General features: G+C 46.4%; 1 protein-coding gene, 4 long non-coding RNA genes, 51 other non-coding genes and 11 pseudogenes across 101 annotated transcripts; 66 read left to right on the top strand and 1 right to left on the bottom strand.

The window, feature by feature from the left end:
• The first annotated feature begins 1425 nt into the window (after positions 1–1425).
• Positions 1426–36088, top strand: LOC105080015 (uncharacterized). 9 transcript variants are annotated; one of them, XR_012507384.1, is made up of 9 exons: positions 1426–1574; positions 4023–4101; positions 4346–5072; positions 6701–6814; positions 6983–7087; positions 10967–11162; positions 11254–11394; positions 20379–20454; positions 35714–36088. It is a non-coding gene; the product is annotated as an uncharacterized LOC105080015 (long non-coding RNA). The 9 variants fall into 9 exon arrangements; XR_012507382.1 differs by lacking the exon at positions 6983–7087; XR_012507387.1 differs by lacking the exon at positions 10967–11162.
• Positions 36089–48388: 12300 nt separating this feature from the next.
• On the bottom strand, positions 48389–60216 carry RTL1 (retrotransposon Gag like 1). 2 transcript variants are annotated; one of them, XM_074365025.1, is made up of 3 exons: positions 60158–60216; positions 55297–55886; positions 48389–54624 (listed from the first exon to the last, which is right to left on the bottom strand). In XM_074365025.1, exon 3 carries the CDS (start codon positions 54537–54539, stop codon positions 50352–50354), a length of 4188 nt encoding a protein of 1395 aa, XP_074221126.1. In that variant the 5' UTR covers positions 54540–54624; positions 55297–55886; positions 60158–60216; the 3' UTR covers positions 48389–50351. The 2 variants fall into 2 exon arrangements, with proteins under 2 accessions (XP_074221126.1, XP_010967182.2); XM_010968880.2 differs by lacking the exon at positions 60158–60216 and having other exon boundaries at positions 55297–57515.
• Positions 60217–62204: 1988 nt separating this feature from the next.
• LOC105079931 (uncharacterized) lies at positions 62205–237647 on the top strand. Of its 37 annotated transcripts, none has more exons than XR_012507365.1 (90): positions 62205–64083; positions 64185–64372; positions 64950–65016; positions 67916–68028; positions 74960–75025; positions 75790–75861; positions 78747–78818; positions 80349–80456; positions 81727–81815; positions 89620–89708; positions 93399–93447; positions 104746–104834; positions 106740–106831; positions 108558–108634; positions 110563–110649; positions 112976–113028; positions 117888–117972; positions 118760–118844; positions 119745–119820; positions 122397–122470; positions 122985–123055; positions 123704–123758; positions 124480–124544; positions 125464–125542; positions 127409–127494; positions 130792–130866; positions 132651–132721; positions 135925–136017; positions 136581–136658; positions 137627–138643; positions 139494–139579; positions 142579–142664; positions 143474–143560; positions 144104–145136; positions 147689–147771; positions 148637–148722; positions 149267–149344; positions 150298–150369; positions 150904–150996; positions 151559–151630; positions 152476–153508; positions 154065–154142; positions 156030–156115; positions 156971–157044; positions 158867–158952; positions 159765–159851; positions 160407–160481; positions 161405–161452; positions 162297–162353; positions 162903–162979; positions 163843–163936; positions 164877–164936; positions 165801–165898; positions 166742–166827; positions 167648–167734; positions 168591–168668; positions 169593–169678; positions 170659–170752; positions 171333–172459; positions 173739–173823; positions 174564–174657; positions 175185–176306; positions 176854–176943; positions 177440–177521; positions 178365–178455; positions 179292–179360; positions 180087–180310; positions 181175–181255; positions 182004–182090; positions 183925–184009; positions 186200–186293; positions 186825–186876; positions 187510–187613; positions 188560–188602; positions 189425–191736; positions 193369–193509; positions 195246–195306; positions 195804–196000; positions 197536–197625; positions 214084–214157; positions 214586–214757; positions 214832–214906; positions 215749–220781; positions 220890–220955; positions 221038–221750; positions 221841–227911; positions 228088–228508; positions 228601–232654; positions 232918–233635; positions 233720–237647. It is a non-coding gene; the product is annotated as an uncharacterized LOC105079931 (long non-coding RNA). The 37 variants fall into 37 exon arrangements; XR_012507349.1 differs by having other exon boundaries at positions 78747–81815; positions 215749–217255; positions 217638–217753; positions 219155–220781; XR_012507362.1 differs by having other exon boundaries at positions 80349–81815.
• LOC123612474 (small nucleolar RNA SNORD112) lies at positions 66862–66938 on the top strand. The gene has a single exon (XR_006719743.1). It is a non-coding gene; the product is annotated as a small nucleolar RNA SNORD112 (small nucleolar RNA).
• LOC123612466 (small nucleolar RNA SNORD113/SNORD114 family) lies at positions 88292–88363 on the top strand. Its single transcript, XR_006719735.1, has one exon. It is a non-coding gene; the product is annotated as a small nucleolar RNA SNORD113/SNORD114 family (small nucleolar RNA).
• Positions 91930–92001, top strand: LOC123612467 (small nucleolar RNA SNORD113/SNORD114 family). Its single transcript, XR_006719736.1, has one exon. It is a non-coding gene; the product is annotated as a small nucleolar RNA SNORD113/SNORD114 family (small nucleolar RNA).
• Positions 100960–101031, top strand: LOC123612462 (small nucleolar RNA SNORD113/SNORD114 family). Its single transcript, XR_006719731.1, has one exon. It is a non-coding gene; the product is annotated as a small nucleolar RNA SNORD113/SNORD114 family (small nucleolar RNA).
• Positions 105428–105499, top strand: LOC123612520 (small nucleolar RNA SNORD113/SNORD114 family). Its single transcript, XR_006719779.1, has one exon. It is a non-coding gene; the product is annotated as a small nucleolar RNA SNORD113/SNORD114 family (small nucleolar RNA).
• LOC123612521 (small nucleolar RNA SNORD113/SNORD114 family) lies at positions 109248–109322 on the top strand. Its single transcript, XR_006719780.1, has one exon. It is a non-coding gene; the product is annotated as a small nucleolar RNA SNORD113/SNORD114 family (small nucleolar RNA).
• LOC123612511 (small nucleolar RNA SNORD113/SNORD114 family) lies at positions 111323–111397 on the top strand. The gene has a single exon (XR_006719773.1). It is a non-coding gene; the product is annotated as a small nucleolar RNA SNORD113/SNORD114 family (small nucleolar RNA).
• LOC123612514 (small nucleolar RNA SNORD113/SNORD114 family) lies at positions 116168–116240 on the top strand. The gene has a single exon (XR_006719775.1). It is a non-coding gene; the product is annotated as a small nucleolar RNA SNORD113/SNORD114 family (small nucleolar RNA).
• On the top strand, positions 117897–117968 carry LOC123612476 (small nucleolar RNA SNORD113/SNORD114 family). The gene has a single exon (XR_006719745.1). It is a non-coding gene; the product is annotated as a small nucleolar RNA SNORD113/SNORD114 family (small nucleolar RNA).
• LOC123612490 (small nucleolar RNA SNORD113/SNORD114 family) lies at positions 119176–119250 on the top strand. Its single transcript, XR_006719759.1, has one exon. It is a non-coding gene; the product is annotated as a small nucleolar RNA SNORD113/SNORD114 family (small nucleolar RNA).
• Positions 120167–120232, top strand: LOC123612510 (small nucleolar RNA SNORD113/SNORD114 family; annotated as a pseudogene).
• Positions 120885–120959, top strand: LOC123612479 (small nucleolar RNA SNORD113/SNORD114 family). Its single transcript, XR_006719748.1, has one exon. It is a non-coding gene; the product is annotated as a small nucleolar RNA SNORD113/SNORD114 family (small nucleolar RNA).
• Positions 121855–121929, top strand: LOC123612477 (small nucleolar RNA SNORD113/SNORD114 family). Its single transcript, XR_006719746.1, has one exon. It is a non-coding gene; the product is annotated as a small nucleolar RNA SNORD113/SNORD114 family (small nucleolar RNA).
• On the top strand, positions 123389–123463 carry LOC123612478 (small nucleolar RNA SNORD113/SNORD114 family). Its single transcript, XR_006719747.1, has one exon. It is a non-coding gene; the product is annotated as a small nucleolar RNA SNORD113/SNORD114 family (small nucleolar RNA).
• Positions 123916–123990, top strand: LOC123612506 (small nucleolar RNA SNORD113/SNORD114 family). The gene has a single exon (XR_006719769.1). It is a non-coding gene; the product is annotated as a small nucleolar RNA SNORD113/SNORD114 family (small nucleolar RNA).
• On the top strand, positions 124915–124990 carry LOC123612515 (small nucleolar RNA SNORD113/SNORD114 family; annotated as a pseudogene).
• LOC123612500 (small nucleolar RNA SNORD113/SNORD114 family) lies at positions 125869–125942 on the top strand. Its single transcript, XR_006719767.1, has one exon. It is a non-coding gene; the product is annotated as a small nucleolar RNA SNORD113/SNORD114 family (small nucleolar RNA).
• LOC123612458 (small nucleolar RNA SNORD113/SNORD114 family) lies at positions 126841–126911 on the top strand. The gene has a single exon (XR_006719727.1). It is a non-coding gene; the product is annotated as a small nucleolar RNA SNORD113/SNORD114 family (small nucleolar RNA).
• Positions 132285–132358, top strand: LOC123612455 (small nucleolar RNA SNORD113/SNORD114 family). The gene has a single exon (XR_006719725.1). It is a non-coding gene; the product is annotated as a small nucleolar RNA SNORD113/SNORD114 family (small nucleolar RNA).
• On the top strand, positions 133221–133292 carry LOC123612508 (small nucleolar RNA SNORD113/SNORD114 family). The gene has a single exon (XR_006719771.1). It is a non-coding gene; the product is annotated as a small nucleolar RNA SNORD113/SNORD114 family (small nucleolar RNA).
• LOC123612499 (small nucleolar RNA SNORD113/SNORD114 family) lies at positions 134195–134265 on the top strand. Its single transcript, XR_006719766.1, has one exon. It is a non-coding gene; the product is annotated as a small nucleolar RNA SNORD113/SNORD114 family (small nucleolar RNA).
• LOC123612456 (small nucleolar RNA SNORD113/SNORD114 family) lies at positions 135736–135802 on the top strand (annotated as a pseudogene).
• On the top strand, positions 136353–136433 carry LOC123612501 (small nucleolar RNA SNORD113/SNORD114 family; annotated as a pseudogene).
• Positions 138955–139026, top strand: LOC123612486 (small nucleolar RNA SNORD113/SNORD114 family). Its single transcript, XR_006719755.1, has one exon. It is a non-coding gene; the product is annotated as a small nucleolar RNA SNORD113/SNORD114 family (small nucleolar RNA).
• On the top strand, positions 142014–142086 carry LOC123612452 (small nucleolar RNA SNORD113/SNORD114 family). Its single transcript, XR_006719722.1, has one exon. It is a non-coding gene; the product is annotated as a small nucleolar RNA SNORD113/SNORD114 family (small nucleolar RNA).
• On the top strand, positions 142992–143063 carry LOC123612485 (small nucleolar RNA SNORD113/SNORD114 family). Its single transcript, XR_006719754.1, has one exon. It is a non-coding gene; the product is annotated as a small nucleolar RNA SNORD113/SNORD114 family (small nucleolar RNA).
• Positions 143885–143959, top strand: LOC123612489 (small nucleolar RNA SNORD113/SNORD114 family). The gene has a single exon (XR_006719758.1). It is a non-coding gene; the product is annotated as a small nucleolar RNA SNORD113/SNORD114 family (small nucleolar RNA).
• On the top strand, positions 144500–144574 carry LOC123612509 (small nucleolar RNA SNORD113/SNORD114 family). The gene has a single exon (XR_006719772.1). It is a non-coding gene; the product is annotated as a small nucleolar RNA SNORD113/SNORD114 family (small nucleolar RNA).
• On the top strand, positions 145481–145551 carry LOC123612454 (small nucleolar RNA SNORD113/SNORD114 family). The gene has a single exon (XR_006719724.1). It is a non-coding gene; the product is annotated as a small nucleolar RNA SNORD113/SNORD114 family (small nucleolar RNA).
• Positions 148089–148159, top strand: LOC123612461 (small nucleolar RNA SNORD113/SNORD114 family). Its single transcript, XR_006719730.1, has one exon. It is a non-coding gene; the product is annotated as a small nucleolar RNA SNORD113/SNORD114 family (small nucleolar RNA).
• Positions 149039–149119, top strand: LOC123612502 (small nucleolar RNA SNORD113/SNORD114 family; annotated as a pseudogene).
• On the top strand, positions 150712–150783 carry LOC123612468 (small nucleolar RNA SNORD113/SNORD114 family). The gene has a single exon (XR_006719737.1). It is a non-coding gene; the product is annotated as a small nucleolar RNA SNORD113/SNORD114 family (small nucleolar RNA).
• On the top strand, positions 151331–151411 carry LOC123612498 (small nucleolar RNA SNORD113/SNORD114 family; annotated as a pseudogene).
• Positions 152924–152995, top strand: LOC123612518 (small nucleolar RNA SNORD113/SNORD114 family). The gene has a single exon (XR_006719777.1). It is a non-coding gene; the product is annotated as a small nucleolar RNA SNORD113/SNORD114 family (small nucleolar RNA).
• Positions 153846–153920, top strand: LOC123612491 (small nucleolar RNA SNORD113/SNORD114 family). Its single transcript, XR_006719760.1, has one exon. It is a non-coding gene; the product is annotated as a small nucleolar RNA SNORD113/SNORD114 family (small nucleolar RNA).
• LOC123612453 (small nucleolar RNA SNORD113/SNORD114 family) lies at positions 155446–155516 on the top strand. The gene has a single exon (XR_006719723.1). It is a non-coding gene; the product is annotated as a small nucleolar RNA SNORD113/SNORD114 family (small nucleolar RNA).
• Positions 159282–159353, top strand: LOC123612495 (small nucleolar RNA SNORD113/SNORD114 family). Its single transcript, XR_006719764.1, has one exon. It is a non-coding gene; the product is annotated as a small nucleolar RNA SNORD113/SNORD114 family (small nucleolar RNA).
• On the top strand, positions 160179–160259 carry LOC123612497 (small nucleolar RNA SNORD113/SNORD114 family; annotated as a pseudogene).
• On the top strand, positions 161799–161870 carry LOC123612481 (small nucleolar RNA SNORD113/SNORD114 family). The gene has a single exon (XR_006719750.1). It is a non-coding gene; the product is annotated as a small nucleolar RNA SNORD113/SNORD114 family (small nucleolar RNA).
• Positions 162683–162757, top strand: LOC123612482 (small nucleolar RNA SNORD113/SNORD114 family). Its single transcript, XR_006719751.1, has one exon. It is a non-coding gene; the product is annotated as a small nucleolar RNA SNORD113/SNORD114 family (small nucleolar RNA).
• Positions 164285–164356, top strand: LOC123612457 (small nucleolar RNA SNORD113/SNORD114 family). Its single transcript, XR_006719726.1, has one exon. It is a non-coding gene; the product is annotated as a small nucleolar RNA SNORD113/SNORD114 family (small nucleolar RNA).
• LOC123612492 (small nucleolar RNA SNORD113/SNORD114 family) lies at positions 166242–166311 on the top strand. Its single transcript, XR_006719761.1, has one exon. It is a non-coding gene; the product is annotated as a small nucleolar RNA SNORD113/SNORD114 family (small nucleolar RNA).
• On the top strand, positions 167164–167238 carry LOC123612487 (small nucleolar RNA SNORD113/SNORD114 family). The gene has a single exon (XR_006719756.1). It is a non-coding gene; the product is annotated as a small nucleolar RNA SNORD113/SNORD114 family (small nucleolar RNA).
• On the top strand, positions 168052–168125 carry LOC123612460 (small nucleolar RNA SNORD113/SNORD114 family). The gene has a single exon (XR_006719729.1). It is a non-coding gene; the product is annotated as a small nucleolar RNA SNORD113/SNORD114 family (small nucleolar RNA).
• Positions 169028–169102, top strand: LOC123612484 (small nucleolar RNA SNORD113/SNORD114 family). The gene has a single exon (XR_006719753.1). It is a non-coding gene; the product is annotated as a small nucleolar RNA SNORD113/SNORD114 family (small nucleolar RNA).
• Positions 170025–170096, top strand: LOC123612488 (small nucleolar RNA SNORD113/SNORD114 family). The gene has a single exon (XR_006719757.1). It is a non-coding gene; the product is annotated as a small nucleolar RNA SNORD113/SNORD114 family (small nucleolar RNA).
• Positions 171105–171185, top strand: LOC123612503 (small nucleolar RNA SNORD113/SNORD114 family; annotated as a pseudogene).
• LOC123612480 (small nucleolar RNA SNORD113/SNORD114 family) lies at positions 172803–172874 on the top strand. The gene has a single exon (XR_006719749.1). It is a non-coding gene; the product is annotated as a small nucleolar RNA SNORD113/SNORD114 family (small nucleolar RNA).
• Positions 174042–174113, top strand: LOC123612513 (small nucleolar RNA SNORD113/SNORD114 family). The gene has a single exon (XR_006719774.1). It is a non-coding gene; the product is annotated as a small nucleolar RNA SNORD113/SNORD114 family (small nucleolar RNA).
• Positions 174957–175037, top strand: LOC123612504 (small nucleolar RNA SNORD113/SNORD114 family; annotated as a pseudogene).
• Positions 176660–176731, top strand: LOC123612475 (small nucleolar RNA SNORD113/SNORD114 family). The gene has a single exon (XR_006719744.1). It is a non-coding gene; the product is annotated as a small nucleolar RNA SNORD113/SNORD114 family (small nucleolar RNA).
• Positions 177281–177361, top strand: LOC123612517 (small nucleolar RNA SNORD113/SNORD114 family; annotated as a pseudogene).
• Positions 177825–177897, top strand: LOC123612463 (small nucleolar RNA SNORD113/SNORD114 family). The gene has a single exon (XR_006719732.1). It is a non-coding gene; the product is annotated as a small nucleolar RNA SNORD113/SNORD114 family (small nucleolar RNA).
• LOC123612493 (small nucleolar RNA SNORD113/SNORD114 family) lies at positions 178768–178840 on the top strand. Its single transcript, XR_006719762.1, has one exon. It is a non-coding gene; the product is annotated as a small nucleolar RNA SNORD113/SNORD114 family (small nucleolar RNA).
• LOC123612459 (small nucleolar RNA SNORD113/SNORD114 family) lies at positions 179708–179780 on the top strand. Its single transcript, XR_006719728.1, has one exon. It is a non-coding gene; the product is annotated as a small nucleolar RNA SNORD113/SNORD114 family (small nucleolar RNA).
• Positions 180628–180703, top strand: LOC123612512 (small nucleolar RNA SNORD113/SNORD114 family; annotated as a pseudogene).
• LOC123612496 (small nucleolar RNA SNORD113/SNORD114 family) lies at positions 181579–181650 on the top strand. The gene has a single exon (XR_006719765.1). It is a non-coding gene; the product is annotated as a small nucleolar RNA SNORD113/SNORD114 family (small nucleolar RNA).
• LOC123612465 (small nucleolar RNA SNORD113/SNORD114 family) lies at positions 182422–182492 on the top strand. Its single transcript, XR_006719734.1, has one exon. It is a non-coding gene; the product is annotated as a small nucleolar RNA SNORD113/SNORD114 family (small nucleolar RNA).
• Positions 183370–183444, top strand: LOC123612519 (small nucleolar RNA SNORD113/SNORD114 family). The gene has a single exon (XR_006719778.1). It is a non-coding gene; the product is annotated as a small nucleolar RNA SNORD113/SNORD114 family (small nucleolar RNA).
• Positions 184337–184408, top strand: LOC123612507 (small nucleolar RNA SNORD113/SNORD114 family). Its single transcript, XR_006719770.1, has one exon. It is a non-coding gene; the product is annotated as a small nucleolar RNA SNORD113/SNORD114 family (small nucleolar RNA).
• LOC123612473 (small nucleolar RNA SNORA79) lies at positions 186957–187102 on the top strand. Its single transcript, XR_006719742.1, has one exon. It is a non-coding gene; the product is annotated as a small nucleolar RNA SNORA79 (small nucleolar RNA).
• LOC123612464 (small nucleolar RNA SNORD113/SNORD114 family) lies at positions 188001–188074 on the top strand. The gene has a single exon (XR_006719733.1). It is a non-coding gene; the product is annotated as a small nucleolar RNA SNORD113/SNORD114 family (small nucleolar RNA).
• Positions 237648–237771: 124 nt separating the features above from the next.
• Positions 237772–249054, top strand: LOC141577871 (uncharacterized). The gene is made up of 3 exons (XR_012507342.1): positions 237772–239233; positions 239446–245470; positions 247376–249054. It is a non-coding gene; the product is annotated as an uncharacterized LOC141577871 (long non-coding RNA).
• Positions 249055–250143: 1089 nt separating this feature from the next.
• Positions 250144–256340, top strand: LOC123612442 (uncharacterized). The gene is made up of 3 exons (XR_006719691.2): positions 250144–254234; positions 254621–254805; positions 255874–256340. It is a non-coding gene; the product is annotated as an uncharacterized LOC123612442 (long non-coding RNA).
• Positions 256341–280242: the final 23902 nt, after the last annotated feature.

Here is a 280242-nt window from a genome sequence, read left to right as displayed (position 1 = left end):
ACACTTTAAGGTAGACCCCCCCCCCCATGGCCCCCAAAGCCCACTTTATCTTCATCTCTCCAGTTGCGCGCCTGCTCATCTATAAACGAGCTCCTCCGCCCAACGCTTAGTGTCTGGTGCGACCTAATGTTCCATTTTCACCTCCCTGTCGCTACCATAGGCTTACAAATAGCCCTGTCCCTTCTTACCAGCCCCGGAATCTCACGACTGTCTTATAGCCACCTACAGGATCGCTGGGCACGGGGGACTCACTCTGAAGCCACTTTGAAGTCCCCCAAGAAGTGCGGGGGAGCTGTTCTAACTTGATACTCCCCACGGGGCCCCTCTGCCTTTCCCCTTTGGGACCCATCACTCATCCTCACCTCTCTTCTGTCACCAGACGCTTCATCCTTGCCCTCCCGGCTGCCACCCACCTGTCGCCCTAAGATAGATCTTTAGTCCCTTTCAACAGCATTTTGACCTTTGCGAGAGGACATTTGATTGACGGTTCTGCCCGCTTTGCCACTCAGTGCCCGGCAGAGCTGCCGAAGGCGCCACCTGTTAAGGATTAAATCTCATGTGCCAAGTCCCGGAGCACGAGGCCGTGCAGCTCTGCTCTGCCGCAACATGTGTCGCTGCCTGTTTCCCCGGGGCGGTGTGTGTGTGTTGAGGGGGGAGAGCTTTCCAAAGTGTACGTGTGGGGAAATCATCTCAAATTTGGGGGGGTACCTTATGCATCTCCTTGTGGGACACAGTCCTCCTCCTCGAAAAGTACTTTCCCTGTAGGGACACGGCTCGTGTCTAGATTATCTCAACACTTGTTGGGGGGACACCCCCTTGTTAACGTGGAGGACGCCAATCCCCTAGCAGAGGAAAGAGCATTGCAAGGTTCTGGGTACGCAAGTTGTAAGCGGCAAAGCCCGGGACTCAAAATCCGGTTTTTCTGACTCGTAGTCTCCCAATCGGAAATGAACGGGTGGACTACAAGGAGGCGACAGCCCCTGACTTACATTTGGGTACCGGTTATCTTGCCCGGGGCATTTTATTTTCCAGGACAATAAGCGGAAAGCATCATTTTCTTTCCCTAAGCCACATCCTCTGATAGAGATTCCGAAATAGCCAGGTGTGTGATCTGCTGCCCCCAGCGCCCCAGCATTACCCTCGGCCCGCCTGAGGAAAACCACCCCTTGTCCAGTTCTCCCCGCAAATTGTGTACAGATATCTCCCTGCTGGGCGCGCGGGGCTCATGGAGGGAAAAAGCACCAGCGAGCTCAGGGTGTTGGTCATGGCGGCGAGGGGCACTGCGGCAGAATTTTTTCCTCCCTTCTTTGCTGCAATCTGGGTGCGGCTAGAGCAATTTGTCATAGAATCTGGGGGGCTCATTTTTCCGGCCAATCACTTTTGGAGAAATGAGCGCATTGCAGCAGAATGCGCTGACGTCAGAGACCACCCCTTCTGCGCCTCCATATAAACCCCACCCAGCCAGCCCCTAGCGCAGACGGCGGAGAGCTGGGATGGAGCGCGCCGTGGCCCGCTGGCCGTGGCTGCAGCTCCTCCGGAGAGCCGGGGCGCCCACGCGAGAACCTCCCTACCTGGTGAGTGGTTGGCCATCCTTTACCTGAAAGGATGTGCAAAAGGAAGACTACACCCGCTTCCGGGTCGGGCTCTGTCCTCCTGGACACTCCGAGAGATAGATGCCGGGGACCTTCTCCTGGAGGCGGCCGCTTCTCCTGGTCCCCGAGCGTCGGCAACGAAATTCTGTCAGGAAGGAAAATCTCCAGGCACATTTTCCTGGGGGGAAATCAGGGCCCCTTTCTAGTCCAGTCCTTGAGGGTAGGCTGGGTGCTAGGGGCTTAAATGAAGCTGAGTGGGAGGAATCTGGTCAACCCCCTGTCAGAGTCCAGTGTGCTGCAGTCACTGGGGTCCAAACCCCAGGTTTTCTGTGTTTGAAGCCACCTTTAGAATGACGAGTGGTGGGAGATATGGCGGCGATACATTCTGCATGCCCCACGAATTAGGAGGGAAAAGCACCCGAAAATAAGAGTTTCCTGGGCGTATTTTCCCGCTAGTTTTTGGCCAGGTTCTTGATAACCGTAGGCGTGAGGAGTAGAGGTTCTCATCCACTAGGGATTCCGCATCCAAGTACACAGGTCAGAGCAAAGCCATCTCCAGTCAAAATTCAGACAGTAAATTTGCTAACTGATGTCATCTGGTTTATTAAAATAGTGGAGAGATATGGCGCCCAAGTGCAAACCTGCTAGAAGCCCCCTAGGATGAGTTCCGTAGAGAGGGCAGCTGGGGGGAGGGTCAAGTAATTGGGGGCGCGGGCTGAATAGAAGCAGGGGGTGGGTTGGGGTGGAGAGAAGGCCGCGTCCTTGGGTCTGACAGAGGCTGATCAAGAGGAGAGAGAGAAATACAGAAAAGGGGTGGTTTTGGGGGGCCCTGGGCGCTGGGCACTGGGAATTGGGGGTCAGGGGTCTTTTGTTTTGCGTGACGGTTGCTGGAAGATTCTGGCACATTGTGGGCTTTTGACTTTTGATAAAGTCGCCCTCTGCCATTTCCTTTGTCCCTATCAAGCACCCCCCGCCACACCGCCCCCTCCCCATGGTGGGCCAGCGGGCTTGGGGAGGGGGAGCGCGAGCTGGTTGCTACGTGGCAGGTTTCTGGAAGGTTTTCTTGCTGGCCGCCAGAGGGCGCTGGTGGCACTGCGGAATTTTGGGGGGCGGGGTGGGGAGGGGAGGTGGCCTTTGTTCTCCTGCTGGAGGGGGTCGGGCGCGGGATTTACTGAAGAGTTCTGGATCCATTTACCTAAGGGGGAAGTGTTTTAAGATCCCTAGGTTCACTGGGGAGCGGCTGCAGGATTCACACAGGGCAGAGATGCCGTGGTCCGCACTGGTTGCGTGACAGGGTGTCGTGGAAGAGCGTGAACGCGATTAGTTTATTTCAGTCGGTATTGGTTTTGAGGGTCTTAGGAAGGTATGGCTCATTTGAGTAGGATGAAGAAGCTGTAAAATGGCTAATTAGGCGCCATCGTGTGGGGGTCTTGAAATTCTTGCTGTGGCGTAGAAGGGAGGCGAGATTGGCGGGGAGGTGCTCGATGGTGGTCTGGATAATTTTGGGCGGTTTTGCCCGCCTTTATATAATTTTCTGGTGATACTGTGTTTTGTATCATGTGTCCAGAGACCATAAGTGAGTAAAAATGGTGTATTGAGAACTGGGCCTTTAAACTTATGTTAAATTGCGTCTTCTGGAGTTTGGAGCCAAGATTTCGATGTTTTTACCTATTAAAAGTGGCGTCGTGTTCTCGAAAGACCCTTATGGCGAATGTCTCCTTGTGCAAGATGACCCCTCACAATTGGGGGGCATAGGAGGCCCCCAGGACGTGTGTGTGTCAGGGGTGCTGCCTGATGTCCACAGGTGGATTCTGGCTAGTGGCAGCAGGCATGGCGTTTAGGGGACATAGCGGTCCTGCGTGATGGGCTGGGGTGGACTGTGCCCCCTTTCCTAGCCTGAGACCTGTTGGGCGCCCCCCCCCCGCCCATTTTATGCCAGCTGTTTCCCTAGCAGCTGTGGGCCAGGCGCGGGCGGGGGCGCAGGAGGCTCCTCCTGCGCGCGCGCTGCAGGTGGCTGTGCTCTTGGGTTCTGGGTGCTGGCCGCGCGCCCCCTAGCGGTCCGTGCCTGCAAATGGCTGTCGGCCCGCTAAACCCCGCTTCTGGTTGCGCATGCGCACACAGATAACACTTGCGCCCTGTCAATCAAGTCTTCCTTACCCCCTCCCACTTCTCTCCCTCCTCCCCCTCCCACTGCTCCTCTGCCTCCTCCCTCTCCCTTTTCTCCTCTTCCCCCCTTCCCCTCCCGTTTTCCTCCTCTCTTCTCTCTTCTCCCACCTCTCTTTCTTCCCTCCTAACCCCTCCCTCCTCCTTCCTCCTGTTTCTCTACCCAGCTGCCTTTCCCTCCGCTACCCCTCCCTCTCTCTGCTGTTCCTTTGCTGGCCGTTAGAGGTCATCAAGATGGTCTCTAATCTGGCCCCTCCCATGCTGTAGGGTCTCTCCTCATGGACGACATCATCCGTTTGCCTCCTTGTCTTCAAGGACCACCTCTGGATGCCAAGCTGATGCCAAGGTGCTTGCTGCTCATCTCCGTCTTATGGTACCTCAGCCCCTCCTCCTGGCAATTAATCCACAACATGGCGGGCAGAACCCCCACCCCTGCCTCCCTCCTTGCACCACCCCCAAACCCATTAGCAATTAGAAGGCAATTTAAAATTGTAACTAATTAGTTTTAGTTGTAATTAATTCATTTAAATTTTAATTAATACCTAGACTTGGACTTTTAAGTGGGTCCTCTAACCTTTGGTCAATTGCAGAGGATGCTAAGAGGATGGATTCCTGGATCCCACCAACATACAAAGCAGCCACGGGCAGTGACCCCCAGGACCAGGACAACAAAGAATGAAGAGGACCAGGACTGATCACCCAGCTGTCCCTCTTGGCTAAAGGCTTAAACCAATGCCCTAGTGAGGGGGCATTGGGCATTAACCCCTGACCTTTGCTATGCTTCTGCCTTGATGCTCTGAATACTTTCCTATGAGTCTCTGCTTGTATTAACCTGCCAGCGACCTGGAGGGTTTCCATCCCCAGGGAGGTGTCAGTCCTCTAAATCCACCCTGTTGTTACCCATATGATGTCCTGAATGGAGGGGTCCCTTTGGGAACTTCTCAGGAGGGGGACCTGGGCCAAGGGCTCAACCAGCATCTCACTGGCAATTCCAAGGCCCAGGTGGGCTTCTGGAAGGAGCATGAGCCCCGACGCCATGCTACTGAACTGCCAAGGGCATCCCCACCTCCTTTGAGATCTCCCTGTCCTTTCTGGGGGACGGGGACCAGAAGAGCAACCTCCCAGGGTGTTGTGAGTATTAAATGAGAGAAAGCAGCCTCGGGCAGGGCCGGGCATAGAGGAGGCCATCAGCAAATGTTTGTTGAAAAAGTTTGGTCGGTCCATCCATCCCGCACCCCCTCACTTGTCTTATGCCTCTTGTCTATTCTCCCACAGCACCCTGGACAGCCTCCATCCACGGGGCTCTCCTTGCACCAGGTAGGGGCTCCACCCGGACGGGCGTCAGGTGGACATGAGCAAGGACATGCGCTGTGCATGTGCGTGGTCATTTCCAGAGCACTTTCTAGCTTCTATGCACATGTTTTTTTCTATGTCAGACATGCATGTGAGAAAGGCCACCTCATTTACAGATGCGAATGAATTCAGCATCGATTTAAGTAATTTTAAAAGGTGGGGGGGCAAGAATTTGAACTGAGTGCCCCTCCAGGGGACAGGATGGATTCACGTTTACAGTGAGGTCGCTGAGGCTGGAGGAGGGTAAGCGTTTTGTCACGTTGCTGGCAAGAGAAGGGGTCAGAGTTGGAGCCTGGGTGCTGTTTGTGGCTGCCCCTGACCACTCCCTGCCCCAGAGTTACACTAAGAGCCCTTTGATTTCCAATCAAACGTTTGACAATAGGACAGTCTGTTTGAAATCCCAGCAGCCCGGGGTGGTCTTGGGGGTCTTGGGTGGCCCCAATGCCAGTACCATGTGCTGGCCCCACCTCTCAATAACGGTGTGACCTTAAATAAGTCGCTTAACTTCTCCAAGGCTCAGTTCTTTTCATGGCCTAAATGGGGATTAAAAATGAAAAAAACAGCACACAAAAAACACCCGCGTTTACCTACCCCACAGGGCGCTTTTGAAGACCAAATGATGCAACTACTATGAAAGTGCTTTGTAAATTGCTGTGGAAATTGTGAGGTACTTAACACTGGGAGGCTGTCCCTCATTGTCACATGCCCAGCCCTGTCCCCCCTCCGTAAGAACAGTTAGCACCCACTAGGTGCTGTGAGTGTTTGCGCTCAGTAAATAAATTCCAGAAGAAATAAAAACAGAATTAATTCAACAAACATTTTCTGGAACACCTACAATATGCCCCGCACACCAGGCCTAGTCTGTGATACAAAGATGATGAAAACAGTCTCTTGGAAGCTAATTGGGGTCCTCGTTTGACCGGCACTTTCTTTCGTCCCCTTTTAAGCCAACCAGTTTTGTCCGGATGAGACAAAAACAACCCCGGGCTGCTTTAGAGAAGCTGGGCTTGGTGTAGACAATAGCTCCTGGGCTTCTGAAAGGGGCTGATTGGATTATGTGGCAAATGAAGGTGGAAGGATGACTTGGAAGGTGACAAATGAAGTGGGCGGAGAGCTGCTGTGAGTTAATCCAGGCTATTAGGAGGGACCTTTTGTCTTCCAGAGGCTGGCAGGAGCTTTTACCACTGGGTTTTACATCCTTAATGTAAAGACACATAATTTATGGTCAGTGAAAACCCAGGCCCCAGTGAGATTTGAGTGGGCTGCAAAATTGAGCGTCCTGCTACCAGGGAGTAATTATAGTGAACATTTATGTCTCCCTTTGCCATTTGCAAAGGCCTTTTTTGCAACCGTCAATTCATTTGAACCTCACAACTCCCTGTCCCGCCCCGGGGCTGGCCTGCGCCTCCTAGGGGAACAGAGGCCATCAAGCGGCCTTCGGGTGAGGGCCCCAGGCCTCTGACATAGTCAGGGGAGAGGAGTCCCCCACCCTGGCCCCTCCTTCTGAACTCGGCTCTCCCCACGGCTGTGAGCCTCTGGGTCCCTCCTGTCCTCCTTTCTGGCCACTACAGTCCCTCTCTTTCCTTTCACAGCCAAGCTTCTCGAAAGGCCTGTCTCCACTTGCTGTCTTCCTTCCTCACCTCCAATTTCCTCTCCAACCCACTGCTTCCTGACTTCTTCCACTCCGTCGAACGACTCTCACTAAGGTAATAACTTTTCTGGCCATGTTTCCGGCTCACGGACACATGGACATACGGACACATGTCCAGTCTTTCTCGCACATTCTTTCTGGCTCTGGTTCACTTCTATTGACAGACACCCCCCTCCCAGCCATGGACTTCACAGAGTCGCCTGTTCCTGGCCTCTCTCCTTAGCTTCACCTAGAAACTTGACTATCCAGATGGCTCAACTTCTGGAACCTGCCTCTTAGCGTCTCGCCCTGAGTTGGCGTCTAAACCACCTGGTGCTGAGGCCTGGGGGTAGGTCAGTTTTTCCAAGCCACCTTTTTCTCAGTAGCAGAGTAGGGGTCTTTCTTTACCTGGCAGGTCAGGTGGGCTGTCTTGCAGATAAGAACCAGACACTATCTGAGGGACTGGAAGTGAAAAGTCATGAGTGTTCATGAGAAAATACAGTTGAGGTCACCATCAGATTTTCTTCTGGGTAAAGTTCCCAGAAGGAGGACCAAAGAGAGAAGAAAAGAAGTGGGGCGGGGTTAGGAGAGAAAGAAGAAAAAATAGAAAAGGGCACCAAAGACAAAAAAAGGAGGAAAGGGAGACCTAGAAGATATTAAAACCCGCCGAGAACACATCCAGAGAAAGGGTCCTTCTTGGGTTGGGTGGAAAGAAAGTAAACAGGAAAAAGGTTTTAAATTGATTACCCCAGTGACAAATCCCAGGAAGCTTTCAAATCAAATTGCCCCATTTTGGGTTTTTAACTCCTTCTATCAGGTTTAACCTCTTCACCTCCGGCATCCTGGTTAAACCCTCCTCAGCCCCCTTGGCTGGTGATTAAATCCCGAAGGTACACGGAGTCTTTTCAATGAATGAATGGCCAACAGAAAGAGCCCTCCCCCTCCCCCCAGCTGTGTTTTTCAGTTTTTATTCCACTTTCTGCCCTTTTCCCTTAATGAACACAGGGCTAATCTTGGGCCTTGTCAAGGAAGAGGCTGCGACGTTAATGAGGTAGCTGCTGGACTCCAATATTCGACTCATAAGGAGCCTTCTTTGTCTGAGAAGGAAAAACACACTGATTATCATAATAAGGTGAACTGGCGGGGTCTGAGGCCGCACTTCTAATTTTGGTGCTGGAGCCCAGGTTTCGTCTGCTCCCCATTTAAGTCTCTGCCTCTGGCCCAGCGCGTGGTCCACTGAGCGGGGTTGAAGGCTGAAGGCAGCTCTGGGCCACAGGTAGCGCTGCTTTTGCAGAAGGTTCTTTTGTTCGACCGGACGCGCAGATGCCGCGGGCCAGGGCAGTTCAGGCCTCCCGGGTCCCTTCTCCAAGGAGAGCAGTGGGGGTGTAGGTGTCCAACTCTAGCTGGCATTGGACTTGCAGGATTAAATATGTAAGATTCCCAAATGGTGGAAAAGGCAAGTCGTAGGTGTAGACTCTGGAATTATCACCAAGTCAGCAGCCATGGACTGCCCCATCCAGGTCAGGAAGTGGGTGGGGATTAGGACCCCAGAGGCACCCGCCCTGCGGAAGGGCATGGTCTGAGGCTCACACTTGGCCCCCATGTACTGGTTAGTGAGGTTCAGGGGACCAGTGCTTTGTCAGGACCCCCCCGCAGCCAGCTCAGACCCAGCACCAGAACCTGTAGTCGCTCCTTTTGCCCTCTGAGTGTCCTCTGCTCCCATATGTCCTGCACCCGCCCGAGTCTCCCCCTTCTTTCCAGACCCTTGAACTCCCCAGAGCCCATTAATGTCTTTAGAGCAGGTGCACCTGAGTTGGAAACTTACCCTCATGTGTCCTGAGTTCTGGACGTTTCTTACCCCAAGGCAGATCAATCAAGATTAGATCACTCCAATTAAACTCCAGACTCTAGCCAGACCTTTGACCAAATGGGAAAAAGAAAAAAGAAAAAAGAAAAAAAAGCTAAGGGAGAAATGAGGCATTTGGAACAAGAAAACTTTGTTAGTTGAAAACTTATTAGTTGAAAATTCCTTCCCTTAACTGATCTGTTGGCTCATGGCATTCATAGTTCAGAACTAGATGCTCTTTCCAAGTTAATTTCAAACCAACCCTCGTCCAGTCCCTGAGTGAAATGTTGACAAATGTCCAGGTGGCCGGTTGGGGTGACTCTACCTGTTTTGGTGGAGGTGACCCAAATGTGGCCTGGGCTTGGGGACTGGCTGAGGGTGGGCACTTCTGAGAATGGGGATCCCACAAAAGCCTCCCCTCCTCCATGCAGCATTTGGATAGTAAAATAACAGAGCAGTTCCTGGTGTTGCTGAAAGAGGATTTATTTTAAATGGAAAAAAAAATCCATAAGCCTCCTCACCCTCAATTACACACCAAGAATTAAAACACCTGCCCCAGTCATTCATATTCCAGCATTTGAGAGCCTGGGGAGGGGGGTGGAAGGCAATTTTAAAGATCTGGGGCCACCAGCAGAGGGGTCTGTGCTAATTGCTCTCTCGAGTATAAGGTGGCCTGTTCTGACTTGGGTACTTGTGTCTGCAACACCCCTTCTGGGCCTGGGACAGACGCAGCTCTCAGTTGCCTGTGCACCCGAGAGCCCTGCGCTCCACCCTCCCAGCCGAGGTCCCTGCTGGCTTCCGTGTTGGCCCCTGACTCCCGGACCCACTGCTCTTGGTATCCGTCATTAAGTCCATCCCAGAGGCTCAGGAGATGAAGATGTGGCAGATGGGAAACTAGTGAGGCCAAGAGGTGTCCTCACCCACAATTCTTCTGAATTTTTTTCTGCTTTTACCACGCCTCTCTTCTCCACCCCTCTCCTCTCCGGCTCCTCCATCACCATTTCCTGATCTGGTCCTCTGGGGATGCCCTAGGCCGGCCCACTCCTCCTCTGGGTGTCCCAGCACCAGCTTGGCACAGAGTGGGGTTCAGTAAGAGTATGTGGGATGTCTGTTTGGACAGGTGAGTCACCGAAGGAACTTGACTGCCACACCCGAGCTGCCAGATGGGAGTTGCTGGGCAGACAAGGAGTTTGAGGCCCACTGGGTGGAGGGTGGAGGAGTGGGCGTCGCCCCACCCCCAGCCCCATTTGAGCCGGGGGCCTTATCAGTCTCACCCCTTCGTTCACTCACGCGTCCATCCAGTCAGCCAACAGTTGATCCTTACTGAGCAAGCCCATGGCCCAGCACCGGGCTGGACACCGGCCCCACTAGCGCGTCCCTTGACGGCCTCTGCCTCCCCAGGAGGGCGGGCCGGGGGTTGCTTCGGCCGCTGGCGGCCTGGGGGTTGCTTCGGCCGCTGGCGGCCTCGCGGCTCCAGGCCCTGGAGCAGGGACTCCTGCTCTGCAGAGAAGGCAGGCAGGAGGGTGCGCAGGGCGGCCTGCTTTCCCTGTTCGGCCAGTTGGCCCCCTTTTAACTTAACCCCCTGGAAGTCTCCAACCTTCCCTTCTCTGGGGCTTGGCTGCAGGTCCAAGCCAGCCCCTCCCACCCTCTTGGCCTCCCAGCCCCTCCTGTAGCGGAATGCTGCTGGCTGTTCTGGACCCCCGGCCTTCAAGTTCAGAGCTGAAGTAGGGGTATGGGAGCAGCTGTACTGTATGTCCCCTGGGGCTCTGGCCACACAGGTCTCCCTCTTGAGTCAGGGTCCGCGGGCTGGACCCCTCCCTCTGTGGTGCCTTCCTCCCCTGGGGTAAATCCAGCTCCTTTGCCCCTGGTTGTTGGTGGGGGTTGGGGGGCTCTGGCCCATGCAAAGGACGGATGGCTGGGAACCTCCAGGGAGCGCGGCAGGTGCTGTCCCTGCCTGGCCGCCTGCCTGCTCTGCTCTACCTGGCGGCTCCTCCCCGGCCCACCCCACCGCTGCGGCCAGGCCCACTGCCCACCAGAGCTCGGCTCGCCCGGCCTGACCCCTTTTCCTGTTCTCTGTGCCCAAGTCACTGGGCTCGTGACCCTCTGGGTCTCAGCTGTCCAGTCCTCTGCCTGCGGGTTGATTTTCCCTGCTGGGCCCACGCCTGTGGTTACCTGGCCCTGCCTGCTGCCTCGCCCCCTCCCACCTGCTTAACTTTTGCCCTGCCTTGCCCCCAACGCAAGGAGACTCTCCCCCTTAGTTTCCAGGGGGTCTTCAGTGCCCAGGGGACAGGCCCCTGCTGGCATGCGACTCCCCCCATTATCCTCCCAGAGTCTGAGTGGCTATGGGCTGCAGCTGGACCTGTGTCCCTCTCACTCCCCCAGGCCCCTTGTCGTCATGTCCTACTGGGCCTGCCCAGACGGCTGCCCTGTCCTGTCCCTGTGAGTCCCAGGCCCTGCCCCTTCCCCGGCCTCATGGCTGGTCTGGGGGCTGCCACCCGGCCTGTCGCTTCTCCTTGTACCTCTTCCTGTCATTGCTGTCCCCACGGGCCACCTCCCTCCACCGAACACCAAGCCGCAGGTGAGACTGAGCTGCGGGCCTTCCTTGGTGTGTGTCTGGCGTTTCTGGGGGGCTCGGCTTGCCGATGTCGTAACTTTCTGCCTCTCGCCAGGGTCTGCCCGTCCTTGACACACCGGTTGATGACAGTCACCTGAGCTGGATGGAAGAGGCAGAAGATTCTCCCAGACCACCTCCTTCAGGACCTGGCGCCTCATTCCCAACCTTGTACCTCGAGACACCTTCCTGGTTTGGGGTGAGTTTCTTGCTTTCTCGGGACACCATGATCTCATTAGGTTCAGCTCACATCTATTGTTCAAGAATGTACATATTTAACCTGGGAAAGGTCACTACCAGGGGCGAATCCTCTTCTACACCAGCTGTGGGGCCTGGGGTTCTGGAAGCTTTCTGGAGCCGAGACTCTTGCCACCCGGAGCCCAGATGCAGGCATGCTGTGGGCCAGTATGGTAAGTGGGGAGTGTCCACCTCAGGTCTGGGGGTCCCTGAGATCCAGCTCGAGCCAGGCACACAGTAGGTTCTCAAAGCTTTGCGCATCATGTTGATGACATGAATAACTGTGCACCTGCCCGAAGCCCGGCGAGCGGGTCCATTCAGAGAGGCGGAAATAGGCATGCCTGTCTGCTCTGTGGCTCGGAAACCATTTCTCCCCATAAGCCGTGGTAACGTCGGTCCCTGTGAGGGTGCTCGTTTCTCACACATGAGACTTTGATAATGTCTTTTAATCAAACCGTGGTTTTTGAGTGAGTTCTTCTCTTGGCCTCGCCACCTCACCCCTGAAATTGCAGTGAGACAGGAATGTCTGTTTGTCTAAATGAAACCAGTAACGGTAGAGAAGAGGCAAGCAGGCCCTTCCCGCCGCCCCGGGCGCTCCAGGGCTTGTCGTCTGTTTATCCGGGCTTCACTTGTTCCAGATGCGCTAATGCAGCCACGGGGGCCCCGGGCTGGGGCCTGTCCGGGGCCTCAGACCAGCTTTTCCCTCAGGACCAGTGGGTCCGGTTGGGTGCCCTGGCAGGTCCCGTGCAGTGAGGTGGCCATGTGGCAGCTAAGTGGGGTGGACAGGGAGAGAGGAGGCCCTGCTGAGGGCACCTCCCTCCTGGGGCTCCGGCGGCTGAGCCGTGGCAGGGCCCCTCCTGAAACTCGTCGGGGAGCCCGGGGGTCTTTTCAGAATCAGCCTCTGAGTGGAGTGTGGCTGGCTCTCTGCCTGGCGTCCCTGTATCTGAGGCTTTCGGGGTAGCTGCTGGGGTGAATGAGCGAGTGCAGTTAGACGGGAGATGGAGGCCTGGAAGGTGGAGGCGAAGCTGACTCAGCTCGCCAGACGTTTACACCCCAGTGGGCCCTGTGCTGTTCTGGTTCCGATGCCAACACCCCCACCTGATGCTCATGCACGGCGTCTCTGTGAGAGGGGAGGTGATGAATGGGGCTCCAGGCCAGAGCTGTGGGCCTTGCCTTTGGGTGCACCTGCCTGCGTGGGGCCCGCCACCCAGTGGGCAGAGCAGATGGACCCCCTTGTTCCCTGGGGGTCTTGGGTTTCCAACGCAGCTTCCATAATGTCCTTTCATCAAACAGATTTCAGAGACAGCTCTTCTGCACCTCTGCCCTTCTCCCCTGCATTGGAAATGGAGTGGGGATGTTAATTTTCAACAAAACCCACTGGAGCAGGCGGAGAGGGGCAGACATATCCAAACCCAGGGGCTGAGGCCTGTATCTGCTTGCTTTGGTTCCCCAGAGGGCCCGGCAGGCTGCAGAGAGTTGGGGAGTGTGTGCCCGGGGCTGGCTTCAGGGAGGGAGCACTGGAAAGGCTCTGCCCTGTGACATTTATCCCACAGCTGGCATTTGCTGAGCCGCCTGCAAACACAGTGACGTGGAAGAGAGGCCTGGGAGGGGGCTTCACAGAGGGCAGGGTGCGGGCTCCAGGGTGTCGTGTCCCGAGCTTTCCAGCAAGCTCTGCGGAGCTTGTCTGAGCCAAATGCCCATGGCTCCTGGACGCTTTCCCCGGGAACGTCTCAGGACTCCCTCGAGGGAGGCTGAGCTGAGGGCACAGTCAAGGTGGCAGGACCCCAGCCAGCCCCAGACTCTGCCAGCCCCCCGCACCGCCCCACCAGCATCTGGGATGGCCTGTCTTCGGGCTGTGTTGTAGTTAAGAGACACTTGTGGACGCCTAGTCTCAGGCAAAGACATATTTTGCGTTTTGCGTCTCATTAAGTAGAAAAGAGAAAAATAGGTCAAATTCTCCATTAAAGAAGTTGAAACATAACATCGTCCATCAGCCTTGCAGCTGATCACCCCAGGAATTGCAGAAAGGCTATCATTAAGTGTTGAAAGAAACGATCATTTTCAGGAAAATTCTTTTTTGATGGATTGACCCATCCCTGAGTGGGAAGGGGGAGAAATGAGACCCTGGCCGGCCAGACAGGCAGAACAGGACCCCGTCCTCTTGGCAGAAGGGGGTTCTCTGGCCTTTTGTCATTGTGCGGATGTCCCCGTGGCTCACCCTAGCTGAACGCTTCCGGGGGGGCACAGGTGTCAGGGAGGAGATGGTGGTCTGGCCTGAAAGCTGGCCCTCCGGTCCCACCTGCATCCCCTGGGGTGGATGGGAAAGGGGGCTGAGGGCAGAGCCCAGCCCTTGTGCTCCCAGAGAGGCAGAAAGTACCCCTCTCACCCCCGCGCTTCCCCCCCGCAGGTTGCCTGTGGGGCTGACTGTGGCTTTCAGGGCCCCTGACCTAGTGACTCCTGACTTGTGATTCAACCCCCCACATGTATTTCCAAGCACATTTCTCCAAATAATGTCAAAAACTGGCAAGACTTAGGGGCTACAGGATGCATGTGTTTCTTATTCATTCATTTACATGAAGTAACTTAAATGTGTTTTTTATGAGCATTCTGACCTCCAGAAAGAAAGAAAAAAAAAACCCACCCGTCTTTAATGAGCTGGCTAATGAATTTTTCCTTGAAAAGAGAAAGGCGGCTTTACACAGAAGGGGGTGTGGAAGGAGGCAAATTAAGACCCCAGAGGGTTAAAGGGCAGTGGATAGTGCAGAACCCGGCGTTGTCTGCTGGGTCAGGAAGGGGCTGGGCACTGGGAGTGTTTTCTTTTTAGAAGACTAGAGCTTAACAGGTTGCAAATAAGTCCCAAGAACTAATTCTCCTTTCCCTCTGTGGCTCTGTGCCCGGTCCCCTGTCCTAAAAGGAGGAAGAAGCAAGTATAGCCTGGTCTCCCTCCCTTTCCCAGTGTGAGCAGATGGAACATTCTGGAAAAGGGTTGGATCTTTCCATATGGGGGCCTCTCAAGCATGGGGTTCCAGTTTTGAAAGGGGGAGACGAGTCTGGGTAGGGAAGGAGGGAAGGCCGTCAGTCTGGTGCCCAGTTCCAGTGGGCCCTAGCGAATCCTGGCTTCCTGAGTGTGGCTTTAGGAAGCGGGGCCCTTTGCAGGGGATGGAAGGAAGGGGTGATGCTGATGTGGGCCCCCCTCCTTGGCCTGGAATGAGTCAGTGTTCCAGAGCCGGGAGAGGAGGGAACGAGGGTGCCCTTGGGAACCCCCTGGGAGGGGGCCTGCCCCCGCGAGCGCCCCCCAGGCCTCGTCCACCTGCCGCAGCACGTACAGCAGTGCCAGCGGGAGGGGCCCCGGGTTCAGCGGGATCCGGCAGAGGTGGGGGGACCCCTCACCTGCGCCCAGGCAGCTGCCTGGTGCCAGAGAGGTGCCCATACGTCCTGGAATTTCTAGTGTCTTCCCAATTATAGACACTAGGTCTCTAATCCCAGTCTTCACTGTGGAAAACGGATCACTAGCCACACTTTAGGGAACAAACAGTGAGGGGGTCTCCGGACAGATCTGTATTTGCTGGGCCCCCTTTGCTCCTGGGGCCTCTGTGGTCATGAGGGACCAGGGCACAGAGCAGGTGCAGGCTTGCTTGGCTGGGGTAGGCCCGGACGTGGGGAGGGGGTGTTGTGTGAGAGAGGAATTAATTAAGGGAGAGGAGGGTGGTGGAGGGTGTAGTCATGACTCTCTTAATTGCTCTCCAATTTCTTTGGGCTTAAAAAAAAATCCAGACGGAGAGTTCTTAAGTCCTCCTTCCTGGGAGTTATGTAGGGGGGTGGGCTCCCCGCCACCTCTTGCCTGGCTTCTCTCTGCGCAGTGAATAGGGTCTTTGGCGGGGGCTTATGGAGAAGACTCTTAGCCTGGGAGCTCCCAGGGCGGTTCAGATGGAAACAAAGGCCCAGGCAGAAAGGAATGCGGGGGAGCCCCCCGCGGGGAACAGCCACCTGGGGATAATTGAGAGGGCCGCGTTTCCCAGGTTCTGTGAATGCGTGCTCTCAATAGAAGGTGCCCTTTCTTCCCATGAAAAGAAGGAAACCTCAATTACCTTCCCCTGAAACAGAGCGTGTGTGTGTTCCCTCTGGGGGCTGACGCGGGCCCCTCGCCCTTGTGAGCGTGTCGGGAGCTCCGAGGCGCAGACAAGAGGCCGCACAATGTGCATCTACCCGGCTGCCCCGTCGGTGCGACCCTGCACATGCCCGTGCCTCCCTGTTCTAGGGCTTGCTTTTTGCAAGTTTCTCAGGAGGAGGACTCGGAGGAGCTTGTGCCTGGAAACCAGGATTTGATCAAACCGGGCCTGGTGCCCGAGAGGCAGCCAGAGAGACAGAATGGGGCCAAGCAGACAGAACTCCAGGACGGAAAGCTGGGGAGGGAGGACAGGCAGGGGCCGAGGGCTGACTGCATGGCTGTGCCGGCCCCTCCGGGCCCGTGGCTGAGCTGCTCCTCCCGCCCTCCCAGCCCCTTCTCTGGGCTGTCCTGTTGGGGGGGATAGAGTCATTCCTACCAGGAGAAGAAACTGGGGGATGGGGGGCTCAGAGCTCCTTGGGGCTGGTGTTTGCAGTTAGAAAGGGTGAAGGGGCTTCCAGTCAGCAGGGCCCACAGCCCTGAGCAAGGGGACCCTTGGCATTGGAGGGAAAACGGTTTGCACCACCTCTGCCCCAGGCTGCCCTGAGGCTAACCTCGCTCTGGAGGAACCAGGGGCCCAGTCCCTGCCATGGAGACTCTCAGGACCCAGTCCTGGCCAGTCCCTTTGCTACTGCTGGCTTATGAGCCTCAGTCTCCCCATCTGTAAAATGAGGCCGCAGTCCGTCAGGGCTCTCCACTCTGTGTGGCTGAAGAAGCATGGGGTGTCCGTGCTAGAAAGGCAAGGCCGTTTCACCAGAGGAGAGTTTGGATGTCCTCCAGTGCCCAGGTTGGGGCTCCACTGGCCTTCTTGGGAGCAGGGCATCCTCTCTGCCACTCGGGCCTCGTCAGTCGTAGGACAGAGTTGAATCCGGTGCTCTGGGCACAGGATAAGGTAGGTGCTCTGGGCACAGGATAAGGCAGCAGCTCTGGAGCAGACTTCCGGACACCTGGTTCCAGCCTCTGCTCAGCTCCCACTAGGGGTGTGACCTTGGCCCCTGTCTCCAGCCTCTGGGCCTCGGTTTTCCCATCTATGAAATGGGGGAGTGCAGGATCATGTCACCTGAGAGCCCTTGTGGCTCTGGGTTCCTCCCAGCTGCCTCTGGTCATTTGAGGATGGTTTGTTTGGTGGGTCTTTAGAGTTGGAGAGCTGGAGATCACTGTTTTACCGCTTTCCAATGCCCTCTACTTTAGGAAACCAGAGACCCGAGGGAGCCGGCCGCTCGCCTGGGGTGGCAGGCCCTGGACGTGAAGCCTGCTGCTGGTGGCTGTGCAGTGGGGCAGCAGTCTTGAGCCAGTCCCTATGGTCAGCTTTCTGAGAACACAGATCGGATAGAGCTCTGGCCTCAGAGCAGCTCCAAGGGGCCGCCCACGTGCTGTGGTGCAGGGATTGCATTTTATGGAACATTCTTCCAAACAGGTGGGCGGCTGGCCAGGCCTGGAACACCTTTCTGGGCTGCATAATGAGCCTGGCCCTGTGGCTGCAGTCCCAGGCGGGTGTGGCTGGCGGCAGCATCCGCCGTGGCTCGCCCTGTGCCTTTTGTCATGAGACCCTCATCCACACCTCTGTTGGCGCCCTGGCTCACTCAGCTGAGAACTTCCTGAAAAAGCCACCAGGGTGGCAAGTTCCGGAAAAGCGATCAGTCACCGGGCAGCACTGGCTGCCCGTCTCGGACTCAGTTGTGCAAACATCTCTAGCTATCTTTTTGTGCGGCCGTGTGTGGTAATAAAGAGCTCGCAGAGCTGGGTCAGGCCTGCCCCCAGTGATGACTGTGCTGGGCCGCGGCCTTTGTTTCGTGCCCTTGGTTGCTACAATACCTGCGAGCTAAAATGAGGAATCGAAAAATTGCCAGCTTCAATTAGACCAGCCGACTGCCTTTCCCAAGGCTGCCTCTGCCACTCTAGCCATTAACGGTAAACATACGCCAAATAGGCCTTAATTCTCTCTAATTGCCCACTCCTGAAGCAAAGAGTGAGATTCCAGGAAGAGGCACATGTAAACATCCCCACAGCCCGCCAGACTGAAATTAGAGGGCTGATGGGGGGCCGGCCAGAGACAGGACCATGGTTTCAAAAGATGTCCCAATTACCTCTCCCATTTTCATAAATGGGCCCGTAATGTCTTGGTCCCCGGCCTTCACAAAGGTACAGGAAATTTGCTCTGCTAAGAGCTTGCATTTGTCGGGGGAAGTTGAGAGGGTGGTCTTCACTCAACAGGTAGGAAGCCTGAGATCTGAGGCTGACGACTGTTTGTATGAACTCCAGGCTCTATTTCTGGGAATTACCGTTTTGCTAAAAATCAGCCTGTTACATCTTTCCCTGCTCTTAACCTCCACCAGTTATTTGTAGCAAAGACATGCCAGATCGATTAGATTCTGTCTGCCTCTAGGAAAGAGGAACTTTGAAAATCTTGAGAGGCAGGGCTAGGATGTTCTAACCTGGTGAAGCCTCGGAGGATGTTTTCGGTGTGTCTACTGATGCTTCGTACGTGGAGTGTGCGCTCAGTCCACGAGTTTCTGAGGTTCTCTGATCAATCGCTCAAGGAGATTATTCCCTGGGCTCTATCAGGACGCCCTGTGCTTTCCTTTGGTTCTAGACAGTGACTCATCCCTGCAGCTTCTCTGTCTGTTACGATTCCAGCCTGGCACCGTGGCACTTGTATGTCACTGCCAAGCCAGGGCTGGTACATGTGGCCTGGAAGTCAGGGCACGACTTTTCCGGGGCTGCATCTTCACAGAGCAGCCTGGGGCCTGCACGGAAGTTAATTAAGGACAATCAGGAACTCTGAGGGTTCAGAGGGTCCCCTGGGGCAGAAACAGGAAAAAACCCAGATGTCGTGAGCTGCTTCTGATCTCCCCGGTCCTGTTAACGACACCGAAGAGAACCAAGCCTGCACGACACACCAAAGCACTTTCCCGGCTCTTGGTCCCATGGGAAGTGGTAGTGCCTGTGGTCTTGCTGCGTGTGCAGGGTCTGTCTGGAGGCCTGCGGTCACCTTAGGACCAAGGTGATGATGAGAAGGGCCCCCTTCCCACAGGTGCTGCTGGGGTCCCCCCCAACAAGTGCTCCCAGGCTCCCGGGGGACTGGAGACTGTCTGGGTGGCATCCAGCACACACCAGGGACCCAGAGAACCCTCAGATAACCAGAGTCTACCTTTGGTCACCCATGAGCTGATGACTGCTTAATTAACACTTATTTTCTAAAAAAACTGTATTTTTTATTGACGTGTAGTTGACTTACAGTGTTAGTTTCAGGTGGACAGCAAAGCGGTTCTGTTATACATACACATGCAGATACATATTTCTTTTCAGATTCTTTCTCAATGCAAATCATTGCAAACAGTTGAGTCTAGTTCCCTGTGCTCTGCAGGAGGTCCTTGTTTATCTATTTTCTATATAATAATGAATGGACAGTTATTTTTTTGAAGACTCATTGTTTCTTGGTGATAAGATGAACCAGTTAGGGGAAAACAGTGTTTGGGAAGCTCGAGGCCAGGGAAGGACTCCTTAGGAGGGTTGGAAGCAAGGTGTGTGCCCCCTACGTCCTAGCCAGGTCTTGGGCACCCCAGGGAGTGAATGACTGGGAGTGAGGGGCAATGACAGTGGGGTTGGGGGGCCCAAATGGCTTCAGTCAGACAGGGCAGTGGGAACCCTTCCTCCGGGTTCCTTGACAGTTCCTTGGAGGCCAGGGGGCCCCGTGTCATGTCACCCCAATCTCTGGCTCTGCCCTACCACCTCTCAGGGCCGATCAGACCTCAGCCACCACTGGCCACCTGCGGCCTCACCTCCTTGCCTCCACTAGCGTCTTCGGAACATGTATTCGAATCAACTCACTAAAACAGTTTTTGGTAATGAATAGAGTCTTTCTTTCCTGAGAAGTTTTAGATTTACAGAAAAAGTGGCAAGCAGAGAGAATTCCCCTCCCCACCCCCACCCCCACCCCCATTTCCACGGTTGTTAACACCTGGCACGAATGTGGCAGAGTTGTTACAACTGATGCGCCAACCTGGAGCCACGAGCTGGAGTCTGTCGTCCACGCTGTGAGAGGCCGCCCTGCGCCCTACAGTCTGGGTTTTGACAGACGTACGATGCCATGTTTGTCATTATTCACCTCTTTTTGTTTGTTTGTTTAACTTTAAGGCAGATGCTTGACATCAAAGGCTTGGTGTGCCTGGTCACGGCTTTTCTGTGGTGCTGATGAAAGTGTTTGTGGAATTTTTAAAGTGAAGATGTCTGTCTAGGCAGTGTGGTCTTCCACATCCCAGGGTTTTAGGACGCATTGCCCGTTAAAGACCCCACAACCCTAGTGTGGTCCACGGTCCACTTCTCTAGTCTCATCCAGGGCCCGCTGCCCAGCGGACCCCCACCCTGAGCACGTGCTCACATGGCTTGGTTGTGCCCCCACAGTGGCCTGCGTTCCTGGTGGAATGCCCTTCCAGGGAACCTTCTCCCCAGCCTTTGGGTGTGCCCAGCTCAGCTGTCGTTCATGCAGATGCTCTAAACCTTTGGGGTCCATACAGTGGCACTTAGCATCAGCGGTAGCACCAACAACCCAAGGGCTCTTGGGTTGGGGCCACGTTCCCTGCCGCCACACCTGCCCCATCCCTCCGCGTGCCACTGAGGCTGGACTGCGGAGCTTGGCAGGGGAGACCGTGAGCGAGCGAATGTAATGGAAAGACACCTGCTTGGTGGTGTCACCAGCCCCATGCTTGCTAGAAGTTGGGGCGTCTCTGCATCCGTTGGGTGAGATTCTATTTCAGTGACCCCATGTTTTCTTATTCCAGCTGAAGACAGCACCTGGAATCCTCCACGGGAAGGGACCTCAGACACGCGACCCTAGCAGCCTCCAGCTCGAAAATCGTAAGTTGCTGGAGGGTAGGGAGCGCATCTGTGTGGGTCACCAAGGGCGGTGGGTGCCACCCAGAGCGGCCTTGTGGGAGGGACTGGTCAGCACTGGTCGGTGGTCCGCTCACAGGGAGATGGGTGCCCAGCGGGCCCAGTGAGTGCCGCCCTGGGGGGCTGTGCTCCGAGGCAGGACCCTCAGCCTCCTTGTGTCTCCTCTGCGGCAAAAGAATTCTATAGGCGGCTTCAAGTGCCGGACCCCCAAAGAAATTCTTCTCTTTCACTCCTCTAAATGAATGGCCCTTTCATTTCTGAGTCTCCCTTTGGCTCTTGTGCCGCAGGGCAGACTAGGATGGAAGTGGCCTAGCTGGGGGGCCCTTCAAAGGGCCAAGGAGAAGAACGCGGGCCGAGGGACCAGCCTCTCAAACGGGCTTCGAGCGCCAGTGACCTTCGCTTACCCCCTTGAAATGTCTGGAAAACAGAATGGACAGATTTTCTGTCTTCAAAGTTTCCGGCTAAACCTCTTCAAGTTCTTTATTGTTTGGGACTGGGACACTCGGCAGTGGTAATGGGGTTGTTCCTTTTGTATTTGCCTTGAAAGGCCAAAATATTTTTATATTGCTGCAGACAAAGCCGTCTATTTTAAGATGAACTCTGTGTCCATCGTTTCCCACCGGGGAGACTGTGTGCACCGTGTGTGTCTCTGTGTGCTCTCGGGTCTTGAAACAGGTCTCTTATGGGGATGGCCATTCACAGGGGTCCAGGGGAAGCGCCTGCCCCGCCAGGGGGAGCCTGGGGAATCTGGCCCTCACGGTAGATCTGTCCCCGCCCCATCCATTTAGGTGTGAGTCCTGGGCGGTGGTGGGGGGGGTGTGTGCTGGCTGCACTAACACGTACTGTGCCTGTGCCTGCGTCTGCCATGCGTATGCGTTAAGGACTGTGGGTTGTGCGCACCTTGGGGGTTCACTTGGTGGGAGGCAGCTGGATGGTCACAAGTACTGGGAATGTTCTCTTTTTCTGGTTGGGAGGGCATTTCCCTGGCATCTGTTACCTGGCCCAAATAAGTGAGTGGATGAATGAATGCGTGAAAACAGGAAGGGATGCGTAACCAAATAAGAGGCAAAGTAGGTGAGCCAGGGAGAGAGTGGGCCCCGAACGAGATCCCGTTGGAGGCAGAGGAGACCACTACAAAAGCTAATAAAACATTGACTCAGTAATTCAAATGTATAGCACCTAAAGTTTGTCCATACAAGAATAAACTCTAGATGAAAGGAAGAATGAATAAGAAGTGAAAATGCATCCAAGGGTGAGGGTGAGGTTCAGAGCCCCATCAAAGCAAAAAGATGTGAGAGGCAGGAGGAAACAGACGATTGAAAGGGAGAAGGAAAGTGGAATGACGCAAAATGATAAATGAAAGGGAGAAAGAGGATTTTTAAAATCGGGATGAGAGGCTATGTGAGGAGGACCATGTCCAGCTATTCGAAGTCAGGCATTAGGATGGATCCAAATACATGCTCCCAGCAGAGAAAACGAAACAACAGAGGAAGTTCAAAGAAGAGTAGAATGAAAAAGGAGGACCCAGGGGACCAAAGATGAGAGTTAACTGTAACCGAAAGTTGTCGAACTCTGGGCACACATAAATAAATAGATACCAAAATGAAAGCCAAAAAAATAAAAAATTAAAAAAACTTTAATTGAAAAGAAATATGAGTGAGTAATGGACATACCTGGACTCAGGTGGGAGCATGGCAGGAGGGGTTTTGAGTCATCTCGTCCTGGGAACTGAGGTCTGTTCCATGAAAGGATGAAAAAAAAACAAAGACAATACAATAAAATATCTAAATAAAAAAATCAATAAATATGGAAGTAAAGGCATCAGTTAAGTTCAGAACTACATTAGTGGGTGAATAGATCAACATCGAAGAGAAGGCAGTGCTGGGAGCAGGGGTCATAAATTGTCATGTATCAAGGGTTCTGGTTAGTCTGATTCTAAAAGCCGCAGTTCTATCAAAAAATAGCAAGTCTTTAAATAAACAAGTAAAGGAGTATCTAAAGAAACAAAGGTGAAGGAAAGAAGAAACCAAAAGAGAAAAAAGAAAAAGCAATGAAGAAACAAAGATGGGAGGGAGTGAGGGGGGAGGAGCGCGGCCTCAGGCATTCCTGATGAGCGTGTTGGAGGCTTGTAATTAATCCCATCTGGGCACCGAAGCGCCAGGGGAATGAAAGAAGACAAGAGAACAAAGTGAGAAAGGAGGAGATATGGAAAGCTGCAACGAAAGAGGGAAAGAAAGAGTGAGGAGGTGATAGTGGCCACGCATGAATGGGGAGGTCCTGGAGGGGTGACGAGAGGAATGGTAATAAGGACCTGCACAAGCTGTGGGTCAGAATGGGTCCAGGTCTGAGTAATCACTCCCATTGATGGAGGAGTAAATACCTCATAAAAGGGAAGAAAACGGGAAGGGAGAATGGTGTGGAAGGGTGAATGCAGGGAGGAAGGCGTTCGTGACAGAGACGTGGAGCTGCAGGTGCCGGGGAGGCGGGGGCAGTGTTTGCAGGTGGCACGCCGACTCAGCTGTCCGTGCCCACCGGGCTCCGAAGCACACGAGAAGTCAAGAAAGGAAGAGGGAGAGAGAAACAATGAAGATGGGGCAGAAATGAAAAAATAAAAATTCAATTAGAAATTAAAAATTAGAAGAGGACAAAGGTGATATGTTAACAAACAGACAGGTAAATACATTTAGAAGAGAGAGCTGTTTTGGGAATAAGAATGAGAGGGGGCCTGAAGCAAGTTCACTGATGAATTCACATCTGGGCTTCTGAGATGGGCCACTGCCCACCCAACCAGGAGGCAGCTCAGAACTGAAACACGTTAAGGGAAGACCTCGGTGGGGCCAGGGAGGTCAGGACCTACTGACTACAGATGATCACGTATCCAATTAGGTGCACCTGCCATCTAGAATTGTAAAAATAATGACTGAAAAGAGTCAGCCTGAATGAATGCATGAATGCATGAATGAAGGAATGAATAAGAAAAAAGCTTTGCAGTGACCAGGGAGGTGGCGGTTGCAGAAGGGTTGGAGTTCATCCAAGCCTGATCTCCAAGAGGAAGAAAGGCAGTAAAGAAAAAAAAAAATTCAAAGACTGGTAGGGAAGAAAAAAAAAAAACAGTTAAGATGGGGGAAAAATAAAAATAAAAGAGTAAAAAGATAATAAAAGAAGATAATAAATAGGTAGGTCGGACAATGAAGTCTATGAGAGGGGACGGGTTTAGCACAGAGCATCCACATTAATTCAAATCTGGTCCTGAAGTTTATAAATAATAAAAACAATACGATAAATAAAAGCCTAAAGGAATAAATGCATGCATTCCACGAGAAGGCAAGAAAAGGAGTTTGAAAAATTGCAGGAAAGACTGGGAGAAAGAAAGATGTGGGAAAAGAAATTAAAATAGACACGTGGAGGAATTGACACTTCCTGGATAAGAACTTCAAGATAATAAACACATATTATTCATTAAATATAATAAATAGTAAAAGTTGAGGTTCATCAGTAAGAAAACACAAACCTCGAAGGAAAAAAATGGGGTAAATAGGGGGATGGTTGTGTGAACGAATGAATGACAAAGATGATTTTAATTAATTCACGTCTGCACCTGAGGCTCCTGAGATGAAAAGAATGCAAAAAAGAGCGAGGAAGGCGGGGACATCGAAAATTATGACAAGATGGGTATTAGCAATAAAAACATATTGAATGAATAAATAAATACATACATAAATCTATGAGCGAGAGGACCGTGCTAGAACAAAAAAAAATGAGGAGGTGCCATGAGCCAGGAATTATGACTGGTTCAAAACTGGGCTGCGGAGGTAGTTAAATAAATCCTGAAGCAAACCAGCAGTACAAGGAATTAACGAACAGAAGGGGCCCCACGTGGACAGGGGCTGAGGAGGCTCGGGAACCACAGATTGTGGTTAATCCAGTTCTGTGCACCTGAGGTCCATTAATAAAAGAATAAATACCGAAATAAAAGAGTGACAGAAAGAATGAACGGACCCAGGAACGACTGAATTAGAAATGGAAATGCCTGGCGCGGCCAGGAGCGCGTGGCCCATGGGATTGTCACTCATCTCACTCCTGGCACCTGAGGTTCCTCAGAGAGGCAAGATGCAAGGAAGAGAAGTGTCAGAGTCAAAGAAAGAGATGAGGAGAGGCAGCGTGAGACTAAGTGGAAGAGAAAGGGCGTGGGGTGGGGGTGGGGCGGGGAGCCAATGAAAGCACACTCATGCCGTGGGTGTGTCTGCACTAGCGAGCTCTGAGGATCAGGGATGAGGTCAGCACTAATCCTTGTGATTGATGAGCTCATCCAGCCCCTGCTTCTAGGGCAAGGGAAAGTGGAGAGAACGGGAAAAAAGGGAGCAGAGGAAAGATGATAAACAAACAACCCAAGTGATCAATGCTTAGTTGAGAGAGGTTGTCTAAACAGGGATTAGAATTAATTTACATCCATACTCCTTAAGTAGGTGAATAATACATCACTCCTTTCCAGGAATAGATGAAAAAGAGGAAATATCCGGCCCAAAGACAAGACTGCATCTTCCAGTCTTTTATTATCTTTATATAATCAAATATAGGCACTTGAGGTCCATGAATAAAAGAATAAACACCAAAATGTAAAAGGTGACCAAATGCCCGGAAGAAAGGTTGAAAACGCAAATAAATACGTGTGCCAATGATGGTTATTTTGCCCATGGAGTTTTAACGAATAAAATTATTTCCCAGGGGACGAATAATAAGTAAAAAAACCCCCAAAAAACAAAAAACCCAAACTCCTAATAAGCAAGAACAGAAAGGCCAATGTGTGCGTGAGTGAATGAATGAACGAGAGGTGGAGCTGCGTGGACCAGGGACAGGATGTCGCATGGGGTCCTGACTCATCCTTCTGTGCACCTGAGTTTATAAGAATGAGGGGACATAAGGAAGAATGAGAGAAAGAGAATAAAAAGGAAGAAATAAGGAATAAATGTAACATATGACTGAATGGGGCTGGTGAATGGAGATCTCCACGAATGAAGGGCTGTCATTAATTTAGAATGGTGCCACCGAAGCCTGTGAATAAAGGCATCAAATCTGAATGAATGAATGGCGGAAGAAATGGATGAGCGACTGGAAGGAAGAGGGAGGGGAAGGAAGGGAGGAAGGAGAAATAGAAGGGAGAGGGTGGAGGAACTTTCCTGTTTGGGGTCTCTGGGTTCCAGCCAGCTGAATGAAGTGGGTACCAGGGCGGGGTGGCTCTTCGCATGTTGTGTGCTTGTTTCATGCACTTTCCCAGCGGGGAGGAGCTGCCTCAGGAAGACCCTTGCCTTGGAGCGCCACTGTCACCTCCTGGCTGTGGGGGCCATTTCACATCATTACTCTCATTATCAATCTCCCCATCCGTAAACTTGGAATGGCATCGGCTCCCCGCTTGGACTGATCATGGGGGCAAATGCTGTCCTAACGGTTGGCAGTGCCCTGTCCATAGCCCTGGGGAGGAGGGAGGGCTCAGGCCCTGGGCCCTGAGGAAGGTTGCGCGAACAAGAGATGTTGGGCCAGTTGGGTGTCTGGGCCCTTCCATGGGCGTGGGTCACCTGCGAGGGAGGCTCTTCCCGCCAGGGGGCAGCAGAGGGTAAGGGAGCAGGAGGCCCTGGGTGGTGCATGGGCCCCGCCTCGCTGCGCCGTCCAGGGGGCGGGGCCACTCACTCCCAGGGGCTGCGCAGGGGAAGGGCAGGCAGGGCCACATCACCAGAAAAGAAACCTTGTTCCTGCAACTTTCTGAAACTGCCCGGGAGCCTTGCAGCTGGGTCTTCTATGGCGTGGGCTGCCTTCCCTACTCAACTCAGGGGGCCCGGGGCAGGTGCATCTCAGCCTGGGTTGGGTTTGCAGAAGTGGTCCCGGGCTCCCGGCCCCCCTGCCCTGGCATCCCCAGAGCCCGTTTCAAGGCCTCGCTGTCTTCTCGGCTGTTTCCAATGTACTCTGTATCTCTGCGGAAAGCGCGTCGGCACTGTGTGTTGTTGAACTTGTGCCCTCTCCCCGTGACCTGCTCTCTCGGGGGCTGTTTGTACTGGCGTTTCCGACCCCAGGGACCCCCTGGTTCTGTGCAGTCTCCTTTCTCTGTATTGGACAGGATTTGTGCACTTGTGTGTTGTGTGCCTGTGTTTGTCTACAAAAATGAGGACCGAAGTCCCTCTCAAACTTCTCAATTCCTGTTTGGGACATTAAAAGAAAAAAAAAAAAATTGAATTCCTAGCAAGTGCCCTGAGCAGGAGGAGCCAGCTTGGCTGGACCCAGGACTCGTGGCTGGGAGCACGGAGGCCTCGGGGAGTCGGGTGCAGGTGGGGCTAATGTTTTGCCTGGTGGGCGGGGAGTAGGGAGTTCATTGCAGGGGAGTTACACTCGGAGTGACTTTGGGTCCCTGGTGGGAACAGGGCGTGGCTGGCCACAGGCTCGAGGCGGGGCTGCAGCTCTGGTCCAGGCGCGCTCTGAGGGCAGGGACGCCGGGGCGCAGGGATCCAAGCTATAGGGTTTGCAGACAGGAGGTGCAGAGGGAGTGGGGGATGGGGGACCAGGGGCAGCTTCCACGCTTTGAGCGCGGGCCCTGAATGGGTGAAAACGGCATTTAGAAGATGGAGGACGTGGAATTCATGTGTCAGGAGCCACCCTTCCCGGCCTCCAGCGCCACGTGTCTGGGCCACGTGAGCAGCGCCTTGTGGGCCTCATGTGGCGCTGGGGCTTCAGGGCTCTGCTCTCTTCCTCTTTTGGAATCTGGGAACTCCAGGCTCTGCCTCGGCCAGCCTGAAGCCTAGGGACACACTGATTACCCCTGGGGACAGCTGCTCAGATGAGGTCCCCAAAGAGCCCCCCAAGCAGCCCAGGAGTCATCGTGTGGACCAGGGTGGGGACAGGAGGGGCTTGGGACACGAAGAAACTGGGAGGGTCTTTTTGAAGAACCCTTGTGTGCGCTTGTTTTAAAAGTCAGTTGAGGGTCAAGAAGACTTAGGAAAGATTGGGTGTCAGATGGGGAAGGGAGGGTCCCAGCCATGTGCACAGAGGAAGTACGAGGAACAGGGGCAAACCTTTGGAGGAGCCTCCTCTCCAAGTCCATGAGGCTGTCAGAGGGTCCCCATGGGTGGAATGGGCCAGTGGGCTGGGATCAGATGAGTTCTGTCTTTTTAGGCATGAGGAGGGCAGGAGGGCATTGGGTCAGGGGTCTAAGAGCTTGGGATCTGGTATTCTGAGGGCCTCTAGTTCTGGGATGCTGAGTTTCAGGACAGGCTGCAGAAGCCAGGGGTTGACTTTCCACACCCTCCCCTGTCCTGGTTCTGTCTGTGCTCGACCCACGAGGTCCAAGATGGGGTCTCAGTGCTCCTCTCTGACCAGGGCCTATCTCAAGTGTGTGTTTCTTCTTTTATTTTTTTCTTTTCTTAAAAAAGGGCAGATTTTGTCTGTTGGTGTTGACCTCCGCATGCACCCCTTGCACAAATCCTGCCCCTGGCGACTCTGAGCTACACGTCTCCCTGGGTTCTGTGCGACTCTCTCCTCCCTCTTCAGGAAGCTTGGCTTCGGGCCGGCCTTCCAGAGAGCAGAGGATGGAGGCTGAGCCTCTGGGGCAGGTGGGCCAAGGGCCACCTTGTGATCGTAATGTAAATGGTGTGGATGGTTCATGACCTAGAGCAGGAGGTCACCCATCATCCTCACACGTCACTCATCTTTTCTTTTCTCCCCTTCAGATGCTTGTTTATGGGCACATGTTTTTAAAATGGACATCTAATTTTTTTTTAAAGAGCATCCATTTTTTTCAAACCTAATTGCCATTCTTCACCACATACCCTTTTTTTTTACATCCGGCCTTTTCCATTTAATATTCTGTCGTCAACATTTTTCTTTCTTCCGTAGACTTTATCACCTTGCTGGCTGCCTGGTGTCTCGTTGAGCCGCCCTGTCAATCATTCACAACATCAACCTGCTATTGTTACTATTGCTATGCATAATTCATCTTTTTTTTTAATGTTACAAATTATGCCACAGCTAATGGCTTAGCACACCCACTTTTTTTTTATTCTTGTGAATTATTTTCCCACACCTAGAAATGATCATTGCTTCATGGTATATCAGTTTCTCCTGCTAGGCTGTGAGCCCCTTAAGGGCAAGAAGCTTGTTGAATTGATCTTTGTACCTCTAATGCCTGACATGTTGTAGATGCTAAATGTTACAGGAGTGGATGGAAGGGTGAATGAAGATGTGAATGAGTGAGTGGCTGATTGATTGGAAGAGGATGGGAGGATGGATGAAGATGAGAGTGGGTGGGTGAATGGGTCAATGGTTGGTTGGCTGTTGGAGGAGAGGATGGGACGGTGGTTGAAGATGAGAGTGGGTGATCAGTGGTTGATTGGCTGATGAAGGAGAGGATGGGAGGATGAAAATGAGAGTGAGTGGGTCGGTGGTTGATTGGCTGATGGAGGAGAGGATGGGAGGATGGATGAAGATGAGAGTAGGTGGTCAGTGGTTGATTGGCTGATGGAGGAGAGGATGGGAGGATGAGTGAATAAATAGATTGGTGAATGAACACATGAATTTCCTAAGGTTGAGTTTCTTGAATGAAAGGCCAGGCATTTTGTATGAATATTGACTAATGTCAGAAGGCTAACAGCATTTTACAAGGTCTGGCAATATATTAGCATTTTGTTAAGGTATTGCTAGTTTATCTCTGTTAAGAAGTGTTTTTCTGTCATTTTTACTTGCATTGCTTTGATTACTAATGAAGGGTGAACATTTTCATATGTATTTGTTTAAAAAATTGCACTTCATCTTCTGTGAACTGTTTGTCCAAGTCCACTGGTCATGGCTTTGTGATGACACTGGGCAAGGATGGGATGAGTGCCCTTGGGATGTAGTGAGCCCTTCATCACTGGAGGCATTCAAGGGGCAGTCCAGGCAGATACTCGATGAAGGTAGTTTTAAGGAGACTCAAATAGTGGGGGTGAGGTTGGCCTAGATGGCCCTTCATGTCTGTTTGACTTTGAGATTTGCTTCTTCCTGGGAAATGGGTGGTGGGATGACCTCTCGCATTGGGCAGCCCAGCCACAGGGAAGGCCACATCATCTCCTGGGTAGGCCTGTGCATTTAGGATTTATAATTTCTAACCTCGCCTCTGTAACTCGTGGGGCAGGAATAGCTCTTTGATCCTCCCAGGTCCAGACAACTTTGCCAGCATCTTGTACAGTTAGCTGGGGGACTTCCCACCTGTCCCGCCCACTCCCCTATTTCACCGAGAGGAAGACAGGCCCCCAGACCACCATCTCCCACCCTTCAGGGGGTCAGCTGAGGCCATCTGTTACCCTTCCCCTCCCAGTGTCCTGTGATGGGTGAGCAGATGTGCCCTGGGTCTCCACGGTGGTCTTTGGGGTGTAACTGATTAATGGGACATGCTGGGGCAGGGCTGATAGTGAATCCTCCTTTGTTTTTACTTCAACTGAGACAGTTCAGTTCCGTAATCCAAGGAGCAGGATGGACCCCATGTTCTCCTTGGGTTTCCTCTCATGGTCCACCCCAATGCTGGTCAGAGCTCAAAGGTCATCATGTCATCTGGGAGGGCACGTTACCCAAAGAGGCCTCGCCCCCGCTCTCCAGAACGCCCTCTGCTCTCAGCCGTGGGCTGCGTCTCCCCCGACCCTCTACTATAGCACCGAGCGCTGTTTGTGTGCATCAGACTTCCCCACACGTTTCCCGCGGCATCGGAGCTCGGGAGGCCAGCGACGATTCCCCACGTTAATCTGGTCCCTGAATCCGATCCGTCCATCCATCCATGCATTCGGCCTACATTTCTTGACCTGGTGCTTTGGCCTTTCCCTTTCCTGAAAGCAAACCTTCTCCTTTCAGGCGGGCTGTGTAGCGCCATGGGCTGTGGTTATGACGTGAACGCCCTTATTTTGTGGCTTCTTCCTCCGGGGTCACTGCTCTGAGCACATCCCAGCTGGATCTCATCCGCCACCGTCACCCACACGGCTTCCCTCCCACGGCGCTCTCCCCTGCATCTCACATCGCAACAGATCCAGGGCCGGGGTCCGAGAGCGGTACCCTCCCACTCCACCCCACCCCACCTGGCCCGTGAGTGGAGATGTCCCCCCCAGGCCACCCTGCCCGGTGCATGGTCCCTGCCATGAGCTTTGGCCTCAGCCCTTCAGCTTCCTCCACCAGATGGCAGTGGTTGAAACTCATCCCTTCATTCTCTCATTCCTTCATTCATTCAGTCACGGTCAGCAAACATTTTAAAAAATCGGCTGGTGCTATACTGGAGTGGGCTCACGAGGATGCGCTCCCACATCTGAGCGTGTTTGTGTGTCGGTGATGAGGCGGGACCCTTGATGCAGCTCTGCCTCCTGGATCTGAGCTCTGTGGCGTCTGATCGCCTGTCTCCAACTTTGTTCCTCGTAGAACTTGGTTGATCAGTAATCAGACAGCTGTGTTCCTGGGTGTTCAGAAATCATAGTCCGTAGCCTCAAGTGGCAGGAGGAGAGCTGGAGGGTCCGAGATGAGCAGCTGATTCTGGCTGCGAGCCGGCTTTCAAGTCATTAGAACACCTTGATCTTGTACAAAGCGGATCTTAGAGTCATTCCTGTCCCTTTGAGATTTCATTAATTCTGGGCTCTATTTAGAGAAAATGGGGGAGGTGATTGCTCATTTGGAGGGCAAGGATCATGACCCCTGTGGGGTCTGCACAGAACAGTCCACTGGTGCAAGAGGGCATCTGAGGCGTAGCACGCTTGGTAAACCCTGGAAGCAGCCCCCAGCATCCACGCAGGTCCCAGGCCAGGTGGGACCCGCTCTTGGCTCACTGCTACGTGCTTGGGACGAGGTGTGGGTCTTGGGGGCTCTACTTAGAATTCTGTATTTTGTTTGTTGCACCGGGAAGTGGGCGTAGTGGACAAAGCCAGGACCCTGGAGCTGGACAAACGTGTGTGGTTTACGATGACAGCTTGAGCCTGTCTTCTGGGGGGAACCACGGCACCCACCTCGCAGGGCTGTTGTGAGGACCAATGTAACCAGCATTTTGAACTGTGATTCTGAAAGGGCGTGCGCGTGCCCCCGGGGGTGTGCTGGGTTGGGATGAAAGGCCAGGAGGGGTAGCCTGATTTGGGCAGATTGGTGGGAAATCACTTTGCCAAACACGCAGGGGGCTGTTGTGGGATAGGATGCTGTGTTTGTATGGCATTCTCAGGTTCGATGGGAGTCCTTTGGACAGGAACCTTCGTGTGAGGGGAATGGTGACCCCTCTGGGCAACGCCCCGGCCCCCTGGGGTGCGCGTTCAGACTCGCCCCCGCAGGCGGCGGGGAGGCCCCGGCTGTGCCCTTCCTACCACTGTGTCTGGCCTGTGGGCAGCGCCTGCTCTAGGAGAGACCCTCCCAGCAGTGTCCTTCCCCCCAACATTAGGCCCCAGCTGCCAAAGACACCACACGGCCTCTCCCTCAGGTCCCCTCTCCCAGGTAACAACATTTGGGCACAAATGCCAGCAGCCAGGGTGCCTAACACAGCCCCAGGCCAGTGGTAGGGGTCGCCTTCCACTTCTGTTGAATAGGTGGATGGGTGGCGGTCAAATAACAAAACTGTAATCAAATGCAAGCGGCGGTTGCTTATAACTTTACTAAGGGATTGTATTTCTGCTCCCAATTAACCTGTTAACAATCGGTGTGCTCTGTCTTACGGACTTCTGTATGACGTGTGTTGTGTGAAAAGCAGGACTCTTGTCTCGTGTGACACTCGATGGAACTTTAGCTGTCCGAGGAACAAGTCAGTGTTTTGTGTTAGAAATTAGAATCCGGGGGGCGCTTAACTCACTGGGTCATGTTGGGCAAGTCATTTCCTCCTCTCTGACCCGTGGTCTCCTTTTCTCTAAGCCGTGCCCGGGTCACCAGAAAGCTTACCTCACGGGGTTGTTGTGAGGGCCAAGGCCTGGGTGAACTGTAACAGTGCTAATGAAATGCTGGCTCTCGCTGGCAAGGGTCGTGTGCTGGGGGCTGTGTCGAAAGGAACAGGGAAGGCTTTGCTGGATCTAAGTGAATAAAAAGTCAGCCTTGACCTTACACTAAGATTGTATTTCCAGCAGTCAGTGGGATGTGTAAGGCAGAGGTGGGCGGCCTGCAGGCATTCAGCGGTGTGGGGCCGGGGTGAATAGCGGTTTGGTTAATGAGTGATGCTTTCTACCTGCCTCGGAGCCTCCCTTCCGCCTCCCTCCCCTCCCGGGCTGCTGCTCACGTGCAGGCTGAAGGTGACGGCTTTGGGTTTGCCGTGCCTGTGATGCCAGTCTGCCTAGGGGGCTTCTGCAGGTGCCCTGAAGGTATTTTCAAGGGAGGAAGAGTGAGGGGCAGTTTAGAGAGTGTGAGGGTGTTTTGGGGGTAACATCTTTGGGGACTAAAACTCCTTCTTCTGCCCTTTAGGGTCAAGGCCTGGCTTGTAATTTCCTCACACCCTCTTCCATCTTTCCTTGGCAGTAAGTTCACGAAATTAGTGCTCAGCCCCCTCCATGGGCCTGGATATTAAACACTGTGCCCTGTAAGCTCCCTGCTTGATTGCAGTGTGGGCCCATTTTATAGATGAGCAAGTTGAGGATCAGGGACAGCTAGCTCTCAGAGCCAGGGCTGAACAGCAGTAAATGAAAAGCCGGTGCTGTTTCAGCTCAACCAAACAAGGCTTCCCGGCGCCCGCGGCTGGTCTCCGCCAGCCCGAAGGTGTCCCAGCATGCCCCTGGCCCCACCGCGCGCCTGGCAGTGCTCCTGTGGGGGGCAAGCTCCTCTAGGGCTCAGTGGGGTCTGAGTTGGACCTAGAAACTTGACAGAATTAGATACTTCCCCTGCTCTGGCAGGAGTCCCAGGGGACGTCCCTGCAGGGGCCATTTTGGACTGGGGGCTCTGTGCGACCTCTGTCTTAGGTGTGTGGGGCAGCAGGATTCTGCTGTAACATCCTCAAATTCCGATCCAGGTGGGCCTGAGTTGGGGACCCACTCTGGACCCCTCTCATCCAACCCCTCCCCCTGTGGAAGCCTCCCGGACCTCTGCCTTCCGCAGCCTTGAGGGGTTGGGCCCCGGCCCATCTTAGAGCTAAACTGGCCACTCCTCGCATTCGTGGCTTCCACACCATGCCAGGTTCCCTGATGCCACACTCCTGTGGGCTTTGCTGAGGGAGCCTTTGAAGGGTCACCCTTGGTGTCTGCACATGGTCACCTCATGTCCTTGAGAACTTGTCCGAAGCAGGGGGGACCTTGCCTCGGTGCTCCTGAGAGGCCCCCATGGTACGGACAGGTCGGTAGGGCCCTCCTCCTGGGGGACTGAGAGTCTGTGTGTAGCGATCTGCTCCCTGATGGACCTGAGGCTCCTCAAAGACCGGCCTCTGTGCCACCCAGGGATGAGGGACTGTCTCAGGTGCCCGGTGTTTTCAGGACCTCATCCTCTTGATGGGGGCAGGGCTGGGTGCCCGCCTCTGGAGGGCAGGTAGAAAGCAGAGGCTCAGTGAGGCTGTGGTCAAGCTGCCCTTGCACCCCCTCTCTTACTCGGAGGCCTGTGCAGCCCTTTCCTGACCCTTTGCAGCCTGTGCCTGTGCTAGTAGGTGCCTGATAGATGCTCACTGACGGACAAGGCAGGGTTTCTAATGGATGAGAATTGACTGTTGGCTGATGTACGTGGTGAATCTGCATGCGTTTCTTTAAGAGGAAAGGGTATGCTTTCTTGGCAAAGACTCTCAGGGCAAATCCTGAGGGTCTCTGCCTGTGGTGGGGGGCACGCCCCGGGGACGCAGCCCAGAGGGCAGTCACCGGAGGGCCTCTCCTGATGGGAACAGCTGTCTTCTGAATATTTATGGAAATACTTATATTGAGAATAAAACTTTATTGGGCTAAAATGTACTCATATGTGTTGTGGTCCAAGTGATTTTGATAATGTGACATTTGGACCCCCAGTGGGAGGGGATCCTGGCCTTAGGTCTCAGGAGCCCTTGCCCTGGGGATGGGGATGTCTTTGTCCTCACCGTTGGTGACAATCCACACTGACCTGTAAGGCACATGCCCAGTCTGGGATGCAGCCATGGTCACCGAGTCAGTGAGGGAGGATGGAACCCCAGACCTTGATTCTTTGCTCCTGCTCTTGCCCCCACCAAAGACCAGTGCCTGGGCACAGGCTGAGGGGTGGGATTCTGGAGGAGGGGGGACTCTGGAGGGGTGCGGCTCTGCCCGCTTGAGTTCTGGTCCTGGCATCACCATCTGCCAGGGTAATGGCCTTGGGTGGGTTCCTTGAACCACCCCAAGTCTTAGTTTTCCCACCTGTAGAATGGGTACACAATGACTGTCCACTCGGGTTGGCAGCTGTGTGCCTGGCTGCGCCCCACAGGCTGACTCCGAGAATCAAGGTCTGGGTTTGAGGCTGTCCAGGTGCCTTTATGTGCGTGTGGCCTGGGTGAGGTTGCTCGGCTGTAAGCTGGAAATAGTCACCTTACCTGGCGTGGTTATTGTTGGGGTCAGTGAGATTGTTTATGTGAAAATAAAGGTGTTGTTACCTGGCACACGGGTGCACTCACCCCTTGCCCTCCCAGTTGGCCGTGGCTCCCTGCAACCTGAGGGCATTTATTCCACAAGCTCTGTGCTTTCTGGAACTGTGGCATCCAAGTGACTGCTGGGCAGCGTGGGGGATGTCAGGGAAGCACCCGGCCAGCTCTGGGGAGGCAGTGAGGGAAGGAAGGGTTTGCTTTTAAATACAGAGAGTTAACAGGTTTAGGGGGAGGGGTTGAGGCTGAAGTGGGAGGATCAGGGAGAATTTTGAGAGATCCCCCAGAGGAGGAGGAAGTGGATGTGCTAGAACACGCCCAGGTTTCATTGGTAATAGGTTGGACAGGAGAGCTGGGGTGGTTTCTAGAAAGGCCAAGACTTAGATTCTGGTTAGTGAGGTGGGATCCACCAGAAGTTACTGGTGCTTCTGAAAGTCTCTGCAGGAGGAGGAGACCAGGGAGGGGTGGTACACTGGACCCCAGAGCTGAAGGGCGCCAGGTAGAGGGGCAGGAGTGGAGGCTGGGTGCTCCCCTCGCCCCCACGGCTGCGGGGGCCAGGGCCCTGGCCTCGGGCGCTCCGGGTTCGCACGTGCCCGCCTCCTGGGCAGAGCGGGCGTCCCTCCTCTGCCCGCTTCCTGTCTGCATGAGAACGCTTGTCGGCCAGGGGGCCCGGGAGCGGGCGGCCTTCATCTGCACCTGTGTCTCTCTCAGCCTCCACAGCCACGGGGACACCTGCACACGTTCCCACGGGACAGGCTGGACCCAGAGACTCTGGACGCGGGCTGCCCGCTGCAAGGAGGGGCGTGTCCTCCCCGCCTCCCCTTGAGTGGCCGCTCGCCCTCTGACTGATGGACTTCAATGATCTGAGTGTCAGACACGCGGGCTTGACCCCCACCCACCCCTCATGAACCCTGAGACTGGGGGGGCGCCGAGGCTCGCTGCCCGCATCTGTGAAATGGGCTCGGACACCTACCTCACAGGGCTGTTGTGAGGAAAGTGTGACGCGGTTTGAAAGTGCCCCCCCCCCCCGGCGGCTTGGCACACCCTGTGTGCTCTCAATAAATGTGTTTCTTGCCTTAACAAAAACAGTGATGGATGTGCTACTAATCTGAGGAGGGGTGGATGTTGGGAGGCTGTCTGGCTGGGGCTTCCCCTCACCTCGGGCCATGTGATGGGGGGGACAGGGGAGCCGCCAGCTCCAATCCCAGGAAGCCACCTGTACCCTGCCCATCGGGCACTCAAGGGTGATGGGATGCCCGGAGGCAAAGCTAACCTGGTGGGATTCTGAGACTGAGGCATGTTTGAATGGACTAACCCGGGCTGGTCCCCCTTCTTCTAATGGTTTTAGGATGCAAAGTTTCTTTCCAGAAGGAATGTAGACAGGAGGTGAAGGAAGTCTGAGCTGGTCCCTGGAGCCCCAAGGGGCTGCCCCCAGGCTGCGACTCTTCCGCCCCCTCCTCAAGGGCCGGGTAGAGCACTTGTCATGCTTAAACTAACGGTGAGTGGATGGCCAACTGGTCCAGCTTGGCAGGACCATCTCATTCCACGAGGTGGCTACTGAGCAGGGCCTGGAGGGGGCCACAGAGGTAGAGCCTGAGATGCAGCCCCTGCCCCGCTGGCAGGGGTGCCCCGTTTTGCACCCCGAGACTCAGCTCAGGAAGGTCAGGTTGTTGGCCAGCAGCATGTGGCTGGGGCTAAACGGGCAAGGGCAAGGGAGCTTCAGACCAAAGTCCACGAGGAATCCTGGGGTCAGCACACCTGGTTTTGCTGGAGCAGACAAGCTGGACACACAACCAGTGGGAGAGGAGAGGTTGACCACCACCACCACCACCATTGCCACCACCGCTGCTGCTGCCACCATCAATGCCAAAGCCAGAGCCACCACCACCACCGCCACTGCCATCACCTCCTCCTCGTCCTTTCCTCTTTCTCCTTCCTCTTCCTTCTCCCTCCTTCTCCCTCCTTCCTCTTCCTCCTACCCTCCTCCCCTCCCTGCAGGGAGGTGCCTCAAGAGAACTACAGGCAAGTCCAGCCATGACCGTGTGGGCTGAGCATGGCCCCTTTGCAGAGAGAAAGATCCACTTTGGAAACAGGGACCATGGCCACGTCTCAGTCAAGGAGACATGACCCTAGCCCTTCACGGAGATGGAGACGTGGATGGTGCTGAGGGATGGTCCAAGCAGCACTGAGGTGAGAAGATGGCCTTCAGAATGTGCCCACCCTAGTGAGTCTACGCCCAGCCAGCCATGTGGGAGCTGAGAGTCCAAGAGAGGCCTACACGTGGTGGGCAGAGCCCCGGCCTCTGTCGAAGCTTGTGCATTCAGAGTGAAGATCCCCTTGGTGGTCCAGAGCTGAGACCGCAGCTCCAGCCTCTTCTGAAACTCTGACATGCAGGACTGGGGAGAAAGCCTCAGGCTGTGGTCTTGTCTGGGCGAGGAGGTCTAACTGAGACTGGAGATGGCAGGGGAGGCCCTGCTTTCCACCCCTGGCCTGCAGCACTCCTCACTAGCAACACTGGAGACAGAATCTGAACCCTGCAGGAAGCTGGGGTCCAGGTGCAAAAGGAGAACTGCAGAGCCCGGACTCCCAGGCGGAGGAGGAGTGCTGGGAAGAGTGTGGCCGTGTAAGTCGTGGTTGGTGGGTGGGCCCTGCCGACGAAGCCTGCCCATGAGCCTGTGTCTCGGCAGCAAAGCGCCGTTTTCTGCCTTTCGTTGTGCTGGACTCCCGGCTGGCTGCACACCAGACTTGACCTACGGGGCTGCCAAGTTGGCTGGACCCTGGAATGTAACCCAAGCTCATTTCTGCGGCTTAGCTCCTCTCCCAGGGGAAGGTGCTAAACGCCCACTAGCCTTCCCGGCGTGAAGCCGCGACCTCGGGGCTGGTCAGATCTGGTTGCCTCTTTCCAGCAACGGAAGTTCATTGAGGTTGGGACTGAGATGAGGCCAGGCCATCACGATGGATGCCAAGATGCATGGACGGCAAAGGAGGCCCCCTTGTACACAGGGGCAGGATGGCAGCTTCCCACATGCAGCTGCATTTTGGTCTGGGAGCCTGCCCCAAGCACCTTGACAGTAGCTGTGGTCCTTCGGAAACTCGGTTGACACCAGACTGCCCACTAAACTGGAGAGAGGTGGTAATGAATAAAATAAGGCCCAAAACATTGACTTGCTCAGAAACCGTAAGAACATCGTGGGTAGATACAGTCGAAGTGATGAGAAGTGCCGACTCTGGGAGGAGAGCATGCTGATGTTATTCTGGATGAGCTGATGCTGAAATCACTAGACTGGGAGGTTCTGAGAATCTGATATCGTCATTTATGCCATTCAAACATAGCTGCAATAATATATCCCAGAAACCGACTGACTTTATGCACTCGAAGTTGGCAGGAAAAGGGAGCCGCTAGCAAGAGTTCTTAAACACACCCTAACGATGCCAACCTCATTTTGGTGATATTTCCTGGAAATTCATTTGAATTTGGAACTATGTACACAAAAACTTCTTTTATGAGTAAGTGGAACTTGAGAGCTGGGATGGAATGGAGAGAGATGGCGTCTTAGGGGACTGCCCTGCCCCACCCCACTTCATTTGGCCAAGTTATTTTAGGAGATTTCCAAGAACAAGCAATTATTAGAATCACTCATTGCTGATTTCCTAGAAGTCTCCACAACAAATTCTGAAGCCAAATGCAAAACGGGTGAGCCAGCGGGCTTGTAATGTTTGTGAAGAAAATGTGATATCAGCCCATTAAGTTGTCGGCTTCAGGGAGTGAGGCTCAAAGTAGAGCTGCAGTAGTGGAAATAAGGACAGACGGAGCTTCCAGATCATCAGGCAGAGCATCCTAATTTAAGACAGTCTAGAGATTATTATACAGCCTTCCCCAGGGTGGCTGTCGGACTCTAAGATTTTCTGGAATGTGCTAGGCATTGTGTTGAGACTCTGGGGGAAGAGATGAATTTAATTCAGTGCTGAAGACCAAATTCCAGTTGCTGCTGCTTGTGGTCTCAGTGGAGAGGGCTTCCCCTTGGTCAGGGCTAAATGGCCCAAGGTGTCTCCCAGTCAGCTCCCATTTTACAGATGGAAAGACTGAGGCCAAGAGAAAGATTGGTTACTTGATGTCCACTAAGACCAGACCCATTTCTGGAGAGGGCTTCCCTACCCCAGGCTGCCTCTGATTTTACTGAGATTCAGGAAGAGCCCGGAAGGCTGAGTGGATTGTCCGCAGACACCCATCAAGAGGGCAGAAGTAGGAAGGCTTGGCACCAGCGCGCCAGTCTCCTTGGGCAGACGGACTGATGGTTCTCCAGGAGCCCAGCCCCAGCACCATGCTGAAAGACCAGACCAGAGGGAGTGAGGCTGCTCTGGGGGTATGGGGGTGATGGGATGAGAGGACCCCTGCCCGGGATCTAGGGAGCCAGACCCTGCCACTGTTTGTCTCTGACTCTTCCCGCGGAACTCTGGTTTCCCCATCACTCACTCTGTCCTCCTGCTTTTTGGAGGGACGTTCTCTTGGGGGAGTTCCCGCTCATGCTTTGTGAGCAGTGACCACCCGGTACAATAGATTAGCGGCAAGGAGGCAGGTGATTCCTGAGGGAGAGGATGATGGTGGCCTTCATCCTTCCTGGGAGGGGCTCGAGCTGTGCCCTAGATTTCCTTGATACCCTCAGCTCAGTTCTTAGAGGAAGTGAGGAGGGAAGAGGCCTTAGGCTACAATCCTCTCTGGGATGAGCTTAACTTCCCCCTCTTATCCACACTGGTGGCCCCCAGTTTGGGGCTGGGGGCTGGATTGAGGCAGGGGCTGGTGGCCCACGGAAAGCTTTCTCTCAAGCTCCCTTCACATGGGGGGTGGGTCTCACACACAGGCTGTTAGGAGGCAGTGCCTTCCTGGCATTTTTCAGGAGACAGTTGGGACTCTACCCCTGCCCGTGCACCCAGCCATCATCGTAGCAGCAAACGCCCTCTGTGGAGGCCGGGCCCACCCGTGGGTGGAGGCGGGTTGAGGACGCTTGGGCAGGACAGTGGGGGGCAGGACAGCGAGCAGCCAACTGGTCTAGAGAGTCAGGCCAAATTCAAGCCAAATGTTACTCGATTAGTCAGCGAAGGAGGGGGAACCCCTACCCCAGGGAGACATTTATTAGGTGAATTTGATAGCTGTGTGTTTCCTAGACAGCCCGCAGGCCTGGAACTGCCTTCTTGCAGCGGAGGGGCCCCCGCAGGCAGAGCTCCCCGGGTCACCGAGTTGCCCGAGGGTGGGTGGGGTGGGGGCGGGTGGGGGCTGGCAGGGTGTTGTGGATCGTTACCTATATACCTGCACTTCACAAAGCACTTTATCTGTTTGCCTGGTGTTGGCTGATGGTGGAAGGAGTGGACGGATGTGTGCCTGTGTGGGGCTGGGTGCTCATGGGACCCCCGCGCCAAGGCTCAGAGATGGGATACTCACTCGTCCGTAGGGTGATGGGGCCACCTTTCCTGTGATGCCATGGCCGGGGTCTCAGTGCCCAGAAATCAGAGGGTCGCACTGCTAGGAACCCCTGCGTGGCCGTTTGGGATTAATTACCCTGGCTGGAACTTGCCTCCTTTCACTTAGAATTGACTGTGACCCCAAAGGGCCAGGCCTTAGCCAGACCCCCCTCCCCCCGCAGCCTATGCTCCTGTGCTCTGTGAGCGAACTGCTTCCGGAGGGTTTCTGCAAGCTGGGATCCCTGGTCCAGCGAGGAGTCTGCACCCCTCACCCCAGCTCCTGCACAGACCCCCGTATCAGATGAGGCTCAGGTGTTGTCCCAGCCTGGGGAGGGCTCAGTGTGCAGGGGATCCCTGGCTGGGGTCAGGGGTGATGTGAATGTGAGCCTGGGCCTGCCTGTGTGTGCATGTTCCTGTGTGCCTGGGTGTGTGTGCACATGGGCGTGCGTGCGTGTGCATGCGGGTCTGGGCTTGTGTGTGCGTGCCTGTGAGAGAGAGAGACAGAGGGTGGAGAGTGGCTGGAGGTGAGAGACAGTGGGTGTCTTCCAACCCCAGATGTCCTGAGTGTGGATTCCAGACCCCTGCCCCGCAGTCACCCCTACCACATGCCCGCTGTAGCTTTGTCCCCCAGACCATCTGCGTGTCCAATTCTGCATCAGCCGGCAGAAGAGTGGTGGCCTCGGCCCTCACCCCTCACCCCCGCTGTCTGCCCCCTGCCCACATTGCCTTGCCTTGGCAGCGCTGCCACAGGTCAGGAAATCTTGCCCTCTAAGCTCCTGACACCCCGGCCCCCCAGCTCTGCCCTGTTTACCCAGGTGTCCTGGAGCGGAGCCTTCCCTTCCCTCAACTCCCCAGCTCCTCCCCGCTTGTGTGGGGCTCTGATCAGCTCCCCCTAGACCCCAGCTCCCCGGCAGCTTACAGTACACATTCAGCCACCTCACGGGTGAACAAGGTACGCTGGGTCCTGGCCCAGCCTCCCTGGCCACTGCCTGGGGCATCTGCCCCCAGCTGGCGCTGGCTGGGACCTCTGGACCAGACAGGACCTCCCAGACCTCGGCTGCTGCACTGCACCCTCGACAGAGTCTCGGACCCAGAGGACGCCTGCGCCCCTAACAGCACTCAGCACAGATGCTGCGCGGTCCAGGTCAGTTCCTGCCGGTCCCACGGTGCCCCGCCCCCTCATCATCCCGGGGGGCGCGTCTGCCTGAGATTCAGAATCCAGAGGGGCCTTGTTTGTCTTCATGACGCCTAGACACACGTTGATTTGGGTTGAAAAATGCTAAAAATGACAGGCTTTTTCTAATGAAAAAGTCTGTCTTGTCCGATTGGTTTGCCAGCCGGGTTGAGAGTGGATGTAACGCATGAGCTCCATCCGCAGCCCTGAGCTGCTGACAGATGTGTATATACATGTTACGTATATGTTATGTGACATGCCGCAGCCCTAAGCTGGGCGTGAAAGCTTCCTTACCAATTTAAAAGTGGGCCGGAGAAGGCAGGGTTAGGTGGCTTTTCAAAATTTCTCAATGGGTTATGCAAACAAAAATGTTGGCAGGTGTCCATTGTTCCTCGCTGGCAAAGTTCTCGGCTTACCAATTGTTCTCAGAACTTCGCACATGATGGGGATTCTGTTGATGCAAGTGGACAGGGGTGATGAGCGGGATCTGGGCTGGGCTGTGACGGCCAAGGCTCTTGATCCGTGTCCCATCTCGAGCCTTAGACATTTCTGGGCCCAGCTTGTGGGTCCTAGGTTCCTCCTCCCCCTCCTTTAGTCTTTGGGGTCCATCTCACGCATGTCTGTCACCATGGGCTCCATCATCCCCTCCCTGCTTCACTGTCACCTGCAACTCTGGGTCCCAGGACCCGGCCCATCCTTCCCTGTGGGCCGGTGTTCTCGGGCTCCCATCACCTCCACCTGGCCTCTCACCTGAGCACAGCATCTCATCTCCATCCCTGCGGACCCGGCCATCACCCATTCATCATCCGCCTCACCTCCATCATCCTCGCTTCGGGGCTCACTCTGGCCCCCAGGGCCTTGTACATGGTAGGCTTTCATTCATTCGTTTGCACATTCGGTGAAGGTCTACTGTGTGCCAGGCCCTGTGCCAGGCATCAAGTAAATGGACGTGGCCCTTGGGAGCGCACACCTCGGAAGACGCATGGGAGCCAGCGGAGGGCAGGGGGCCTGGGCCCAGGCGGCTCGGGGATGGAGTGCAGAGAAGGGCAGGTCTGACTGTGTGTGGGCGGGGGCAGGAAGGCTCAGCCCAGGTGAGCTGAGCAGGATGGATGGAGAGCCCACCTGTGCCCCCTTACTTCCCCGCTGGTGGTCTGCATCTGAGAAACAGCACCAGGAGCCGAGGCCCTCCCAGTCTGCCGGGGGGGTCCTTGCTCCCAGGCCCCGGGCATGGGTCCTGCCCTCGGGAGCCTTGATTACTTGCACTCTGCACCCCGTTCTCTGGGTCAGCCTCCTCACTGTCCCCTCTGCTGCTGATCACCCAGTCCTGCCCAGATTCTTTGATGTTGGTCACATCCTTCCCTTTTTATAGGGTAAAACCGATGCTCAGACCGGTTCCCTGAGGGTCACACGTCAGACCTCAGAGGGAGGAGGGTTGGGGACCAAATTTTGTGCTCTTTCTACTGAAGTTGAAGTGAATGAATGAATGACATGAGAGATGGGAAGCTGGAGGGGAGAGGAGGACCTGCCCTTCTCATTCCTCAGCGCTGAAGTGGTTTCAAGGCAGGGTTAGACCACCTTGGAGGAGAGGGAGTCTCGGGGATGGATGAGGGGCAGGCCCAGTCTGTGATGACGTGTTATGGTTCTGGGATAAAATTAGAAAATGGTGGACAAGGCAGTGAATTTCTTGTAAAGTCAAGTTTATTCCATTGTAAAATTCTGAGCTGCATCCTCCTGCTTTGGGCTGTTCCAATGTACTTCTGTTCTCTCAAAAGACGGAGGTCAAGGGTTGGAATTGCTTTGTGTATTGACTGTAATGTCTTTGCTTGGTCAAGTCAAATATCCAATGGGGAAGGTTGCGGGTCTTGGAGAGCCAGAATCGGGGACCCTCTAGTGTCCAGGAGACCCTGTGGATGTTCCGGGGGAGGGGAACGGGCTGCTGGGGTGTGATGGTGGAGCAGATATCTTAAAGGTCCTCTTCGAGGATTGGCCTGGACGCAGTTAAAGAGGATCTCGGGCGTCTTCAGAGTTCTTAGGGTTACTGATTCAGAATTTCTCCCTTTGGTGAATGAACTTCTGTAGTTTCAGGATTGTTAAATTGCCTATGAGGGTTGGAATCTGAATTACAATGGGTGTGGCATGTGTAAAAGCTGCCTGGGAGTCTGTAGGGATGAGGTGGTCCCATGGGGGTCCCACATCCACCCGAGGATGCCCGTTATCTCAGAAAGATTGAGGGTAAAAAACCACAGTGAGGTTTATGCAACAGCTCTGCTCCTCTGCACTCATGTGTCACAGAGCCCTGTTTTAGGTGTCCCGTAGGGTCATTTAGACTCCCCTCCTCCACTCAGGTGTCACACTCAGCCCCTCCTCCACTCAGGTGTCACACTCGGCCCCTCCTCCTCTCAGGTGTCACACTTGGCCCCTCCTCCTCTCAAGTGTCACACTCGGCCCCTCCTCCTCTCAGGTGTCACACTGGGCCCCTCCTCCACTCGGGAGTCACACTGAGCCCCTCCTCCATTTAGGTGTCACACTCAGCCCCTCCTCCACTCAGGTGTCACACTGGGCCCCTCCTCCACTCAGGTGTCACACTCGGCCCCTCCTCCTCTCAGGTGTCACACTCGGCCCCTCCTCCACTCAGGAGTCACACTCGGCCCCTCCTCCTCTCAGGTGTCACACTCGGCCCCTCCTCCACTCAGGAGTCACACTCAGCCCCTCCTCCTCTCAGGTGTCACACTCGGCCCCTCTTCCTCTCAGGTGTCACACTCGGCCCCTCCTCCAGGTGTCACTCTGAGCCCCCCATTTATGATCACACTAGCCACCCCCCAGTCATGCTTGTTATGGATTCCTTTCCCCATCATGTGTCAGGAAGCGCTTTACTGTGCCTGAGTGGCAGGGATGTTTTCTCCATTCAGTGTGTCATACTGAGCTCTCCCTGACCCACATGTCACCCTGAGCCTCTTCCCCCAGTTGTGTGTCACACAGCTTGTGACCCACCTGGGTAGATAGTGAGCCCCCTCCTCCTTTGTCACATGGAGTCCCTCCTCCACACGTGTCACACTGAGTCCTTCCCTGAGTCACACAGACACTTTCCAACTCGCATATGACAGTGCGTCCCCCCCAGCTGTCACACTGAGCTTTTCCTCCCTCCTGGGGGTCACCTCGGTCTCTTCTCCACACGTGTCAGTAGAGCCCTGCTGCACATGTGTGTCACACTCAACTCCCTCACACCTGTCACACCAAGTCCCTCCCCACCTGTGTGTCACACTGAGTCCCTTCTCTAATTATGTGTCACCATGAGCCCCTTCCTTCACTCATGTGTCACATGGAGTGACCTTCCACCCATTAGCAAGCCCCTCCCCCATGTGTCGCCCTCAGCCCCTCACTCATTCATGTGAGGTGGAGGCCATCCCCGCCCCGGGTTATACTGAATCCCTCCCCCATTCATGTGTCACACTGGTCCTCCCACTCTTGGGTCTTTGAGTCCCTGCCCTCTCAAGTGTCACACCGAGTCCTCCCTCCCCAACTCTCAGCACAGCCCGAGCCCTCACCGTGTGCCCTGCGGAAGCCTCCCTGCTTGCCCGTGCAGCTGGTCCCTGCCCCGCGGGTCATACTCAGCGCCTCCCCCACTCCTGCATCACACTGAGTCCCCCTTGTGTCACATGGAATCCCACCCCCACTCATATCACTCAGAGCCACCATACCTGTGCCACACAGTGGCCTTGTCACTCTGAGCCCCTCCCCAACCTGTGGGGTACACTGAGCCCCTTCTCCACACCTGTGTCACATGGAGCCCCCATGCCACCTGTGTCACACCGAGTCCCCCCACTCTGTCACACTGAAGCTCTTCCCTCCCATTTGTCACACAGAGCTTGTGCCTCCCTCCTGTGTCCTTTGAGCCCTTCCCCTCCTCATGTATCAGATAGAGTCCCTCCCCCACAGATGTGTCACCTGGAGCCCCCTTCCAAACCGTGTGTCACACTGAGGCCCACGTTTACCTGTCCCCCTCCCCAGGGGAGCACGGTATCACGCAGGGGTTGACCAGTTAGTTACCTGGCTCCTGTGTACGACACCCTTCTTCCTCCCCCTCAACCTCGGGCAGCACATCCCCCCGGGACCCTCCTGGCAGCCGAGGCTGCCCTCCGCAGCCTCTTCCTGCCTCGCTCTTCTCTCGGGTTCAAGACTCCCCCTCAACCCCAGCGCAAGGCCTGGGGCAGGGTCTTCTCTGAGGCCCCTCCTTGGAGAAGGAGGCAGTGTCCCCAGTGGGACAACCCCAGGGGTGGGCCCAGGCCGGAGGTGGAGCCTGCTCGGCCCTGGGGCTTCTCCCCCCGAAGGGGCTGTGGGGAGCCCTCTGAGAGGGCCCAGCACTGGGGACAGACAGGCGGACGTCAGAGAGGCCATGCGCTTGTCCGCGGGGGGCGGGGCTTGGACAGAGCGGGGCTGACCCTTCCCACCACCGCTGGAGGAGGGTCTCCTTGAGGGGCCTTCGCCTCTGCCCAGGACTCTTTCATGACCAGGAGGCTGAGGCCCCTCACAGGCGGCTGCTTACTCTCTCCTTAAACCTGGTCTGGAGTTGCTCCTGGCTCCCCAAGGTCCCTAACCCTGGGTCCCGCCCCCCTCAGCCGGCGCTGGCGGCAGAAGCCCCCCCACCCCTGTCCGAGCCCGTGCCTCCACCAGCGCCCCGGGCCCTGGCTGCTGCCTTCAGTGTCCCGCACTGACGCAGGCCCCGGGCCTGGTGGGAGGCGGCCAGGCCGAGCTCCTGGGCTGCTGGAGTCTTACCCCACTAACCAGCCTTGCCCGCACCAGCGTGGGGTGTGGGGACGGGGTGGAGCCACCAGAGGGGACAGGAGGCGCCTTACCTCCCATCTTCTTCCTTCCCCTCCTCCTTCCTCCTCGCCCTCCTCCCCAGCCTGCCCTCCCTCCTCCACCTTCACACCTTCCCCCCTCTAGGTCAGGAGGAGGTCCTTGCTGGAGTTCAGGGGGGCCTTCCTGACTTGGGGAGGGGGACAGCTTGAACAAAGGCGGGGCGCCTGCAGGGAGTGGTGGGAGTGTGTTGGAGCGAGATGTGATCTGTGGGAAATGGAGGTCTTACCACGAAAGGCCTGGATATTGGCCAAGAGGAGGCCTTGCTCCTGCTCGAGGATGCTGTGCAATACAAGGAACGGCTCTAAGGAGCGGGGTATGTGACGCCTGGTGGACAGGCCGAGTGGGCACAGTGTGTGGAGGTGGGCTCTGCTGCCATCCCCTTTCTTACTTTGGGGGCAGGGAGGGGACTTCAGCCTTTGGCAGAGCTCCTATCACACCCCCGAATGTGGGGGCTTGTGTCAGGGGCCCCTAACTGGACCTGCGGCTGCCTGCAGGAGGGAAGGGCAAATCCAGACCTGAGTGGTGAGTAGCCGTGAGCGGTCTGGGGAGTGTGTGAACCTGCCCGTGTGCACCAGGCCTGGAGCCTGGAGCCCCTGGGCATGTGGGGGTGGGCTGGGAGGGGAAGGGAGGTACTGGAGGGTTGCCAGCCTCGCCTGGGCCGAACTTGGGGTCTCCTGAGTCCCTGGCACTGCCGGAGCTTGCCGGATGCCCGTGGTCTTGGTGAAGGAGGAGGGAGGCCCCGGGCAGGACAGTTGTCCTGGCTCTCGTCCTGAGACTCTGCCTGTGTTGTGGGGCTTACGACGCCATCACCTGTAACCTCGCTGGTCGTTTGAGGCTAACTTTCTTTTCTTCCTTTCAGGAGAAAACAGGTTTGTGTTGTGTTCTTCAAACCCTCCTTCTAGGAAGGTGGGGACCCCATCCCCCAGTGCTTTGCCTTGGCCATAGTCCTCCTCCTTGGCCTGGGGGCTGCCTCTCTTCTCTGGAAATGAGGGTAAAGCCCATTCTGGCTGGATTGGGACGGGGGACCACGTGAGGCCGGGACACCGCTGCCTGCTGTGCCCAGACAGCATCTGCTGCACCAGCCCTTTGTGCTGGCTGCCCCGTTGGTCAAACTGTGCGCGTGTCACCGTGAATAAGCATGTGCCCCTGGCTGGACGTCTGGACTCCCCGGTGTAGGGCAGGGCTGGTTGTTTGGTGATGGATTCTGTTTGACCTGAGCCAAGAAGTCACCCCATTGGCCCTTCATCTGCACAGGCCTTGTGGAGAGGACAGTACTCCTGGTGGGTCCTGGGCTATTAGGACACAGGGATCGTCCTCTCATGCCCCTTCCAGGCAGGTGTCTGGGTTTGCCCTGGACGTTCAGCCCCTAGGGGCTTCTGGGTCGGCCTGAGAAAGGGGCCCAGTGCTGGGAGTGGCATCCCCACCCTGACCCCAGGCTCTGCCCCCAAGGGAGTTCACGCCAAGGGGTTCAGGAGCCCCCAGAAGATGGCAGTCACCTGGGAACAGAGGGGATTTCAGGAATCAGAGGCCCCTGGAGATTGTGTCTTGTTGCCCCTGACATTCTCTTCCCCTCCTCCCACATCCCCCATTTGATGATGGGAGAACAGGCCAGAGGACTGGACAACTACTGGCCAGGGTTACCCGGCAAGTTAGGCTCAGGGCCACTAAAGGGGACACTGGGGTCCTGACCTTGACCCTTGGGGCCTGCCCATGGGTTCTTGGGGCTGCTGTCAGGGGTGGACAGACATTTGTGGAGCCCTTGGCTCCTGGGGCCACTGTGATGATGGCTCTTTGTGGGGTCGTTCCTGCATCTGGTGGCCCCAGTAGGTGTGTGGGGTGGGAATGGCAGGGGTAGAGGGGCCCAGGGTGGGAGGGCAGAAGCCACCAGGGAGGACTCCAGTCCTGGCTGTGTTCTCAACTCCTTCTTGGCCACCATCAGGGCACTGGCCCTCTTTGGGCCTTGGTTACACCAAGTTTGTCTGGAATAGGTGGCAAAAGTCCATGCACGGGTGGCGCCGGAGGGCAGGAGCTCCAAGGGCTGGCTGTTAGCAACTTCCTTCCTGACACTTTGGTTTCTCACAGCGCCTCCGATGGTTCCAGGCAACAGATGAGGAAGAGGGTGCATGGCTAGTCAGCCGGGGGCCCGATGGGGTGGAGAAAAGCCCAGAGGTATAGCTGAGCCCCTGGCTTTGAACCTGGGATCCTGACCGTGATCTCTTGGTGCTGCCATCAGGGGTAGAGTCTGTGCCAAGAGGGACGTGTGCACGCATCTCCGCGTCAGACCCCCGTCCTGAGCTGAGGTTCCAGGTCACATAAGGACTGGTCCCAGAGTGAAGGAGTGGGGGCAGGTGTGCTCTGGGGGATCAGAGGCTGCTGCTGGCTGGCTGGGCACTGAGGCCGGGCAGAGGGGCCCTTGTGCAGTGTGTGCTGGGCTCGGGGATACTGAACCCCTAGTGAGTGTGTGAGTGAGTGCCCCCCTCCCTGCTGTCCTCACTTCTTGGGGACCCCCTTCCCCTTCCCAGGGCAGCACACCCTCAGAACAGCCATTCTGCCACTTTTAGGGCAGTGTGACCTTGGCATCCTCCTCTAGGGATGGTGGTGGGAAGATTGCTTGAAACTGGGGTTCCTTGGTTCATAGACCTCCCGAGTTAGGGAGGCTGACCACAGCCTGCCCACACCTCTGTCCTTGTGTGGGAAGAGGTGGGACTTGGATTTCTGGGGCCCCTGCCCTGGACCCTAGAAAAGCAGCAGCTCCCGGTGTCCCCCACATCCTCCAGATTGTGTGTCAGGCACCTGGTGGGCTTGTTTCAGGGGAGAGCCCAGCCCCCCACCCTGCCCCCACTCCCTTTGCTCCTCCTCCATCCTGTCTCCCCCCACCCCAAGAACAAACCACAAAGTCAGATACTCTTTTTTTCTGCTTTATTTTGGGGGTGGAAAAAGGTGAGGCGGTGGGAAAGGGGAGAAGGGTCTCTGTCCTGTGGCAGAGAGCAGTGGTCTGGCAGGAGCACTGGCAGCTACTCAGCACAGTCCGCTGAGGGTCCTGGGCCTTCCTCAGTCTCTCTCGGAGCCCCCTCCCCTGGTGGTGGGCCTCTGGGCCCCTGTGCTGTCAGTGTTGGGAGGAGGGAGCCCCGCCAAGTGAGCTCACTTCCTCAGGGTCCCAGGAGTCATGGGGACTCCTGAGTCCAGTAAGCACTGGTGTGTTGGGAACTTCCGTGGTGCAGCTCCACCCAGGTAAGAGCCAGAGCTCAGGGTCAGGCAGGGTCAGCATTGAGGGAGCTGGGCCAGACAGTGGGGGGCGCTGCTTTGCAGGGAGATGGGGATGAGGGAGGCACCACAGCACACCAGGAGATGCGGGGGGCGGGGGTCAGGCCCAGGGAAGCAGGAGCACCGGTGGTGGAGGTAGAAGTCAGTGGAGCACCCGAGGTCAGTGTCCCAGAGTGGCCCAAGGTGGCCACTCGTCACTCCGGGGGTGGGGGCGGGGGCGGGTCCCTGGCATCTGCTTGCTTGGCTGGGTCTGCTGTGCTGATTCCTCACCTGGCCTGGGGTCATGGGGTCATTCCCTGCTCATCACTGCTCCCTCCTCTCACCGATCTCACTCTCAGTTCCGGACATGGCACCTGGAGAGTTAAGACGGGATTGTGGACCCTGAGCCTGCTCTGGGTCTCTGTGGCTGGATAGTCCATTGCCGCAGATGCTGCTGCTGGCTGATGAGTTAAAGACGTTGCTTGCCCTTCTCAAGTGGTTCCCCCTGGATCAGGAGTGGCAGGAAGGGGGCGCAGGGTCTGAGCAAAGCAGGCTGAGGCGCGGGAAGCCCGGAAGGAGGGTCCAGGGGCGGCGGCTCCAGGAGCGGAGGTGTTTTTAGTCGAAGTCCGAGTCTTCGTCACCATTGTCGTAGTCACAGTCATCCACATCGTCCACGTCGTCCTCGTCATCCACATCGTCCTCCTCGTCCACGTCGTCCACGTCATCTGTGTCGTCCATGTCGTCCACGTCATCCGTGTCGTCCACGTCGTCCACGTTGCTGGGCAGCTCCTCCAGGGTGGCTTCTTCCCTGGGTGGGCTCGCCCAGCTGGTGGCGGGTGGGACCTGGATGTAGATGACGGTCAGGAAGCGGCTCAGGGTCCTGGCCACCAGCTCCCGGTTGATAAGGATGGACTGGCCTTGGGCGCTGCGCATGTAGAGCAGGGTGTCGCTCAGGAGGCTGAGGACGTCAGGGTCAGTGGGGAGGTGCTGGCAGGGCCGGAGGGTGATGGCCATGTCGGTGTGGATGCACGGGGCGGGGCTCAGGGCCTCCTGCACGTCGTTCTGCTCGTCCTGCGAGGTGTCTTGCAGGCCGTCATGCAGGCCACACTGACGGTAACGTTGCAGGTCGTCTTGCAGGGCTTCTCGCAAGACGACATCCTCATCCTCCACGACGTGCAGCTCCAGGGGGCGGTTCTGGCGTGGGCGGGTCCCCTCGCCGGGGATGACCCTGACCCCAAAGAACTCACATAGCATCAGCCAGAACCAGAGTATGAATGGCAGGCCCCGGGTGGTCTGGGGGAGCAGGGCGTGGTGCTGCCACTGGTCAGGGTCCAGGAAAAGCTGGGCCAGCTCCTCGGCCGGGATGGCGTTGGCGCCCACGAGCAGGGGCATCTGGGTGAGCAGCTGGACCATGGCGGTGGCGAGGCCGCTGTCGGTGATGAGGGACAAGTCCAGGATGAGGCACAGGGAGCGCCTTGGTGGTGGCCGGGCCACATCCAGGGTGGGCGCGGGCAGCAGTGCGAGGGGCCGCCTGATCTGCAGCAGCACGAGGAGGGCGGCCACGGCCAGGGTGTTCTTCCAGAACAGGAGGCCTCGGAAGAAATGCAGGATGACCGCCCTGATCTGGGCCATGCTGAAGTGCGCAAGGAAGCTGTTGAGTATTTGGTCCGCTGGTATCAGAGCCAGAAGCTCTTGCTGGAGGTTCTGCCTGTTTGACTTGTCCTGGGGAGGCGCACCTTCATTCTCTTCTTCCCCGGATTCTGGGGATAGGTCCCCGGGGGACCCTCCAGTAGTGAAAAGCATGGCTGGCCACGTGGCAGTGTGGCGCTGGAAAGCCCTCTGGCGGCGGTTCCGTCCGGGCGGCCGGGGGCGGCCGCCAGTGGCTCCCGGCCGCTGCATGACATCGAAGTTGAAGTGGGAGAAGAAGAAGACCCAGTGCCCGGGGAGAAGCACGGTGAGCCCGTCGTTGTTCAGAGAGGCGAGGTCCTCCGCGCTGAGAAGGACCATGATGGGCTTCTCGGTGTTCTCCAGGTAGCGGCACCACACCAGGAAGGCAGCCCGAATCGGAAGGATCTTCATCTCCACTTGCGAGGACTCGACCTCGAGAGGGGAGATGTTGCGCGAGTAGAAGGCGCAGGAGACTCTCTTGCCGGTTTGGTCATCTACTTGGATCAGGGAGGCGTGCAGAGACTTCTGGGTGACGCCTGCTTCCAAGTAGAACGGGTTCTGGGGCTTGGGGTGGTGGAGGAGGGGCGCCTTGCGGAAAGCCTGCTTCAGACGCTTGAAGGCCTCCTGCTCCTCGTCTCCCCAGTGGAACGGTTGGTCGGGCAGCAGCTGGCGCAGCAGCGGCTCTGTGATGACGGCGAAACGGTCCACGAAGTGCCGGTACGGCAAGGCGAATTCCATTAGGTGTCGCAGGGACTTCTTAGAGCCAGGGACAGGGTAGCCCGTGACAGTGGTCACAATACTCTTGTTTAGTTGCACCCCTTTGGGCGTCAGGACGAACCCCAGGAACTCGGCAGTGTGTTGGTGGAACTGGCTCCTGTCCAGGGAGCAGTACACGTGGTGATACCGGAAGCGGACCAGGACTTGGCGGACGTGCTGCAGGTGCTCCTCCTGGCTCATTGAGTAGACCAGGACGTCCTGCCCGTAGGACAGCACAAAGTAACCTAGCATGTCCTTCAGGATGAAGTGAATCACGCTCTGGGGGATGATGGGGTCTGCGCAGATCAGAAAGGGCTGATAGCTCGTCATGTCTTGGAGCTCCAGCCCGAATGCCGCTTTCCACACGTCTTCTGCTTGGTGTAAGTTCATGCTTTCGTCCACGATGGTCCCACGCAGTTCCAGCTTCGTGAACCACGTGGCTCCGTGTAGCTGGTCGAATAGCTCTGGAATCGTCTGTATGTAGTCCTGCCTGCTGGTCAGCATGTCCTGCGGGTCCCAGTACTCATCCCGCAGCCTGGCTCCTTGCCTCCCGGCACCCACGGGTTCCCACGGCGCAGCGGATGGACACTCCTGAAAGGTCTCGCTGTGATCACTGTCTCCAGCCTGCTGAAGCTCAGAGGGCTCTGATTCAGAAAGATCATCGGATCCGTCTGAGCTTGGCTGGTCGGAAGTCTCATCGTCCGCTTCCTTCGGGTTGAACACGTCGGCCAGGTCGGAGTAGAGCGGCGGCAAGCCGGGCAGCGGGCTGACGGCATGTCTCCCCAGCGCGGAGCACGGCGGGGGCGGGCGGAGGCAGTTCTTCAGGCAGTAGGGCGAGTGGAAGGTGCAGCGGCCTTTGGCCCAGTCGACCTCGGGGGTGTGGACTCGGAGCCAGTTGATGCCTAGTATCACAGAGAAGTTGGGCGAAGGAACGACGTCGAATTCGAGGGCCTCCTGGTGGTCCTGGTGGACACACACCAGGGGCTCGGTGTGCAGCCAGACAGGCTCGTCGCCGACCAGTGAGCCGCCCACGGGCTGGGCCGGCTGTGGGCAGGGCTTCTCGTAGAGTTCCACGTAGTGCTCTTGGGCGAACCGCGCGTCCATGAGGTTGGCGCCCGCCCCCGAGTCCACCAGGGCCTGGACCGCCACGCTGTGGTAGGGGTTGACTCTGACCATGAGCAGCAGGAAGAGGTGGTCGCGGTCGATGGTGGGGTGGACCTCACGAGGCAGCCAGCTGCTCACCATCCACCTCTCCGGGGCAGGTGAGTCGATCCAGGTCAGGTTCCGCGGGCGGGCCTCCGGGGGCAGCCGCAGCATCGCCCTTCTCTCCGCCAGCTTCTCTTCTATTTGCAGGACCAGCACGATCAGGCTCTCCAGCGAATCTGGCTGAGGGACGCGGAACAGATAGTGCCTGATCTCCTCCTTGAGCCCCTGACACAGGTGGGCCTGCAGCACCTCGTCTGGCCAGCCCAAGGTGGGTACCAGGCCGCGGAACTCGTTGATGTATTGGACGGCGGTGCGGTCCCCCTGCCTGATGCTCAGCATGGCCTCTTGTGCCACGCGCTGGGCCTGGCGGTACTCGAACATATCTGACATGGCCTCCAGGAAGGCCGGGAAGTCGTTGATCAGGGGGCTCCCCGCCTGCACCAGGTTTCTGGCCCATTCCAAGGCCATGCCTGAGAGATGGCAGATGATGTACCCCACTCGCAGGCGGTCGCTGTAGAACGTTCTTGGGTAGCTCTGTAAGATCAGTTGGCAGAGCACGATGAATTCGTGGTATTCTCGGCGATCGCCCGAGAACTTGGTTGGGATTGGCAGTTGGCCAGCGCTGATGCCCTCCGTCAGGATCTCCTCCGCCACCCTCTGCTGCTCTCGGAGGTCCTGCATCCGGAAGTGCAGAGAGATGATGGACCTCACCATGGACATGATTTCCGCCATCGAGCTCTCCGTCTGCTCCTCTGGCTGCTCCTCTTCTCCTGACCCTGCCAGGTCAGTGTCGTCATCTTGCTCTTCCTGGTCCCCCCATGGGTTGACTGATGCTTCTCCCATTCTACCAGGTGCCTCACCAAAAGGACCCCCCACTTCCAGATGTGAACCCTCGAGTGACTCCTCCAGGTCTTGGAGTAGGTCATTGGGTGGATCCTTTATTTCCCTATGTGGGCCACTGGATGGCTCCTCCATGTCTTGGAGGAGGTCAATGGGCAGCTCTTCTTCCGCTTCCTGGGCGGGGCCGCTGGCCAGCCCCACCGCCTCCAGTGCTCCGCCGCCTGGTGTCTCCACGGTGGTATTGGATGAGCCCTCGGAGGACTCCATTTGTTTTGATGATGGATTCTTACGCTCCATCATCGTCTCAAATGAGTCTTCAGAGGGTTCTATCATTCCGTCGAATGGAAAGGAGTGTTCTCTGAAGACGGGTAAGGTTGGGACGTGTCTGGTCAGCAACTGGGATGGCAGAGGTCAGAACCTGGGGGTGGGGAGGGGGTGGGAGTAAAAGCAGTGGTTTAGGGTCTCACGAGGTCAGTGTCAGGGTCTCCAGGACAAATCAGATGCCCAGCTCATCAGAACACAGGGAAGTTGGGGAAAGCCTCCCTGTGTCCAACATGGGCCTCCCAGGGAGAGAAAAATCTGTCCACCCGACCCTCCCGCCTGCTCCCCCAGCTTTCTCTGCCTGTCTGGCCTGCCTGCTTCCCCGTTGGCTGGGAGAAATTCACAGCCCATAAATTCTGTGGAGCGATGGGCCCAGAGCGGCCGCCGTGGCAGGCAGACACCTGGCAGGGTGTGCTGGCCGCTTCATGTCAACCCTGGCACAGGCACCTGTTCAGTCTCCCTTCCCATTTTTGGTCACCCAGAAGTCACAGAGGTCACCTCCCAGTGCCGTCCAAAGCCGTGCCCTTGGCAGGCTGGGCCTCCTCGGCTGTGAGGCGGGAAGCCGTAGCAGACATGCCTACTGTTTAACAAGTTCAGAGCAAGAGTAGAACACGGGCACTTGGCTGCTGTCCCTCAGCTGGGTCAGCTGCCCAGAATAGCTCTTACTTCCTCCCCCAGATTCAAAGCAGAAATTGGGGGTAGGTGGATGGAGTGATCTGGATTCTGGCTATTCTTTTTTTCCCCCTAGAATCGTTTATAAAACACCTACTGTGTGCCAGAGCCTTGTGCCTTTGTGACTTGATTCTACGTTGGAATTTTTGCCGATTTTTCTTCCTCTCTTTCACCAACTTCCAGTGCTGTGTTCTCCCCAGCTCTGGGCTGTCAAGAAGGTCTGCGCATCATTCCCACGCCCCTCCTAAAATCGCCACTTTCTTGAGATTGCCCTCCTTGTCTGTGGGGACTTAGGAGCTTCAAACATGTGGCCTCAATTCCACACGAGCAAACAGATTTGCACGCCCCTCCAGTCTCACCACGCGGGGCTGATCTCTGCTCCAGCAGACACCTCTCCTCTGTTGCTGGTTGGATGAAGTTGAGCTGGGATATTCAGTAATGGGTGGGGGTGCGGGGAGGGTGTGAGATAACTTGGGATGGGTTTTTGAAACTCTAGTCATGGGTGGTTTTAGTGGGTCAAGGGTGAATCTACAGAGATGTTTTGGTTGGAGTATTTTGCACACTGCTCTGCTGGGGCAGAGCGAACTGAATTCTGGCGATCCAATTAATTAGCTCTACAGTTACTGCTCTTTGTGCCTTGAGCGCTTTCTGTTACTTCTCAGGTTTCTTGTTAGCCACAGGGCTGATCTATGGAAAAAAAAAGAAAATGTGTAAAACTCCTCATTGGCTAAAATCCAGGCTTTCCAACACGGTACAAAATTCTGATCTGCTGTTTCTCAAAATTAAATACATTCTTGTTAGCATGACAGTTAAATTTGATCCTGCAGTCCCTCTGATTAAAACCTTTGGCTGTTTATTTGCTGTCTATAATGTTAAATCCAAACCTGTTAGCATAAAAATTCCTGACACATAAACTCACCAAAATCATTTTCCGGCTAAAATTTAAGGCCTTGGAATAATAGAAAATTCTCATCATGTCATCCTTCAGGGTAGAGATTACATTTTTTAGCATGTTGTACAAATTAGGAAAAATACTCATTGTTATCATCATCTTCATTGTAAGAATTACATAGATGGCACATTGCATAAATTAACTCATATCCTTTTCATAAAAGTCCTATAAGGTATGTATTATTATTATTATTGTGAAATTCCAAGTCTCTAACTGAAATGCAAAATTTGGCAAAGTAATTCATCTGCAGACTCATCTATTAGAAATAAAAATCTCAGTGCGTCCCTTCCAGCCCTTAAAACCCTTTATTGGCTAAAATTTAAAAATTTAAAATTTAAGTTGGCTAGAATTTAAAACGTAAAATATCAGGATATCTCTTACAACACTTAAAACCCTTTATTGACAAAAATTTTAAATATGAAATCTCAGTTTGTCTTTTAAAACCCTTACAACCCCTTATTGTCTAATGTTTAAAATAAAAAATTTAAATTGGCTAAAATTTGAATTTAAAAGTTAAAAAATTAAATTGGTCAAAATTTGAATTTTAAAATTGGCTAAAATTTAAAGTATAAAATTCAATATCTCTCTTAAAACCCTTAAACCCTTTATTGGATAAAATTTTAAATTGGCTAAAAATTTAAATTTGAAATCTCAGTATGTCTTTTAACACCCTACAACCCTTTATTGGCTAACTTTTAAAATAAAAAATTTAAATTGGATAAAATTTGAATTTTATTTTATTTTTTTAGTGGAGGTACTGGGGACTGAACCCAGGACCTCGTGCATGCTAAGCACGCACTCTACTATGTTAATTAGTTAAAATTTAAAATTTAAAAATTTAAATTGGGTAAAATTTAAAATACAGAATAGCAGTATATTTTGTAAAACTTTTTATTAGCTAAAATATGAACTCCTTAGAAAGATAATTTAAAAACTAGATTATCCCCTTCTTAATATAAAGTCTACACTCTTAATATATTTATAAATTTGGTGATGTACCTGATTAAACTTTCCCGACTTCAACCTCAAATCTAATATCCTTGGCAGGTTGTAAAAACCTGATCTTATTATTCCTAACATCAGAGTTTAAACTTTTAGCAAGATACATAAAAGTTATCCATAACTTCTCTATGTAAAACTTAGAATAAGTTTTCTATAAAAGTTTCCTATAATATAAAGTTCCACTCACTTAGCATAATATAAAAATTTTTACCATGTGATTTACCTGCAAACTGATGGATATAAAAGCCCAAATCTCACCAGGTCACTTCTTAAACTCGTTACTGGCTTAATTCTAAACCTCTAATTAGGCATGGTATCAAAATTTGACCATATCATAAAAAGGTCATACTTCCTTGAAAGATGCATGAATTTGGTCTTGTAACATCTGTTTAAATTCTTATAATATCTCTAGTCACCTATGAGATAGGATCTAAACTCCTTTGAATAAAATACACACATAATTTCTCTGCAGATTGCTTTTATCAAACAGAAATTTTGCCCCATCACTCTCTTAAAATCTCTTCATGGCTGAAATCCAAATTCCTTAGCACGGCACAAAAATGTGATCTTGTTGTTCCTCAAAAGAATGTCCAAAGTTCTTAGGCTGCTATGTAAATTCAATCCTATAACCTCTGTGTAAGACCTGCCCCGCCTCTATATTGCTTACTATAAATGGTCCAGTTTCTCAGTGTAAATTACCAACAGGATGCACCTGTGCCAACAGGTACCTCCTCTGAGCTGTTGATGCACCTTCATTATCTGGTTCATCAAATCCAGACACCTTAGCATAAAATATGTTTTACCAGCTAATTCCCCTGGAGACAAAACTCTCATCAGTCACTCCTTAAAACCCTTTACTGGCTAAAATCCAAATGCCTCTGCATGAGGGTTCAGAAATGAAATCATATCCCTCTCCTAAATGAAACACTTGAATGCCTTCACCTCTCACATAAAATCACATCTCTTTGGCACGTTATAAAAATCTGATCATATTATCTTTACCATAAAAATCCACTCTCGTAGCTCTGCTGAAATGCGTATGTTCGATCATGTAACCCCCTAATTTAAAACTTTTCAAGATTTCTTCATTGCCTGTAACATAAAGTCCCAGCTACTCATCGTAAAATGCAATGTTTTGCCATGTGATTTATCTTCAGGCTGGTCTATAAAAAAATCCCCAAATCTCACCCTGTCTTTCTTTGAAACCTTTTATTGGCTCAAATCCAAGCTTACTAGCATGATATAAAAATTCGATCTTGACATCCCTTAAAATAAAATTCACACTTCTTAGCACAGTCTATAAATTTGAACTTGTCATTCTACCTTTAAAACCTTACAATGTCTCCTGATTGTGGAATTATGGAATAAAAATCCAAAATCTTAGCATTAAAGGTGAATTTTACTTTGTAATTTCACAGTGTACTCTTTATCAAATACAACAGATCTCACTGGATCACTCTCTTAGAACTTTTTATTGGCTAACATCAAATTCTGAGGCATGTACAAAAATCTAATCATGTTGGAGCCTCAAAATAAATTCCACATTTCTTTGCATATTCCCATTGTTGCTCATGTAACTCCTCTGATCAGTCTTTCAACTTTGTTGACAACATCGATCAACTCTCCTTGGTATGCTCTGAAAGTCAGACCTTGGCACACCCTCCACACATAAAATCCAAATGTTTTAGCATGCTACTTAAACGTGTGGCTGTTACTTTTCTGTGTACAATTTTCCAATGTTTCCCCATCGCCTGTAACAAAATCCAAAGCCTTAAAATATATTTTTTCATGTTTGGCAGACTTAACTCCCACAAGCAAAAATCTCACCATCACATTTCTTACAACCCACTGGCAAGAATCCAAACTCCTTAGCATGATGATAAAACATCCCTCAAAACAAAATCCAGATTTCTTCCCTCAAACCCCCAATCTATCCATGAAACCCCCACTTAAAATCTTTTTAATGTATTTTCATCACTAACGAAATGTCTCCGTATCTCAACCGGGCACCCAGATTAATCATGGGATCCTCAATTTCAAACCCTTCCCATTTCATGCCCATCCCATAAAATCCAGTTGCCTGAGCATGAAATGAAAATTGGGCCAAGTGTTTGTTATAGTGAAAAATCTTTACATTGCTTTTCATTACTTAGGATATAAAGCCTAAATTTGCACGAAACCAAAATGTTTCACCATCTGCAATTCAGAGCTTCAGTTTCTTATTCCACTCACACCTGACTCCTAAAAGACTAGGTTTCTTCTTGCGCTCCCAAACACATGTTGATTTTAGTGTCCTAAGTCTTTTGATTTTTTTTTAAACGCGTCTCTCTACCTATGATTCCTTAATTCATAATGCATATCCTGATTCTTTTTTCCAGGCCAGGCACTGTGCTAGACCCCCGAGGTGAAGAAATGGAGGGAAGCAGCGTTGCCCTGCAGAACGTCACCAACAAAGAGATGAGGACCACACGCTCGTGTTCAATACGCAATTGGAGGTGAGCTCAGGGTTTTGGGGAAGAAAGAACAGGGGTCTCCCTCTTCCCCTAGTGAGCATTTCCTTTGAGGTTCCACTGGGCGGAGCTGTCTGCCCCTTTGCAAGGACTTTGGCATCCTTGGGGCCACCATTCACAAGAGCAGGTGCCCCCCCCCCCCAGCGTACTGCTCTAGACAGCCACTGTGGGCTTCCTTCTGACTCCTGATCTCCAGAGGCCCGCGCACCGCTGCCCCAGGCAGCCCGGAGGCTGCCCCTGCCTCATCTCTGGGCCTCCAAAGGTGCCCTTGGTTCTACAGGTGCAGCTGGGTATATGTCGAAGCCTTAAGCCTCACGACAATATCTTTAAGAAACTTCTACTGACTTAGAAATTCCTGACTTACAGAAACAGAACAAAAAACAAAATAAAAACAAAAAAACCACCCAGTCTAGGATTTAGTGCTCTTGGTTTGGGGTCTTTGATTTGGACCCTCTTCCCACCCTGACGCTCGCAGACGGACAGCCCAGCCTCACCACCGTCAGTGCCCGGAGCCTTCTCGGTCAGGTCAGCTCCCTGCTTGCCTCTGAGCAAGTGGCCCATTGGGTTAGGGCTGCCAACGTGTGTCTATGAAGGGCTGGGTATGGAGGGGGCCGGGGGGGGGCAGTCCCTCAGCGAATACCTCCCCCTGTCAGCTCACTTGTACAGTAAAGGAGATCTGATTTTAAAAATAGAGCTTGGAAGAGGAGCTGAGAGGATATTTAGGAGCAGAGTGGAGCCTGGGGCAGGGGGCGGGGGTGGAGGAATTAGGGGAGAGGTGAGGCCAGGGGAGGAGGGTGGGGGACCTGAGTTGCTGAGGAGGGAGATGGAGTCAGCCAGAAAGAGGAGATGTGAGGACGGAGGGGGAAGGAGGGGAGATGAGGCTTCTCTGTTCCATGTCCTCTTTTTCTGGCGTCTCTGCCGCTGGCCATCACACCTGAGTCCTCTGGCTTTCTGGCCATCAGGATGGGCACCAGGGCTAGCTAACATCAGGTGAAGACCCCCGTTTGCCTCACGCTGCCTCTGGGCTGTGCTCAGAACCCCTTGGATTTGAGGGACACAGCCATCAGTTTTAAGGGCTAAGTGACCTGAAAGTGAGTGTCCCCTGTGAACTCCTCACACTGCCCCGGTCCTGCTGGTGGCACGGATGGAGCAGAGCATCACCATAGACACACAGGGACACCGGGAGGGCCACAGGCTGTTGTTCGTTATGTTGTTAAACAAATGTCAAGGTTAAGACATACCCTTGGCAGGCTGAGGCTAGGGGCCCTCGGTTCTCCTGCTGTGGCTCGGTGGCGTGGTCTTTCTCATTCAGCTGCTAATTGGAAGCAGATGAGGAAGGTGATGGTACCTGAGGGTCCCCTGAGGAGCTGAGGTTGGGTCCTGGGTCCCAGGGGACCGTGGGACCTTCAGGGGCCGCTGGCCTACACAGCTCAAGTTGAGGGTCCCTCCTTCCCGGGTCCCTGTCTTGCCACTTAGCCCCCTGACTTCCGCTGAAGACCCCTTGGGCCTTACAGATGGGAGACCCTCTCATCCTGACCCAGAGCAGCTAGTCTTGGTTACTCCCCTTTCTTCCCCTGGGCCCTGGACAGAGGTCCTGAAATGTCAGGCCCTGGGCAACACTGGGGACACTGAATGTCTAGAAGAGGGACACTGTGCCTCAGGACACAGCGAGTGACGGCAGAGCAGGGGCTGTCCCAAGGACTTTTCCTCCAGCTCCAGCCCGGGCTGGGTGGGGGCCTCCTGGAGAGGGTCCCCGCTGCCCCTCGCTTCCCCAAGCCATCGAGGTGAAGGGCCGTGCCCCAAACCCAGCGGCGCCCCATCCACCCAGTGCAGGTCCCTCCACTGCTTGACTGGCGGCTCCAGGGGCAGCTGGATCCCTCTGCCCGGAATAACCCCGGGAGGGGGAGCGTGCAGCCTGTGGGGGGGGGCTGGGGGCGGGGTCAAAGCCGGGCTGGCCTCCTCCTTTGGGCTGCCCAACCCGCCGGGCCAACCCGCTGCTTCCGAGGCTGCTGTTGCCTTTCAGGGCAAGCGGGCCCGGGAGGAACCCACCCCAGCTGCCAGCCCTGGACCCACGCTGACTTTCAGCATGACCTTCTTCTCCTGGGCCCTCAGTTTCCCCAGCGGCCAGAGGCTTGGGTTGTGGTTTTCTCCCTTTGTTCCTGTAGCTCTGGGGTCCTGAGAGGTTCCCGAGGGGTAACCCCGGGGAACAGGGTTGAGGGGAGGGGGTTGGCTGGGGGCTGGCTGCACAGGTGGGGCTCAGAGCCATCAGCTGCTCTGAGAAACTGGGGCAGGGCGGGCATTTCTGGTGCTGCTTCCACCGCTGGGAGCACAGGCTGAGTGGCTTCTTCTAGTGTTGGTCCAGGTTTGACAGCTGGGCTGGGGGGCTGGGTCTCAGTGGAGTCTTTCACGTCGCTGGGAGGCTCCCCCTGAGCCTGGCTTGCTGTTGCAGCAGGCCTAGGAGCATGGGGGTCCTGGCGGTGGAGGATGGGGACTTGGTGCAGGGGCGTTTAGGGGTGGAGTGGGAGGCAGGGGCTGGCTTCAGGTCTCCCCATTTACATAAAGGGAGGAGCACCGCCTTCCCGGGGAGGTGGGCCCGGCAAGCCCTTTGTAAACTCTGAAATGCTACCAGCCAGTAAGGGCCAGTTATCATCATTAGGGCTCTTAGGATGATTGCTTTTAGAACACCAGCTATAATTGTAATGGTCAGCATTTTCATGCATGGTGTCAACTTTAATTTCCGCATTAACCCTGTGAGGGACGACGCCCGGCCGGCCTTGCGAGTGAACCAGAGTCTGGAGGGTGAGGCGCCTGGCCCAGGAGCTGTCATTAGCGGTGGTGATGGCTCTGGACCCAGAACCACTGAGCAGCGCTGCCATCAGCCTTGGTGACTGAGCTCGTGGAGGTGGTGCGTGCAGGTGCAGGAGTAATTAGCACTCATTTATGCAAACGGATGTTTCCTGAGTGTGACAGGCACGACCCTAGGCACTGAGCCCCTAGTTCTGACTCTGCTCCGGACGGGGTGGGGAGTGTTTCCCATCTGACAGCGCTGAGCTGAGATTCAGACAGCCCAGCTCAGGACGAGGCAGAGGCAGTGGTCAAAGCCGGGTTTGGGCTCTCCTCCCGCCTCTGGTGGATGGGAGGGGGCTGGAGCAGATGCCCCGAGTGGGGTGGGCTGTGGCCATCTGGGGACCCTGAGGGGCCCTGAGGGATGTCATTTCCTGGCACCCAGGTGGTCAGCTTTGTGGCCGGACAGGAGGCCAGATCAGAGAAATGGGGGGCCTCAGTCTGTCCTCCATCTCCTTGGAAATCTCATGTGGTCCTTTCCAACTCATTTTGGCTAATTTGGTTGTTGGCAGAGGGACAGGACAGCTGGCCCAGGACCTGCTAATTTAGCTACTCCAGTGTTTGAACAGAGCTTTTGGGTCCTCCAAGTCACAGTTTGTTTCTTGCAGACAAACTCACCCTTTAACCTTTGAACCCAAGCACCGGCCCTGCCCAGTTAATTGCCCAGGGTCCCACCCCACCCACCAGGCCCCCCGGAGGCGGGGGAGATCAGCATGGGACCCCCGCACCCCAAGTCTTACCTTTGATGTAAGTGTTCAGTGGCTCTGTTCTTGTCCTGTCGACTGGAACTTGGCTTCTTTCTAGAAAGTTATTAGATACATGGATTTCTTTAGGTACGGAAGCCTGGGTTTGGGACATGCATGCACTTTGCACAGTTTCCATAGGAACCACAGTGCCCTCGCTGCCGCTGTCCTGCTTTTCTCACGGGACTACGTCAGGTCAGGGGACACAGTTGCCGCATCACTACATTTGGGTCCCTCCATGACATTCCTTGAGTACTGACTATGTGCTGGGCACTGTTAAATGCTTTTAATCTCGTAACACCTTGTGAAGGTGTGATTTAAATTATCCCTCCCCGTTTTGCAGAAGAGGACCCTGAGGTCCAGGGACAAACTGCAAACCCCAGGGGGCCGATCTCACTTCCCTGAGTGGGGCTGACCGAGACCTCAGGGCTGGTACGGGAACCCCGCTGAGGTGCACACACGTCCTGCCTTTGCTCTTGGCTCCCGAGCTCTGGGCAAGCCCTCCCTTCTTTCTGGACCCCCAGTTTGCCCTCCTGTAAATGCACATGAGAGGGTCCCTCCCTCACCCAGGACCGTGTCCACGGGGACCCCCGTAGTGTTCTGTCCTGCCCCTGGTATCTGTCTGCACCAGCTAATCCTTCCTTTCACCCTCCCCCGCAGCACACAGTAGGGCTGTTGGCAGCAGGTGAGGAGCAGTGGCTCGGGGAGGTGGGCTGCACTTTGGCTGGGGAACTGCTGGACATTTGCTTTCTCCCCACCCAGGTGGCAGAGAGGTGACATGCTGGCTTTCTCCGGGAAGAGAGCAGATGCCCAGCTCAGGATTGAATGACAAGGTCTGTAAAAGGATTCTTTTCCCCCTGATTTTTACATTTGTACAATTTGTAAATGTGTAGACTCCTCAGGATGGAACTAACTTGAGCCTTTTGTCCCGTAGCTGCTGAGGCTCACTGCCCCCCAACGATGGGCAGTGAGTCAGTGGGTCCATGAGGCAGGGCATGGTCCAGCCCTGGCCCCTCAGGATGGCAGCCCTGGCCCCTCGGGATGGCAGCCCTGCCCCCTCAGGATGGCAGCCCTGCCCAGAGGAGCATGAGGCCCTCCTAGGCGGACCTCACAGCAAACCAGGTGCGCACGCCTTGCTCGGTTACACGGACAGCCTCTTCAGGGAGGTGGGGCCCTCAAGGAGTGAAAGGGTTACACAGTCTTAGGATGGAATGTAATTTAAAAATCCAGGTAAACCCTGTTACTTGTGTCTTTCTGTTATACATCACCCGGGGAGGTGTTAAAATCTCTCACCATAATACAAAGGGTGTCCACAACTTGGGCATCTGTGCTGGGGACTCCAGGGGTCTGCTGAGGGGCAGAGAGGGCAGGATCCCCTAGGAGGAGGGGTGGCCTTGGACAAGTGACTGCACGTCCCCCCTCCCCGAGTCCTGTAGGAAGGGAACACCCACCTTCAAGCGTTGCCTTGATATACCTTTAATGAAGTGGAATATAAAATGCCTGGTGTGTGGTAGGTTCCCAACCCCTGTACACATGGTTCTTACTTTAGGTGAAGCTGCTCCTTCACTGTCCCTTTGAAAGCCCGTCTCATTTGCGTAGAACCCAGAAGGAGGACAAGGGGCACAGGGCGGGCGGGTCAGCCCTGGGTCCAGGAGGCCTTTTCTTAAGTCAGTCCTGTGACCTTTTCTTGTCCCTGCAGGATTTGTTGCCTTCTGGAGGAATGAATGTTTTTCTGTGGAATCAGCCTGGCCCAGACACGGATGCAGGTAACTCAGGAACTTCATTTAATTTTATTTACCATAAAAATATTTTGTACCTGAAAAACTATGACAGACGCCTCTAAGTATTCACCAGGACCAAACGTAGCCCGGAATAAAACGCCGCGTAGTAGACATCAGAGCCCTGCGTGCGGGAGAGGTGATTAAGAGCTGGTTATGCTGGTGGGGGACTCGCTAACCTGTGTTCACATTTCTTCCACAAGAAGTCATGGTTGAAAATCCGTGTCTGCCTGGCAGAGGGGGGAGAAGTTCTAGAAAGCTGTGCCTGTGTTAGCTCAGTGGGGGGGGTACTGTAAGCACCTAACTGATCAGGTGATCTGTTCACATGGAGGCCAGGACAAAACCGAACGAGGCTTCAGACTGACCTGGGTTTAAAGTTGTCTGAGTTTTGTGTTCTGGGGATCGCTGAGACTGGATGTTTTGATCTGTGGATAAAGGGTCTTCGTGATGCGTAGTAAGCCCCGTGCCTGTTCAGGGATTCTGACGGCCTGAGACAGCTGGGGTAGCCTGAGGATGGGTGTAAACCTTAGTGTGCAAGCAGGTGTTGTTGTGCTTGGGCAGAGAATGGGTTCTGATGGGAAGTCAGGGTGCAATGTGCTATCCTAGACAGGAAGGGGGGCAGGCAGGGACCTACAAGGTTGCTCCCCATTCTTGTGGAGCTGACAGGTCAGCTGCACTCCCTGTGGGTTAGAACTGGGGGGACATATGGCAGCTGTGGGGTCCGCAGGGGAGTGGAGCTGTCAGAAATGCAGCGGGGCTGCCTCTCTGTGGGGCTGTTGTTCCCTAGAGGCTCCTGTGTCCCCTTCACCTGGGACTATCTCGTGTCACATTCCCCCAGAGTCCTCATTCCAGTTAGCTAATCCCGGAGAGCATGGGCCAGGGCATTAGCTTTCGGGCCTCTTGAAGACCGAAAAGGAAAGTGCTCCCGATGGGTGCACTGCAGACACCGCCCGGCGGCTCTTGGGGGGAATTAGGGCCCACGGGGAGGTGAAGTCACAGCGGGCTGGCGCGCACCTGCTGGCCTAATGTCGCTGACACGTCGCTCGGAGGCCCGGGACTCCAGCTTTAGAACATAGAAAATTAAAAAAAAAGAATGATCTCTGGGATAAAGGAAATCCCCCCTGTCTGCACAGCATGTTTTGGGGGGGAATAGGAATCCACTCCTGATCCATCAGCCAAAATGCTCTCTTCCTTTTGTGTGTGTGAAAAAAAAAAAGCTAAAAGCTAAAAAACCCCAGAAACAAACGAAAACCCAAACAAAACCAAACCCCACACACAACATGTTTAATTGTGCAAGAAATGCGTTGATAATTAATACACTCGTGACCAAAAGCCAGCGCCGCAGGTGAAAGCTGAGGCCGTCTTCAGCCCCTCGGCCCCAGCTGCCCCGCCCCCCCCCCCCCCCCCCACGGACGGCTGTCATCGGAGGCAGGGGTCTGTTTCCCGTTATTTTCTGTGCATCTGCACATGTATCTAAAGAGACCTCTCAAGTACGCGATCCTGTTTATTCTGTACGTGAGCTGTATCAGCGCACATTTCCTTCTGTGGAGACTACTTTTCTTCACTCAGGAATCTGCCAGGAGATCGTAAAGATCGACACCATTTCTTACAACAGCATCTTAGTGTCCCGTGATCTGTGGACACCGGAGTTGAGTGAACCACCTCGCCGCTGTCATGAAAGCCCTGGGTCTTTACCCATCGGGCTGGCTGGTGGGGGCAGGTGTCAGTAATTGCTAAGGTCTGGATTTGAGGAGTGGGCTCACAAGTGTTTATGACATTATTGCAGATGAATATATGAATGCATAAATTAGCAAAAGAAAAGAGGGACATGCGTGGACCAATGATGAGAAAGTGTTTATGAACAAAGGATCATGATTAATCCAGTTCTGCGCAAAATACTGAGGTCCATTAAAAGACAATAGGTCTCGGCTGTTTCATTCTTTTTAAGAGCTGCTTAATATTCCGGGGTGTGTTTGCGGCATTGTTGATTAGAGCCTCCTCTATTGTTGAAAATCGCAGCTGTACGTCCGCTGGGGGAGGAGAGTGTGTGCACAGACGCTTTGGTCGAAGTCCTAGTCATCGGGGAGAGTCACCAGTTTGTGGGTGCTCGTTATATTTTTTAAGAAAGTAAATAAAGATGATACATAAAATAAAAGTGGTCCTGGCACAGATAAAGGAGGAGAGCATGTCACGAACCGCAGTTTTAATTGATAGGATTCTGTTGAACAGACGCCAGCTAAAAAGGATCTAAGCCGGTCCCTCTTTTTTTTTTTTTTTTTTTTTTGTTACTGCTAACGACCCTGCAATGAGCGTTCTTGTAGCTTAAATCTGTAAACACATCCCCGACTGTTCTTTTAGCCCTAACTTCGTAGAGGTGGGATAGCTGGATTAAACTTTGTAGCAAAGTTTATTTTCACCGAGTGATCTTTCTAAAATGCCATTTTGACCTTGTCACTGTCTTGCTTTAAATCCTTCATCTGACTTCCTGGAGTTTCTGGGACATGGTCCAAGAGTCTTAGCCTGGCATGTAAGACCCTTCAGGGTCTGGCTGGAGCTCCCCAGCCTCATGCCCCCTCCCCACGCACAAACACTTCCCAGCGAGGCACCCTGCAGCCTCGACACTCCCCGCTCCTCCCTGCGGGCCCTGCCTTTTACCCTCCTCTCTGCGCATGCCCTTAAAACCAGGCTCAAAATGTTCCTGCGGTGATCCTAAAGTTAAAGGCACCCCCCACGGAAAACCTCATGCAAGAGTCCAGTGAAGCATATCCTGGGGAATTGTGATGCCTCATTGCCACGTTTGCCTCGTCTAGGAGAGCGTTTTGCATTTTTCTAGAATTCATGAAACTGGCCACATGTTAATCACCCCTTTTCCTTGGTGTCTCTCCAGTGTCCTCGGCTCCAGTGTTGCCTGGATCTGACTTCCTGGAACTGAAAACCGCCTCTTATCCCCTGGGCCGATGGCAACAACTGAGGACTGAGCTGTGTGCTCTGCAGCCCTGGGTGAGTCCTCAGGATGCTGTCAGACCTCAAATGCACACCCAGGGTGCCAGGCTGGCATCCCCCCACTGCCCCAAGATGCTCTGACCTGCCCTCCTGGGTGCACACACCAGCTTCCCCCAGGCCCTGGAACCCCTGAGTCCCGGGGTGCAGGGGTCGGGTTGGTACTTCTCAGGGTTGGAGTGCCAATGATGGGTTTTCAGGGCCTGATTATATCCTGGAAACGGTTGATTGTGTCTTTTGTGGCCTGCTCTTTGCCACAGGGAAATGGGCCTGGCCTTGGAACATGGGAAGGAGGAGTGACCTAGTGTGTGACAGCAGGGCCACCAGCTGGGGTGATGGAGGCACTCTGGGGAGAGGACAGGGCTGAGAGTGGTGCTTCCACCTTTGGGACATGATCACGTTCCAGAAAGAGCACAGGCTTTGGGTCGAGGGGCCGAGATGCCAAATCTGCATCTCCCGCAGGGCAGAGGACTTCACCTGCTCATCGGGGGAAACAAAAGCACCAGCGTGTTCAAGGGTTTAGCCCCTGTCTTTCCCTGGGGTGGGGGTGGGGGTAGGAGGCTCCCCGAGAGGCCGGCCATCTTGAACGTAGCTGAGCTACAGGCAGACACACAGCTGCGTGTCTTGGGCAAGTTCCCAAGAATTTCAGTGCCTCAGTTTCCTGATAGTAAAAGAAGAAATCGTAATCTCCCACACAGGGTGCTGAGAGGCTGAGGGAGACAACCGCGCCGGTAAATCGCCCTGCACAGTAGCCGGCCCGCAGTACCTGGCAACAGTCATCAGCCTTTCCCTCCCATCCCATCCGAAGTGCTTGACCCTCCCTCCCGAGACACAGGCAGCTCCTTTTCAGAGCAGCCAGACTCACAGGGGAAGACAGAAAGGCCAGAGGGAAAGCGAGCAGGGAGTAAAAGCTTTATCCTCCCGCCCCAAGGGGAAATGCAGGCCTTTTCTCAGACCCAGGCGGGGCTGGGGAAGGGGCTGCCTCCATTGGTTTTAATTGATTTCTCCTAAAAAGTTTGGCGATAGTTTATTTTATTTTACTTTTTTTTATAAATATATATAAAATGTCAGACTGCTGTCAGGCAGATTTTTTAGGCTCGTATTTTATAGGCTTTGGCAAGGGCGGCTCGGAAGGAACAGTGGTTACAGTCCCCAGAGGTTAATAATTCCTGGAAAAACTTCTGGCTAAGCCTGCCTTCTCCTAAATTTCACAGAAACTGCTCCCTGGGCCGGGCCCAGCCTAAATGAGGTTTTTGTGCATCGGTGCAGCCTCACCTAGTGGGAGCATGACTTGCCTTTTACACAAAAGTGAACTTCCTTGGCCCCCGGGCACAAAGACTCCTCTCTCCTAGATTTTCGGTTTATTTACCCTGGAGCTTGGGCTTGGTCAGACACACGTCTCACAGCGGGGGCTGTTTCTCTGTGTTGTTTTTGGAGCTGCCCGCGCCTCTGCCCCTAACTTCCTCGCGCACGGAGGGAGCCGGGCTCTGTGTCTGGGGCAAAAGGAACTGTTAGTGCGAGCCCCCTCCCCAGTCGACCTGCCCCACAGGGGCTCGGAGGCTGGGTTAGAGATTGGGGTAGGTGCCTTTTCACATCCACACCAAAGCTATTTTAAACCCTTTCCTGCGACCCCCCGACCAGAAACCTTTATTTGCAAAATTTCGCATGTGCGTGATTTCTTGTGCCGCAACCTGCGCCCCCCCACCCCCCGTAATGCCGCAGAGGCCGTGACGCATGTGTAAATACTTTACCAAAGGTTTTCAAACCCACAGTTTCAAAGCAACCTTTTAATTGATTAAAACAACAGCAGCGACGGAAAACAACACAAACCCCCGCCAAGGCTCTGAGAAAGCAAATAGTGTCTCCCTGGGCTGCTTGCGGCTCCTGAGCAGGGTGGTCGGGGCAGTCTGTCTGTCTGTCTGCGGGGAGCCAGCCCACACTCTCCACCTGCAACACGATGCTGCCCCCCCACGGCGGGCCGGAGCAGCTGTCGGGACCCCAAGGCTGACAGACAGCGCCCTGGCAGAGGGCTGTCAGGAGCCGGACAGTTAGGCATTGGTGACAAGGGGCTCCATCCCTGCGTCCCTGGGCGCCTTTGCCTTCCCTGAATCTTTCTGCTCCATGGAGGGGCGTCCCTGCCCCAAGGTGGGCGAGGGCAGCCTGGTCGTTTCAGACAAGGAACCCAGGCTGGTCCCTCAGCCAGCCCGTCTCTCTCTCTCTCACACACAAACACACGCACTCACACGTGTGCACGCTCGTGCACACACACACAGACACACACACACACTCAGTGCCTGCACTGGGAACAAAGACAAGAAAACTCCTTTAGAAACTGCGAAACAGAGCCTTGTCTAGCGGGGGTCCCCTGATAAAGGCCCCATCCACTCAGAGTTCCTGGGAACTGAGACCCGTGAATGGGCCTGGAGGGCCCGTGCCCGACGCCAGCGTGGGCCGCGCTCATCAGCAGGCAGGCCCCTCAGCCCCACCGCTGGGTGAGGGGCTTTCACCGGTCCCCAGAGCATCCAGGTCACGGGCCAGCGGCCGGCCGAATCCATGGCTGCGGCCCAGCCTCCAGAAAACGGCCTTGCTTTTCCCACGACCGGGTCAGCCCCTCGACTCACCAGACCCCCCTCCTTCGGTCCCCCCCGACCCCCAGGAAGGCTGGCCCCCACCCTCTGCGCCACCCTGTTGCCCCAGAGAGGACCCAGGACAGCCTTTCTGGGCATGGTAGCCGGGGCAGGCACTTGGCCACTCCAGGTGGCCCAGCCCTTGAGATGGGGAGTCGGCTGCAGGACAGCCCCCCACCTCCCCCCGCTGGCCCCGGCACTCACCCCCTTCTCCGCTCCTCTCCCTCACTGCCTCATTGTGACAGTTGTGCTCCACCGGCCATCTCCGTGCCTTTGCCATTGAGCTCAGGGCAAGGTACATGGGAAAGTCTGCGCATCCTTGCTCTGACCCCAGCCTGCCTCCTCCGCGGCCAGCTCTGCTCGGGACTTAGCGCTGCAGGAGCTTCTCAAAGGCCTAGACGTGCGGGCTGCCAGCCCGGGCAGGGAGCCGCGCTGCAGCCTCCTGGCCAAGGAACGGCCTGCCTCTCTCTGCTCGGATGCCTCCTGTAACAGGGAGCTCCCTCTCTCCCCGAGCAGCCCGCTCAGGGCTCGTACACCGAGCTGCTTTGCTGAGCCCGCCCTGCTTTCTGCATCTGCCTCCGCGGCTCCGACGCAGCCCCCTCGCCCCCTCTGCCCTCAGCTCTTTGCAGGCAGCAGGCTCATTCTTAGTGCTCTTTTCCGTGCTGAATGGCAAGCCCCCCATCATCTGTGGGCTCAGCTTCGGAGTGCCCGTCACCGTCCCATCCCGGCCGTCTACACCTGTCCCAGCACCTCTGCCCCTGCTCGCCCGGATCCGGGATGGAGCCCTTTGCCCTGCTGTTCTGCAGAGAGCCCAGGGGGGGGCGCGGGTCTGCCCTCCCAGGTCCAGCTGCTCTGTAGCTATCTGTTAAGCGGCTTTCAAGCCCTCTTGGTTTTTTACGGCCCCTTTGCCAGTTGCCTGGGCGAACGATCTCAGTGCAAACCCCCTGCTTTTTCCGCAGGAGCTGCTGACGGCCGGGCCGGCCTTGGTCAGCTCCTGGCAGCGGCGGTGGCGGCAGCAGGCGCCCGCGGCGGGGCTGGGGGCTCCCCGGCTCCCCTCCCCGCTCTCTAGCTGCGAGACCACGCAGTTCCCTTTACTTTCCAGAGCCTCGGGTTTTCCTCCGTGCGATGGAGATGACAGGGCCCCCCTCACCGGCTTGCTGGGAGACTCAACGAGATAAGAGTGGCCCCCTACACACAGCAGACACTTCGTAACTGCTTGTGGGGTACACGGGAGGCCCAGGGAGGGACGCCCACGTGTGGCAAGTGTCACAGGAAAGAAAACAGCCTGGCTTTCAGAGACCCTGCTTTGAATACAAACAGGAACCTCACCAGGCAGAGTCCCCTCTGCCGGCTTCGTGGCACAAATCAAGTCAGCCAGAGGAAGCCCATGGCCTGTGAGCTCACAGTAGATGCAGAAGACTTCAGAAATGACATGCTAGCCCACATCTGCCTCTAATAGAGCAAGAATTTGTGTTGTAAATAACAGCACAAGGGGACCCTGGGGTAAGGGAAACAAGGAATGTTTTTTCCTCCCCTAGAAGGGCCAGCTCAGATAGGGGGCGTCTGGAGGAGAGCAGCTCAGTGGAATCCAGGCACTCGAGTGTGAGCATCCTTCCAGGCACTTACTCCCCGAGCCAGCGCAAGGCACCTACCTTCCCGGGCCCAGACCTGGATGGAAGGGTGGACACGGGGCAATACGGAGCGGCTTCTTGTCCTCAAAGCTCAGTCTAGTGGGGAAAAGAGATGGGGCATAAGTCACGGTAAATAAGTAATCATGGGGGAGATGGTGGCGGTTGAGATTCCTGGGGCCCTGTCTGCTAGGGGACCAGCCCTGAGCTGGGCTGTCTGCCTAGGACTCATCCTGGCAGTAACTCTGGGCACCAGCCTCAAAAATCCCCATTTGTTTGATGGAGAAACTGAGGCAGGGAAAGGTGAAGTCCTGTACTCACCGTCTCAGCTGGTGTGAGGCTGGGCTCGGATGGAACCCCAGTCCATCTGAGGCTGTTCAGCGAGGCTCTGCTGAGAGCTGGGGGGTGTGGGTGGGCAGGGGATGGATTGATTAGCTATAAGCACCTCCCAGCAGTGCTTGAGATCCCAGCTCCTTTGTGGCCCAATCCGTTTGAAGGGCAGATTCAAAATTAGGTGGTAGCACCTATGGGCAGAGGCTTATGAAAATGGCATTATTAACCTGACGAGAGAGGGCCCTGCCCACCTCCAGGCAGATTGCAGATGGAGACGGGAGGGGCTGGGGCTTGTCTGTGTGGACTGTGAGTTGGAGAGGAGGGAGCACATCCGGGGGACCCACAGGGCTCGCTCCTGGAGAGGATGAGCTTTGGCAGGGAGCAGGGCTTGATGGCTGAGAGGGGGCAGCCCCTCACCTCAGGAAAAGGCCCAGGGTAGAACCCACTCTTGAGGGCAGGGGCCCCAGCCCCTTCTCTGCCTCTGACTAGGATGCTGGGCCTCCATGCACCTCGGTTTCCCCATCTGCGTGAGACGGAAACCAAACACCATCGCGGGAAAGGCTCCCATTCCCACACCTCCCCCCAGCCCTGCCGCTATTACAGTCACCAGACACCTGTCAGCTTGTCAGAGCCCTGCTCAACAGGAGAGTTCCAGTTCCGGGAGGGAGGGAGCCACAGGGAGGGACGCGGGCGGGAGAAGGGAGAGGGGAGCGGTGTCCCCCACGCAGACAGGCTGCCGAGTGGAGGTCCGCAGCGGGTAGCAGTTGGGCCACTTCAGATTTGTGCCAACTCACGGTGCAGTGGAATCAGACAGTCTGAATTCTTCAGACACCAGCCAAGCGTCTGTGGCGCCCCCAAGTGCCACAAGGGGGCTGCCTGGGCCACATTTTTGAGCCCGGAAAGTGAGGAGGGGGAGACAGTCTGTGGGGACCAGCGATTTGGCATTTGCTGTGGCATTTTTGATTTTCATTGTGGCAGATGCGGAAGGGAGCCAGGCCCTGCCCTGGGCTGGGGGTGGCCGGGAGCGGGCCTTTCCGGCCTTGGGGTGACTGCGGCTGCACCCCTCCCTCACGGAGGGCCGCGCTGCAATGCAGCAGGCTGCGGCGGGAGGTCCGGTGGCCGTGGCCGGCTCTCCAAAGTGGGAAGGGAAGGCAGAGGCAGGGAGCGCTTCCAGGCGGGGCAGAGGGTGGAGAGGCGCCCAGGAAGCCGACTGTGCAGAGGGTCTGGCAGCTGCAGAGGGGCCGGAAAGGGAGCGGTGGATGGGGGAGCCAGGGGCCCGGGGAGATGGCCGTGGGCCTCGGGTCGAGTGTGAGTGAGTTTGCAGTGATGTGACTGACAGAAAAGAGGGAGGCTGAGGTTGGGAAGAGAGGGGCTGAGGGTGCTGAGGACAGCTTGGCACAGGGTTTTAGGGCAAAAAGCGCCAACTCTTGTCTTCCCCAAAACAGCCAGGAAAAAAAAAAGCATTTGACAAGCTAGACAGCTGGATTCTCCCCAGCCAGGCTAAGCTGGTCCTGGGAAGGACGCATCAGGTGGTCAGCTCCCCCTTGGAGCAGGGAGGTTTCTGCAGGACCTTTTTGAGCCAGAAGAGGTTGCATGGGGTCAGGAGGGCCTGGGGAGGGGGGCAGAGCAGCCAGGGAAGGGGCAGTGGTGCCTGGGGGAGACAGGAGGGCCACGGGGGAGAAAGGGAGATCCGAGGGAGACCAGAGGGCCTGGGAGGGGACTGGAGGGTCTGGGGGGCGCAGGAGGTGTATCGCTCTGCAGTGCCCCACACCCTTCGACTTTCTGCCTCATCCACCCAGCTTAGAGAGGCTTGCTGCCACCGACCCCAGCCCCTCTCCTGTCCCTTCTCCACTTGGAGGCGTTTGTTTTCTGTGAATCGGCTCCCTGATGCTCTCCGAGATTTACCTTAGACCCTGGGCCCCTTTGCCCTTTTAAATGGCTCTCCCTCTCCCACCTACTCATCTCCTGTTGATTTTAAAAACCTTTAATTACAAGAATTTTTAAACAACACAGAAGTGGAGAAAAACAGACAGATTTTCATCGCAGTGTACACAATTTGCATATTGTTGCCACCATCAACTCCCAGGCCCTCGTGGTCCATCTAAACACCATCTTGTCTTCCCCACGCCCCCCACCAACCCCACACTCCTTTGCAGCGAATTCCAGACACTATATCCTTTCCTCCAGCATTTTTCAGTGTGTGTCTCTAAAAAAGGACTCTTTTCTGTTTTGAAAACAAAATGCCATTATCACAGTTAAAAAATTAACAGCATTTTCTTAATGTCATTCAACAGCTCTTCAGCATTCAGATATCCCCGGTTGACTCATAAATTTCTTTTACAGTTGGCTTGCTCAAGTCAGTGTCCAAATTCTTTCCTGCACTTTCAAGGGGCGCTGGGTTGGTAGAAGGTGAGTAGCTACAAATTCAGGGGTTTAAATCTCTACCCTCACCTTGAGTGAGTAACCCAAGCTCAGCAAACCTCAGTTTTCTCACCGAAAAAGGGGCAAATTCTGGGTCTCTTCTAGGGCCGTTTAGAGGATCAGAGATGATTACTTGAAGCCCCCAGCCCTGTATCTAATACACAACAGACACTTAGCAAACAGTAGCTGCTAGAATTATTCTTTCTTCTGGGAAACTCCTAAAGGGGACTTGGGCTGGGGTAGGCAAATCAGAGTTGGCAATCATCCACAAAACAAAGAGCTCCTGGCAGTCCAGGCCCCCTGAGTGATTAAGACAGTACGTGCACCACATCCCAACTGGGCAGCCTGCAGTCCAGGGGGCTGGGACCTCCCAGCTGGCTCGCAACTCAGCTGCCCTACAGTAGACAGCAGCTCCTGCAACCTGGGACCCGCTGGGGAACCCGCCTGTTGCCAGTCCACTAGGTGGCGCTCTCTGTGCTGTGAGTCCAGGAGGGCCCACTACCCCAAACTCTCTGGCCCCTGCCCAGCCCCTGGTGCCCCAGGGGGTTGCACGCCATTGCAGATAATTTCTAAAAAGCTTTTCTCAGTATATCAGGCAAGATACAGAGGTTTTCTCCCTGTGTAAATCCCAGCCTGACCACAGACACAAGGGGAACGAACATCTCAGTCATTCGCTCAGGTCAGGCACTGGTATGTCCACGCTTTCTTTACATCCTCGCCCCAGCTACATCTGATTTCCCTTCATTTTTCAGTTGAGAGAACTTTGAGAGTTCAGTGACTGATCCAAGATCGGGTAAGAAGCAGAACCCAGGATTCCAACCCAGGTTTGTGTGTTTCTTCTGCATGGTGGGGAGGTGGAAGGATGGTTTTTAAGTCTGCTGGCTGGCTGGATGGATGCCTGCATCAAGATGCAGCTGTAGAGAGAGAGAGGCCAGCTGCCTGATGAAGGCTGGTGAGATGGGTGAGTGAATTAAAGTGCGGAGGGTGGATGGATGGGTGAATGAGAGAGAACAGGCAGTTTCTCACCGAGGTTGGAGGCTCACTTGGTTTGTGAAGAGAGGTTTCCTCTAAGTGGAGCTTGCTGGTGAAACTCCTGCCTTCGGTCCTGTCTCTGAGCGTACTCACCTGCTCAGGTGGCTCTGGGACAACAGGTGGGCCACCGGCTCGTAGGGACCAAGTCCTACCTCTGGTGTTAGAGCTGCTCAGTAGCAACTCTAGGTGTCAGCTGCTTTCACGCTGCACCGAGAAACAGACGGCCTCCTTTCCACTGACTCTCCTAGATGACTAATCCCTAAGCCTAACGGCATGCTCAGTCATTTTCTGGTCCCTTGGCAAAGTTTTCTGTCCTCTAAATCATCACAACCACCCTCCGTGATAGCAGTCCATCCTCAATTAAGATAAAAGGAAACTAGTTTAGAAGTGGTAAGTGACTTGCCCCAAATCCTGGAGGGAGCAAATAGAGAGCCAGGATTTGAACCCTAGTCTGCTTTTCTTTCAAACCTACACCCTTGTCCCGCTTCATTTTCTCTATGATCATGCATGAAAAAGTCTGTGGTCCTCAGGGTTGGTTCATCCAGGTCAGACTCACCCTCCTGGCCCGTCAGGGAGCTGGCTTTCTTACCCCCAGACTTCAAATTATTTCTCAAGTAACACTTTCTCTAGTTTATCCTATTTGTGACTATCACACATGCAGGGGTCAAATGTATCACTGACATCCTGCTGTACAATTATCAAGTTATGTTAAGTCTCTGGGAGCTCAGATTATGTCTGAATGCGAAGAGAAGCACATGTAGACTCTAGAGCCTGAAGGGGTGCAAGGCAAGGAGAGAGGGAATCAGACAGAGGGCCGAGGGGCAAATCAGCAAGCCTTCCTGAAGACCTGGCTTAAATTCAGCAGATATGTTTTGATAATCTGCTTATGGGCTAAGCCCTGTTACACACATGCCAGATGCTCAGATTTCAATCCCATTCACTAGTTTTGTGAGTTCAGACAGAGTATTTAACTCCTGTGCCTCAGTTTCCTCAGCTGTAATATGGGGACACCGACAGTACTTTATGAATGCGTACTTGAGGATTAAATGAGTCAAACACTTAAAGTGTTTAAGTCCAAGTTTCCCATATTGGAAGGATACAATAAATATTTCATTTTAATTAAAATTATAATTGTTTTAACTGTTTTCATGGAGATGGGATTTAATATCTCTGATTGGTAAGAGTCGTTACCCACATTTTACAGGTAGCTGAATAGGTGTTCATAGAGGTGTATGAGTTTGCCCTTGAGAGGGAGTCAGTGAAATAGAAAAACAAGTATAAATTTAAGACCAGAAGATTTTAGTTCATGGAAACAAGAGTTATATGCACCAAATGGACATAATCCATCCTAGGAACGATTAATCCCTGGACAAGGAGAGACTCCCCCAGAGGGACTTTCTTGAGGGTGTTGAGAGTTTTTAGGGAGGTTGTATGAGAGCTGAGAAGAAGCTGAGTAGGTGAAGGGCAAGATGAACAATTAAAAGTCTCTTGGTTCAACTCATGGCCTCTGGAAGCAGCAAGCAAGCTTCCCGAGTTCCCACATATGCTGTCGCCAAATTTCTTTCCCTACCTGTTTTTTCTGGGGTGGGGGGTGGAGACTAGAAAATAGCCACATTAGACATGTTTCCTGTTTGGTCTTCTGAGGGTGGCCAGTTGGAACAAAGAGTTGTTCCAGCTGAGTCTCATACCGTGTGGGGCATGAGGATCGGGTCTCCTCCTCTCGTTCCTGGGCAGAGCATTTGCAGCCTAAGCCTCGGTGGCGTGTGGCTGTGTGTTGGGGTGGCACCGGGGAGGGGGATGCATCTGGATGCCCTGGAAGCCAAGTGGCAGGAGATGGGCTTAACATCTGTGCCAACTTGATGGGCCATGTTGGGTGCATGCTATGACCCAGCATGACCTGATCCCAGAATCTGTGCAAGTCCTGCAGGAACTGTCACCACCGCGTCTCTTCCAAGAAAGACAGTCTGCTTATTCATCGAGAACTGCTGGCACACCTGAGGGCGCCCTGTGCCCCTGGGACTGCTTGTGGTGGGGGGTCAGACAAGCCCTCCGGTTCGCCCACACGTGCATTCATTCACACACTCACCTCGTAGGCTGGCAGCAGGGTATCAGAGAGCAAGAACTGCTACAGAAATGAGGCACTGGGGCCAAGTGGGTGAGAGACAGTGGAGCCAGCCTTCCCACGTTTGCCACCCAGCTCAGCGTCTTCCTAGCAGTGTGACCGCTTACAAGTCACTTACCTTCTCTGAGACCCAGTTTCCTCATGTGTGAAGTGGGGCTGTGTCTCTGCTCCAGTGTCACCCTTTCAGGGAAGCTCTCTCGTTGTCTGTCAGCCCCTTCCTGCCTCATTCTCTCCAGGCCCGCATCACCGGCTTGTACCCCGCGTGTTGTACTTACTTGTTTTGAATGTTGCCTGTTTCTGTCTCCGCCTGGAAGGATGTTGGCTCTCAGGTTTTGTCTGTTTTGTTCATTGCTGTCTCCTCTGGCACTTAGACCAGTGCCTGGCACAAAATGCATGCTCAGAACTATTTTGAGGGGAAAAAAAGAGAGAGATGCAGTCGGTTTGTCCCCGCCCCAGAGGACAGTCAGTGCACGCAAAGCAGACAGCATAGTGACTGGTGGAGAGCACTCATTCAATAAATATTGGCTAATTATGATTATTATGTCTTATTCACAGGACTGTGGTGCGGATCAAAGGAGATAATGTATGCTCAGGCATGCTGTGGACGCGACGTGCTGTGTACAGGAGGTACAGCATTAATGAGCCTCTGCTGCTTTGAGGGAACCTGCACTCAAACTTTATGCTTTTCATTTTCATACCACCTGGGAGGGAGGGGAGACTAACAAGGTTCCTGCCCCCTGAGGCTCAGCATGGGGAGGGACTGGCCCTGGGCCCCGCCGTGGGGTGAAGGCGAAGGCAGGGGCCTGGGAGGGGGTCCCCAGCCTAGTGGTCTTTCCGTGACTCCCTTCTGTGAGTCTCCACATGGGTCTGTTTGTGGATATATTACCCTATATACACATCTTTATAGTATATGCATGTTTTAAACTTTATTTTTATTTTTCGTGTCTCAGAGTTGCTCTGAAGCCGCATGCTGGGCACCTAGCAGGCCAGTCTGGGAGGGTAGGAAGGCAGCTGTCTGTGTCTTCCCCATCAGGGTCACGCTAGAGGCCTTTCTGGCTTCTGGGGAACAGTTTGAACGTCAAGGATCTCAGGGCACAGACTCCCCCAGAAGGCAGCCCCGTTTCCTGAACTGGACTTCAGTTTTCCCGAGTGCGCCCCTTGCCGGATTTCTGTTTTCCAGGGCACTTGCTTAAGCTTTGATGCCAGGTCCCCAAAAAGGAGTAGATCCCAGCAGTTTCCTGCCCAGTGCCCCTCCTTCCCGACTCCCTTGGCCTGAGTGTGGAGATCATTCATTTCTCTAGTCAGACGGCGGGGGGGTTGCTGTTGGACCCATGGGGTGGGTGGCACGGGGGAGGAGAGGGGAGGGGCCGGGTGAGCGCAGGGTGGGAGCTGCAAAACGCATCCTCAACGTTGGACCCACGAGGGTGTTGCTGGCCTCAGTCGACAAATCGCACAAGTCGGGGCACAAGACAGAGAAGCCAGGTCACGTCTCTGCAGTTACACCGCTCATGAGTGCCTGCTGGGGTGGAACCTGGTCTGTCTGTCTGTCTAGCACCAGAGCTCGGGCGCTGCTGCAGAGGGAAGAAAGATCTGGGTGAGGGGCTCAGAGCCAGGGCGGGGAGGGGCTTTACCTGGCTGGGCTTTGGCATGGAAATAATAGCTAATTATGCTCAGGGACTAGTGCTGTGACCATCTTACAGGTGGGAAGACAGGCACAGAGAGGTTAGTTCACGTTCCTGATGCGGCCCAGCTAGTCAGGATTTGAGGCTGGATTTGGAGGCAGGCCATGTGGTGCCAGCACGTGTGCCCTGACCATCGGGCCACGGTGCCTCGTGACTGCGCACAGGGAAACACAGTAGAGTTCAAGGATCTGGGTTGGAGTCCTACTGCCCCCACCCCCCGCCGGCGGGTGTGCTCTGAAGTCAATCATTCATGTTTAATTCTGCCCCCTCGACAGAGGCCCTGCAGAGGCCCACCAGCCGCGGAACTGTGGAAAATATTTTTTTAAGAATATATATGTGATAAACATTTTATACGTGTAGAAGGGGAAGGGACAGAGGGAGATTTGGAAGTGATTGCTTCTGCTAGAGGGCAGCGAGGGGAGCAGAGGGAGGAATGCAGGTGGGGGCCGCGGGGTTACCACACCGCTTCTAACAGCCAGTGAAAGGAGAGAAGCCGGCTGCCGCAGCGATGAGACCCTGTCAGGAGCCAAAGGTTGTGATTGATTCTCCATCACCCGGGGACATGGAAAAGGAGACCATAGTGGTTTGTGGTTCTTAATTTTATTATTAAAAATAATAACAGAATAAAGCAATAATGTAATAATGGCCTTGAGTAGAGCAATTGTGAGAATGTGTTTGGGACTAAAGAGTATGATCAATCTGGGTCGGCTAACCTGATATTAACATCGCCAGAACGTTCTGGGTTACTTTCTTCCTTTCAGTGGGGCTTTGTGTTCCATAGAAGGGGCACACTGGGGGTCCCCTGCCGGAGAAGATCTTGGCCGTGGGGAAGGAAACTGCAGACAGGTAGAAGCGGGGGGTCACGGGTGTTCACTGAGTCGCTGAAAATGAATGAATGCACAAGGAAAGTTAAAGTGTGCCAGACATGCATCAGGGATGGGGATGTGTCTTTAAACAAGTGCCAGGAGTAATCCAGGTCCACCCACGAGAGTTATTAAAAATAGCAAAATAAACTTCAGTAAGTTCCAGGCTGTTGGGGCTGGGGGTCCTGGGCAGAACGATGTGTTTTTGCTGTGGAGTCAGAAGTGAGCTAGATGAGTAAATGCAACACGTGACAGAATGAGAGAGGACGAGGAGTGGGCCACCAAAATAGCGTTTTATAAGTTATGGGTTAATGTAGGTCTACCTATGTATAACTATGGCCTATTTAAAGAAACTTTTTTTGGAGGGGGGAGGTAGTTAGGTTTATCTATTATTTTCTTAGAAGAGGAACTGGGGATTGAACCCTGGACCTCGTGGATGCTAAACATGCACCCTCCCACTTGAGCTATAACCTCCCTCCAATTGCAGACTATTTAAAATGACAAAACAAGAGCTCTCACTTCTGGTTAAGAAACTTCGGTATATATGTACTGATCGATATTTTTGTTGTGGGTTACTGCTGAGGTCCTCTGTTTACTGTATTTAAAAAAATAAGTAAAAGCAATAAAAAGGACAAGTAGGAAACAACAGTGAGATTATATCTGGAATCAAAGATTATTATTGCTTCAGTTTTGTGTATCTGAGCCCATTAGGAAGAAGTCTGGGCTGGTTCTTCTGTAAAGAAGCATGGAGAGCAATGCTTGGAATAGTTACTATCCTTGTTTTGGATGAAGGTGGTGAATTCATGCATGTTTATTGTAATAAATAAAATTATTAAATGAAAAAATGTATACAGTGGGAGCTATGCTTGAGCCAGTGGTGAGACCGCCATGAGCCAAAGCTTGTGATTAATCCTGTGTGGTTCACCCAACGGCCGTTAGGAAATATCCTGGTTGTTTCATCTTTTTAAATGTCTGCCTTGTGTTCTACAGAATGGAGGCCCCGGAGTGGGTCTAATGACACTGTGTTGATGAAGATCTTGGCTGTAACCTCTGTGAGAAATGAGCCACGGACCACCAATGTGAGTGATGGTTAGTGTTGTTTTATGGTTGGGTGGCTGGTTGATGGGTGTGTTTTGCGTTATTAAACATGAATGGGCACAAATAAAATCCAAGATGGCCAAGCACAGACCAGTGATGGGGCTGTGTCATGAACCAAGGCTGATGAATCTCATTTGACTTAACTGTTGCTAAATTAAAAAATAATGTAACGGGCCTGTTCTCTGTGTAGGGAATCTGCAAATAAAAACAATTATATAAGAATCATTATATTAATTTGACATTCATATATATGTAATGACATTTTACATTTATTATATATATGTTTACATAAGTATAATTGGTACTTAGGGTGAATGGTGAGTTCATGTATGTTTATTGATTTATTAAAAAGAAATGGATAAAATAACAAAATAAATAAAATCAAAGAAGGTCAAGGTCAAGCATGGACTAATGAAGATGATGTATCATGATCCAAGATTTATGATTACACAGTTCTGCAAATTTGAGGGACATTAAAACAAAAATATCTACCCTATTTATTTTATTTTAATGGCATCTACTATTGATTTATACTGTATGGTTTGTATAAACAGTTTTCTATTGATGAAATTTAGGCTGTGAATTCAGTGAGAGACGTGCACATAGAAACATAAGGAATTGGTAGTTTTTTAATATGTTGGGTAAGATTCATGGGTATTCTTTTATGATTTCTTAAAGGGGTAAATACAATTAAACAGGGCCGAGCACAGACCAGTGAGGATAATGCTTCACAAACCAAGGCTGATGAATCCAGTTCCACACTACTGAGAGCTGTTAAAAGTGATCCAGACCGTGCATTTTTTTTAAACAGTTGCTTTCTGTTTCACAAAATGGACACATCATCTTTTATTTAATCGTGCTGTGTTTATAAGAACTTTGACTCTTCTTTGGGTGGATAAGGTAAAGAAAAGGTAATAGCTGATGTTCTTAAATCTTTGGCTGGAAGGTTGTTCAAGGGTGTTTACAAGTAAATATATGAATGAATGAACAAATTAATAAACAAAACAAGAGAGGGCAAAAATGGGCCAATGATGATAGTATCATAATCCAAATTTAATATTGTAGTAATTCTGTACCTCCAAGGTCCATTTAAAGTATGTGTTGATTACAGAGTAAATAGGCTTGTTTTTGCATTGTGGTGTGTTGGGTGTTGATTTCAGCACTAAAAAAATGCTTACGTCAGGGTATAAAATGCAAGAAGAGACAAAACCTAGACTAGCGATGAAATGGCCCAAGGATGAAAGGATTATGGTTAGTTGAGTCCCATGCTCCTGACTGGCTTAAAAACAACCTAGCCTATTTCACTCTTTTCCAGCTGTTTTGTATTTCATGGTGTAGTTGTACACAGTCTATTAAATATTCCTTCATGGATAAAGATCTAGGCTCTGTGGGCAAGAAGCACAAAGAGATATGGAAGATAATGTCAGTGTTCTACCTGTGGGGTAAGAGATTGGATTTATGGTTGCTCATTAAAATCTCTCTGAAGTGATGAAATCACGCAAGAGAGAATCGGCATAGGCCGATGATCAAGAATTATGATTAATCCAATTTAGTTTCATTAGAAACAGTTCTAGACAGTTACCTAAGGGTAAAGAGCATATGCTAGCACTGTGCATTACAGATTTCTGCAATGACGGACGTGGTCTGTAATTTGTTCTGTTCAATATGGCAGCCACTAGCTACGTGCGACTACTGAGCACTTGAAATGTGGACGCTGTGCATGAGGAACCGAATTTTCAACTTTAATTTATTTCTATTAATTTAAATTTAAATAGTCATATGTGGATAATGCTTCCTCTATTAGTTGCGTTGGATAGTTGGTTAATGAGAGTTTCTTGAACATTAGATATGAATAATTAAACACATAAATTAATAAAAGAGGGTTAATTATGGGCCAGAGATGAGTATGTACCATGAGAAAAAGATTATAATGAATCCAGTTCTGCACAACTGAGATTCACTGGCAAAAAAGTCTTTGGTTCATGAAAAATAGACCTAGGATTATTCATTTATCTTATCGACTATTTAGTATTATTTTGTGAATGTGTGCCTCATAGTTTATGCGAACGTTTCTCTAATGTTGAAGACCTATGTATTTTGGTGGGAGAGGATGAAAAATTTATTTTCAGAGTTATAATTTTGTGTTGAATGGAGGATTTGCAGATACTCATATTATTTACTTCAAAAATTGAATAATACATAGTAGAGAGTACATGCAAGGGTGATAACATGGCATGTACCAAGGTTTGTGATTAATACAAGTCACCACAAGTCTGGTCCATAAATAAGAGGTCTCTTACATTCGTTAGTGAGTAACACATAGACAGATGCCACTAATTGTCAATATAGTTAACAGGACTAAGAGGGACCAATCAAAAAAGTGTATCATGAACCAAATATTTGTATTAATACATTAAAAAAATTTTATTTATTTTTTATTTTGGGGGGGGAGGTAGGTCGATTTATTTGTTTTTTTAGAGGAGGCACTGGGGATTGAACCTTGGACCTCGTGCATGTTAAGCGTGCACTCTACCACTGAGGTACACCCTTCCCCCCGTAGTAATACATTTTTGTACAAGTGAAGCTTATTTTATAGAGGTCTTTTGTTTCTCTCTATTTATGGGTAAGAATTAGCAAAATCTAGCTATCATTTATATCCATACATACTATATATCCATACATTTATATGGATAAAATTTACAGTTTTTCTTAGGCTTGATAGTACATTCATGGTGATTTCATTGACTGTATTATGAAAAAGACAATAAATGAATAAATTCTTAAAAATTAGAGGAAGGAAATGTATGAATTAGTCATTACTGTGACAGTGCTACTTAACAAGTAGATTTGTTTTTTGGGGGGAGAATTATGTTTGTTTGTTTGCTTATTAAATGGAGGCACTGGGGATTGAACCCAGGACCTCATGCCTGCTGGGCGTGCGCTCTACCACTGAGCTATACCCTTCCCCTGCTGCATAAAATGTAACCCACAATTTCAGTGGCTTCCAAACAGCAATGGCTACAACAATACAATATTTATTTCTCACCTATGGGTCTGTGGGTTTCTTACAGCAGCTGTGCTCAGGCTGTGGGTTGGGTTCACGTCTGCCCACCTTGCCTCCTTGTTCAAGGCCCCCAGATAAAGGAGTTGTAAGGTCTGGAATATGCTCTTCTTACAGGGAAAGCTTGGAGTTCCAGAGGCCAGGAAACCCCAGCCCCCAAGCACATTTAAAGCCTCTGTTTGGACGTGGTTTAAGTCACATCTGTTCCCACGTCGTTGTGCAGTGCAGGTCAGACGGCACAACACCGGTGGTGTGGGGAAGGCTATGCTTCCCACAGAGGACAGGGAAGGGAGAGGGACTATGTGCTGAAAAATGACATAACCTCGCACATTTCTCCCAATTGTTCAGAAATAGGTACTTCGTGTTCTTACATGAAATACAGCCATGCTCTCTTCCAAACATCCCAGAAGTCTATAAAACCAGTGCTTCCCTTCACAGTCCAGAGCATTATGGTTCACTTCTGGTTTGGATGTGACTCTTCTTTATTCAGGGACTTAGAAACTAGAGGTGAGTTATCTGCCCCTACATGGTAAACATACTGTGTTGGGACCCCTCCCACTCGCAGAGGGAGAGAAGGGGTGCAGCTCTGGGCCCTGCTGGGCCCGTGACGTGTGCTCTCCTGCCGGGAGCTGTCACCGTCTAGGAGGGAGAATGAAGGCATGTTGGTAATGGCCACCATTTGTATTCTTCTTGGAGGTGATCAACTCACTGGTGTTCATTGAAATAACAGTGTCAAGGACTATGGTTAATTTCACAACTAACATTCATTTAAAATGTTTAAACCTACTGTGGTTCCCTCTTTTGCATACCTGATTTCTGTTCGGCATTATGCGTGCACTAGAGCTGACGCGCCGTTCTGTACTGATGAAGGACTTCGCTCTTTACTTTTAAGTTATAAAGCAAATATTAGGATAAATCCATTCTTCATTGCTGGTGTCCATAGAAAGCATATGAGGACTAAGCTCCAGCCTATTTGTTTAACCTTAAATGAATATTATAAATTTGTGAATTTACTCTTTCTTTAAAGTTGAAGTATAGTTGATTTAAAATATTATGTCATTTTCAGGTACACAGCTAGTGATTTAGGGTTTTTGTAGATTATACTCCATTATAAGTTATTACAAGATAATGACTATAATTCCCTGTACTATACAGTATATCCTTGTTGTTTCCCTATTTTATAAATAGTAGTTTGTGTCTGTTAATCCCATGCCCCTAACGTGTCTTTCCTCCTCGCTCTCTCCTTTGGGAACCACAAGTTTGTTTCCTGTGCCTATGAGTCTGTTTCCGTTTTGTACATACATTCATTTGTATTATTTTTTAGATTCCACATATAAGTGATATGTAGTATTTGTCTTTTTTTGTTTGTTTTTTCAAGATTATTTTAATATTGACATTTTTAAAAACATCTCTTATTGATTTATAATCATTTTACAATGTTGTGTCAAATTCCAGTGTAGAGCACAATTTTTCAGTTATACATGAACATATATATATATTCATTGTCACATTTTTTTCTCTGTGAGCTACCATAAGATCTTGTATATATTTTCCTGTGCTATACAATATAATCTTGTTTATCTATTCTACATTTTGAAATCCCAGTCTATCCATTCCCAACCCCCGCCCCCTTGGCAACCACAAGTTTGTATTCTATGTCTATGAGTCTGTTTCTGTTTTGTATTTGTTTTTTTTTTTTTTTTTTTTTTTTTTTAGATTCCACATATGAGCAATCTCATATGGTATTTTTCTTTTTCATTCTGGCTTACTTCACTTAGAATGACATTCTCCAGAAACATCCATGTTGCTGCAAATGGCATTATGTTGTCAGCTTTTATGGCTGAGTGGTATTCCATTGTATAAATATACCACATCTTCTTTATCCAGTCATCTGTTGATGGACATTTAGTCTGTTTCCATGTCTTGGCTAGTATTTGTCTTTCTCTGACTTATTTCATTAAGCATAACATTTTCGAGGTCCATCCACATTGCTACAAATGGCATTATTTCATTGTTTTTTATGGCTGAGTAATATTCCACTATATACCACTGTGTGTGTATATGTATACACACACACACATATCACATTTTCTTTATGCATTTATCTGTTGATGGGCACTTGGGTTGCTTCTGTGTCTTGGCTATTGTAAATAGTGCTGCTATAAATACTGGGGTGTATGTATATATTTAAAATATTTTATTTATTATTGTATTATTTTATTTTGGTCAGGGGGGTAGATAATTAGGTTTATTTATTTTTGGAGGAGGTTCTGGGGATTGAACCCAGAGCCTCATGCATGATAAGCATTCACTGTACCACTTGAGCTATACCCTCCCCTCCAATTTTTTAAAATAGTGTTTTTGTTTTTCTGGATATATACCCAGGAGTGAAATTACTGGAGGTTATGATAGTTCTTTTTTTAGTTTTTAAGGAACTTCCGTACTGTTTTCCATAGTGGCTGCACCAATTTGCATTCCCACCACATCATCTGCAGCGTTCGTTATTTGTAAACTTTTTTGATGATAGCCATTCTGACAGGTGTGATGTGATGTCTCATTGTTGTTCTGATTTGCATTTCTCTAATAATTAGCAATGATGAATATCCTTCCATGTGCCTGTAAGACATTTGTATTTGTTCTTTGGAAAAATGTCTGTCCAGGTCTTCTGCCCATTTTTTGATTAGGTTGTTTGTTTTTGATATTGAGTGAGTTGTGTGAGCTTATATTTACTCTTGCTAAATTGTCTTCTAAAATATATATAGAGAATTAAATTAATCCATGATTAATCAAATTAAACAATATATAATCGAATAAACAAATACATAAAAAGGGTCAAGAATAAGCACTAGTGAAATGTGCCATGAAACAAATTTTAGATTCATCCAACTTTGAACAAGTGAGATCCATTAAGAAAAGATAAAAGAGAGTGCTTTGTTCATTTTACAGTTGATTTAATATTTCATTTTATTTTTAACCACTGTTGATTTACATATTCTACCAGTGATAAAGATTTAGATTTCTAATCTGTTGAGAGGTAAAACACAAAGAAAGATGGAAAATTGTTAGTGAAGTGAAATGAGATGTTCCTGGATTTTTGTTTCATATTTAAAATTTGAATAAATTAATGAAACAGTAAGGAAAGAGCACCAGGCGTGGCCACGGCGCGCGCGGGCTCGCAGGCAGACCTTGACTGATCCGCCTGTGCAGCAGTGGGGCCCACTGCAGACACAGTATACTAGTTCTGGGGGAAAGTAGCAACAAACAGAAGTGGGTAGTATTCTTAGATCTTATTCTTTCTTTGTTGTGATTAATGGATATTGATTATATAATTATAGTCAATCAATGAATGAATTAATAAACAAATGTATCAATGAATAAAGAACAAAGCCCCAAGCCTAGATCAATGATGAGTACTCTGAGGTGTCTGAACCAAGGATTTTGATTAAACCGTGTAATTGAGAGGTCGATATAAAAACAAACTTAATTTCCTGCATTGGTGGGACATGAGCTTATAGCTGAAGTTAGGGATACAGGCATCTTGCTTTTTGGCTTTGGTAGATCTTAGGTATTGACCCTTTTATTAGTGAATCAGTGCATGAGTAAATAAAGAAACATATTAATGAGTGAAGACAAAAAGGGTTAGATAACCACCAACAATGAGAGTATGTAATGAGATAGAAAATATTTTTAAACATTTCTGAGGAGTTGAGTTCCAGTAAGTGAGGGGTCCAAGGCTTTCACCATGTTGATCAGGAGCATATGGGCAAGCTATACCTAAGAGTCATGTTGTTCCAGGATCAGTGGTTGTTAATTTTCTTAAGAATCCTATTAAGAAAGGGGAAAAATGGAAACATGACAATTAATTACAGAACTACTTAATTAAAAAAGGCTAAGCCTGGGTCAGTATTAAAAGTCCATTATACGACAGGAGTTATGATTAAATCAGTTCTTCTCAATCAGTATCATTTTTGAAAAACATACTTAGTTGTCATTCTGTGGATATTAAGTTTATGGGCAGATGTCAGTGTTGTTCAGGATTCTTGCTGGGGGTACGTAGGTTCACTAGTATCGATAATACTACTGCAAGTCAATGAGCAAAGAGATTACTTAAAAGCACAAAAATGGACCAGTGAGGATATTAGATCATTAAAAATGGTTTATTAATCTCACTGTACTCTTCCGATATCCTTATACGGATATACATAAAAGGAGATTGGGCTCTGCCCTCTCTGGGTAAAGAGCATAGAGGTCGTTACCTATAATAGTGTTTTAAGCCATTTTGCCTTTGCTTTGAAAAAATAAAAGTATGAACAAGTTAGTCCCTGAATAAATAAATAAATAAAAAACAAATAAACTAATACATTCATAAAGTAGGGTCAAGCATGAATCACTGGAGAGAATATCTCAAGAAACGATGTATGTTTACCTTATTCTAATCAAGAAGACCCATTAAAGAAGGTCATCTGGACTCTTACCTATGTGGGTGGGGTTTAATAGAACGAATTTGGAGTAGGCATTGTTCTTGATTCTTCCACTAGGACGTGGATTTAGCAGTTGTCATTATATTACATACACGAGTAATTAAAGAAAATAGAAAGAGGCCCATAGCTGTGATGAAAACATGGTTTTATGATAAATCTGGTACAGCAAGACTAAAGTCCCTTAAAAAAAACTAAATCTACATTACCTTTTCAATTTTCTAAAATCTATTTTTTACTCCACAGACTCAGTATATCCAATCTGATTTGCCAGTGATTGCCAATGATGAAGATCTTGGCTGTCACTTCTGTGGATGAAGAGCTAAGGGCGTCATGTAAGTAACGGAATTTGTGTTCTTGGTTTCGAGATTATTCATGTGGTCCATGGAATGATTTCAAAAGAATGAGTGGTTACTGCAAACATAAATAACATCAAAGGCTGCCATGTGTGGACCACTACTGAGTATGTGTAATGAACCATGGATTAAAATTAATCTATTTTAGTACAACTGAGTGCCATTAAAAACAAAGTTGGAGGGTTTTGCATTCCTTTTCACAGTTGCTTAATATTTCATTTTATTTTGCACCATATCTTAGGAATATTTATTGATAATGATCTAGGATGTTAAGTCATTGAAGACAGAGGACGTAGGAAGATAGAAAGTATTGTCAGTGTTCTAGTTGTGGGGTAAGATGGTAGGTTCATTGTATTATTTTTAAAATATGAGGAAATTAAAGATGAGCAAGCAGAGAGTGGTGAAACACATGGGATGGGTATAAAGCAAGGTTAGGGATTAATCTATATGTGAAACTCTGAGATCTAATTAAAAAGAGATCTCATTTGCCAGCTCTGTCGGAAATAAACAGCTTCAAACAGTTCTCTGCAGTATTCAAAGATCTCGCTCTTGGGTTTTTATGATTCATTGAAATTATTATTTTTCTTAATCAATGAAACCATGAATGAAATAATCAGTAAATAATACAAAACAATCCATACAATATGTATAAATAAATCAATGAAGAAAAAGAGTGTTGAGCTTGGATCAGTGATGTGAGTTCTGGGGTATATGAATCAAGCCCTTTGATTAAACCCTAACGCTGAGGTCTATTAGAAAGAGACGTAGTTTTTCCCTCTAAAGGAGTAGAGTTCAGAGCAGAAGTCCAAGCCACCTGGGGATGTGTTCTTGGGTCTCAGTGGTTCCTGGGTGTGGAATATATGGATAGATGTAAGTGAATCAATGGATACATGAATGAATAAATGTGTAAGCGAATGAAGACAGAAGGGTCATCCATGGGTGATTCATGAGAGTGTCATGAAACAGGTATTGTTAGTGATATATTTATGTAACAGAGTTCCGATGTAGTGCATAGGTGAAAGCTATTACCCCCTTTGAAGCACAGTAGGAATTCTAGACTCATCAGAGCACACAGACAGATGCATCCAAGTGTCCATGTTGCCATTCTGTGTTGATCATAGGTTGATATGGTCATTTATCTTTGTGGGTAATGAGCCTATGGGCAATTATTAGCATTTTTATGTTCAAGTAAGTATAAGGTGTGTAGATTCTCAGGTAATTATATATTGTTGTAAGTTATTGAATACATATGATTTTACCTCAAATGATTATTTAAAGGAGGGCAAACTATGGACAGTATGGAGCATGTGATGTGAAATAAGGTTAATGAGTAATCCTGCTCTCTCCTGCTGATGTACATATGAAAAAAAATGGAACCTAATTTCTCCCCACTTGGATTAAGTACATAGAGACATGTGCATGTCATAATAGTATTTCAGTTCTGGGTTTCATTTGGAGACTTTATTACTTTATACACATAATTTTATTATAGTTTATATTTATAGTAAATATTTTATAAGGTATTATTATATTTAATATTTGAGCAATATATTTTATATATTTATTATAAATTACGTATATATTTAGAAAAGTAAATGGATGATGAGATTGTTCCACTGAAAATTAAGTAAATAAATGAAAGAATCTGTGAAGTCATAAAGTAAGGTAAAGCTAGAATTATTGGTGAGAATGTGTCACGATACTACATTTTAAAGCTACCCAATTCTGCACAAGTAAAATTCATGAAAACGATTGGTAAGGTATTAATTGTTTTCCCTGCAAGAGTAAGGAGTAAACATCCATGCACCTGCAGTAGTTAAAAGTCTTATTCCTGAGTTGGGTATTGAATTCTATGATGCTTATTACTATATAGCTTAAAAATAAATTGATAAATAAAAAGGAGTGCAGTTTTTGCACCAGTAATGAGAATGTGATATGATCCAAATTTATGATTAATCTGGCAGTGCAGAACTCACATCCATTTAAAAACATCTAATATAGACTGTTAAGAATTGGCTTTTTCTTTATTGCATGAACACACCACAGTCAACTCAATCATTCTCTAATGACTTAGCAACAATCATTCATCTTGTTCTTGGCATTTATGATTCATGGGTATTGATGAGATTATAATTTATGCAAATAAACGTGGTCCAGAAAGGAAGATATGAATGAAGAAGCCCCCAAAAAATGCCAAGTCTGGATCAATGATGACTCTCCTAGGGTGTCTGAATTAAGGATTCTGATTAAACTCTATAGCTTTAAGGTCATTATAAGAAGAGATCGAGTTATTCCCTCTCTGGGAAAGGTGCGTGCGGCATGAGAAGGGAATATTCAGTATCCTGTTTTTAGGCTGTATGTTCCTTGTGTATGGATTTTTTTTTTTTTTGTAAATGAAATAATGCATGATTGGGGGGGTTTGTTTTTTTAAGTTTTTCTTTTTTTTTTTTTTAAGGGGAGGAGGGGATAATTAGGTTTGTTTGTTTATTTTAGAGGAGGTACTGGGGATCGAACCCAGGATATAGTGCATGCTAAGCATGCGCCCTACCACTTGAGCTATACCCTCCCTGAAATAATGCATGATTAAAGAAAGACGTGAACAAATGGATGAAGACAAGGAAAGCCACTGTTCAATTATGAGAGTATGTTTTCAGATATTTCTGAAGCACTAAGGTCTAGGAAAATAAATATATCAAGGTTTTACCTCTTTCAGCAGAGAGCAAATAGACAGGTATGCCCATGAACCAATGTTGTTATTACGGACTGATGGTGGGTTGCTGATTATTTATTTTATTAAGAAAAGGGCAAAATGTTTGCACAAATAATTAGACATCTAATTGAAAAAAAGAACAGTCATGGACCAATGATGAGAATATGTCCTCTAACAAGAGTTATGATGAATTTAAGATGGTTTACTGTGAGGATATGATCACATGTTAATATTATTGAAAAAGTTTTGTCCAGTGAGTTATAATTATAATGATAACATATTATAATTATATTTTGTTATTAGTGAATGAATTAATAGATTTTTACTTAATAGAATATTTTACTTAAAAGATGCTTACCACATACCAATGAGGAGCTTTATTATGAAATAAGGACAATGATTATTCTGTTTTACACAGTTGGTTTCCATACTTTAAAAAAAGCAAGGCTTTTCTGTTTTGCATAATGTGCACATAGACAGACGCACGTAACAGTATTTTGTTTCTTGATTACTGCCCATTTTAGTGCTTTCCCTTTTCTTTATATAATGAACAACTGGTGAACTGATTCCATGGGTGATTTAAATGAATGAATGAGTGAATGAATACATAAAGCAGAGTCAAGCATGGCCATGGAACAAGGATAAAAATTTATCAGTTTGCACAAGAAAGAGCCATTAAAAAAGGATGACCTAATTTTACCTATGTGAAGGTGAAGTTCTGACTTGTGGGTTAGGTAGTGGATTCAGTGGTGTTCGTTATATTGCTTAAACTTAAAATTAAATACTTGAGTAAATAAAAAATAGCGATAGTCTTGGGCCAATGAAATGAAAGAAGTTTTAGGTCTAATCGAGAACTCCACAATTAGTATCCTCTAAACATACTGAAATTTAATACTGAATTTTAAGGCCTGGTTTTCCCCTCAGAATTAACACACCATAGCTGCTTTCATCCTCTAAAGGTGAAGAGTTTGGCTGACACCTCTCTGACTAAGAAGCATAAATACCAAGGTGAGTAACATTCAAAGTTTATGTTCTGGGTTAGGGGAATTTGTTCATGGGTGTTCACTGAAATATTTCAAAGTAATGAATAGCTACAAAAAGTACAAAAATAAAGAGTGCTGTACCTTCCCAGGGACAGGAATAGCCTACGCAGCACAGATAATGATGTTTAATTCAGTTCTGCACAGCTGATGACTTCTAAAAAAAGGTGGAATATGTTTCACGCCTTTTCAGAGATGTTTGCTGTTCTCTTTTATATTTACATGACAGTTGATTTTGACATTTTTCCCCTCAAAAGATCTGTGAGCGGGAGCACGTGTGTGCCACACAGAAGGTCATTGAAAGGGAGGCCTACTGTTACTAGCTCTGTAGGAAATGAGCATGGAGATAGATGTCAATAACATTCAAGGATTTTATTTTCAAGATTTTATAATTTATAAGTACTGATTGTGTTCATATTAGATGAATGACTGAATCAATAAACCGAGGGATAAAGGACTGAAGGAAAAGATTGAAGAGCTCAGACCAGTAAACACTCCTAGGATGGGGGTTGGATAGCAATCAATCCAACATTGTAATTAATTCCTGCCTCAAAATCTGTGGCCCACTGAAAAAAGGCATAAGGTAAATGCTTTGGGGAGTGAACTCATGAATGGATAAAGAAACATGTAAATGAATGAGGAATAGGAGGACCACACGTTAGTGCTTGTTTGGAACCCTGGGTTCTGTAGAGAAATAGTTCAAAGCTCTTAACCCTTCCATGAGGACGGTATAGACAGAGATACCTAAGAATTCAGGTTGATGCTTCCGTTGCTTAGTTGATTGTTTTAATTAGGAAAGGGACAAAAATAGTTTACATAAATAGCTGCTTAAAGCTGCTTAAGTAACTGCTTTTTTGAGACAGGGCCAAATATGAATCAATATTGAGAATGTGTCATATGATCAGAGTTATGATTGTTTTAAACTGAGTTTTATGTTTTAAAAAATCAAGAGAGGATTTAGTCAGTTAAGTCCATGGGCCATGACCATTAAGCAGAGTATGTTTCAGTGCTCCTGTTCACTGTCTCAGTTTTTACTGATGCTGATATGAAGTTATAAGGGAATGAAGGAATGTGTTTAATGTTTTTAATTATTCAAAAGAAGCCCAAAGAAGGGCCAATGAGGAACATGTGTTATGAACCAAAGATAACGATTACTCCTGATACACCTAAATGTTGTCCAGATAAAGAAAGAGAACTCGAGACTCCTCCCACTGGCTGAAGTACACAGAAAAATTTACATGGAGGAATTCTTTAGAAAGATGTGTAAATGCTTAACTTATTTTATGCCTAATTATACACATGAATAAATAAATGAGTCACTAGACATATAAATCAGGAAAATTTGTGCGAATTGGTGAGCATATGCTGCAAAACAAAAATTTATATTTCTCCAATTTTGCACAAGTTGAGATCCATTAAAAACAATAAACAAGCTATTAAATTTATGGATAGAGAGTAAATAGACACATATTTATGATAGATAAGCGTTCTTATTCTCATGTTGGTTTTCATTATATTATTTAAAAATAAAAATTAAATGAGTCAATAAATAAGGAGTGCCATCCTTGGGCAATAATGAGATTATTAAATGACCCAAGTTTATAATTAATCTAATACTGCAAGACTGACTTCCATTAAAAACGTCTAACTCTAGGCTTTTTCTTTTGAAAGTCTGCATTTTCACCAAATGAACATACTACATATCATCTAATCATTATCAAATGCTAAAGATCCTGGCGTTTACAAACTCTGTGGGTAAGGAGAGAAATGAGTGGTGTAAGTAACAGAGTTTATATTCTTGGGGTTGGGAGGTTGGTTTATGGATGTTGCTTAAATTTTTCAAAGGAGCAAATGGGTATATTAATAAAGAAAACGAAATAACACCACCGGGGACCAGAAGTGGGATTTACGATTAATTTGATTTAGCACTCCTAAAGTCCAATAAAGAAAAAGATGCAGGTGTTTCTTCATTTCTAGAGCTTCACATTGTGGTGTTTTATGTTTGCATTGCAATTCATTTAAGCACTCTTCCATTAATAAAGATTTAGGCTATTAAATTTTTGAGGGAGGAGCACATAAGAAGATGGACAAAATTTCTGGTGTTTCAGTTGTGGAGTAAGGTTGTGGGCACCTTGGTTATTCATTGCATCATCTTTAAAACTAAAAAAAATTTTTTTTTAATTTTTGGGAGAAGTAATTAGGTTTATTTATATATTTGTAGGTGACAGTACTGGGGATTGAACCAGGACCTCATGCATGTGGAGCCCATACTCTACCACTGAGCTATACCATTCCCCTTCATTGCATAGTGTTTAAATGAAAAAGCGTCAGGCATGGACCACTGGAACTGATATGAAGCAAGGATGCTGATTAATTTATATGTGCAAAAAGCACATATATGTTGCAAAAAAAGTCCTTGTCTATTAGCACTGTGGGAAATGGGCATATAGACAGTTATTAGTGATATTCAAGGATGTTGTTCTTGGGCTTTTGGATTCATGAAAATTGATTGTATTATTATTATTATGAGTGAATCAAGGAATAAAGCAATTAAACAAAACCTAAATAAAGGAAGATGATGCTCAGTATTGACCAATGCTAAGTATTCTGAGATGTAGGAATCAAAGATTTTGATTAAGCTCTGTAACTTTGAGATTCATTAGAAAGAAAAAATCTGTTTACTTCCTTTGTGGAAGAAGGGCTTACAGCAAAAGTCAGTAGTCAAAGATGTGATCCTTAGCTTTAGTTCTTAATGTCTGTAAAATGTATCTTAAGTGAAGCAATGCAAGGATAAAGAAGCGTAAATGAATGGTGACCAATGATGCAAATTTGCAGTGAAACAAGGATTATTATTAAATGCATTATTTCCTGAAGCACAGAGTGTCATAACCGAAATAGATCAAGTCTCTCTTAACTGTTTTCCATGGAGGAAAAACTAATTCTGTCCCAGGAGAGTGCATGTTGTTGTTTTGGATTTGTGTTGAGTAGTTGGTTGTTGATTTATTTAGAAAAGGAACAAATCATTTAAATTAAAAATAATTGTTTAAGTGCCTAATTGGAAAAAGGTCAAGCATGGACTAATATCGAGAATATGATAGAGTGTATGATCAAATCAATTCTGTTCACTGACTCTTATTTGTAAAACAAAAAAGGATCTAACAGGTTATATCTGTGGACAGTGAGCGTATGGAAACATTTGTATTTGTCAGTGTTCTTGTCCAGGGCCTTGGCTTGCGTTCATTTTGGATGAATTGTTAAAAGTTAATGAGTGAGTGAGGGAAGGTATAGCTCAGTGGTAGAGCACCTGCTTAGCATGCACGAGGTCCTGAGTTCAATCCCCAGCACCTCCATTAAAAATAAATAAATAAAAAGCTAATTACCTCCTCCCCTCCAAAAGAAATAATCAATAAAATCTTTAAAAAATTTAATAAATGAGTGAGTTCATATTTTGGTCAATTATTTAAAAGAAGGTAGAACATGGGTTGGTGAGGAGTAGGTATCACGAAACGATGATTAAATTATTTTAGATGGAAATAAAAGAAATCTAGACATACCCCACTTTGGACAAAGTGCATATCAGCCGTTGCATGAAATGGTATTTCAGTTTGGATACTGGTAGGTTTTACTCTTTTTCTTTAAAATATGAATAAATGATCAAATTATTCTTAGAGTAGGTCAATGCAAGATAAGCATGAGTGAGCCACTAAGTGTATAAATTAGGGTAAATCTTGGACCAATATTTCATGGTACACTCTAAGCAATGCATGAATATGGTCCCTTAAAAAAAGGTAAGTGAGGCTGTGAACTATGCGGTTGGGGAGTTTATAGATATAGTAGTACTAGTTACATTAACTATTTTTATGTTAGGTGGTAGATTTAACAGAATTCGCTACATTACTTAAAAATTAAGCAGTAAACAAGTCAATATATAAAAAGTCAACAATGAGAATGTGATTGTAACCAAGGTTTATGATTAATCTAGTACCTCATGACTCCAGTTCATTAAAAAGTTAAATTTATGCTGTTCCTAACTCTATAAAATGTGCATTTTACTTCACAGAATGAAAGCATTATAGCTGATTTAATTAATTAATAGTAATAGAGATTTTAGTCTTTACCTCTGTTGGTAAGATCCTAGAGAATGTGGTTGATAAGAGTGAAAATTCATGTCCTTGGTGAAGGTGATTTGTTCATCATCGCATTATGTCAGAGGAATAAATAATAAATACATAAATAAAAATCAAAGGATGCCATGCAGGGACACCAATAATGGTAATTAACCAAATTATACAATTAATCCAATTATGGGCAACTGAAGTTCATTAAAAAGATGGAGGGCTTTTATTCATCTTCAGAGTTTTTAATAGTATACTTTATTTTGTCCCATGGTTAAATTAAACCTTTCCTCAGTGATAGAGATCTAGGTCATAACTTCTTGGATGGGGAGTAGGTAGGAAGAGAGATGATAATATTGATGTCCTCATTGTGAGAGATGATGGTGGTTTGTTGATCATTGTATTGTATTAGTTATTTATCACTGTGTAACAAACTACCCTACAGCTTAGTGGCTTAAAGCAACAATAAATATTTGTTCCTGTCACAGTTTCTATGGGGCAGGAATCCAGGAGAGGCTGGGAGGGCAGTTTTGGCTTAGAGTCTCCTGTGAGGTTTCCGTCAAGATGTCAGGTAAAGTTGCAGTCATATGAAGGCTTGGGCTGGAGGCTGTGTTTCCATGGCTCCCTCCCATGGCAAGAAAGTTGGTGCTAGTTGTTGTTGGGAGGCCAGAATTTCTCCCTACACGGACCTCTCCTCAGAACTGCTTGAGTATACTTACAGCATGACAGCTGACTTCCTCTAGAGCAATCAGTCTGAGAGAGAAGAGTTTTTAATACAAACCTCGGTGTATTTATCACTTAGACTCAGAAGTCATTCATCATCGCTTCCCCTGTATTCTACTGATCATAGAGGCCAGACATGATTTAATAGGGGTGGAGACTACACAGCCATGAATACCAGGAGTCATGGATCAATGGGTGCCATCTTGGAGGCTAGCTACCACATGGACAGTCTTTAAAACATGCAAAAATTAAATAAAAGAAGGGCAAGCACGGACAAAGTATAAATATGGGATTGATGTAAAGCAAGGGAGCTGATAACCTGTATGTGTAAATCTCAGATCTGCTGCCAAAAAGATGTCGTCTCTTACAGTTTTATGGAAACACAAACCTATAAATATAGCTTAGTAATATTCTAAGATTGTTTTAGGTTTTCTGATTTTTATATATTGACTTTATTGTTGTGAATGACTTAATGATAAAATCAGTAAACAAAGGTATGCATGAATGGAGAAGGTGCCAAGTTTGAACCAGTGATTACCTGTGGTGTCTGAAACAATGATTTTGATTAAAGCCTATAAATCTTGAGACCTAGTTAATGCCTACTTAGTAAAGTCACTTACAGCAAGAAGTTAGTAGTAGTCAGGGTTTTGTGTTTAGGCTATTAAGTTCCATTGATTTGGATTGTATTACTGTAAGTGAATTAATAATTGAATAAATAAATATATATATATATATATATATATAAATGAAGACAAGGACAGCCCTATGTGGCCCAATTATGAGAGTGTGTAATGTCTTTATTACTATCAATACATTTCTGAAGCACTCGGTTCCAACATGAATCGATTAAGTCGAATACCTATTTGGTAGTTGCAAATAGAGATAAGCACCTGGAAATCAATGTTGTTGTTCTGCACGATTTGGGAAGTGCTGGCTGCTTATTGAAAATGAGGAAACACGATCTAGTTGGTTACGCCTGGGAGTAATGAGCATGTGAACAGCTCTTAATACCATTCACGTTTCTGATCCAGTTTTTTGTTCTTGGGTGTTGATAATACTAGGAGTGAATGTGTAAAGACGTCCATCTTTCAACCAATTATTCTGAAGACAGTAAAGCAAGGTTTCTCAACCTTGCACTGTTGATGTTTGGGGCTGGATAACTCATTGTTGTGGGAGACTGTCCTGTATATTGTAGGGTGCTTAGGAACTTCGCTGACTTCTGCTAACCAGATGCCAACATTGACCTCTCCCTCCCAGGTGTGACAATCAGAAATATCTCAGCATTGGCAAATGTCCTCTGGGGGCAGTACTGCCCCCGTTGAGAACCATGGCGGGTAAAGCATGGACCAATGAGAAACATGTAATAAAAAAAACAACGCGACTCATTTGTCCTGTTGCACTTTACTGACACTCAAAGAAACAAACAAACTGGGCTCTTCCCGCTTTAGCTCAGGTTCGTGCGTATGGTTGCTATAATTGTGTCACAATTTGAGTTGTTGGTGGCTCAGCCACATTATGTTTACTCTGGAAAAACAGATACTCATTATACTCATGAGTACAAAAGTAAATGAATAAATAAAACAATGAATGAATAAATAAATACATAAAGGAGGGGCTAGCATGGACTGTTGTGGAAATACGCCATGAAAAAGTATTTAAATTCATCCAATCCTGCACATGTGACATCTGTTTTTAGGGAGAATGTTGTGGATGTTTACCACGTTGGGAGAGAGGGCATTGAGGGCTACTTGTAATAGTTGTTTTATCTTCTTGAGTTGAGTGTTAGGTAAGTCAGTAAGTGATGTGCTAGGCCATTCTTGGGCCATTGATTAAGATGTGGTGTGAATCAAAGTTTGTGACGGATCTGATACAGGCTTACTAATATTCCTTAAAAAAATCTAAATGTAAACTCAGATTCTTTTTAAAAATATGCTTTATTTAACACAGTGGATCAGCTACACTTGACTTAATTATTCTCTGTTGGTGCAAATCTTGGCTGTCCTTTCTGTGGGTAAAAAGTCTTGAAACAGATCTAAGTAATAATCAAAGTTCATGTTCTTGATTTGGGGGCTTTGTTCATGTTTATTTTAGAGAAGTAAATAAAAAGCACCATGCATTGACCAATGATAGAAGTGTATTATGAAAAAACCCCCCCGAAATTAGGTAACTCCAATTCAACACTAGTTTGGCTGTTAAAGGAAATAAGACGGAGGACATTTTTGTCACTTTCAGAGTTAATTACTCTTCCACTTTAGTTTTTGCACCACGGCTAATTTAGATTTCCTCAAGTGACCTAGGCTGTTGACTCTTTAACGGGAGCACATAAGAAGATGGTTAATATTGTCAGGGTTCCTGGTGTGGGATAAGATGATGGGTTCATGGTCATTTGTTGCACCATATTTAAACTAGGGACAGATTAAATGAAAAGGAGTAAGCATGGATCAGTAACAAGTACAGGATTTCTAAGAAGCAAGGAAGTTAATGAATCCCTGTGTGTGACACTGAGATTCATTTGTTGACCTTGGCAATTTCAAGGTTCTTAATTCTGGAATTTTTCTGTGTTGATTTTGTTATTGTTAGTGAATCAATGAATGAACCAATAAATAAAGCTGCAGATGAATGAAGAAAAAGAGTGCCAAGCATAGACCAATGATGAGTATCCTGGGGTGTCTGAATCTGGAATTTTGATTAAGCCTTATAGCTCTGAGATCTATTAGAAAAAGAAAATTACCCTATTATCTCTGTGGGAAGTGATCGTATAGCAGAAGTGAGGAAGTGTCAGTTCTTGTTCTTGGTCTGTTGAGATTCTTGAGTATAGATTATATTTTAAGTAAATCAGTGTGTGAATAAAATATGTAAATGAATGAAGACAAGGAAGGCCTTGAATGGACCAATTATGAGAGTATATAATTAAATAAGGAACAAGATAATACAATTTGGAAGTGCTGAGTTAATATAAATAGATCAAGGCTGATAAAATTAAACAGATCAAGGCTCTTACACTTTTTGGGTGAGGAACATAAAACACAATTGTATGTAAGGATCAACGTTGTAGTTGATGGGTAGCAGATTTTTTTTTTTTTAAAGATGTTCCTCCTTTTCTTAAAGTATTTATCTTTGGGGGGCAGTTTTAGGTTCATGGCAAAATTGAGCGGATCATACAGAGATTTCCCGTAATCCCCCTGGCTCTACACACATATATCCTCCATCACACACTAGAGAGGTACATTTATTATAACTGATAACTCTTCACTGACACATCATTATCACCCAAAGTTGACATCAGGGTTCACTCTTGGTTGTAAATTCAGTGGCTTCGGACACGTGTATAATGACATATATCCACCATTATTGTATCATACAGGATATTTTACTGCCCTAAAATCCTGTCCTGTCCCCTCTCTTCCCTCTAACCTCTGGCAACCTCTCCATTTACTGTCACTCTAGTTTTGCCTTTTTCAGAATCTAATAGGGTTGTAATTATACAATATGTGGCCATTTCGTATTGTCTTTTTTTTTTTTTAACTTAGTTATATATTTAAAATTCCTCATGCCCTTTCATGGCTTTGATAGCTCATTTCTTTTTGTACTGAATAATCTTCCATTGTTTGGATGTAACTCGGTTCATTTATCCATTCACCTATTGAAAGATGTCTTAATTGCTTCCAAGTTTTCACAATTATGAATAAAGCAGCTGTAAACATCCATGTGCAGGTTTTTGTATGGACATAAGTTTTCAGCTCCTTTGAGTAAATACCAAGGAGTGCAATTTCTGTATCATATGGTAAGAATAGGTTTAGTTTTGTCAGAAGCTGCCCAACACCTATTCTAAAAGGTGTGTAGTGGTATTTCATTGTTTTAATTTGCATTTCCCTCATTTCCCTGTTAAGGTCTTTGACTCATTTTTTAATCAAGTTATTTTCTTAATGTTGATTTTAAGGAGTCTTTGTTTTGGATAACAGTCACTTATCAGACATGTCTTTTGCAAGTACTTTTTTTCTTAGTCTGTGGCTTATATTTTGTTCTCTTGAAAATTTCTTTGCATCCATGTTCATCTTTCCCGCTTTTTGATTTTTGTAATTTGAGTACCCGAAGTCTACTCTCATAGCAAATTTCCAGCATACAATATGATATTATTAACTACAGTTACCATGTTGCATATTAGATTTCTAGAACTTATCCATCTTACATAACAAAAATTTTGTACTTTTGACCAACATTTTTCTATTTCCTCCCTGCTCCTGGTAACCACTTTCCTAGACTCTGCTTCTGTGAATTCAACTTTTTTTAGATTCCACATGCGAGATCAGCATTTTTCTTTGTCTGACTTATTTCACTTAGCATTGTGTCCTCCATGTTGTTGCAAAGGACAAGATCTCCTTTTATAAGTCTGAATAATATTCCACTGTATATATACCACAATTTATTTAGCCATTCACCTGTCAACAAATACTCAGTTCTTCATTTAAAAATTTTTTAGTATTTTTAATTGAGGTATAATCAGTTTACAATGTTGTATCAATTTCTGGTGTACAGCACAGTGCTTCAGTCATACATGCACATACATGTATTCATTTTCATGTTGTTTTTCACCATAAGCTACTACAAGATATTGAATATACTTCCCTGTGCTGTACAGTATAAACTTGTTTATCTGTTTTATAAATACCAATCAGTAGCTGCAAATCTCAGACTCCCAGTTTAACCCTTCCCGTATGCATTCAATGCTATAAATTTCCCTCTAAGCACTGTTTTTGCTGGTGTTTTTTGTTTGTTTGTTTTGTTTTGTTTCTGAAATAGGAAACATTAATATGAATGGATAATTGATTGTCTCATTGAATGACAAGCAGTTATGGACACATGTGGACAATATTTCATATAAGAAAGATTAGGATTGATTGGGTTGTATTTGTTAAGTTTTATTAATAAACCAAACATGATCCAATCAGTTATGGCTGTGACTAGGACAGATGTTTGTATCATTCAGGATTTATTTCTATTGTCTTTGCACTCACAGGTATGGTTGTATTATAACTGAATGAATGTATAAAATCCCATCTTTGTTCTTTAAAATAAGGGAAAGTGCAGATCATTGGAGACCATGTTTTATAAGACAATGAAAATTATTAATTTGAGTTTTTGCTAATGATTATAGAAAGAAAAAATTCCTACTCTATTCTCATTTTTGATAAGGGACATATAGTTCACTGCATATAATAGTATTTCTGTTCTGTATGACTGGCTGGTTTACCATTTTGACTTTTTTCATATGAGTAATTAAGTGAACAAGTGAATGTATAAATGAACAAGTGAAATAGAATCAAGTGTGAGTCATTACTGAGACTGGAAAAAGGGTTTTTTTTTACAGGATTATGCGTGCTCTTCTTTTTTAATTGAAGTGTTGTTGATGTATAATACATAAATTACATATGTACACTATAATGAACCACAGTTCTTAAAGGTTATACTCCATTTATAGTTATTATAAATTATTTGCTATATTCTCCACGTCATACAACATATCCTAGTAGATTGTACCTCTTAATCCCCTCCCCCATATTGCCCCTCCCCCTTTCCTCTTTCCACTGGTAACCACAAGTTTGTTCTCTGTATTTGTGTCTTCTTCTTTTTTGTTATAGTCACTAGTTTGTTGTATTTTGCAGATTCCACATATAAATGATATACAGTCTTTATCTTTCTTTCTGACTTATTTCACTTAGTATAATACCCTTCATATCCATTCATGTTGCTGCACATGGCAAAATTTCATTCTTTTTAATGGCTGAGTAGTATTCCATTGTGTATCTCTGTGTGTGTGTGTGTGTGTGTGTGTGTGTGTATCACATCTTTTTTATCTGTTCATCTGTTGATGGATATTTCAGTTGCTTCCATATCTTGCCTATTGAAAATAATGCTGCTGTGAACACTGGGGTGCATGGATCTTTTTGAATTCCAGTCATTGTGGTTTTGATTTGCATTTCCCTGATAATTAGTGATGTTGAGCACCTTTTCATGTTCCTGTTGGCCATCTGCATTTCCTCTTTGGAAAAATGCCGATTTAGTTCTTCTGCCCAGTTTTTAATCAGGTTGTTCGTTTTTTTGATGTTGAGTTGTATAAGGTGTTTGTGTATGTTGCATATTAACCCTTTATTGGATTTAAGTGTAGCCTAATAAGGATTTAAATCTATCCAATTCTGCAAAAGTAGCATCCATTAAAATTATCTTTTATTCTGTTAAAACTGTTAAAATATAAAGATACTTTGATAAATATCATTCTTATGTGGTGGATTCAACAGTGGCTATTACATTATCTAAAAGTAAAATTAAAATACTGGATTAATTAAAAAGGATCGATGTTTATAGCTACCTATTTCCACATAATTAACATATGTTTAAAATTGAGTTTAATTCTCCCTTTTCCTCTGCAGAATTACCACAGGACAGCACACTTACTCATTTTCTAAGAAACAAAACCTTGGCAGTTAGCTCTGTGGGTTAAAAACATAGAGACAAATACGTAAGTAAGCCTTGAAGTCCCCATCCTTGGTTAGGATGACTTGTTCACAAGTATTTAGTAGTATTTCAGAAGAATCAATGTGTATAAAGGAAATAATTATACAAAATATGGACCAATGATGGGAATATGTTATAAATCAAAAATTGTGCTTAATCTAGTTCAGCACAACTGACATGATTAAAAAAAGATGGCAGTCATTCCATTCATTTTTAGGACTATTTAATGTTGCGTTTTATTTTCCACTGCAAATGACTTAAACATTTCCAAATTGGTTTAATTCTGGCTGATAACTGTTTGTGCGGCAGCCCACAGCATATGGAAGATACTGTGTTAGAGAAGTGATTAAAGATGGTGGTTTTAACACTTTTCATTGAACCATCTTTAAAACGTGGGCAAATTAAATGAAAGAAAGCCACAGAAGGACCAGTGGTGAATGTGGATTGGGTATGACATTTGGATGTTAACTAATCACACATGTTCTCTGAGGTCCATTATAAAAGGAGACCTTGTTCCTGGAATTTTAGGATTGTATTGTTATTCATGGGTCAATTAATAAGTAAATGAATAAAGGTACAAAGGAAGAAAAACGTGTCTGGATCGATGATGAGTACCATGGGGTATCTGAAGGAGTTTTGATGAAACCCATATGGAATTCTGAGGTCCATTACAGAGACACGTAGTAAAATTATTCCCTCTGGGAAATGAGTGCATGGTACCTTGTAGTTGCACTTTTGTGGTGGCTGGGGATGGCCTGTATCTTTATGATAAAGTTGGCCCATAAGTAAATAAAGTGTTTCAATGAATGAAGGAAAGAGAGTAAGTCATGTACCTGTTATTAGGGAATGTAATGAAACATGGATTATTCGGATCTAACTGAGACTCTGACTCCCAATAAATTAATAGTAGAGGATTTTACTCCTTTGGAGTGGAGTGTATGGTCATTTGCATGTAACAGTCAGTTTTTGTTCTGTGTGGGTGGTGGGTTGCTGACGGGCTGTTGTTAAGGAAATGGAAATACATTTACTCATGCAAATAGTTGTTCAAATCACCACATAACAGAGCCAAACAGAGACCAAGGATGAGAATGTGACACTATGACACTTCTAATGGAGCCAATCTTTTCTTCACTGATTTTTATTAAAACAAAAAAGAAGCAAGTCTTTTATTCTCAATAGCAATGACTGTTGATTGACATAAATTTTGTTCAGTGTTTTTGTCTCGTGGATAAGATCACAGGTACTGATATGTTTGTATAAGGGGAAGAAAGTATAATTTTATGTCTGAGTATATTTTTAAAAAGTCAGCAAACCACAGACGAATTGGAAACAATGTTTTGATATGAGGCTACTGATTCATCTTGTTTTCCGAGGGAGATGTTTGAGGAAAAATTCTAATCTCTTATTTTTGAAAGTTACACCTGAACCTTCCCAAGTTCCAGCAATTTGGTTCTGGTTTGATGTTTAACCATTTTGAGTTGTCTTTAGGAAAGTGAGGAAATGGTATTATTATTTCTTGAATAATAAAAATAAATCAGTAAGTGAATGAATCCACAAATCCATACAGTGGAGGACTGATGAGACCGTACCATGAAACAAACATGTCTAATTCTGCACGAATAAGTCCCGTAAGACGAGGACCTTGGCTCTCTCTATGTGGGTAGCAAGTAAACTCAGATGTCTCAAATTATAGTTTTTTTTTATTTTGTTTTGGGCAGTGAATTCAATGGTATTCATATTATTTAATAGTAAAATTTAAGTAAATAAATAAGAGTGCCATTCTTAGGAAAATGATGAGAATGTGATGTGGGGTAGGATTTATGGTTAATCTAGTCTTCCTGACAAATTTCAGTTCTAAAAAGCTAACTATCTTTATTCTTTTGAATAATAGACCTTTTTTTTCCTTTAGAGAGTGAACACCCCACAGCTGATTTAATCATTCTTTACTGGTGAAGACCCTGGCTATTATGTCTGGGACTAAGGAGCTTTATAAAGACTGAAGTAAGGAAATATCACTGTTGGTGTCTAAGCTTAGGCAGGGGTTATGCAAGGAACCCCACTGAATTATTTTGATACAATTGTTAAATAATATATGAAATTCGGTAATGCCAATTATGAGCCCATGATTGAAATGTGTCATGAACTAAAACTTACGATTAATTCAACTCAGCCCAGCTAGGGACCATTCCTAAAGTGATGGAGGCATTTCGCGTATTTTCAGAGCGGTTTACCTTCCTGTTTAGTACTCTAGCCACCTTTGCTTAATACGTTTCTTCACTGATAGAGATCTCAGTTGTTGACTCTTGGAGACTTTGGAAGATGGCAGATGTCATTTTTGTCAATTGTGGGCTAAGATGATAGGTCTATGGTGGTCAATTACACCAACTTTAAAAAAGGACAAGTCAAGTGAAAGAGGAGCCGGTGAACACCGATCACAAGTAAGGCGTTGATGTGAAGCAAGTGCGCTGATTAATCCTACGTGTAAAACAGAGCTTCATGGTGAAAGGTGATTGAGTCTGTTGGCTCTGTGTGAACAGGAGCAATGAACAGATCTTGATTGTATTTGAAGCTTTTGTTCTCAGTTTTGTGTCACCAAAGGTTGTCAGTTGTAGAATTATTTCCCGTGAATCCATGCATGAATAAATCATTTCAAGGAGGCATAAATGGGTAAAGAAATAGAAAGCCATGCCTGGATTAGATGAGTATTGATGGAGGTATCTTAGTAACTTTGATGAAGCCCTCTTAACTCTGAGGTCCATTATGGAAAAGAGAACCAGTCAGTAGTCTCTGTTGAAATTAGTAGTAGAGGTCGGGAAAATTCAATACGCTTGTTCCTAGGCTTCTGTGGTTCATGGATGTGGATGGTATTATTTCAGGTGAATCAATGCATGAATAAAGAAAGAAATATGTATCTGGAGAACTGAGAGACCTACTCATGAACAATTAGTAGAGTGCAATAAAATTAGTATTTTAAATTGAAGTATAGTCAGTTTACAATGTTATGTTAATTTCTGGTGTACAGCATAGTGATTCAGTTATGCATACATACATATACATGTGTGTATATTCCTTTTCATAGTCTTTTTTATTATAGGCTATCAGAAGCTATTGAATATAGTTCCCTGTGCTGTACAGGAAGACCTTGCTGTTTATCTATTTTACATATAGTAGTTAGTGTCTGATAATCCCAAACTCCTAATTTATGCCTCCCTCTCCCCCCACCATGTCCCCCTGGTAACCACAATTTTGTTTTCTACGTGAGTCTGTTTTTGTTTTGTAAATAAGTTCGTTTGTGTCATTCAGAATCAGTGTTAATATTAATACGGTCCTGAGGTAAAAATGAGCAGGTTTAGTCTGCAGCCCTCTTTAACATGGAACATAATAGTATCGCTGGTCAAAGAGGCAACGTTTTGAGTTTTTGTGGTTTGCTGGTTTTTTTTTTTAAATTAAGAGAAGGAAAAGTGTTTGCCTCAGTCAGTAATCCATTAAATAACCATATACTTAGTAGCTGTTAATAGAGGTGGAATTTGTAATCGTTATGAGCCCTAGTCTTCTGCCAGGTGGTAGGCTTAATTGTGTTTCTTATATTATTTATAACTCAGAATTCAATACTACATTAGTAACAAATTACATTTTTGAGACAAAGTTTATTGTTTTTTTAGTTCTGCCTGGCTAACAGCTATTAAAAAATCGAAATCTAGTCTAAATCTACTTTTTTCCTCCCCAGAGTGAACACAGGACAGCTGATTTAATCACTTAATAAAGAATTGTTATTGTGAGCAAGCAGCATAAAGACTAATAAAAGTAAGTCCCTTGGTTCACATTCTTTGTTTGAATAGTTTATTCATGAGTATTAGCTGAAGAATTTCAAAGTAATAATTGTGTACTGCATACATGGAATATATGAGACACTTCAAGTAGGGACCAATGATGGGAATGTGTTATAAAGTAAGAATTATGTTTAATCTAAATCTGCACAACTCAGGTAATTTTAAAAGAGGATAGAAGTTACTTAATTTATTCTCAGAGCAGTTTAATATTATTCTGTATTTTCTACCATGGTTGATTTAACTATCGGCCTATGGGTAGAGGGGCTGATAGCTCTTGGGGGCAGCCCAGAGGTGATTGCAAATGGTGGTTTCATTATCTTTCATTGAGCCATCTCTGACATATAGATGAATTAAATAGAAGAGGACCACCCAGGAAGCAGTGCTGAATGTGGGTTGTATACAAAGCAGGGGTATTAACCCATCCACATGTGCAGCTTTGTGTTCCATTACAAAAGAAATCTCTTTAATTAGCTCTATAGGACAAGAGCTTAAATTTCAAGGATCTTGTTTTTGGAATTTTGTGCTTGTATTATTATTATTTGTGAATCAGAAAATTAATCAATAAGTGAAAAGAAAATTTCCTAGCATAGACCAGTGATGAATGTCATGGGGTTTCTGAAACAAGAATTTTGATTAAACCCATCTGCAAATCTGAAGTCCATAACAAAGAGACATCTCATTATTCTCTTTGTGGGAAACGAGCCTACAGTGCCTTATTCTCAGGCTTTTGTGGTTTGGGGTACCAATTGCATTATTATCATAAAATTAGCCTATGAATAAAGAAATATATCAATGAATAAAGCATAAGAGAGATGTATGTGCAATATTTTCTAATGAAATACGGATAATTATTAAAACAATTTTGAGATTCTTAGTCCCAATAAATGAATAGTCAAGGCTCTCATCACTTTTGCAAGGAACATATGGTCATCCGCACACAGACTCAATGTTTTTGTTTTGTGCTGAGGCGGGTTGCCAATCGATCATTTTATTAAGGAAAGAGAAATACATTTACATAAATAGTTGATTGAATAAACTCTGTAATTGAGAGGGAGAGCATGGAACAATGATGAGACTCTTTTATACAACCACATTTGTGATTAATTCAGTCTTTTTATGCAAGTGTATGTAAGCAAACAAACATTAAAGGAATCAGTTTCTATTCTTTTAGGTAATGACATGAGAACGAATATAAATATTATTCAAGGTACTTATCCCATGTGAGTGAATCACATGTATTGGAGCATAATTATAAGGGAACAAATGTATACATTTATATCTCAATCAGTTTTTCTAAAAAGTCAGTCAAAAATGCATCGATGGGAAGCATGCAATTGGATGTAAAGATCATGATTCATCATGTTTTACCCAATCGGTACTCATGAGATGATAGAGTTTGAGGCCTTTCCAGTGGTGCACATAGATAATAGTGTTTCATTTCTGTTTTGGTGGTTGCTTAAACTTTTTGGAATTATTTTTAGAAAAATAAAGGGATGGTCTTATTATCCTGTAAGTAATAGATAAAACAATTAGTAAGTGAATTAATGAATACAGTGAGTAGTGCCAGACTTAGACCATTGGTCAGATTGTGCCATCAGTTGAATCCCCCATGTATCCAATTCCACACAAATGTTCAACGAAAAAGACGATTTGGGCTCTTACCTTTGTGGGTAGTAAATAGAGTGACATATTCCTAATAATTATAATTTTTTATGTTTACTGCTAGACTCAATGGTGTTCATTATATTATTTAAAATTTAAAAGAAATTGCACAAGTTCTCTCTCTCTTTCCAGATGTTGAGAATAGGATGCAAATCAGGGATTATGACTACCTGATTATTGATTATTTAAAATGGCTAAATGTAGATTGATTCTTGTTCGAATTTGCTTCTTGCTCCCCAGAATGAACACACTCTACCAGATTTGATTATTAGCTCATGATGGAGATCTTGACTTTTACATCTTTGGATGAAGAGAGAAGAGATCAATGTAAGTGATCATCAAAGTTCGTGTTCTTGCTTCGGGGCTTGGTCATGGGTATTCACTGAGATGTTTGGAAGGAATAAATGACTGCCTACATAAGTAATTCAAAGGTGCTCATGCATTGGCCAATGATTAAAAGGGGTTAGGAATTCCCAATTATGATTAATCCATTTCAGCATGACAGAATTTATTAGGGCAAAAATGATCAAAGGCATTTCAGTCATTTGCAGTGAATTTTAATATTTCATTTAATTTTTGTACCACAGTGGATCTGAACACACCTCTATTGATATTGTTATAGTCTGAGCTTATGAGGAGGAGAGTGTAAGAAATTGGAAAATTTTGCCTTTTTCTTAGTTGTGATATAAAATGGATGTTTGTTGTACTATCTTTAAAACATGGATATTAAATAGAAGCAGCCAGAGCATGGATGAATGACTAACATGGAATAGATATGAAGCAAGGAAATGGATTAATTCATATTTGCAATGCTGAGGTGCATTGCACAAAGAGAGCTACTTCTCTAGCTCTGTAGGCAGTGAACTTCCACAGACAGAGTCATATCTTCAAGGATCTTGGTTTTATTTTCCTAATTCATGGACATGGACTGTGTTATTATTAATGAATCAATGAATAAGTCAAGAACAACATATTAGACAAAGGCACAGAGTACCAAGTCTGGATCGATGATGAGTATGCGTGGGGCATCTGAATAATATTTTGATTAAACCCAGTCTGTAACTCTGAGGTCCATCACGTCTTTGGGAAATGTGCTTACAGAGGAAGTTAGGAATATTCAAGCATTGTGTTCTTGACCTTTTGTTGTTCATGAATATGGATTGTATTATTATAAGTAAATCAATGCATGAATAAATAAAGTATACATAAAGAGGATGGCTACACCTTATCCAGTTATGAAAGGAGCTAATGAACCAAGACTTATTATTAATACATTTCTGAAATTTGGAGTTCAAATAAAATCAACTAAGGCTGCTCCTCCTTTAGGAGCATGTGGGCAGATATATATGAGCATCAGTGTCATTCTCGGTTGGTGGTGAGTTTCTGGTTGTATGTCTTATTTTAAAAACATTTATATAATTGCATAATAATACTTAATATAATTAATATATTCTGTAATAATATAATACACCGTGATAAACACATTAGCATGAATATTTTAATATATAGTAATTTTATATAATCAACAATGAAAAATAAAATACAAATGATTGGATAGTTGAAACATAGAAAAAGCCTCAGCATGAGTATTGTGAATGTAATAATTATGAATCCACTTGTGTTTATTTTTATCTTGAAAAAGCAAATGCGTTTTATTTATGATTTTTGTGAGTAATAAGTAAATGGATAGATTTAGTGTCTCTCAGCATTTTTATCAAGTGCCCTTTGGGCTCATCAATATTGGTACTATTATTACAAGTGACTAAAAAAGTAATTTCATGTCTCAATCTATTATTTAGACGAGTATAAACCATTGGCCAGTGAGGAGCACATGAAATATCTGAAGTGTGATCAGTCCGGTTTTACTCCCTTGACATCCACTTCAGTGCAAAGACCCAGGCCCCCGCTTCTTTCGGGGAGGATCATGCAGACTCCACTCTCTAAACATATCCTGCTATCACATTCAAATAGTTAAAAATAAAATTTAGTTCGTTGGTAACACTAGCCATATTTCAAGCCATATGTTGCCACTGGCTACCATTTTGGGCAGTGCCAATAGAATATTTCCATGACTGCAGAAAATTCCATTAGTGAGGAAAGTTGCCTGCAATAGTGTTTAGTAGTGAGTAGCAGATGGCTCAATCGTTTTGTAGTTTCTTTAGAAAAAAAAAGAGTAGGTAATTAAATTGTCCTTAGAGTTACTAAGTAAATGAGTAAATAAATTAATAAACGCATGAGTTAAAATATACAATATGGCCCATTGGTCAGATTGTCTTGTGAAACAAGAATTTAAATTCATCACATTTGGCACAAGTTTCCCCAATTAAAAAATTATCTGGTCTTTTGCTATTTGGTAGCAATATGTAGACAAATATTAATAATAGTTATATTTCCTCTTATATTGCATGATTAATTAAAAAGTCTTCATATAAAAGATAGAATGGTCTTCATTATTTTATTTGACACTAAAAATTAGGTCAATAGATGAAAAGGATACCACTGTTGAATTGATGATGAAAAACGCAGACTGATGCTTAAGATTAATCTAGTAATGTGAAACTGACTTCTATTTTTAGAAATTCTAAATTTACACTTTTCATTCTTTTGAAAATCTGTCTCTTCCTTCTGAATGAACACTCCACATTGGATTCAGTCATCGTCCAATGATGAAGATCTTGGCTGTTACTTTTATGAGTCAGGAGCAATGTGAGTACCAAAGTTAATGTTCTTGGTTTGTATGGTTTATTTATGTGTGATCACTGAGGTAGTTCACTAGGACAAAAGGCTATATCTATAAACAAAAAACCCAAGAACATTAAATATGTACCAATACTCTTATGGGTCAAGGAGTAGAACTAGCATATTTCAGCACATCTCAGATTCATTAAAAAAAAAAAGATGGAAGGCATTTAATTAATTTTCAGAACTGTTTGCTATTCCTTGTTACTTCCGCACCACAGTTGGTTTAAGCATTTCTATATTGGTAGAAATCCAGGCTGTTAACGGGTTTAGAGGAAGCTCTTAAAAGGTGGAACATATTGTGTGAATTTGAGATGTAGGATCCCAGTGTGGTGTTTAGACATTCACTAAGCCATGTGTAAACTTGGACAAATTAAATGAATATGGCCCAATCATGGGTCATCTTTTGTGTTGATACTGATACCCAGCCAGGTTACACTTAGATCTAGTCTGAAAGCTCCTTCAGAATTCAGTCTGGAGACAGATAGCCTAATTATATTAAGGATCCTGTTCTGGGGAATATGTGATTCATGGGAAAATGAAGGTATAAATTAATGAAGAAAAAGAATGCCAAGCCTGGACCAATGATGAGGTTGGAGGGTGTCTGAATCAATGAGGTCTGTAACAATGAGGTCCATCGTTAAAAAGTGGCCTCCCTTTTTTTTCTTTATGGAAATCAGTTTACAGCAGAAGTTCAGAATATTCAGGTATTTTGATCACAGGCCTACACACTTCAGGGGTACAGATTGATTTTATAAGTAAATCAAAGCATGAATAAATGTAAAAATGGCTAAATATAAAGAAAGCTTGGCATAGACCAATTGTGAGAGTATGTAATGAAACATAGATTACTATACGTTTCTATAGCACTGAATTCCAGCACAATATACTCATAAAGGCTGTTGCCCCTTTTTGGAAGGAGTGTGTAGACAGATGTATGTAAGAGTCAGTACTGTTTGATGTAGGTACTTGTTTGCTGGTGGTTATTTTTATTTAGAGAAGGGACAGATTACATAAATAAATTCTAATTAAATAATTATTTAATTGAAAAATGAATAAGTGTAGTTCATCTTGAGAAGTTGCCTTATGAAAAGTTATTATTAATCTAACGTTGTTCACTGAATTTTATTAAAAACAATACAAAGCAGGGGAGAGGGTATAGCTCAAGTGACAGAGCACATGCTTAGCATGCACGAGGTCCTGGTTCAATCCCCAGTACCTCCATTAAAAATAAATAAACCTAATTACCTCCCCTCATCAAAAAATAACAAAATAATATAATAATAAATAAAATATTGAACAATAAAAAACATCTGGTTCTTAAATCTCTGTGGATAATGTAATAGACATATGGAGACAATAAATATCATTCAAGTTTCCGCCTAATGTTACATAATTCCCAGATATTGATGTATTTTACATATGAATAGATAAGTCATAATCACAGTCAATAGTTTAAAAGAGGGCAAGGGAGGGAGGGTATAGCTCAAGAGGTAGAGCGCATGCTTAGCATGCACGACGAGGTCGTGGGTTCAATCCCCAGCACCTCCTTCAAATACGAATAAATAACTCCAATTACCTACGCCTCCATAAAGAAAAAAGAGAGAGAAAAAAAAAGTAAATATATATACTGTGTTAGATATTCTTTAAAATAAATAAAATAAAAGGGGGCAAATATGGCCCAGTAAGAAGCAGGAATAATGATTCATCTTCATAGTACTGATCCTCTCTTCCTACGTTAGGTGTAATCATATAAATGCTTGGGCACCCAGGGCATTTCTAATCCGGGTTGTTCGTGGGTTTATCATTGTGTGTGTGTGTATTTGAATGTACGAGCAAATAATCCATGAGTAATGCCATAAATGAATAAATAAAATAATGAACAATTGAATTAATATATGAGTAGAGTCAGGCTTAGACTTTGGTGATACTATGCTTTGAATCACAAATTTTAATTTCATCAGTTTCTATATAAATTGAGTCCCTTAAAAAAATTATTATCTAGGCTCTTGCCTATGTGGGTAGGGGGTCTATAGGCAGATACGAGCAATAGTCTTAGTTCTTATTTTTGAGTGATGAACTCAACAGTGTTCATTGGATTATTGAAAATTAATGGATAAGTCAAGTGATAAAAAGAAGTGTTTTCCTGGGTCAGTGACGAAAGTGAGACCTGAATCAAATTCGTGCTTAACCTAGTACCACAAGACTACTGTCCTTTAAAGCAGTCTAAATTTGGACTGTTCATCCTTTTGAATATTGGCATTTGACTCCACAGAATGAAGACTGTGGCTGATTTAATGTCTGTTCTGAGGAAGATCTTGGCTGTTACCTTTGTGGGTAAAGGTCCTAATGACTAAAGCAAAAAAAAAAAAAAAAAAAAAGTCAGAAGATCTTGTCAAAAGATCTTGGGCTTAATTTCTCATTTGTGTTCATTGAATAGTTTAGATGAGGCTATCCATAGACCAATGATATGAATGTGTCAGGAATCAAAGATTATGGGAATACAATTCAGTATAATTGTGTTAAAAATAAGACAGAAGACATTTTATTCATTTTCAAGGCTGATTCATAATCCCCCTTATTTTTGCTCGGCCTTTGATTTACACATTTATCTGGTACTACATCTAGGGCTCCGCTGCCCATGTGGTTGCCCCAGTCATGTTTGGCCATTTAAATTTAAAATAATGAACGTTAACGGAGTTTGAAATTCAGTTCCTCAGTTGCCCTAGCCACATTTCAGGGACTTCGTAGCTACCTGTGGCGAGTGGCCGTTGTGTTGGAGAGTGTGGTCACAGCATATTCACATCATTGTGCACAGCCCTATGCAACAGCTCCTCGCCCCTTTAGGAAGATGGAAGAGAGTTGCATTGTGATCCATACATTGATCCATACATTCTCTCTGAGGGCCACTGCAAAAGGAGATCTCATCTACTAAGAGAAGGTCTAGTTTATGGAAAAGAGCTTATAGACAGATCTTGATCATATCCAAGGATCTTGTTCTTATTTTTTTTTTTTTTAATTCATGGATATTGATGTTATTACTGTTAGTGGGTCAATGAATGGGTCACTAAACAAAAGTATCAGTGGACAAAAAGATTGCTTAGCCTGGATCGATGATGAGTACCCTGGGGTGTCTGAAATCGAGGACTATGATTAAACCCTGTAACTCTGAGGTCCATTACAAAGAGATTCACCCCTCTTTTTAGATCTCTGGGAAATCAGCTTGTTTTAGAACTTAAAAATATTCAAGAGTTTGTTTTTGGGCTTGGGTTTCTGAGTATTGTGTTTTCAGTAAATCAATGCATGAATAAATCAAAATATAAATGAATAAAGACAAAATGGTTTATTCTTCGTCCAAATATAGGGGAATGTAATGTAATATATGTAATATAAAAATCGTTATTAATACATTTCTGAAGCACTGACTTCCAGTAAAATAAATTGATTAAAGCTGACCCTTCTGGCTAAGAGCATTTAGATAAATGGATATAAAAGCTCATGTTGTTTTTCTGGGTTGGGTTGTTGGTTTTTTGTTTTATTAAGAGAAAGGCAAAACATTTACTTAAATTAACTATTGATTAAATAACTACATAATTAAGAGAGGGCTTGTACACGGACCTGTACTGAGAATGTGTCACAGGACCAGTTATGATTAATCTAATGATCTTCACTATTTTTTAATTAAAAAAAACAAGAAAAATTGTCTGATCTTTTTTCCTGTGCCCAGTGAGCACATGGGCAGGCATTAATATTGTCATGTTTCTGTGGAGTCACAAATATTAATATTATAAACGAATAAAAGAATAAGTTAGTGTTTTAATTAGTTACTTGAAAGAAGGCAAAGCATGAACCAATGAGGACCACGTGTTTCTGAAACAAGGAACATGATTGCTCTCCAGATAAAGGAAACAGAGATAGGTTCTTAATTTTTGGAATGGTTAATGTATTTAGATAGGATTTCTCTTACCGGCTTGTTGGTGCAATTTCCTTAAAAAAATAGAAGAGAAAATGACTCCATGTATAACTATATACATACATACATACATAAAGATGGAAGAAGCATGGCTAATTGCTTGAGAATGTGTTCGAATCTAAGATTCAGATTAACCCAATTCTTTCCAAGCAAGATTCATTTAGAAAGAAGCTATAGCTCTTACCTGACTGGGTAGGGGGCAGATAAACAGATACGTGTAATAGTCATGTTCTTATTTTTTTGTCTAGTGTTGGTTTCAAAGATTTTCATTGTATTAATTAAATTTAATACTGGATTCAATCAGTCAATCAATCTGCCATTCAGAGTTTTAATATACAATAAGCACTAAGGTTTGTTCCTAATCATTTACTTGAACTCAACTAGAAAAAAATCTGAATATAGGCTGTCCTGTCTACCTACATATCTATCTACTATCTATCTATCTATCTATCTATCTATCTATCTATCTATCTATCTAATCTAATCTGTCTGTTAATATTTGCTTTGTACTCTACAGAATGGATGCACAATGATTTAATTAAGAACTGTTGAAAGTTATGTAAATAACAGTCAAAGTAATTGCTTCTGGTTTGGTGGTTTGTCATGGGTGTTAACTCCATTATTGAAGGGGAATAAATGACTACATATACAAATTAAATTCATAGAGGTCATGTGTGGACCAATTCAACACATCTGTGGTCAATTAAGGAGAAAAAGACCGTTTTATTTGTTTTGACAGTTAATTATTCAATTAATCAATCAATTAATTAATGTACAATGTGTTATTCAGTTTTAGTTTTCAGTCACAGTTGATTTAAAACTCCGTCTATAAAGATATGGTTTTCTTTATAAGGACCAATCCTGGACCAATGATGAAGACTGGTGGAGTATGAGTCATGGATGATGAATACTTGTCTGGAACTCTGAGGTCCAACCCGGTAAGAAATCTAGTCTATACCATCTGTTAGAAATTGTCCTATGGACAGATGTTGGGAATATTCAAGAATATACTGTTAGTTTTTGTTTATGGAATTTGATTCTATTATTGTAGGTGGATCAGTGAAAAATTAATCAATCAATATAGGTGATCCTTGAACAATGGTAACCCCATGTAGTCAAAAATCCTTGTACGCCTATCTCTGCCCAAAAAACAAAGGAACTGACAAATGACTCACCCAAGGACAGGAAGTTGATACCAGTTTGGATAGAATCAGGACACAAGCCCTGGTTCTTTTGATTCCACATGATGTGGTCTCTAATCGAACACAAACTTTTTTCCACACTTCGTTAATTTAAGGATCCTTAAAATGGAAATACAGGTACTATATTTATTGAAAAAAATTTGTGTATAAATGGACCCTTGTAGTTCAAACCCATGTTGTTTAGGGGTCTACTGTGTATGAATAAAGAGGGTGAAGCATTGCCCAATTATGAAAATATATTACTAGAAATGCTCTTCATGCATATTAAAAATGCCAACGTCCATTAAGAAGTAAATGCCTTAAAGGTATTACCTCTTTGGCTAAGGATGTTATGTACACTATAAATAATGGCCCATGCTTTTGTTTGGTCAATGTCTAGTTCAATGTTGTATGTTTTCTGAAGAAAAAGAGTAACAAAATTTAATACATACTAATATGACTAATAAAATGAAAGGAGGAAAGCAAGGATAAATGGAAAGAATATTTCAACCTTTTTATCATTTGTTCTGCTTTTCACCCTCAGAATGGATGTTCCCCATCGATTTAAGCATCTTCTAGAGTCATGTGCTCTCTGGTTGCCTCTGCGTGTTAGGAACATAGAGACCGGTGTGAGTAGACTCAAAATCTTCATCTTGATTTCAGTAGTTTTTAAAGGCTATTCACTGTATTGTTAAAGAATCTAGGAAGATCAACCCTGGCTCAGCGATAAATGTGACAATGCCATGAACATTATGTTGATTCATCAACATTTTCAAAATTAAGAATGATTAATGGAAGAGGTATAATCATTGTGGTAAATGATTCTATAGATAGCTATTAAGGAACTTAAAGATTGTGTTCTTAAGTGTTTGTGATTTGTAGTCATTTATTTAATTATCAGTGAAATGGATTAATCAATAAACAAGTGTAGAAATTAATTTAGAAGAAGAGAGCCAATTCTGGAGCAATGATGACAACTGGTGTCGTATGAGTCATGGATGATGAATTCTCCGTGTCTAGAATTCTGAGGTACAGCATTAAAAAGAAATCTAGCTTATTGCCTCTGTCAGAAATGATCCTAAAGACAGAGTTAGGACTTATTTAGTATGGATCTTGTTGGGGTCTTTGTGTTTATGGATTTTCATCCCATTATAATAAATAAACCAATAAATGAATCAATGTACAGTTGTACGTAAATAAAGATGAGTAGGGTGAGGCATCGTCCAATTAGGAAGAAATGTAGTAAGGCAAGAGATAATACTAATCAATACTGAAACACTGAGTCAGTTAAGAAATAACTGGTTAAGGGGTGTTCTAGCTAAGCCTGTTATAGGTAATATAAGTAATGGCCAATATTCTTGTTCTGGCTTAGTACAAAGTCCAATTTTGTTTGTTTTCTTAGGAAAAAGTTGTATATTACTCCCAATTAATATGTGAGATAATTCTGAATAATGAAGTGTAGATTCACAAGAATCAAGAGGGAAAATATCTCAATCGCATTATCATCTGCTCTGCTTTTTGTTTTTTAGAATGGGCCCAATCAATCTGATTTAAGCATATGCTTTGGTCAGCAATCTCTGAAATTTCCTATACATGGAAACCAATGTAAGTAATAGTCAATGTTCTCATCTTACTTTGGGTGTTTTTTTTAGGGTACTCTGAAATATTCAAAAAATATTCAATATAAGAAAAATACTAACCATGGTTCAGAGATTAAATTGAAAATGCATGAAACATTATGTTGATTAATCTATGTTTGGAATAGTGAGGGTGATTAATGAAAGACGTGTATTCAATTAGGCAATTGTTCTAAAGACAAATGGTAAAGAAACCAAAGGCTCCTGTCTTTGTTCTTTTGTGATTCAGAGATATTTATTTAATTACTATTAGTAAATTGATGAATTAATCACTAAACAGAAGTAGGTGGGATGAGGAAAAAATGGCCCAAACCTGGACCAGTGATGCCTACTGGTGGCGTATATGATGAATACTATGTGTGTGGAAGCCTGAGGTCCAGCACATAACAAAATCCAGTCTGTTTCCTCCCTTGTAAATCATCCTATGGCTTGATGTTAAGAATATATAAAGATATTGTTCTTCTAATTTGGGATTCATGAATTTCTATATTTTCCAAATAAATGGATTAATGATAGAACCAATAAATGAAATATAACTAAATAAAAAGGTGAATGAAACCTTATTTACTATGAGTATATGTGGTGAAGCAAGAAACACTATTAATATAAATGGAAGAAACTGATGCATCTTGTGAAATAAATGGACCAGTGTAGTTATCTCTTTTTCTAAAGATTGTATCTTTATATTTATATTTATGCTTATATGTGTATAAATTGTGAAAAATAATAAATATCTTTGTGACTGAGTAAATGAAATGAGAAAAACAAGGACCAATTTAGAGAAGGTCTCAATTTTTCCTGTCATCTCTGCTCTGTACTTCTCAGAATGGATGCACAGTAGTGGATTTAAGCATCTTGCCTGGTCACGTGATCGATGTGACTAATAATACAGTGAGCAAATTCATGTCTTTGAGAGCTTTTTCTCTCTCTCAGATATTCACTGTATTGTTAAAAGTATGAAATGTAATTAATATTAGTAATAAGAATTAATCAATGCACTTACGCAGATGAGAAGAAAAAGAGGCCTATATATGGACCAGTGATGATGACTGATGGCATATGAGTCATAGATGATGAATACTATGTGTCTGAAACTCTGAGGTCCCATAAAAAAGGAAATATAATCTATTGCCTCCAGTTGATCTGATGTTATAGACAAATATTAGGAAAGTAAAAGGACAGCTTTCTTGGTTTGTCTTTCTGAATTTTGACTTTACTGTTAAAAATGGCTTAAAGAAATAATGTATAAGTATAAACAAGTTAAGAAGAAGACTCTTCATAAATGTGGTGAGACAATAAAAACTGTTAACATTGATTAAAACATACTGAAGCTCATTAAGAGCTGTAAATGGTTCAAATGTCTAACTTCTGTGGCTGAGAATGATACAGACCATGAGCAACGGTCAAAGTTCTTACTCTATGGTAGTGTCAGGTTTGATGTTGTTAATTTTTTTAGAGAATAATAATAAATATAACTCAAATTTACTATGTTCTCAATGACTGACTAAATGAAGGTGGAGTGTGGGTCAATACAGAGTCTCTCAATGTTGTGATTCTCTGTCCTGCTTTGTATGCCCCAGAATGGCTATGCCTGAACCTGTGCAAGCATTTGACTATGATCAGGGGCGCCTGCGTGTGAGAGCATGCAGACCAATGGGAGTGAGAGAGTCCTCTCTTGGTGTAGGTGGTTTGTAGAGTAAATTCAGTGGAATATTAAAAATTGTTAAAATATGTTCAAAGAAGGCCAAACAGGGATCAATGATAAATATGGAATTGACATGAAAAATGTTGTTGATGAATCAGTATTTGCCGTGATGAGGGCGATTATTGAAATAAGTATATTCAATGAGGCAAAAGATTCTGTAGGCAAAAGTAAAGGATACATAGGGATCTTGTCCTTGAGTTTTTGATTCACAGATAATTTATTTCGTTATTATTAATGAATTAATACGTTAATCAGTAAACAAATGTGGTTGAGAATAAAGAGGAAGAGGCTGAACCTTGGACCGATGATGATGACTGATGGCATATGAGTCATATACGATGAATACTATGTGTCTGAAACTCTGAGGTCCAGCAAAAGAATTCTAGTCCATTCACTCTGTTGGAAGTGTTCTGATAGACAGATGTCAGGAAAGCATAAGGATCTTGTTTTACTCTTTGTGGCTTATGAATTTTTAAAAATATTATTATAAAAATGTTAGTGGCAGAATAAATAAATCTATAAATGAGTAAAAATAGGAGGGCTATGTATTGTTCATTGATTAAATAAGTAGTAAAGCGAATATATTTGTTAGAATGGATAATTAAGAGATCAATGCATTATACATTTTCAAGTAAGGATGATATAGACAGTGGTAAGTAATAGCTATTGATCTGAGTCTGTTGCAAGGTTGATGTTTGATTTATTAAGGGAAAAAACAAATAAATATTACCTTAAGTTAATAAATACCTAAATGATTATATCTATGAATGGTGGAAAGTATGGATCATGGATAGAATGTCTCAAACTTTTTATCACCTTCTCTGCTTTGTATGATTCAGAATTGATGCCTCAGCTGATTTCAGCATCCACCATGATCAAGATTGTCATGTTACTTCTGTCAGAAAGGGGCCAAGTGAGTAACGGTCAAGGTTTTCCTCTTAGAGTGGGTCATTTGTTTGAAGGCATTCATTGAGGATTATTAAAAAGTATTAAACATAATATAAAGTTAACTATGGCCCAATGATAAATATGATATGAAACCCTATTAATAAACAAAATACAAGTAAATAAAAATGAGGAAGAAGCCTTTTCCACCTATGAATATACGCGGTGAGGCAAGAAATACTATTACTATAAACTGAAGAAGCTGATAACATATGAAGAAATGAATGGACCAATGGTGTTATCTCTTTTTCTAAGGATCATATAGGCACTGACACTGAAAAGTAATACTGAGGTTTATTAGCCTTGGTCTGTCTCAAGTAGAGGATGTTAATTTTGTGATATATTTTTGTATCGTATATATATATGCTCTGAAAAATTAACAAATATCTGAATAAATGGAAAAATGAAATGACAAAAACAAAGACAAATGGGAAAAGAAAGATTTAAATGTTTAGTTATCTTCTTTGTTTTGTACTTTTCAGAATTGACACATTCAAGCTGATTGAAGCATTTTCCTTGGACTCCTCTGTGTGTTTAGAGCACATAGATGAATGTGAGTAAAGGTTAAAGTTCTTGTAGTTAAGAAGGTTTTTTTTTAAGGGTACTCACTGCACCTGTTAAATTTGTAAAATATGATCTAAAACACCGACCATGGAAAATGGTAAATAAAGGATGTGAAGAATTATATTTACTAATGTATATATGAAATATTGATGATAATTAGTGACAGAGGTGTACTTGATCCTATGGACAGATGCAGAGAATACTCATTGCTCTTATTTTTGAGTTTTTGTGAATCATAGAGTTTTAAAGATGAAGATGATTGAATTAAGGAATGTATTAATGAAGTAATATGCATGCAAATGAAGAAAAAGAGGCTCAGATATGGACCAATGATGACCGTTGGTGGAGTATGAGTCATGGACGATGACTACTTTGTGTCTGAAACTCTGAGGTCCAATAAGAAAAGAAACACAGTCTGTTGCCTCTGTCTGAAGTGGTCCTATGGACAGATTTTCTGGTCCTCCTTCTAAGGATCATATCATTATATTTATATTTATGCTCATATATGTATATAAATTATTAAAAATAATGAATACTTTTATGACTGAGGAAACAAAAATGTAGCAAACAAGGACCCATGTAGAAAAAAATCTCAAATTTTTTTTTTTAATCATCTGCTCTGCCCTGGACGCCTCAGAATGGACACACGCTAGTGGACTGAACATCTCCAGTCACGTGCTCTATAGACCAATGTGAGTAATACAATGAGCAAATTCATGTCTTTAAGAGCTTTTTTTCACTCAAGTATTCATTGTGTTGTCAAAGTGTGAAATATAATTAATATCAGTCAGTTAATGAATTAATCAGTGGACTCATGCAGATGGAAATGGAGGAAAAGAGGCCTATAGACGGCCCAGTGACGATGACTGATGGTATATGAGGCATGGACGATGAATACTGTGTGTCTGAAACTCTGAGGTCCAATAAAAAGGAAATATAGTGTGTCACTTCTAATTGATCTGATGTTATAGGCAAATATTAGAAAAGTAATAAAACAATTTTCTTGGTTTGTCTTTATTAATTTTGATTTCACTGTTAAAAAATGGCTCAAAGAAATAATCAACGTACAAGTGTAAATAAGATGAAGAGGGTGAAGCGTGTTCGCTCTTCATAAATGTGGTGAGACAATAAAAACTGACGTTGATTGAAAATACTGAGGTAAATTAAAAAATGTAAATGGTTCAAATGTCTGACCTCGCTGACTGAGAATGATATAAACCAGGAATAACAGTCAACGTTCTTATTTTGTGGTAGTGTCGGGGGGATATTGTTTGATTTGTAAAGAAAAAAATTAATAAATATGACCCCAACGTACTGTCTTCCTAAGTGACTGACTACATGAAAGGTGACATGCACGTGGTAGTCGAGTGGCTCTCAATCTTGTTGTCACCTGCTCTGTTTTGTGTTCCTCAGAACGGACGCGTCTGAACTGGTTACGTGTTTGACCGCGGTCAGGAGCGACACTGGTTGTCCTGTGTGTAAGTACACGTGGACCATGTAAGTAATTGTCAAATCCTTCCCTTGGTTTGGGTTAAGAGTATTCACTGTAATAATAAAAAATGACATTAAATATATGGAAAGAAGGCTAGTCATGCTCTATGCAGAAATATATAATTGACATGAAGTGCTATGTTGATTAATAGGTATTTGCATCAATGAAGATGATTTAAATGAAAGAGTATATTCAATGAGTCTAATGATTCTATAGATAGATATTAGGGGTATTAAGGATCTTGTTCTTGAGTATTTGTGACTCACAGATACTTATTTTATTATTATTATTGTTAGTGAATTGATAAATTGATCAGTAAATAAATATAGATGAGAATGAAGGAAGCGCCCCAACCCTAGAGCGATGGTGACTACTGGTGGCCTGTGAGTCACATACAGTGAATACTTGTGTGTCTGGCGCTCTGAGGTCCAGCACAGGGAACGCTAGCCCATTCCCTTTGTTTAAAGTGGTTCTGTAGACAGATGTCAGGAATGTAGAAGGATCTTGTTCTTGGTATTTATGTTCATGAGTTTTACAATCTTAACTAAAAGAATAAATGGCAGAATAAATAAAACAATCGTGTAAGTAAAGATGTAGAGACTGAACTATTGTTTATTCTTAAAATGTATAGCAAAGAAAATAATACTAAGACAAATTGAAATCGATCTTAAATGGAGCAGGTGTGTTATTACATCTTTGACTAAGGGTGATACAGAGAATGATAAGTAATAGTTTCTGCTCTGAGTCCTTACAACTTTGATGCTTAATGTGTTAAGAAGAAAAATATATAAATATTACTATTAATCAGTAAATACCAGGACTATGTCTATAGAAGGGTGGAAACAATGAATCAATGGAGAGAATGTCTTAATCTTTTTATCATCTTCTCTCTTGATTCTGTGCAGAGTGGATCCTCCAAGCTGATTTCCGCATCTGCTGTGATGAAGGTCGTCATGTTGCCTTTATGTCATGAACGCGACAATGGTGAGTAATGGCAAAATTCTTGTCTTTGTTTGAGACATTTGTTTAAGGGTTTCACAGTATTATTAAAAAGTAATAAATAGGGTAAAAATATGTCTAAATATAGAAATAATATGAAGTATGAGCTTGATTAATTGATAATGAAATATGTTGATTAATCAACACTGAAGTTCATTAATCACCGAGGTGAAGTCTACAAAGGAAATGACTATAGCATTTCAAGATATTCAAATATCTTGTTGTTGTGTGTTTATTATATTATTATTAATGAGTTAATTTGATTTATTTGGTACAGATGTAGAAATGAATGAAGAAAAAGGGGCTCAAACTAGACCAATGGTGACAACTGGTGGCATTGAGTTGTGAACAATGGACACTATGTGTCTGAAACTGTGAGGTCTAAGACAGAACATAACTAGTTGAATCTCTCTGTTGGAAGTGATCCTGTAGACAGATGTCAGAAATACACAAAACTCATATTCTTATTTTGAGTCCATAGATTTAGGTTTATTATTACTAATGGATCAATGATAGAATAAAAGTAATTATATAAAGAATAATGTTAAGCATTTTCCAACTATGAACATATGTGGTGAGACAAGAAATATTACTAATAAAAATGAACTAAGACATTGATGCCTCCTATGGAATAAATGAATCAAGGGTGTTACCTCTTTGGCTAAGAATCATTTAGACTCTGATAAACAAGAGTCAGTTTTATTTACTAGGTCAGTTTCAGGTTTGAGATTGTTGTCTTTTCTGAGAGAAATCAACTATGCCATGAAAAATGTATGAGTGCCTAAATGACTGAGTAAATGACAGCTAGAAAGCAGGGATCAATGGTAATAAGGTCTCAATTATCTTCATCATCTGCTCTGCTCTGTACACCTCAGAATGGACACATCTGAGCTGATTTAAGCTTCTTCCATGGGTACAAGCTCTATGGTTGCACCTGTGTGTGTTAGAAGCGTAGAGACCAATGTGAGTAATAGTCAAAATTCTTGTCTGATTCTAGTGATTTTTTGAAAAAGAATACTCACTGTACCATTGTAAAGTGTGAAATATAATCAGATAGCCCGTGATTATATAACTATGGGATTGAGTGTGTTGATAAGTTCTATATAGGACAAAAAAGGATAATTAAGGAGAAAGATATATTGATCTGAGAATGATCATATATGCAGATTAGGTATATCAAAGCTCTTGGATTTTTGTGAATAATAGGGTTAAAAATATTATTATTGAATTAATGAATGAATTAATAGACAATGTAGAAATAATTGAAGATAAGGAGGGACGACAGGATCGATGATGACTGCTGGTGGCCCATGAACTGGATAGATAAATATGTATCTGCAACTCAGAGGTTCAGAACGGAAGAAATCTTGGTCGTTGTCCTGTGTGAAGTGTTCTATAGACAGATGTCATGAGTATATAAGAATCACATTTTTGGTTTACATTCATGCATTCTCTAGTTTTATAATTGGGGCAATGATATAATCAATAAACAAATACACAAATAAATAAAAATGAAGGTCATGAAGCAAGTCCAATTGTAAAAATGTGTAGGAGGACAAGAAATACCATTTATGTATATTAAAAATACACCAATCTATCAGGAAACAAGTGGTGCAAGGGTGTTACCTCTGGCTAAGGATTTTATAGGCGGTGTCAGTTAACAGGCAGTGTTCATATTCTGTGCCAGTGGCAGGGTTGTTATTGTGTGTTTACTTGGGAGAAGTTAAATAAACATTTTCCCAAATAGCTAATTCTCTAAATGACTGACTAAATCAAAGGTGGAACACAAGGACCAGTGGAGATTAGGTCTCAACCTTTTTAAAATCATCTGTTCTGCTCTGTACTCCTCAGAATGGACCCATGCAAGCTAACTGAAGAATTCTTCCATGGTCACAAGTTCTATGGTTGCATCTGTGCCTTAAAGCATGGAGACCAACGTAAGTAATAGTCAAAGTTCTTGCCTCAGTTTGGGTGGTTTATTTAAGGGTATTTACTGTATTATTGAAAAATGTGAAGTATAATCAATGAATACCAACCATGGCCCCCAGATGCCATTAACACGAAGCATTATGTTTGTCAATCCCAACAGAATCACTGAGGTCAATTAATGAAAGCGGTGGATTGCTGAGGGAAATAATTCTATAGACTCATGTTAGGGATTAATCCATGGCAACCTTGGACTAAAGATAAAATAGGTAAAATGTTAAAATGAAGCAATTATGTTAACCAATCCATACATTCAACACCAGGTCGATTAACAAGAGAGAGCTAGAAAAGGCTTCTGCATACAGGTGTTAGCGATATTGAAACTACTTTACAATTTCATCAGTATATATTATTAGTGAATTAATGATTATCTCTAAACAAAATTATAATTCAAAAAGGGGGAAGTCTGGTGTAATATTTAGGACTGGTGGTGTATGAATTAAGGATGAGTAATGCTTATCTGGAACCTACTCTGAGGTCCAAAGCAAAAAGAAATCTAGTCTATTCTTTTGATATAAATGATCTTATAAAGAGTTGTGAAGGATATTCGAGGAACTCATTTTTGGGCTTTTGAGTGTCATATATATTAATCGCTTATTAAAAGTTAATCAATATAATAATAACTAAACAAATGTATGAATAAATGAAGGAAAATTAGGGCCAAATCTGGAATAACTATAGCATGTGTGATGGAACAAACATTGTCACCAATCTGTTTCTGAGGAACTGGAGTCCATTGAAAATATAGAGAGGCTTTTACACTGTAGCATAAGGGACATAGGGGGAGCCGAATGTTGTTGTTGATGTTTGTGTTTTCTGTTATCTTTGGGCTGCAGGCATTTTTTAAAATTAATTAAGAAACGCGGGTGGGGGGAATTTTCACATAATTTAATCAGCTAACTGCATTAAAGCGGGCTGAGCATGAACCAGTGACAACAATGTGTCACATGACAAGTAAGACAGAAAGAGAAAGAAAAATACCATATGGTATCACTTATATGTGGAGTCTAAAAAAATAACATACATGAACTTATTTACAAAACAGAAACAGACTCACAGACAGAAAACAAACTCATGGTTACCAGGGGGCCAGGGTGGGGCTGGTATAGAGGGATACATTGGGAGTTCAGGATTTTGCAAATACTAACTACTATATAAAATAAACAATGAACTATATTTATATCTTGTAATAACCTATGATGAAAAAGAATATGAAAAGGAATATATATATATATATATCACTAAAACACTATACTGTACACCAGAAATTAGCACAATGTTGTAAACCAACTATATTTCAATAAAAAAAGAAAGAACAACAGGGAAGGTAAAAAGAAGAAAACAGATGTGTCATATGACGCGTCGTGATCAAGCCATTGGCTTCACAGTTCCATTGGTAAGAATCATTCCACAATGTATATGTCAATCAAATCTTCATATCGTGTACCTTTAAATACTTACAACTGCATTTCTCAATTATTCCTGAATAAAGTTGGAAAAAAGCATATATTTCCCTGACACTTGGGATAGTGAGGGTCTGGACACAGTTACTTTTAATCAGTGTTCCTATCTTGAGTTTGTATAGAAAGATACTGGTTATAACTTTATAAGTTAATCACTTAATAAGATAAAAACGGGACAAGCACCTGGCCAGTGATGAGGATGTGGTGAAGCCTGATTCATTGGTTCTCTGCCCATTGTGTCCCTCTTGAGAAAAAACTCTAGCTCTGGCTAGTTTGATTACGGGGGGTTAGACAGACCTATGCAATAGCCCTTGTCTTCTGGGTTTCTGGGAAGTTTAACAGTTTTTGTTTTGTTTAAAGTACGAATGGTTTGTCAAATTATTTCATAAATTAACAAATAGATGAAGGAAAATTAAAGCTATTGATATGTAGGTACAGATGTAAATAAATTCAGAGGAGACCAAATGTAGGTAATAGGAAGAAGAAATGGTATATAGCAAGTTTTAGAAAGTAATCGTTTTCAGCACACTGTTCAAGTTTGAGGAGTTTACACTTTGCTTCACCGCTACTTAGCATGCCGTCTTAGGGTTGCCCCACAGATGATAAACATTTCTCTGTGGCAAAGATCCACACTATTAATTCAGTGAAGCAACCCACCGGAAAATGTAAGATATTTAGTGTTTGGCTATGGAGTGGAGTGGATGGTGGGCCCATGGTTTTTCTTTCTTCTATTTTTAAAGAACGTAGACGTTAGGTGAACAGGATTTAGGCAGGGACCCATGACGTGAAAGGAACGCATTCTGAATGTGTGCTGTAATGAATTCATATCTGCATCACTGAAGTTCACTTCAGAAGGAGAGTTGGTATATTCCAGCCGTGGGAATGAGTCTATAGCTAGATTTCAGTAATTTTCAAGAACCTAATTATGGGGCTTAAGTGGATCCTGGAGACTCACTGCTTTATTCTAAGGGAATAAATCAAAGAATTAATGAGATAGATGATAGATAGACAGACAGATAGATAGATAAATAGATGATGGATAGATAAGAGAGTAAAGCGGGATTAATTAAAACATTCTAGTTCTTGTAACTCTGAAGCACCAATACGTACAGGGTGTCACCTCTCTGGGTTAGGTTAACACAGAGTGCTCTCCAACTTGAGTATCAGACTCACCTGGAGGGCTTGTTAAACTACAAATTCCTGGGCCCACTCTCAGCATTTCTGATTTAGTCAGATTGATGTGGGATCTGCTGATCTGCATTTTGGATACATTTCCAAGTTCTAATGCTGCGTATTAAGAAACAGCATTTTGAGAACCAGTGATATAGTCAAATATATGTAACAATATTGATTTTTGTTCTGTGTGAGTGGTTTGTTTGTCAGTGGTGAGCTCCAAGTTGCTTATTTTTTTTTAAAACAAATAACAAATACATTAATTAATAAATATCTTAGAGTCTAAGTCAATGAAAGGGGCAAAGCATGGTTCAATGGAGAAAATGTCTTATTCTTTTCACATCGTCTTTATATTCTTCAAAATGCATGCACCTGAGCTGATTTAAACATTCCAAGAAGACTGAGATTCCTAGGTTGCCTCTGTGTTTAGGCATATCTGTTGAAATTGAGTAGATAATGAGCAGAATCAGATAAGGAGAGGCCTGTACTAATGATGAAGAACCAAAGTTTATGATACATTTGTTTACGATTAACGTGATCACTTGGGATGATTTTAAAAACAGGGTGAGTCCATGTCACTCATTGGTATAGCTCTTTAAATTTCTGTTTTAGGTTTTCCCTAAACATTCCTTAACTGAGAAAGATGTAAACTATTTTCATTGTGAGGAGGGAGCACACACAGGAGATGTAAGTACTAGTTAGTGTTTTAATTGTGATGATGGGTTTATATTGTATGTAGAAATAATGTACAAATTATATGAAGAAAAGCCAACCATGGACCAATGATGGAAATGGAATGCATTCTGAACTATAATTTATGATCAAAACATCTACGATCCACTGAGGTCCATTATTTAAAAAAATGGTTTACACCTGCTCTTAGCTTGGTATGGGTGGCTTGTTTCAGAATGTTCATTGTTTTGTTAAGTACAATCTAAGCAAAGTTAGCCATGGCCCACTATGGGATTCACATGTGACGTGCGTTCCTTAATGAATATGTGACACTATGATTGATTAATGACAGTACAGTTGCTGAGGGAAAGTACTCTATTTGCACATGTTAGAGATACTTGAGTTTCTTGTTTTTGAGTTTTTGTGATTAATTTAAATTTATTTTATTATTATTAGTCAATTAAAAAACTGAAAATCAGCAAGTGTGCAAATGAGTGAGGAAGAAGAGGGCAAATCCTGGAACAATACGGGACAGCTGGTGGGGTATGCATCCTGGGTGATGGATAAGACGTGTCTGGCTCTGAGGTGTTACACAGAAAGAGACCTAGTCTGCTGTCTCTGTTGGAAGTGATCCTCTAAACAGCATAGGAGTGCACAGAGATGTTGTTCTGGGTCTTTTGTGGTTCATGAATTTTGATGGCATTAGTACAAAAAAATTATACAATTATTGAAGTAAATAAAGATGAAAATGGTGAAGTATTGTCCAATTATGTGAGATGAGACAAGAAATCCTATTAATTTAGTTTGGAAATACAAGTGTCCGTTAAGAAATAATTGGATCAAAGGTATCCCGTCTTTGGCTGACTATCATAGGCAAAGATAATAAATAGTCAGTGTTACTGCTCTGGATCAGAGGAGCATTCCATGTTGCCTGTTTTAGATGAGACAAATAATTATTAACATCAATTAGTAAATATTTTAATGACTAAGAAAATGAAGGTGGAAGCTTGTTAGCGCAGGTAATGTCTCGATCTTTTTATCATCTGCTGTGCTTTGTACTCCTTGCGGTGGCTGCTTACGGCTGATCGAGGTTCTGCTGTGATCCTCTTGGTTAGAAGGTTTCTGGTTACATCTGTACATGGGGACCCATGTGAGTCACAGTTTAATTTCTTGTGTCGAGGCACCTAAGGGTATTCGCTGTTTAAAGATTTATGAAATACAGTGACGTAAGGCCAACCCTAGCCTAATAATGAATAATAACTATGGCTGGTGTTGGTGTGAAGCATGCTGTTGATTAATTGACTTATTAAACATTGAGATCAAATAGAGAAGGAGATGTAGTCTCTGTGAGAAAGAGATCTATATTCATATGAATTAATTTTGTTATTAGTTTGAGTTATTAGAAAATATATGAAGAAAAAGAGGGCAAAACAAGGGCTGATGATGAAGACTGGTGTGTATGAGTCACAAACAGTGAATAATAGGTGGCCGAAACTCTCAGGTCCGACACAAAATCTAGCAAATTCACCCTGTTGGAAGCGTTCCTGGAGACATTTTTCAGGAATATACAAGAATCTTTTTCTTGGACTGGTGGCTATAGATTTTTTTTTTACTTTTGTTGTAAAAGAACCAATAACAGAGTAGGGTTGACATTTGATTTATTAAGAGAAAAATAAATAAATGTTACTATTTAATAAATACTTAAATTACTGCATATATGAATGATAGAACGTATGGCTTACTGGCAAGAATGTGTCAGTCCTTTTATTACCTTCTCTGCTTTGTACACTTCTGAATAGATGCTGGAGCTGATTTCAGGTTCTGCCATCGTCAGAATTGTCCTATTACTTCCGTCAGGAAGGAGACTAAGGTGGGTGGCGGTCAAATCCCTTGTCTCGGTTTGGGTCTTCATGTAGGACTAGGCGTGGGATCAGCATCAGTAGTGGCAGTGGCACTTCTTAGGGAAGGAGGTAGTCAAGTTCATTTACTTACTTACTTTTTAAGTAAAGGCACTGGGGAATGAACTCAGGACCTGGTGCGTGCTAGGCAGGCACTCTACCACCGAGCTATCCCCTCCTCCAAGAGTAGACGTGGTATTATTAAAAACTATTAATTTAATCAAAAGTTAACCATTGTCCAATATAATTATGATGTGAACATTGATCAGTCAACAATGTGTAACACTGAGGCTGAATAACAGAAGAGCTACAGTCCACGTGGGAAACGGTTGTACAGACAGGATGTAGGGATAGTCAAGGATCTTGCTCTTGGGTAGTTTTGTGAATCATGTAATTATTTTATTATTATCAAGAATTAATAATTTAATCTATGCAAATACAGACAGGAATGAAGAAAATGAGACTCAAACATGGGCCAGTGATGACAACTGGTGACATGTGTCTTGGATGATGAAAATAAATGTCTGAAACTCTGAGATCCAACACACAACATAATTAGTTCAATCCTTCTTTTGGAAATGATCGTAGAGACAAATGTCAAAAATACACAAAGGTCATGGTCTTATTTTGGATTCATAGATTTAAATTTATTATTATTAATGGATCATAGCTAGAACCATTAAAGAGAGATAAGTAAAGGAGAAAATGAAGCATTTTCCAATGATGAACATATGTGGTAAGGCAAGATAAATTATTAATAAAATTGAAAATATTCATGCTCATTAAGCAATACATGAATAAGCATATTGCCTTTTTGCTTAAAGCATCATATAGACAATGACAAGTAGAGTCAGCATTATTTTTCTGGGTCTGTCTCAAGTTTAAGGTTTTTTTTCTGTTAAGATAAAAATCATTGTACTATATGAAAATTAATGAAAGATTAAATGAGTAAATGAAATGTGGAAAACAAGGATGAATGCAGATAAAACCTGATTTTTAAAATCATCTTTTCTGCTTTGTACTCCTTAAATTGAATGCACTCAAGCTGATTTAAGGATTCATCCATGGTTGTTAGTTCTCTGGTTGCAGTCATGTGGTAGGATCATGGAGACCATGTGAGTAATGGTCAACGTTTGGTCTTAGTTTTAATGTTTTCTTTAAGGGTATTGACTATATTATTGTAAACTGTGAAATGTTATCAGTGAAAACCAAATAGCCTGCAATGAAATATGGGATTAATAGAAGCATTATAGGATTAATTGATATAATGAAGGTTGAGAAGAATTACTGAAAGAGGTATTGACATGAGAATGATTCCAAAAATCTATTAGAGACTTCTAATCTCTTTGGTGGTTTCAACAAATAATTGTTTTTAAAATTATAACTACTGAATTGTGAACTGACCAATACATGATGTAGAAATATAAGCCAATGAGGAATGATAATGGATCAGTGTTGATACTGGTGGCTTATGAGTCATATACAACGAATACATGTCTGGAACTCTGAGGTACAATGCGAATGGAGTCTAGTCCATTGTCCCCAGTTGAAGTGATCCTGTAGGCAGAGGTCAGGAACAAAGATCTTGGTTTTGGTCATTAACCATGCACTTTTTCTATTTTTATAATTGGATCAATGAAATAATCAATATTTAAATGTGTAAATTAAATAGAAGAGGAATATAAGCCTTGTCCAATTATAAAAAATTAAATGAGTAGCCAAAAATTGCTATAATATGTTAACACATTGATGTATGTTGAAAAGACTGATATCCATTAGGAGAGAAGTGGTGTAACGATGTCACCTCTTTGGCTCAGAAAGATATAGGAAGTGATCATTGTTACTGACTGAATCAGTCACAACTTAGACATTTGATTTATTAAAGGAAAAAGAAACAAATATTACCGTAACTTAAAAAATCCTTAAGCTTTTTATGGAAATGAATAGTGGACTGTGTGGATCAATGGAAAGACTCTCGCAAGATTTTTTTTTTATCACCTTGTCTGCTTGTTATTCATCAGAATGTTTGTTCCAGCAACTTCAGCTTCTGCCGTGGTCAAGACTTATACGCTGCCTCTGTGGCAGGAAAAAAACCGAGGGGAACAATGGTGATGGTTGTTGTCTTGGTTTGGGCGATTTGTTGAGTGTACTCATGGTATTATAAAAACTATTAAATGAATCAAAAAGTTATTCATAATAAATGTGATAAGAATCATTATTTGGATTAATTGATCATGTTCAGAATTGAGGTAGATCAATGGAAGAGAAAGAGTCTTAATGGGAAACAATTTTGCAAACTGATGTTAGGGCTATTCAAGAATTTTATTCTTGACATATTTTGCAAATGATGTATTATGTTCATTATCACCAATTAACTAAAGTTCTAATCAATACAAATGTAGAAATGAATGGAAAAAGATTCAATCATAGACGAATGAAGAGGCCTCAACGATGAAAACATGTCTGAAATCCGAGGTCTAATACAGAACATAAGTGGTCTATTCACTCTGTTAAATTATTTCTAAAGAGAGATGTCATGAATATAAAAGGATCATGTTCTTTCATTCATTTCATAGATTTCTTATTAATGGATTTATGATGAAACCATTAATCAAATATAAATAGATATATTAAGGAGAAAAGGGTGAAGCATTGTGCAAAAAAGGGGAACATATTTGGTGAGGGAAATGATATTGTTAATACAAATTGAAAAATCTGATGCTCATTAAATAAATGGAGGAAGGTAACCTCATTGAACAAGGTTATACAGATATGCCTATGTAAGAGGCAGTTGAACTATTCTGCCTCAGATTAAAGATTGAGTTTCTTACTTTAATAAGAGAGAGACAAATGCTGAAGGGAAAAATAAACACCTAAATACTGAGTAAAGAAAATGCAGAAAAAGAAGATGAGGGGCGATTAGGTCTCAGTTTTCTTAAAAGCTTCTGAAACTGTCTCCTCAAAATGAAGACCCTAGAGATGGTTTAGCATCTGACCACTGGTGACGTGTGCGTTGTGTACGGTGAATACATGACTGGAAGTCTGAGGTCCAACAGAGCATGAACCCAGGCCATTCTACGTGCGAGAAGGCATCTTGCAGACAGATGTCGGGCATGAAAGAGAGGCTAATTTTTGGTCTTGGTTTAACCTTTTTGTCATCTGCTTGGCTTCCTAGCCCCCAGAATGGCCACACTGGACCTGAATGAAGGAGTCCTCCTGGATCAGCAGCCTAGGGCTGCGCCTGCAGTTGAGGAGACAGCAGACCCGTGTGAGCACAGTCAGTCCTCTGATCTTGGTCTGGGTGGGGCGCCCAGGGACATGGACTCCATCTCCAAAGTGCTTGGAGTGTAATGCAAGAAGGCCACTTTTATGCTATTGACAATAAGGAGACAAAAAGGAAGCATTGTCTGGATTACAGCCCAAGGGAGACAGGGACCAGAGATTTGAAATATATATGATGGGGGAACGGTCCCAGAGACATTTGGGGATCCCAGTGCCTTCTTGGGGTTGGTGAATCATTGAGTTATCCATTCTAGTGAGTGAATCTATTAATTAATTGATCAGTTCAGCATATGGGACGAGTGAGGAGACCGTGGTCTTTCCTGGATCGATGATGATCCCTACCGGCGTATGAGTCATCGATGACGAATAATACGTGTCTGTGTCTGGAACGCTGAGGTCCAGTCCGAAAGACACGTCTCCTTTCTCTTCATGCCTTTTCGTTCTTTCCTGCCATGGAACGAATGAAAGACTCCATCACCAAACACTATGCATCCATGGAGAGAGAAAGTCTCAATCTTTCTGTCCCCTTGTCTGTTTGGTACTTTGCAGAATCACAGCTGAAGGTGATGTCGTCCTCCACTGTGATCAAGGTTCTAAGGGTCCTGGGGTCAGAGGTCGGAGACCAAGGTGAGGAGGGGTGCAAGGGCCTGTCTTGGTTGGGGTGGTTTGTTCGAGGGTTTCCATAGTGTTTTTCCCAATGAGGAGTACAATCCAAGGGTGCTTCTGCCCCACTGATGAGTGTGCTGGGAAACCTTATGCTGAGAAGGAGGTGCCAGAGAACATGGCTACTTATTCAGAATAGAGATGCCAGCAATTCTGGTAATGACTGGAGAGGAGTGTGGGATATTGCAGAGTCTTGCTTTCGGGTTTTGGATAGACATGTGTTTGTCTGATGATTGTCAAGGAAGTAATGACTAAATGGATCCAACTGTACCAAAGAAAGAAGTCAAAATGGGCCCCAGTGAACCCGTGGTGGTGGGCCGATGTACCACGGCCAGTGAACAGTGTGTCTGGAACCCTGAGTCCAGCCACATAGACACTCCCTTGCTTCCGTGTCTTGTGTGATCCCACGGAGAGATGTCAGGAGTGTATAGCGATCCTGTTCGTATTTCGGGTCAATAGGTCTTGATTTTACTAATCTCAGTGGATCCATGAGAGAAGCAGTAGTGAGGTCAGGTCAGTAGTAGGTAACGAAGGAAAGGTAAATCATTGTCTACCCGTCAGCATCCATGGCGAGGCGGGAAAGATGAACACAGATGGCCCCCGCTGATGCCCAGGATCAATGATTTGGGTCAAGGGCATCAGCTCTTTGGCCGAGCATGACCAGACGTGAATAATGATGGTTTCAGCTGTTCAGGCTCCTTCTGAAGTTAGAGGATTTTTTTTTTTTTTTTTTTTTGCTGTTGCTATGCTTGTTGTTCTTTCGTTTGCTCATTTAGAGAAAAAACAATCCCTCCATTATGAAAATGTTATAAATTTGTAAGTGCTGAGTAGGTGAAAGGGCGGGAGAAGAATGAATGACGATGAATTCTCCTTTCTCTTTCTTTTTTTCCCTCACTGACTGCTGTGTGCCCCTCCAAATGGGCATATTCCAGGTGATGGAGCCTCCCTCTTTGGAGACAGATCGAGGACTGAGTCTGTCATTTATAGCCACAAAATGTCCTGATATTACTATTCAAATTTCTGTTTTGTTTGCCAGGTTTTTTTGTTCACATTCATTGTATGTAGTGTGTTACTTCAAAGTTCCATGTAGAATCTCAGAAGGTCACGTGTAGCTCAATGATAAATAAAGAATTTTGAGAGAGTGATTGGATCATGCATAGATAAAGGACAGCATCATTATTTTAATAACGTTGAACGTCAATGTGACGTAGTAGAGATATCATTAATGTCCTGGGTTTTCTAGATATTGGGAGTGTCCATGATCACAGTGAATTAGTGATTGATTTAATTTACATAAGATTTTATATGAATGTTATATATGTGTATCTATAGAATCAAATAAGTTGTTGATCTGTCAGGAATAATGAATTATAAAGTTTTGTAGTTCTCAGAACCAAAATAATTCATATTCTGTTTTTTAAGTTTGTTTGATTTTATGGCCATATATTTGAAACCTAGTCATGCTCTTATTTATGTTTAATCAATTTAAATTTGTTATTATTAATATATCTGATAGAACCATTAAATATATATAGTAGTGTATTCAGATGTTAAAGTAAACTCTTGTCTATGAATGAAAATCTATGATGAGGCCTGAAATATTTATAAAACTTGTGAACACTGGAGGTCATCATGGAATAAATGGATCGAGAGTGTTAACTCTTTGTCCCAGAATTGCATAGATTTGCATAATTAAGATCAAGTGTACTTTTCTAGGTTATAATCACCCTGGAGGTCTTTTGGTACATAGCAAAAATTCTCTACATTATGAAAATGTCATAAATTCCTATGATTTGGTATATTAAACGTAGAAAGTAGAATCCATAGTGATAAATGTTTCTTCCTTTCCCTTCACCATTGAGCGTGTATTCTTCCTCTGCAAATGGAGGCGTTCATGCTGATTAAATATTGTGCCATCTCTGGGAGCCTTATGATTACTTCTCTGTAATGTGAGTAATTTCGTGTCTTGGCTAGGAGATATTTTGTGTGTTTGTGTGAATTTAGTGTGTTGTTCCATATAGGAACACAGAGGAAACTTTAGCTCAGTGATTAATATTGATTTCTATGAAACATTAATAGATTAATGCATCAGTGAGGTAGCAACATAATTAAAAAAGATACATAGAAATGCATAAACTACAGATTAGGGATGTGATGTCTCTTCTTAGTTTTGTGGACAGTATTTCTGTAAATTTTTATTAGTGAATTACTAAATTAGTAAGTAACATAGAAATGAATGAGGAAAAAAGAGGGACGGTGTTGGATTGATGATGACTACCCGTGGCGTATGAGTTGTATGCGATGAATACGTGTCTGGAACTCTGAGATCCAACAGAAATGGGATCTAGTTCACTGTCCTTTTTTATATGATTTCATAGATATGTCAGTAACATACAGGGAACTTTTTTGAAGGGTCTCTATGTTCTTGCATTTTCTTTTATTTTTATAATTATATCAATTAAATAAACAATAAAAAAAAGGAGATGGCAATGAAATACAGTCCATTCATAAACACTGTACTGTGTTGTAAGAAGTAGCTTTAATGTGCAGTGAAATAGTGACCTCTGTCATGGAATGTGTGGTTCTGGTTGACTAAGGCTGATGTAGCTATTGATACGTAGCAGACAATGTCCATGCTGTCTGCATGTGGCTAGATCCATATTCCTTGTTTACTTTAGAAAATAAAATATACATTGTTGCCATTCATGGCTTAGTAATTAACTGCCTAAGTGAGCAATGAAATCCAAGCACTGATGAGCATGTCTCAATATTTTATCTGCTCTGCTTCGTACTCCTTAGAATGATTGCATTCCGATGATGGAAGCGTTCCAATATGGTCATGAGCTCTGTGGGTTCATCTGTGATTTAGAAGCGTGGAGACAAGGGTGAGTAGTCATCACAATTCTTTTCTTCATTTTGTGGGTTTTAAAAAGGTTTTCACTGCAGTAGTAAAATTGTGAAATATAGTCATCATCAAACTTCAATTCAGTAAAAGTTAGGATAAGAAAAAGCATTACTTTAATTGATCTGTATATGAAATGTTCAAGTCTAGTAATGAAATACATCTACTCAGTGAGAAGCAATCCTATAAGAGAAATTTTAGAGATGGTCGAGATCTTTTCTAGGTAGTGTTATTCCCCATGTACTGATTTTATTATCATTAAAGAATTTATGAATCGATTAAAATGTAGACATGAATGAAGGTAATGAGGGCCAAATATGGGTTAATAATTTTAATTTGTGCTATGAGACAGATGGTGAATATATGCGTCTGGAGTTCTGAGGTCAAATATAAAGGAAATCTAGTATTTGCCTTCAGTTTCAAGTGCTCCTATTGAGAGACATCGTGCGCATACAAGGATCTTGCTCTTAGCCTTTGTGTATAGGAATGCCTCAATCATTATTATCAAAAATCAATGTCAGAACAATTAAAGAAATATATAAATGAATAAATATGAATAAGAGAAACACTATTCATTGTTGAAATATATCGCAAAGACATATGATGACGTAAATAGGAATGGAAAATAAAACGATCACTTTATATGTCTGTGAGGAACAGGTGATACATATGGCAAGAATAATAGTAGCTCCTACCTCTGATGGATTTAGTCAGCTACAAGTTTGATGTTTGCTTTGCTAGAAGAAAGAGAAAAAGTATTACCATAATTTAGTAAAGGCCTTAATAACTATGCAAACAAGTGGTTTCACATACATCTCAATGGAGAGGGCATGTCAGTGCATCATCTCTCTGCCTGGTCGTCTTCAGAATGTGATGCTTGAGCTGCTTTAGACTTGTGCCATGTCAGGCCTGTTACGTCACCTCTGTGTCTGGGAAGGGACCTGGCACGTAATGGTAAAATGATTGTCTTGGAATGGGTCATTTGTTTAGGAATATTTACTACATTGTTAAAGAGCATTAAATAATCAAGAAGTTAACAATGGCCCAGTGTGAAAGATGAAATGAACCATAATGCTGATTAATCGGTAATGTGCAGAATTGAGGACTATATAAAATAGGTTTGTGTGTGTTTGGATATATCTGTATATTGCCTAAAGATCACTACAATTTAGTCTAATTAACCTCTCTAATCAATTTAGCTTCATTTTTTTTCTTGTGATAAGAACTTTTAAGATTCACACTTACCAGCTTTTAGATAGGCAATATAGTAGTAACTGTATTATCATGTTGTGCTTAACATCCCCACAACTTCTTTATTTTATAACAGGAAATGAATGACTTTTGATCCCTTTTGCCCATTTTGTCCATGCCCCCCTCCCACCTCTGGCCACCATCAGTCTGTTCTCCGGATCTAAGAGCTCTGTTTTTCTTCTCTCCTCTTCTCTCTCCTTCTCTTTTCTCCTTCCTTCTTTCCTTTCTCTCTCTCCTTCTCTTTTCTCCTTCCTTCTTTCCTTTCTCTCTCTTCTTTTCTTCTCTCCTCTTTCTTTCCTTTTTCCTTTCTTTCCTTTTTCCTTTCTTTCCTTTTTCGTTTCTTTCTTTCTTTCTTTCTTTCTTTCTTTCTTTCTTTCTTTCTTTCTTTCTTTCTTTCTTTCTTTCTTTCTTTCTTTCTTTCTTTCTTTCTTTCTTTCTTTCTTTCTTTCTTTCTTTCTTTCTTTCTTTCTTTCTTTCTTTCTTTCTTTCTTTCTTTCTTTTAGATTCCACATAAGTGAAATCATACAGTATGTACCTTTCTTGTCTGACTAGTTCACTTAGCAAAATGCCCTCAAGGCCCATCCATGTTGTCACAAATGGCTATATTTCCTTTTTAATGGCTGAGTAATATTCCATTGTAGAAATATACTGCCTTTTCTTTATTCATCCATCAGTGGATACTTCAGTTGTTAATATATATTGGCTATTGTAAATAATGTTGCAGTGGACACTGGGTGCATATATCACTCTGCATCAGTGTCTTCATTGTTTTTTTAAATACCGGGAAGTGGAATTGTTGGATCATATACCATTTCATTTCTAATTTTTTGAGGACTCTCCACATTGTTTTCTATCATGGTGTCACCAATTTACATTTCCTACAACATTGTACATAGACTCCCTTTTCTCCACATCCTCCCCTACACTTGGTATTTCTTGTCATTCGATACTAGCTATTCTAAGAGAAATGAAGTGATGTCTCTTGTGGTTTTGATGTACATTTCCCTGATGGTGAGTGATGTTGAGCACCTTTACATGTACCTGTACACCATCCATAAGTCTTCTGTTCTTGGGTTTTTGTGAACCATGTATTATTTTTATTATTATGAATAAACCAATAATTTGATACATATGTGGAAACTAAGGAAGAAGGAGAGAGTCTAATATAGACTAATGGTAATGACTGGTGACTGAGGAGTCGTGGATGATGACAACAGGTGTCTAAACTCTGAAGTCCAACATGGACATAACTAGTCTGTTCCCTCGGTTAGAATTGTTTCTATAGAGAAATGTGAGGAATAGAAAAATATCATACTCTTGTATTGATTTTATACAAGATTTATTATTTATGGTATAATGATAGAACCTTTAAGTAAATATAAATAGTGTAGTAAAAAGAGAAGGATGAAGCATTGTCCATCTATGAACATATGTAGTGAGGCTAAAGATATTATTTATAAATATTAAAAATATTGATGACCATTAAGAAATAACTAGATCAAGAAATCATCCCCTTGATCAGCATATATGAACATGGATAAATGGGAGTTAATTTGAGTCTCCAGGGTCAGTCTCAATATTGAGTTTTTTTTGTTTGTTAAGATAAAAATTATATGTTAAGAAAAAGCATAAATACCTAAATTCAGAATCACTGAAGTGTTGTAAGCGGGCTCAATGGGGATTTGACCTCATTTAAAAAAAAAATAATCTGTTTCTCTCTATACTCTCCAGCATGAAAACACTTGAGATGATTTAAGCATCTCCCACAGTCACAAACTGTATGGTTACCACTTCTTAATCAACGTTGAGGGATTAATGTGAGTAATAGTTGAAGTTCATTTCTTGGTTTAAGGATGTTTTTCAAGATTGTCTTCTATATTATTAAAAAGTGTGGAATGTAAGTGACGGCAGCAGGTGTATCTCATTCCTGAATGTGGATATATGAAAACTGTATTGATTAACACGTGTGCGGAAAACTTAGTTTCATTAATAAAAGAAATATATTGATGTGAGAATAATTCTCTGTGGATTCTGGACATAAAGGCTCTTATTTTTTGTTTAATTTTACTGCTTAAACATTATTATTGAATTATACATTTAATCAATAGACAAATAAAATGTATGTTGAAAAAGAGGGACAATATTGGATCGATGATGACTACTGGTCGCGTATGAGTCAAATACGGTGACTACATGTGTGAAACTCTGAGGTCCAATATAAAACTAATCTAGTTCCTTTCCAGTATTTGAAGGCATCCTACAGAGAAAAGTCACAAATATACTAAGGTCTTGCATTTGGACTTCATGTTCATGCATTTTCATTTATTATTTTAACTGGATAAATGAGAGAATTAAGTAAAGGTGGATGAGTGAAGCGTTATCCAATTACATAAAATATATGACTTACATGACTGTTACCTGGGTGGCTAAGGTAATAAAAGTCTTAAGTGATGTTCAGATGGACATCAGTGGCAAGATCACACTTGTTTATTTTCTTAAGAGAGGAAAATAATTACACCAGATACATGATCTTCTAAGGACTGATTAAATGAAAAGTTAAATGTAAGGATCAGTGGAGAGAGTGTCTCAACCATTTCTATCATGTGCTCTGCCCTGTACTCCTCAGAATGGACCCACTGGACCTAATTTCAGGACATTTCCATGATCGTGAGCCTAAGGATTGCGTCTCTGTTTTAGGAACCGGCAGAACTGTGTGAGCAATAACTTCTTGTCTCTGTTTGGGTGGTTTGTTTCAGAGTGTTCACTGTATTAATAAAAAATAAGACAAATACTCAGAGAAGTCCAGCTGTTTACTTGTGATCAATACGGGGTTAATAAGAAGGATGACAGTGATTAAAGCATTTATGAAAAGTGGAATAATTAATGACAGAGATAACTGGTGTGATGATTCTACATATTAGGGATAACAGTGCTTTCTTGGGGTTTTGTGAATCATAGAGTTTTAAAATTATAATTAGTGAATTAATAAATTAATGGATAAATAATATGGGATGTATGAAGAGAAGGTAGTCTTTTCTGGATCGATGATGATATATGCCAGCGTATGAGTCATCGATGACGAATAATTTGTGTCTGGAACTCTGAGGTCCAACCAAAAGACATGTCTTCTTTCTCTTCATGCATTTTCATTCTTTACTATAATTGAACCAGTCAAAGCATGAATAAGCAAATATATGCATCAATGAAGAGAAAAGTCTCAATCTCTTTATCCTCTTGTGTGTTTGGTAATTTTTAGAATCGAAGCTGAAGGTGATTTGATCGTCCACTGTGATCAAGGTTGTTGTAGGGCAGACAGCAAGGTGAGTAATGGCCAAAGCTCTTGTCTTGGTTTTGTCATTTATTTATGGGTTCTCATAGTATTATTAAAAGTAATACATATAATCCAAAGGTTAGCTATGGCCCAAAGATAAATATGATATGAAACCTCATGTTGATTAATTGATAAAGTATAGCATTGATACTTACTAATGAGAAAGCTATAACCTCTTTCAGGAATGAGTTCAGAGAAGTTAGGGATACTCAAGTGTCTTCCTTTTTGGTTTTCGTTAACCATGTATTTACTTTATTATTATCAGTGAGGTAATGATTTAATTGATACAAATAAATCAGTGTAGTAAAATTCATCCTCAAGTGAACCAATGATTAGGTCTGGTGGTGGATGAGTCATGGACGATGAATAATAAGTTTCTAGAACCTTGAGGTCCAACACAATACACAGTCTATTTCTCCATTTATTCAGTCCTATGGACAGATAGTAAGAATGTATGAAGTTCAAGTTTTTAGACTGAGATTTAAAATTATTAATAAATGAATGATAGGACCATTAAAGATAAATAAATAATAAATATAAAAAGGTAAATTGTCATGACATTATGAACATATATGGTGAAGCAAGAAACATTAATAAGAACTGCCAACACTTATGCCCTTTATGAAATAAATGGATGAAGGGTATCAGCTCTTTGGCCAAAAATCATAAAGATATGAATAAGTAGGAGTTATTTTTTCTGAGTCAATCTCAAGTTAGAGGTTTTTCTTTCTGTTAACAGAAAACAATAACTATATTATGAAAAAATTACAAATTCCTAAATGACCTGGGTCAATGAAATATAGAAAATAGGAATCAATGGCAATAAATTTTCCTTTCTTTTTTTTCCCCATTTACTGTTTTATACCTTTCAAAATGGACTCATTCGAGTTGATTAAGCCTCGTTTCATGAAGGTGAACCCTATGACTGCATCTGTCTTTTAGAGGCACTGAGAACAATGTGGGTAATAGTTAAATTTCTTGTCTATTTTTGGGGTGTGTGTATGTGTGTGTATGTGTGTGTGTGTGCTCAGTGTACAATTTGAACAAGCCACAGAGAGCCACAGAAAGAGAACTGTAGCTCAGTGATAAATATAGAAATTTATGACACATTAATTGATTAGTGTGTACTTGGAAAAAAAAATTTAAAAAAGATAAATTGAGCGAGAATGATTCCTATATGGAAGAGAGATAACATGAATCTTCTTTGTTTTTGTGAATAGTAGGGCTTTTAAATTATTATTAGTGATGTACTGAATTAGTAAACAAAGAAATAGAAAGAAACAAAGAAAAGAGACTCAGCCCTGGACCAATGATGATGATCGTGACGGGAGGAGTCCTGGACGATGAAAACATGTCTGAAATCTGAGGTCCAGCACAGAACATAAGTGGCCTATTCCCTCTGTTGCAACTGATTCTAGAGAGTGACCCAGGAATACAAAAATTATATTTGGTATAGATTTCATAGACTTAGATTTGTTACTATTAATGGATCTATCATTGAAGATTCAAGCAAATATTTTTAAATACATATGGCAAAATAGGGTGAAGCCTGTCCATTATGAACATATTTGGTGAAGCAGAAGCTATAGTTTTTTTTTTAACATTTTTATTGATTTATAATCATTTTACAATATTGTGTCAAGTTCCAGTGTACAGCACAATTTTTCAGTTATACATGAACATATATATATATTCATTGTCACATTTTTTTCTCTGTGAGCTACCATAAGATCTTGTGTATATTTCCCTGTGCTATACAGTATAATCTTGTTTATCTGTCCTACAATTTTGAAATCCCATCTATCCCTTCCCACCCTCCACCCCCTTGGCAACCACAAGTTTGTATTCTATGTCTATGAGTCTATTTCTGTTTTGTATTTATGCTTTTTTTTTTCTAGATTCCACATATGAGCAGTCTTAATATGGTATTTTTCTTTCTCTTTCTGGCTTACTTCACGTAGAATGACATTCTCTAGGAACATCCATGTTGCTGTAAATGGCATTATGTTGTCGATTTATGGCTGAGTGGTATTCCATTGTATAAATATACCACATCTTCTTTATCCAGTCATCTGTTGATGGACATTTAGGCTGTTTCCATGTCTTGGCTATTGTAAATAGTGCTGCTGTGAACATTGGGGTGCAGGTGTCATTTTGAAGTAGGGTTCCTTCTGGATATATGCCCAGGAGCGGGATTCCTGGGTCATATGGTAAGTCTATTCCTAGTCTTTTGAGGAATCTCCACACTGTTTTCCACAGTGGCTGCACCAAACTGCATTCCCACCAGCAGTGTAGGAGGGTTCCCCTTTCTCCACAGCCTCTCCAGCACTTGTCATTTGTGGACTTTTGAATGATGGCCATTCTGACTGGTGTGAGGTGTGATACCTAATTGTAGTTTTGATTTACATTTCTCTGATAGTTAGTGATATTGAGCATTTTTTCATGTGCCTATTGATCATCTGTATGTCTTCCTTGGAGAATTGCTTGTTTAGGTCTTTTGCCCATTTTTGGATTGGGTTGTTTGGTTGTTTCTTACTAAGTTGTATGAGCTGCTTATATATTCTGGAGATCAAGCCTTTGTCGGTTTCATTTGCAAAAATTTTCTCCCAGACATAGGTTGTCTTTTTGTTTTTCTTATGATTTCCTTTGCTGTGCAGAAGCTTGTACGTTTCATTAGGTCCCATTTGTTTATTCTTGCTTTTATTTCTATGGCTGAGTAGACTGTTCTAGGAGAACATTTTTGAAATGTATGTCAGATAATGTTTTGCCTATATTTTCTTCTAGGAGGTTTATTGTATCTTGTCTTATGTTTAAGTCTATGATCCATTTTGAGTATTTTTGTGTGTGGTATAAGGGAGTGTTCTAGCTTCATTGCTTTACATGCTGCTGTCCAGTTTTCCCAACACCATTTGCTGAAGAGACTGTCTTTATTCCGTTGTATATTCTTGCCTCCTTTGTCAAAGATGGGTTGACCAAAAGTTTGTGGCTTCATTTCTGGGCTCTCTATTCTGTTCCATTGGTCTATATGTCAGTTTTTGCGCCAACACCATGCTGTCTTGATGACTGTAGCTCTGTAGTATTGTCTGAAGTCTGGGAGAGTTATTCCTCCAGCCTCTTTCTTTCTCTTCAGTAATGCTTTGGCAATTCTAGGTCTTTTGTGGTTCCATATAAATTTTATGATTTGTTCTCGTTGTGTGAAACATGTCCTGGGTAATTTGATAGGGATTGCATTAAATCAGAAGCTATAGTTAATAGAAATTGAAAACACTGTTGTCAAATAAATGGATGAAAGTCACCACTTTCCCATGCTCTATAGACATGCTTATGTAAGAGTCAGTTTCATTGTTCTGTTACAGGCTGAAGACTGAATTTTTTATTTTCACAAGATAAAAATCATAGAGAGGAAGAAAAAAATACCTGAATACTGAGTAAATGCAACGTGGGAAACAAGGATCAATGGTGATGAGGTCTCAGTCTTTTTTATCATCTGCTGTGTTCTGTCCTGCTCAGGATGAGTGCCCTAGAGACGACTCAGTGTTTCCGTGGACACGTGCTCTGTGCTTGCCTGTGTTGATAGAAGAATGGGGATTAATGTGAGTAACAGTTGAAATTCTTTTCTCAGTTGCTTTTTTCTTTGAAGGGATTTCACTATATTTTTACGAAGTGTGTGGAAGGTAAGTAGAGAAGGCAGGTGTAGCTCAGTGTTCAGTATGGATAGACCATTATGTTGATTGATGCACATATGGAAAACTGAGAGTATTAATGAGAGAGAGATATTCAAGTAAGAAAAATTCTGTGTACATCAATACTCTTCTTGGGTTTCTTTTTTTGTGCTGTACTGCTGACATTGTTAGTGAGTTTTGATTTAATCGAAAAAGTAGAAATGTGGGTAGGGAAAGGGGAACGATGTTGGAGCAATGATGACTGCTGTGACATATGGGACCTACAGGATTAATCCCTGTCCGGAACGCTGAGGTCCAGTGCAAATAGAGTGGCTCCCTTTGTCCTGATTGACGTGATCCTCTAGGCAGATTAGGGATGAGGGGCTTATTTTTGGTCTTTGTTTCATGTATTATCAATCTATGATTATAACTGGAAGATGTGAGATCTATAAATAAATAGTTAAAAGTAAAAATGAATAGAGTAAAATATTGTCCAATTACAGAAATACATGAGGCTAGAAATAATATTAATATATCACAGAAACCCTGAAGTTCAATTAGAAGTGAAAGGTAATGAATGTTATTACATAGGGGAAGGATGACGTAGACAGGATAAGGTATAGACCATGTTCATATTCTGGATCATTGACAAGCTCAGATTTGTTCCTTTTTTTAACAGACTAAATATATACACTAAATTAATGATGGCCTAAATAACTATGTGAACGTCAAAGCAAGGCCAATGCGGAGACTGTCACAACCATTTTTCTCATCTACTGTTCTTTATATCCCTCAGAATGGATGCACTGGACCTGAATGAAGGGTTCTTCCTTGATCACCAGCCTAGGGTTACATCTGTGGTTGAGGAGCCAGTAGACCAGTGTGAGCGCAGACTTCTAATCTTGGTTTGTGTGGTTTGTTTAAGGGCATTTACTGCGTGAACAAAATATTGGAAATATAAAGAAGGCCATTTTAATGCTATTGATAATTAAGTGACGAATATGAAGCATTATATTAATACGTACGTGAAAAAGTGATAATGAAGGATATAATGATGTGAGAATGGTTGTAGAGACACACTGAGGATATCAAGGTCTTCTTGGGTTGTGCGAATCATATAGTTTTAAAATTACAATTAGTGAATCGGTGAATTAATCAGTTCAGCGTATGGGACAAGCTAGGAGACCGTAGTCTTTCCTGGATCGATGATGATCCCTACCGGCGTATGAGTCATCGATGACGAATAATACGTGTCTGTGTCTGGAACGCTGAGGTCCAGTCCAAAAGACACGTCTCCTTTCTCTTCATGCCTTTTCGTTCTTTCCTGCCATGGAACGAATGAAAGACTCCATCACCAAACACTATGCATCCATGGAGAGAGAAAGTCTCAATCTTTCTGTCCCCTTGTCTGTTTGGTACTTTGCAGAATCACAGCTGAAGGTGATGTCGTCCTCCACTGTGATCAAGGTTCTAAGGGTCCTGGGGTCAGAGGTCGGAGACCAAGGTGAGGAGGGGTGCAAGGGCCTGTCTTGGTTGGGGTGGTTTGTTCGAGGGTTTCCATAGTGTTTTTCCCAATGAGGAGTACAATCCAAGGGTGCTTCTGTCCCACTGATGAGTGTGCTGGGAAACCTTATGTTGAGAAGGAGGTGCCAGAGAACATGGCTACTCATTCAGAATAGAGATGCCAGCAATTCTGGTAATGATTGGAGAGGAGTGTGGGATATTGCAGAGTCTTGCTTTCGGGTTTTGGATAGACATGTGTTTGTCTGATGATTGTCAAGGAAGTAATGACTAAATGGATCCAACTGTACCAAGGAAAGAAGTCAAAATGGGCCCCAGTGAACCCGTGGTGGTGGGCCGATGTGCCACGGCCAGTGAACAGTGTGTCTGGAACCCTGAGTCCAGCCACATAGACACTCCCTTGCTTCCGTGTCTTGTGTGATCCCACGGAGAGATGTCAGGAGTGTATAGTGATCCCGTTCGCATTTCGGATCAACAGGTCTTGATTTTACTAATCTCAGTGGATCCATGAGAGAAGCAGTAGTGAGGCCAGGTCAGTAGTAGGTAACGAAGGAAAGGTAAATCATTGTCTACCCGTCAGCATCCATGGCGAGGCGGGAAAGATGAACACAGATGGCCCCCGCTGATGCCCAGGATCAATGATTTGGGTCAAAGGCATCAGCTCTTTGGCCAAGAATGACCAGACGTGAATAATGATGGTTTCAGGTGTTCGGGCTCCTTCTGAATTTGGAGGATTTTTTTTTCTGTTGTTGTGCTTCTTGTTCTTTTGTTTGTGTTTAGAGGAAAAAAAATCCCTCCGTTATGAAAATGTTATAAATTTGTAAGTGCTGAGTAGGTGAAAGGGCGGGAGAAGAATGAATGACGATGAATTCTCCTTTCTCTTTCTTTTTTTCCCTCACTGACTGCTGTGTGCCCCTCCAAATGGGCGCATTCGAGGCGATGGAGCCTCCTTCCTCCGTGGTGGGCCTTATGATTGTGTCTGTCTCATTTGGAGGCCTAGAGACCAAAGTGAGTATGAGCCAAGTTTCTGCTCTTGGCTAGGATGACATTTTGTGCGTGCTTATTTGCAGTGTGTTAGTTGAAATTTCTGTATAGTATCACAGAAGGCACAGTGTAGCTCATTGATAAACAGAATTTTAGGACACATGAATTGATTGATGCATAAATGAAAATCAGCCTCATGATTTGAAAAATGAGATCCATGAATGGGGGAATGATCTCTTGACAGATGAGAGGTCTCATGTCTCTCCTTGGGTTTTGTGGATCCTGGGGGTGTCCATGGTGATCAGTGAATTAGTGAATCTGTCAAGACATCGTGTTGAAAGGAATGCAGAAAAAGAGGGAGAATATTGGATCAATGATGACTACTGGTGGCGTATGAGTTGTGTACGATGAATACATGACTGGAAGTCTGAGGTCCAACAGAACAGGAACCCAGGCCGTTCTCCATGCGAGAAGGCATCTTGCAGACAGATGTCAGGCATGAAAGGGGCTAATTTTTGGTCTTGGTTTGATATTTTTGTCATCTGCTTGGCTTCCTAGCCCCCAGAATGGCCACACTGGACCTGAATGAAGGAGTCCTCCTGGATCAGCAGCCTAAGGTTGCATCTGCGGTTGAGGAGCCAGCAGACCCATGTGAGCACAGTCAGTCCTCTGATCTTGGTCTGGGTGGGTCGCCCAGGGACATGGACTCCATCTCCAAAGTGCTTGGAGTGTAATGCAAGAAGGCCACTTTTATGCTATTGACAATAAGGAGACAAAAAGGAAGCATTGTCTGGATTACAGCCCAAGGGAGACAGGGAGAAGAGATTTGAAATATATATGATGGGGGAACGGTCCCAGAGAAGTTTGGGGATGCCAGTGCCTTCTTGGGGTGGTGAATCATTGAGTTATCCATTCTAGTGAGTGAATCTATTAGTTAATTGATCAGTTCAGCATATGGGACGAGTGAGGAGACCATGGTCTTTCCTGGATCGATGATGATCCCTACTGGCGTATGAGTCGTCGATGACGAATAATACGTGTCTGTGTCTGGAACGCTGAGGTCCAATCCAAAAGACACGTCTCTGTTCTCTTTATGGCTTTTCATTCTTTCCTGCCATGGAACGAATGAAAGACTCCATCACCAAACACTATGGATTCATGGAGAGAGAAAGTCTCAATCTTTTTGTCACCTTCTCTGTTTGGTATTTTACAGAGTAGGAGCTCGTGGTGATTTCACCCTTCATTGTGATCCAGGTTACCATGTTGTTTTGTGACAGAGACCAAGGTGAGTCATGGCCAAAAGTTTTGTCTTCGTTTGGAACATATGTTTAAGGGTTTTCACCATATTATTAAAAAGTAATAAATTTAATAAAAAAGATTTTAACTATGGCCTAAAGATAAATATGATATGAAACTTTATTTTGATTAATTGATAATCAACAACATTGATATTTATTTTTAAGAGACATATGATCTATTTTGGTAATGATTAGAGAGAAATTTGGGATAGTCAGTGTCTTGCTTTTTGTTTTTTGTTAACCATGTATTTATGTTATTATTATCATCAATAAAATAATGACTTAATTGATACAACTATATAAATGAGTTAGCTAAAGGTGAACTCAAATGATGATTACCTAATTAGTTATCGACAGTGACTAGTGTGTCCAGAACCCTGAGCAACAACATAATATATACTCTCTGTTCTCTTTTTTGATCCTATGGACAGATGTTAGAAATATATAAAGATCAGATTCATGTTTTGGTTTTTAAATTTAGATTTAATACTATTAATGGGCCAATGAATGAACCATTAAACATATGTAAATAATAAACATTGAAGAAAAGATAAATCATTATCTACCTATGTATTTCTATGATCAGATAAAAAGTACTAATAAAAATTGTCAACACTGATGCCCATTATGCAATAAATGAATCAGAGATGTCCCTTATTGGCCAAGAATCATGTGAACAACGATAATTAAGACTCCATTAATTCTTCTGGGTCATTTTGAAGTTTGAGTTTGTTCTCTCTACACATGAAAACGTTGTAATGACTGAGTAAATGAAATGTAGAAAGCAAGAATCAGTAGGGGTGAGTTTTCCTTTCTCTTTTATTCCCCTCAGTTGCTGTGCTTTGTACTCCTCCAACTTGACACATTCCAGCTGATTAAATGTTTTTCCATGGTGGTGCACCTGGTAATTGCGCCTTTGTGTTAGAAGAAGCACAGAGACCAATGTGAACAATCGTCAATTTTCTTATCTTGGATTTGGTGATATTTGTTTGTGTTTGTTGTAGTCAGTGTATTATTTGAACATTCATATAGAATCACAGAAGGAAAACTGTAATTTAGTGATAGTTTATCAAATATTAATTGATGAATGCATATTTGTAAAATAGCATCACAATTTTACAAAGAGATACATAGACATGAGAATGATCTATTTACAGAATAGGGATATCATGATTCTGCTTGGGTTTTGTGAATGGTAGGATTCTAAAATTGTTACTAGTGCAATAAAGAATTCATGAATCAACAACGTAGAAATGAATGAAGCAAATGAGGGACAGTATTGGATTGATGGTGACTGCTGGTCGCGTGTGAGTCGTATACGATGAATATGTGTCTCGAGCTTGGAGATCCATTATAAAATTAATCTAGTCCCTTCCCATTATTTAAAGGCATCCTAAAGACAGATATCAGGAATATACTAAGATTTGTATTCAGCCTTTATTGTTATGCATATTCACTTGTTAATGTAATTGGATGAATGATAGACTCTATAAATCAATATGTAAATAAGTTAAGATGAATGAGTGAAGCACTGTGTAATTATATAAACCACGACATGGTATATATTACCTGTGTTGCTAAAAGAGTAAAAGTCATGGCTAATGTTCACATTCTGAGTCAGTGGCAAGATCACTCTTGTTCATTTTTTTAGGAGAAAAATTATATTACACCAAATTAACTATTACCTAGGAGCTGCTTAAATAAAAGGTTAAATACAAGGTTCAGGGGAGAAAATATCTCAACCATTTTTACCATCTTTTCTGCCCTGTATATGCCTCAGAATACATGCTGGACTTCATTTCAGGATCTTTTCTTGATCGTGAACCTTTGGATTACGTCTCTGTTTTAGGAGCCCAGAGGCCAATGTGAGCAATAATCGAAGTTCTTGTCTTGGTTTGGGTGATTTGTTGAAGGGTATTCATTGCATTAAGAAAATGTACGAAAAATACTCAAAAGAAGTCAAACTGTGTCCCAGTGATAAATATGAAATTAATGGGAAGCATTACAATGGTTAAAGCATTTATGAAAAGTGGGATAATTAATGACAGAGACACATGATGTGAGAATGAGTCGAGATATGTATTAGGGATAACAGTGGCTTCTTGGGGTTCTGTGAATCATACAGTTTTAAAATTGTAATTAGTGTATTAATAAATTAATCAATAAATAATATGGGATGAATGAAGAGCAGGTAGTCTTTTCTGGATCGATGATGACCTATGCCAGCGTATGAGTCATCGATGACAAATAATTCGTGTCTGGAACTCTGAGGTCCAACTACAGAATTGTCTTCTTTCTCTTCATGCATTTTCATCCTTTATTATAACTGAACCAAGGAAAGAATCAATAAGCCAATATATGGATCCTTGGAGAGAGGAAGTCTCAATCTTTCTATCCCCTTGTCTGTTTGGTACTTTGCAGAATCGAAGCTGAAGGTGATGTCATCCTCCACTGTGATCAAGGTTCTGAGGGTCTTGGGGTCAGAGGTCAGAGACCAAGGTGAGGAGTGGTCCAAGTGTTTGTCTTGGTTTGGGTCATGTGTTCATGGGTTTTCAAAGTATTTTTAAAATAAAGAAAACAAGCAAAAGGGCAATTATGCCCCACTGATGAGTATGATAGGAAACCTTATGTTGAGTAAGTGGTGACAGAGAAGTTTGATGTTGATTCATGAAAGAGATACCATCAGTTTTGGTAATGATTAGGGAGAAGTTTGGCATAGTCAGTGTCTTGTTCTTTGATTTTTGTTAATCATGTATTTATGTTATTATTATCAATAAAGTAATGATTTAATTGATACAAGTATATAAATGAATGAACTGAATTTGGACTCAAATGAACTAATGATTTTTAGAACATGAGTCTTGGGGGCTGAATAATTTGTCTGTAACCCCGAGGTCCAACACGGTATATACTCTATTCTCTTTATTTGATTCTGTATAGAGATATTAGGAATGTATAGAGATCATTCTTTTATTTTGAGTTAGTAAATTTATATTTAATATCATTTATGGATGAATGATAGAACCATTAATGATACATAAATAACAGGAAAAGGAAAAGGCAAATTGTTGTCTACCTATGAACATCTATGGTTAGCAAGAAGGTAATAAAAATTGCAAACACTGATGCCCAGTATGAAATTCATCAAGGATGTTACCTCTTTGGTAAAGGATTATATAGATATGAAAAATAAAGATCCAATTAATTATTCTTGGTCATTCTCAATTTTGAGGCTGTTCTTTCTTTAAGAAAAAAAGTCTTTATGTGGTGCAAAAGTTATAAATTTCCAATGACTGAGTAAATGAAAGTTAGAAAGTAGGAGACAATGGGGTAAATTTTCTTTTTCTTTTTCATCATCTGTGCTTTGTAATGCCCAAAATGGACACATCTGAGCTGATTAAGAATCATTCCATGGAGGTGTGCCTTATGATTGCATCTCTGTCTTAGAAACACAATAATAATAATAGATAATAACAGTCCAGTTTCTTTTCTTAGTTGCTGTGATTTTATTTTGTTTGTGTGTTCAGGGTAGTATTTGAAAATTTCCTGTGGAATCCCAGAGGATAACTGTAGCTCAGTGATAAATATTCAATTTTATGAAACATTATATTGATTAATGCATAGATGAAACACAGCATCATAATTTTCAAGGAGATACATTGATGTGTGAATGGTCTATGTACAGAGTGCAGGTATCATGACTCTTCTTGGGTTTGTGAACAATAGAGTTTCAAATTATTAGTGAATTACTGAGTTAGTCAATAAAACTGTAGAAATGAATGAAGGAAATGAGGGACAATATTGGATCGATGATGCCTACTGTGGTGTATTAGCTGTGTATGTTCAATACGTGTCTGGAACTCTGAGGTTGAACAGAAGTAGAATCTGGTCCATTGTCTTGTTTGAGGTGATTTCATAGGTACATGTCAGGAGTACACCAAGGAGATATATGTATTTTGTTTTTGTTTGTTATGTTCATGCTTTTTCTTTTCATTTTTTATAATTTGATCAATGAAATAATCAGTAAACTAACACACCAATAAATAAAGGTGAAGGCAGTGAAATATTGTAGAATTATACAAATTTGTGGGTAGGCAAGGAATAGTCTTAACGTATCTTGAAAACACTTACGTCTGTCAGGGAATACATAGGACAAGGGTGTCATTCTTCGACTAAGGATTAGAGAGTTACTGATAAGTAATAGTGTTCATTTTGTCTATCAGTGGCAAGATTGATAGTGTTCATTTACTTAAGAGAAAATAAAATATATATTATTTCAGTTCGCTGCTTAATAAATAAGCACCTAAATTAACGGTGGCATGAAAGGGCCAGTGAGCATAATGTCTCAATCTGTTTTTATCATTTGCTCTGCCTTGGATTCCTTAGAATGGTTTCATTCGGCTGATGTCAGCATTCTAGTATTGTGACAAGCTCTGTGGTTGCACCTGTGGTTTAAAAGCGTGGAGACTAGTGTGAGTAATATTCAAAGTTCTTTTCTAGGTTGTGTGATTTTTAAAAAGGTTTTCACTGCATTATTAAAAAGTGTGAAATACCCTGATCATCAAACTATGAAAACAGTAAAAATGGGGTTAGGAGGAAGCATAGGAAATACTGAAATCAGTTAATGAAAGATATATATTTAAAGTGAGAGATAATTCTGTAGATAAACAATTGAGATATTCAAGGAGCTTTTTTTTGGGTTTTGTGATTCCCGAGGCATTTATTTTATTGTCAGTAATGACATGATGAATTTATCAATAAAAACGTAGATATCAATTCAGATAATGAGGGCCAGACCTGGATAAATGATGGTCTGTGGTCAAACACAAGAGAAATCTCATCCCTTCAGTCATCTTTTCCTACCCTACAGGTAGCTTTATAGGCTCTGTAGGAGTGAAGTGATCCCACAGAGGTATCAGCTGTGTAGGAGAGCAGTGTATTTGGTCTTCGTGTACCTGGTAACTTAAAAATATTATTATAAAGAATCAATGACAGGATGAAAAAGAAATATATAACTGAATGTAACTAAAATAGATGAAGCATTCATTGTTAAATTACATAACAAAAATATTGGAATAAAAAAATGTTGGAATGAAAAGCAAAAGCTTCAAGTGCATATGTCTTTGAGTAAGAGTGATATGGACAGTGATAAGTTAGTTACTGACTGAATTAGTTACGTGTTTGACATTTGATTTATTAAGAGAGAGAAAGAAGTGTTACAATGAATTAGTAAACGTCCGAATGACTGGGAAAATGAATGGTTTAATGTGCATCGACAGAGAGGGTATCTCAGTACCTTGACCGTCTCTCTGCTTGGTACCCTTTAGATTTTATACTTGAGGTGATTTAAAGTTCTTTCATCTGAGGAGTGTCACATACCTTTTGTGTCTGGAGAGACCAGGTGAGTAATGGACGAAGTGGTTGTCTTGGAATGGGCCCCTTGTTTAAGAATATTTACTCCATTGTTAAAAGGTATTAAGTAATGTTAAAGTTAACCATGGCACAATGATAAATATGAAATGAAGCATTATGCTGCTTAAATCAATAATGTGCAAGATTGAAGACTTTGTGTTATATCAGCTTCATGTGTTTACCATAATGATTCAACATGACTCTCACCTCAGTAAGACTTGACGTCTGTCATCTTAGATAGTAACAAATATTTTTTTCTTGTGATGAGAACTTTTAAAGATTTACTCTCTTACCAACTTTTAAATATGCAGTACAGCCTTAACCACAGTCACCATTCTGGACACTATATCCCCATGGCTTACTTATTTGATTACTGGAAATTAGTACCTTTTGATCCTCTTAACTCAACTGTCCACCCCATAGACCCCACCTCTGGCAACCAAAATCTGTTTTCTGCAGCTAAGAGCTCTGACTGCCTTTCTTTCTTCCTTTTCCCCTCCATCCTTCCTTTTCTTCCTTCCTTCCCTTATCCCTCTCCATCTCTGTTTTTCTGTCTTTTCTCTTTTTTTTTGTAAATTCCACATAAGTGAGATAATACAGTATTTACCTTTCTTGTTTGACATTTCACTTAGCAGAATACCCTACAGTTCCATCCATGTTGTCACAAATGGCCAGATATCCCCCTTTTTAATGGCTGATAATATTCCATTGTAGAAATAGACCACCTTTTCTTTATCCATTCATCCACCAGTGGACACCATGGATTACCAAGTTGTTACCATGTCTTGGCTGTTGTACATAACGCTGTAGTGAACATTGGGATGCAGGTAGCATTTTGATTTAGAGTTTTCATTTTCTTTGGGTAAATACCCAGCAGTGGAATTGCTGGGTCCCATGTCAGTTCAGTTTTAATTTTTTGAGGACCCTCTGTGCTGTTTTCTATAGTGGTTGGACCAATTTACATTTTCCACCAACAACGTATATAGATTTCCTTTTCTCCACATCCTCGCCAAAGGTGGTTTCTTGTCTTTTTGATAATAGCAAGTCTAACAGGCGTGAGGTGATGCCTCTCATGGTTTGATTTGCATTTCTTGGATTAGTGATGTTGAGCACCTTTCCATGTGTCTGTTGGCCATCTGTGTGTCTTCAGTTGTTGGTTTTTTGTGAATCACTTTATTATTGTGAATGAATGAATAATTTGATTGAGGCAAGTGTAGAAACAAAGGAAGAAATGCAGATTCAAGTATGAACTAATGAGAACAGCTGGTGAGGGGAGAGTCACGGATGATGAAGACCCCAGTTGGGATCTTGGAGGTCCAGCACTGAACAGAACCAGCCTGTTCCCTCAGGGGGAGTTGCTTCTGTGGAGAGATGTGAGGACTAGAAAAGCATCATATCTTGTATTGATTTCACTGATGTAGATAAGGTTTTATTTTTGGAATAACGATAGAACCATTAAACAAATATAAAGAAGTATATTTCAAGATGGTGCTGAAGTGTTGCCCATCTATAAACATATAAGGTGGGACGAAGGATATCATTAATAAAATAAGAAAGACTGATGACCATTAAGAGATAAATAGATCATGAAATCAAGTCTTTGATCAATGTATAAGTAAGAGTAAATATGATTATTCAAGGTAGGTCTAAAGATTGAGGGTTTTTTTTTTTTTGTTTGTTAAGGTAAAAATTATATATTAAGAAAAATAATAAATACCTAAATACTGAGTAAATGAAAAGCAGTAAGCAGGATCAATGGGAATTTCCCTCAGTTTTTAAGAAATTCGTCTGTTCCTCTCTATACTCTTCAGAATGAAAACTCTTGAGATGATTTAAGCATCTCCCATGGTCACAAACTGAGTGGTTTCCACTCCTTAGAGAAGCTGGGAGACTAATTGTGAGTAAGAGACGTAATTCTTTCCTTGATTTCAGCATGTTTTCAAAGGTTATTTGCTGTATTATTAAAAGGTGTGGAGTGTAAGTAGTGAAGGCAGTTGTATCTCATTGCTAAATATGGGATATATGAAAAATTGTATTGATTAATGTATATACAGAAAATTGAGTTTAAAGAAAGAAAGATTAATTGATGTAAGAATAATTCTCTATAAAGATTCAGGACACGAGGGCCCTCCTTTGCTTTTCCAAATTGGATTGTTGAAAATTATTAGTCGATTACAGATTTATCCGTAAAAAACAGAAATATATGTAGAAAAAGAGGGACAGTATTGGATCGATGATGACCACTGTTCGAGTACGAGTTGTGTACGATGAATACGTGTCTGCAACTCTGAGGTCCGATGTAACATTAACCTTGTTCACTTCCAGTATTTGAGGACATCCTTTGGACAGATTCCAAGGATATACTAAAATCTTGTATTTGGTCTTAATGTTCATGCATTTTCATCTATTATTATAATTGGCTAAATGAGAGAATCTATAAATATTTCAGTAAGATGAATGAGTGAAACATTGTCCAATTATTAAACAATATGTGAATATTATGACTGTTCCCTATGTGATTAAAGAGTAAAGGTTATGTAACATGTTCTGATTCTGGGTCAGTGGCAAGATCAAATTTGTTCATTTTCTTAAGAGAAAAATATTTACATAAAGTTAATGATTGCCTGATTAAATAAAAGGTTAAATGTAAGGACCAGTGGAGAGAGTGTCTTAACCATCTTCATCATCTGCTCTGCCCTGTGCTCTCAGAATGGACCCATTGGACCGCATTTCAGGATCTTCGCTCGACTCGGAGCCTTAGGGTTTCCTCAGTGTTTTAGGAACCCAGTGGCCACGGTGAGTAATGAAGATTTTTTCCTGATCTGGATGTTTTGTTTAAGGGTATTAAGTATATTACTAAAAAGTATGAAAACTACTCAAGCCCAACTGTGTCCTAGTGACAAACATGGGACTAATAGAAAAATTAAATTGATTGAAGGATTTATAAACAGCAGGCTAATTATTGACGGAAATACAGTGTAGTGAGAGTGGTTTTATGTACATAATTGAGATAATAATGCCTTCGTGGGGTTTTGTGAATCACATAGTTTTAAAATTGTAATTTGTGAATTAATGAATTAACGAATCAACAATATAGAGAAATGAAGAGAAAGTAGTCTTTTTTGGATCAGTGATGATCCCTGCCGTCGTATGAGTCACTGATGATGAATAATACATGTGTGTGTCTGGAACGCTGAGGTCCAATCCAAAAGACATATTTTCTTTCTCTTCATGCATTTTCATTCTTTCCTATCATGGAAAGAATGAAAGATTCCATCACCAAATACTATGGATCCAAGGAGAGAGAAAGTCTCAATCTTTCTATCCCCTTGTCTGTTTGGTACTTTGCAGAGTCAAAGCTGAAGGTGATGTCATCCTCCATTGTGGTCAGGGTTCTAAGGGTCTCATTCTTGGACGGAGACCAAGGTGAGGAGTGATCGAAGGGCTTGTCTTGGTTTGGATCATTTGTTTAAAGGTTCTCATAGTATTTATTATTAGAAAGTGATAAATACAGTTGAAAGGTTAGCTATGCCCCAAAGCTAAATGTGATACGATACCTTATGTTGATTAATTAATAGTCAATAACACTGATATTTAGTAACGAAAGCGATATAGTCTGTTTTGGTAATGAGTACAGAGAAGCTAGGAATACTCAAGTGTCTTGTGCTTTGGCTTTTCTTAATCACATATTTACTTTATTATTATCAATGAAGTAATAATTTAATTGATGCAAATATATAAAAGAAAGAAGTAAAAGTGGGCCTTAAATGAGCCAATGATGATTAGCAGGTATGACTGAATAATAAGTATCTCGAACCCTGAGGTCCAATACAGTAAGTACTCTGTTTCTTAGTTTATTTTATTCTATGGATAGAAGTTAGGAATGTAGAAAGTTTACATTCTTAAACTAAGATTTGAAATCATTACTAGATCAATGATAGCACCATTAAAGATATATAAATAATAGATTAGAAGAATAGATAAATTATTGTGTAATTATGAACATCTATGGTGAGGCAAGAAATATTAATTAAAAGTTGCCAACTCTGATGCCCATCATGAAATACACCAATCAAGGGTGTCCCCTCTTTAGACAGATATCAGATGGACATGATCAATTAGGTTTCAGTTTTATTGTTCTGAGTAATCTTGAGTTTGAGGTCATTCTTTCTATGAAGAGAACAATCTCTACAATATGAAAGTTATAAATTCTTAAATGAGATAAATGAAAAGTGGAAATCAACAATCAATGGTGATACATTTTTCTTCCCTTTTACCTTTTTGTCATCAACTGTGCTTTATAATTCTTAACGTGGACACATGTGAGCTGATTAAGTATTATTCCACAGTGTTGCGCCTTGTGATTGAATCTTTTTGCTAGAATCACAGAGACCAATGTGAGTAATAGTCAAATTTCTTGTCCTAGTTTCGTTGTTTTTTTGTGTGTGTGCATTTATATTCATTATATTATTTGAACATTTTGTGTAGAATCGCAGAAGGCAAACTGTAACTCAGTGATAAATGTAGAATTTTATGAAACATTGTACTGATTAATGCATAGACGAGCAACAGCATTATAATTCAAAAAAGAGATACATTGATGTGAAAATGAACTACTTTCAGAATAGGGATATCATAAATCTTCTTGAGTTTCGCAAATAATAATTTTAGTAAATTATTAGTAGCAAATTAATGAGTTAGTCAATAAACGTGCAGATGAATGAAGAAATAAAGGGACAATATTGGATCGATGATGACTGCTGGTGGCGTATGAGTCGTTTGCGATGAATACTTGTCTGCAACTCTGAGGTCCAACAGCAAACAAAATTAAACTAGTCATTTCCATTATTTGAAGACATCCAATAGACAAATGTCAAGAATATATTATCTTGTATTTGCTCTTTTTTGTCATGCATTTTCATCTATTATTATAATTGAATAAATGAGATCTATGAATCAATAGGTAAATAAGTAAAGATGAATGAGTGAAGCGCTGTTCAGTTGTATAAAGATATGAATGTTATGACTGTCACCTGTGTAGCCAGGGGAGTAAAAGACATGGATAATGTTCAGATGCTAGGCTAGTGGCACTATCAAACGTGCTCATTTCCTAAGAGAAAAAAATATTTACGCCCAATTAATGATTGCTTAAGGACTGATTAAATAAAAGGTTAAATGCAAGGATCAGCAGACAGAATGTCTCAACCCTGTTCATCATGTGCTTTGCCCTGTGCTCCTCAGAATGGACCCACTGGACCTGGTTCAGGATCTTCCCTTTTCAGGAGCCCAGAGGCCACTGTGAGTAATAATCGAAGTTCATCCTTTGATTTGGGTGTTTTGTTGAAGGGTTTTCACTATATTAAGAAATTGTGTGAAAAATAAGCCAAACTGTGTCCTGGTGACCAATATGGGATTAATGGGAAGTATTACAATGATTAAAGCATTTATGAAAAGTGGGATAATTAATGACAGAGGTACTTTGATTTGAGAATGATTCTAGATACATATTAGGTATAGCAGTGACCTCTTGGGGTTTTGTGAATCATACAGTTTTAAAATTGTATTTAGTGTATTAATGAATTCATCAATAAATAATATGGGATGAATGAAGAGAAAGTGGTCTTTTCTGGATCAATGATGACCTATGCCAGCGTATGAGTCATCGATGACGAATAATATGTGTCTGGAACTCTGAGGTCCAACCAAAAGACAGGTCTTCTTTCTCTTCATGCATTTTCATTCTTTATTATAATTGAACTAATGAAAGAATGAATAAGCACATACGTGGATCAATAAAAAGAAAAAATCTCAATCTCTTTAGCACCTTTTCTGTTTGGTACTTTGCAGAAGAGGAGCTCAAGGTTATGTCAGCCTCCGTTGCGATCAAGGTTACCATGTCCTATGCTTACAGGACAGAGAACAAAGTGAGTAGTGCTCAGAGTGTCTTGGTTTGTCTCATTTAAGGTTTTTATGAAAAGGAATAAGTATTATTAATGAATATTATACTATACTAATATATATAGTAAAATATATTATAATGTATTATAATATATTTTAATAGTAATAAATATAATCAAAAAGTTTACCATGGCTCAATGGTAAATATGACATGAAACCTTATGGTGATTAATTGATAGTGTACAACATTGATATCTACTAATGAAAGAGATAGAATCATAATCTATTTTCATAATGAGTAGGTAGAGACAAGTTAGGAATATTCAAATGTCTTGTTCTTTGGGTTTTGATAATTATGTATTTATTTTATTTTATCAATGAAGTTATGATTAATTAAAAGAAATATATAAAAGAATGAAGTAACCTGGGCCTCAGATGAACCACTGATGGTTAGTGGACGAGTCTATTTCTTTGTTTATTTCATCCTATAGACAGGTGTTAGGAATGTATAAAGGTCGATTTCTTAGATTAGATTTAAAATTATTATCATCGGGGATAGAACCATTAAAGATATACAAATAATAGCTTAAGAAGAAAAGATAAATTGTTGTTTGTGAAGATATAGGCTGAGGCATGAAATACTAATAAAAATTTCCAACACTAAAGCCCATTATAAAATAGATGAATCAAAGGTGTCACTCTCGACCAAAGATCATATAGGTGTGAATTACTGAGTCAATTTTGTTATCCTGGATCATTCTCATGTTTGAGATTAGTTTTCCTGTTAAGAGAAAAAAAACTCCATGTAAATTCTTAAATGACTAAATGAAATATATAAAGTAAGAATCAATTGCCTTAAATTTTCTCTTTTTTTCCCTCATTGACTAAGCTTTACTCCTCAAACTGGACACATTCGAGCTGATTAAGCCTTGTTCCTGGAGGTGCACCTTATGATTACATCTGTGTCAGAAGCAGAGACCAAGGTGAGTAAACATTCAAATTTTTTATCTTAGTTTTGGGTGATTTTGTGTGTGTGTGTATGTGTGTGTGTGTGCGTTCAGTGTGTTATTTGAAAGTTCCATATGGAATCATAGAAGGACAGTTGTAGTTCAGTGATAAATACTGAGTTTGATGAAACATTATATTAATAATGCATAGATGAAAAACAGCATTATAATTTTAAAAAGATACATGTGAATGAACTTTTTATAGAATAGTAGTATGACTCTTCATTGGTTCTTATGAACACTAGATTTTCAAAATTATTATAGGTGAAATAAAGAATTTGTTAGTAGACTGTAGAATTGAATGCTGAAAAAGAGGGACAGTATTGGATCGATGATGACCACTGGTGGCGTATGAGTCATTCACGATGAATAAGTGTCTGGAACTCTGAGGTCCAACAGAAATGGAATCTGGCTCATTGTCTTGTTGAGGTGATTTTATAGATACATGCCAGGATTATACAAGGATTTATATACTTTGTTTTTGGTAGTTATGTTTATTCCTTTTCTTTGACTTTTTATACATGGATCAATAAATAATAAACTAAAATAAAGATGAAAGCAGTTAAATATTGTTCGATTATAAAAATGTGCGGCCAGCTAAGGAATAGTCTTAATTTGTATTGAAAACACTGACATTTGTTAGGGAATATATATGATGAGGGCGTCATTCTTTGACTAAAGATGAGAGAGTTATTGACAAGTAATAGTCAATGTTCGTGTTGTCCATTAGTGGCTAGATTGATAAAGTTCATTTACTCAGGAACAAATAAAATATACATTACTCTATTTGCTGCTTAATAATTGACTGACTAAATTAATGATGGAATACAAGGACCAATAAGCATATTGTCTCAATCTTTTTTATCATTTGTTCTGCCTTACACCCCTTAAAATGCTTGCATTCCACTGATGGAAGCATTTCATCATGGCAAAATCTCTGTGGTTGCATCTGAGGTTTAAAAGCATGGAGATCAGTGTGAGTAATATTCAAAATTCTTTTCTTGGTTTTATGTTTAATAATTGCATTATTAAAAGGTGTGAAATATACCAGAAACTAACACAATATTGTAAATCAACTATACTTCAATTAAAATAAAAACTTTAAAAGTGTGAAATGTAATAATCATCAAACTTTGAAAATTGTAAAAATGGGGTTAAGAGGAAGCATTATATATTATAAGTTTGTATAGGAAGTATTGAAATCCATTAATGAAAAATACATATTCTCAGTGAAAACTAATTTTGTAGACAAACATTAGAGGTATTCAGGGAACTTTTCTTGAGATTTGTGATCCTGAGGTATTTATTTTATTGTTGATGAATTATTCAATAAAAATGTAGATATCAATGAAGGTAATTAAGGCCAAATCTAGATAAATGATGATCTAAAGTCAAACACAGGAGAAATCTTGTCTTTTGCCTCCATTCGAAGTAATCCTATAGTGTTACCAGGCATGTACCAGAACAATGTTCCTGGTCTTTGTGTACCTGCTCATTTAAAAATATTATTGTAAGGAATCAATGATGGGATTAAAAAGAAATATATAACTGAATGTAATAAAAAGGGGTGAAGTATTCATTGTTAAAATGTATAGCAAAAATATTAAAATACGTTGGAATGGGGAAAAGTGATTCAAGTGTATATGTCTTCAAGTAAGAGTGATAAAGACAGTGATAGGTTAGTTACTGACTGAATTAGTTGTGTGTTTGACATTTGATTGATTAAGAGAAAAATAAAATACAATTATATATTAAGAAAAATAATAAATACCTAAATGCTGAGTAATTGAAATACCATAAACAGGATCAATGGAAATTGACCACATCTATTTTTTTTTAGTATATTCTTTAGAATGAAAACAATTGAGATGATATGAACATTTTCCATGGTCATAAGCTGTGTGGTTGCCACTTCCTAATGGGAGCTGGGAGATTAATGTGAGTAAGAGTTGAAGTTCTTTTCTTGGTTTCAGTATGTTGGTTTTATTGTAAAGATTATTCACTGTATTATTAAAAAGTGTGGAACATAAGTAAAGACGCCAGCTGTATCTCATTGTTAAATAAGGGACATATGAAAAATTGTATTGAGTAATGCATATATAGAAAACTGAGTTTAAATAATGGAAGAGATATATTGATGTAAGAATATTTCTCTATACAATTTTAGGGCATAAAAGCTCTTGTGTTTTTCATTTTAATTTTACTGCTTAAAAATCATTAGGGAATTATTGATTTAATCAACAGACAATTAGAAATACGTGCAGACGAAGAGGGACAGTATTGGATCGATGATGACTACTGGTCGCGTATGAGTCATTTACGATGAATACGTGTCTGTGACTGAGGTCCAATATGAAATTAATCTAGTCTATTTCCACTATTTGAAGGCATCCTATAGAGAGATGTCCAGAAATTACTAAGATCTTGTATTTGGTCTTCATGTTCATGCATTTTCATTTATTATCATAACTGCATAAATGAGAGACTCTGTAAAGAAATAGATAAATAAGTAAAGATGAATGAGAAAAGCATTGTCCAATTATATAAATATGTGACTACTATATGACCGTTACCTGTGTGGCTAAGGGAGTAAAAGTCATAGGTAATTTTCAGGTTCTAGGTCATCGGCAAGCTCAAACGTGTTCATTTGCTTAAGAGAATAAAATTTTTACACCAAGTATATGATTGCCTTAGGACTGATTAGATGCAGGTTAAGTGCAAGGACCAGTGGAGAGAGTGTCTTAACCATGTTCATCGTCTGCTCTGCCCTGTGCTCCTCAGAATGGACCCACTGGACCTGGTTCAGGATCTTCCCTCCATCGTGAGCCTCAGGATTACATCCCTGCTTTAGGAGCCGGGAGACCCATGTGAGCAATAATCAAAACTCTTGTCTTGATTTGGGTGGTTCGTTCAAGCGTAGTCACTGTATTAAGAAAATATGTGAAAAGTTCTTAAAGAAGTCCAGTGTGTCTCAGTGACGAATATAGGATTAATTGAAAGGTTTACAAAGATTGAAGGATTTACGAAGAGCAGGATAATTAATGATTGAGATACATTGATGTGAGAATGATTCTAGATACATATTAAGGATAACAATGCTTTCTTGGTGTTTAGTGAATCATAGAGTTTCAAAATTATAATTAGTGAATTAATGAATTAATCAATAAATAATATGGGATGAATGAAGAGAAAGTGGTCTTTTCTGGATCAGTGATGATCTATGCCAGCGTATGAGTCATCGATGACGAATAACATGTGTCTGGAACTCTGAGGTCCAACTGAAAGACATGTCTTCTTTCTCTTCATGTGTTTTCATTCTTTACTATAATTGGATCAACAAAATATCAATGAGGAGGTATAGAAGAAAAGAAAGCTGAGTTGTAGAAGCGTTGTCCAATTTAAAATTATGTTTGAGGCAAGAAATGCTAATTAATGTAATTTGACAACACTGAAGTCCAAAGAGACATGAATGGAACATGACTAACTTCTTTGGCTAAGATGATATAGACAAGATAAATGATAGACATTATTTATGTTCTAAATCTGTGGGAAGGTCAAAGACGTTTGTTTCTTAAGAGAAAATGTAACATACTATAAATAATGATAGCCTCAATGAAAGATGCAGAGCAAGGATCAGTGGAGGAATATCTTGCTTTTTTATCATCTGCTCTGCTCTGTACCCCCCAGAATAGACGCACTTGAACTGATTGTAACATTCTTCCAAGATCACCAGCTCTCTGGTTGCATCTACGTGGTAGGAGCATGGAGCCCGATGTGAGTAATAGCCAAAGTTCTTGTCTTAGTTTGAGTGGTTTGTTTAGGCTATTTGCTTCATTATTCAAAGACATTAAATATAATCAAACAAGGCAAAATATGTCAGTGTTTAATATTGGATTGATATGAAGCATGATGTTGACTAATCTGTAAATTTAATACATAGGTCAATTAATGAAAGACAGTCTCTGTGTAATATTGTAAAAATAGATGTCAGGACTGTTGAAGGACTGTATTCTTATTTTTTTACTTTTGTGTATTTCTTAACTAATCAATAAATAAATATTTAGGAGAATGAAAAGAATAAGAGCCCATCATGGACATCCGTGATAACTGGTGCCCTGTGAGTCACACGTGATGAGTATTATTGGCTTGGAACTCTGAGGGCCAGTGCAAAAGTGACCTAGTCCATTTCTCTCATGCGCAGGGATCCTATATGCAGACGTCAATAATACAGGAAGATTTTGTTTTAGGTTTTTGTGCTCACGAGTATTAACAATTTATAAAAATAGTAATGGTAGAATACACCATGTATAAATGAATAAAGGTGAATAGACTGAAGTATATTTCTTTGATAAATATGTAGTAAGGTTAAAGTATATGAATGTACATTATAATGAATATAAAAGGATCGAATGTGTTGTGTCTTTGACTAAGATTGATGTAGACATTGACATGTCGTAGTCAGTTCTGCTTGATTCAGATGAAAGTTTGAAGTTTATTTTTAAGAAAAAAATAAATATTCTAATAAGTTAATAAATGCCTAAAAGACCATGTGCATGGATGGTGGACTAAATGGATCGGTGGAGAGAATGTCTCAACCTTTTTATCATCTTCTCTGCCTGGTACTCCTCAGAATGGACACTCAAGCTGATTTCATCTTCTGTTGTAGTCAAGATTGTCATGTTCCCTTTGTGTTAGGAAGGAGACCAAGGTGAGTAATGTTCAAAAATTTTGTGGTATTTTCAAGCTTATTTGTGGTATTTTTAAAAAGTAGTAAATGTAGTAAAAAATTTAACTATGGCCCAGTGATAAATATGATATATATTTATTAATTTAATGTGTAACATTGATTCATGACACCCTTAACAGTTTAAAGGTAATCCATAAAATCTTCATATAATTATAAAACAAGAGTGATTAATGAAAGACGTATATCCTATATTTGCAATGACTCTATAGTAGAAGTTAAGGATATTCAAGCACCTTATCCTTCAGTTTTTGTAAATAATATTATTTTAAATGAACCAATGACTTAATGGATAGAATGAATGAAGAAAAGTGGGCCTCTAATGGACCAATGATGACAACTGGTGGTGGATAAGTCATGGACGATGAATGACACATGTCTGGATATCTGAGGTCCATCACAAGAAATAGTCTACGCCTTCTCTTTGGTTTGCTCTTGTAGACAGATGTTAAGAATACACAAGGGTCACGTTCTTATTATGAATTCCTATTTGGATGTGTTATTATTAATGAATCAATGGTAGAACTATTAAGGAAACACAAATAATAGGTAAAGAGAAAGGAGTGAAACATCCAAACATAGACTCAAATGGTGAGGCAAGAATATTGATAAAACTGAAAACACTGATGCCCATAAGAAAGCAATGGAACAAGGGTGTCACTTCCTTGGCTAAGGATCATATAGACACAGGAAAATATGAGTTAATTTATTTTTTCTGGCTCAGTCTCAAGTTTGAGGTTGTTCCTTTGATTAAGAGAAAAATGTATTTACATCATGAAAAATTTATAAATACCCAAATAAATGAGTGAAGAAAATGTGGAAAGCAAAGATCAGTGGAGACAAGGCCTTAATTTTTGTTTAATTGTCATTTGTGCCCGTACTTGTCAGAATGGATGCGTTCGAGCTGACACAACACTATTCTGCGATGACGAGCTCCACGACTGCACGTCCACGCGAGGAGCATGGACGCCCATGTGAGGAAGAGTCAAATTTCTTTCCTTGGTTTCAGCAGGGTTTCTAGGATAGTCAGTATGTTTTTAAAAAGTGCCGTATAGAGTCAAAGGTGGCCAATTACAGCCCAGTGGTAACTGCTGAATTTAATATGGAGCATTATATTCATATATATCACATCAATTTCATTGATTACAACATACATGACATTTAAGATAATTAAGGAAAGAGATATAGTGATGGGAGAATGATTCTATATATAGATAAGGAATGTAAAGGCTCTTCTAGGGTTTTTGTTAGAAGTTATTATTAATGAATTAATGATTTGGTCAACAAATAGAAAGGAATGCAGAAAAAGAAGGACCATATTGGATCAGTGATGACCACTGGTGGCATATGAGTCGTACGCAATAAATATGTGTGTGGAACTCTGAGGTCCAACAGAAAAGAATGGTCGTCCACTGCTGTTGCTTGATGGTGTTCTGTGGACAGATGTCAGGATATGTGAGGACCTTGTCTTTAGTCATGTTGACACTTTCTCATTCTATTATTATATTTGGATAAGTGAGAGAATCTAAAAATAAATATGTAATCTGTAATCTTGTTTTTTGTCTTTATGTTCATACAGCCTATTTTTTTTAATAATTGGATCAAAGAATTAATCAGTAAACAAATAAATATGAAGGAGGTGAAATATTATCCAATTGTAAAAATACCTGGTTAGATAAGAGATATTCTCAGTATATTGTGAAAAAAAAATACTTATTGGAAAATATATGCTATAAAGGTGTTCTTTGAGTAAGAGTGACATAGATATTGCTAAGTAATAATGTTCATGTTGTCTGTCAGCTGCAAGGTTGATAATATTTACTTAAAAATAAAATATATGTTATTTTAGTTCATTGCTTATATAAATGACTGACCAAATTAAAGTTGGAGTGCAAGGACCAGTAAACTTAGTATCTCAACCTTTTGTGTCATCTGTTCTGTCTTGTATGCTTAGAATGGTTGCATTCATCTGATTTACACATTCCATTGTAACCAGGAGATCCATGGTGTCATCTATGCGTCTGCAGTTGAGGAGCCAGCAGACCCGTGTGAGCACAGTCAGTCCTCTGATCTTGGTTTGGGTGGGGCGCCTAGGCACATGGACTCCATTTCCAAAGTGCTTAGAGTATAATGCAAGAAGGCCACTTTTATCCTATAGACAATAACAAGACAAATAGGAAGCAATCTCTGGAGTACAGCCCAAGGGAGTCAGGGACCAGAGATTTGACATATATATTGATGTGGAAACGGTCCCAGAGACATACTGGGGATCCCAGTGCCTTCTTGGGGATCCCAGTGCCTTCTTGGGGTGGTGAACCATTCAGTTATCCATTCTAATGAGTGAATCTGTGCATTGATCAGTTCAGCGTATGGGACGAGTGAGGAGACCATGGTCTTTCCTGGATCGATGATGATCCCTACCGGCGTATGAGTCATCGATGACGAATAATACGTGTCTGTGTCTGGAACGCTGAGGTCCAGTCCGAAAGACACGTCTCCTTTCTCTTCATGCCTTTTCGTTCTTTCCTGCCATGGAACGAATGAAAGACTCCATCACCAAACACTATGCATCCATGGAGAGAGAAAGTCTCAATCTTTCTGTCCCCTTGTCTGTTTGGTACTTTGCAGAATCACAGCTGAAGGTGATGTCGTCCTCCACTGTGATCAAGGTTCTAAGGGTCCTGGGGTCAGAGGTCGGAGACCAAGGTGAGGAGGGGTGCAAGGGCCTGTCTTGGTTGGGGTGGTTTGTTCGAGGGTTTCCATAGTGTTTTTCCCAATGAGGAGTACAATCCAAGGGTGCTTCTGTCCCACTGATGAGTGTGCTGGGAAACCTTATGTTGAGAAGGAGGTGCCAGAGAACATGGCTACTCATTCAGAATAGAGATGCCAGCAATTCTGGTAATGATTGGAGAGGAGTGTGGGATATTGCAGAGTCTTGCTTTCGGGTTTTGGATAGACATGTGTTTGTCTGATGATTGTCAAGGAAGTAATGACTAAATGGATCCAACTGTACCAAGGAAAGAAGTCAAAATGGGCCCCAGTGAACCCGTGGTGGTGGGCCGATGTGCCACGGCCAGTGAACAGTGTGTCTGGAACCCTGAGTCCAGCCACATAGACACTCCCTTGCTTCCGTGTCTTGTGTGATCCCACGGAGAGATGTCAGGAGTGTATAGCGATCCTGTTCGTATTTCAGGTCAATAGGTCTTGATTTTACTAATCTCAGTGGATCCATGAGAGAAGCAGTAGTGAGGCCAGGTCAGTAGTAGGTAACGAAGGAAAGGTAAATCATTGTCTACCCGTCAGCATCCATGGCGAGGTGGGAAAGATGAACACAGATGGCCCCTGCTGATGCCCAGGATCAATGATTTGGGTCAAGGGCATCAGCTCTTTGGCCGAGAACGAAAAGTAGTGAATAATGATGGTTTCAGCTGTTCGGGCTCCTTCTGAAGTTAGTTAGAGGATTTTTTTTTTTTTTTTTTTTTTTTTGCTGTTGCTATGCTTGTTGTTCTTTCGTTTGCTCATTTAGAGAAAAAACAATCCCTCCATTATGAAAATGTTATAAATTTGTAAGTGCTGAGTAGGTGAAAGGGTGGAAGAAGAATGAATGACAATGAATTCTTCTTCCTTTTTCTTTTTTTCCCCTCACTGACTGCTGTGTACCCCTCCAAATGGGCGCATTCGAGGTGATGAAGCCTCCTCCCATGGAAGTGGGCCTTCTGATTGCGTCTGTCTCTTTTGGAGGCTCAGGGACCCATGTGAGTACCAGTAAAGTGTTTGCTCTTGGCCAGGAAAGTGTTTTGTGCATGCTTATATATAGTGTGTTATTTGAAATTTCTGTATAGAATCACAGAAGTCACAGTGTAGCTCAGTGATAAACATAGAATCTTAGGAAACATGAATTTTTTGATGCATAGATGAAAATCAGCATACTGATTTGAAAAACGTGATCCATGGACGGGGAGTCATCTCTTGACAGAGGAGGAATCTCATGAGTCTCCTTGGGTTTTGTGGATCCTGGAATTATTCCTGATGATCAGGGAATTAGTGAAGTAATCAAGACATTGTGCAGAAAGGAATGAAGAAAAAGAGGGACAATACTGGATCCATGATGACTACTGGTGGCGTATGAGTCGTGTATGGTGAATACATGACTGGAAGTCTGAGGTCCAATGGAAAATTATTCTGGTCCATTTTCCTTGTTTGATCCTATAAACAGATGTCAGGAATCTTGGTTTTGATTTTATTGTTCATGTATTTTTTTCTGTTTTTATAGTTGGATCAGTGAAATAATAAATAAATATACAAAGAAATTAATATGAAAGAAGTGAAATATTGTCCAGTTGTACAAATACTGGATTAGGCAAGAAATGGTATTTTGTTTTTTGTTTTTTGGTTTTTTTTGGATTTGCTTTGTTTTTTGGTGGGGAAGAGGAGGCAATTAGGGTTTTTACAAACTATTAATTTGTTTTTAATAGAGAGGTCCTGGGGATTGAGCCCAGGACCCCATGCATGCTAGGCATGCCCTCTGCCACTGAGCTGTACCCTCCTCCTGAATGCTATTCCTTTTATACATGAGTTGTTTCCACAGAGAGATGTCCGGCACAATACAAATCAATACAAAGGTCATATTTTTGCACTGATTTAGATGTGGATGCATTATTACTAATGGAATAATGATAGAAGTAGTAAACAAATATAAAATGAAAAAGAATAAGGTGATGTATTGTCTAATTGTGAACATATGTGGTGAGGCAAAAGATGTTATTAATGAAGCTGAAAACACTAATGCCTGTTAAGAAATAAATCAGGGTATCACCTCTTCAGGTAGAATCCGATGGATGTTGATTAGTAAGAATCAATTGTATTGTTCTGGATGAGTCTCAAGATTGAGTTTTTAATTAAGTTAGAATAAATATATATATATTAAAATAAAAGAAAAAAGCTTAATTCTGAATCTATGAGACATGAACAAGAAGGATCAATGGTAATTAGGTCTCAAATTTTTTATCACTTGCTCTGCTCTGTACTCCTCAGAAAGCACACATTCCCGCTGATATAGCATCTTCTGTGGGTTCCAGGTCTGTGGTTGCCGCTGCATAGTAGGAAGATGGAGATTAATGTGAGTAACAGTTGAAATTATTTTTCTGGTTAAATGTTTTTTTAAGGCAATTAAACAATTAGTGAGAGAGATTCACTGATGTGAGCATAATCTACGTACAGCTTAGGGATATAAAGGCTCTTCTGGGATTTTGTTTTTCATAGTGCTTAGAAATTGCTATTAATGAATTAATAATTTATTCAGTAAGTGGAGTTAATGTGGACAAAAAGGGACAGTGTTGGCTCAGTGATGACCACTGGTCACGTATGAGTCTCACACGATGAATACGTACCTGGAACTCTGATGTCCCACAGAAAAGAACTCTCGTCCCCTCCTGTTCCTTGCAAGGATCCCGTAGACACATGTCAGGAATATTGGCCTTTATGTTCATGCATTTTCGTCCTATTATTATAATTGGATAAATGAGAGACTCTATAAATAAGTAAAGAGGAATGGAGTGAAGCATTGTCCAATTATAAAAATATGTGATGAGGCAAGAAGTACTCTTGATAGATTATGAAAGCCATGAAGCCCGATTAGAAATAAATGGTATGTGACTGTTGGATGGACAAGCACGATAGTACAGTCGCAGCCAGTGTTCATACTCCAGGTCAGTTGCAAGATCAAAGTGGTTCTGTTTTCTTAAGAGAAAAAAGTTAACAGGAAATTAGTGATTGCCGGAATGTCCTGTAGACGAAAGGCAAGAAGCAACAGTCAAAGGAGGGAATGTCTCACTTTATTTTATCGTCTGCTCGGCCTAGGACCACTTAGAATGGACACACTGGACCTGATGCAAGGATTCCTCCTTGCTCATGAGCTCTGAAGTTGCATTTCTGCTACAGGAGTGTGAAACTGGTAAGTAATAATCAAAGTTCTTGTCTTGGTTCTAGTGTTTTATTCCAGGGTTTTCACTGTATTAATGAATGTGAAAGATAATAAAAGAAGGTGAACTGTATCCTAGCAGCAATTATGGGATTAATATGAAGTCTTATTATGATTAATACATATATGAAAAACTGAGGATAATTACATGCTGGGGACAGCACAGCCTTGTTGGGGTTTTTTGAATAATAAGAGTTTTAAAATTAGAATGAGTGAATCTGTGCATTGATCAGTTCAGCGTATGGGACGAGTGAGGAGACCGTGGTCTTTCCTGGATCGATGATGATCCCTACCGGCGTATGAGTCATCGATGATGAATAATACGTGTCTGTGTCTGGAACGCTGAGGTCCAGTCCGAAAGACACGTCTCCTTTCTCTTCATGCCTTTTCGTTCTTTCCTGCCATGGAACGAATGAAAGACTCCATCACCAAACACTATGCATCCATGGAGAGAGAAAGTCTCAATCTTTCTGTCCCCTTGTCTGTTTGGTACTTTGCAGAATCACAGCTGAAGGTGATGTCGTCCTCCACTGTGATCAAGGTTCTAAGGGTCCTGGGGTCAGAGGTCGGAGACCAAGGTGAGGAGGGGTGCAAGGGCCTGTCTTGGTTGGGGTGGTTTGTTCGAGGGTTTCCATAGTGTTTTTCCCAATGAGGAGTACAATCCAAGGGTGCTTCTGTCCCACTGATGAGTGTGCTGGGAAACCTTATGTTGAGAAGGAGGTGCCAGAGAACATGGCTACTCATTCAGAATAGAGATGCCAGCAATTCTGGTAATGATTGGAGAGGAGTGTGGGATATTGCAGAGTCTTGCTTTCGGGTTTTGGATAGACATGTGTTTGTCTGATGATTGTCAAGGAAGTAATGACTAAATGGATCCAACTGTACCAAGGAAAGAAGTCAAAATGGGCCCCAGTGAACCCGTGGTGGTGGGCCGATGTGCCACGGCCAGTGAACAGTGTGTCTGGAACCCTGAGTCCAGCCACATAGACACTCCCTTGCTTCCGTGTCTTGTGTGATCCCACGGAGAGATGTCAGGAGTGTATAGCGATCCTGTTCGTATTTCGGGTCAATAGGTCTTGATTTTACTAATCTCAGTGGATCCATGAGAGAAGCAGTAGTGAGGCCAGGTCAGTAATAGGTAACGAAGGAAAGGTAAATCATTGTCTACCCGTCAGCATCCATGGCGAGGTGGGAAAGATGAACACAGATGGCCCCCGCTGATGCCCAGGATCAATGATTTGGGTCAAGGGCATCAGCTCTTTGGCCGAGCATGACCAGACGTGAATAATGATGGTTTCAGCTGTTCAGGCTCCTTCTGAAGTTAGAGGATTTTTTTTTTTTTTTTTTTTTTTTTGCTGTTGCTATGCTTGTTGTTCTTTCGTTTGCTCATTTAGAGAAAAAACAATCCCTCCATTATGAAAATGTTATAAATTTGTAAGTGTTGAGTAGGTGAAAGGGCGGGAGAAGAATGAATGACGATGAATTCTCCTTCCTTTTTCTTTTTTTCCCTCACTGACTGCTGTGTGCCCCTCCAAACGGGCGCGTTCGAGGTGATGAAGCCTCCTTCCTCCATGGTGGGCCTTATGATTGCGTCTGTCTATTTTGGAGGCCCAGGGACCCCTGTGAGTACGAGTCAAGTTTCTGCTTTTGGCAGGGATGAATTTTTGTGCATGCTTATGTATGCTGTGGATTAATTGAAATTTCCATCTAGAATCACAGAAGGCACAGTGTAGCTCAGTGATAAACACAGGATTTTAAGAAATACGAATTGATTGATACATAGATGAAAATCAGCATCATGATATGAAAAATGAGATTCATGGATGAAGGAGTGATCTCTTGACAGAGGAGGGATCTCATGACTCTTCCCGGGTTTTGTGGATCCTGGGGGGGGGGGGGTCCATGATGATCAGTGAATTAGTGAAGCAGTCAAGGCATCGTGCAGAAAGCAATGCAGAAAAATGTGAGACAATACTGGATCAATGATGACTACTGGTGGCGTATGAGTTGTGTACGATGAATACATGACTGGAAGTCTGAGGTCCAACAGAACAGGAATCCAGGCCATTCTCCATGCGAGAAGGCATCTTGCAGACAGATGTCAGGGATGAAGGAGGGGCTAATTTTGGTCTTGGTTTGACCTTTTTTGTCATCTGCTTGGCTTTCTAGCCCTCAGAATGGCCACACTGGACCTGAATGAAGGAGTCCTCCTGGATCAGCCTAGGGCTGCACCTGCGGTTGAGGAGCCGGCAGACTCGCGTGAGCACAATCAGCCTACTGATCTTGGTCTGGGTGGGGCACCCAGGGACATCGACTCCATTTCCAAAGTGCTTGGAGTGTAATGCAAGAAGGCCTCTTTCATGCTATTGACAATAAAGAGATAAATAGGAAGCATTCTCTGGAGTACAGCTCAAGGGAGTCAGGGACCAGAGATCTGATACATCTAATGATGTGGGAACGGTCCCAGAGATGTACTGGGGATGCCAGTGCCTTCTTGGGATTGGTGAATCATTGAGTTATCCATTCTAGTGAGTGAATCTATTAATTAATCGATCAGTTCAGCCTATGGGACAAGTGAGGAGACCATGCTCTTTCCTGGATCGATGATGATTCCTACCGGCGTATGAGTCATCGATGACAAGTAATAGGTGTCTGTGTCTGGAACGCTGAGGTCCAGTCCAAAAGAGTGTCTTCTCTCTCTTCAAGCAAAGAGTGTCTCACTCTACTGTTGTCTGCTGTGCTTTATGCTCTTCAGATTGGATGCGCTTGATATGATTTAAACATCTTCCATGGTCATGACCTCTGGCTGCATCTGTGTGTGCAAATATGGAGACCATGTGAGTAAAAGTCAACGTTTTAGTTTGGGTGGTTTGTTTAGAGGTATTTACTGTATTTTTTAAACATTAAATATAATCAAAGAAGAAAAAAATGCCAAAATTAACTATTAAATTCATGTGAAATATTCAATTTATTAATCTATAAATGTACCTTCGAGGTCAGTTTTGGAAAAAGTTAGTTTTTGTGGAAAAGATTTTAGAGATACATATTAAGGATCTTTAAATATTTTATTTACATGCATTTATTAATGAATTAATCAACAAGCAAATGTTTATGAGAATGAAAAGAAAGAATGCTAATCATGGATCAGTAATAATGACTGGTTGCAGGTAAGTCGTGGATGATGAATAACGTACGTCTGATACTGTGATCCAACATACTGCCTAGTGTTATTTCTTTTATTTGATCCTATAGAGAAATGTTAAGATATACCAAATATAGGTATTTGGCTTATAGGTTTAGATTATTATGGATTAATTATAGAACATTAAATAAACATAAATAATAGGTAAAGAAAAAGGGGTGAAGCATTTTCTCTCTATAAACTTGTGGCCAGGCCAGAAATAGTATTAATAATGGAAAATACTGCAACTCAATAAAGGAGTAAATGGATCAAAATTGGCTCTTTGACTAAGAATCATATAAATATAGATGATTAAGAGTAGTTGTATTGTTGTGGGTCTGTCTCAAGTGAGTTGTTGTTCATTTTGGTAAGGTAAAAATGTCTACAGTATGAATAATTTATAAATAGCTAAATGAGTGAGTAAATGAAATGTGGAAACGAAGAATCAATGGAGATGAGAATTTAACTTTTTAAGAAAAATGTGCTTTGTACTTCTCAGAATGGACACACTCAAGCTGATTTAAGCAGTATACCGTGGCTGCAAACTCTGTGAGTCAGGAGCACTCCGTGTTAGGAGCACAGGGACCAATGTGAGTGATGGTTAAAGTCTCACATGGATTTCAGTGATTCTCTTGGTGGGGTATTTACTGTGTTGTTAAAAAGTCCTGTATATAAGAGGAATGGCCACCTCTAGACTAGTGATGAATACTGAGTGGATATGAAACATTAAAACAAAGAATATGAGGAAATACATTGATGTGAAAGTAATTCTGTACACAGAATAGGGATTTCAGAGCTTTCCTGGCTTTTTGTGAATAATTGGATTTTAAAGTTATTATTAGTCAATTAATAAATTTGTCAGTAAACACTGTAGAAGTGAATAAAGAGACTAGGCACAGCATTGGATCGATGATGACTGCTCGGTGCGTTATGAGTCGTATACGATGAATACGTGTCTGGAACTCTGAGGTCCAGTGCAAATGGATTCTGGCCCGTTGTCCCTCTTTCAGGTGATCTTTTAGACACACATCAGGAGTATACAAGGATCTTGATGTTCTGTTTATTTTTATAATTGGATCAATGCAATAGCAAATAATAAAGATGAAGGTGGTGAAACTTTGTCCAATTATAGAAATATATCGTTAGGTAAGAAAGATTATTAATATATATTGAAAACAAATAGCTGTTAGGAAATATATGGTCCAAGGAGGTTATTCTTTGACTATTGATGATATAACTTTTGATAACTAGAAAATTTATGTTCTCTGTTAATGTCAAGATCAGTATTACTCGTTCACTCAGGAGAAAAAAATATAAATTATCCCAGTTCACTCCCTACCTAACTGACCGACTAAATGAAAGTGGAATTCAAGGACTAATGAAAATAACTTTTCCTTTTTCTTCTACTTTCGCTCATACTCCTTAGAATTTTCCCATTGGGCTGATCTAAGCTTTCCCCTGTGGCTGCCTCTGTGCTAAGAGCTTGGAGAGCAATGTGAGTAATAGTCTAAGTTCTTTCCTTGGTTTTCTGGTTTTATTTTTATAAGTTTTTCACTGTATTCCAAAAACATATGAAATGTAATTCATGACTGTCAACCATGGCCACACAGTACAAGTAAGGTTAATATGAGGCATTATGTGGATTAATCTCTACAGGAGACTCTGGGGTCAGTGAATAACAGGTAAGTATGTTCCATGGGAAGTAGTTTTATAGACAAATGAAAGTGCCAAAGACCTTGTTTGTTTCAAGTTTTTGTGACCATGAAGCATTTATTTTATTATTAGTGAACTGATGAATTAATAAGACATGTAGAGATGAACGAAGGTCAGAAAGGCCAAATCTGGGTAAATGATGACGGCTCATGGTGTGAGTCTTGGGTGATGAGCCCCACAGGTCTGGGGTTCTGAGGTCCAGCAGAAAAGAAATCTAGTACGTGCCCTTGTTGGGAGTGGTCCTATAGGGAGATGCCAGGCACAAATGAGGATCACGTCCTCAGTCTATGTGTACGGGAGTATCTAGTAGTAGTAATATAAAAAACACAGCAGCAGGATTGGTAACCAAATGTGTGGGCGAGTAAACATGAAGAGAGGAAACACTGTTCATTGTTAAAGTATATAACAGAGAAATAGGGTGATATAAATTGGAGTGGAAAATAAAAGTGATTGAGTGTGTACGTCTTTGAATGACAGTGATAGTGATGATAGTTGTTTACTGATTCAGGTACAACTTTAACATCTGATTTATTAAGAAAAAATAAATATTACCCGAAATTAATAAATGACTATGCAAATGAATTGTGGAAACTTTCAGTCAGTGGAGAGGCAGCCTCAACATCTTTATCCCGTTGTCTGCGTGGTATGCTTCAGGACAGACGCTGGAGCTGTTTGCAGCTTCTATTGTCATCAAGAGTGTCCTGCTGCCTCCTGGTGTGGAAGGAGACCAAGGTGAGAACGGTCAAGGTTGTCCTGGTCATATGTTTAAGGGTTGTATTATTAAAAAATATTACATTAATTTTAAAGTTTACCATGGCCTAATGATGAATAGGATAGGAAACATTATGTTGATTAGTTGATAATGTGCAGAACTGAGGTCTCTTAATGAGAAAGGTATAGTCTGTGTGGGAAATGAGTCTGTAAACCGATGTTAGGGAAATTCTAGAATCTTGTTCTAGAGTTTTTATGAACCATGTATTATTTTTATCCTTATCAATGAATTCATAATTTAATCAGTACAAACATACAAAGGAGAATAGGCCAAATCTTGGACCAGTAATGATGACTAATGACATAGGAGTCATAGATGATGAAAAAATATGTGTCCGAAACTCGGAGGTCCAATGCGAAACAAAATTAGCCTACTCCTTTGTTGAAACTATTTCTATAAAGAAATGTCAGACGTATAGAAATATCATATTCTTGTACTGATTTCATAGCCTTAGATTTGTCATTATTAATAGAATCATGATAGAATCATTAGACAATATAAATGAAGATGTAAAAAGAATAAGGAGAAGCACTGTCAAAGGTGTTACGAATAAAGGTGAAAACATTAATGCCTAGTAAGAAATGAACGGGTGAAGAGTCTGCCTCTGTGGCTGAGGACCATAAAGACACTAATAAGGAAATGTTTTTATTTTTCTGGTTCAATCTCAAGATTGAGTTTTTCCTTTTGTTAAGATTTAAAATATACATATTTAGGGAAAGCAATACATAACCTAAATACTGAGTTAATAAAATATGGAAAGCAAGGATCAATAGTGATTAGGTATCAATTTTTTTACCATCTGCTCTGTGCCGTTCTCCGAACAGATGCACTGGCGTTGATTTTAGCGTCTTCAGTGGTCGTGAGGCCTGTGGTTGCCTGTATATAATAGGAAGACAGAGATTAATGTGAGTAATAGTGAAATTACTTTCTTGGTTTCAGCCTGTTTTTTTTAAGTTATTCATGTAAAAGTGGAAAATATGTCTAAAGAGTGCAACTCTACCTCAGTGATAAATATGGGATATTGTTACCATTATATTGATTAATGTATATAAAAAAAACTGAAGATAATGAGAGATACAGTGTTGTGAGAATGATTCTATGTATAAATTCGGGACATAAGAAGTATTCCTGAGTTTTTGTGAATCATAACATTTAAAAATTATTATTGGTGGAGTAATTATTTAATCAGCAAACCTATAGAAATGAATGAGAAAAAGAAGGGCAGTATTGGATGAATGATGAGCAGTGAGGGTGTATGAGTCACATGTGATGAAGATGCGTCTGGAACTCTGACGTCCACCATGAAAGAAATCTAGTTCGTTGTCTCTGTCTGAATCAACCCCTTAAACTGATGTCAGGAATGTACACGGAAAAATAATGTTATATGACTTGGAATGGACGGTAAGTTTATCATGCACATTTTGCCCAGCGTGTTTTGTCTTTGATGAAGGGCTGTTATAGCGCCTGTAAGGAATAGTCAGCTATTGCTGAGTTAGTTTCAAGTTTGACAATTTGATTTATTAAGAAAAATATATTAACCTATATTGATAAATACCAGAATGACTTTATAAATGGATGATATAATCTATGGATCAATGGATAGAACGTGTCCCTTTTTTTTTTTTATCATTGGCTCTCCTCTTTACTCCTCAGAATGGACACACACGAGCTTGTGTAAGGATTCTTTGAAGGTCAAAAGCTGTATGGTTGCATCTTTGTATTAAGAGTATGGAGAACAATGTGAGTAATAGTCAAAGTACTTGACTTGGTTTGAGAGGTTTTTTAAAAACAACTATTCACTGTATTATTAAAAAGTATTGAATATTATCAAAGAAGACCGACCATACTGATGTTTAATATTGGGCTGATATGAAGCATTACATTGATTAATTCATACCTGGAACACTGAGTTCAGTTAAATGAAAGAGATGATTGAAATGAATGATTCTACAGGCAGATGTTACAGGATCTTCAGAATCTCAGTTTTGTTTTTTGTAACTTACATGTATTTTCCTTATTAATGAATTAATAAACAAATATAGATGAGAATGAAGAGAAAGACAGCCAATTATAGTCTAATGATGACGACTGATGGCACTCAGTCATATATGCTGAATTCTGTGTGTCTAGGACTGAGTCTAACACAAGAGGACTCCAGTCCATCTGCCATATTTTAAGTGACTATAGATAGATTTTGGAATTTCACAGTGATCTTTTTCTTGGTCTTTTTGCTCATGAATTTTAATAATATAAGACAATCAATGGCAGACTAAATTAGCAAGTGTGTAAATGAATAAAGATGAAGAGGATGAAGCATTGTTCATTAATAAAATATGTAGTCAGGAAAATGAGTGTTAATGTATACTGGAATACATAATAGAGGGACCAAACATATTATGTCTTGAACTAAGGATGATATTGACAGTGGTAGGTCATAATCAGTTATTGTCCTGAGTCAGTTGCAAGTTTGATGTCTATTGTATCGGAAGAAAAAGAAAAATTACCATAAAGTAATAAACACTTAAATGACTATGTACGTGGAGGATGGAAATTGTGAATAAATGGAGAGAAGAGAATGTCTAAACTTTTTTTTATCATTATGCCTGGTGGTGCTCTTCAGAATGGATGCACTGAGCTGATCTTAGCTCCTGTCATGATCAAGGTTATGTTGCCTTTGTGTCAGGAAAGAGAATAAGGTGTGTAATGGTAGACAAAGATAATATCTTGATTTCAGTCCTTTGTTTAATAGTGTTCGTGGCGTTATTAAAAAGTACTAAACATAATCAAAAATTATCCATGGCCCAATAATGGATATAATAGGAAACATCCTATTGATTAATCAACATTGAAGGCTCTTAGAGAAGAAAATACAGTGTATACGGGAAAAGATTCTATAGACAGACTTCAGGAATATTTAAGGATCTTGTTCTTGTGTTTTCCTAAATAATGTGACTTTTGTCAATATCTATGAATTAATGATTTAGTCAATATAAATGTAAAACAAATGAGGGTCTAATAATGGACCAGTAATCCTGACTGGTGGCATATGAATCACTGATGACGAGTACTGTGTGTGTGGGACTCTGAAGTTCAACCCAAGACCTAGTCTGCTCTCTCTGTTTGAAACGATCCTACAGACAAATGTCAGCAATGTACAAATATCATGTTCTTATTTTAGATTCATAGATTAAAAGATTTACTATTATTAGTGAATCAATGAGAGAACCATTAAATACAACTAAATAGATAAGGAAGAGGAGGGTGAAGCAATTTGCAGCATGAACATATGCAGTGAGGCAAAAAGTATTACTAATAAAAACTGAAAGCATTGATGTTCATTAAGAAATAAATGATTCAAGAATGTTACCGCTTTGGTTTAGAATCATATAGACATTAGTAAGAATCAGTTTTTTTCCTACTGGATAAGTTCCAGATTTGAGGTGATTCATTTTGTTAAGGGAAAAAGTATATTTAGGAAAAATTAATACCTCCACGAGTAACTGAAATGCAGAAATCAAGGATCGATGGCTGATTTTTTAGCTTTTGGTTTCTTGTTCTCCTTTGTGCTCTTCAGAATGGTGCACTTGGGCTGATTCAGCATTCCTCCCTGCTCAGGAGCTCTCTGGTTGCGTCTATGTGTTAGGGGTGTGAAGACCAATGTGAGTAATAGTCCAAGTTCTTATCTTGATGGGTGGTTTGTTTAAGAGTATTTAAAATATTATTTAAAAGTGTAAAAAATAATCAAAGATGGCCAACTGTAGACTAGCAATCAATAGGAGATGTGATCCATTATATTATTGAATAGATGTAAAACTGAGGATAATTAATGGAAGAAATTTATTCTGAGAATTATCCTATGTGCAGAATAGGTACATAAAAACTCTTCTTGGGTTTTTGTGAATCATAATGATTAAAAATTATTATTAGTGAATTAGTGATTTGATCAATAAAAAATCGAAATGAGTGAAGAAAAAGAGAGGCATTATTGGATCAGTGACGACTGCTGGTGGCGTGTGAGTCGTGTACGATGAGTATGTGTCTACAACTCTGAGGTGCAGCAGGAAACAATACCATAAAGTAATAAATGTTACCTGAGTGAACAAAAGGTGTGCTGCAAATGACCAATGCGTAGGAGATCTCAAATTTTATTTTCTTTTTTTTTTTTTTTTTTTTGCACTCCTCAGAATGGTCAGTCCTGTGCTCATGTTTGCACTCTGCCATGGCGTCAAGTTCAGTGGTGTCTTAGGAGCGTGGAGACAGTGTGAGCGATAGCTGGAGTTCTTGTCTTGGTTTGGGTGGTCTAAGGCTGGACAGTGCATTATTAAGAAGTGAGAAATGTAATCGAAGAAGGGTAACCACAGTCCAATAACAAACATGGGACTGTTGGAAAATGTTATGTTGAGGCCTACGTGTGTGAAACACTGAGGTCAAATCGAGAAACATCTAGTGTCTGGGAAAAGATTTTATAGATAGCCATTAGGGGTATCGAGGCTCTGGTTCTAGGTTTTTTCTGATTCATGTATATTTCCGTATTAGTAAGTAGTAAAATGATAAATAAATCAGTGGGCAAAGTATAGATGAAGAAAAAGATTCACGTGCTTGGACTTTTGATGATGACTGGTGGAGTCAAGGATATGAATAGTATGTGTGTGGAGTTGGGAAAGATCCTCTAGACAGTTGTTACGAACATTCAGTTATCCTGTTTTTGTGCTTTTGTGGAACGAGGATAATGATTATATTATTCTAAGCAAATTAATGCATGAAAGTTTAAGAAATAGGAATAAGTGAGTAAGAGATGGCCGTGCCTGGAGAAGCTATAGCTTATGCAATGGAACAGGTGTCAGAACGGATCATTTCTGTGGAGCTGGGATTCATGTTTTCCTTATCTCTCAGAATGCAGCACATGTAGGCAGATGTCTGAACTGTCAGCATTCACATTCTGGGCTGTCTTTGGTGTACAGGTTGTTTTTGTTTTATGACCAAATAGGAAAAATGTTTATAAAATTAAATAAAAGATTAAGCACTATTTAAATTAAAGAAGGCCAGTGATAAAAATTCGTCATGCACCGAGAGCTGTTGTGTTCACTAAATTCCATTACCGAGTTCCTTAGTCTGTTATCGCATTGGTAATGAGCAGCCGACTGCGCATGTGTTACTATTATTCCGTGCTGTTGCATTGAGTGTGTGCAATTTTATCATTACAGTGAATAAATGAATAAGTTAATAGCAATCAGTAGCTCAAAGGGACAAAACATGGGCCAGTAATGAGTGTGTCTTGAAATAATTATGATTTAACCAGTTCCTCTCAGATGATGTCCCTCTTAAGACAAAAGTTGTGGCTCCTGCAAGTTTGGGAGAACATAGATACACACAGTAGCATTTCTCTTCTGGGTTTCTGAGGCTTTAAACATTTTTCCATTTTTTTTTAAAGAAATGAATAATGTTCCCAATTAATTTATGAATTAATTAATAAATAAAGTAGAGTTAAGCATTGTTTGTTGGTATGAAATTGCCTTGGAACAAGCATTTAGATGACTCTAATTCTGCACAAGTTAGGCTTAAAGATGTAGGCGGGTGTATGTCTGGGGGGAGCATTGAGACGGATGTGCCTCAAAGACAGCTCTGGTTCTTGATTCAGGTGGAGGATTCAGAGGTGTCCATTGTTCTACGTAAAACTGATCATTGAATTAATTAGATAAAGAGGGGTGTTTTTGCGAGTCGTAGCAAGTGGCATGGTCCCAAGTTTAAGATTAATCAAAACCTGCTCCCCCTGCACTTGTTGGAGTATTAAAGCAGAGCTGAAATCTAGGATGTTTCATTCTTTTTACCACTTGCCTTCTACTCCCCAGACTGACTCCTCATTGCTGAAGGTGGTGGCTGGGGAGTCTCCGGGCAAGAAGCCTGCAGGCTTACGTCAGTGGTGCACACAGTTCTCTTCCCTAGGTGGGTAGTTCACTCATGGGTGTCCACTGTATTACAAAAAATGGATAAATGGCTACATCTGTACACAATATTTTAAAAGACCGAGGATTAGAATGCACTCCCCACCGAGGATTAGGGATGACCAGTCAGGGTAAAATCACATGTTTTTTAATATCATACCAGAACAGTGAGGTTCATTAATAAGTAAACAAACCAGAGATGTTACCTCTTTGGGGTCATTTAGACACAGAATAGTCATAGTCAGTGTTCTTACTCTAGACCACCGGTGAGTTCTAATTTGTTTGTTTTATTAAGAGAAACGGAAGTAAATAATTACATGAGTTAATTAGTTAACTAAATAGCAAGCAAATCAAGGGGGAAAACATGAATCCATGAAGAGAATTTTGTACAGTTCCCCTTTTTCTCCAAAAGATAACTCTCTCATATTTTATTTACAATTTTTGAACTTATAAAAGAATGCATATTCATTTCCCCCTCCATTTAAAAATTTTTATTTATTTATGTTTTTGCTCTCTGCTTTTTACTTCACAGAACGGACGTGAGCGTAATCGTTCTGTGACGATCGAGACCTGTGTGGCTCAATGTGAGTAACGGGCAAGTTCTGCCCTGGCTGGGTGGTCTGTTTAGGGTGCTCATGTGTGATTAGGAGGTATGGACTGTATTTGATGGCTGTTCGTCTCACTACTTGTAACCCTAGGTAGTGGGATTTTAGTCCATCACACAGCAAGCAGATCTGTTTTCACTCAGAGCACCATGCGGACAGCTTGCCTGTCTGATAGTGACTTCTGATTTTTGCAGGTCGAACAATTGAAAAATAAAAAAGTATGGGGTATAATCAAAGCAGGCCACATAAGGACCAATGATGAGATTGTGTCATAAATTGAGGTTCAAGGTGAATCTGATTCAGTACAACACACACCCTTTGAAAAAAAGAAGTTCTAACCTCTTAGTTTTGTGGGTCAGGGACTCATAGCCTCTTGTCTGCAAGACTCACAGTTCTTCCTATGTTGGATAGTTCATTTAAGGGTGCTTATTATATTATTTAAATGAATAAAATTCATTCTTATCTCTGGTTCCATTTTAGTAATGGAGCCAGAGATAAGAATGCGACATAAAAAAAGAATCTGGCATGAATCATTGTTTATAATTAACTTTTGTCATGGTTACCTCATGTTCACTAAATTAAAACCCAAATCCTGGCCTTTTCATTTGCCAGCATCTCTGCATCCCACAGGATGGATGCATGGTAGTTACTGAAATTGTTCTCCAGTCGTGAAGATCTTGGCCTTATCTCTGTGGGGAAGGAACGTATCATGCCACGTGAGTAATGATGTTCTTGGTTCGGGTGGTTCGCTCATGGGCTTCCATTATATCGTTATAAAAATAATAAATGTAATTAAAAATTTAAATGCCGTGCATTGACCTATGATAAGCATGTGTTATGAACCAAGTTGATGAGTAATGCAGTTTAGCACACACGAGGTACAAGAAGAAAAAGACACCTAACTTTCTCTATTCATTTCCAAACTTAAATGTCCCATTTTATGTTTTTCCCATTGATTATTTACACTTCTCTCTCTTAAATAAGTTCTAAGCTGTTACTCATTTAGGGAGTCAGTATTCCAGCTGTTGAGTAGGATGGTGGGTTCATGGTTGTTAATTGCAACATCTAAAAAGTGTTCAAATTAAATGCAGAAGGGCCACACCTGGACCAATGATGTAAATGGAATGCATCTGAATAAAAATTATGATCAATCATTTTTTGAACCACTGAGGTCCATGGCAAAAGGAGAATTAGTGCATGACTTTTTGGGGAATGATCTCAGGAAAGTTTGAGGATTGACAGGGTTCATGGATATTGATTTTACGTTATTAGTGAATAAACAAACAAACAAACAAACAAACATTCAAAAGAAAAGAAAGAGAGGACCAGACACGGACCGGTTTTGAGGATGTGTTCTAGAATGAGGAATTACTTCAATTCTGAAATACCTCGGTCCTTTAAGAAAACATGTACATAAAATTGTTCCCACTTTGTATAAGCAGTAGCTAGAGAGAGGTATTTAATAGTCAATGTCTGCTCTTAGCTGAAGTGAGTTACTAGATGCTTGATTCATGAAGAAAAAAAAATAGGATTAACTAAATGTTTAACTAAATGAATGAGTGCAAAATATGAACCAGTGATGAATGTATTTCATTCTTTTTTACATCTGTTTTGTACCCTGGAATGGCTGTACCTTGGTTGGTTCAATCATTAATGATGAAGATCTTGACTGTTAACTATATGGTCGAGGAGAGTACAGATCAGGGTAAGTTTTTATTCTTGGTTTGGTCCTTTTGTTTATGGATGATGACTATATTATTTAAAAAGAACAGATGGCTAAATGCAATAATAAATTAAAGAAGATTATGCAAGGACCAATGGTAAGAATTTGATAGGGATTGTGGTAAATTCATTTTGCAAAACTGAGAAAAGATAGATTTCCATTAAAAAAAATGAAACAAGAATTTAGTCAGGTTACCTATTTTTACCATTCTGTTTAAGAAGTATATAGAGAGGCTTAATAATTAAAGTTTTTCCTCTTGTTTGGAAGTTGATTCTTTGCTGTCAACTTTCTTTTTGAAAATGAGTACCTGACTAAATTAATAACTAAGGAAAAATCAATATATAAAGAGGATTAAAATGACCAAGAGAATTCCAGTGATAAAATTTTATGAAATGAGAATTGTGATCAACCCAATTTTGCCTGAGATCCATTTAACCAAAAAAGATTTAATCTGTTAACCTCTGTGTATAATGAAGACAGACATAGATGTGAGAATATTCATCATTTTTGTTCTCTTATTTTGGTGGGTTCATGGGTGTTAATTATTATTATAAGTATTATAGTTTAATAAACCAATCTGTGGGAAATTAAATCAGAAGAGATCAAATCATGGACCAGTGATGAAAATGTGTTTTGAAACAATGATTATGATTATTACAATTCTGTACCACTGACATTTATGAAATAAAAAAAATATTTGTTTTAATAGTATGGAGTATGGATCAGTACTCTGCATGTTGTGCTGAGATAATTTGGGTATTTTTGCTTGCTGCTTACCTGGGTTCTTTCTTTCCCCTGTTGCAGGCACAGATACTAATGACCTGATCTATTTGGAGGGGATGGCAGGAAGCCCCGATAGCCCATATTTAAAACTTTTCTGGCATTTTGTTTCCGAGAGAGTGCTTAATTGATAACTGGTATCAAGGTATTAATTTCAGCTCAACAAGTATTGATCCCAAGCCATGCCAGGCTCTGTGTTGGGCATGGCGTTCCTATCTAAATCTCATCTTGTCCCAGCCATCAAGAAGCTCTTTGGGATTAGGAAGAGACCTACTTATAAATGTAATAATTCAATAGACTAGGGCAAGTAGAAGTGCTTTCAGAAGCACAAGAGGCAGGCCCCTCGGCTCAGTCTTAAACACCAGATGCTTTATAAAAGAGCTGATGCCTGAGCCAACGACCCCTCCCTAGGCCATGAGGTCCAGGAGGTTAGGAGTAATACTCCTCCTCTGCACTGCTCTGCCCACTGTGGCCAGCGCATGGAGCGCATGGAGCGCATGCGACACACGTTTGTCAAATGAGTCATTGAATAATGGATGAATGAAATAAAGACTGAAAGAATGAAGCAGTGAGTTAGTGAAGGAATCAGTCTTTCAGTAAATAAAGAAATGCAAAAAAATGAGAAAGTGTGAAGGAGTGTGCAAATGAGCGAACAAACTGATAATGTGTCGAGTAACTAAATACGTAAGTGCAGGAATGTATGGCGGACGAATGAGTGGATGAGTCCATGTGTAAGTGGAAATGTCAAGGGGTGGATGGTGAGTGGCGAGTAAGTTGCCGAGTGAATGATTGAAAGACTCGGCGGTCAACGCGCCGATGAGTGCAAGATGAGTGCGCAGCTGGATGAGGGAGTTCATGAGTAGACTCCTGAATGAGTTAATGAGTGAATGGCTTCATGGGAGTTAACTAGTAATGAGGGAAGGAATGAGCCAGGGTGTCAGCGTGTGAATCCATCGGTGAGGGTCAATGAGGGACCAAATGAATTAATTGATCAACCAGTCAGAAAATGAGTGAGTGCATAAATAAGTCAATGAAAAGAGGACAAAGTTGAATAATTTAACTAATGAGTAAATAAATAAGTCAATGCATGAGAGAAATTAATGAGGGGGTGAATAGGCAAATGGCTGGAGGAATGAATACATTAGAGTTGTCGAATAAAAGAATAATTATTGAGTGAGTAGATGAGTCGGTGAATGGGCATGCCATCCAAGAGTAAATTAAGCGCTTTGTGAATGAATGAGTGAACAAGTGAATGAGTCAATAAATGTGTGAGGTCAGCGCTCCACGTGGGAGGTAATGAGTGGGTGAGGTCACACTGGCTTCCTTCCCCAACCACACCACCACAGTGAGTTAGCCACACCCCAGCGCCACAGCCCGTTATAAACTCCTCACAGAGCACCCACCCTACTCTGTCCTGGACACTTGTTTACATGTCATCATTAAACTGATCTGCCCTGAGAGCCAGGAACTGGGTCAAATTCTTCTCTGTATCCCAGCCTGAGCCTAGGAGGCACCCAGTAATTTATTGCTGAATGAATGAACCAATAGCTAAAAATACATGTGCTTTTGTGGAGCCAGGATAGCCCTTCTCAGAATGGTCCGGGGGCTGTTCTGCAGGGAGTTGTGTCAGATGGCCTGCGGCATCCTCCCATACAAGTCTGGGTTCTCCCCTAAGTCCAGCTTCCTGTGTCCAGTGCCAGACAGTGAGACAGAATACTGGCAGTTCTGACTGCCCTGGACACTGGCCCACCCTTGGGCAATGTTGGCTTGGAATGGTGGAATGGAAGCCCTGGGTCTTCCCGAAAGCTACCCTTGCCTCTGCCAAGACAAGAGATCGAAAATAACCCAGGCTTGTTTTTATGCCTCCAGTGAGTGGGCCCACGCATTGCCTTTCCAAGCAAACCAAGTTCCTCCCGATTCTAACTGTGGGACTTTGGGTTAGACTGGACACACCTCTGGGCCTCCAGCCTCAGCGTCACCTCTTAGAGGAGGGTAACTGGTACCTGCCTGGCTGAATCAGTGCGAGGATGCACCTTGTCTGATGAGACCTTATAATTATAAGGCCCTTCCATGACCTAATGCCTGCCGCGTACGTAGTGTGGTGCCTGGAAGGGAGTAGATGCCTCAGACATGACCTGGTGGAGCTGAAACGAATGGTTTCAACTTCATTTATTTAAAGGCTCCCAAATGGATACCCAAATCCCCCCATTCCAGAAGAATGGAGAGTTCAACTGAGTTCCGGAAGAATGCCAGTTTGGATGGGACAGGCCAGCCCAGCCCACGCACCTCTAAGGCAGCATAACATGCCCTTCTTCCGGGGACAGACAGCCAGAAATGTGAGTTGGCAACACTTCTGCACCATTCGGGGCATTTGCCAAGACCCATCGTCCCTCCTTGCCTCCCTCCCTCTGTCCTTCCTCTCTGCCATCTCTCCCTCCCTTCAGCAATTATTTGACCAGCGTCTGCTGTTCGCCTGACATGACCGCCCCCCTCCCTCTCCTGTCCTGGCCGGCTCCTGACCTTGGATTCTGTCTCCCACACCGGGTCTTGCATCTTTCTGTTGAAATTGGTGACAGTACTTGGTCATCTAGCTTGGAAGATAGTCATCGCTTTCACAAGGACTTGGTGTCAGCTCAAACCATCAGTCTTTCTGCTTTGTACTGAATCAGGTAGAACTCCCCCCTTCTGAACTGTGGATGGCTGAGGCTCTGATCTTTGTTAGCCTCCTGGCTTGACTCTCTCGCATCTGGGCGAACTCCAGTCTCTCCTGAGAGGGGTTTGGGCCGCGCTGGGAGCAAGTGGGCCTCTAAATGCTGAGGACAGGCAGCAGGCTCAGCATGGATGGCTTTTGGCTGGAATCCAAGATTTGATTGGCAAGTGTGTGTAGACAGAGGAACCAAGGTCTCACATTTCCCCAGAACCCTGGGCAAATGAGGTATCCTAACCTTGTAGCATCCAACGGTTGACTTTCATCTGGTGCTTGCCGCAGGTTACTAAGCTTTGTGCCAAGCCTAGTACAGATGTGGCCTGCCTGTCACCCTCCCGTAATCCCCTGCCCTCTCCTTTGTCTTCCACATCCCTTTGTCCAAATTTGACCTTTCTTATGTGTCCATCCTTCGTTCAGACCACTGACAGAATCCATACCACATCATTAATTACTAGCTACCAATTTCTCCCAAAGGGGTACGAACTTCTTGAGTGTGGGGTCTTTTATTTTTGTGTCATGATAGCCCTCCAGAAGGTCTAGGCATCGGGAGAGACTGGGTAAATTAATCATTCATTCTTTCATTTATTAAAAAAAAAAAAAATCAAGCCCCTTCTATGATGCCAGAGGCTGGGTGATAAATAGCAAGAAATAAGATGCGTCCCATCTCTGCCCCGGTGGAGCTTCAAGTCTGGGGTGGGAGCCAGATTTCAAACAAAGACGCATGGCAAAATTGCTTAACTACACAGGTGCCCGGGAACTTGCTAACCTGCCAATGGGGCTGCTCTTGACCCTCATAAGAAACCCCCCCTGCTTCTCTCCCATGTTTTGGCGGCTGAGGGGCGGGGGATACTGAACGAAGAACAAGGCCATAGCCTTGGTGGGGGCTGGTCGATGGCTTTGGCTCCCTGGGGTCAGTCAGGTCAGTGGGTTCTTTGGACATCCTTGGAGAAAACAGAGACAAATGGACGTGGGAGCTAGTGCAGCTGCCGCCTGGCCATTTCTTGGGCAGGTGGGACCAGCCAGCCGCCCACTGCATTCACTCGAGCATCATGCTTGTTAAGGAAGGCTCTGTGGAGGGTCAGGGTTTGACGTCCCCCGTCTGCTTTAAAGTATTTCTCCTCGCTGTGCTGCCAGATGGCAGTCGTGGGTGGGAGGGCGGATGCACGACCTTGTCTCTTCCTCCACCACACTTCCTCCTGGGTTTGTCAAGGTGGCTTCCCGAGAGACCGTCTGTCGCTAACGTCGCTCTTGTGGTCCGCAGGAGCCCAGCACCTGTGCGTGCGTGCCTTCGGTCACCATCCCCGACGCCTCCCTCCCTCCCTCCGCCTCTGCTGCCAGGCCTGCCCTTCAGCACCCCTCCAGGGAGCCCAGGAGCCTACCTTCTCGTCTCCATCACTACCAGGTTGGTCCATGCTTCCTGGGCTGCCATGAGCCTCCAAACGGGTCTTCTTGCCCCTCTTCCAATTTGCTCACCTCTAGAATGCATGAGGAAGTGTCCCTGGCCCCCTGGAGCTTGCTCGTGAGTCCTCAAAGTCCCAGGGTGAAGTCAAGCTCCTTGGCTTCTCGTTCAAGGACCTTCATGACTTGGCCTCCAGCCACACCTCCCATCACCTGCTCCGTGGCCTCGTGCGCCGCCCAGCAGACCCCCCACCCCGAGTCTGCGTGCGCCTGTGTCTCTGGGCATTTGCACCAGCTCACCCTCTGACCATCTTCTCATGGTGCTCAGTCACTGGGGAGTTTGTCCTGCCCCCCCAGGTGGCACGAGTCACCTCACACTCAGAACTGTGACATGGCCTTGAGCTCGACCTCTGTTCACAAACCTGCCCTGTTGCTTGGCCATGACCTGTTCAGGCTTCTGCCTTCCCAACCAGACCTGGAGCTTCCTGGCTGGGGGTGCTCCATCTAGGGTGCCTCAGACCCCCTCACTGTCCGGTATAAACCCTGTGTGCAGTGGCTGATTCCTCAGAATGCTGGTTGAATGAAAAATTGGATGAATGCACAAAAGAGTGATTGTCAGGCCATACCGGGGGACAGATTACATCCCTGGCAGGGAACTGGGGTCCTTGGCGCTGAGGACTGGCACCTCCTCGTTACTGAGGCTGGTCCACCCACTCCAGCCAACTCCGTGTTGCCTTCCGCCTGCGACTCATTAAGAGATGTGTAACCTTAATCCTTGAAATTGCCCAGGATGGAGCATGTTTTTCCTCAATGGCATGTTCCTTTCTTAAATAAATCTCACTCCCCCAGAAGTTTGACAGGATGTGGGCAATCAGACCAGGGCTTGAAACGGAACAGTTTGCAAAAGGTCTGTTTCAAAATTTGAAACCCTGTGGCCCCTGGCCAGAGCCAAGTCTGGTTTGTGGGGGTCGCTGGGGCCTCCTCCCGATGAAGGGAAGGGAAGATGGAAAACAAACCTTCAGCTGTCACTGAGTAGGCTGAGGCTTTGCGAGACCGAATTCCGCGGTTTGGTTCTGCTTCTCTTATGAAACTTGAGCAAGCTAGGTCGCCCTCTTCAGTTCTTCTGTCCAGCTTTCAGCGGAGGCCTCAAAGCCTCCCAAAGCCAGAAGGGAGTTTTGAGCTGATACTGAGATCAATGAGACAAGTGTGTGAGTGCGAGAGGGACTGGGGCCTGGAGGACAGAGATGCTTAGGGCAGGCCCAGGGACCATGCAGCCCTGCTCAGGGGACCACAGCCATCAAAGGCTCCCCCTTCCCCGGGGACCAGAGCCCGGTGGGTCCAGACGTTGAGGAAAAAGAATAATGTTATATTGTGCACAATATGCCTCCCTGTTTCGTCTGGAGGTGAGTGACACCAGTTCATCATTGTGGAGACAAGGGTGCTGAGGCCTGGGGCGGGCAGCCCTGACTCTGTGTCCTGTGCTTTCCCAGCGCTTCTCAGTGGGCTGCTGACACAGAGCGAAGGCTGAGGCTGGGCTCCAGGCCCCCAGAAGCGGTGGCTGGTTGAGGCGGGAGGGCAGGCATAGGGGCAGAAAGCCCTGGAGACCAGTGCTCAGTGTGCAAGCCGGTGACCGCTGTCCCTCTGGCCCTGCTGTCCTCAGTGAGCGGACACTCACCCCGAGGACAGGTGATTCTGTTGTCTCTGATTGTCTTTTGACCTCTTTTTTCTTTTCTCTGCCAGGAAGGACAGCAGTCTGTACCTTTGGAGAAGTCACCGGGATGCTCCAAGTTTCACCCGCCTCGTAAGTAAAAAAAACGAAAGTAAATTTAATTCATTTACTCTGCAAAAATCTGGAAGTGCCACGAGCTATGCACTAACAGTGAGCGTGTGGCCTGTGTGTGTAGCTCCGGTCACCGTGGGGCAGGGCCCCATCTGGGTCATGTTTTCTTCTCCTGTCCCTGCCCTTCCCGAGCCTCAGAGGTGCCGCCAGCTCTCCAGCACAGGAGTCTGCCTGCTTGCCTTCCGGTCCCCACGTCTTCCCTCCACTGGCCGCCCAGGCTCGTGGGGGATCCTCGGTCTCCCCCAGGGACCTCCCAGAGGGTGATGGTTTCTTCCTCCCTCCATCTGAGGCTCAGCTGGAGCCGGTGACCGCCCAGCTTGGCCTCAGTCTCCCCATCCACAGACACGGAACAGGATGAGGAAACCTATCTCTGCCTCCCATTCTGCCCGTCGGGGAGAGAGGAGACATGTCTCCTGGTTTCCCTGCGGTTCTGACCCTCCTCTTTTCTGTCCTTCCAGGCCCTTGATCCTTGCTCGTCATTTAGGGGCTGGCTTTGTCTTCCTTCCCCTCAGATTGAGGTTCTTCTACCAGCAGTGTCTTTTCAACGTGCTAAAGTGAAAGTCCCGCTGTTCTGGCGGCAGCTGGACCGCAGCCCCAGCAGCCGTCCCCGGGAGCAGCAGCAGCAGCCGCTAGCGGCTGCCCGGAGGGGATGAAGGTGGGCCTGGGCACACGTGTCCCCGACACAGTCTCCTTCTCCTCAGCTGTCCCCTCGCCTCTACTGCCCCCCGGGGCCCACTGGGCTCCTGGCCTCATTTACTTACGCACCGTCCTGTGGGGTTCTCTGAGGACCCCGGGTCTGAGTTCAGACTTCTCAAAGGCCATTCGTCCAGCTCCCTCTGCCCCTGAGGTCCCCCTGCTGCTTTTCTGCAAGTCTGGGCATCTGCCCGCCCCCATGCACCGCCCCCACACACCACCCCCCAACCCCTCTCTTCACTGTCCCTCCTCCATCTCCCCCTCAAAACTCCCACTGCTCTACAGGTCACATATCCAAATATTTTGTACCCCAGTGAGCCGTGGGCCCACATTCCTTCGCTCGGCTGTTTATCCAGCTGGTGGGCACTCATCGGGCTTGGGGAAGCTGCACTTGAAGGGTGGGAAGGTCACCAAAGGAGACGCATTCCTTTCAGAGTCTCAGAGGAAAGGGAGCGTGGGGGCCACCAGGACCCTTGGATCCGAGTCCCTCACTTTGTGGAGCTCCCAGCTTCTCCTCGCAGGCTCTTTCTCCTTGACACCCCTTTTCAGGGACTGCGCTGGTGCCCGGTGTGGGGGCTGTGAGAGCTAGGGTGGGCTGGAGGGTGAGGCTCACCCCATGGCGGCACTCTCTGGGGTTCAGTGGGCGCGGGGGAAAGGAGTTTGGTGAGCTAGAAAGTACTGGGCAGGTGTTGGGGAAGCGAGGAAGGGAGAGGCCCTTTGTGGACCCCCGGCCATCTCTGCACGGCCCCCCGGGAGCCGCCCTCCCCCGGGCTGGCAGAGTCAGGGGGTGCTGCTGCGTCTTCCACTTCACCGAAGCCCCAAGTGCAGTGGGGGGTGCATTAGCAGCCCCCTTTGCAGGGAAGGAAACCGAGGCTCTGATGAGTGTGGTGGGGGCTGCAAACGACCCTTAGTGTCCTAGCTCTGGGTTGGAGCTCTGGTGGGTTTATGAATGAGCATTAAATCCTGAAAAAGTCGAATAAAGGGAATAAAATAAAGAGCAATCATGGACTGGTGATGACTGGTGTCCTAGAAGAAAGACTGTAATCTGCCCAGTTCTGTGTGTCCCTGGGTCCAATAGACACCGGTAACACTGACAATAGCAGTAATGTGGGCAGAAATCTGAGGGCACTGATCCGAGAGGCCAAGCCACAGGCCCGCTGTGCTCCTTATTTTGATGAGTATCCCAGCAGGCCAAAACCAAGGCCACCCTCTCCTTCCTCCCCTCCAGCCTGTCGCAGCCTGAGTTTCTTGCCCTTGCCCAGCTCGCACCTCCTGTCACCTCCACCCGGGCCTGCCCCTGGCGGAACTCCCGTGTTCAGTTCCGTAGCTGTTCATTTCACTTTGGATCCTGCGCGTCCTGAGGGTGGGGGCTGGCCCTGCGCCAGCTCCACGTCCCCAGTGCTGGCCTCACCACTCCCAAACCACCCTTCCACCGCGGCAGCCATGCGCTCACACGGTTGGATTTGGTTTTGTGACTCAGCCCTCTTGTCTTGGAAGGTCGTCCTGCCCAGAGCCCATGGAAGTGTGGTTGCTTGAGCAGAAGGCTTCCTGGGGACACCTCTGATGGATGGAGACTTGCTTCGCTGGGTGAGTCCGGCTTTTTCTGATTACACTCTAAAAGCATCTGTGCCTGGGACTCAGGGCCAGGCTTGGTGGAGATAATGCAAAGACAACAGGTGATCAGAGAAGGGCTGTGTGAAGGCCTCGGGGGCCCGAATCCAGCTGGAGCATTGTCAGGCAGAGGCTGGGCCGTTTCTGGCAGCTGCTTCTCTGAGTGGAGGGCAGGACTGGCTGGTGAAGGCCCTCAGAAGTTGCCCAGGGCAGGGAGGTGAGGTCAGCGGGGGCTTGGGCCCAGACAGCCGACCAGACACCAGAGCCCTTTTTGGTGGCTCCAGTTGGGACAAGTAACCTTCACACCCCTGTCCCCAGGGAGTCTCTTTTACAGATTATGCAGATAATTGCTTTTGGTTTACTCCCTTCTGTAATGGGGAATGAATGAGGGGGAGCGTGTGAGGTTTTCCCATAAAAGATACTAAACTAATTACAATTTATTGAATGTAAGAATTCTTAAAAAAAGAAATACATGTTTATAGTAGAAGTTTGTGAAAATGCTAAAAAAAAAAAAAAAAGAACAAAAGGATGAATAGGAATCAACCCTGGTCTCACCACTCAGAGATGACCCCTGCCAACATTTTGGTAACCAGCCTCTGGTCTTTTGTTTTTGCCTATGAATTGCGTGAGTGTGAGTGTGTGAGTGTGTGTGTGTGTGTGTGTGGGTGCATGTGTGTATGTTATGTTCAGTTGGGTTCATCACACTCATCCTAAGTTTTCACCTAACTCCACACCTTGAGCGTTGTCCTGTCATCAAGTAATTTCCTGCCCTGTGATTTTTTTTTTAATGGTTACATCGTGTCCTAGGGAGTGACTATATCATCGCTGATTAAAATGATCCACTCTTGCCAGATGTTTAATTTTTAAAAGTTGGATGGTGTAAGTTGGGGTGAGCAACTTTGTCACTCCATCTTCACATTTGTCTCTGATTTGTTTCCTGCAGTGCCTTCTAAGAGTGGAATGGTCGTGTCAAAAGATGTGAGCGTTGCATGGCCACATTCCCCTCCCTTAGACTTTGCACCAACTTACGTTCTCAGAATTAGTTTAAGAGGTGACTGTTTCTCTGGGAATTATCAGGGTTTTAAACATTTTCCAATTTGTCAACACATGCTATTTCATTCTTTTCACTTCCAGTTCTTAGTACCCGTGATAAGAGCTTCCCCACTGTGCCTTTACTGGTTCTTTGTATCTGAGTTGCCAGTTCGGGTTCTTCCCATTTTTCATTTAATTTTATTTTTGTCAAAGTCATGCCTATGCCTCATTTTAAAAGTCAAATAGTTTTACAAGATTCGGTAGGAGCCTCAAGTCTTCCAGCCTTCCCTGCTCCAACCCTATATTCTGCTCCACAGAAACAATAGCTTTTAATTCTTTTAACTGATTCTTTTGACACTTATATCCATTCTTCTAAGTAACATTCTTATTTCCCTAGTTCTCAAAACATTTTTAGCTTAGGCATTATCTTGCCTTTTCAACCACAGAAGAGGAAGATTTAACTTTCTTTCACAAGTGCCCTTGGCCTCAGCACACACAAGAGTAGTCCTGTATCTCATCCTTTCAGTATATGTAGTTCACAGTTTTGGTTTGATCAATACTCAGTGTTTACATTATTGTAACAGTGTTAACACCCTTGACTGCTGAACAACAGCATATGATTATTTACTTCTCCTTACAACCTTCTTTTTTCTCTGGAGTTAGTAACTGTCTTGTTGTTTGTTTCTTTTTTTCTTCTCTCTTTGATAGGTGTGTTAGTTTTTAATGAATTTATCAAAGATTTATCCAAAGCCTCCCAATACGTTCAGACATATTAGTGTTTCTTGTTTTTATTTAATGTGTTTTATCTTTCTGAGGAAAACTCTTCCTGGAGCCTTCTTGCCTGGATTGGTTGATCATTGGGCTTCCTGCCCTTATCTTAGGATCTCCTTCTCATTCTTTTCCTGGGGATTTCCTTAACCATCTCATCTTTGGTTGGATCCCTGATTTTGTAAATCCTGCATTACCCTCTTTTTTGTTTGTTTCCTTGTTTTGCTAAAGTGCATCCTCTAGAAGTTTCCTGAGAAAGGATTCATGGAAGGCAGATTTTTGGAAACCTTTCACATATGAGAAGGAAAAATGTCTAGTCCTCACTGGCATTGATAGTTTGGCTGGGTATAGAATTCTAGTTGGTAATCTTTTCTGCCCTGCACCCCGAGATTTGGAAGCATAAATAATTGTCTTCTAAATTCTAGCATAGTTGATGAGAAGTCTGAAAACTTTGTGATTCCTCATCCCTTGTATGTGATCTACCTCCTCCTCTCCCTTTCTAGAAATTGTAGTGTTTTCTTGTTGTCTTCTGTACTTTAAATTTTATGTGTATGTGTCTGGATTTGGATCTATGTTCATCCATTTTGCAAGGCCCTTTTGATCTGAAATCTTGGGTCCTTCAGCTGTGGAAATGTTTCCTGAACAATTCCTTGGTTCGTGTCCTCCCATGTGTTTTCTCTTTCTAGAACTTGCCTTGTTTGTATGTTGTTCTCTTTGAATGCTTCTCTAATACTCACATATTTTCCCTCTGATTTTCATCTCTTAGTTTCCTTGTTCTCTTCCTGAGAGGTTTCACTGTCTTCCTCTTTTAAGCATTTTCACTTCTGCAATCTCTGATTTTCAAGATTTTTTGTTATACCCTAAGTATTATTTTATAACATTTTGTTTCATGGATGTAGTTGCTTCTTTGATATTCTTGATAATATTAATAATAGGTTTTCTGAAATTTTCTTTCTCTTACAGAGTCTCCAAGCTTTTTTTTCCTTCCAAGTGTTGGTGTCTCTAACTTCTATGTTAGGTGCTTTCCTCAATTTTGTGTTCATAAAGATACATGGATAGAGATGATGCATATACAGACGATACTGAGATATATGTGTATAATGCACATGAGCAAATACACCAATGAGCTGCTTGGAAGATCTCAGTATGTGGTTGGACCTTGGGAGCTACAGGCATTACTGTCGAATGCGCTAACTGGTCTTTCCACTGGGGAACCCCAGGTTTTAGCATTTTAAAATCTTTTCCTTTTAGACTGCTCAGATGCTCCAAAGATGGTTTCTCAGTTTCTAGCCTAGGGTATTACTAGCTTCCAGTGCTCTGGGAGGTTCGTGGAGGGAGGTGGGCTGGCCTCAACAGCCAGCTTGTAACACGTGCCTTCTTCATCTTTTAAATTTAGAACTCTTGCCCTCAGCTGAGCCTGTATCTCTGTCCCAGTCGCCTCTGCTCTGCTTTCTCCATGTAGCACGTTTCCAGTCCCCTCTCAGGGTTAGGGCGGCTCTGCGGCTCTAGGGTGAAGGCGTTGGGACCTGTCTTTGACAGACGTTTAGCTGATTTACCTCATGCAGGCCCCGGTTTCCTGGCGGCACCTGGTGCTGTCAACTCCTGAGACTTCTGTGGTTCCGTGGAAGACGGTGGGCTGTATTCCAGCTTTCCTCACTGCCAGCTTAGGAACCCCAGCTCTGAGTCAGCTACCACTCTCCTCCTCTCATCTGTGTCCCTGTGCACTTGTGCTCAAAATGAAAATCTCTTCACTTTCATGTAGCACAGTTTCAAGAGAGAGGGCAGGTGAACATCTATATTCAACCTCCCATATTGAACTGAAAATCATTTACCTATTTTTCTATATTGGTGTATTTAAAATTTTTATTTTATAAGGCCTTTCAAAATAAGAATAGTAACTCTTTTCCCATATATTATCAGTGTTTTTTACCGTTTTTCATTCATCATTCCATTTTGTTCATGGAGCTTTTAAATTTTTTATTAAAAAATTTATGTTCTAAAAATCTATCACTAATTTTTTGAAAGACCTTTCCCACTCCGAGCTCATACAATCACTTTCGTGTTTTGCTAGTTCTTTCATGATTTCATCTTTATATTCAATCTTTAATCCTTTAATTATTGTGAGAAACAATTATATGCCCCATTTCCGTGTTTACCACATGCTAAATACTTTTGTAGTTTTTGATTCTCGTTGTGGCTTTCTGTTGTGCCATTAATCTGTCCATTCTTACGTTAGTATTGCTTTGTTGTAATACACTGTATTGTTATAATATGTATTATTATTAGCAATAGTCTTCTTTTATTCTTATTTTTCAAGATTTTCTTGATTAGTCTTACTGTTTATTCTTCCAGGTGAATTTTAGTGATGTGGTGAAATTAAAAACATTCTTTATAGATTTTCTATGGAATTTTTTAAATTGTTAATGAAAGAGAATGGATTTTTTTTTTGATACTTGGCTTTGCATATTTTACAGTTTACATATATTCACAATTTGTCAAATTTGACAAATTCACAATTTGTCATTAAATTTATTTCAAGGAATTAAGTATTGCTTCTATTGTGAATGTTTCCTCTTGTATTTTCTAACTGGTTACTACTGGTCTGTAGAGAAGAGATTATATTTTTATTGTTATTGGTTGTCTCATTGAATCTTCTCATATGTTCTACAAGTTTTAGCTGAATGTTTTGGAATTTCTGGGTAAAAAGTGATTCATATCTATTATAATCCATCTAATTATAGCAAATTTTAAAAATATTTTCTCTCTTCTATTTCTCTTTCTTGTCTTATAGTGTTGGCTAGATCTTCCAAAACATTAAAGTGTTGATAACATAAATCTTTGTCTCATTTCTGGCTCATGTTAAGTATGATAACAGTTAAATTTTTTAGGCTGTGTGTTTTTTATAATGCTAATGAAATATTTGTTTCTACTTCATATATGATTAAAATCAGGAATGGAATTAGAATTTTATGAAATGCTTTTTTGATATATATGGAGATATATGTATTGTTTTTCTCTGTTGACCTATTGATGCAATGAATTATAATAATGTTTCATAATTTTGAAACATTTTTGGATCAACTTCTATCTGGTTATGGTATATTGTTCTTTTAATATACTACCTGATTTGCTTCTCTAGTATTTCATTTAGGACTTCTCAAATTCATTTTTTTGTTTATTTGGTATCAAAGATACACTGGCTTTGTAAAATGAATTAGGGAACATTCCATCTTTTTTCTATATTCTGTACCATATATACATCATTTAAGTGACCTATTCCGTGAAAGCCTGAATGAACTCAATCATATAACTTTCATGGGATAATTCTTTGGCAATTTTTCCTATTTCTTCTGTATTTATTGGATTCCTTAGATTTTCTACATCTTTAGAATGTTTGCTTCTTTTTCTAATATAGCTCAGTGTTTAAATGTGCAGGCTCTGGAATCATACAACTTGGGTTCAAATTCTTGCTCTGTCATTTCTCATGTGACATCAGGAAAACTGTATCTTCTCCCTAATTCTTGGTTTCCTCACTTGTTAAATGGTTAAATGAGAGCCTGTAACTAACAGGGCCACTGTGAGGACTAAAGAGATAGAGTACCTTGCACTGTGTTTGTCACATAGTGAGTGCTCAGTGATTCTTTAAGCTAATGTTAATCCTAGAAGATAATTTATTTTTCTGAGATTTAAATATTTCTTAGCATAGAGTTATAAATAGTATTTTTATAATAAAAGTTTATCTATTTCTATGCTTATGTCATCTTTTTCATTCTTAATTTTGTGAATGTGTACTTTATCTCTTTTTCATTATATGAGTTAGAGGAGTGTCTATCTTAGAGGTTTTTCAAAGAATGAGTTCTTAGAATAATTTATCAATGCAACTGTGTGTGTGTGTTCAAACTCAGCAATATTTGCCTTTATCTTTATTGATTCCTTCCTTCTTTTTTCCTTGAGCTTGTTTCCTGGATCTGTCCCTGTGCCTTTTATGCTATTCTTCTTTAATAATGAAAATATTTCATGGTATGAATTTGCCTCTGGTTGCAATTTTGACTGCATGTCGGAAGCTTTAATATGTTGTCTTTTCAACATTTTTAAATATTTGTAATTATGCTTTCCATTTCTTCTTGCTCTTAGAAGAAATGACTGAATTAAATGTGCAAAAGTAGAGCTTATTCTTAATTAATTTCTCATTTATTTGGGCCATGTGTTGCTGCTTGTACTTTTTTATTCAATTGTGGTCATAGTTCATTGTGGCTAGAAAATGTGTCCATACAAACCAAAGTAGGTTTGTATGGGGAATTTATGGGTGTCTTCTTTGTGCCGTATATAAACACTTTTGTAAATGTTTCATGGACTTTTAAAAGTAAGGTGTACATCCTGCTTTTAGGATACATATTTCAATGTAAAGTTATTTCATTTCACTAGCTTTTTAGTTGATTCTTTTGGATATTCTTGGTAAAGAATTAAGCAATCTATAAATAACCGTAATTTAAATCTCATTCTAATAATTCATAGCATTAATCTAATTTTTGTTTTGTTATATTGGTTAGGGCTTTCTGGGTGGTGTAAACAAATATTGGTGAAGTAAGCATTTTTTATTTCTCATTTTCTCCTAAGTACGGTGTTGCTGGCCTCTAGATTTGAGGCATGTTTGTCATTTACTTTTTGCCTATTTGATGTCTTTAGGACTGAGAGGGACACGGAAACTGTTTTTCCACCTGTTGCCCCATTTTTGATGCTGTTTTGTTCCTAATGTCAACGTTCGTCAATGTCCTGTCATCACTGTGGCTTCAGAGGTGGTTTTCATCGACCTGTTTAATGACTTTGCTCTTGGGTGCTTGAAACTGCAGGAGCACCTCTGCTTCATTTTCACTTATGTTCCTGAGTTACGTAGCCCTGCTTCTCATATAATTGTTTCTGGAAGTCTCTATTTAAGGCAGAGTCTTGTTTGAAAGTTGAACCTGAGACTTGCATGTTCCAAAGAATTCTGCTCCTCGAGAGCTCAACATTCTGTACCTTTCCAGGCAATTTCTAGCATTCCATGGTGGTTCTTTAATTTTGTTCTTTCCAAACACATAGCTGACTGCCTTGAATTAAATTATTGAGGCCAAGGATTGGCCACATTGGGTTCACCTAATGACTTCCATCTTTGTCTTAATTTCTTAAGTGTATACGAGATCTATGCTCTTAACCACAGGTATCAGCAATTTTATTTTTCTGCTTTCTGCTTATTTTTATAAAACAATAAGAGCAAAATGTAATTAAATACTGCTTTCAAATGCAGCCAAGCCCTTTTATTCAGACCAAATATTACCCAGAAGCCCAATAAGAAAAATAGATCAAATCAACGCTGCCCTGTGTGGAGCTGGGTGGAGACCTTGAGCTGTGGGCACCATCCCAGCAGTGACAGGGGTGCCTCTCCGAATACCCTTTGAAGGACTCTGCACTGAGATCTTTAAGCAATTGAGCAAACAAATGGAACAAATTGCTGTATATGCAAGACTGGGGATACCGTTGATAGGGAGCTGATTGCTGGCAGATGGCTGCTGTGTAAATTCCGTGGTCTCTGAGATGTCAGTGCGCGATTGTGTGGGCTGCCTGAGAGTCAGACACATGAAGACTGAGTCCTAGTTATCGGTGTCCATCCCTGGGATTCGAGTTTTTTTGAGTTAATTTATTTAAAGTGTGCCTCCAGTAGATACCACATGGCTGGATTTGAGGATTTTGACTTGCATTGAAAACTCCCCGTTTTAAGGATGTATAACCCATTTGTCTCTCCCCACTCCCACCGGATTATCTTGTTTGAACTTTAAAAAATTGCACTTAATGCTTGTTTTATTTTTTCATCATTTTTTCTTTACTGCTATCTTTTATTATATTATATAGACTATATATTTTTTTAAAAATTTCTCTGATGATTCAGAACATATACAACTAATTTCTAAGTCTGTTAGTGCTTATGTCTAAGTAAAAATAAAAAAGCTTATATTTGTATTTCACTATGGTAAAAAAAAAAGTGAAATAGTGTTCTCCTCACTTTGCCCTCTGTGTAATTTTTTTGTTTTTTAGGGGGAGGTGAAGTAATTTGGCTTATTTATTTATTTATTTATTTTAATGGAAGGACTGGGGATTGAACTCAGGACCTCCTGCATGCTGTGCGCTCACTCTGCCACTGAGCTATGCCCTCCCCTCTCTGTGTAATTATTAAGTTGAGGATATATCTGTTTCTGCTCACACCTCCTGCGTATACCCTCCCAAATACTAAGACATGAGTGGGTTTTACTGCGTCTCCTCTACTCACCTTCCCTGCCCCCGTGTGCTCGTCTTTGGGAGGAACAACTTGCCCCTCTGCTTCCCGTGGGCAGGTCCCTTCTACAGCAGCAAACCCCGTACCGTTTCTGGACTATAGATCGTGGAAGCCTGAAACTCACCACGCAGTACACATGCATGATCACATATCCGTGTGTGGGTGGTGTCCGTCTTTCTCCCATCTAGACTGAGAGCTCCTGGGAGGCAGGGACACTGAGTGTCGCCCCCCGGCAGCCTCCCCCTCGGCCCGGAACTCCTGCTAGCACGTGTGTGTTCACGGCTGAGTGTCTGAGAGGTTGAGTGGGTGACTCAGCACGAGGGTGAGTGGCGGAGGGGTAAATGTGTGCATGAAGGAGTTTGTGAGAAGGAGTGGCAAATGGATGGGTGGGTAACAATGTGCAGTTGGAAGAATGGCTGGGCAGGTGGACAGGTGAGGGAGTGGAGCAATGCCTGGGGCCTGGGGAAGTAAGAAGGGCCACCAGCGATCTGGAGTCAGGAGATGTTCACATCAGGCTGGGTGTCCGCGTCTAGGGAGGCTGGCTGGGAAAGTTGGGCTCGCCCGCTTCTCTAGAGATCCAGAGGGCTAGTGTGGGGACACGTGTCACTTTATCCAGGAGGACAAGGGTACTTTCGGGGTCCATCTCTGTCACTGAGAGTTGTCCATTCTTTCTCTGCTGACTGCTCTGTGGACTACCCGGTGCTGGGCACTGGGGATGCCAGGTTAAGGCCAGTGACCCTCTTCCCACCTCAGAGGAGTTCCCACACCACGGGGAGACGGGGGTGACTTCTCCCATCACGGACACAGAGAAAACAAAAGCCATCAAAACGGACCCCTGCAGCTTCCCACCAGTGTCCCTGCCCCTTTGCTTCTGTCTCCCTGTGGCCAGTGGTGGAAGTGACCTGCCGCTGACCCAGTTGAACCCGCCACCTGGGCTTGGGACCCATCCCTCCAGCTTCTAAGGAGTCACATCGCCCTTGTCAGCTCCCCTGTCCCGGAGCCTCCCCGTTGGCTCTTACCCAGACGTGGTCCTTTGAATCAGAAAAATGTCAGGCTTCCACCTCCTCCGTCTAGCGACCACCTTTCTTGGTATCTCATTTCTGTTTGACTTCTGACCCGACTGCTCCACTGAAAGTGCCTTCGTCAGGATCACCAGTGCCCTCCATCCACTTGCTAGCATTTCTCACCAGCACTTCCAACTCGGTGCACTCAAAACAGAGCTCCTGCCCCCACAACAAGGCTCGTTCCTCGTCTGCTGGTCCCCAGCTGAGAGGGTGGTGCCGCTCTCTCCTGGCTTCCATCACAAGGAGCCTTGACATTTTCTTCTTGCTTCCCACTTCTAACCCACATCTGAGACCTTCCCAAGTCTCCCATGATCAGCTTCGTAACTAATCCCAAGCATGTTCACTTTTTCCCATTTCCATGGTTCCTACACTGTCCGGGGTGTTGCTCTCCCTTTGCGGACTCCTGTACTCTTTCTCCCTGTCCTCACTTTTACCCCCAACAGTTTCTTTTCACATCCGCAAGAGATACCTTATAAAAACAGGGAGCTCAAGTCCTTTATTCCCTCAGCTTGAGGATAAAATCTGTCATCTTTAACCTTTGCTGTAAGTTTCTGAATGATCTAGTCCCCACCCAGCTCCTCAGCATCATTTCTGGCACATTTCTGGCTCTGCGTGTTCCATTCATGTAGATGCTTTTTTGGTTACCATGCTGTATCCAGACCATGTGCCATCCAGACTATGCTCCACCTGTCTGGCCCATGAGCCATCTATCTGGTCCAAGTGCCATCTCGTCCATGAGCCTTCTATCTGGTCCTTTCTCCATCTCGTCCATGAGCCATCTGTCTGGTCCATGCTCCATCTGGTCTTTGCTCCATGTGTTTCATGCTAACTCCAGTCCATGTTCCATCCATTCCTCTGCTTCAACCCTGCCTTGTCTTCTCTTGGCCCCTCTCTTCCCAGCTTAGTCTCATCCTTCATCTTTCACTGTACACTTCTTCTGAGAAGCTCCCCCCGGATTGGTCAGATCTTCTTCCCTGCTCCTTCCCAGCACTTTGGCCCCTTTCCATTTTGAAATCAATGTTCTACAATAATGTGAGTCTCCCCTGCTAAGCTGGAAGCTACAGCAGGACAGAGACCATGTTTATTCACAACTCCAGCTCCAGCTTCTCATGAGTTTTTGATAAATACGGGCATATTTCTATGCGTGACAAGATGGAAGATGTGATGGAGATGGAGGAAGGACACAGGGAGGGTGCTGTGGAGGGTCAGGGGAGATGCAAAGGCTTGAGTTGGCAGAGGCAGTGCCAGGGCTCAGGGAGCAGGGAAGAGTTTGGGGACGAAGGCTGAAGAAGCCTTGAATGCTTTTCTGAGGAGTCTGGTCCTCAACAGCCAGATAGTGAGCAGGGGGCTGACTGCCCTGCCGTGGGCTTGAAGGCTGGAGGACAGCCGTGCCCTCATCGTGGTGCCCGGGGTCCCATCTTTGCCCTTTCCTTGGAGACTGACCAACCTTGTGGCTATGGCTGCCATTCGTGGGCTGGGGCCTGGTATTGACCATTGAGCTACAAGAGAGGATGGAGAGACCCAAGGGAGACCTCTGGGAGGAGGTGGGTGTTGAGCATGATCTGGAAGAGGCCACCGCCCACTCAGCTCTGTGGCTGGAGTATCCAAGGCGAGTGTGGTATGTGGTGAGGGCTGGCAGAGCTTGGGTGAGCCTGGGCTGGTCGTCACCCAGAAGTTGAGGGTCCCCCTTTCACGTATGAGCTTCCCAGTCTGCCATGCAGAGCAAACCACTGGCCTTCAGCAATACTGAGGGATAGTTGACTATGGAATGGCCAGAGCATGGTCAGTGTAGCATGGTTTGCCTCTTCTCGACCTTTCCGAGGGGGCATGGCCTTCCTAGGGGAGATGCTGCTTCAGGGTGGAGGTGCGTCTTCCCTATCAGAGCTGCCCCCCAACACTTGAGGGGCTCAGTTGATGCTCACCACGTGCCTGCTTCCCGTTGCCAAATCAGGCCTCAGAAGGCTTCCTGGAAGCCTGGAAGCAACACCAACTTCAGGGACAAGCCCTGGTCCTGGGGTCAGCACCACTCCATGGTTCCTGAAGAGATGGTAGACTATGGAACGTAGGCTTTATGATTTTTGACCTATGTAACATGGTCCACTAACTCTCAGTATCCAATCCATCCTCGGAGGGCACCCCGGAGGTGTTGCCGACGTGAGGGAAGAGAACACTGGGTTTAGCTCCGGCCCTGCTCTGTGGTCATTCCTGTGGCCCGTGTTTGATGCTCGAATCTTGCAACCAGGCCTATTAAATGCACCCATTGGGGGCTTTTCTGGAGGCAGTGCAACCTGGGGGAGACGCCAGCTCCAGCCTCAACCGTGGTACTTGAAGAGATGGTTTGCCGTGTGGCATATGCACACAAAAGGACTTGTGTGACGCGGTCCACCGCCTCCTAGTAGCCCGGCCAGCTCTGGAGGGCTTCATGGCACCGACGCTACCTTCAGGGAGACCCGCCAGGCCAGCCTCTGTCACGCTCTGTGGTGCGAAAGAGGTCCCTCCTGTGTCGCAGTGCCTGTGCCTGTCCGAATGTCCACTCTGACCGATGTTACACGCGGTCTCAGAGGTTTCCTGGAGGCCATGCCAAGATGGGGGGTGAGGTGGAGCTTCTGACCTTAGGGAGTCCATTGACCAAAATGACAGCTGCTTTGTTTACGAAGATGGCAATTGGTGGTTACTGCTCAGATCCCATCCGGCCTCAGAGGACCTCCTGGAAATGCCCCTGGAGTCGAGGCAGAGATGGCCGTCAGTCCTTCCTTGTGGCATAATATTTTTTTTTATGCTCAAAAGAGGCTCACGACCTGGGCTTCACATGCCCTGAGACTGTTTGCTTGGCCTGTTGGTCCGCTAGACGGGTGTTCTGTTTGGGCCGCACACAGGCCGTCCTGTATTCCTCATTTTGCTCACTACTCCCCCCTCACCTGCTCTGTCAACCACATGCCGTGCCCCTCTCCTGCTGTGCCCACCTGCCCGTTCCCTCAGAGCCAGCGTGGTGCCCGGCACCCAGTAGGCACTTAATCAGTATTTCTGGAGCGATGAGATCCAGAACCTCGTCCACTTCTGCTCAGTGGGACTCGCAGCCTTGGAGGGCTTCCTGGAGGAGTTGCTGGCTTTGAGGATAAGCCACTAGTTCCAGCGGCCACGGCAGCTCCTGACAGTGGAGACAAGACTCCTAGCCTGTGTGTGCTTTGTCGCATGATGCATGTATTGTGCCCGACCTGCCCTCTGATTTCCCCCAGCTCGGGAAGGCTCTCTGGACGCGTCCTCAGCCTCTGTCCTCGGCATCCCTGTGTGGTACTTGGAGAGATAGTAGACCGTATAGCGTACGCTTTATCTGTGACGTATGTAACACGGTCCACTAACCCTCAGTATCAAATCCATCCTCGAGGCTCCTGGAAACGACGCCGTCTTCGGGGAGGTGCCCTTGGACCCAGCGCCAGGCCTCTCCGTGACCCTTGAAGAGATGGTTTTCTGTGTGGCATGTTCTTTTCTGCATGACGAGAAATGACACACTCTCACTCCTATGCCAAGTCCTGCCTCGGGAAGTCTCGCCACCTCTGGGGAGGAGGCCTTGACTCTCTTTCTGGGACCAGTGCTGCTCTGTGGCATTCCATGACAAGGCCGACTGCACCGCTCTTGTCAGTGTCCGCCATGACCTGCTGCTTCTCAGCGTCAAATACACCCTCGAAGAGGCCCCCGCGCCAGCTCGGCGGACGCGAGCCTCCTCCGGCCACCCCTGCCATCACCGTGCGGTGCTTGAAGAAATGGTTTACCGTCCCACATACATTTTGAGTATGTATGTGGGACGGTAAACCGCTTCTTGGTATCCAGCCCAGCCATCCAAACCATCCCGGAGAGAGCCTGAAGTCACGGAAGCGACGCCGGCCTCAGCATCCTCCCCGCTCCGTGGGACTTGGCAGAGTGGTAGACTGTGACATGTGTACTTAATCTGTTAGTGCTTGCAGCACGGTCTTCTCCTCAGTGTCCGGTGCCGCCTCCAAGGGCAGCCCTAGGACAGAGACCACCTCTAGGAAGGTGTCCTGCTTCCCCTCGGCCCCTCCCCCCGGAATACGTGAAGAATGGCGGTCAGCGCCGCCAGCGTTCACGAAGGAGCGACGTCACACGTTCTCGCGCTCGCCATCCTCTAGGCTATCCTTGGGTGGCCTCGGGACCGCGCGGAGGCAGGTCGGGCGCGCCTGGGCCGGTGCCGCTCCGGGTACCTGAAGACGCACTGACTCGCCTTTTTCATTGCCGGGGCGTGTGCAGTCTATCTTTTTTCCATATCAAGTTTAGTCTTCTCGGGGAAGATGCCCTGGCTCTGGACTCAGCGTTGCTCCCCCACGAAGATCTGATTGGCCCCGCCGGGTGCACGCACGGGCGCTGCACGTTCCCGGCCCACGTCCCTCCAGCTCCAGCCCAGCCTCGGGGAGCTTGCTGCAGGCTGCCAGCCTGAGGGCCGAGTCGGAGCACTGGTCCTGGCGTCCGCGACGACCTCACGGTACCTGGAAAGGGCTCAGCCGCGCTGCATGTGTTTTATTAACAGCGTCTGTAATGTGGTCTACTTCTTTCCAGTGTAGAATCCAGCCTTCGAGGTCTCTGGGGAGGTCGCGTCAGCCCCTGGAGACCCAGTACCCATTCTGGCCCCGGGACTGCTCAGAGATGTTCAGTAGAGGCTGACTACGCTGCTCACGTCTTACTGACAACGCATGTCCCTTGGGCCACCTTTTCATAACAGCAGAAGCACCTTGGGGGGCTTCTTGTAGGCAATACTGAGTATCAGGCCTAGCGCTCGTTCCGGCATCATCTCCACTCCGGGTCCTTGAGGGGTTTCTCTGCTGCGTCCGCTGCGCCTGTAGCAGACGGTGCTTGGTGGCCTCTTCTCAGTAATGCATCCAGCCTCGAGGGCTTCCTGAAGGCGATGCTAACGAGCGGAAAGAGACGCCGGTTCTGACATCAGCCCTTTCCACGGTACCTGAAAAGATGGTTGACCATAGAACATGCGCTGGCTCTGTGTCGTATGTAATATGGTCCACGTCTTCTCAATATCAAATTCAGTCGCAGAGGGCTTCCCAGAGGCAGAGCCAACTTCGTGGGAGACACATTGGTCTGGCCTCAGCACCATCCCACAGTGTGTGGAGAGATGGTCGACCATAAAACGTACGTGTTGTTTATGACGTATGTCACATGGTCCACTAATTCTCAGCATCAGTCAGCCTGAGGGGACATCCTGGAGGCCATGCCAACTTGAGAGCAGGGCCCACGTGGTCGGCGCCATCCAGCACAGATCACGTGCTTTCTTTCTGACCACTCGTTCCTCCAACCGATGGTCACCACTCAGTCCCAGACTTCCCGGGCATCCTGGCGGTGGCAGCGGCTCTGGGCATGGGTTTTTAGTTATTGCCACATTTGCCGTTGGCTGGTAATTCACGAGGCATCTTGCAAGGGCCCCCTCGAGGTGACCCCAAGTTAAGGGAAGAGAGGCGGGGCCAGTGTCACTTCCTGGTATTCGTGGATGCGGTCGACCATGGTGTGCACGCTTTGTTTGCGACGTAGGACACATGGTCTACTTCTTCTCGATATCACACCTCACCTTGGAAGACGCCCAGGAGGTGACGCCGCTTTGAGGAAGAGCTGCTGCCCTGGTGTCAGCACTGCTGCCGGGTACTTGGAGAGAGGTGGTCCGTGGCGCGTTCGCTTCATTTATGGCGCACATTACACGGTCGACCTCTTTGCAGTATCTAATCCCGCCTTGCCAGCTTTCCTGGAGCTAACCTCAACTGGGGGGGGGGGGGGGACGCTAGGTCTACACTCAGTGCCACTCAGCGAGGTTTGTTCGTGATGCGTTTGCCTCTGTGTGTGACGATCGCCCACGGGTGGCAGCCCTTCTCAGCAGAGCGCCCTGGCTCGGCGGCTTCAAGGGCAGGGCTAGCTGGCGGATGAGGGGAGTGGCGTCAGCACATGCCTGGGTACATGAGATGGTTGACCAGAGAGCACACGCTTTATTTGTGCCGTTTGTGACCTGGTCCACTAACCCTCAGTATCTAATCCCCCCTTGGAGACCTCCCGGAAGAAATGCCAACTCTGGGAGAGGAAACGCTAAAGCAGAGCCAGCAGGGCTCCGCCAGCCGTGGAGGAGGGAGCGTCCACGAGGCGCTCGCTGCACCTGTGCGGGGTGCGGCACACTTAGACCTGTTTTCAGTAGGACCTCTTTCTTTGGAGGGCTTCCCAGATCTGAGGCCATCCAAATTCAGGGGAAGGGGCATGCTGTCTGCACCACCCCAACGTACTCAAGTGATCAGCTGACCAGCGTATTTGCACTTTCTTTATGACCAGGTCCCCAGGCCCCACACACCTCAGTACCCAGGGAGTCCTTGGGAGGGTCTTCGGGGGAGCCTGCCTTGGCTTGGGGGCATCTCTGCCTCTGTGGTAGCCGAGAAGAGTTTGCCCTGGGGGTTAACCAAAAATGTGACAGCTCTTCTGAGCAGGGTTGCTGTAGTATCACTACCCTCTGGCCATGGTGCCAAATTCAGGAAGATCAGGAAGCCACCGGGGTCTGCCCCACTGGGGTACTTGGACGGATGGTTAACGGACAGCATGCATTCAACTAATGGCTTCCACCAGCAAAGCGACTAATGCACGGTGTCCAATTCCATATTAACAGGACTTCAGGACTGAATGTCAAGTCTGGGGAAGAATCACTGGTGTTTTTGTCAGTCTTACTCCGTGGTACCTGAAGAGAGGTTTTCTGGGTTTCTGTTTCTTTAATGAGGATGAAACACACCTGGTTAACCTCTTTTCCAGTATCAAATCCCATCTTGAAGGCCTTCTGGTCCAGACCTCAGCTTCAGGGAAAGGCGTTACTGTCAGCTCCCGTCCAGTGGACAGAAATAAGTGGCCACAAAGCCTGTGCCTAACACTGATGATTGATGTCACCTGCTCTCCTAACCGCCCGTGTCCAATCCGTGTAAACAGGACTTCCAGGACTGGATGTCAAGTCTGAGGAAGCATCAGTGGTGTTCCTATCAGTGTAATTGGTGGTACCTGAAGAGAGGTTTTCTAGGTCTCTGTTTCTTCAATGAGGATGAAACACACCTGGTTAACCTGTTTTCCAGTATCAGATTCCACCTTGGAGGCCTTCTGGTCCAGATCTCAGCCTCAGGAAAGGGGTGCTGTGGACATGAGTAACTGGTTGACCACAAAGCCTGACCCGTGTTTCTGACTTTCATCATCTCTTCCACTAATCATCAGTATCTTATCCATTCTTAGGAGTACTTCCAAGGTGATGCCCACCTGGAGGAAGACAGTGGTCCCCATGACAGCTCCATGCCCAGAACACGCAGGTGGGCTATCTGTGGTTGCATCTATCTTGGAGTAACCCATGTTGGTGAATGCCTATTGCATGGAGAACATGCACTGAGCAGACAACGTAGGTGGCCTGGACCACTGCCCCCCAGCCCCTGGTTTATTCTGAAAAGCTGTTCTGGACATAATGACATCTTTGGGAAGAAAAGCTTGTTCTGAGATCAAGATGGGGCTTTGCGGGGGGTCCCTAGAATTGGTCTGGGGTAGGACCAGTTTATTTCCAACCGGAATTCTAGGCTGAACTGTTTTAAATCTGAGGGAATGTTTGATATTATGCCAATTTAGGGGAGAGGACTTTGTCATCACCCTGGGTCCGGGAGAAATGAGCAGATAGCTTGCTACAGGCCACGTGCTTTACTGGGGACACCCCTGGTCCACTGACCATTGTATCTAATTCATCCTTTAGGAGGCGATGGCGTGTTTCTGTAGGCAGAGCTTCTCTGCACTCCTCACGGAGAGATCTCCTTCGTGTGTTTGATTCTTTTATGACAAATGGTTCACGCTGACCCCTCTTCAGTGTCAGATACCAGCTTGGAAGACTCCCTGGATGAGACGGAAGTTGTCAGCGCTGGTCCAGGGTGAGTGGCCGAGACGCTTGCTTCTCTTGTGCCTGTTGTGTCTGATACTGATGCTGCTTGCCCATCCTTTTCAGGAGGACTTCCTGGAGGCGACGACAACCATTGGGAAAGGAAGTGGTTCTTGCTGGCCCTAAAGTGAGGGCACAGAGGTAGGTCGTTGGCAGTGCACTTGTTTTGACGGGAGTTGGCTATGATGCTGGGTTCTGGGCTTTCCCGTGGCATTTGGGGAAGGGGCATCAGGTTCTTAAGAAGGACGAGGTCTTCCCACTTCATTCCCACTTGATTTGATTAGAGCCAGAGCAGAAGGGGTGGCAGCCATGACCGACACAACTGTTCTTTCATTTTAACTGAGGCCCAGACATCATTCCTTCCACCCAAAGAGCCCTGAGCGAAAAGAGAGAGAAAGGCGAGGAAATGGGATGGCGGGGAGGTGCCATCACCTCTGATGTCCCCGGGGCCAGTGACTGCTGTGTTCATGCAGACCGCTGGGCGCTCTGGTAGGTAAGCAGGGGTCAAAAGATAGATCATAAGGGTGTAGGGAAGCCGCATGGCCCAGTGACTCTCGTTGTCCCCTGCTCTAGAGGCCAGCTTAGGAGAAAACCTGGAGTTTTCTTTCCTTTGACGTTTGACACCTATCTCTCCAGTGCTGCCGGGGTTGGCCTCCTTCCCCACGGAAATGAAAAAGAGGCTGGAGATACCAGTATTCCTCTGACAGTGACAAAATTAGGGTCAAAGGAGCTTTGCAGCAAAACAGAAAAGCCAAGCCAGATTTGGCACAAACGTTTGGCAAACTGGCTTCAGGAAATGAAAATTGTTTTTATTCCTTAATTCTACTGAATTAAATGGAAGGCAGCGGAAGGCATTCAGCAGTGTTCATCTGGAGGATGGAGGCCTGGCCCTCTTCCCAGCTTTCCCTGCCCCACCTCGGCGGGAGGTTGTAGAGGGCACTTACTTTATGCACAACTAACCTGACACCTACATCTGTTTTCAGAACCACCTCTTGCCTGGAAGACTGCTTGGACCCACAGCCAATTCCATGCGGGGGCCTGGGTGGCAGTCCAGTGCAGACCACAGATCCGTGAACTCTCTCCTGAGGCACTGACCTGGGGATGCACAGCATTGCTGGGACACTTCCTGAGGCCTGATGGACTTCCAGAAGGAGACTGTGGTTCCACATCAGGAAAGCCCCAGCCCCTGGAGAGAGGTTACACACTGAGTGTTCTCTGTGTTGGTGAAAAACATTTCACAGTGACCTCTTTTCAGTATCAAGTCTTAAAAAAGTGTCTTGGCTGACCTCCAGAAACCGCTCCAGGACACTGATTCAGACTGTCCACTCGCAAATGCCATGTGTGTCTGGTCTGCCCAGGGCCAGGTGGACTTGTGAGAATTCCCTGGAGGGGACACCGACATCGGTGAAGATTCGGCGGTTTTGGTTTTGGTTTCTGGTTTCGTTTTGGTGTTTGATCCGTGCTAATCTTCGATACTCGAAGGAGAGGTTGTCCGTGTTGTCTTCTCTTTATTTATGATGAAACATACACGGGAAACCTCTTTTTTAGTATCAATTCCTGCCCTGGAGGCACTTCCCGTTCCTGATGCGGCCTTCAGGGAAGGGACGTGGCCAGCTCAAGGAAGGCGGACTGTGTGTCGCGCGTCCCGGGGTGGGGTGGAGGATGGGTACCAGGGTCCAGCCCTCCGTGGACAGCTCCTTGGAAGGGAAGCTGAGTTTGGAGAAAGGCCCGTCTTCCTGCGGTGGAGGGAGGTTGCTCCTTGTGGTTGGCACCTGGCTGATGGCTCATGGTGGGTGGTAACTTCCTCGTGAGGCCCTGCTCCGATGGCTTTCTGGACACAGCAGCCGCTCGCCAGGGTAGCTGAGGGGATGGCAGACCGGTGACGTGCACTTGGTTTATGATGTAGGTCACCCGTTTGACTATCCATCAGCACCCGGTCCACCTGCGGGGTGACGTCCCGGTGCACGTGGCGGCTGTGGAGAAGACATAGGAGGATTTGGGGCCAGGGTGGATCTGCAGCATTTAAAGAGGGGTCACCCTCTTTGGGGCTCCCCCTCCTGCCTTTTAAAAATGAATAGAAGCAATTGTCCGTGAATACTCTCTTTCAGTGTCGAATCCTTCTCAGGAAAACGGTTAGCCTGCACAGAAAATGCTAAGGAAGTGGCCTGGGTATCAGGGCCTCTACCAGGGGAATGCCCACCCCGCTGCACAAGTTGGTTGCAGGATGTGTGTATTGCCTGGTTCAGGGGTCTAACTATCCTCAGGAAGGGGTGTGTGTGTGTGTGTGTGCGCGCACGTGCGCAGTGGTGCTTCTGTGGCTGTGACGTCAACTATTCTGTGGGATCTGGAGACAGACTGTCTGGTGACCTTGTGATGTAGAAGATGAATGTCACATGGCCCATCTCTTTTCAGTAGTAAATACTGCCTGGAGGGTTTCCTGGATGTGAAGCCGGATTCCAGGCAAGGCCACTGGTATCTGCACCACTCCTGGTGAGTGAGTGGGTGGGGGCTGGTCCTCAGTGTCCTTGCAGAGTGGCTTTGATGTGCCCCTTCTGGGTCATTCCCACTTAGAATCCAGCCTCTCCGTGGGCGGGTTTCAAGTCCATGATCATTCCTTGGGGAAGGAGGCTTTGTTGTCCTCACTCGTCTCTGTGTCTGTTGGCCAACTTTGCCTGACTTGGGAAGACCCACGGGCTGGGTGCTGGGCGGTGTCCGATCCTGCTGAAGATGCATTCTGGGAGTGATACCAGCTTCAGGGAGGGGGCGCTGGACTCACCATCAGTGAAGGTGTGGGTGTAGGCGTTTCACACACATCCTGCTTAGCACACGTGTCTCCTGGTTCACTAATGCCTGGTATCCCCTCCACATCTAGGACGACTTCCGGAGATGAGGTCTTCTCTGGGGGTGAAGGTGGGACTTCGTATCCAGCACCCTCCTCTCGGACTGGCCAGCGTGGTGGTCTCACAGTGATGGCTGGGGCACAGGAAAGTAAGTGGAAACCCAGAGGCTGCTTAACACTGAAACCTGGAACTGGCACATCTCACTGGCAAGTCATGCGGCCAAGGCCAAAGACAGGGGGTGGGAGGTACCCGCCACTGACAAGGAGGCTGTGGTGAAGATGCGGAGCCACTGAGTCAGTCGTCCACACAGGTCACCAAAGACTTGAGTTCCATTCATTATTCCTCAGTGAATCATTAGCCTTCAGTGTCCTGTCCACCATGGGAGCACTTCTGTATGCTAGGGCTGGTCAGCCACGGTGACACTGTCAGGGCCGAGGTCATTGCGTTTCATTTGCGGTGTTGTCCATCAGCCAGCTGCTGTGCTTTGGCAATCGTGAAACGTCCCTCTGGTACTCGTTTCGTGAAGACGTGTTGCCTGGTGCAGGAACAGGACCCTGTGGCCCTCAGGAAGTCCACCACCGTGACGCCACCGTGGAGAAGCGGAGCTGCTCGAAGGCCCTGACGTGCGGTACTTAGGGAGAAGTTGCCCGTGTCTTTTTCGCTGTATTTGTGACGAAACATTCGCGGTGCACTTCTTTTTCAGTATCCAATTCGGCCTCAAGGACATCTTGGTTCTGGCGCCAACTTTAAGGAAGGCATGTTGGCACTTGTAGTGGACTTTGGGCAAGCTTGTTGCCACCCTGCATCCCCAGTTTCCCCTGATTTCTCTCATGAATGCTCCCCTCTTTCTGCCACGTGGCTTAGGTTGTGTTGAGCTCCCCCCCACCCTCCTCACACACACACACACACACACACACACCAGCTGAGGGTTTAGATGTCTCTTTTATCTCTGAGCCAATGAGATGCAAGGAGATGTTTGCTGAGGCGTCTGGGAAAGGAAATACTTCTCCCTTTCCCTGAGAGCTGCCCCAATAGACTATCTGTGTTCCCTTCAGCCTTGAAGCTCCCACAACTATTTAAAGACCAAGAAAAGAGAGTGCCTGGGGCTATGTGTGTGGGAGATACAGACCCACTAGGGGAAGCCTGTCCCATGAAAGTGATATTGGGGAATAGAAAGGACCTGGGTGATACTGTGTGAGCCCCTGGATCAAACCCTACCTGAAGCTTACCCTGCTTCTGCACTTTTCAGTTGTATAAGTCTAACAGTTATATAAAGCTTATAAATCCCTTTATTGTTCAAGCCAGTTTGAGTTGGGTTTTATCTTACTTGGGCCATGGACAGATGATACCATACCGCTGTGGTAACTGGGAAACCTGCATTTTTTTTCAGTGATATGTCTCTTCAGTGAGCTGTCCTCAGTATCCTAACACAGGTTTTTGGTGAAAGGTGACTTTTTATTGTGGATTTACAGTGTTCTTCAAAAATGTTGTCCTCGTGGTTTAAGTTACGAATCATAAATAATACCTAATGAATGTGCTTTATGTCCAGGGAAGAGCCATTGGCGTGGGCCCCTCTCCAGGAGACCTGAAGGACAATGGACCCTAGAGCATCTGCCCTGCCTCATTTCCTCCGAGACCCTGCCCCTGGGAGGACTTCCCGGAAACGATGCTGACTTTGGAGAAGAGATCGCTCCTCGTTGCTGCTGCTCTCTGGCTCTGTGACAGGCTTGCTGTATTTGTCACGAGTCATCCCAAACTACCAGCGACTTAGAACCACACCACGCCTCGAAGGAGTCAGGAGTGCCGTGAGGAGGGGGTGCTGGGGCTGGAACTACGCAAGGCACGCAAGTGGATGGGGCCACAGAGCCTGGGTGCTGCTGCTGCTTTGTTGGCCGGTTTCACGTAATTCAGTGCTCTCTGTTTCCTGTCTCAAGAGGAGGCCTTACCAGAACCGCTGACTCACAGAGGAGATTTTATTTCAGTGTCCAAGGCTGTCCATCCCATTTTCTCTGAAATGATGCTCTCCATGAGCATTTGTGGAGTTGATAGCAAACATTCCAGAACACGTCTGCCCTGATTATTGAATTCTGCCCATGAGCACTTCCCAGAATCCAGAAGCAGAGGGAGTCTGGGATCGGTCAGCTTCGTCCTGACAATGCCCACAGGATCCATCTCTGCGCCATGTCAGCCTCGCCTGCGAGGGCGTCCCGGACAGGAGGCTGCAGGCAAAGAGCGACCGCCCACCTCCTCCAGGGTCAGCAGATGCCTGCTGCTTTCGAGCTCACACTTCACATTTGGTGCTTGCCGCGGCCTCAGCACCGTGCCCTGAGGCTCAGTGTCCCTCCCACCCAGGTGGGCTGGCTGGCGGCGAGCAGCTGCCATCGCCTGGCCGTCAGTGCTGATCTCTGGTACCTGAAAAGAAGTCGCCCATGTTATTTTCGCTTGATACGTGACGAAACAAACATGGTGCACTTCTTTTCCGGCATCAAATCTCACCTCCCAGAGCTCCCTGGCCCCAGTGGAAGTTTGGGGAAGGGGCCTGGGCGTCACTGCCTCTCTTGGTACGTACGTGGGGCAGTGTCCCTTGTCAACTGTGTGCTGGCGGGCTCGGGGACACTTGGGGTCCAGCCATCAGTCCAACCTCAGGCAATGCCCACCTCTAAGGGCAGGCGTTGGGGGCGAGGCCTGGGTCCCATGCCCACTCCCCCTGCAAGGGAGGCTGGGGAGACACGTTTCTATGACCTGTAGTAAAGAATTTCCCCCACATTTGAAAGGAGTTCAGGTGAGAGCAGTACCCCCCCCCCAAATATGGCTAAGCAGCAGCCTGGCTGCCAGGCGCGTGGGTGTCGTCTCTGGTTGTCTCCTGGCGCACTGTCACCCTCACATCCGTGGTAGAAGTGACAGAGGACAGCAGCTGTGGTGGAGGGTCCCGTAGGTTCTGGGAGAGGGCTTTTCCTGGGGCAGTCACGCATTGGGACTGATCCCACTCAGCTTGCCTCTTCCCAGGGTCCAGTCCTGCCCCGGAGGGACACATGTCCGGATGCCATCGACAGAGAAGGGACGCTGGTGTCAGCTGCCGGTCCGGATCAGTGAGTGGATGTGACTCATGAAAGACTCCGCTGTCCCGTCTCCGCCCTCCCCGTCCCGTCCATCCTGAGGCCATCTTCCCGCTGGAGGTGCCGTGGGCCCCGTGGACGGTTCCGTTCTGTGGTACTCGAGGAGAGGTTTTCCCGGGTGGATTCGTTTTATTTATGACAAATCATTCTTGGCCGACCTCTTTTCAGTATCAAACCCGACTTGGAGGAGAGGCTGTGAGAGCTGGGGCTCCATGGCGTCGGCAGCTCTGCAGGGTGAGTGGCCCTTGCCGTCTAGAGAACACGCGAGGAACGCCCTGGTCGCCCCATCGCTAACGGCAGCGTCTCTCTTCCCTAGGAGGTGTGCGGAGCTCCGCCGGCCAGGACCGGAGGCCGTGGGGTTGCTCCCGGTGCTGCATTTTGGTACTAGAAAAGAGGTTATCCGTGTTTCTTCGCTTTATTTATGACGAAAAATACGGGTGCACTTCTATTTGAGTATCATACCCCATCTCCGGAGCCCAGCACTGACTTCCGGGAAGAGATGCTGACGGCAGCCCCGACTGCAGCGTGCGGGCTGTGCTGGCCTCAGTGAACGCCTGCATAGTGGCTGGCTCCTGCCCCCGGCCATCCTCGCCCTTCAGAGACCTTCCTGGAGACAAAAACACCTTCGGAGAAGAAGCAGCCACCACGTGAGGTCCATCGAGAATGGCTTTCCGAGATGAGGGTCCGCACGGCTTACCTGCATCGCTCAGTCAAGTACTGCTCCTTTTAGACGACGGGGCGCCTCCCTGAGGTTCCTAGAGAGAGGCCGTGCATCCTGTGTCAGGCACCTGCCACCTGGCCACGGAGCCTCAGCATCACCCCAGCCCCGGAGGACTTCCTGGAGGGGGTTCCAGTTCTGCATCTCCTGTGGAAGGGGCAGGACTATAGTCCAGTGACGCCTTAGTCTTATGCCCAGGGAGACGTGAAAGGTACGGTTCTCTTTCAGAACCGAGCCTCCGTTCCCACCTTGGAGGCCATCAGCGTCATGCTGCTGACGTCAGGGAGGACCACAGTCACCTGCACACCCAGGCACGTCCAAAGAAGGCTCCCAGGGAGCGTCGCGCCTCTGATGGTGGCTGTTCTCCATCCCTTAACGCTCACCATCCGTTTCCTTTGCAGGAGGACGCGTGGCGGCTGGAGGAGAAGCGTGTCGCAGAAACTGGTCTGAGATGTTCGAAAGGAGGTTGTCCGTGATGTATTTGCTTTATTTGTGGCAGATATTGCACGGTTGATCTCTTTTCATCATCAAATGCCTTCTTGAAGGACTCTCTGCGTGCGGTGTCAGGTTCGGGCGCGGAGCGTGTGTGTGCGTGAGCCCCTCTCCGAGGCAGTGTGAACAGATGGCTAGCCAGATGGCGAGTGTTTTCCTTTGTTTATTTTTTGTTTGGAGAATGGAGAATTTATTGAATGAATTACCACATAATCCTGTTTCTTAAGCTAAATCTCTAAATGTGAAAAGTTAGGTTGTATAATGCCAATTTTTTTTTTAAATTGACAAATAAATGTGAACAAAAACATGTTTAACAAGGTTTTCAGATTTTTAGAAGAATCCTGGAATGTACGCTCTCCCAGCCCTTGGCTTCCACAGCTTAACCTCTAAAAGAGTAGATGAGACATGGATACACACTGAACAAATTATGATAAATGTGCAATGATTGTGGGAGTTTTTATGAGTATGCATCGGCAGGTGTACCAATGTTTTAGTACATAACTTACTTAAATATTTTATTTTAATAATAATTTGATTTTATTAATATTTATTTTTAATCACTTTTTATTTTAATAACTTCATTTTAATAGTAACTTTTTAAAGGGAAAATGTTCTTTTGGGGAAAGTTACAGAGACTCTAAGACTTTATACATTTTTCAAATGTCCCTACATCTTGTCTACTTGTCTCTGATTTATCTTTCTATGGTTTCCCTGGAGGCCAGACTGCTCTTGTTAAGACATACTTTTGTCTTAGACTTGGAAGGGGTTCCTCAAAGTTTGTGGGCAGGTGGTTTATTCAGGAAGAGCTGTCCGGGAAGGCCGGTCCAGGAGGAAATGTGGGCAGTGGGGGAAGAAAGGGGGTGATGCCAGGCAGTGAGCAGACACAGTTACCAGCTCCCTGGCCCTGGTGCCTGAGCTTGCCATTTGGCCTTAGCAGGACACAGAGTGATGCCAGCTTCTTGGAAGAGACAACAGGCAGGTTGACGTTGCTCTCCCAGGATCCCTGAAGAGGAGTTCCTTGCTAGTCACTACGTCTGTGCCAGAACTTGCCTGGCTGCCCGCATTTCAATTAAAATTGGAAACCCAGCTGGGACTTTTTCCTTGCTAGCATACTCCCCTCATTCATGGCCATGCTTGTAAGAACGACTCATGGGTACGTGAATGATGCTGGCCACAGGCTTAGACCCTCTGATCCCCAAACCAGCCACGTCTCATTTCTTAGGGGCAAGGCTTCATGGGGAAAATACCAACCTGGGGGGCGTGGCACTGCTCCCACTGGTACGTGAGAAACACTGGGCCCAGTGTGTTTGCTTTATTTATGACAGATTGTGCTTGGGGGAACTGGGGGGTCAGGGTAGCTTCCTTGCTGAGCTGTGGCTGTGGGGCAGGGGCTCTGGCTCTGTAGGAGACAGGGTGACCTGGTCCACTACCCTTGGGGTCCATTCATCTCTAGGAGGGGTGCTTGACTCCACCCTTGTGACAGCCATTGCTCTTGCAGGATAAGGCTTTTTTGATCAATTCCAGCTTCAGAAAAGCAGGATTGGTGTTGGTGCCTCTTTGTGGGCTGTGGGTGGAGGGTGGGCCACAGGACATATGCCTTGTTTCTGAAGAATGCTGCTGGGCCCATTTGTCTTCAGTGTTGAATCTGTGTTTAGGAGGACCTCCTGGAGGTGGTGGCAACCTTGCAGATCAGGGGCTGAGTCAGGATTATTGCTGAGTCACTGTTTGCTTTGGAGGCACGCCTTAGCAGGGACTCACAGCACCTATTTCAGTAAGCACACCCCCCGTCCACCTGAAAAATGACTTTTCTGGAGGTTGTGTAGTTTTTAGTGGTTGGGGGGGGTGCTGCTGGTGAACATCCTGCCTTTCTGCCCCTCATTGTGTTTGAAGGAATATTGTTTGTGATCTGTTGTCTCATATATCCCAACAGCCAATTGCATCAGACTCATTGATTCCTGCCTGTTGAGACCTTCCAAACACAAGTCTCATTCTCTGGAAGGTTCTTTGATGTCTTCATCCCTCCAAGGTATGTGAAAGGATGCTTGACTGTTCTGCACACTTTTCTGTGCCCTGTGCCATCGGTGCTTCAGGAGGGCTTCACAGACTTGCCGTTGATTTAGGAACTTCACAGAGTTTTCTCTCTGTCTGTGGCATTTGTGTAACTTCAAGGGTGACTATTCCTGCTGCACTTGCTTTATTTATGGTGAAGTTTTGAAGTACATCCACTTCTCCAGAATCAGATTCTGCTTTGGAAGTACTCCTGGCCATGAAATCCCCAGTGGGGAGGAGACATGAGGGTTCCCCTGAGCAGGGGAGTGACTGCAGACAGACCCCAAACCGTGTGCCTTTGAATCCGGTCCATCATCTGGACCCAACAAGGCCGGGATGTGACGTCAGGGTTCCTTCATGGGACTTAGACAGGGCTCGACTGCCCTGAGTGGCTTTGATTCTTGCTGAGTCGTGTTCTGGCTTGGGCTCCCCATGGCTGCTCAGTGTTTAGATATTCAAAAGGTGGATATTCCTTCTATGTTTACAGGATTTATGGTTAATCATAGAGGAAAATCCACATTTTCAGTATCTAAAGTTGCTTTTAAAACATCTCTGAACACAAAATCCCCTACTGGGAAGACAGAGAAAGATTAACACCCCACCGCCAACACACACACACACACACACACACACACACACACACACACACACAGACACATACACACACATACACACACACACACACACACACACACACACAGGGAGAGAAGGGAAGGTGATCCCAGCCCACATCTCCCTTGGTGAGGGGACAGGTGTCCTCCTGGAGCTGACAGTCCCTGCCGCCCCCCGCCCCCACCCCACCGGAGGCCCACGCTCAGGGCGCCTGTCCTGTGTTACCAGTATTTCTGACGGATTGTGTTCAGGTTCATGCTTTCCGGGACTAAATCCTTCTTTGGTATTTAAAAGGTGGATATTCCTTCTATGTTTATGTCATTTATGGTTAAACATAGAGGAAATTCCACGTTTTCAGTATCAAATGCTGCTTGGAAACATTCCTGGACTGAAACCACCGTCCGGGGAGCCAGGTGGGGGGAAGCCCCTCCAGGGTAAGTGGAAGACGGTGGACCCCAGCTCATGTGCCCCCTTTGTGCCATATGTCTGTGGACCGCCCCTCACCCCATCTTGGGGAGACCCTCCCACCGAGCTGCCGACTCAGGGCGGAGGCTGGGGTCCGACATCGCAGTGTCTCCGGGGCAGCTCCGCAGGGCTTTGTGCTGTGTGGAGGGACTCGTTTCCGACGCACTGTGCGTCGGGTCCACCTTTGGTATTCAAAAGGTAGATTTTCCTTCTGTGGTTACATGCTTGCTAGCTAATCACAGAGGAGAATCCGCATTTTCAGTATCAAATGCTGCCCAGGAAGCCTTCTGGGGACTGACCCCGTGGTCTAGGGAGCGAGGCGGGCCGAGCCCCGGGCGCGGGGGCCGCAGGACACGAGCTTCATTCCCGCCGCAGCCCTGCCACGCATCTCCCTCAGCGGCCCCTCTCCCGCTGAGGAGCCGGCCGGGCCGGGAGGCTGAGCCGTGTGGTCACAGTGGCGCCCGGGAGTGGGCGCCGCTGGCTCTGCTGTCTTGCTTCCGTGTTTGGTGAATTGTGGGTAGTTTTGTCCTTTCCAGAATTCAGACTTTCTTTGGTATTTAAAAGGTGGATATTCCTTCTATGTTTACGTGATTCAGAGATAATCATAGAGGAAAATCCATGTTTTCAGTATCAAATGCTGCTTGGGAAGTATTTTGGGGAGAGACTGTAGGGCTAGCCCCACCCCTGGGCCCCGGGGCCCGGGCAGGTGAGTGCATGTTGGGTGGACCACATGCCGTGTCTTAATGAAGGACGGAGGCCTGGAGCTCACCCACACTTGAGAGCCACGTCTGGCCGAGCAGCCCTCTCAGTGAAGACCACGTTGTGGGTCTGTTGTCTGCATATCTGTGGAGGTGTGTCTGTCCTACGTGACTTTCATTTTTGGTGACTCACGCGCAGGTTCGAGTTCTCCTGGACAGAATCCTTCTTTGGTATTTAAAAGGTAGATTCTCCTTCTATGAGTACATTATTTACGATTAATCATAGAGGAAAATCCACGTTTTCAGTATCAAATGCTGCTTGGAAACCTCCGAGGATGGGACGTCACCATCAAAGAAGAGAGGGAGCAGGGACAGACAGTGACAGAGCTCGCGCTTTGCAGGGGATGAGTCTGGCTGACTTGCGCTCGGCCTGTGCTGTGTGGTTACGAGGTTGTGGTCTCAGGTTACGTCATCGGCCTTGAGTGACTCCTGTTCTCCGTGTGCTCGCCATGTTGATAACGCATTTTCCAGAATGCCCTCTGCAGTCATCTTAGAGGATGCCTGGGCAGGCGGTCAGTTTTAGGAAGGGGCACTGGTCGGGGGACTGCTCCCTGGGATGTGGAAGGAAGAGATGTGTGATCCACCCACGGGTGCGAACTCCGCACGCAGCGGTGCGTCACTTGCCCGCTAACCCCGCGTATCGGATCTGTTTATCTTAGGCTTGCTCCTGGAGCTGAGGCCAACTTTGTCCCCGTGAGAGTGGCTCTCCCACCAGTGGGGTTGTTTGCTACTTGAAGAGAGATTTCCCTGCCTGTGTTTGCATCATTTGTAACGCATGGATAAGGGCGGGCTCTCTCCAAGGAGCAAATCCCGCCTGGGAAAGCATCTGGAAAACAAGGCGGACTTCAGGGAGCATCAGAGGCCAGGACTGCCATGGGGTAGGCAAGCGCATGGTTGACCGTGGGGCACGTAGCTCTCTCTTACTGTTTGTGACCTGGCCTCTCGCCCTCCTCATCCCCTGCATCCTTCAGAGAACTTTCGGGACGAGATGCTGACTTTGGCGAGGGCAGTGTTTCCTTTTCCAAGCTGCTGTTGTGTGGAGAACGTTGATGCTTAACTTGATGACGAAGTGTCCCCGAGCTGCTACTCTGGCACATCTTCCCAGACGGGGTGCCAGGCCCAGGGAGGAGACCTCACGGTCAGCGTACGTCCCAGATATGAGAAAGAAGGGTCAACAGCAAGTCAGTGTCTAGTTTGTCCTGGATGTGTTGGGGTCCCAGGCCTCCATCCCCAGGGCATCCTCGGGCTGGCTTCTGGGCTGTAACATCCACTTGAGAGAAGGGAAGTAAGGGACCGGGGTGGCCCCAGGGCGCCGTGTTTTTATGGCACTTGCCCTGGGACTGTAAGCCCTGGTTCTCGGCCCACGGGCCTCCCCTTGGCCTTGTTGCCAACAGTGACGGGAGGACCCGGGGCTACTGATGCCATGATCTGTTTGATGAGAGCTGGCCCGTGGGGATTCCACTTTCCTTTGGTGAACTTTGCTCTAGATGAGTGCTTTTGAGTACCAGCTCGGTGGTCTTCTGGACAGAATGCCAAGTTCGGGAGAAAGGACATTCGTCTTAACACTGCTATGCAAATTGTGAGCGGGCAGTGGATCCAGAGTGTGTTGGTTTTCGCTTATACTGCTTTTCTTTAACAATGCATGCTCTTGTGTCTTCCCAGCAGCCACTGTGTCACCAGGGGGACTTCCTGGAGGGAGAGGCTTTGGGCAGAGGCAGTGGTTTTGCAGGCCAGGAAGGGTTGTCAGCATTGGACATTTACTTTGTATGTCTGGGAGACAGTCCTGTCTTGGAGAGATGCTGGGAAGCCCAGCCCAGTGCGGGCCGGGGCGCCGTGTGCAGGGTCAGTGTTGTCACCGGCCCCTCCCCCTTGGTCTCAGGCCCGGCAGGAGGCGAGCCCCCTCTGGGGAAGATGCGGCGTGGTGCTCCCTGAAGCTGCTCTTTGGTACTTGAAGAGAGGATACCCTTTGTATGTTCACTTTATTAATGGCGAATATACAGGGGGAGACTCTTATTTGCGTATCAAACTCTGACCGGGAAGGCACTTGGACTCAGCTCCGTCTTCGGGACAGTGATGCTGTTGTCAGCCCCTCTCAGGTATGTCCTAGCCTCCCAGGCCCCAGCGTGGGCTTCAGCTGTAATGCAGGCCCTGGTCCTCCTCTGGGGGACAGCCCAGAGGCCAGGCCGTGCCGGCAGGGCCGGGGGCAGGGGCGGCTTTTGTGTGTGCTGTCTGTTGTCCACACTGACTGTGGTGGTGATTTGCTTTTTCAAAGGTGATTCGTATGTGGACCTGCCCTTTGTCACCACCAAGTCATACCCAGGAGGCTTCCCAGGACAGCGTCAAACTCAGGAGAGAGACCCTGATGTCAGACCCTTACAAGGGTGACGGATGAGGGAAGGTGGACCACAGAGCTCTGTGTTAGTGATGGTTCTAAGTCAGATGGACCAACCCCTGCGAGTTCACCCTGGAGGGCTTCCTGGAGGTAGCATCCACTTTGGAGAAGAGGCTGAGCTTTGCCTGACAGTGCTCCTCTCCGGTGTTTGGGAGAACACTCTCCTGCTCAGGGTCCCTGAGACGAATCTGTAAGAACTATTCTCTCTGTGATTTGCGGTTCGAGCCTTGCCTGGACGGCGTCCTCCACGAGAACCGCACGGCTCTGGGAAGGAGGCCCGGGAGTCGTCACCCCGGGCCAGGTACGTGGATGCGGGAAGGTCAGAGGGAAGTATTCCTGTCTCAGCGTTCGTCCTCTGGTCCTCTGACCTTCCTGCATTCCGTTCATCTCTAGGACGGCTGGAAGAAGACGGCTTTGGTTCTGTATGAGGACATTTCTTGGGCTGTGTGACCATCTGCCTCGCACAGCCTGACCGCCGTGGGGTCCTCTGGCCCTGAGGCCAGCATCAGGGAAGGGGTATTGCAGCGGCCCCCCGGAGGAGAGCAACTGTCGTCTGGGAGAGGTGAGCACCTCACCTGGGGGGTGAGTTAGGTCACCTGCTCACCTGTGGCCTCTAGTTTCTGCTTCTTCACAGGGGCCCTCTTGAGGGCAGAGGCCGCCACAGGGAACTGGTCGTGGGTCTGCTGTCTCCGTTCCTGGGTGGTCCATGGAGTTTGACTCCTTTTCAGTATGAACTCTTTCCTAGCATGGCTTCCTGGGGGTAGGGAGGAGGCTGGTGCTGGGGCTGGACGTTGACAGCTATGCCCCTGTGGGAGGAATGGTGGGATGGTGACCACAGGGCATTTGCTTTATCTGCGATGAAAATTCATCCAGTCCCCTTCCCTCTGTGCATTACCAGGAGGACTTCCTGGAGGAGGTGCCCATGTGGGTCCACCCCCAGGGTTGTTCTGCAGAAAGTGAGAAGCTGAGTGCTGGGCGTGCCCTTGAAGGCCATGGGGTCGAGCTCCTTTTCAGGAACAGATCCTAATTGGGAGTGATTCCTGGAAATGATGCCGATTTTAGTGAAGGAGCACTGGCTTCCGTCCCTCCTTGGGCTCCGTGGGATGGAGAGCAGGCGGGTGGGCACACACCTGGCAGGAAGTGTTTGCCCCCTGGTCTGCCGATCCTGCATCTCCCACCCCCTAGGATGCTTCCCGGGAGACAAGGCCAGCTCTGTGAGCGGTAGCGATGGACCTGCCCAATGCTATTGTTTGGTACTTAAAGCGAGGTTGCCCTTTGTATATTCGGTTTTTTGGCATAGAATATACAAGGGCAAGCTCTCTGTGAGTATCAAACCTTGGACCCAGTCCACGCAAGGGATTCGGTATGTGTGTGCATGACCGTGTGTGTCCATTGGTGTGTGGCATGTTGCTTCAGGGTTACCACTTTGCAGAGGTGCCTTCTCGGGCGCACGGCTGACTTGAGAGAAGGCGGTGGTCCTGGGAACAGCACCTCTCCCGTTTCTGCGGCGGGGCGGGGGGCCGTCAGGAGGCATGCACCGTGTGTGCGGTCTGGGTCTGGAGACCCCTAGGTCGGGGTGGGTGTGGGCGGCGGTTACGCCATCACTGCACGTGTCTACGCGGCGCAGGTGGACTGATCCACTAACCCTCAGCGTCTAATTCGTCTGCAGGACTGCGCCTTGAAGACCTGCCCCGTCCCTCCAAGGCAGCGGCTTTTTCCGTGCTAACCTTTGGTACTTGGAGAGTGGTTATCCCTGTCCTGTTCGTTTTGCTCGTGTCGAATCGTACAGGGTCATCCACTTTTTCAGTATCAAGAGCGCAGACCAAGGAGTCCGGCTTCCTGCGCTTGGGCCCCGCCTCTGACGCTGACTGACCCGCCCCCTCGGGCAAGGATTTCGCCGAGCGGTGCCCGCGGGCTCTCGCGCGGACTGGGGACCAGAGGGCTGCTGGGGGCTGGAGGACTTGAGACTTGTACGTGGCTTAGAGCAGAGCCTGGCGCTCGGCCCCTCCCAGGTCGTAGCCGGGATGCTCTGTGCTAGGGGACTGTTGTAATGGCGGTCTTGTTAAACTCTCTCCTTGGTGTTTTGGAGCTATGTTGGGGTGTGGGCGGCAAACCCTCCCTCAGGTATGTGAGTGGATTACCAAGCCCAGAGCTGGCGCTGGGGTTCCCAGGGGGTGGCGAGGCTCTTGAAGATCAGCAGGACAGCCTTCCCGTGATGGCTTTCGGAAACTAGGCCAAGTGCAGTGGGGGCAGGAGGCCCATGACAGCGGGGCCACTGAGAGCATTTGTTTGCTCCGGGTAAGGGGGACAGTCCTCGGATTCCTGGCCTCAGCAGCCGTCCGCCCTCTGCGGGACCCTCGGGCGAGGTCGCCGAGCAGAGCGAGGGGCAGCGCCGTGCCGCCTCCCTGGTGCTCAGAGACACGTCGTCCGTGATGCATGCGTTGTGTCTGCTGTGCACGTGGTGAGTGTGCACGTGGTGTGTGTGCACACATGCGTGGTGCGTGTGCGTGCACCTGGCTTTGCTGAGTTGTAGTCACTGTGCAACCTTGAGCCAGAGACCTGGAGGTGCCGGTGTTCCTGCCACGCTGCTGTTTCATACTCGAGGAGAAATTATCCTTGGTGTGTTCGCTTTCTTTGTGATGCATCATACAAGGACAGTTTCTTTTTGAGTATCAAATCCTGGCTCGTCGGCCTTCTTGGACCCCATGACAAGCTCTGTAAAGAGACGCGTGTGTCGCCCCTCCTGGGGCTCGCGCCTGGCCGTGGCGCGGACACCAGCGCGCTAGCCAGGGGGCCCTGGAGGCGGGGCCAAGCTTGGCAAGGGGCCAGTGGGCTCCCTGGTGCTGCCACTAACCTGCATTGGTCACGAGTGTGCTCTGTGGGTGACCCAGCATTCAAGGCTCATCGAATCCTGTTCCTTGAAGGTGCTGCTTGGACAGGAAGCCAACTTTAGGGTCAGGTCATTGGTATCGGTTCCCCTTCCCCTGCCCGAGGACATGCCTGACCCCCGAGCATGTGGCTGAATCTCGCTGTGTGACGCTGACCCGCTAACCTGCCTTGTTCAGACTGCCTGTGGAGAACTTTCTGGAAGGGACGCTGACTTGGAGAAGACGCCACGCTCTTCTGGAGGGCACAGCCTTGTGGTGTGTAAAGAACAGCTGTCCGTAGTATGGCCTCTCTACTTATGGTGATTCATCCCAGACAACCACTGTTTCAGTATCCAGATTCACTTCACAAGCTTCCTCAAGCACGGTGCCTACTTCAGCAAGAGGACCTGGGCGCCTGCCGCACCACGGAGCGCAAGTGAAGGGCTGTAAGAACTAATTCAGTGACCTCAGGATGCAAGCCGTCAGTGTGACTTCCCTGAGCGAATCCCAGCCTCGGGAGGGGACACAATTCCGGTGCTCAGAGCTGTTTGGAAGAGCTCGTTTGTTACTTGTCCGTCTTTCTCTTCTTGTTAGTGAATCTCAGCCACGAGGAGCTCCTTGGAGATGCTATTGTCAAGTGTCTCTGGGCGGCTGGACAGTGGACTGGGGCATCTGGGTCCCACACCCCCTGATCTTTGGCGTAAATTCTGAGCATGGAAGACTTCCTTGAGGAGATGCAAAATTAAGGAAAGCACAGTCCATTTCCTGCAGCCACTACCGTTTGGTCCCTCTGAGGAGCTGTCTGTTGACTATTTCTTGTATTCCTGATGGACACGGCACGGTAACACGCTTCTTTTGGACTCATTTCATCATAGAGACTCTCACATGGAACACAGACCCTGGGAATCAGACACTGGGGTCAACGGCATCTCTGGGTTGGTGCGTGCACGCGTGTGTGCGTGGATGTGTATGTGTGTGCGTGTGTGTGTGTCTGTGTATGAATTGTTGGCTAAAGCAGTGTTTCTCAAACTTTAACATGCTTCTAAGATTTTCATCACCTAGGGATCTTGTTAAAAGGCAGATTCTGATTCAGGGACCAAGATTCTGCATTTTTAGCAAGTTCCCAAGTGATGCTAATGCTACTGGCCAGTGGACAACGCTCAAAACAGTTTGGGGCTGGAGATGGTGTGCTTGATTTGTGATGTGTGTCCCCTGCTCTCCCTCTTCCACACGCCGCCCATCGCGAGAACACTTCCCAAACCGACACCCTGCTTTTCAGTTCGTGAACAGTGGTTTTCTGCGATGAGCTCGCTTATGCATAAACGTCATGGGATCACTCTCCCTTATAATCAAATCCTGCCTCCGAGGGCTTTCCAGATACAAGGCCTGCATCAGGGAGAGGCCACCTGTGTCAGCCCCGTGCAAGACTGAGTTGCCAGGTGCCGGGTCAACAGCTGGAGCCATCGCATCTGTGATCCTCCATTTCCAGTCAGTCCGAAGCAGTGTTCCTGGAACTGAGGCCATCTTTTGGGGAGCCCCTGTCTCGGGGACCTGTGATGCACTCTGTTTTATCAAAAAAGGTATTATCATGACGGCTGTGCTTACCTGTAACACGAATTTATCTGTTGGCCTCTTCCAGCCATCAGACCCCACCTCCTAGGAATGCCCGGAGGAGGCTTTGGTGTGTGTGTGTGTGTGTGGGGTTGCATCTGTTCTGGGAGGCTTTCTGTGCACGGTGGTTCCAGTCTGGGTGTTTGGACTTTGGGGTCGGGGCCAAGCCAAGGCCCGGGGCCCAGGGTATGGGAACGGACGACTGATGCTGGCACGTGGGCTCTCTTCGCAGGATGTGGGCACCTGGCTCCCTGGCCCTGAGATTCAGCTCATGCGGGGAAGAAGCTTCCGGAGGCAAAGACGACGGTGGGGAAGAGGCCGTGGTTTTCGTTTCAGAACTATTCAGGGATATTTGAGGAGAGGTTATCCGTGTCATGTTCGCTTCGTTCATCATGAATAATACATGGTTAACCTCTTTTTGAATATCAAACTCTGCCTCGGAGGGCCGCCCGCACAGGAGACGTGAGAGCGTGTGCCTTGTGTGAGCTGGGAGCCCGGGGCCCGGCTGGTGGTGGGAGGGGCCCGGTGCTGCTTTGCTGTGGTTTTGCAGTGACCTGGATGTGTTTGGATGATTTGTACAAAGCCACCCCCCTCTCCGCCCTGTTCCGTCCGGCCTGCCTTGGAGTGCGGGTGTGATGTGGGGTTGGGGGGTGGTGCTTTGCGGATCTGTGGTTGGAACTTTCTGAGTCCACATCACTGCATGGCCGGCCAGTCAGTGGGGCCTGACCGGTGAGCCCCACCCCGGGGCTGGAGCTCTCCTGGCTCTGGTCCTCCAGTCCCAGTCCTTTGCAGGGTGGCTCCAGCCTGGTGGGGAGAATGTGGTTTCCGCCCTGTGGGACACTCGAGGAGAGATCACTTCCTTCACAAAGACTTCTCTGAGGACAATCTACTTCCGAGGGTCAAGCCCCATCGGGGGCAGCTCCCCGGGCACAGAGCCACCATCTTCCCAGGTGGGTGAAAGGCACTCTGATTTCTGCTCTGCCTCCCTGTTTGTCTCCGGGGTCACTGACCCCCGGGTCCACTTCTTCCCATAGGTTTCCACAAGGTTCTGCCAGCAGAGCCAGCGGGGTTTCCTGTCCCACCACCAGGCCCTTGAAGAGACTGGCCCCGACCCGCATTCCCTCCCTCGCTCGTAAGGAAGACTGCTCAGCCTCTACACCCGACAGCGCCTCCCGCGCAGAGCTGGCTTTGGGATCAGCCCTGGTTACGGGGACAGGATCCCAAGCTTGGTGAAGGGTGGCGCCCCTGGGCCCTGCCCCTTGCAGGATCCTCTCCATGTTGACACCTGGGGGTGGCTGCAAAGCCCCGCAACTCCCCATCTTCGTGGCTCTGTTCTCTTTGTGGTGACAAGCCCAGCAGACGAGTCCTTTTGTAGAATCAGTTCAGGACAGACGCCTGTTGGGGACGCCAGCTTCACAGTAAGAGCCCTGTCCACAGGTATGTGACTGCACAGTGGGCCCTGGGCATGCACTAGATCGGTGGACGTGCCCCTGGTCCACCAACACGGGAATTTCCTCCGTCCTCAGGTGATTGCGCAGAAGTGACCCGAGCTTTGGAGACGGGACGCAGGTGTGCTTGTCGGCGTTGGCACGTGAGGTCTTGGGGATGCTCTTCGTAACCGTGTGGTGGATGTTCTGGCACCGTGGAAGACTGAGAGGAGGTGTCCCGCCTTCAGGGCAGGGTTCTGTGCCCCCCTCACTGGGTCCACGGGGAGAGGGTCAGCGTGTGAGGATCCCCGGGACCTCAGAACACAATCAGTCGTCTGTAGGGACTTTGGGGGCCAGGTCCGCCCCATCTCTCTCCCTCGAAGAGAGAGGTTCGGTCCGGGGATGCTGTATGTATGGCTGTATCACTGGTCATTCAGCTCCTGCTCTTCTTCTGCCCATGAGGACCGCCTGGGGAAGAAGGCAGCTCTCTTCCAGGGAAAGGTTACTGCTCTCTGTGTCCATCCAAAGTCTAGGGAGGGCTGGTGTGACCCCTGACCATCAGCATCTGCTCTGCCCCACCCAAAGGCACCATCCATGGCGGGGTGCCTCTGCCGCTCTTGCTCTGTTACAGACGCAGTGCCGTAGTGCGTTCTTCCTGGGCATCATCCCACCTTCAGGAGGAATGGCCTTCCCTAGTGCTTGAGAGAATGGCGCATCTCAGAGCCTGTGCTCAGTGAGGGTGAAGCCACAGGGTCCCCAGCAGTGGCATCGAGGCCTTGAATGCTTAGCTTCCCAGGCTGAGCGTGTCAGGGCTGGCTGTTGGGGCTTCACTGTGTTTGCAGCTGATCACATCAGAGCCGCTGTTTTGCAGGACAAACTCCCACATGGAGATGCACTCCGACTGGAACTCTAACCGGAGGACAGGGTGTGGCCCATGATAGGGGAATGGATGGTTGATCAGAGAACATACATTTTATCAATGATGTATGTCAACTGATCCACAGTCCCTGCCTATCCAGTGACTTCTCAGGACAGACTCCGGGAGAAGAGGCGGTGATTCCTTGTCCAGGCTAGTACCTGGCCCTTCAAAAGACCTTCTTGCCGGGTTGGCTCTATTTATGCTGAGTCATAGAAGGGAAAGTTTGTGTTTTTAAGTCTTGATCGTGCCTCAGAAGCTTCCTGGGAAGACCTGTTGGCATCAGCCGCTTCCCAGGGGAAGGAATGCATGGTTGGCCAGAGAGCACTGACACACGTGGTTGGCCAGTGGGCTTTATCTACAACGGGCAACGTCCAATTCTCCTAACCCTCAGTCCCCAGTTCGTCCTCAGGAGGACTAGCTGGAGGCAAGGCCAGCTCTGGTGAAGACTTGGTTCCTCAGCATAAGCCTTCGGTACTTGAAGAGCGGTTATCCCTGCTGTGTTCGCTGTATTTATGACGAATCATACAGGGACATCCAGTTTTTCAGTATCAAATACTGCTGTGGAGGGCATCCTGGGCAGCGTCCAGCCTTCAGAGAGGAGGTCTTGGTTTGTGTACCCACCCAAGGTATGTACGTGGAAGGCAGAGCCCAGCGCACACGCGTCCTTCATGACACATGGCACTCCCTGGTGGCACCCATGACTAGAAGCTGATCTATGTGGAAGGTGATTGCCCAGGAGGGCTGGGATCTTCTGGAAGGAATGCCGGTATCTGCCTCACACCGTCCTGAGGGGCTGACCAGTGAGAGCCCCGCGCACACAGACTGCCCGCTGCCTGTTGCGAGTGAAGCCCCTCCTTTCGAAGAAGGAGCCCCGGAGAGCATGCGAACGCGAGGGCCCAGTGGCGACGCCGGCCGACACCGAGTTGGTCGTCCCTACTGCGTTTGCTCCAGGAAGGACTTTCTGCTTGTCCACTCTTGCCCAGGAAGGCTTTCTGGAAGCACTGCCAACCTCAGGGAGACCTGTGGGCATCGCATCTTCCCAGGGTGCATGGAGAGTTTTAGCGGAGCAGAGTCTACTCTGTGTCTCTGACGAGCCTCACTTGGCTCCCGGCCCCGCAAGACCTGGCCCCGCAAGACCCAGCCGCTTTGAGAACTGCTGTGGGGAAGGAACAACTGCTTTGCACCTGATGCTCTTTCAACAGGGCTCTTTCTTGACATTATCAGATCATCTTGTTACTGGTGTGACCACACTGCTAATGAACTGTCCCTGAATTGATCAATCAACGAGGAGTGACTCAGTCATTTCACAAACAATGATCGAGTGTGTACTATGTTCTAGATGCTTCTAGACCTTAGCTGTTTCCTCTAAACTGAGGATGGAGCAGTGAGCAAGGTCAAGTCCTTGCCCACGTAGACTTGACAATCTGGTGGGAGAGATGGATAAGAAAACCAAACCGTGAAGCAGTCTGGCCCACTGTTAGGCACTCTGAAGCGCAGGACAGCAGAGCAGCGTGTGAGGAAGACGCCCCCGCAGAGCGGGCGCTTCTGTTCAGCGCGGGCCTGCAAAGGTCCCTCTGGGAAGGGGACATGGGAGCCACGTGGGGGCTGGGTCAGCTGGAGCGTTTCAGGAGGGTGTGGCACACGAAAGCCACCTGGCGTCCTTGAGAAAAAGCGAGAAGCTCTGCGGGTGTGGACTGAGCTACGGGGTGAGAGAGGCCCCCTCAGAGGTGGGGCGCACGCGGACTTTATTCGGAGGGAGGGAGGCGGGGCCTGTGTTGAAGAGGTCTCTCTCTGAGCACAAGGGTGACAATCAAGAGCCCGCGTGGGGGCTGTTGCATAGATGTAGGGAGCTCAGGCTAGGATGGGGGCCCCCGCAGAGGCAGGAGCCACGGAGCACGTGGGATGTCCCAAAGGTGGAGGCAGCACCCATCCAGGGCTGGACTGGATGAGCCTGGCCCGGGTCAGGAGGGAGAAGGTGGGGCAGGCGCTGAACCAGAGGTTCTGCAGGTGTGATCATCGCTGAGTGGGGATTCTAGAGAGTCGAACTTTGGGAGAAGGTGTCATGACCAGTATTGCCAAGATCCAAGCTGAGGCCGTGACCGTGGGGCTGAAGGGCCAGGTAGGATGCAGGCAGACGTAACTGGAGGTGAGGCCGTCCCCAAGCCTACGTGGGGGAGCTGGGTCCAGTGTTGATAAGTGGTCATTGCCAAGGTGGAAAGCAGGAGATGTTCCAGGAGGAAGATGGTGACCCAGAGCTGTCAGGGACGACCAATGTGGCCGTGACCAGGGAGTGGGCAGTGAGGTCTGATGAATATGCTGGAAAGAACTGACATTTTGAAAGGAAAAGAGAGGGAAAACGGTCTGGAGCGATGAGCAGGGACGCCGTCTACCCTCTGCCAGGCTTTGGTGCAGGAAATGAGAGGACAGCCGTCCCTCCAGGAGTGGAAGGTGGAGCACATGGTGACGGCCCTGGGCCAGATGTGCCGTGGAGGGGCTGTGCGGCACGGAGGCAGGGTGGGGGATGGGCTCTGACATTGAGCCTTGGGGTGTGAGGCTCAGAGCCTTCCAGTGGTGAATGCGGGAAGTGGAATGTGGTCCTGCTGGTCTGAGGTTGTAGGGGAGAAGGTGGGTGAGTGACTTGTGATGCCACCCTTCTTGGAATTGCTTTCTTGGGGGCTTCCCCATGGGAGATGGGTGGTGAAAAGGAGAGGGTGGGGAGGGATTGGGGTCTCCCGGGATTGTGAAGGGTTTGGGGGAGCCTCCCTCAGATCACCCTGAGGGCCTGGGCTGGGCTGACTCTCCGTGAGTACCCCGGGTCTGGTGGATCCCACCAGTCACAGAGGCGCTTGGCCAGTGCCTCACTGTGCCTGATGGAGGTGCAAGTGTGCCCCGTCGGGAAGTCTGAGGTCCCCGCTCAGAAACCTTGGGGTCCATGCACACATGGAGAGTTCCTGACCTGTGACGAGTTCATCTTGTGATGTGCAGCACATGGCCCCCTCTTCCTGTTCCTAATCCCTGGCCCTGAGGACTCAGGAATGCAATTGCATCTCCAGGAAAGGGGCTCTGTGTCAGCACCACTCCAGGGGAGGTGAGTGGACAGTCCCCCACATTCCAGCGTGTTCTCAGGACACACGTCCATCTCACTAATGCTCGGTGTCCAATCTGCCCACAGGACGGAGGCGGGAGGAGACCGCAGCCGTCGGCCAAGTGGAAGAGGACCCCCTGTCTGTCTTGTCTCTGCTTGTCTGTGGTACTTGAAGAGAAGTTGTTCGTGGTGGATTCGCTTTACTTATGACGAATCATTCACGGACAACAATTTTTTCAGTACCAAATACTGCCTCTAAGCACTTCCCAGACACAATGGCAGCTTCAGGGAAGAAGTCTTTGTGTTCAGAGCCACGTGGAGAAGACGAGAAGGGTGGCTGGCCAGGGCCACGGGCTTGACCTAGCTGTAAGTCATCCGGTCCACTGACCTGAGCACCCTCCTCCTGGAGGAGGCCTTGCTGTGGGCCACGCCACCTCTGGGGAATGGCTGTGGTTCTGTCACCAGGGTCACCTGACAAGACTTTGGACAGAGACCAACTTCCGGAAGAGATGCTGGTGTCAGCACCATCCAGGGTGTGTGACAGGTTGACCAGAGGGGCAAGCACTCTGTTCACCCTATGGGCCACCTAGTCACCAACCCTCAGCACCCACCCCACCTGCCCGGAAGACTTGGAAGCAGTCCTGCCAACTTTGGGAGGCGGCAATGGACTTGGGGCGGCGGCCGCTCTGTGGATGCGGACAGTTGGGGTCGGGGGGCGGAGTGGGGCGTGTTTGCTTAAAATGTGATGACTCATCGTCGGGCGGTCCACCCTTCTCACTACCGCAGCCTCCTTGAAGTGTTCCTGAGACAGGTCGTTGCCTTCCAGGGAGGAACCTGAAGCCAGAGGGCCAGCTCCCCTCCAAGGGGTGTGCCTGGTCTCTGAGTAGGTTCTTATTGATCAGACACGACCCCCCGTCCTCTAACCCCCCGCATCCGTCTCTCCACAGGAGGGTCCATGGAGAGGATTCCCGCCTTGGGAAGCAGCCACGGTCCTCGGGGCAGGGCTGCTCTGTCGTAGGACCCGAGGGGCGACACGATGCGCCCACGTGATGAAGGCTCTAGGATGGCACCCCTCCTGACCCAGGAGGGCCAGCGGGACCCGCCCCCCCAACTTAGGGTAAGTGCGTCTCGGGTGAGCATGCAATGAATGTGCTAGTATGTCACTCGGCCCACTACCCAATATTGCTCCACCCCTTCTTACAGGGCGGCCGCCTTGCAGGACAGGCAGTGGACTTCCCACAAGTGTTCACTTATGGTACTTGGAGAGAGGCTGGCCGTGATGAATTCGATTCATCAAAGCGAGTCATACACGGCTCTCCTCTCTTTTAGTGTCAAATTCTGCCTCGGAGGGCTTCCTGGGCTGATGCTGCTGCCAAGGTAGGTGCCTGGATGGCTGAGCCCACAGCCAGCACTTTCCTGAGGATGCTTGTTACTGACGCACTAACCCCGGGGTCCAAGCTGAGCCTAAGGCGACCTCCTGGCACACTGCCAACCGCAGGGCACGCGAGAGCGGCTGTCAGAGCGCCCCGGCTTTAAAACATTAACACTGAAATACATGTGGCTAGCTTTTCTTTTCTATTTATTTTTTCTTTTTAACTATGGAATCCAACCTAGAAGGGGCATCTAGAAGCCTCTCTTATCAGTCAGCTCGTGGGATGTAGGAAAGAACAGTAGGCGGGACCCGTATGACCCCTGGTTTACTAACCCACCTCCGCCTCACAGCCTCCAGGGAACTCCTCCAGGGTGAGCCCAGGTTTACCCAGGAGCGAGTGCTTTACCTGCAAACGTGTGGTCTGTCAAGAGCTCTTTGCTTTGTGTATGATGACTCAGTGTGGCCGACTCCCTTGCGTTAGCGAGCAGTGCTTGCATGGCCAGCCTCGTGCAGGAAGTGGCATTCCTGTCCGCGCTGTTCTGGGTTGGTGAACCAGGGAGCATGGGTTTGACATGGGGACTGATGCAGTCAGTCCACTCATCCTCAGTGTCCCGTCCACCTCAGAGGCCACTCTCAAGCTGCCCAGACTGCGGATGCAGGGAAACCACAAGCGGTGCCACTGCATGGTACTCGGAGGGAGGTTGTCCGTGGTGAGTTCGCATTATTTAATGATGCCCAATACACGGTCGATCTCTTTTCGGTATCACATCTCACCAGGCGTCTTCTTGGAGCTGATGGGGATTTCGGGGAAGACACGCCCATGTTGGTTCCAGGCCAATGGATTTGAATCTGTGGTTGGCCCTGGAACTCACGGACAGGTGCCACTGGCACCTGTTCACTCTGTTCACGGAAGACCTTGCCAGTCTGGGGGAGGAAGCATATGATTTAGGTTTAAGACCCTAAGTGACTGGGGAAATAGGGGTGTCTATGTTGCAACTGGGGTTTTTGTTTTTCTCAAAAAAAAAAATAGACAGTTCACTTCTCCATCAGCATTATCTCCTAGCTTGGAGGGAGGGCTTCGTGACATGCTGGCAGTCAGGGAAGGGGCAACGGTTTCAGCTTCTCTTCTGCGCCAAGTGAATGGGGGACTCACCGCATCTGTCAGCCTGGAAGCCCTACCAAGTTGGAAGACAGAGGGCAGTTCTATTTTCGATTTCTCTTTTTCTTGTAAAGAAAAATAATTATTTTACTTTATTACCAGATTTATAAAAATGACACACACGTACGATAAAAATTCAAGCAATATAAGAAAATGTAAATAAAAGGGGAAACAATTACCCAGTCTCTGAGCACCCAGAAATACCCATCAGGGTTTCAGAAATTTCCAAATAAGTGTCTGAGCATATATCCAAGTAGAAAGGTAGAGAGACAGAGTGAGACAGATATTTTACAAACGTGGAATCACGTTGTACTTAATCTTTTTGTTAAAAATGTTAACTGTAGTTTTATTTGAATGTAACGTGAAGAGTGAGCTGAAGAAGCCTGGGAAGAACGGATAGCTGTTTTCTGCTCTTCTGCAAGAAGTACTATTTCTTAAAAGACCCCTGTCAAATTAAGAAAAATTATTGTGTAAAACACGAGGTGGTTGGGATCATTACGTATCTTAACCTGTTTTCATTTCACGTGAGGTTCTGAGAGATAAGGAAATCAGCGCCACCTCCTGCCTGTTTCTTAGTTCTACTGTACAATACAATTTTTTCATTATAAATACTTGCATTTTGGTCTATAACCACAAGTCTTGCAGGCGATTCATCACAGGTGGATATTTAAATGGATCCGTTACTGACTGCTAGGTTGGTTTTTTTTCCCCGTTAAACTAAACTGTCTCTGTTCCTGAGCTTTCCATTTATAATTGTTTCTTCAAGAATGGCTCATGGACGCTTGTACCTGTGGGACTACCTGCCTCTTGTTTTTAAACATGAGACAGCTTAGCTAGGTATAAAATTCTCAGCCTGCTTTTTCCCCCCTAGGACTTTGTAGCTGCGGCTCCATTGTCTCCTGCGTTGAATGTTTCATCAGCTGTTTGATGTGGCTCATCCACATGCCTCTCGCTTAGCTGGACTCCATCGTCTAGTGGACCGCCACAGACCTTGTTGGAAAGATTTGGGGCACTGTATTCCTTGAGATCTTCCATCTCTGAGAACATCTGAGCAGTGCTCTTGCACGCCTCCTCATCTGCCTATTGTTTTTTGTACTCTTTTATTTGGCTGTATGATTTCCAGTTCTTTTTAACGAGTCACTTTAATGGTACTCATTGCTAGTTTCCCTCAGTTCTGGGGGCATACGAGCTAATCCTGACTGAGTCTTTTGGCTCACGATGGTGCTTCCCTTCATGGGGTTTGTCACCTTCATTGTGAGGGTATCACCAGCGAGGGCTGAAGGGTTGGTGTTCTGCTGTTCCCTTCGCAACATGCGGTTCCACATGTGGTTCTGTCTGGCGCCCCAAGGCTTTCATCCGTCGGGACCAGCTCTCCTATTCGTCTGTTGGCCTAAGGATTCTTATGCCTTTTGACAAGTATTAATCCTCACCGCATCCTGGAGCTTGGTTTCTCCCAGGGGAACTCATCTACCGACATCCTGGGCAGAAACAAACGCTCTTGTCATTTCTCTGGGCCCATATAGAGTTTTCCCGTTCTGTCCTTTCCAGTTTCCCACCTCTCTTGGGCCCAATGTCACATCTCCTGTTCCTGTTTAGACACTGAGGCCACAGACTCTCAAAGTCTCTAGTTCAGCATCCCTTATGTCCCCTGGTGGCCGCTGGCAAACTTGTTGCCATGAGTTCAATTCTCTCTTCGTTGGCAGCCGAGGGTCTTCCTTTCTTTCATTCCCTGCAGCCATGTGTTTGTTTATCAGCCGATTCTGGCTGTGGTTGCAGTTCGTCCCTGGCTTCCCTGTGTTTGTGGAGGAGGGGGTTCTCTGGTAGCTCTTTACCAGGATCTGGCTCAGTCATTGCTTTTCTTTATCCGTTTTTCTGAATCATATTATCCCATCTTGATCACTCAAGTTAGTTGTTCTTTCATTCCAAGAATGTCTTCTTCTATTATTTCTATGTGTTGGTCTTGGCTTGGCTTAAATGGTCATTTATTATTTCATAAGATACTGGAGGAGAAAAAAATCTGTGACCTGGCCCCACGCTGCCATCTTTGTATGGAAGACTCTCCATTGTCGTCTGTATTCTGCATTTGTCTCTTTAACATGAATCGTACCCACATTCCGCCTTCTCAGTGTCATCTCCCATCTTGGCAGGATGCCTCATTGTTGTGTCTCCTTCTGGGACAGGCGTGGAGTTGGTACCATTTGCTAGGTATGTAAATTTTTTTAACAATGGAGAATTTATTTTAAGCATATGTCTACTGGACTACTAACCCAAAGTGTGCAATTTATCCTTAGGGAGACTTCTTGGATGTTATGCCTACCTTTGGAGATGAAGCCACAGTTCTGAGGTCAGTGCCACACCATGAGATAATGAAGTTTCAGTTCCCTGCTGGCATTTTCTTTATGAGCAGTATTGCAAAGCCAGCTTTAGAGTGAACTCCAGCTTCAGAGCGTTTCCTGGACACAAGACATAAGTGAGGAAAGGATCACTGCCATTAGCTTTGCTGCTAATATGAAATGAAGAAATGTTCCCTGCTATGATAAATAACGAATTCTTACGCATTTGACCTCTCCACATGGAACCTCCTTGGAAGTGCTTCTTAGATATTCTGCCAAGCAGGCAAAGGCGTTGACATTAGGCTGCTTGAGGGTCTAGGATGGGATGGTTGAACTTGCTAGGTATGTACTTTCACTCTCAGCCCTCTCTGTCAGTCTGCTAACACTCAGTGTTCCTTCTGTCCTTAGGGAGACTTCCGGGAGGAGGCAGCTTTGAAGACGAGGCACTGGCACGTGGTCAGTGCTCATCTAGGGGACTTGAAGATAGGTTATCCGTGTAGCCTTCGCTTTGTTTGTAATGAATCATACACGGCTCACCTATTTTTCAGTACCAAATCCCACCTTGGGAGATGAAGGGGACTCCCGGGGGCGGAGGCCCACTTCAGGGCAGAACCTTGGTGTTGGCTCCTTTGCGGGCTGAGTGGGGGGACTGTGGACCAAGCTGGACGGCAGAGCACTCGTCTTCCTGATGCTCTGTGTCGTGTCCTCACCCTCCGTGTGTGACCATCCGTGGGAAGGTTCCTGGAGGCGGTGCCGACGTGAAGGAAGAAGTGGGGCTTTTCTTACCAGAGCTACTTGGTGGTACTTGAAGAGAGGTCTCCCATGGTGCATTCGCTTGATTTTTTGGACGAATCATACATGGTTGACCTTTTTTTAGGTATCAGATCTGGCCCTACAGCACCCAGGAGCCAGTCATTGAATGCACACCTGGACGGATGGCTGAGCTGAGCATGTGCATGCCTCCCCATGTGTGTGTCACCTATGTTCACTCACCTCCGTGTGTAAGCCACCTCGAGGGGCCAGTGATGCCAGCCTCCCTGAAGAGGCAGTCCTTTCACTGTAGATCCACGACATGTTTGACGGGAGGTCATCCCGGCGGCGCTCTCTTTGTGTAGAACACGATGCCCTGTTCCTCTTGGTTGCAGCGTGTCCCCCTTGAATGGCTTCCTGGAAGGGACACCAGGGTCCACACTTGTTTCACTGCCTGTGTGTGTTGCCAGCACCTTCACTCTCGGTATCCCATCCGTCCCTAGGCCTGATGTCTGGGACACGCCAGAAGCCAGCACCCTGGTCGGGTACTTGAATGGAGGTTGTCCATGGTGTGTTCATTTTATTTATGATGAGTATTACATGGCCAATCTCCTTTCAGTACTAAATTCTTCTTGGGAAAACGTCACAAGGGAAGGTCTTGGCCGGCGCCCATCCAGGGTAAGGAAATGGATCGTAAGTGCTTGGTATGTGGCCTGCGCCGCCCGGCCCAGAGCTCCCGGGGGCAATGCTGACCTTTTAGGTGACCGTCGTTTTCCTCCCTTCCTTGAAGACCCACTGGGGAGGAAGCGTGCCGGCCGGCCTCTGCTTAAGGAGGAGTCCTCTTGGGTATGAGGCACTTTGTAGGGGAAGGGACTTTTTTTTCGCATGTATGTGGTTACTGAAGTGTAGTCAGGGACGTCTGTGCCATCCCAACAGCCTGGTCAAATGGAAGGCACACACTTATGTGTGTGTTACCACTCAGGGTGACCTCTGGGAATGAAAGCCAGCAAAGGGGAGGCAGTGGTGCATTGTGGGGTGGGGAGAGGGTTTCCTCGGCAGGGAGAATCTATGGCCTTTGAAGACAGGTTTCCATGGTGATGGCTTTTATTATTACATTATGTCTGCTAGCTGTGTGACCTTGGGCAGGTGACTTAACCTGCCACCTCTCTGTGCCTCAGTTTATTCGTCCTTAAAATGGGGTTAATGCTGACTCAGGGTAGGTCTAAAAACTCAGTAACATGCCAAGCGTTTGGACAGAATCAGGCACATAGTGAAGCAGAAATGCATCGGCTTTTGAGGCGACTGGTGATGTTACGACATTGCTGTCACATCACAGACCCTCCTTGCTCGCTCCCCTCCACTAGACTGTGAGATCCCTTGGGGCAGAGTCTTTGTCTGGTCTGCCTACTGTGTCCCTAGCTATGCAGGTGGATGAGATGCTGAATGAATAGAGGCTGGTGACATCCTTTCTTTATCGAATGCCCTCTTTGAGGCCTCCTGGCAGGAAGAGTGAATGAAGGACCAGCTGTGTCTTCCCGATGACGCAGACCCCCCCACCTCGGAAGAGGAGTCACTGGTCTTCAGGTCAGGGACCCCGCAGGCTTGGAGCTGGTGGACACTGCTGTGGTCAGAACACTTACGTTAACGGCCGCTCCCTTCTCTGCGCTGAATCCAGCTCAGGGACTCCCCGGAGGAGACACCCGCCTTGGGATGGGACCTCAGTGTCTGCACGCCTCCAGGGTAAGGGAGCATTCGCTGCCCTAAGCATGAACTTGACTTGTGATGTGTGTGCTCGTGACCCCACCCAACCAGCCACGTCTGGCCAGCTCAGGGGACAATCCCAGGTGCCACTCGAGCTGGCGCATGATTCCCTCCCTTATGAAAAAGAACGTGTTCCAATCACACACAAGGGGCTCCTTGGATGTAGTGCCAGCCTCTCCAGAGACAGGAGTTGGCGTCAGCACCCCTGCCCCCGCCCAGGGCCACATGCGCAGCTAGATCCTGGAGGTAATGCCGCCTTTGGTGAAGAGGCATCTTGTCCGTGCTCTTGCCCTGCTGACGTTTGAGCCTTGAGCAGAGGTTGCCCTTGGTGAATTCGCTTTATTTATGTTGAATCACACAAAGGCAACTTTTGTTTGAGTATCAAATCCTGCCTGGGATGGCTTCCGGGACCCAGTGGCAAGCTCAGGGTCTACGCCTCTCCCATGATCAAGACCGGATGGCGTAGCTGTGGGTGTCTACACCTCTCCAGTGGACGAGGATGGATGCTGAGCAGAGAACCCCAGCTCGATTTGTGATGTGGGTCACCTGGGCACTTGAAGGCAGGTGTCCGTGCTGAGCTGCTTTAGTTCTGACCTTGGACCCTCTTCAGTCACCTTTCCGTTTGACCATTGATTCCAAAGGCATTCTGCCTCTACCACTTTTTCCCTGAAGGTCCTCTGACCTTGCGGAGAAGGAAAGAGTTTGCCCTCGACTGTTTGAAAGGCTGCAGTTTCTCATTCTCTCTTTGTTTACCCCTGTCTCTCCATCTTCCCATCCCCCTGCCCAACAGTGTTCTCAATATCCTTGTGGGTTATCCAGTGAAGACAGGCTATCAGTGATCCATCCCATCTGTATTAAATAAGAGCAGTAAAAATAATCAACGCAAAATAAAACAAAAAACAACTGAAATGGCACAGAGCAAAGCAAAGCGTGTTCCACTGACTACAAATTGGCAGGAGAATCCAATTTTCTTGACAACGTGTCAGCTGCCACATTTGACCTGGGGAAAGAGAACACTGTAGACATGGCGGCCGTGGGATGAAATTGACAGTGGCAGCCGCTCCAGACAGTGAGATCTGATGGAGACAGACCGTGTTGAGGAATCAAATCTTCATTCAGATTTTTAAATGGAAAAGAATTGATCCTAATGAAAATGATTTGGAGAAAATAACAAGGGAAATAAAAGAAATGAAAACAGCTCAATGGCGCAGCCAGGAAAGCTAAGCAGGGAATTGGATTAGTTTAATGGAATTCACCCTGAAAAACACGTTTTTATGAAAATCAATGTTGATGCAATTCTCATTAAGTTTTAAAATTCATGTGTGTTCGGAGTGGAGCCAATGGGTCAGTAGGAAGATGGTGTCAAAGCACGCTGGCCTTCTCTTTCCCAAATCTTCCCAGAGAGCTTTCCAGAGGGACGTGCTGACTTTAGGGGTGACATGCTGGCAAACCAGGTGCATGCTGTCACCAGAGCAGGTGCCATCCTGGTGCCGTGCATCACTCAGTGCCCCCTCTTGGTCTCCTGTCCCCTTGTGGGGCTCTGGGTGGCAGGCTGACCCTGGAAGTGAGGCAGAGGCTCCTTGGTCAGCAGGGTCTGGTCTTTCAGGACAGTCATCTCCAGTAGTATCACTGAGTAGCACGGAGGCTGGGACAGCCCCAGCTCCCAGTGCTGGCACCGGCAGGGCTCCCTGCTGGCCCCGTACACGTGCACCTCGTCGGGGCTAGACGTCACTCGGTCATGGAGGTTGGCTGGGCCTTGTTTATGAGGTGCTCCTGGAGGTGGTGCTTCTGGGATCAAAACCACTACTTGGGATGTGAAAAGAGCTTGTCCTTTGCTGGTGTGTTTGATTTATGACCAACCCTGCATGATGGGTCTCTTTCCAGATCCACCCCGCCCTGGAGGATTTCCAGAAGCCATGTAACCCTCAGGAGGTGGCAGGCAGCCGGCGCCGTCTCAAGGTTAGGTGCATAGGTGCAGCCCCAGGACCTGCCCTGAACAGACTGATGATGTATGTCATCTGGCCCCCTGGTGTCACTGTCCAGCCCGTTCTCATGAGCACTTCTGGGAGGCCGTGCCAGCTCTGGGAATGTCTCAGAACCGGAGGTCAGAATCCATGGTTCCTGAAGGGAAGCGGTCCATATTACGTTTTCTCTCTTCAGGACCGACCGTAGGTGGCTGGCCTCTTGCTCTGACTGTAACGAGACCCCCAGGCCTTTCTAAACTCATGCCAACGTCAGGGAAAGGATTCTGTTGTCGGTCCCGCGCCCAGGTTCACAAAATGGTGGACGCAGAATCTGCTTGTGGCATGTCGCCTGCTCCCCAGCCCTCACTGGCCGGTCCATTATTTGGGGCCTCTTCTGGTCACATGTGCAATTCTGAGCAAGGCTGGTGTTCTGACACCAGGGCTGTTTTGCCTTTTTTTTTTTTTTTTTGGAAAAGAGGTCATCTGCCATTCATTTGCTTTTTTTCTTCCCCTTCCCCCAACTCCTTTATTTTTGGCGTTCCACTTGGCTTTGTGTATGAGGCTAATCAAACGGTCAACCAGTCTCTTCCTGATAAATCGCCCGTCGAAGAATGCTGGGGTGGCGACGCCCACGTGGGGCCAGAGGCGGTGTTGGTGGGACCTCGGAGAGCGCAGCTGTGGGCGTCGGCATCATGCACACGCACAGCACCTCACTGAGCTCCCTCCAAAGGCTCATCTTCTGGAGGGAGGCCTGGGCCTGTGTGGGGTTCAGGGGGGCCTGGAGTCGCCCTTTCTGGGGTCAGAGGATGAAGGGTTGACCTCGCCTTCATCGACTCTGCGTCAGAGTCAGCTCCGTCTGCTATCAGATGGCCCACGGATAGGACAGTTGGGGGAAGGGGGCACTGCGGATGTCCATGGACTCCTGCGGGCGGGCAGCTATCCGGGGCACTGTGCCCAAGCGTGGGCATCTCTCTGCAGTATAAGATCTCACCTAGGTCTCGCGCTTAACTTCTGGGAATGGTCTCTAGATTTGGCTCACTGCAGGGAGGTGATGGGACATTGGCTGACTAGGGGGTGGGGGGGATCCCTGTCGAGGGTGACATCCCTGAATGTCTGGCATTCAAGCTGCCCTGGGGGAGGGTCTTCCGGAAGCACGGCCACCTTGAAGCATCTGCCTTAGCCCAAGCGTCCGAGCCTCTCCATGGTACACGGGGAGAGGTTACCCGAGCAACTTTGCATCTGGACGACGAATGTTGCTCGGTGAACCCCTTTTCGGTATCAAATTCCACCAGAGAGGCCATCTCGGAGGCCGAGGCACCCCGGGAAGGACGTCGGTATCAGCACCGCTCTGGGGTGCAGGATGGATGGTCGACCAGTTGGAAAGTAATTGTTTCTAATGCACTTCACCTGGTCCACTAGCCGTCCGTGCCCGCTGCAGCCTGCGGGGCCCGCGGGCAAGGCGCTGGCTCCTCAGCTCCGCACCTCTCCTGGTACCTGAAGGGAGATCGACCGTGTTATATTCGCTTTATTGACTTCGAATAATACATGGTTGATCTTTTCTCAGTATCAAATGTCACCTTGGAGGACCTCTTGGAGACGAAGGACTTGTTGGGGTGGGGGGACTGGGGACGGCAGTGGGGTGGGGGCTCTCCTGTCACTGGCCGGGTGGGGTGCCCGGATGGAGGCCTGGTCCCCAAGGCGGGGCGGGGCGGGGGGGGCGGGGCGGGGGTCGGGGCGTGCGCTGCCTGCGCTTGCGGCCTCTCACCTGTGGTATCTGATCCATCCTCAGGACGGCTCCCGGAGGTGACCTGTGTTGATGCACGACTGTGGTCCTCGGAGTAGGCGCCCTGCTAGGTACTTGAGGAGAGGTTGTCTGTGATGAGTTCGCTTTATTAATGACGAATATAACACAGATGGCCTGTTTTCAATACCACCTACCTCTTGTGGGCAGGGCCAGGCCCGAGGCCGGCCCCCTCCAGGGTACGTGAATGCATGGGCTCCACGTGTGACACTTGTCATCCTCTCCGCTGACCCTCAACGTCTCATCCATCCTGGAAGAACTTTCTGGAGGGCACATTGCCTTTGAGGAAGAGGCGGGGGTTCCACTGGGAGGCCAGTCATCAGCAGTCCCTCAGTGTGGGATGAGTGGTCTGAGCTCAGTCTGTTGTCCATGCCCAGTGCCAAGGAGTCGGAGGGCTCCCTGGAGGCCCCCCCGCTAGGCGGGCACCTGCCCGTCTGCAGGATGTCCCGCCGAGGGCTGACCTTGTGCATGGCCTGTGCCTGAAGGTGTGTCTCGGCTGCCTTCCCTCCCATCCCAATGCCCGGAGATCCTGCGGGGGGGGGGGGAGGGGAGGGGAAAATGACCCCCGTCGGGGAAGAGCCGAAGGCCTGCCTGCTGTGCGTGCTGCTCCCTGTGGTGCTTGAGGAGAGGCTGCCCGTGGCCCGTTCGCTTTCTTCATGACGCACAATACACGGTCGGCCTCTCTTCAGTATCAAATCCCGCCTTGCATGCTTCCCGCACGCTCGCCAGTGTCCAGTGTCCAGTGTCCAGTGCCCAGGGAGGACGGCGGGCCCACTGAGTCCGCAGGGGTCGCGGGGCGGGGCCAGGGGCATGGCTGTGGGGCGGGGCGGGGCGGGGCTGGGGCATGGCTGTGGGGCGGGCCAGGGGCGTGGCCGCGGGGCGGGGCGGGGCCGGGCCGGGGAGGGGCGTCTGAGGAAGAAGCCGCCTTCTGCAGTCAGCCGGCTCAGTGGTACCTGAGATAGGTTGCCTGTGAGGTGTTCACTTTCTATACGATGAATATTATACAGTCAACCTCTTTCCGGTATCGAATCCCGCCTTGGACGACTTCTGCTCGGGGTGCCGACTCTGGGCGGCAGGAGCCTCCCCGCGAGTTGACCCGTGGACTTGGTGTAGGACCCGTGCCACAGGCCTATTGACTTTCCAGCTGCATCAGTTCTGGATGGCTCCCAAAAGCACCACGGAGCAGGCCCGCGGTTCCGTGCATCAGTGGTTCCCGACGGCCCTGCTACCGAGGTGCTGGGCTAAGCCCTTACCTGCGGATTCTCCTGTCACGTTGGCACCACCCCGGCCCTGCCCAGACCACGGCAGGATCGCCCAGAGCATGGGCAGGGTCCAGGACCCCTGGAAAAGTGAACTCCAAGAGCGCCTCCAAAGGATGACCTAGGGCTGTTTGGTATTTGTTAATTTTCTCCTGGGCTGCAGGAAGCTCTTTCTGAGCTGGGCTTGCGTGGCGCTTGCGTCGTAATCGATCTCCGTGCCTTGGAAGTCTCAGTTTTGTGCATGCCTTTCCCTCACGGGCTCCTCTTCACGCCTGTGGCTTCTCTGTGTCCAGCTTGGGGGAGGGTGCCCTGGCTCCAGAGAGACCACCAGTGACCATGCCAGTGGAGCCTCTGGTCCCCAAGTTCTGCAGATACTCTTTCTTCTGCTGCTGTCCCCATCTCTCCTTTCCAGACCCTCAACCACAGCTCTGCCAGAGGGACCACCCTTTCTGGTCCAGGCCCTCCTCCTCCTGCCAGGGACAAGTCTCGCTCTCTCTGCCCTGCCCAGGGCCCCTCCTGTGGCACCCTGCCCTTGTGCTCAGCTACAAAATAGCAACTAGTGTCGCAAGGTCCCCAGACTAGCCAGCTTCATTCCCTGCGGCTCCCTGCCTACAACACTTTACAGTATATCCCCCTTTGCGTCCATCCATCTGTCTGCCGGGAGCTGAGTCCTGGGCAGCCTCCTCTGTGCAGCCTGTCCTCAGCCCTCACCCCCACCCCCCATTCAGGGTCTCCTCACTGTCCCCTCTTCCCACTCCCACCAATAGTTGTCCCTTGACTGGAGCAGGAGTTTGGGATTCTGGAGGGGATAAAATGGTCCTTGCTCAACAAGGCTGTCCCTGGTCATCTAGCCTAGTGCCCCATCTCTTCCCAGCTACCTTCTCTGAGTCGTACTGTTACCATTTTCTGCCTAGCTTATCCAGAATTACCTGATGTTAATATTTACTTTCTCTCTCCCCCTTAGACTCTTTAAGATTTCTCTGGGTAGGAATTTTTTTCCATCTTGTTCCCTGCTATGTCCCCAGCCCTGGGATCCAGACCAGGCCCATAGTAGAGGAATGGCAAGTGTTTGTTGATTGACTAATGGACTCCCTAAGGGCAGGGACCTTACAGGTTAGTTCCCAGGAAAGTGCCAAGCACAAAGGAGGCACTCAAGAAGATGTGGTGATGAGCACATGAATATGGTAATCGGTTTTCAGAATTTCTTCACATTTGTTAAAAGCTGTTTGATTTTTTATCTTTTTCTGCCCCTTTCAGGATGTCATTTGAGAGTCTGAGGTTTGCTGCTGGGTCTCGGCTCTTCTCTCCACTTTTCAGGGGGCCCAAGGGCCCAGAAAGGAGTGACAAGACCCAGTATAACCCCTCAGGCAGCAATTGAGTGCCGCCCACCTTGCCCACCTTCCAGCAAACTCTACAGCGCTCAGAGCCCGGTGCTCTGGGGAACTCCATCTGCAACAGGCTGGATCGTGGTGTCAGGGCTGATCTTTTATGCATGGAACTCGGTAAATGGGGACATTTGGAGATGAAAATTGTTGTTAATGCATCCACACATCTTTGGAATACATTAAATGTGTGTGCGGGGGGTGGGAGGCGACATTAGCCTTATTTAATAACTCCAATGTAACCATGCCCACGCCGCGGCACAGCACCAACGGGCGCGGGCGCCCCAGCCCCCCGCCCCCCGCACCACCGTGCACGAGGCGCACCGGCTGCGTCTTCACCACTTGAGAATTATGCATGAGACAAAACGTCAGCTCAGGGTCCCAGGCACTGGGCAGCGTGCACGTTCCCAACTCATTCCAGACCCAGAGATGGTGGCCCCCTGCTGCTCTGTGCAGGATTTCATTAAAAGCCAAATTACTGGTTTATGTATTGTTTGAGGAAAAGAGAAAATAAACAAAGGGCCTTTTTTCATCTGACAAGCAGAATGAAAATGGCAGTCCCCACAGCGGCCAGGACGTCACCATGGACCCCTGAACCGAACCGGAGGGTCAGTGACTCAGGGCCATCGCTTAGGTGCACATAAGTAAACCCAGTCCCAGGTCCAAATTCGGGGATGCATGCCGTTTTCTGGCATCTGCCTGGGCAAGGGCCCTGTCTCCACTCCTGGAGATGATTCTAAAGAGCCATTTTTAAAATTGGGAAGTTGTTGTACAAACTGGACCCTGTTCCCATTACCTGACCATTTTCCAGGGCAGGTAAGAGAAATGAGTTGCCCTAATGGGCTTCTGCTTTGCTCTGGGCTCATTTCCACTCTTGGGTGTTTACTCACTGCTCCTCTTCAGCCCTGGTGGGGAGGCAGGGTCTGTTGTACAGATGAAGGAATGGGGCACAGAGAGGTTGTGTGACTGGTCCAAGGTCACCCAGCTGGGCAATGGGGCAGTAGTGGGTCTGGCTCCAGGCTGCTTGGTCTTAATCACTCCAACTTCTGCAGGCAACCGGGCTTCAGGAAGAGTCCTTTGAGTCCTAGAAGGTGGCAGATCCATCCAGTCAGCCCCCAGATTCTCTTTGCATGATGAGGTCGGCTCACTTTTCCCAACACTTAGCTTGCCATCCTTTTCATGGTTTTTCCCTGCACCCACCTGGTGCCTCCAGTTTGGCACCATCACTCACGGAGCAGAGTGCTCTCAGCTGGGTACAGTCCTGAGGCCCCTTGGAGAGCTAGATACCAAAAAGCCCACGCTGTCCCAGATCTTTTGCTGCCATATTTGAGTGCAGTTGAGGGCTTTATTCACCCCCTTGGTGGGTGCAGAGCTGGTTAGGGCAGCTGGCGAGCAAGGGAGCTCAGACCTCTGCAGGGCGGGCCTGGCATCCCTCCCTTACCTCCCCCCGGCTCCCCAGCCCTCTTCTCTCCCCTGCCCTTGCTTGTACCACCCAGCACAGAGTCAGTGGCTGGAACAGTCCTGGGGACCCCACAGAGATCAGTCCTCACGGGTCCTTGAGGATGCAAAGACCCCCTAAATCTCAGTGCTGAGTGGGACCCCTGAGTTTATTCCCCTCCTGTCCCGCCCCTCTACTCACACCTTCATACAGGTAAGAGAACCAAGGTCCAAGGGAGTAGAACGCTTTGCCAGATTTTTTCCCAAGGGTTATCTCATACTTTGGAGTGAGACCCACCTCTGGCAAATCAGCAGCCTCCCTCTTGGTAGCAATGGGGGTGACCCAGCACCCCAGGGCTGCGGGAATGCCAAGCAGGACTCAGTACGTCAGTTCTCAAGGCGGGGGTGACGTCGCCACACTGCTGCTGAGCTCTAGAAGCCAGGGCCTTCACCCTGCAGTGCCAGCTCATAATAGGTGCTCAGCTAATGCCCGAATCAAAGCCGGCCACAGACACCAGCACAAAGTAGGTGTTTGTGCTTAGCGTGGGAGTGTACTGAATCAGGTCTCTGTTGCCAGGAGGGAGCTAACAGGAGGCACTGGGAGGACATTTGTGGAATGAATAAATAAAAGCGTGCTCTTTGAGGAAATAAAGCAGCAGAGAAACTAAGAAGAATCTGGAGAAGATGGACATAAATCTCCACCAAGCGCCGCCAAGTCTCTGCAGTTGAGGCCTCTGAAAAGACCCTGCAGAGGCAGGGGGGCCGTTTGTCACTGCGGGACAGACTTGAGGGCCAGGAAGCAAGGGCTTGATGGAGCCTCATTCATCATTTTCGCATTTTCCCTGTGGTGGCGCCGGAGGGGAGCTCATGTATGTGCAGCCACACCGCCCACCTGGCGAGGTGAGCACCGGCGGGGGTGGGTGGGAAGGGACCCTGAGGAAGCAGGCGCACATCCCAGAGCCTACCTGGTGCCCTTGGTGCAATTGTTTTCATACCTACGAGTCTGTAGCTGTACCTGTACCTGGAATGGCTGCCCCTTTTTATCTTCCAGAGCACTGCGCCAATGCCACTGCCTACAGGAAGCCCTCCCTGAGACCCCTCCACACCAAATCTCAACTGGCAGTCAGATATCAGTCCTCTGATCCTTTGATCTACAGATACCTCCTTGCTCAGCCTGCAGGCTCCACGGGGGCAGGGGCTATGTCTGGTGTAGTCACTGTGGGGCCCCTCTGCCTGGTACTAGGGAAGGCACCGTATGATGCTTATTGGCCTTGTCTTTTTTGCAGGCAGGTTGTACTGGACACTCGGCAGGTGCCCAGTGCATGGACATCCCACAGGCAGAGCCTTGTGTTGAACCCAGCCAGGAGTCAAGGACTGGGCCAGAGGCATATGCACCGACCGCTTAGCCTGGAGAGATGTGGCCTTTGAGCTGGTGAGCCTGGCCCAACCCTGGCAGCCTTCCTTGGGTCTGGTAAGTGCCCATTGGAAGGACCACTAGTTGTCCCATCTGGGCCTGGAGCAGAGGAGGGGTTTGTCCAGGGTACACAGTGTCTAGGGAAGCCCACGCCTGTTACGAGGATAGGAGCCACTTTCCCCAGTGTAGCTCCCCTGGGCTTCAAACAGTTTGTTGAGTGAGTGAATGAAACAGGGCCTCCTGACTCCTGCTCAGAGCTCCCTCTACACCCGCCCGCAGCCTTGCTCCAAGGAGAGGCCAGCTGCGCCCATCTGGCTGTGGAGAAGGGAGTGATGCCACAGGGCAGTGCTGCGGTGAGCGCGGGGGAGGCTAGGACTGCTGGGCCCTCGCTGGGGTCCTGCTAATCTCTGCTCCCAGGGTCTCTGTCTGCCCCGGGGCAGGACACTGCTGAGAAGGTGCACAGAGCTGGGGTGTGGGAAACCGTCCAGGATGCTGCGTCCCACCATCTGTGAGAGCTGCGTTTTCTCTCACACTCAAAAATAGACGTTTCTGTTATACTCGCTCATTGGCAGGGGAGCGGCGGGGCCTGCCAAGGCCTGGGGGAGCCCGCCAGCCTGCTGAGTTTTACTGTACAAACAGTTGGGGAGGGGGGCGTCTCTGTTAACGTGAAATCCCCGATCAGTAAACATGCCAATTCCAAGTGTAATTAACTCAGGCCGGGAAACATGCAGCTTTGGACTGCCTTTCACAGTTGACGTTGTTTTCCTTTTATTTATTTATCTCCTTCCGGGTGTGGTGGTGTCTGTGGCAGGTTTCAGCCAGGAAAAATAGAGGGGGGCTTGAGTGGGGAGGGGGCCTGGTTGGGAGAGGAAACGATGGAAGGAAAGGCGGGCAGGTGGGTCCAACACCCTGACAGGCCAGTGTCTCTATCTGCTTTCTGTCTGGGGTGGAGGGTGCCCAGGGCGGGAAACGGAGGCAGAGGGAAGGAGGGGGCAGACCCCTGTGCCAGCTGGGCCTAGGGATTCAGAATCGTGGGCGCTGTTGGGGACCCCAGGACAACACTGGGCTTGTGGAGGGGGCTCTGGGTCCTCCCTCCTGACTCCCTTCTGTCTTGCCTCCCCTCAGTGGCCAGCCTGCCTTTGCTCTGCTTTCTCTGAAACCGCCTTGGAGTCTCAGCCCTTTCCTCTCCTGATCCAGTCCCCTGCACTGTGGGCCCCGCTGTTGGAGAAGGCCAAGGGCACCCATGGCCCAGCAGATGGATGCACGGCTCCCTCACCTGCCTCGCCAGGGAAGTGGAGAGGAGACCCCTGCACCCTGCCCCCTCCCAACCGTTTGAAAGACCCTGACTGAGGACCGGCGGGCAAATCCTGCAGCAGAACCACACCAGCCTTCGTGTGGACTGTGGGGAGGACTGGGTGGGCTCTGACAGAAGTCCTGAGTGAGAGAAACTCAAAGCAAATGACCCCAGATGGTGGAGCTGGGGAGGTGAAAACGCCGGTTAGAAGGACGTAGGATGTCCTGCTCTTCCTTTTCAAACACTTAGAATGTTGTCAGGCCATTTGAGTAATAAAAACACATCATAAAAATCTTAATACTTTTGTGTGTCTGTGTGTTTAGAGATGATGTTTGTTAAGTGCAAGGTTTAAAAACAAAGGCTATCTGCCTCTGGGAGGGCTGCCCACATCGAGCCCCTGGCCTTTGCCCAAGGAGCACTGCGCAGGGAGCATCTTCCTGCAGACCAGCCAGGGGCTTGCTCAGGACCCACTCCCCTGCCTTTGAGCTCACATGTCCGGCTGAGAGCCAGGGCCGTCTGAGGTCTGAGATGCCCCCCAGCCCCAGCTGCCGGTCCCTGTGAGGGGCAGAGCGGCCGGGGCCCAGGGGCAGAGCCGGTGCCCACGCCTCGCTCTGCCAGCCTCCGCCTGGTCACGACACAGCCGGGCTGACTCAGACGCAGCCCCGAGCGGGAGCCTCATAAATTACATAATTACCTAAGAAACCTGCCACCGCCGGTTCTCAGCCGGGAAGGACACGCTCCGGCCGGCGGGTGACTCATGCTGTTTTCCCCAGAGCCTCTCGCCCGCGCTCTGCCCGCCGCCTCTGTCTGGGCTGGCTGGGCAGGGGGAGGGGGCACCAGCTTGGCTTCCTCCTTGGCTCTGCAGCAAAGGAAAGGCAGGCAGCCACCGTCTTGCCATGGTTTGGGGTCGGGGGCGTCTGCTCCAGCCCCTCTGCACCCCGCTGCATCCCTCCAGATGGACGGTCTCCATCTGATGAAGGAGGAAACAGGGCTTGTTTCTTGGCCCCCTCCATCCATGGCCAGAAGGTGGCTCTGACTAGTGTCAGTGATCTCCCCCATCACAGACCCTTGGGTGAGCCCAGCCACTCAGCTGACCCCCAGACCGCCACCCCTCCCCTTAGGCATCTCTCCAGAGCCCCTTGGTGTGGGCAAACCCTACCTTTTGAGACGCCTTCTCTTGAAAGTGACTCTGAGTCTGGGAAAGAGGCATAAGCTTGTCTTTCCAGCCCGAGCTGGGGGTGTAAAACTGGTACATGCCTGCTAGGGGGTGCAGTGGGGAGCGGGCTACTCCTGTAAATGAAAAACCTGGTAGAACGGGGTCTGGTGGATGTAGACGAGGACTGAGATGTGAATCCAGCTTCTGTCACTTATTGACCCTGAGCCTCAGTTTCCTCATCTACAAAATGGGCACAGTACCCATGAGATGAGAATGAAATGGGTTTCGAGTATGAACAAAGTGCTGCCCAGGTCAGGTTCTCATTCAAGTGGGGGCTCCCTTCTGCTGACCCATGGCTGCTTAGGGTCCCCACAGATCCTGAAGTCACACCATACCTGCAGCCCAGAGACTACCCACTCCTGACGGTCCAGACCACCCCTCGTGGCTGGCTGCAGCATCCAGGGGCCGTGCCCTCTCGATCTGCCCCCCAGCTTCTGAAGGCACCCCCAAACAAAACCATGAGCAACAGAGCCCATTACGTTCAGAGCCCCATTCAGGTCCCAAGCAGTGTTGTAGCAGGTCATGAGGGTGCAGAGGGTCCCAGACCCAGGGCAAGACTTTCAAGAGCCCCATGCCCCCCACTCCCCTCCTCGGCTCCACGTCCGGGGAGAAGGCTGCACGTGTGAGCAACTCTGTTGTGTGGGGGGGTCTGTGGCCTGCTCAGGTCACCTCCTAGAGGAGGTGGTGGTTGTAGAGGTATGGACAGGGTGGTCCAAAGCCAGCCACCTTCCCAGTCCCACAAGCCAGCCTGGCTCACCCTGTAAGCCCACCTCTCATTCTCATTTCCGCACTTTGTGTACAGACTCCAGACAGATGTGCCAAGGGGCTGGCTTCATGGGGGAAATCTCAGGGCAGGTACTTTTCCTACCATGACCCAAGCCCATCCTTCCTTCCTTATCATGATCCCTCTGGAGCTGGCCCTTTGTTCCAGTAATGCTACAACAGCCACTCTCTCCAACTGTGCACCTACTGTGTGCCAGGCAGGAGTAGACTGCTGCATCCAAGACCATGGGAGAAGGTCCTGGTGAACAGCACAAATCCGGATGCAGATCTTGTCAGATCCCAGCTCCTGGGAAACCACTTGCCTGCACCGGGACTCAGTCTCCTCATCTGTAAAATGGGTGTAATTGAATCAGCATATGTGACCCTGAAGTCCCTTCCTGTGCAATCACCTTGTGTGTCGAGCCCTCCAGGCTCCTGGGCCACTGAACCCTCAACCATCAAAACACCCCACCGCTATCTTTGCTCCCTGCCATCATCCAAGGGAGCCCAGCCCCTCCGCAGTTCTCCTCCCAGGGGGGTGGAGCAGGGCGGGACTCACATCCGCTCCCTTCCCAGGGCTCCTCACCCCCTCCCAGAGCCCCCTTCCTCACCTCCCTCTGCTCTGTGTCCCCTGGCTCTTCCCTCCCCATGCATCGTCAAGCCAGAACTATACATGGAAGTTTCTAGGAGTTACCCGGGGGAGTTGCAGCTCCCTAGAAGGAACAATGGGAATCTGAGCATCAGGCCTCATTGCTCTCGCAGCTTCCATCCGGCCACAGGCCTCCCCTCATCCCCACTGCACACAACCTTCACCATCCCTTCCTGCAGCCCTTGTCTCTGAGCATGCTGCCCCTCCATGGGACTCTTGTCCTGTCGGGGATGCTGGGGCCTCAGAGGGGTCTGCCGGTCCCCTAGAATGCAGAGCATAGCCATTCAAGGGCAGTGTGGCAAGTACCCTAGGGCACAGGCTCTGCACCCTGACTCGAGTTCTCATCCCAGTACAACATTGCGGGTGCTACTTCATCTTTGTGGGTCTCAGGCTTCCAATCTGTCGAATGGGGCTGCAGTGAGAATTACAGGAGTTAATCCGTGCAAGGAGGTGAACATTAGCTGTGAGACAACTCACTGCCCATCGTCTTTGAGACCCTGCGAGGTTTCTAAGGTGTCCCCGTTTTTGTGGTTCCACACTGTTTATTTGTTCCTTTGCCACAGTCACTGACAACTTTGGTCCCTGGAGCACAGGGTCACAATACAATTCTTGCAGAGGTTAGCTTCTCAGCAGCCTCCAGACCTGACCCTGTCCTCCTGGGGACCCTCCTGCCCTGGCTTCTGGGCTGTGGGGGCTGGAGGTGGGGAGAGGTAGGCCAGATGTTTGGATGGGAGGGTCCAGAGATAGAAATTCAAGTCAGGGGCATGGAGTTAGGTGCTGGAGGACAAAGCCAGAAAGCCTAGGGCCTGGCACCTGGGAGGAGTCCTGAGCTCAGGGACCCTCGGATACATCTCATGCAAATGAGCTTGGGGTCAGGGGTCAGGGCAGACAGGGCCACGCAATGCTGGCCAGTGGTGTGACTTAGGCCTGTTCTGGGTACAGTGGGGACATCTGAGCTGGCAGCCCCAAACCTCAGCAAAGGGCCTTGTGACACACGCCCCCCTTCCCCAGGCAGCTGTCTTCTGTTTCCCCACCGTCCCTTGATTCACATGACCTCTGCATGGACTGTCAGAGAGTTGAGGAATGTGTGTGTGCACGTGTAAAAATGACCGCGTACACTGTGCATGTACACCCCATGTGCACGTTCAAACATGCAGATATGAACCTGAGGATGAAGGAGCTTTCTGGGTGTTTGCCAAGGTCAGGGACACTGGATGGGGTGCCAAGGGGTCAAGGGAGTCAGGAAGCTGAAGAGATGGCGAGGAGCGGTGGGCATTGGTGGTAGGTGAGTACTGGATCAGAATCTGGTCTAGAAGAAAAGTCTGGGGTCAGAGTGGACCTGGCCTTCTCTGAAGTATGGTTTCTCACTGGTTCTTTCTGAGACTACAGTAACTGACAGCCTGTGCGCTGTCCCTGGGTCACTCTGTCTGATGCTGTGGAGCTCAAAGGACTCTGGCATCCTCTCCCGGTCACTAATGAAGCTGACCCTACTCTGACCTCCTGGTGATCAGCCCCCTCTTCTCACGGTGGGCAGTTGCTCCCACTAACACCCAGTGCCCCTAATGGCCTGCTCATTTGCTTCCTGGGGCAGGGGGGCACTGTGTCTGCTCTGAGGACTGTTCCGCAGCCACGCCCCCCCCTCTGACGGGTGGCACCTCTGACAGAGCAGGGCTGAGGTCACGCGCTGCCCAAGAACACCATCACATTTTCTCACAGAAGGAGAGTTTGTTTCCCAGAATATAAGTACATGTCCGGCCCTCCGGACAGGGATGGGGGGCTGGGGCGCGGGGTGAGCAAGAGGCTGATGCACTGAAGATGCCTCACTCGGCACCTAGGAGGCCTTAACCCTGAAGCTAGGGATGGGGGAAATGTGTCATCGGCTATGCAAGCACCACAGGCTCGCACACCTGAGAAACCAGCCCGGCTCTGCTACGGACTTGCTGTGTGGCCTTGAGGGAGTCACTCAAACCCTCTGAGCTTCCGTTTCCTTATTGCAGGACCTGGGTATTTTGGAGAGAGCCCTGCGACCACGCCTGGCGCCGTGTGGAGAGCTGGTGCTCTGTCACCCTGAGGTCTCTCTGCCAGCCTTCGCTGCTTCTCCCACCCCCTCCCCACTCCTGCTGGGAGCGTGGAACAGACCACGTGAGCTTGTGGCATGGCTGCTGTGCCCCGGCCTCTCCCATACAGGGAAGAGATGCGGGCGGAGCCCGCAGAGGGGCCCCGGGCCATTGCAGGGCGCAGGGGTCTCTCTGTCCCCAGGAAGTGGGGCCGAGGTCCCTGCCTGCGGAGTCATTGCTGGGCCGGCAGTGCTGCCATTTGTGCCCTGCCTGCTGCCATCTTCCCTCTGGCATCTCCCTCCAAGTGCCGACCTTTTCCTGCGGCAGGTCCAGGAGGACGGGGGCTGCTGGCTGCTTGGTACACATGAAGGGGCATGGGTGGGTGGTCCTGGCCTTTACTAAGGCCTCCTCTTCCCTAAACTTGTGGTAAAGAGATGGTGCAGACCCCTCTCCGGGGGGGGGGGGGTCGGGTCACTGCATCAGTCCCCCAGACCCCAACAGCCCTGGGTTTCCAGCTGCCCCGCCTCACTGTGCACAGCGGAGTGGCTCTCTGGTAGCTCTCCTAGCCTGAAATTCGGCAGCTGCCCGGTGCCTCCCACATCACCCTTCCCCGCAGTTCTGAGTACCTTGTTTGCAGCAAAAGGAGTCTCAGCTGGGGGCTCACTGGCCTTTCCAAGCTCCCTGGCACTTTATGACCTATAACAAGACAATAACCATTAGTGTGGATTAATATTTCATGCATATAGGTTCCACTTAACTATAGTTTCTGAACACTCATGCCCTGGACGGAGACTCAGTGGTGCCCAGTCTCTTTCAACCAAGTGCAAGGCCAAGAGACAAAAGTGTGGGACTCCAGGAGGCCTGGGGCAGCTAACTGGACTGGGTGCCCGCCTCAGGGTCAGGGAGAAAGACCCCTGGCTCATCCCCTCAGCACGGAGGCATGAACCCGTGACCCCAGGGGACCGTCCCAGGCCCCGGAGGATGCCCGGCTACAAAGCACCTCTCTAGCTCTCAACTCCAGGAGCGCCCCTGCCTCCCTTCCGGCTGCTTTTAACACCGCCTTTCCCCTTGTCAGCTGGGAGAAAAGCCAGCTCAGGCCCAGGAAGCCGTCTGCTGAGGTCCAGTGCCAGCAGGTGAAGGGCGGCTGCTACTCCGAGCTGGGGTCCCCATGGGAAGGCAGAAGTGGGGACGTTAGTGCGGGGCCGGAGGTGGGGGGCAGGCACAGCCCCTGATGGCAAACCCTCGGGAAAGGCAGGTGCTGGCTGTCACTGTCCCAACTGACATCCTTGTACTGGGGTAGCTGGTGGCCAGGTCTGCTAGGCTGGGGAGACCCCTGGGAGAAAGCCAACTGGGGGACCCAGGGAGGCAGAGTTTGAGGGGTGCCAGAAGTGGACAGAGAGGTAAAGCCAGGAAAGGCAGAGAAAAGACCAGAACAGGGCTCATGGGCAGGGGGAGGGGCCTGGAGCCCAGGGGGACCTGCCCTTTGAGCCGTGACTAAGCCCGTTTTACCGACTCCACAAAGAAAAGTTGATGCTCTTCTAGGGGGAGGTGGGGGCGGCTTTGGAACAAAGCCCCCTCCCGGCCAGCCAGGGTGGTTCAGCGGAATTACTGAGAATGAGGCTGCTGGTTGCTAATGGGCTTGGGGAAAATGGGATGCAATTTAGCCGGTGTTTTTCAGGCCCAGAGCTATTGAATAAATGAAGTGCGCTAGGTCTGAGTCACCAACTGACACATCACCCGGCTCCCGGCGTCCTGGCCCGCGGGGGCGGGGGCGGGGGCAGGGGGCTGCTGCGGAACTGGGGGACCCGAGGGGGGATAGCGAGGGTCTGTGGGGGTGGGGGCTGCAGAGCACAACCCTGGCCAGTGCCGAGCAGGGCTGGGGTGGGGAGGGGCTGGGGTGGGGGGCCACAGAGCTCCACTTGCCTAGTGAGGGTGGGAGGTGGCAAGTGGTGGCCTGAGCTGGGGGGGTGGGCGAGGGACGCAGGGCAGACCTCGCCTAGCACAGGGGACAGCGGGGCAGGATGAAGGCAAGAGGCGGGGGTCTGGTAGGGTAGAGGGTGGTAGGCAATGAGGGGCTTGTGAGAGAGCTCGACCTTGCGGTGGGTGGGGGGTGCTGCCACTGGGGGACTGTGCGCCATTGTCACTCACAATTAGGGGCCTCCCTGGGCTTGGGGACTTGTGAAAACGTGGCAGCAAGCAGATAAGAACTGCTTGGGGGAGGGGTGATCAATCTGTCTGAGCCCAGACCCCCACCCCGGAGGTGGGGAGGAGGGCTGCCTGGGGCTGGTGCTGGGGTTACTTCAGGAGCTGCCAGACACCAGCCTGTGGGGGAGGGGGCTGCCCTGGGGGCGGGGCTGCAGCTGGCTGACCCCTGCTCAGCCTTGGAAAAGATAAAACCCAGCCTCGGGGGTTGTGGTGTGGGAAAAGTGGGGAAGACTCCAAATAGCCCCTACAGGAGGTCAGCTCCAGGCCTGGGTTGGGGCGTCCAGAGCCCCCATACCTGTAGAAAGCCCCTGGGTGGAGGGGGAAGACCTGAGCTGCCTCTGGTTCCTCTGAAAATCTGCTGTGTGACCCTGGGTGGGCCCAGGCCTCTCTGAGCCTTTAATTTCCAGGTGATAGAATGAAACAGGCAGACAGTGGGCATTCCTACCGAGTCCACACATCGGGGCCCACGCAAACATGCTCTCTGCTCCGTCGGCCGCCATGATGATCAAAGCCCACAGGGCCCGTTGTGGACCCCAGCTGAGCCGCTGGATTCTTCTCACACTTTCTAGAACACCCAGCCAGGCCATGAAGGGGCAGATGCTCCCACAGAGACCCACCTCCTAGCCCCAGTGAGGCTTTCACATGGGGGCCTCCTCCTCTCTCCTGCTACCCCGTCCTCCTCTCCTATGTCACCCAGTAGAGCCCCCTCCTTCCAGCCCCTTCCAGGAAGCCTGCGGGACAACATGGTGAGCTGTGAGCCTGGACCAACAGACTGTCAAAGAGAGGCTGCAAAATTCAGACCTCTGGGTCCAGGGGTCTGACCAGTGGAATAAGAGTGGCAACTTGGCACCGAGCACCCTGGGATGGATGGCTGTCCCCAAGAGTCACCAAGCCTACCCTCTTACCCTTAGGTCCCAAATATCTCTGGAGGACTCCTCCTCCCCTACCTAGCACCGTCAAGCTCTGGGGGCCCCTGGGGAAGGTGCTTCTGAAACTCGGGAGGAAAGGTGGGCAAGGTGGCTGCGCACTGGGCTCCTTGGTGGGCGGGTCCTCTGTCCTGGACGCTCACCCCCTTGTATTCCTGACAGCAGGTGAGGGCACCACGAGCTGCCTGCCTAAGGCTCTTCCTGCGGGAGGGATGGACGGCCAGGGTCAGCCAAGGGCGTCCCTGCTGGCGGTGGAGAGCCTGGTGCTCCACTGGCCTCGCGTCCCTGAATGCTCACCTTTATTCCTCTAACTTCCAGGTGAGCCCAGCAGGTGACACACAGCTGTGTCTGTGCCCTCAGCCCAAGGCCAGCGGGATCCCACCCGCAGGTGAACAGGTAGGCGTATTCCACGTTGCCCTGGAGAAGAGCACACACCGTGGGGAGCCCAGGGGCGTCTCTCTGAGAAGGTGCTGGAATGTGTACGTTCTGACGTGGCTTGGTTGAGGGGCTTGGGGAGGGTCTAAGGAAGCAGGGATTCGCTCTAGATTGATTGGATTCTATCAGAAAGCGGGATTTTCCATGATCAGGCTTCTCAATAAACCTCCTCTGCAGGCTGGAACGAGGAGGCGGCGCTCGGTACAGGCTCAGCTGTCACTCATTCTAGTCAAGCTGGGGGCTGTGTGGTGTTCGGGGGGGTGATGCAGAGACCTTGTTTCTGTCTGTGCTGAGCTGAAGTTAGGAAGCGGCCTTGCTTTGTCTCATCCATGGTCCCAGAGGAGCCTAGGGTGAGGCTGGTGTCTGGGAGATGGTTTACGTCCAGCAGGAGACTAACACCGCCCAGCTGGGAGCGTGGGGCCCGCTTCCGGCAGGCAGGGCCCGCTCTGGTCTCTTCTTCTCTGGGAAGGAGCGAGGCCGGGCTCAGCCAGGCAGGGAAGGGTAAGAACGCGCGTCCCTGCAGGGCACGATTCCACGCACCGGCTCCTAGGTTAGAATTTCTTTCTTTTCTCTCCCGAGCTTTACTGAGGTGTAATTGGCAAAACTGTACACATTTCAACTGCACAATGCAATGATTTGATATACCTTTACATTATGAAACGATTACCATAATCAAGCTATTTAATACATCCATCACCTGACAGTTACTTTTTCATGTGTCATGAGAACGCTTAAGATCTACTCTCCCAGTAACTTTCAAGCACGCACGTTATATTTAACTACAGTCATCAGGCTGTGCATTAGAGCTCAGAACTTTCTCACTTTATTCACCTTATAACTGGAAGTTTGCACCTTTTAACCAACCTCTTCCCTTCCTGAACCCTGGTAACAACCATTCTACTCTCAGTTCCTATGGACTTGATCTTTGCTTTTTTCTTTTTCTTTCTTTTTTTTTTCGGATTCCACATATAAGTGATACCAGATGAGAGTAATTGTCTTTCTTTCTTTGTCCAACTCATTTCACTTAGCATAATATCCTCCAAGCTCATTCATGTTGTCCCATATGGCAGAATTTCATTCTCTTTTATGGCTGCATAATATTCCATTATACATACAAACCACATCTTCTTTTACCCATTCCTCCATCGATGGGCACCTAGGTTGTTTCCATATCTTGACCACGGCGTGTAATGTTGCAATGAACGTGGGCTGCAGATACCTTTTTCAGTTAGTGTTTTATTTTGTTTGGATAAACACCTACAAGTGGAGTTGCTGGATCATGCAGTAGTTCTATTTTTACTGTCTGAGGAACCCCAGACTGTCTTCCACAGTGGTGGCACCAATTTACATCCCCACCAGCAGGGCACACGAGTTCCCCCTTCTCCACGTCCTCCCCAGCACTTGCTAATTCTCGTGGGTTTGACAGTGGCCATCCTGACAGGTGAAATGTGTTATCTCCTGGTGGTTTTGATTTCCATTTCCCTGATGCTTAGTGATGTTGAGCATCTTTTCATGTACCCATTGGCCATCTGTATGTCTTCTTTGGAAGAATGTCTATTCAGGTCCTCTGCCCATTTTTTGATCAGACTCTTTGTTTTTTGGCTATTGAGTTGTGTGAGTTCCTTGTATATTTTGGGTATTACCCCCTTATCAGATCCACAGTTTGCAGATATTTTCCCCCATTCCATAGGTGGCTTTTTCAATTTGTCAATTGTTTCCTTTGCTGTTCAGAGGCTTTTTGGTTTGAAATAGGCCCACTTATTTATTTTTGCTTTTATTGCCTGTGATTTTGGGGTCACGTCCAGGAAATCACTGGCAAGACCAATGTCAAGGAGCTTTCCTCCTGAGTTTTCTTCTAGGACTTCTGGTTACAGGCCTTACATTTAAGTCTTTGATCTATCTTGAATTAATTTTTGTTATTTCATTTTTCCAGTTTCGTACAGTTTCATTCTTCTGCGTGTGGTTACTCAGTTTTCCCAACCCCACTTACTGAAGAGTCTGTCCTTTCCCCACTGTGTGTTTTTGGTGTCTTTGTCAAAGATGAGTTGACTGAATATACATGGGTTTATTTCTGGACTCTCCATTCTGCTCCATTGGTCAGTGTGCCTGGTTTTATGCTGGTGCCACTGTTTTGATTACTATACCTTTGTCATATAGTTTGAAATAAATTTGCATGATGGCTCCAGCTTTGTCTTTCTTTCTCAAGGTCGCTATTTTGGGGTCTTTCGTGGTCCCATGTGAGTATTAGGATTTTTTTCTTTTTCTGTGAAAAACGCCATTGGAATTCGGACAGGGGTTCCATTGATTCTATAGATGGCTCTGGGTAGCAGGGACGTTTAACAATATTAATTCTTCCAATCCAACGCTGTGGGACAGCTTTCCATTCATTTGTATCTGCTTCAGTCTCTTTCACTGACATTTTATAGATGTCAGTGTACAGGTGTTTCACCTCCTTGGTTAAATTTATTCCTAACTTTTTAGATGGTTTTGATAGTATTGTAATAAGACTGGTTTCTTAATTTTTCTTTCAGATAGTTTGTTGTTAGTGTATAAAAACACGATTGATTTTCAATGTTGATTTTGTATTCTATCAATTTATTGAATTCATTCTAGCAGTTTTTGGTGGAGCCCTTAGGGTGTTCTATACGTAAGGTCACATCATCTGTAAACAGGTGAGTTCACTTCTTCCTTTGTGATTCAGATCTCTTTTACTTCCTTTTCTCGTCTGATTATTCTGGGGAGGGTTTCTAGTACTATACTGGATAGAAGTAATGAGAGTGGGCATTGTTGTGCTGTTTCTGATCTTGGAGGGAGAACTTGTAGCTTTCACCACTGAGTAGGATGTTCGCCATGGCTTGTCATGTGTGGCCTCTATTATGCTCAGATACAATCCTTCTATACCGAGTTTGTTGAGAGTTTTTGTCATAAAAGAATGTTGAATTTTGTCAGGTGCTTTTTCTGCATCTATTGAGGTGATCATATGGTTTTAGCCTTTATTCTCTTGACGTAGTACATCGCGTTTATTAATCTGAATATGTTGAACCATCATTGCATCCTAGGGACGCATCCCGCTTGATCATGGTGTGTGGTCTTTCTGATGTGCTGTTGAATCCAGTTTGCTAGTATTTTGTGGAAGACTTTTGCATATATGTTCATCAGAGATATTGGCCTGCAATTTTCTTTCCTTGCAGTGTCCTTATCTGGCTCTGATATCAGGATAATTTTGGCCTCATAAAATTATTTTGGGAAAACTCCCTCCTCTTCAGTTTTTGGAGAGACTTGAGAAGGACTGGCCCTGATTGTTTAAACGCCTGATGGACGTCGCCAGGGAAGTCACCTGGTTCTGGGCTTTTCTTTGTCGGGAAGGTCTGGTTGCGGATTCAGCCACCCTGTCAGCTGTAGGTCTATTCGGGTTTCCTGTTTCTTCACGGCTTAGACCTCGTCGGGTTTGTACTTCCGGGAGCTCGCCCACTGCTGCTCGGTTACGCAGCGAGCTGGTGCACAGTTATGCACAGGCGGTTTCTGTTTTTGTTTTTAACGCAGACGTTATACTTCTACAAGCTTCTGGTAAATTTTAATTCCTTAGGTACTACTGGGAAGAACATGTGTTATTTTTCATTAATTCATTTATTTAGTCAGTCAGCAAGTCCGTGGTGGGCGCCTTTGTGAGGGGTCATGCTGTATGTTAGGGATAAAGGTGGAGAAAATGTATCCTTTGCTGTTGGGAAGCTCTGAGTCTAACAAAGAGATGGAGGTACAATTACTCTTCAAAAAGGTAAGATTTATAATGAAAAATGGACAAGGGGTTCACTTATTTTCCTGTTTTTCTTCTCTGACTATTTTTCCGTCTCCTCTTCCTACTCCTTACAAGTAGGGGCTGTGTTGACGTTGACCTTTATTCTCATCTCATTCTGTAGTCTCCTGGCAACCTTATGGCTCCAACTCTCAAATGCTTGCCAGCTCTTAAATACCTGCTCAGGGTCTATGTTTTCACTTCATGGCTTGCTCGTGTCACTCCTTCTCTGTGTATGGAATACCCTTCCTTTGATCTTTGTCTGTCTTGACCTTCCCATACCCTCCAGATGCTCCTCCTTTGTGAAGCCCACCTTGCTGCCTTCCACAGCTTCTGCCGAGTTCCTCTAGGACTGGAGAAGCGGTCCAGCATTACTGCTAATGGCTTGAGCTCTGGTGAGAGATTCTGTTGGGTTTGCATTCTCATTTTCTTTATCAACAAAATGGGGATTAAAATGGTTTTATCTTTAAAATGAAAAAAAAAATTTAAACTTTGGACCCCATTCACCCATTTCTTTTACCCACCAACCTTTTCTCTGTCTCTATTTTGGTTTTGTTTTTAGATTTCACCTATGAAAGATATCATAAGGTATTTGTCTTTCTCTGTCTGACTTATTTCACTTAGCAGAACACTGTCCTGGTTTATGCATGTTGCGGCAAATGGCAAGGTTTCATTCTTTTCTATGGTGAAATAATATTCCGTATATATATGAACCCTAACCTAACCCTAATTCTAGCCTTAATAAAATCTTCCGGGCTGACCACGGGAGTTTATTTAATGCTTCATCCACAGATGGACACTTAGGCTGTTTCCGTATCTTGGCTATTTGTGAATAAGATGGGATGAACATAGGGGTATAGGTAACCTTTCTAGCTAATGTTTTTATTTTCTTTGGATAAATGTTAGTAAGTGGGACTGCTGGCTCATATGACAGTTCTATTTTTAATTTTGAGGCACCTCCGTACTGTTTTCTATAGTGGCTGTTCACCTTTTCATATACCTCTTGGCCATCTGTCTGTCTTCTTTGGAGAAATGACTGTTTAAGTCTTCTGTCCATTGTTTGATTGTGTTGTTTGTTTTTTGATATTAAGCTTTATGAGCTGTTTGCCTATTTTGGAAATTAATTCTTTTTCAGTCTCATCATTTGCAAATATTTTCTTCCATTCCATAGGTTGTGTCTTCATTTTGTTTATGGCTTCCTTTGCTGTGCAAAAGCTTGTAAGTTAATCAGGTCCTATTTGCTCATTTTTGCTTTTATTTCCATTACTCTAGGAGAAGGATCAAAAAAATATTGCTGTGATTTATGTCAAAGAGCATCTTGCCTATGTTTTAGGGTGTCTTGTGTTACGTTTAGGTCTTTAATCTATGTTCAGCATTGCTAGCTATTAGAGAAATGCAAATCATAACTACAGTGAGGTATCACCTCACACCGATGAGAGTGACCATCATTAAAAAGTCTACAAATAATAAATGCTGGAGAGGTTGTGGAGAAAAAGAGACTCCTCCTACACTGTTGGTGGGAATGGAAATTGGTGCAGCCACTATGGAGAACAGTATGGAGGGTCCTTAAAAAACAAAAAAAAACAGAGTTACAATAGATCCAACAATACCATTCCTAGGCGTATATCTGGAGGAAACTCCAATTCAAAAAGACACCTGCACCCCGGTGTTCACAGCAGCACTATTCACAACAGCCGAGACGTGGAAGCAGCCCAAATGTCCATCGACAGACGAATAGATAAAGAAAGTGTGGTATACATATACAATGAAATATTACTTAGCCACAAATAAGAATGAAATAATGCCATTTGCAGCAACATGGATGGATGGAGAAATTATCATATTAAGTGAAGTAAGTCAGACAGAAAAAACATCCTATGACTTCTCTTATACGTGGAATCTAAAAGACATGGTACAAATGAACTTATTTACAAACCAGAGATAGATTCACAGACATAGAAAAGAAACTTACTGTTACCAAAGGGGAAAGAGTTGGGGAAGGATAAATTAGGAGTGTGGATTGAAATAGATACATCACTATATATAAAATAGATAAACAAGGACCTAGTGTATAGCACAAGGAACTACACTTACTATCTTATAATAACCTATAATGGAAAATAGTCTGAAAAATACACATATGTGTATATGTATAATCAAATCACTTTGCTGTACATTGGAAACTAACACAACATTGTAAATCAACTATACTATGATAAAAAATAAAAAAATAAATTCTCACCAACAGTGCACAAGGATTCCCTTCACATCCTTGCCAAGACTTGTCTCTTGTCTTTTGATACTAACCATCCTAACAGGTATGAGGCGATACCTCACAGTGGTTTTGATTTACAAGTCCTAGATGAAGAGTGACGTCGAGCACTTTTTTCACGTGCCTGTCGGTCATCTCTGAGTCTTCTTCGGGAAAAACGTGTATTCAGGTCCTCTGCCTATTTTTGGATCAGGTTATTTGTATTTTGGCTATTGGGTTATATGAATTCTTCATATATTTTGGATATTAACCCTTTATCAGATATATGGTTTCCAAATATTTCCTCCGTTCAGTAGGTTGCTTTCTCATTCTGTGCATGGTTGCCTTTACTGTGAAGGAGCTTTTTAGTTTGATGTAGTCCCACCTGTTTATTTTTGCTTTTCTTGCTTTTGCTTTTGGCATGATTTTTAAAAATCATCACCAAGTCCATGTCAAGGAGTCACTGGTTCTATTTTCTTCCAGAAATTTGATGATTGCAGGTCTTAACATTCAGATCTTTAGTCCAATTTGAGTTAATTTTAGTGTCTGTTGTAAGATACTGGTTGAGTTGTACTCTTTTGCATGTGGCTGTCCAGCTTTTCCCAGCACCGTTTATTGAAGAGACTCTCCTTTCCCCGTTGTGTAGTCTTGGCTCCTTTGTCATAAATTAATTGATCACATATATTTGGGCCTATTTCTGGATTCTCTATTCTATTCCATTTATCTATGTGTTTGGGTTTTTTGTTTTTTTTTTTTTTTTGGTCTGGTTCTTTCTTGTTGGTTTTTTGTTGTTGTTGTTTTACATTTTTTTAAAAAATTTTAACCTTTTTTTTATTGAGTTATAATCATTTTACAATGTCGTGTCAAATTCCAGTGTAGAGCACAATTTTTCAGTTATACATGAACATACATATATTCATCGTCACCTTTTTTTTCTCTGTGAGCTACCACAAGATCTTGTATATATTTCCCTGTGCTACACAGTATAATCATGTTTATCTATTCTACATATGCCTGTCAGTATCTACAAATTTTGAACTCCCAGTCTGTCCCTTCCCACCTCCTCCCCCTTGGCAACCCCAAGTTTGTATTCTATGTCTATGAGTCTGTTTCTGTTTTGTATTTATGTTCAATTTTTTTTTAATTCCACATATGAGTGATCTCATATGGCATTTTTCTTTCTCTTTCTGGCTTACTTCACTTAGAATGATATTCTCCAGGAACATCCATGTTGCTGCAAATGGTGTTATGTTGTCGGTTTTTATGGCTGAGTAGTATTCCATTGTATAAATATACCACATCTTCTTTATCCATTCATCTGTTGTTGGACATTTAGGCTGTTTCCATGTCTTGGCTATTGTAAATAGTGCTGCTGTGAACATTGGGGTGCAGGTGTCATTTTGAAGTAGAGTTCCTTCTGGATATATGCCCAGGAGCGGGATTCCTGGGTCATATGGTAAGTCCATTCCTAGTCTTTTGAGGAATCTCTATACTGTTTTCCACAGTGGCTGCACCAATCTGCATTCCTACTAGCAGTGTAGGAGGGTTCCCTTTTCTCCACAGCCTCTCCAGCATTTGTCATTTGTGGACTTTTGAATGATGGCCATTCTGACTGGTGTGAGGTGATACCTCCTTGTAGTTTTGATTTGCATTTCTCTGATAATTAGTGATATTGAGCATTTTTGCATGTGCCTATTGATCATTTGTATTTCTTCCTTGGAGAATTGCTTGTTTAGGTCTTCTGCCCATTTTTGGATGGGGTTGTTTCTTTCTTTCTTATTAAGTCATATGAGCTGCTTATATATTCTGGAGATCTAGCCTTTGTCAGTTTCATTTGTAAAAATTTTCTCCCATTTCATAGGTCGTCATTTTACTTTACTTATGGTTTCATTTGCTGTGCAGAAGTTTGTAAGTTTCATTAGTTCCCATTTGTTTATTCTTGCTTTTATTTCTATTGCTTGAGTAGACTGTTCTAGGAGAACATTTTTGAGATGTATGTCAGATAATGTTTTGCCTATATTTTCTTCTAGGAGGTTTATTTTATCCTGTCTTATGTTTAAGTCTTTGATCCATTTTTTTTCTTTGATCCATTTGAGTTTACTTTTGTGTATGGTGTAAGGGAGTGTTCTAGCTTCATTGATTTACATGCTGCTGTCCAGTTTTCCCAACACCATTTGCTGAAGAGACTGTCTTTATTCCATTGTATATTCTTGCCTCCTTTGTCGAAGATGAGTTGACCAAAAGTTTGTGGCTTCATTTCTGGGCTCTCTATTCTGTTCCATTGGTCCATATGTCTGTTTTTGTACCAATACCATGCTGTTTTGATTACCATAGCTCTGTAGTATTGTCTGAAGTCTGGGAGAGTTATTCCTCCAGCCTCTTTCTTTTTCTTCAGTAATGCTTTGGCAATTCTAGGTCTTTTGTGGTTCCATATAAATTTTATTGTGATTTGTTCTAGTTCTGTGTAATATGTCCTGGGTAATTTGATAGGGATTGCATTCAATCTGTAGATTGCCTTGGGCAGTGTGACCATTTTAACAATATTGATTCTTCCAATCCAGGAGCATGGGATATCTTTCCATTTTTTAAAGTCTTCTTTAATTTCTTTAATCAGTGTTTTATAGTTATCCGTGTATAAGCCTTTCACCTCCTTGGTTAGATTTTTTCCTGGGTATTTTATTACTTTGGGTGCTATTTTAAAGGGGATTGTTTCTTTACTTTCTTTTTCTGTTGATTCATCGTTAGTGTAAAGAAATGCAACTGATTTTTGAACATTAATCTTGTAACCTGCTACCTTGCTGAATGCTTTGATTATTTCTAGTAGTTTTTGTGTGGACCTTTTAGGGTTTTCTATATATAGTATCGTGTCATCTGCATAGAGTGACACTTTTCCTCTTCTTTTCCAATTTGGATCCCTTTCACTTCTCTCTCTTGCCTGATTGCTGTGGCTAGGACTTCCAAGACTATGTTGAATAGGAGTGGTGAGAGTGGGCAGCCTTGTCTTGTCCCAGATTTTAGTGGGAAGCTTTTGAGGTTTTCACCGTTGAGCGCTCGCTGGCTGTAGGTTGGTCATATATAGCTTTTATGATGTTGGGATGTGTTCCGTCTGTGCCCACTGTGGTGAGAGTTTGCATCATAAATGGGTGCTATGCTCTGTGTTTGTTTTCATGCCAATCCTCTACTGTTTCAGTTACTGTCATTTTGTGCTGTAGTGTGAAACCAGCAAGTGTGAGGCCGCCAGCTTTGTCCTTCTTTCTCCAGGTTGCGTTTGGCTATTTGGGGTGTTTTTTGGTGGTTCTGTGTAAATTTTAGGATTTTGTAAAAATTTCAGTGGAATTTTGATGGAAATTGCACTGAATCTATAGATGGCTTTGGGCAATGTGGATATTTAACAATATTGATTCTTCCAATCCAGCACCACAGGATAGGTTTCCATTTATTTTTGTCTTCTTCGACTTCTTTCATAGATGTCTCATACTTTTCAGTACACAGATCTTTCACTTCCAGGGTTAAATTTATTCCCAGGTATTGTATTCTTTTTGGTGCAACTGGAAATGGGATTGTTTTCTTAATTTGTCTTTCTGATCATTTGTTATTAGTGTATAGATATGCAACAGATTTTTGTGTATTGATTTTATATCCTGCAACTTTATTGAATTCATTTATTAGTACAAAGTTTTTTTATGGAGCCTTCAGAGTTTTGCATGTATAATATCCTGCCATCTGCAAAGAGACGACATGTATAGAATGCACATGATCTCTGCGATCCTTCGTATTCCTCTGGTGTCAGTTGTGATGACTTCTCCTTCATTTCCGATTTTATTTATTTGAGTCTCCTCTCTTTTTCTTCTTAGTTTAGCTAAACATTCGTTATTTTTATTTGTATTTTAAAAATCAGCTCTTCATTTGTTGATCTTTTCTTTGTTTTTTTCCTTCTATTTCATTGATTTCTGCTCTGATCTTTATCATTTCCTTCCTAACTAACTAACTTCCAGCTAACTTTGGGCTCCAGAGCTCACCTATGGGGATACAGCTTTCCAGCCCAGAGAGGGTGAGAGAGACCTGAGTGAGTAACAGGGGTCCCAAGGGTCCTGACCCAGTCTAACCTGGGGTATCTGAGGGTGCAGTGTGAGAGGCTGTGATCAGCACAGCTGGGACCTGAGAACCCATGGGTGTGGCCAAACAGTTACCCTCAAGGTGTCCACGGCCTAATCCCTAGCATCTAAAAGCACGTTTCTTTACACAGCAAAAGGGTTTTGCCGTGATGATGAGGAGATGATCCCAGATTACCTGCATGGGCCCAGCATGGATGTAAGTATCTCCATAAGAATGAAGCACGAGGGTCAGAGATGGAAAAGGGGGAAGGAGAAAAGACAATGGAAGAAGAGCCAAATGTGGAGAGACTGGAAAACGCCATGCTTCTGGCTCTGAAGATGGAGGAAGGGGGCCTGATCCAAGGAGTGTAGGCAGCCTCTAGAGCTGGAAAAGGCAAAAAACCAAATTCTACCCCAGAGCCCCCAGAAGGAATGCCTTGATTGTTAGCCAGTGAGTACCATTTTGAGCCTCTGACCTCCAGAAGTGTCAGATAAAATCTGCGTGTTGTTGAAGATGCTGAATCCATGGTCATTGGTTGTGGCAGCAGCAGGGAGTGAGTACACAAGGGTTTGAATCCGTGGGGTTGGGATTCACCCAGGGCTCCTTCTTCCGGAGCGAAAGGCAGGATTGGAAGGCCCTCCCGCCCCACTGCCGTGCTGGGCCACCAGGATGATAGGACTGGGGGCTGCACATACACTCCTTGGTCCCATACCCGCAGTGAAGACACAGCAGCGACAGCGATGCTAATGTACAGGACGCCTCGAGCCAGGGGCTGTCTTCACTTATCCTCACCCTAGCTGGGCAGAGGGCTTCGCTGGCATTTCCCAGGTGGCCCAGCTGGCCACTGGCGGAGGCTGGACCAGCCCCAGATCCTCTGATGGGCCTGAGTCTGTGCTGGTAACCATGGCTCCACATGATGCCCTTGAGCTGGGCTTTTGCTCGAGATTGGGGGGAGGGACCTCACCGGCACGTCAGTATCTGCCCGACGCCTCTTTACTCTCCCTCTCGGTGAAGGGCCACTGTCCACCGCCCCCCTTCGGCCTGCTGCCGCCCCTCTGGGCCTGGCTCTCGGCATAAGAAGGCTGGGGGCGGGAGGGAACAGGTAATCTTGGCAGGTGCGGGGGGAAGTGGGGAGAGAGGGAGAGGGCCTAGGGGAAAGATGCCGGGGGAGGGGCAGCCCGAGTCCCAGAGGCTTCACAGACCCCAGAGTGGAGCCCCGGCATCCCAGCAGGAGGGGGATCGGGTGTGAAGGCGTGGAGCCGTGACGCCTCATGGTCCAGGTGAGGAGCTGGGATGCACCTGCAAGGACAGGCGCTCGGGCTTCAGGGAGGCAGGTGCTTGAGGCTCAACATGAAGTCAAGGCCATTTATCGTAGACATTTGCAGGCCAACGCTGGGCCCAAGACTTGTCAGGATGACGTGTGGAAACTGGTGACCATCTGACTCATCTGGAAAGCACAGCATGCAGAGACTGAGGCCCAGAAGGACGGTGGGGGTGCAACGCCTTACTCTGCCCAGGACACTCTCCCAGACCAGCCCCTCCCCGGAGCCTCTCTGTCCCAGGCTGGGGCACAGGGCAGGGGGTGGGGGGGAGGGCTCCTTTTCCCAGGGTCTCACCTGCCAAGGAACAGTGGACAGACCCCCGATGTGGCAGTGGGAGTCAGGCAGCCCTGCCCCCTGTACAGCATGGGGATGTCCTGGGCTCCGGAAGGCCATTAGGGCCAGTGGTCAGCATGGGAGGGGCATGGTTGGTCCCTGGCCTGGTGGACTCACAGCAGGAACTGAGAGGGATTTTCAGGGGACCTGGCACTCACCTGCCCCCTCCAGGGACCATGCCAAAAAGCTGAGTTGGCTGGACAAGCAAGCATCCTTGGTCCAGGGCCCTGGGGCATTTCAGGACGGAGGAATATTGCTCATCAGCTGTGGCTGGAGAGGCAGGCAAGGCTGAGAGAGGAACTGGGAGCCGCGGGCCATGACATGGTCTGGCTTTCCCACCTGGAGTCCACCCTGGATGGCATTGAGGGTGTTGGGGGTGAAGGGCAGCAGAGAGACCAGGCAGAGGCTCCTGCCTCGTCAGGTGGAGATAGAGGTGACTTGGTCCAGGGAACGGAGAGGAGCTGTTGGGTCCATCGAGATGGTTAAGACCATGGGGGCTAGGGGCATGAAAGGAAGAAATTTGGGGCCCTTGGCTCAAGTCCTAAGTGCACTCTGAAGCTACAGGTAGGAAGAGGGACTGCGGGGAGGGACAGGCAGGAAAGTGACAACTTGGCCAGAGCCCACAGGTTCCTCATCATCCAGCAGGGAGGTGGTGGGGAGCCCTGAGGGCAGAGCCCCCTCCCCGTGTTGGCCTCTGCAAAGCTAGCCCAGCTCCTGGGATGAAGGCCCCTAGCGGGTCCTGGGCTGGGGGACAGAGGGGACCATTCCTGTAGCACATGGCTCTCAGGCTCGAGTGGTTCCCCAGAGGCAGTGTGGACACCAAGACCCGATCTCAGGCCCAGCCCTGAAGGTGGGAGGCCTGGCCCTGGCACCCCGCACATGTTTTCAGAACAACGGCCTTCCGAGACTTGTTTGGCATCCATCGGAAACCACGAGCAAATTGCCAGCGGTAACACATCACATAAACATCGACTCTTGCAAAATACTGGAAATAACCAAGGCGGCGTCACCCAGCAGTGAGGTCGGGGGAGCCGGGCGCCAGGGCTTGAACGGCGTGTCCCGCCTGGCGGGGGGCTCCCCACCCCTGCGGCCAGATTCCTCAACGGCCACTTGGAAACAGAGATGGGGACTCAGGGAACAGGAGCCTCCTTCCACTCCTGCTGGTAGGAAGTGTTTACAGCCAGGGGTGGCCCAGCCTGGCCACCCCCCGGCCTCTGTGGCCAGCAGGCCGTGGCCTTTGGGCTGGAAGCCCTGCCCAGAGTCTGCTGGGTCAGCAGCGCCAGGCTCGGCGGGCGGCCCGGGCCGGGCAGGCTGGCGGGGCGCGGGGCACGGCCCTCCCGGGCCCCCTGGGCCTTTGTGGGAGAGCGCTCGCCCATGCCTCACACGAGCCGCTTCTCCTTCCTCCGAGCCTGGGAGGACGCTTCCTCCATTCCCAGGGAGGGCCCTGGGCTGGAGCCCCCGGGAGAGCGGGCGCTGCTGTCCTGTGTTCTTGCCTCCCTGGCCCCCACCTCGCCGCAGACACTTAGTGGGTGTGATGGGGGGTGGTTCTGGGAAGCAGGACCTGAAAGTCACTCTCCACCACTGAAACAGTACTGAGAGCGAGGAGGTCATGGCAGAGAAGTTAGGGAGCACACATGAGGGGAATCAGGGAAACTCAACAATTTTATCGTCTTGAAATCTCCCCTGGTCCATCTTCCTTGGTGCACGCGGGCTGTGTTTTCCTTCTTCCAGTCCTGTGTCTGACTGGGTGACTTAAAGGGCTGTCCAGGGCCCAAGACTGCACTGAAGGCCCCAGACGGGCCCTCCTGCCCAAGTTCAGTCCTGGGGCCCCTGTATACCAAGTAAGCAGCGGTTACCACACCACTTCTCTGATTGGCAAACTGAGGCTCAAGCTGTTAAGAAGCCTGAGGTCTCAGGGGGCAGTGAGTGGGGAGCCAGAACTCCACCCTGGGCTGACCACGCAGCACGCAGCCCCCACGTACATGGAACTGAGCTCCTCACTGGCCCCGGCCTGGCTTCTCTGAGGGACCCTTATTTCAGGGCCATCCCTGGCTCCCAGCCCCACTCGGCCTTCTGCTGCTGCCCTGCCCCTGCTGCTGTGAGTTCATTGTGGCCCATGGCACACCTGTGGGCACTGGCCTGCGCTGGGCGCCCCCCTGGGCTATGGCATCCCAGACTCAGACCCAGACTCTGGGTCATCCCATCTGTGGGGAGCATTATGGGCTGAATCGTGCCCCCTCCCCCCAAAAAATACTTGGGAATCCTACCCCCTGATTCCTCAGGATGTGGCTTTATTTGGGGACAAGCTTTCACCGTGGTGATCCAACTGAGGGCAAGCCCTGGCCCTGTGGGACTGACCTCCTTAAAGAAGAGGAAATTTGGACACCAAGGATGTACACAGGAGAACACCATGCAAAGATGAAGGCAAGTCCAAGGGGATGCGTCTACGCACCAAAGGACACCCAAGACGGCCAGCAAACTGCCAGAAGTAGGGGAGAGGTCTGGGAGAGAGCCGTGCTCCCAGCCCTCAGAAGGGAACACTGCTGCCACCTTGGTCCTGCTCCTAGCCCCGGGAACTGTGAAGCCATCACTTCCTGTTGTGTGAGCCCCCTGGCGTGCGGTGCTCTGCTGTGGCAGCCCCGGCAGACCCCCACAGGCCGGCACACCCAGGAGCACTACCCCCTCCCGGCTTTTGCCCAGGCAGAGGCCTCCCCCTGGGATGCGGTCCTCCCCACCTGTGAGGGGCCACACCTGCCAGCCCTGCCCAGGCATGGAGAACCGTGCCTGTGAGGCACGGTGGCCCAGACTGGGGACTGGAGGCTCTGAGTGAGCCAGGAATCTGACCCCTTGGGGTCTGTGGTTTCCACGCAGCCTCTTGCTGCCCCCTCCCTCCACAGGGGGGCTTCCTGCCAGCCTGGAGCTGTCCTTGCAGGAAGGTGAGACTCAGCCTTGGGGCATTTGGGACCTCAGGGTGTTTGGATCCAAGTTCCCCCTTGATGAACAGCCATTCACTCCCAAATGCGCTGTAAATGAATCAGAAACACCCGGATTCAACTTCCCATGAAATATACATGGGTTTATAGATGTTAGGGAGTGAGTTTGGATTATTTTTTTAAGGGCATTTGGGCACTGGCCCATGCTGGCTGTCGAGGACCTGGAGACAGGGAGAGATGAGACTGGCTTCGAAGAAAAGCTGAGCACAGATGCCTGCCTCCCATGAGGCTGGTGGCCCTTCACTAAGGATGCTGCCCACCAACAGTCCTGTAATTGGCTCAACCCATTGTACAGATGGGAAAACAGAGACTGCTCAAGACGCTAGCCTGGAAAGAGGCACAACTAAGCTCCGGACCCTGCTTTCCCTGACTCAGCCCTGAGCCCTCTCCTACACGGTGAGGGTTTCAAGAACCCCTGGGGAGATCAGGGGGCCCCAGAGGGGAGCAGTTCTGGAGCAGGGGCTGGGGCTGGAGGGGCAGCCTCAGCCGTGGCATAAGGACTACTGAGACCCGCCTAAGTAATGTGTTCTGGAGGGTTCAGGCACCCAGATGGGCCCTGGGCTGTGAGCAGGCACAGTGTCTCCCCTGTGGTCCGGACACACTAGGAGGTGGCTTGTGGGGACTTGGGCCATGGCCAGATGGGGTCAATGACCTCAGGTGGGATGACTTGCTCCAGCTCTGGAATCCCAATCACTGCCCCCACCCACAGTGTCCTGGGCTTCTGGCCCAACGCCCCCGGACAGCTCTGTCCTACGGCCCAGTGACTCTCCCTGGAGTCCCAGCTGCCAGGGGGGCCTGCCATGGGTTATTCAGGGCTGCTTCCTCTGGACAGAGTGATATGGAAAGTGGAGGAGGGGAGGAGAGGTTGCGAGCTCTGAGTGCCCCCGGGCCAGCTGAGCTGGGGCGGATGCCAAGGCCAATGGGGCCCTCCCTGCGGGACTTTGGACCACAGGCCCGTCTCTGGCCCACGCCCTGCGGCTCCCTGAAGCCCCAGGCTCAGCCACACCTGTGCGTCTTCACCCCTGCTTCCCCCACCGCCCGGTGTGCCCCCACCTCTGCAGCCCTCCCCCCGCCCAGCTTCTACCCACACGGCGGGGCCTGCCCGGCTCAGCAGCACGGCGCCCATCTCCCGTCCCCTGTCCCCTGTCCCTTGTCCCCACTCA

Source organism: Camelus bactrianus, chromosome 6, assembly GCF_048773025.1.
Source record: "Camelus bactrianus isolate YW-2024 breed Bactrian camel chromosome 6, ASM4877302v1, whole genome shotgun sequence".
Classification (NCBI taxonomy): Eukaryota; Metazoa; Chordata; class Mammalia; order Artiodactyla; family Camelidae; genus Camelus; species Camelus bactrianus.
This window is presented reverse-complemented; position numbering and strand designations above follow the sequence as displayed.

Coding starts and splice junctions, on each gene's coding strand:
- RTL1 (XM_074365025.1), bottom strand. CDS start 54,539: ATGATAGAACCCTCTGAAGACTCATTTGAGACGATGATGGAGCGTAAG.